The sequence below is a fragment of the Mus musculus genome, chromosome 13 (assembly GCF_000001635.26).
Source record: "Mus musculus strain C57BL/6J chromosome 13, GRCm38.p6 C57BL/6J".
Lineage (NCBI taxonomy): Eukaryota > Metazoa > Chordata > Mammalia > Rodentia > Muridae > Mus > Mus musculus.
Window position 1 is genome coordinate 60,524,432 of NC_000079.6, and position 288,358 is coordinate 60,812,789.

Here is a 288,358-nt window from a genome sequence, read left to right on the forward strand (position 1 = left end):
AAAAAGTGTTCAGATGGTGATCACATTTAGGAAATTTTCTTTACGTGAGTTTACGGTTTTAAAGCTCCATTACACTGGCTCAAGGTTATGTGGCTTTTAACGATGGACCTTCTTTAGAAAATATGACAGCATCTCACCAAATGGTGCTGAACAAACTGGACAGTTGCATGTAGAAGAGTGCAAATAGATCCACATCTACCTCACTGCCTAATACTCAACTGCGAAAGGATCAAAGACCTCAACATAAAGCCAGACACTCTGGACCTGATGAATGAGAAAGTTGGGGAAAAGCCTTGGACTCACTGGCAAAGGGAAAGACTTTCTTGAAGAGAACCCTGCTAGCACAGACAATAAGATCAACCTTAATAAATGAGGCCTTATGAAACTGAAAAACCTCTCCACAGCAAAGGACACTTTCATTCAAAGTGACAGCCTGTAGGGTAGGAAAAGATTTTTGCCAACTCCACATGTGTTAGAGGACTAATATGCAAAATATATAAGGGATTTTTTTCTAAAACTAGATATTAAGAAAAAAGAAATAACTCAAATTTAAAAATGAGGTACAGATCTAAACAGAGAATTCAAGAGAGAAAATTCAATGGCTGAAAAACACTTAAAGAAACGTTCAACATCCTTAGTCACCAGGGAAATACAAATCAAAACAACTTTGAGATTTCATCTGACACCTGCCAGTGAAGATACATGAAGCAAGTGACAGCCCACGCTGGTGAGTGTGATGGCTTTGTGTGTGCTCTGCCCAGGGAGTGGCACTATTAGAAGGTGTAGCCCTGTTGGAGTGGGTGTGGCCTTGTTGGAGAAGGTGGGTCACTGTGGACATGGGCTTTGAAACCCTCCTTCTAGCAGCCTTCAGAAGAAGATGTAGAACTCTCAGCTCCTCCTGCACCATAATTGCCTGGATGCTGTCATGTTCCTGCCTTGATGGTAATGGACTGAACCTCTGAACCTGTAAGCCAGCCCCAATGAAATGTTGTCCTTATAAGAATTACCTTGGTCGACGGGCATGGTGGCACACGCCTTTAATCCCAGCACTCAGGAGGCAGAGGCAGGCAGATTTCTGAGTTCGAAGCCAGCCTGGTCTACAGAATGAGTTCCAGGACATCCAGGGCTATACAGAGAAACCCTGTCTCGAAAAAATAAAAATAAAAATTGCCTTGGTCATGGTGTCTCTTCACAGCAGTAAAACCCTAACTGAGACAGTGAGGATGTGGAGCAAGGGGAACACTCCTCCATTGATGGTGGGAGGGCAAACTTATACAGCCACTATGGAAATCAGTGACAGTTCCTCAGAAAGATGAGAACAGATTTACCTCCAGATCCAGCTATACTCTTCTTGAACATATCTCCAAAGGACACGTCATCCTACCATAAAGACACGTCATCCTACCATAAAGACACTTGCTCAGCTAAGCTCACTGTTGCTTTGTTCATAATAGCCAGAAAATGGAAACAACGTAGATGTCCCTTAACAGAATATGGATAGAGAAAATGTGGTACATTTACACAATGGAACATTATCTAATCATTTAAAAGAATATGAAATCTGCAGATGAATTAATGGGACTAAGGAAAAAAATCACCCTTGGTAGAATAACCCAGATTTAAAAAAAAAAGACAAATATGGTATGTATTAGTTTATATGTGTATATTAGCTGTTAAGTCAATGGTAACCAAGGTACAATCCATAGAACCACAGAGGTTAGGTATAGATTAAGGGACTTGGGGTTTGGAGGGGTGGAAGCAGATGGATCTCCCTATGAACAGGACATAGAATAGATAGTTATAGATGGATGGGGTGGGAAGCTAGAATGAGAGGAACAAATGGAGAGAGGAAGAGAAGAGGGGGATGAAGCAGGGAATATGAGGAGGGACAGCTACAGGGATGTGGGGTCAGAGGAGCTACACAGGGATGTGGCTACACAGGGGGCTGGCCTGAATGGAGTAAGAGTGAGCTAAAGGAATCTCCAAACCCATCCTGAGACATCAGGAGTAGGACTCCTTCCTCCCTGCCCTGGGCCTGATGTCCTGGTGCACACAGACCTAGGTTCCTACCTTTACCCAACCAGAGTAGGTCAAGAAAAAGTCTGGTAGCCAGGTTAAACCTCCCTTCCCCCTTATAAGGTCATGTCCGGCAGCATCTGCAATCTCTCCTTATGCAAAGGAGGCATCCTCAGCACCCTGGTCCTGGCCAATGATGTACACTCGCCTCATAACCCCTACTCACCCCTCAAAGGTTTAAATAGCCTTTGTTCCCCCCATCCCCATTAAAGGAGCTGTTGGATGAAGCCTGCCTTCTAAGAGGTCTGTTCTTGTCACACTCACATCATCCCGCTGTTCCTGTCTTCCCTCCCCTCACAGGCCACCAGTCTGATCTACGGTGATCATGCTGTTCAGGGTGCAGGAATGTATTGGGAATGGCTGAGGGGTAGTACAGAAACCTAACCACACAGTAGCTTCTTAAGATATAAATGAAAGCTAACTGAAATCGCAAAATAATGTGAGTCAGAGCCCCAACTGGCCATCTCTTGTCACCAAATGAAGCTTCTAGAACCAAGAGTGGGCTACATCTGAGTTTCTGGCTAAAGGGGTCCTATGGGAACCCCCAAACAACCCAGGCTGCTGCCAAGACTATAGGTTGCTCTCCCCAAACTGACCACAAGGCCCCATGGATGAAGACAACACCCATACAACTCACTGAGAGAAATCAAGCTGGTACCTGTTGGCATCAAAGGATCAGTTTTGCAGATCCCTCCAAACTCAGGATGTCACACATAGGTGTCACTTGTTGCTATGGCTACCACATACTTTCCCAGAGCCCACTTCCCACACTCACGAGCGAACAGATTACATCACAGCCTATATAAAAGACAGACCTTTCCCCACTTTCACCTCCCTTTTATTCTTTTCCCCTTTGTCTCTCTCTCCCCTTTTTGTCCCCAGTAAAACATCTTACACTTGGAACTGCTTTGACCTTGTGTGGTATGTTCAGACACGAGCCACTATTATAACACATCAGTGCCTACATAGAGCCTTCACCCCTACATGTTAGTGTTTTGGGGGTACAGGGAGGTAATCTTCCTTCCTTCTTCTGACGTGTGCTACTGAAGGAGAAACATAAACACCGCCCAGACACAAAACCTTTGCTCTACAGCGATGTTCTGCCTGCAAGATAGGCTAGTGCAACGGTGGTACAAAGTTTGTGGGAGTGAACAACCAGTGTATGGTTCCACTGAAGGCCGACTCTACAAGATGGAACCCAGGTCTGACACTGCTTGGGTGACCAAGAACCTGAGACTAAATAGCCCAAGAACGTAGGGTAAAACCAAATACTACTGTTGTAAAACAAACAAAAGCAAACAAACAAAACAAAAACAATAAAATGACTCCTAATGACATTCTGCCATACTCATAGATTAGCGCCTTGCTCAGCCATCATCAGAGAAGCTTCCTCCTTCAGCAGATGGGAGCAAATGCAGAGATCTATGGCGAGACATTATGCTGAGAGTGAGAGACCTTGAAACACTCAGCCCTAAACCAGATGTCTCTATCAAACCCCCCTCCCCCAGGCTCAGGGAAAGCCACTGAATGGTGCACTTTGCATATTCATTATGGCTTCAAGTTTAGTAGTATTTTTTACAGAAGTTTTGAGTATGTAAATGAGTGAGTCTGTTCCTTGTGCCTGCTCCTAGGATCTTTTCCTGGTTTTTTGTTTTGTTTTGTCTTTGTCCAATTCCAATGTGTTAGGTTTTTAAATCTAATTATATTATACTATCACATTTTATTATTATTCCTTAGATGCTTGTTTGTTTCCTAATGAATGACAGAAAGGGATGGATCCAAATGAGAGGGAAAGAAGAGCGGGGAGGAAGAGAGGGAGGGGAAACCATAATCAGGATATATGTGTGAGGAAAATTATACACACACACACACACACACACACACACACACACACATTCAGTAAAAGAGGGGGGAAGATGGTACTTCTCAGAGTTAGTATACCAGCTTCCAGAGACCCACTCACTTCACAGTGACTTCCCTGGTTGTCCCTTCATGTCTGTAGACCCGGGAAGCATTTCTGGGGGAGGGTGGAGATGGGGAGGAGGTTCTAGTACCCTTTCTCCATGAGTCCAGATAGCAAGACTGAACACTTTGAGGAGTCCCAATTCAAATCCCTGTGGTCCTTCTGGAGGTCCAGAGCTACCTGATTCCCAAACGTGAGAGGAGACAGATTTTTTGGCAGGAGATGTAGTAGAGATGTAGTAGAGAGAGGCTGCATACTTGGCACACCTGAGTTTCTCAGTGAGTAGCTAGTGAGCAGCCATCAGGGCCTGAGCAGGCAATGGTCCTGCAGCTACCTTGTTCAGACATAGGCTGACAACCACCTTGCTTGGCACCGCTGTGATTTCTAGCAGGTGAAGAAAGGTCAGATCTATGTGTTTAGGTGACAGGGGAGGTCAGGGGGTGACAGAGGTGACAGAGAAGTGCTATAAAGAAAACACTAGGAACCAGGGATGGAGGGGGCAGGGCATGGATTAGACCAGAGTGTCCTCATAGCTTTTCAAGCTAATTTCCAACTCAAAGCACAGGGAACAACCAAGCAAATTGGCCATAAATGATTAACTTCTAGACTAGAGATCATCTATAAATATAGGCAACAGTGACTGGAAGAGCCTAAGGCCAGCTCCAGCAACACTGGGGACATTAACAGTCTAGCCTTCTTCACATCCTTTTCCTCAAGGACAGGAATTGCCTGGGTTGGGGCTGTAGATCTCAAAGGCTGATTGTATCCCAGCTTTGAAAATGTGGCAGATTTATCAAAAGGGTCCCGAAGCTGGGATGCCAAAAACAAAAACAACACACTTACACACACACACATGCACACACACACACACACACATGCACACACACACATGCACACACACACACATGCACACACACACACACACACACACACACACACACTGAAGCTGCCGAGTGACTCCACGTTGCTCAGCCGGTCCTCAGCCACCAGAAGGATTCAAAGCAGATCTTAATTGGAAGGGCTGATTGAGATACAGAATGCAGACGCACAGCACATTAACCCCAGGCCTCTGCTTCCAAGCAGCTTGGTATCACAAGTATATTTTCAAATTGGAGAACAGCCCCATTCCCTGGGGAGTTCTTGTTTCACCAGACAAAGCCTAGCCAGAACTTCAACAAATAAAATGCAAATGAGAATGGAGAAAATTAATTAGAAACAAAGATCAGAATTTCTTTTCATTAACTCTTAAACACACACACACACTTCAAACTAGCCTTGAAGCATGCTAATTTGCTCAAATTAAAATGCAATTCACCACGTGGTTTCTTTGCAGTGACCTTGCAACCCTAAAATTAATGAACTGGTGAGCCCAGAGACGGTGGCTTAAAGGGTACTTTCCCCTCTGAAGTGGAAGGTCAGAGTAACATTAGGAAGCATGTGACTGGTCCAGGGTTGTAAAATATTCTTCCCTTAGGATGTGGGAAGCAAGCACACACTGAACAAGGACTACCTTGCAAGGTTGCTGATCTCTTTGGGATAGGCATTAAGTATATGATTCTGGAAATATGTAAAATAATTATTATAGTTTTATTTTACACCGCATCCATACTGACACAAACTCAGGGTCCTGTGGGAGCTTCCTCCCCTCACCCCACCATCAGGGTCTCATGTTCTGAACTGAGCAGGAGGATCACAGGTTCAAGGCCAAGTTAGGGAGATTTGGCCCCAAGATAAAATAAGGACTGCTATGTAGCTCAGTGCAGAGTACTTGCCCAATAACAACAAACCGTTGCATTTATATTTATAGATATACAAGCTTTTCTTTCTATTTTTTTCTTTGGTCTTCCTGGGGATAGAGATTCCACACAAGTTCTCTACAACTATACACACCTAATCCTATGGGCAAATTGTCCTGGATAGTTTTGTGCCAACTTGACACAGGGTAAAGTCTTCTGAGAGGAGGGAACTTCAATTAAGAAAAAGCTGCCATACGATTGGGCTATAGGCAAACCTGTTGGGCATTTTCTCAATTAGTGATTGATGTGGGAGGGCCCTGCCTAGGTCGGTGGTGCCATACCTGGGCCAGTGGTCCTGGTTATATAAGAAAGCATGCTGAGCAAGCCATGATAAGCAAGCCAGTAAGCAGCACCCCTCCATGGCCTCTGCATCAGCTCCTGCCTCCAGGTTCCAGTCCTGCTTGAGTTCCTGTCCTGACTTCCTCCAATGATGGACTATAATCTGAAAGTGTACGCCTAATAAACCCTTTCCTCTACATGATTTGATCATGATGTTTCATTGGAACAAATATATTTTAAATGATTGCTTTTTTAGGAGTACTTTGCCTGTGTGTGTGTATGATCAACATGGCCTTGTGCTTGCAGAGGCAAGAAGAGGCATCACATCTACTGGAACTGGAGTTACAGATGGCTGTGAGCCACCATGGAGGTGATGGGAACGAGACTTGGGTCATATGGAAGAGCATTCAGTGCTCTTAACCATTGAGCCACTTCTGCCGTCCCTGCAAATATTTCTTTAGACAAACTCTTAGGTGCAAAATTCCCTGATCGAAAAAACTAAATTGTGATAGATAGCCTATTTTTCTAAGGATTGGCAATTGGTGCTCTGATTACCACAATTTAATCTGAGCTGGTCCACAGAGGTTAGGACAGCTACTAGAAGGCCCACAAACAGGCATTTACCACAGAGAGGAAGCTTATAACAAATCAGTGCCAACAGAGTTGGATCTTATAAATCAAAGAGTTAGCAGGCTGGGGAGATGGCTCAGTGAGTGAAGGGTTTGCTACAAAAGCATGAAAACTTGAGTTTGGATCTAGCACCCACATAGAAGCTGGGATAACATGCATGCTTGTAATGCCAGCACTGCGGGGAGCAGAGACAGGACGATCTGTGGGGACTTACTGGCCACCAGTGTAGCCAAAATGCCATCTCTGAGTTTAGCAAGAGACCCTGCCTCAAAGATAAAGTGGTGAGCAACTGAGAACTACATCTTGATGTCAAACTGTGGGAGAGCACACACACACACACACACACACACACACACACACACACACATACGCACACGGACACGCATACACACACACACACGCATGCATGAATATAATAATTTTATTGTAGATTTAAGTATAGACATTAATACTAAGAAAGATGCTGTGGGTGTAGTGGAACCTGTATCAAATCCCAGGACTAGGGAGAAAGAGGTCAGAGGAGTAGGCAGTCAAGGTCATGCTCGGCTACATAGCAAGTCTGAGTTTAGCCTGGGCTACTTGAGACCATGTCTCAGAAAAGGAGAGAAAGAGAAGAAGGAGAAAGAGAAGGAGGAGAAAGAGAAGGAGGAGAAAGGGGAGGGGAGGGGAGGGGAGGCGAGGCGAGGCTCTATGGCCTAGCCGGTAAAGGCACTTGCTGCCAAGACAAATCACCTGAGTTCAATTCCAGGCCCCACAGGGTGGAGGGAAAAAGGTTTCTCCACTTACCCTCTGATTGCCACATGCTTGTCCTGGCATGCACACAGCTGAACACATACACATCGTACATGAGCACGCATACACACATACCACATGTACACACACAATAAGTGTAAACATTTTTTAGGGAAGAAGAGTATGTGTGCACGCTTCTCAAGCGACAGCCAAGTTTGTCTTTACAATAGCTCTGTGTATGGTTTGTGAAGGCCTCTGAAGCTAGATCTCAGGGCTTGCCAAGGATGGGGGTGGGGTGGCAAATGAGATCACAGGGTATACCCACAGGTCACGAGAGAATTAAGACATACTTTTATGGTAATCAGATAATTTATCCTTGCTTGTGAGATTCCCAGAAAATTGCAGGTTTTCAGCTGAGAATGGACTAAGGTCACACTTGAAGGTCACACTTAGGACAAGCACAGTTCATGGCTATTTTCATACTCTTACTATGAGATTATCCCCACATGAAAGACACACCGTTTCTATGCAGACAATCCTCACAGCAAGCAAGGCATGTGACTCAAAATAGCAACCCAGGCCAAAGGCACAGAGGTAGGGGAAATGCTAAAGAAATAACAGTAAGAGGCTGGGGCTATGAGCTGGTCTATTTTCAGGGTCTTTAAAAAAGATTTATTCTTACTCACATATATGTGTGTGTACATGTCTGTGAATGTATGTATACCGTGTGTGGGGGTACTTGTACAGGCCAGCCGAAGGTGTCAGGTTCCCTGTAGCTAGAGTTATAGGTGGTTGTGAGGCGCCCAATAGGAACTAGGAACCAAACTCCAGTCACCTTTAAGAGCAGTCCCCACTCTTAAGCACTGAGCCGTTTCTCCAGCCCCAGCTTCAGTCTTTACAGACCAGGCTAAGGGGTTTGCCCATTGCCCTATAGGAACTAGGGAGCCCCTGTCGTTAAATAACTGCAGGCAAGGGATGTGTCAATCATAACACTCTTTGATGGTGATATCTCCTGAGAGAGAAGAGCTAGAGTGAAGGGTGATGGGAAATACCAGTGTGTGAAATATCTAAGTTGAGCATAGACAGAGCAAGGCAGGGGGAATGAATCGATGTAGTATTTACAGCACCCATTGCTCAGATGGCAGCACTGAGGCAGGAGAGGCAGACAGCACAATTCAAGGGACATGAGAAAAAAGGAACTTCACTCAGGAGTCTTGTTGAAGTCTGTCTTAGTTAGGATTTTACTGCTGTGAACAGACACCAGGACCAGCGTAACTCTCATAAGGACAGCATTTAGTTGAGGCTGGCTTACAGGTTCAGAGGTTCGGTCCATTATGATCAAGGTGGGAACATGGCAGCATCCAGGCAGGTATGGTGCAGGCGGAGCTGAGCGTTCTACATCTTCATCTGAAGGCTGCTAGCAGAAGACTGGTTTCCAAGCAGCTAGGATGAGGGTCTTAAAGCCACACAGTGACACACCTACTCCAACAGGGCTACACCTTCTAATAGTGCCCACTCCCTGAGCCGAGCATATACAAACCAAACAAAGTCTCTCTCTCCCTAAGAGTCAAGGCTTCTAAGCTTACTCTCCAAGTGCTAACATTATATACATGCATTGCTACACTCAGCTCCTGTGAGGGTTCTAGAGATCCAGACTCAGGTCCTTCCATTTGCCTAGCACGAACATCACCCACTGTAGCTTATACACACACAGAGAGATACACACATACACACACACACACACACACACAGAGAGAGAGAGAGAGAGAGAGAGAGAGAGAGAGAGAGAGATACACACATACGTGCATGCAAATAAAAATAAATCCCTTTTAAAGGTCCTAAACTCATCGCCAAATGTCTGGGGTAGTAAATGGTCAATGCTGAGCTCCTGGCTGTTTTTGCTGACTGTAACCCCCTCCTTGAAAGAAAAACCCAATGGCACATCCCAGAAGCTAACATACAGCAAATGCTGTGGACCTCACTACATCTCCACACCCTGTTGTAACAACCAGAACTAGAAGGTAGGAGTGCCACTAATTCCTAAAATACAGGAGTTGCCATTTGGGAAACAGCTTCTAGTAGCTTCTGTATTCCAAGAAAGGCGAAAGCGGGCATCAGTATCAAGTCAGAGGTTAGAGTTGGCTGAAGTTCATGTTCCAGGGAACAGGAGCAGCCAGCATTGTACATAAGGCCTGTTTCCTAAAAGGCTCCCGGCTTTGGTTTTAAAGGTTCTTGCAATTTTGCTTTCGTTGTGATTTTCCTTTATATTGTCATGGCAGGCAGCCACACTGACAGCGTACACACCGTGGAACTGGCTAACACTGCAGATTCCTCTGTAAGGGGTGGGGCAGGGGCGGGGCATTGCTGTGGCTCCATTTTAAACTGTACAGGTTAGTGTCTTTAGTATATTATGGCCATCATCAGACCTTAGAACATCTCCTCACTCTGGAAACCTGCGGTATCAGCAGTCCTTCCCCTGCCCACCCCCACCCCCCAAGCCTCTGGCAATGGTTCTTGTCTTTTATCTGTTCGGTTTCAATATTATTTATCACGGTTTGCGCGCATGATATGGGGGCAGGTGCGTGTGCCATGTCATGCACATGGTCAGAGCACAACTCTGCAAAGTCCTTTTCCTCTTCACATTGACATGGGTCACAGGAATCCATGCAGCCTAGGTCCCCAGGCCTGCAAGGCATCTCCACCTGCTGAGCCGTCTCACAGACACACTTCTTGGGTCCTGAGAGTGAGATGTGAACTGCACAGAACACATCTCTGCTGGGAGAGGCACATCTGTTTCCATAATAGCCTTTACTTATCTCATTCTCCCCACTAAATAAATATTTCTGTTCTTTAAAGTCCTTGAGGCTGCCTAAGATCCATGAGTTTGCGTCACAGGATTTATGTACCCTTACAAAAAAAAACCAGCTCTTTTGATTCTTGCTTAATTCCGTTCATCTGTCATGGGATGAGATAAAACTACTAGGGTAGAAAACTAAGGAATCTTGTTAAAAGCTAGATGGCTTTCTACTGGATTAGTGTATGGGATTTGCTTTTTGTGTGACACAATGGGTGCTCTTGTCTAATTTTAGATTCGATAAAGCATTTCCTGGGATCCACAGAGTCTTCCCCCACCACCACCACCCCCCCCCCCCCGGCTTCTCTTATTACTGAGCATACACACAGAGACCGGAGATTTTATGAAAAGGAAGAAGAAAAAAGGAGAGAAAGAATTGGTGGCTTGTGCCTTTGATCACTGATACAGCTCTGTCGAGAAAGACTCCACACAGTGCCCTGTAGCTTCCTGAACAACGCTCACCAGTTGTGCTGGGAGACAGCTTGGTTGTCAGAGTACCTGCCCTGGCACCACATAAACTAGGGTGTGTTGATGCCTGTGTGCCTGCAGTCACAGCACTAAGGAAATAGACCCAGGAGAACCAGGAGTTCACGGATATCCTCAGCTATGTAGTGAGTTCGAGGCTAACCTTGGAAATGTGTAACTCTTTAAAAAGATGAAGTTCGTCAGAAATACACACATTTAAAAGGCATATATATTTTATATTTTATACTCATTATATTCCATGAGGTCATTTGTTGCCCTCCTAGTGACTCTGTAACGCTCAGCATAGTCACTCAGAAAGGGACTTCTATACATCTACTCTGGTCTAGGTCCCTCATACTATAAAGGAGGATGCCAACTGTAACTCAAAGAGATTCTTTACTGTCACTCCGAGTGTGGTCCATGGGCCAACAGCACCTGCAGTCCCAGAGAGCTCATCAGAATCGCAGAGCCTCAGCCCTGAGCCACACCTACAGAATCCCACCTGTCTGTCACCAGAAGGTTGAGTCTGTTCTAAACTCCTGGGGGGCCTGTTAACCAAACTCCATTCTTACTGTCTAGTCTTGGCAGTCATTCAAACGATCCCTACTGGAGTGTAAATATTTGGGGAATCTAAATCTTATTTTAAAATATCTTATTTATGTTGTGTGTACAGATGTGTGCACCTAAGTGTATTTGTGCATGCATGTGTGTGCACATGCATATGGAGGCCAGAAGTCAACATCAGGTGTCTTAATACATCTCTCTACACCTTGTTTTTTGATACAGGATCAGGGGTCACTGATGCAGCTAAACTGGCTGACATCCTCCTTAATGCTGGGATTGCCTGCCCCAGCTTGTACACAGGATCCAGAGACTGAACTCAAGCCCTTATGCTTAAGCAAGTACGATACTGACTGAGCCATCCTGCCACTCACACCATCTCATTTTGAGCAATTTTGGAGACATCAGAAGAGGTTAATGCCCTAACCAGGTTGGAATCCTACCAACTACAGAAAAGTGGACATCCATCATGGAAAGTTTTACTTAAAATCAAGGCTTTTCCTTGTAAAGGCAATTCGTGATTGCCACAGGAAACCAGAAGTACCGGGAAGAAATTAAAATCACTAGAATTTCTACCTGAGTATTCAATACTTAGTACCTTGCTACATTTTTTATGTATGCACATACTGAGTGCTATGATTTTATAAAACTGGGGCATAAAATGGAGACAATCTGTGTCTTTTTTCATATATTATTATTTTCAGTACCCTAACATTTTTCAATATGGTTTTGTTTTTTACTTCATTTTCATTTCTGTTTGAATCTGGATTTCATGTGCCCAGGCTAGCCTTGAACCCCAGATCCCACCTCTACCTCCCAAATGCTGGGACTACAGGTGCATGCATACCGTACCATTCAATATAATTGCAATGGCCTTATTTTCTTGGGCAACAAAACCATGTCTTCCTCAAGAGTTCTCATTTTCCTGCCTCAGCCTCCCTTCTATGGGGTTGCAAGCCTGAAATACCACACTCAGCTAATATTTTTTTTAAACCCTTATTAAAAACCCTTGCATATGTCAACACACCAAACCCATTTGGCACCCTCACACAGAGCACCCAACTAATAGAGATATTGAGTTTTGCAACAGCTTTCTTGCAAAGCAGCCAAGGACGGTTACCAGCGTCTGTCTCTAATCAGTGTCCTCAAGGATGGCTTAGGGGTATCTGTGAGATGAAGAAGCAGGGCGTGCTCAGGAGTAATGAAGGGGAGCAGTTAGTGATCTGCACAGCTCATCAACCTTCTAGACTCTTCAGAGACTGCTACCAAGGGGGATCTCTTAACAGACACTTTGTGGGTCCGAGTGAAGGCCTCTGGCAGTGTATGACGCTTTGTGCTATCTCCTCTGAATGACTACTTAGGCAGTCGTTGCCATCATCACCCATAGCAGAGGTCCAGCTACAGCAACGCTAATGGGCCGTATGCTTAGCTGCAGGACCTGTGAAGTTGGTGACTCTAAGCAGCTCACAGCAAACACAGCTGGAGGGAATGTTCAAGCCTTCCCTCAGTTTTATGCCGAATCTTCTCATGGCTTTCGATTGTCTCTGTGGATTTTCAGAAGTACAGGTCAGGCAGCATAAAATTTTTTGGTGTGGTTTGGTTTGCGGGGATTGATGTGTTGTAATTGAGGGTTTGAGCCATATTTTAGCTCACATAGTTATTGACTGAGTAGGACTTTTGTCTCAAAATCAGTCATCTCTTTGAGGTTAACATCAATGCATAATGTGTGGGTATCCAATGGGGAAATGCATCTAGACAGCTGAGTCAGGCCACGCCCACAGCCGGAGTGCCTTGCTTTTACCTCCTCTACCAGCAATTTTCTTTTGTTTTCCTTTGGTTTCACATTAATTTTATGTATGTATTTGCCTGCATGCATGAGTACGCACCATGTTCTTACCTGGTGCCCTCGAAGGTCGGAAGATAGCATCAGATCTCTTGGAACTGGAGTTATAGTTGTCAGCCACCATGTGGGTGCTGGGAATTGAACCCGGATCCTCTGTAAGAGCAGTCAGTGCTCTTAACTACTGAGCCATCTCTTTCTAACCTCCTCATTTCTTTTTTCGTGATTGTTTATGTTTCCTTTTACTTCTGAGTTTAAATTGCTTTATTTGTTTCTTTATTATGATATTTCCTTAAAGATAAACCATTCCCCCTACTGGAGCACTGAGGCCAGTGTCCACCCATCCCCCACAGCTTTGCATCATCCGGTTTCAGCCATCAGCCCTAGAAACGAGCTTGCCCAGCATGACTTTAACGATGTTTGGCCCCAGAGTAGGAATCCCCTTTCCAACTCAAAAGCCAGGAAGCAGCATCTCTGCTTCTTTAAGATTTCCTTTTTAATTACATGTATGGGCAGGGGAGGGGAGTCACACTTAAAGCGCAGGTGCCCAGGGAGTCCAGAGGCATTGGGTGCCCTGAAGCTGGACTTGCAGGTAATTGTGAGCAGCCTGACATGGGCGCTGGGAATGAACTCAGGTCCTCTGCAAGGCAGGAGCCGTGCATGTGCTAAACCACTGAGCCCTCGCTTCTCTGTAGCCCTCCTCCCCCTCAGTACTTCAATGCAAGCTTTAGGTGCTAACAAAGGCAAGCCTTCGCGCTGCCCACAAGCTGCCCACGTGATGGAAAAGAAACTGAGCGGAAGGGAGCACAGTGTTTTTGTGTTGTCCAAAGTCTCACTGCATTTTGCTGGGCAGAATGCTGTCTTCCCTCTAAGTGTTCCTTGATATTTCTGGATAGAGCTTATTTAAAAACAACGTAAACAGCAAAGGCAGTCTGTATTTGCATCTGTTTGGAGGTTGAGAAGGCCCTGTGTCCTATATTTCCCTCTTCCACTTGACTCATTTCAAGTTGACTCACTTTTTAAGTTCCTTAGAGCACTCGCTCTTGAAAAACCCTGTAGACCATGGCGAGTGCTTGGATTTGCCCTGTGGCATCTGACAGAATCCAATTACCTCCTTAAATCACAGTGGTGTCTGCTTCTCCATCCATAAAATTCAGAGAAGCAGCTTAGAGTTTAATCCCAACACTCAGGAGGCAGAGGCAAGAGGATCTCTGTGAGATCCCTGGTCAACATAGCCAGTTCCAGGTCATCCAGAACTGTATAGTGAGACCCTGTCTCAATAAATACATACATACATACATACATACATACATACATACATACATACATACATACATAAAGTAATTATGTCGATTGTCTCATAAGACTGATATAACAGTTAAATGAAATCAGTTATTAAAAGTTCTTAACATGGTGTTGGCATAAACATTGTCAGCATACAAATCAAATGTCCTTCCTCCAAGTCCTTCAGCCCCCCCCCCCCCCCCGTAGATAGTCCCACGTGACTCCTGCTTGCTGAGAAGGTGATTACTCCAGTTGCTTTCGTGCTTATCCAGGACCCTGGATGTTTTATATGCTCTTACTTCTATTGCAAGGAAAGAAGTCCTTCCTTGCCAAGACTGCTCTGGCTTTCACATCTCCTTTCTACTCCTCTCCTTCCCCGCTTCTTGCTCTGTCCTTCCTTTCTCTTCTTCTCTCTACCCCCCCCCCCCTTTTTCTTCCTTCCCTTCTTCCTTCCTCTGTCCTTCCCTCCCTCTGGCTTGGAACTTTTCTCAGTTCTCTCTTAGAATGAGTTGTTTTTTCCCCCTGGGCTTCACCCTGTTTTCATTGTGAGCAATTCCTTCTTGCCCTGTTGCAACAAATCAACTTTTAACACCATGTTTCCATTATTTCTTGCTACATAATAAACTATTCTACTTCTTAGTGGCTGGTAACTCTAGTGGCTGCTCTGCGTGCTGGTAGCACTTGATGACAAATGGTGCTGATGCTACAAAGGTGTGGACACTAAACAAAAGTGTATCAGTTATTTTGCTGCTGTGATGAAACACTGTGACCGAAAGCAAACTACAGAAGAGCTTATTCAGCTTTGCAATACCAGAGGGAAGACAGCCCATCATGGCAGGGGAGACTTGACAACTGAGAGACCTTATCTCTACCCATCACCAGGGCAAAGAGGGAGAGATAGATAGATAGATAGATAGATAGATAGATAGATAGATAGATAGATAGATAGATAAACAGATAAAACTCTTAATGCTTACTCCAGTAACATAGCCCCCCCCCCCACCAAGGCTACGCCTCCTGAAGGTTCTGCAATATTACAAAACAGCACCATCAAAGAGTCCAGGTGTTCATGAACCTGCCTAGGGGAATATTTCTCATTCATACCGCCACAGGCAATGACCACTTGGGGACCCTGGTGGCTTAAGTTCTGTCTGCTTTTCATCAGAGAGGAAAGGCAGTCCCACGCTTTACTATCTCAGGCAAAGTTTCTAACTAGGGTTGATTCTAGGTATTCAGAAGAGAAAGTCATTAAAATGACACTGCCAGAGTTAGAAAAGCAGTTTTGCTGATGTTGAACTTCAGAGATAACACCTAAAAACAGGCCCCAGAGCACCCTGAAAAGTCAGGATTCCTACTTTGTCAGAAACCATCTAGGAAAGGCTGTGGCAAGCAAATGAGTTTCCTGGAGATGGCCACATTTTGTATGGCTGCGATGGGTGTACTCTGAAGAGGCCCAGCCCAGAGACTTCATCCCAGGATTGTTTCTCACTGTTGATATGCCTTTCCTGCCGTTATTACAGCCTAGCGATGCCTGAGGATCAGCCTATGCTATTGGGCAAATTTCCTGCAGATGAACATGAAGATGAATTTTCATGAATTAATGCTGTTAAGGTGAATTAATGACTTTATAGAATTTCTGATCTGATTCAAATAATTTTAGGAAGTCAGTTTAAGAAGATGGTTTTAGTCTCATTGCCAGAAAGATGTAATAAAGTTCAAATCAAAAATAGAATGTGAAAAAAAAATAGAATGTGGCTCCTCCTCGTAAAGGAGTAAAGGCTTCATAATAAGGATTACAATAAGCTTTCATAAGCTTTCCTAAGAAGAGAAGTAGACTTGGGACAAATTTGTGATCGTCTCTTCTAGGTCAGGTCCAAGGATGAAGCCACAGGTGTGCACTATGATAAAGCAAGGTCATGTGAAACAGTTGCTTTGAATTTATAATGATATCATAGAATGAAACACTGCTTTGAACTTACTATAGATATCCTTCTGTAACTCCCCTTTTGTGTAACATTTTATCTATGAGGCAATTTTATAAAGAACTTTTGTCTAAGAAGGTATACAAATGCTAAGTGAGAAATAAAGTGTAGCATTTGGAGATCTGCCTCCATCCATCAAATGTACATATATTTGTATCATACAAAACATATGTATATATGATATATGTCCATCAAATATATCTATATATGTCTGTCTATATGTATGTGTGTAGGTACATGTGTATGAATGTAAGTATGCATGAACACTTGAGGAAGCAGATGGTCAGGCCAAAGTGTGCGTGTGTGTGTGTGTGTGTGTGTGTGTGCGCGCGCGTGCTTCACTTTCTCCCTTTCTTTTTTTTCTTTTCTCTCTGGCTCATGAAGAGTTAATGAATTCTGAGTCTCTATCTTGGTCATCAAGGGGCCCTTGAGCCAGAGAGAAAAGAGCTCAGATAACCAAGCTGTTTTTCTTAATACCCTGCTCTTATCAGTGGGAGTTATATTGCCAGAAGCCAGTGTCTTTCAACCACAGAATAGCAAAGAGTTAAAGAAGGTAGAAACTGCCAAAAGCAAGCAGTTGTGGCTACATTCACTGAGTCTATACCCTCCTTTTCACTGCCTTCCTCAGTTTACCCTGTGGTGCTGGGCTGAACTCCAGCACTGTTTCCCTACACCATCAGCACACTCCAGTGAGTCAAACAGTATGGCCATAGTCCATATTCTTTGTCTCTGTCTCTCTGTGTTTCTCTCTTTGTCTCCCTGTCTCTGTCTCTCTATTTCTCTATCTCTGTGTACCTCTCTTTTTTTCTCTCTGCCTGTCTCTTTCTATCTCCCTGTCTCTGTGTGTCTCTCTCTTTTTCTCTTTCTGTCTCTATCTCTCTGTCTCTATGGATCTCTCTCTCTCTCTCTGTCTATCTCTGTGTCTCTGCCCCCCCCCATATATTTCAGCAGGGTATTTTTTTCCTTTTAAAAAAACATTTGTTTGTGCATGTGTATGCTGGTCAGAAGACAACTTGCATGGATCAATTCTTTCCTTCTACTATGTAGGCTTCATTAGTTGACCTCAACAGTTCCTTCCCCAAGCCAGATGAAAGCAAATGGTTGATATGGGTGTGTGGCATCACACTGGTGCAACCAACCTGCACAAAATACTGTAAATTTCCAATATTTGAGTTTTGCTTCGATGAGACAAGAAACAAGAATCTGGAAATAACCCAAACATAATAAAGGCTTTGTTAAAAAATGTAAGATAGCCAAAAAGAATGTCATTGCCTACAACTTCCACTTCTTTGCTATTGGCTGTAGCCTGCAATTTTGCTAAAGCTATTCCATGAGGTAAATGTGATTCTTCACTCTCAAGGCATTCCTGCATCTATGCAGGGGAGTTAAAGTGTTCTTTGGCCATCAGAAACAAGAGCTGGGGAAGAAATTCCTGTCTGGATGATTTGTTAAGGAGATGTCTTCAGAGAAGCCAGGTTAGTAAGCTGGGAGAAAGCACAGGAAGAGGAAGACACAAAGTGGGGCAGGACTCCAGTTCCAGGCAAGACAAATAGAGTACATCCCACCTGATTACACATGGGATCAGGGGACAGAATTGAGGTTCCAGACCTAATGCTCCCCAAGGCCAAGAGACAGATACTCTACACAGAAGCACCATAAGGAGTAAGGTGTCACAGGATACTTGAATTTCTCAACATTCCTCAGGTCTCAGTTCTCTTAACATCCTATTTCTAGTGACTCTTACCTCCCTTCCCCATGCGTTACAAACTATGGGATTATGCCCATGTTCCACAAAACCCTCATGACTACCTGAAGTCATTAAGTGAATGACTTGGAGTGCCTTTTCTTACTGAAGGAATACATGTAACCTATCAGAGATTTCATGGGTCTCCACCAGGCAAAATGACCACTCTTGCACAAACAAGACATCCCATGTTATAAAAGTCGAACATAGTCTTTAGATTCCAAAGAGACAAGAGGTTGAAGCAGGAGGACTGTGAATTCAAGCGTAGTCTGAGAGACACAGCAAGACCCTATCTAAACAAACAAACAAACAAACACGGGTTGGTGAAATGTTTCAGTACGTAAAGGTATTTGTTGTCAAGGCTGAAGGCCCAAGTTCAATCCCAGGGACTACATAGAAGAAGAGAACCAACTCCTACAAGTTGTCCTCTGACCTTTACACAAACACACACATACACACACACATTAATAATGAAAAGTGATTTTTTAAGCCAAGCCAAACATTTAGGAAAGTTAGCTCCAAGTAAACAGTATTGATGTGTTGCTGTTCAATCCCCAGTGAACACTGGGACTGTTTTCTGCACCCCACTTTCCATACCAGCAACCCCTGAATCACCTGTACACACACTCTGTTAAGAAACGAGTCTGCCTATTACCAGGTCTTCCAAATAATCCCTGTGCAGACCTCAGGGAAAGAATGATGCTTCCCTTATGGCATGACGCTAGCCTCGATGTGGCCATGCCATAAGGGAAGGCATCCAAAGCCTCAGGAATAAAGCCTGGCAGCAGCTTAGAGAGAATTGGAGGTGCTGCCTTTCCTCCTAAGGATCAGGAAGAGAAGTGGAGGCTGGTGAAGGAGCTTGTATAGGATAATGGCTGCCACTGTCTTTGTTGATAGAAGGGTATTCCTCAAGAGATTTGAGGAAAACGAGAAAGGCACGTGGTGGTCATATAAGACAGGGAACTTAATCTTCTTGGGAAGACAGGAAAGCCAGTCATCTTCTAGGGAAACTTCAGAAGGTTCCCGAGTGGCACTGACTGCCCCATTGACATCTCTGACTGTGAGTTAAAGCTAGAACTAATCAACACGGTTGTGCGCATCATCCAGCAGTAATTAATGGGCTCAGGGGAAGATACCTAGGAGCTGAAGACTTTCATTTAATCATGATTGCATGTTTGCCTACTGAGTAAATATCTGGGAAGAGGAGCCTACAAAAGTCCTGACATGTGCAAAAGGTGACCACAAGGATGAGGTATCAACTCTACTGTGAGCAGAGAGGAAAGTGAGGACATGATAAGGTACCTGGAGGTGAACGTGCATTGGGTCAAAAAATGACTTTGGTTGGAGAGGTGGCTCAGAATGAACAGTACTTGATGCTCTTGCAGAGGATCAGAGTTCGATTCCCAGAACCCACATGATATTCCACAACCACCTATAAGTCCAGCTCCATAAGATCCAATGCCCTCTTTTAGATGCTAAGACTATCTGCACACACATGGACATATATGCTCACAGACACACAAATACACAGAAATAACTAATAAGTCTTAAAGAAAAGAATGACAGTCCTAATTGAAGTTAAAAAATTGTTGGAATGGAGGGAGAGGTAGAAGGATCAGATGTGACGGCCACAAAGCATCTGGGTACAGATGCTAGCTGTGAGCACTCACAAATGGGTCTTGATAGAATGTTCATAATGTGGCCACGGTAGTGAGTGGCTTAGCAGTATAAAAGAAAACAATGAAAAAGTAATTGTTATGTGCAAGACTAAGCCTCCATGTGGTTGTAGAAATCTCAAAGAGTGGAGTTTGAGTTCTTAATGGCAGGCTTTCTATCTCAACAATTCTACGTGGTGTGACATGTTTATCCATACAACGCACATGTACATGATATGACATGTTTATCTATACAGTACACATCTACCAAGTATGGCATGTTTATCTACACTGTATACATGTACATGGTATGACATGTTTATCTACACAAAACACGTATTTATGGTGTGACATGTTTATTTACATTGTCCATGTCTTAAATACTTACCTGAGGTCACTGGGAGTGAGGAGCTGAGCTGGAATTTGAACCAAAGTTCATCTTGGTCTGAAGATTATTGAATTCTTTCAGTGTACTGCATGCATTCTGCTTTTATTAAGGTCACGCAGAAAAGGAACAAATCATGGCCCGTATTTCAGCTAGTGAGCTCTAAGCCCTGAAGGCAAATAAAGGAATTGTTGAAATGTCCAAGGAAGGGAGGAATCTGGCCTTAGAAACCCTCAGTCTCATGGATGCCATTAATTTCTGGACATGTTCAATACAAATGTGATTTAGCAGGAACACAAGGGGCTTCAGAAAGGAAAGTACATCACTGAAACTCAGAAGCTCAGAGCCAGAAGCAAGCTAAACAAGGGCTTTGTTCAACTTAATTCTTTCCTTGGAAAACACATTCAAAAGTGGTTACCTCAGGCCACAGAAGTTAAGCCAGGTCACCCAGGACAGTCAGCCCATGGTATCACACAGAACGTCGTTCACCTTTTCTGCCCCAAGAGTGCATCTTGGCTTAGATCAATAACCAAGCCAACCACTTGCTTGGGCATCTCCTCCTGTTTGGCGCTCCTGACATCCACGTTGTGATTTTGTAGATGTCCAGCTGCCTTCAGGTCCAGGAACAGCTTCCTCATAGGAACAATTAATGTCACTCACCTGCTATAAACACTGGCTCAAATCTTGGCAGAACCCATCTTCCTGATGGGACCATTTTCAAGATGTTCCTGAGAAACTGGAAGGCTGGGTGCTTGCTGCCAAGAAGGAAGTCCCTGGTGACAGGGTCCAAGCTTTTCAGTGAAGTGGGATTTGGCACTGAGGTGTGCTTTGCAGCTTCCAGGCTCTACAAGGAGCTGGCTAGAGGAGGATGCTAAAAAAAATTGGGAAATTGCTTTCTTCTTTACATGACTTACTTCAGGAATAATTGATAGAGGCTCATCACCATAACTAAACATTGTGTTAAGCATCCTTGAGGACATCAGCTTTCTGAAATGGGGCACTATTAAGGCAAGTGGCAGTGTAGGGCTTCATAAATTATGAATTACTAGTCACGGATGAATACAGATAACCTGTAATCAGGAGACAGATGGTAATTAGAGGCAACTCTTCTTTTGATTCAATTAAGCACCTGAGAAAATCAGTTTTGATTTGGATTTGTGTTTGACTGCTACAGTACCCTTTAAAGCAGGAAAAAGTGACAGCCCCATGCATAAAATATCTCTGACAGATCTGCAGAAGAGCTTTCTCTGCTATGGGTCAAAAAATCAGAAAATTAAAAGAAAATGCTCATCACATATTACTGTTGGCAATTGTCATTGATTAACTGGGAAGGGTGGGTGGGACAGAAAGCTTATATATTTAAATCTGATCTTCCCCCACCATTGGTGAAGACTCTGCTCTAACCAGTTTGACCAACTAGAAACCTAGGGTCAGGAAGCTGGTTAGCACCTGCCCAGAGAGCAGGGTCAGGTTGACACACAAATCGCCATTTTTCAAGCCACTATTCTCTGTCTATGGCTATGCTTCCCTATGTCCCAGAGGTATGCAGGCTGCAGGGATGAAATGCAGGAAGTCCTCCATGTTGGCTCCTGTGCAGATGTGTCCTTCCAACAAGACAGGTGTTTAAACAGAATCTAAGAAATGTAGTCAGCTTCCCAGGCAAAGGGTATTGGGTGGCAGCATGAATTTTAAAGGGAAATCAAACTCATTATTCCTAAAGACTGGTCAGAATATTGGGAGCCAAATCCTTTGGTGATTTCTCTAAACCCAGTACTGAGAATTTACCAGCTATATTACTGGAAGGTGACAGATGCCTCAGCCTACAATGATAAATAGAAACAATTATGTTCACATTTGGTCATGGTGGTGACCAGCTGTGGTCTCAGCACTCAGGGGCCAGGCGGGAGAATCAAGAGTCAAAGACCTGCCTAGGCTACATAATTAAACTCTGTCTCAAAAATCACTCCAATAATAACAATGTCCAATATAGAATTGGTATATTGCTTCACATTACAAGAATCATACCCTGTAGAAGGTCAGAGTGGCAAATGTTTATTGTAATTTTTTTTAAAATGTGCATTTAAATATGTAATCTGCTTACTGTTTATTGAAATGAGTGTAGTTTCCTAGCATGAAGCTTGGTTTTGAGGAATAGTTTTAGGAATATCAAGTTAGAAATATAACCAAATAAAAGTCAGTACTCACACGTGGCTGAGGTTTTATAAGAAGTGGTTTTGTTTTTGTGTTTTACACACTTCATAAAGGTGCCCGAGTTTCTCTAGAAACTACTTAAAAATTTCTGTGAGTCAACAGAACCAATATGGGTTTGGTTTAGGGTTTCAATACTTTACCCTTTGAACTAAATAATCTGAGGATTTGGATATTGTGGGATCAAAGACAGATGTCTGAAATTCTCCTCTAAACACTGAATGATGGAGCTGTCCATGTTGTAATGGTGCAGCTGGTCTGAATAGAACATCGGTAGCATGGGTCTTAGCAAATGCTATAAATTAGACTTTGGTTTTACCTATTCTAGATACTTAGTCAATACTTTCCAGAGTAAAATTGCATTAATTTTCTTTTTCAGTGTTGATGATCAGATTCAGGGTTTCGTGCACCCTGGGCAAGTGTTCCACCAAGACCACCCAGCCAGACGGCCAGCCCTCAGGTAGAAAAGTTCCCCTGCAAGAATTGCTGTGTCTCTATACAACCAGAAACAGCCATGCAAATATTTGCTTAAGATGTCAGGGACAGGACAGTGAGACCTAGGACCTATTTTTTTAAAAAAAAAAGAGTATTAAGTATTAATACTTAAACACTTTTTAGAAGTTATTTATTAATTTTTATTTTGTGTACATTGGTGCTTGCCTGCCTGCCTGTCTCTAAGAAGGAGAGAGAAGAGAGAGAGAGAGAGAGAGAGAGAGAGAGAGAGAAAGAGAGAGAAGAAATTATAACTTAAGGATATAATAGCATAGCATGCATAGCTTTAATCTCAGCCTAGGGAGGCAGAAGTGGGAGGATCCAGAGTCAAAGGCTTCCATGGATACTGAAAGAGTTCAAAGCCAGTCTGCATTACATGGAAACCTGTCTCAAGGATCTTCTACTCTCTCCCCAAGAGGAAAGAAAACACCAGAGGGCGTTAAATTGGTGAAAGGTCACTTTTCTAGGGTACCCTAGGTCCTGGGTTTAATTCCCAGCAAAACACAAACACAGCCTGGGATGGGGTCCAGGTGGGGTGAGAACTTCAGAAAGTGCATAAACAGCATACATCTGTGTGCTTGGATGTACACTCCCACATTCCCACAGGCGAAGTTTGTCCCTGCAGGGCTTCTCATCCCAAGGGACCTCTTTATCACTGGGTTGTTGTTGTTGTTGTTGTTGTTGTTGTTGTTGTTGTTGCTGACGATGATGATGTCTTGAAACAGGACCTCTCTACATAGCCCTGGCTGTCCTGGAATTCACTATGTAGACCAGGCTGGCCCCTGCCTCCCGAGTACTGGGATTATGTGCTGTCCAACATGCCCAGTTAGTGGATTACACCCAGCCCACGGGGTGGCTAGCCAGTTAGCACTGACTAAGCTGAGTCACACTCTTCATGAGCCCCACCACTGAAGTAAGTTAGCAGCTGCAGGGCTTCCAACCGCACAACTCTAGGGAACCTGCTAGGCAGTGTTGTCCATGTGACAGGTGCAGTGCGCAGGTATCAGATGATGAAAGCAGAGCGATGGTTCTTCCAGGTTGTTTATCTAACAGCAGAACCAGGATTATAATCTAACAGCTTCTCTGCCTTCAGTGGGTCTTACAACGACTAAAACCGTTGTTACCCATAATTCAGCTCCGTTACTGTACAGATTTGTATGCACGTGCTCACTCTTAAACATGGAGAATAGAACAAGCTGTGAGCTCTGCTTGACCTGCCTTGGTGCCTTGTTGGTCAAATACTAAGAGCCTCAGAGTTGTGGAAAGTCAGATGTGAGGGCTTCCTGTTTGTTCCTGGCAAGCAGGCTTGTTGAGCAGGCACAGCTCAGTCCATTGGCATCTTCCCCAGGCAGGTGTCTAGGTAGAGAGTTTCTAGACTTTAAAGAAACATGTCAAGGTAGTCAGTTGGCTGCCAAAGGTCCTCACTATTATTTTGTGGTTAGAAGTGTTCCTCAACAAGAAATTCTGGTTGTTTCTCCTTTTTCTAGGCTACAATTCTCCTCTTACCCTGGACCCAACAATGGCATATGCACCTAGAAAAAAGACTGGATTTATATTTGGAGACCAGATGGTAATTCTTACTCATTTTCTGTGACTATAGCAAAATATCTATGAGTGGGTACTTTATAAAGACAATAAGTTTATTTAGGTCACTGTTTTGGAGACTTGAAGTCCAAGTCTCACTTGTTCGACCTCTCACAATCACCTTTTGTGGTAGATGGTATCCAGGCAGAACCATACTAAGAGGCAAGACAATCCACATGGAAGACAGGAATCACAACACTGGGGCCCGGCCAAACTCGTTTTTTTATGATAAGCCATCCTCTGAGGAACAATTCCTGAAAGATAGTATTTACTCCAGGAGCTCAGCATTCATCCATTTGTAAAGCCAAACACTATAAATGCATTTCCTTCTATGGGACCTACATCTTAAAGATCTCACTACCATAGCCCACCCCTGCAGGGCAGCTCCCAGGATATCAGTGCTCAGGAGGAAACTGTATTCAAACCATCACACAGCCTACACCCTCTAGGCCTGTGCCCACCATCACGTAGGGTTTCCCCGTGAGGTGTGCTATTACCCTGATGCTCCAGAAACCCCAGTGTTTTTCCACTGAAACATATAAAGGCTTGTTCTTCTCGTTGCAGTCATGGTGACATGCCCGTATAATCAAGGTCTCTCTCCCACTCAATGGGACCAATCCATTCAGGTATTCACTGATTTGGGAGTTAATGAGCTATCTCAAGAATGGTTCTAGTATATAAGCCAGTTCAATCAGGGTGATGGCCACTCCATGTTTAGTCCATCTAAGAAGCCTTCCTAAGACACCTGATGAATGTTGATGCTATGCACAGAAACTTCTAGCCTTCAGAGCAAGCATGTGTATGTGTCTTCATAAATTATTCAATGGACTAAATCACCACCATTTAAATGAGGTTAGAGAGAGAGAGAGAGAAAGAAAGAGAGATTCCTCACACTCTTAGGGCCTATTGTAAAGGGTACATTCCCAGAAACTTCTATTCAAATCTTCCAAATATTCTTCTCCATTCTAGAGCAGAGAGACTGTTAGAGTTTTGGTTTATAACGTCCCCTAAAGACCCTGTACTATCTCCAACTTGACCCATCATACGCCTTACAGCAAAGGTTTAACTGGGAACAGACTAAATCCTCCAAGACCAAAACTGTGAGATGAAATTAAACTCCGTCTTTAAACTGATGATGATCTTAGGAAACCAATACCAAGATTCATTTCCATTCTGCCCACTATAAAGGATCTCCACCCTCACAGCCATCCGATGAAACTCTTTGATTGCTCGTTCTGGTTAGATTGACAAGCAGAGGAGAAATTTCTCTGAGAAGGGCTGGTTTGAGTTTGTAAGAATTCATTCTCAGTTGCAAGGAGTTCTCCACACACTTGCAAGTATAAGTTAGACAGAGAGGCAATAGTGTAGCCGTGGATGACACATCTGGGGTGTGAGGTGTGCAGTTGTGTAAATCCCATTTCTTAGGGCTGACTTAGGCCTAATCCTGTTACAGCTATATATGCCTGGTGTTGAAGGCCCAGCATTATGGCTAGCTGAGCTAGACAGCATTAGCTCATGGTAATGCATTTATACCAAATTTACAAGCAAGACAGGATTCCTTCCTCAGAGAAATAGTTCACTTCAAATAATAGCATGGCACTGCTCTGTAATCCCTAGAGTCCTCCTTACACCTTGCCTATAAGGGATCACATCACACTCTCTGACCTGCTGAGGACATTCTAAGAACCGGTTGATGATTCTGACCCAGAAGAGAAGAGGGAAACAGGTCCACTGGGAAGTCCTATCTCTGGAGTCTACACCAGGCTATCAGCATCTGGAGCCACCGGCTTAATTGGTCCAGATAATATACCCAGTATCCAAAGAAACTCACCATGCACCAAACCTCTTTCTTGGTGAGAAATGACACAGTATTCAGTAACAGGTGTTTTTATGGGAAAATACAATTTCCCATAACATTTGTCCATTCCTTGCTGCACTAGAAGCTATGCAAGTGTTTTGAAATATCTTTGACTCGTGTTTTATTAGGACAGCTGGCAAACCTGCTGCCTCCTGCACTCTGGGTCTATCAGCATAATATCATGGTGCAGGTAAGGATCAGGAATACACTTCCTTTTTATGTATGTATGTATGTATGCATGCGTGCATGTATTTCATGTAAGTGAATACACTGTCGCTGTCTTCAGACACACCAGAAGAGGGCATCAAATCCCATTGCAGATGGTTGTGAGCCACCATGTGGTTGCTGGGGATTTAACTCAGGACCTCTGGAAGAGCAGTCAGTGTTCTTAACTGCTGAGCCATCTCTCCAGCCCAGGCATACAGTTTCAAACTATGATTCGGCTATAGCCTTTGAAGACTCAACCCTGGCACAGTCAGGGCTGACAGCTCTCTGAAGCAGGATGGCAAGAGTGTATTGCTGATCTCCTCAACTGAAAGTAAAGATGTCCAGTGTTCTCCACTTGCCAGAATGGGTAAAAGTCAACTGGCAGTCTATACATCCCAAGACCAGACAGTACTTAGTGACAGCAAAGAGTCTACCTCAGAACAACTCCTGTGGAGATCTGTAGCCCAGAGCCACACCCGTTCTCAATTACCCACAAGCCCTATGAAGCTGTCACAGAATTCCTTGATCTTCCCAGGCTGGTAGGCAAAAATCCCTATAGGCTCAGAGGCCACAAAACTATTTAAGTTAATCAATTGCAAAGTGTCTGAACGTCACATAAAAAATACCAAACAACAAGAACCACGTTAGAATAGCTGCTTGCTGCATATTTTCCTCCATCCATAAAATTTTCAATAGATGTGGACCCTCAGTATTTGATTGCAACACAATCAGAAATTCTCCCTAAGATGGAATTTTGCAACCATCCCTATCAAGCACATGTCAGCCACCACTATCAACATCAAACCCCAAGGAAGTTATTATATATCATCTTTCTTCATATCTAATGGCTTCTCCCAGTACTGTAAGCAGATGTTAGGAGCAACTTAACAACATATACATCTAAATGTTGTACCCATCCCTGTCCACCTTGCCCTTGGACCATAGTACCCTAAGCATCAGAGAGATGACACAGGCATGGTGGAAACTATTGTCGCTCTCCTCCATCAGAGACACAGCTTCCTCTGTCAAGAACAAGGTTTTCCAAGGCTTTTATAAAGTTCACAGTGTCTTTAAAAGTTCTTTAACTCTCTCCATCTAGTCCTGCCCAGTGACTGGGACCCCTGGTGAGCACCCAGGTTTTGAGTGAGACACTAGTCCAGACTGTGAAACAAGCAGATACTCAGCCTCTGGAGTAGCTTTGCTAGTTTGGATTCTAGCTGCTTTACTGTACCTTGTACCATAAGACAATGCCCAGTCCGAGGTCCTAGGAACTGGCCCACAAGACCAGCAGAAGCACACAGCTGAGGTGCTACGCCTGGCCCACTCCACTCTGTACCTCCAATAAAATACAACTGTGTAGAGGCTGGCACCCAAGACACAGCCACAGATCCCCACGCAAAAGGCAAGCGTATGCATTTAAGGCAAGAGCTGACATTATAAAACAAACGTAGCACTACAAATGAGTTCAGATTCCAGTAGCATTGATTTATAAACGGCACAAGACATTTCTTCTTCAACTCAATGTACACAATGTTCTTAAATGTTTCCTCTCCTGATATATTTTATTTGTGGATCATTAGTCTTGACCACACTGTGGAGCCTTCCAACCACAGCCTCATGAATATGCTGAGTTTTATTGCCCATCTGGGGTTAAAACACCAAGACTGAGCCACATTTAAAAAGCCACAGGATTTTAGACCAGCCTATCCTATGTCTATACTTTTTCACAGATTCTTTTTCTTTTAAAACAATTATCTATTTTTAATTATGTGTACGTGTGCGTGTGTAAAAGTACACATGAGTGCAGGTACATGTGAGGGCCAGAGACCTCCAATCCCTTGGTGTTGAAATTACAGGCAGTTGTGAGGTGCCTCAACCTGGGTGCCAGGACATGAGCCAGTCTCATGACTATATATAATTCTAGTTCCAGAAAAATCGAATACCCCATTCTGGACTCCTTAAGCACCCAACAGGCATGTGGTATGGAGATATACATGCAGGCAGACACTCATACATATAAAAGAAAAATAAATAAGTATTTTTGAAGAAAGTTTAAATTTGTTCAAAGCCATAGTCACTAACCGGGCATGGTGGCACACACCAGTTAGGAAGTAGAGACAGGAGGGTCACGAGCTACACAAAAGGATTCTTATTTTAAAAAAATCCAGATGAACAAATAGACAGACACACAGACAAATAAAAGTCAACCCCAATGACAGATCTTCCAAAACATCCCCCTGAGTGGCACCTTGCATCCTTCCTGCAGGAGGTGATCAGATGAACAGCTCTCTGGTCCCTGGCTTGACACTGGAGCATACACAGAGTTTCATCTGTTTCCTCCACTTAGGTTCAAGGGCTGACTCTAACTATCCACATTCCTTCCTGCAGCCCTGGCCTTATAGTTTATTGTACTGGATATCTGTTAAGGATATCTGGGAATGCCCCTGTCTTTGTATCACATTTCCCATCCTGCCCCACACGGTTCTGTCAGGCTGCCAGTCAGGCTGTGTGACCTCAGTCTTCCCAAGGTCAGAATACTGCACCAGCGGGTGGGTGGCACTCTTCTGAGTGTGAGTCTTCTGAGTGTGAGTCTTCTGAGTGTGAATCTTCTGAGTGTGAGTCTTCTGAGTGTGAGTCTTCTGAGTGTGAGTCTTCTGAGTGTGAGTCTTCTGAGTGTGAGTCTTCAGCACATGGAGCCGGGGAAGCCTTCAGGAGAGCGTGTGAATATTCCTGAACCGTGCTCCTGAAGATCACGGGACTCTGAGCTTTTGACTGTAAAGGGAATTAGAAGGCGCACTGCTCCCTGTGGCACTCTTAGTATGAGGACTATTTTGAGCTGAAAACAACTATAAAATAGCAGATACAGGAATTGTTTGCCTTAAATCGGGCATAAATTTCCTTTCATGCCAACGCCCCTTTTCAGCTGTCCCTCATCAGGAGGAAGACAATCAACCTTCTCACTGGAGACAGAAAGTCCGGCACCAAGACCAGTTTACATAAATGACCTTTGCCAAAATGGCCCTTATCTTCCACTAGGCTGGGTCAGAGTTACATCCCCAGAGCTCACCACTCCTCTAAGGCCTAACTTTCTCCCTCTCTCTCCCCCTCCCCCTCCCCCTCTCCCCTTCCCTTCTCCCCCTCCCCCTCTCTCTCTTACTCCTTTCCAGGGTTCCCATTCTGTAGGGTAGCAGTACTTTTCTAGGAAATCTTCCATGTACCTAAAAAAAAAAAAACCTCTTCTTTTGTTATTTTTGTCACTGTTACCTCAGTGGGGAGAGGAGGAAGTCTCTTCTACCCAGAATGGCCTACTGTGACTAGGAGTTGAGGAGAAGTCTGATTTGGCCAATTTCGAAAGCCTACCAGATAGCTGGGACAGGCATTCCTCAACTGCTGAGCTCTGCGAGTGAAATATTTGTTTGGAAATTCCACACACTGTTTATCTAACCTGTTTTCTTTTTAAAGATAGATTTATTTATTTATTTATTTATTTATTTATTTATTTATTTATTTATTATATGTAAGCACACTGTAGCTGTCTTCAGACACTCCAGAAGAGGGCGTCAAATCTCTTGATGGATGGTTGTGAGCCACCATGTGGTTGCTGGAATTTGAACTCAGGACCTTCAGAAGAGCAGTCAGTCAGTGCTCTTAACAGCTGAGCCATCTCTCCAGCCTTGTATATCTAATCTGACTAATAGAGATTGGGATGGGAGGTACGGTCAAGGTTGTAAATCATCTACTCATTTGTGTGTGTGGGGGGGGGGGGGGGTAGGATCAAACCCTCCCCTCCAAACACACTAAATGTGTACTCCACCACTGAGCTCCAGCCCAGCCAGTCTTTGTTTTTGATATGAGAATGATGGGGACAAAATCTAAAACTCTGTATTAATTAGAAATATTTAGAATGTCTAGTTATCCCAAAACACTAGTAGGAACTTCTTCAAACTGAGCACTGTGATTCATCCTTGGACATTACAGTGGAGCCTGAGAATTCTCTTGCAACCGGGACTAGAACTCACAGACTTGGAAATTGGAACATGGAAGAGGAATGGACATGCTGTTTGATCCAGCTATGAAATTTAAGGAAGGTAAGAAGCAAGGCGATCCTCGGGACCTTAGGGATGGACACACAGCACACTTTCTGCACAGATCTGCCTGATGGTGTCTCTCCTTCCCCTTGGGATGACTCTGAGTGCCTGGCATTAGTCATGAACTCATCTCTGAAGTGGTCCTTGCATATTACCCATTTGGTCCATGCATCCACCACGCTGCTAACACCAGCAAAACAATAACAGCAAATGCTTCAAGGAGGTGCAGTGTAACCTCGCCCCCACCCCCTCCCCCCAGCCCGAAATCAGGCTGATCCGGCTTGACTGTTATCACCAGGAGATCATCGGGGGTGGAGCCTGCCACCCTATCGTTCTGCCACTCCCACTGCTGCTATCTGCCGCCTAAATGTTCCAGAGTAGTCACGTGGTCACCTGCAGCTGGACTCCGAAGATGATTTGGCAGGAATGGGCCCCTCCCCCTTCTTTATAACCCCATGTTTCCGAATATTAAAATTAAGCTTTGATCAGAATCTTGTCCTAGCTCCATCCTTTCTCCCGCCGCCTAGATTCCCTCTTTTCTTCCAGATTCCAAGATGCCTTCCAGGCTTGAACCCACATGTGAGCCGCTGGCCGGCCTCAACAGTGCAGGAAACCTCAACGCTGTACAAATAACTGTGGGTAACTAAAGTGTGCCAAGAGCAGGAGAAATAGTCTTTCCCAGGGAAGAGCACACCAACTAGTTATCCAGTACCAAACGGTCAGTACTGAAAAACTCCATAAAAGTAACATTATACAGACCAAGCAGGATGTACTTAGGAATACATATATACATATACTCACATGCACATAACAATTAATGAAAAAGTGGCCATGAATTTGAAAGACAGAAAGGAGGGAAGATTTATATTGAAGGGGTTAGAGACAGGAAAGGGAAATGATGTAATTATATTATAATCTGAAAAAAATAATAAAAGTATAATTTCAAGGAGGGCCAGGGTTGTAGCTTGGTTAATAGGGTGAGAGCCTAGCATGTGGGATGCCCTGGGTTAGAACCCCACATGCAATAATGCCAATACTCAGGAGGTGGAAACAGGAGGATGAGCCATTCAGCATCATCCTTGGCTACATCAGACAGACAGATGGACAGACAGAAGGAAGGAAGGATGGAAGGAAGGAAGGAAGGAAGGAAGGAAGGAAGGAAGGAAGGAAGGAAGGAAGGAAGGAAGGGAGGAAGGAAAGAAAGAAAGAAAGAAGGAAGAAAGGAAGGCAGGAAGAAGAAAGGAAGGAAGGAGGGAGGAAGAAGGAAGGAAGGAAGGAAGGAAGGAAGGAAGGAAGGAAGGAAGGAAGGAAGGAAAAAAGAGAGGGAGGGAGGGAAGGAAGGAAGAAAAGAGAGAGAAATAGGAAGAGGGCAGGAGGGGGAGGAATGGAAAGGGAAGGAGCCCAAATCTAACCTTCTTAATATCATTGCTATAAAGGAAAGCTATCTCATGGAGAGGCCACTATTTATTTTTTTGGACAAGGTCTCACATAGTCCAGGCTAGTCTAGAACTCACTAAATGTTGAAGGTGACCTTGAACCTCTGATTGTCCCACTTCTACCTCCCAAGTGCTAGGATTAAAGGTGTGTGCCCTGGGGCCAATGTTTAAAGTGGGATTCTGAAAGTAGTACTGGAATTTAGTAAATAATTATTGTAGGTGATTCTGTACCAAAGTCCTTCAGTTCCTGCTTCTCACAGGAGGAGAACACCTGTCTGATGTCATCTTTTAAAAATAAAAATTTTCAAACCACTGCAAAAATGGGGAGTGGGAGACATAACTGACCTTAAGCTCATTCTTGCAATTCAGTTTTCAAACCTTGAGGTAGAACTGAATCTCCTCAGAGTAGGATTGCTTATGAGAACTTTTGTCTATATACAGAATTTGGAGAACTGGTTTAACAAGAATTTTCACTTAAAAAGTCTACACTGGTAATAGCTTGCTCTGCAAAGATGATGCTGTTGGGTGAGGGAGCATTCTGGTTCCCAGGCAACAAGCAGAACCAGCCACCATGGAGAGGTTCACCCTGGGGGCTGTGAGTTCTGTATCCACCTTGCCTCTGTGACCTTGAGCCTTTCTTTGCTTCTGCTCCCATGGCTCCTTGCTCTGTTAAATGTAGCCAATGAGTGCAGCCTTGTTTTCAGAAAGCTCTTCCTAAAAGCTACCTGCCAATAAAATGCATAATTAAAGCATGAGGTGGAAAATTATTTAGCAATTAAATAATTGCCTACCCATTAATATACATGTGTGGTCTTGGCTTTTCCTGAATTAATAATGAAGAATTCTTCAATCAGAGTCTTTGAGAATATAAATTAGGGACAAATTTATGTTCTATATTAAGGTTGAAAAAATGCAAATCTCAAGGGATTCCAGGTCTGAGAGCTACGAATTTATATGAAGATTTATATAACTTTGCATATAATTGTTCTTTTGCCCATGGTTATTTCAGATTAAATTAGTCTAATTTAGGTATATCCTGAAAGCTACTTAGTGTCTCCTTAGGAAGATGGCCAGGGAGTCCCTTAGTTTCACATACCAATCCTGCATGACCAGTTAATGTCATCAGCCTCATTGGCAACAATGAAAAGCTAACTAATCAATTAAGAGAGAGGCTGAGCACCAGCAAACATCAGGAACCCCCTCCCTTGTTTCCCTTGCTACTTGCTACATCGGCATTCAGTTTTTGTCTGATTTTTGTTTTTTGAGACAAGGTCTTAGATAGCCAAGGCTGATCATGAACTCCTGGTCCCCTGCCCCAGCTTCTCACAAGGTCCAATCACAGGCATGGTCTACCACATCCAGCTAATCAACACTTATGTTGATGGAGACCTGAAGAGCTTATAAGTATTTTTTTTTTTTTAAATCTCAACTCAACCTTTTACTTGGAAATCAGAATAAGACACAGTTTTATTTATTTTTATCTACTTTTCTCTCTAAAACATTGATCTGGGATGTTTCCAAAAAATGTTTTCCCCTTCACTAGTCCTAATATCACCTCTGCTAAGAAAGCCTTGTTTTAAATAGGAAAGGAAAGAGGCAAATGCCATCTGCTGTTCATGGAGGTCCCGTTTAGTTATCTAAATATACTTCCTAGCAGTCATTGGCTGTAGCTGCCAGCGGCCACGGGTTCCTGGGTTCCTGAAAGGAAAGCTGGGGATAGATGGGAAGAACAGCGAGAGAAATAGCAAGCCAAGACAAAGTTCTCTGATCAGGGCTCAACTTTAATTCTAGGGTCTGATTTTTAAAGGGGGGAAACCCATCCCCCACTATGTCAGGACCTCGTTGGTGACTTTGTCAGGATCTCTTCAGGAAAGCAAGCTCAGCTGCTCAGAAAATAGCTTCTTGCAGGAAGCTGCAGATGTGGCAGACAAAAGACTTTACCTAGGTCGGAAGACTCCACACTAGGTGAGCTAGCAACCTTGGCAAACAAGGTCTGAGCCAGTCTGCTCAAGGCTGGGGGAGGGCACAATTGGCAACAGGTTGTCACTGTCCAGGGTGTTAGTCATACGGACTCTGGGAGGATCGAGTTGAAAAGTGAAGTCAGTATTTGTTTCATCCTCCAGATGGAACAAGTCTTCCTGTGGCAAATGGATTCCTCTTGGTTATTTTGCTATGCTTTTCCTGAAAGGAAGATGAACAAAGGTCCTTGAAGGTATTTACCAAGGAAGTCAGACAGGAAAAAGTTCTAAGACCACACCAATGAGTATGGACAAAGAGTCATCTGTAGTCCAAATATCCCAATGTTGAGGAGTCAGCCACACTGTCCCTCAGGATCCAGGCATCTGCCTTTGTTTAACCTCAAGTGTCATGGAGAGTGTCTGGAAAGATGCATGCGTGCAGCCTGCAAGGGAAAGCAGGTACTCTTGAGAGGGTCATTTGTGTCTCAGGAAGAGGGATCCAAGCTGACCCAGAAAACCTCTGTGTCAGTTTCTCTACCCCAAGTCCTAGATGCTCAGGTGCAGATCTTTTGAAAAACTGATTTCCCAAACAATAGATCCCTAGCAGCAACCTAAAATTGGCTGAATAACAACTAAACTGTCAACCTTGTTGTGCAGCAAGGATACACTTAGTTACGGTTTACCCAAAAAGATACATGGGATGCTGTTGTGTTCTATGCTTGGATGACCTCATGGTGTTTGTCTTTCTCTCTTACTCTGCTTAAGACTGTCCCAGCCTCTTCACCATCAACTAGTATGGAAATCCCACCCTAACTGTACGCGTTACTTTTCTATTGCTGTGATAAAACACCTTGACCAAAAGTAATGAATGAAGAAAGATTATCCTGGCTCACGGTTCCAAGAGTGACAGCCCATCAGGGGTCAGGGGCATGGCAACCAGCAGCAAGCACAGCAACCTGAGCAGGAAACTGAGAGACCACATCTCCAGCCTCAAGCACAAAGGAGAGAGAGAGAGAGAGAGAGAGAGAGAGAGAGAGAGAGAGAGAGAGAGAGAACAGGAAGTTCTTTAAGTTCTCAAAGCCCACGCTCAGTGACATACTTCCCCCCAGCAAGGCCTTACCTCCTAAAACTACCCAACAGCATAGCCAACTGGGAACCAAGGGTTCGCATACTAGAACCTATGGGGGTGGGGGAAGACAAGTCTCATTGTAACACCGCAGTGGGAGGTAAGCGGGTCCTAAGGCTCCAGGGGCATAGACACAACCAGGTCCCTTTGAAGGAAACACATGAGAACATGCTATCGGCCCTTTCTTTTTCCTATCGGGTGTGGAAGGAAGGAAAATCTGTGTTGGTTGTTACTTCAGTCTTCCATGTATCCCACCTGGAAAGAGTTGCCACAATTGAGGGATGGCCTTTGTCGCAGGGTTCTCAACCTTCCTAACACTGCAACCTTTGAATACAGTTCCTCATGTTGTAGTGATCTCCTCCCCCACCATAAAATTATTTGCTGTTGCTTCATAACCACAATTTTGCTACTGTTATGAATTGTAATGTAAATATTTGATATGTGGGATATCTGATACATAACCCCTGTCAAAGGGCTGTTCAATCCCCAAAGGGGCTGTGACCCATGGCTTGAGAATCACTGCCCTATTAGCTTGGTCTTGAGCATGTCTGTGGGCATTTATTTTGGTCTGGGGGTGGGGGTGGGAGCAGTGGCGGTGGGTTGTATAAAAAAGCAGGTTGAGTGAGCCAGTAAGCAGCAGCTCCTGTCTGCAGTTCCTGCCTGGAGTTCCTGCCCTGACTTCCTTGGAATACAAACTATAAGCTGTGAGGTAAAATAAGCCCTTTACACCCCAAGTTGCTTTTGGTCATTCCTCTCTCCACGGTGTGTTACCTGAAGAAGGACCCCCCTCTCTTCTCTCCAAGATGTGTCAGGTGTTTCCCAAGTGCTTCGTCTTGCATTTCCCCTGTCACCATTGTCCCCAAACACCCTTCACCTAAGTGGAAACTTTATTTTCTTATGCAGTTTGAGTGCGATATAATTGCACCCATAAAATTTTGAAAAGTGAATGAAAAAATTTGAAAAGCCACAAGAAATGTGTGCTGTAGATTGCACCCAGTTTGTCTCGCAGAAGCCAAGTGGTGATGTGAGACTTGACTGCAGCTAGGTGATTGGACATTTAGTGATTCCTAATGAGGGCCAGGAGGTGCACAGTCTGGAAGGTGCATGGGATTCTGGCTCCCTCCTGTCTGTCTCTCCTTCTTCACATGAGCGCTATGGGCAGCAGTGCTCTGCATGAGCCCCACCCCAAGCCAAGAGCAAGGTCCTAGTTACCTCTGTATTACTGTGATAAGGTATGGCCAGGTAAACATAGAAGAGAAAGAGTTGAATGTGGAGCTGATGGTTCCAGAGGATTAGAGCCTATGTCCATCGTGGCTAGGATCATGGCAGCAGGCAGGCAAGCTGGGCGCTGGAGCAGTAGTTGAGAATTTACATCTGATCTATAAACGCTGGTCAGAGAGATAAAGATCTTACTGGGAATGGCAGGGCCGTTTGAAAACTTAAAGCACATTTCTGGTAACATACCTCCTCCAACAAGGTCGCACTTTTTTAATCCTTTTCAAACATTTCTACCAATTGGGGACCAAGTATTCAAATATATAAACTTATAGAGGTCACTCTCCTTCAAACCACCACAAGGATCAATCAAGCTTTCCTGTCCCCAAAGGTCCATACTGCGAGCAAAGGAACCTTCCTCTTTTAACTGGATCTCTCACATACCTTGAAACAGAATGTCGACTAACAGAATGCATATTCCGAAGGATAACCGTAAGCTGTGTGTCTTCCTTTCTTTTTAAAAGGATTTCATAAACCCTCACTGTGTTACTTCTGTCTCAGTTAGGGTTTTACTGCCGTGAACAGACACCATGACCAAGGCAACTCTTAAAAAGCACATTTAATTGGGGCTGATTTCCAGGTTCAGAGGTCCAGTCAATTATCAAGGCAGGAGCATGGCAGCGTCCAAGCAGGTATGGTGCAGGAGGAGCTGAGAGTTCTACATCTTCATCTGAAGGCTGCTAGCAGAATACAGGCTTCCAGGCAGCTAGGAGGAGGGTATTAAAGCCCACGCCCACAGATACACACTTACTCCAACAAGGCCACACCTACTCTAACAAGGGACACACCTTCTAATAGTGCCACTCCCTGGGCTGAGCATATATATACAAACCATTCCTTACATCCAAACTGTATGTAATACCCAGGCTGTGTCCACCTTCAAATTATTTATAATCTTTGTTAAATCATCATTGTTCAGCAGATTTTTCATGATGGCTTTATTGAATTGTCTATTTGATTGCACTTTAGGATTGACCAACACCTACTGTCTCGAGGAGTCTCTGCTTCTATAGAGCTTTAACTGTGGATGGCACCCTCCTGTGGGCTGGGGTCCCTGACTGACAGAGGGGGAGGAGAAAGAGAGCTGAGCTACGGCATGCCACTCTCTGCCTGCAGAACGGATGAAACCAGCTGCAGCATGTTCCTCTCCCCACTTCAGGTGATCATCTCTGTGCCTTCTCACTGTGACCGACTGTGTGAATCAAAATTCATACTTTCACCTTCCTTTCGGTTTCTGTTGAATGTTTGATTGCAACGGAGAGAAAAGCAACTGACTTGCCTTATGCACCTATGTTTAGAACACACTTTGGTTGAAGTTAGTGGGAGAAAAAAATATATATATATACATACACACACACACACACACACACACACACACACACACATATATATATATCTTGTGGCTCTTCATTTGGCAACAGGGTTTATAGAAATAAAGGATCGTTACTAGACCAGGAAAATGAGATCTGTTCTAAATCAGAGAGAGAGCAGAAAGGGTGACAAAAAGGGATAGAGAGAGACACAGAGAGGGACAGAGAGAGGGACAGAAAGATACAGAGGGGGACAGAGGGAAAGGTTTAGAGACTAGAAAGAGAGAAGAAGGGTAGGTTCTTCAGGGTTCAATTACCATAGTAGACAGTGATAGATGAATGAGCAAGCCTATCCCTTCTCTCTCTCTCTCTCTCTCTATATATATATATATATATATATATACACATATATATGTATGTATATGTGTGTATGTATATGTATGTATATGTATGTATATATATATATCCCTATCTCTGTCTTGCTCTCTACTTTTCTCTCTCTTCATCTCATTTTAGGTCCCTTTGTCCCTCTCTCTGTCTCTCTCTCTCTATCTCTCTTACTGTTCCTCCTTGTGTCTATCTACCCCCTTTCCATACTTGGTCCTCAAGTATGCCTTCCTCTGCCCCCTGCTCTCTGTCCTCTGCCCCCTACCCTCTGTCCTCTGTCCTCTGTCCTCTGCCCCCTTCCCTCTGTCCTCTGTCCTCTGTCCTCTGCCCCCTTCCCTCTGCCTCCAGTCAGCTCCTTTCTGCATCTTTGCTGCACTGTAACACTGTCATAGGCTCTCATCATGATGCTGGTTGTATGTTGTTTAGACCTTCTATTCTCCTTAACTGTGAACCAAGAAAAAATTTTTTTCTTTTCTTTTTTCTTTTCTTTCTTTTTTTTTTTCTACTTTCTTTTTTAAAGACAGGGTTTCACTATATAGATCCTAGAACTCACTGTGTCCAGGCTGGCCTCAAACACAGAGATTCTCCTGTGTCTGCCTCTCTCTCCTGAGGGTTGGGATTAAAGGCACATGCCACATGCCCAGCCCAAGTAAAACTCTTTACCACTGAGGCTTGGGAGATGGTCCAGTGAGTAAAATGCTTGCCGGACATGTGAAGACCTGAGCTCAGATTCCTAGCACCCATGTAAGTGAGGGGTGGGAATGGCTGGCTATCTATAACCCCAGCACTTAGAAAGTGGAGACAGAGGACTCACAGAGCAAGCTGGCCAGCTCTTGTAGCCAACTGAGTTCTGACTTCCAGTGATATTCCAGCCTGCTTCAATATTTAAGATAGACAGTGAAGGAGAAAACGTCCAGCATCTACCTCTGGACTCTATACATGTATACCTCATGCACACGTATTAGCACATGCACACATGTCCAAATTCACACACATACCACATGCGTGCATACAAAGAAAATAAATAAAATGCTGTGTCTTGCTCTGCCTCGGGTATTTTTTAGAGTGACATAAAACATACTAACACATGCTAGGGCACCTTGGCCACTTACCACCCTATCTGTCACTTTGTGCTTCCATTGAGAACAAGTTTGCATACTTTCTGGAGCTTTAGCAGTCGAGGGTACTGAGATTGTCAAAACTGCACCAACAGACTCTTCTCAAGCCTTGGACCCTGTACTAGCTGGTTCTGTGTGTCAACTTGACACAAGCTAGAGTGATTACAGAGAAAGGAGCCTCCTTTTGAGGAAATGCCTCCATGAGACCCAGCTGTAAGGCATTTTCTCAGCTAGTGATCAAGGGTGGGAGGGCCCATTGTGGGTGGGGCCATCCCTGAGCTGGTAGTCCTGGGTTCTATTAGAAAGCAAGCTGAGCAAGCCAGGGGAAGCAAGCCAGTAAGGAACATCCCTCCATGGCCTCTGCATCAGCTCCTGCTTCCTGACCTGCCTGAGTTCCAGTCCTGACTTCCTTTGGTGATGAACAACAATGTGAAAGTGTAAGCTGAATAAACCCTTCCCTCCCCAAGTGCTTCTCGGTCAGGATGTTTTGTGCAGGAATAGAAACCCTGACTAAGACAGACCCCTTTATAAAATAAGGCTGCTTCCTGCTGCCACAGAGGTGAAGGGCTTTCTGCATGCTATGCTTCCTTCAGCTTCTGCTTGGGGGTCAGGGATTTGTGGGGTCTCCAGCTGGAAGCAATGGGCCTGATTCAGCCTCTTATTTTCAGTGGTATTTTGGTCTCAATCATCCCACAGATTTTGCACCTTTCTCTCCGACGCAGAGATTAGCAGCTGGTTGCGCTGCTCATTGTGTTTGCATGCTATTCTCTGCACCAATGGATCTCTATCTTATTTTAGGAGAGAGGCGTGCCTCTGTGAGTTATGTGCTCTACACTTTCATCTGTGCCTGGTCTGAGTTTACAGCTAGTGCTAGGAAGCAACTTGCACACGCAGGAAACCACTGAGCAGGTTTGACCAGCGTGGAGGAAGGCTCACATGTGTGGGGGAGCTCACATGAACCACCCTTGAGCTGGAAATTCAGACAGGAGCCCTGGAGAGGGCTAAGAGCTCCAGTCTGGAGAAACACACAAGCTATGTGTCAGGAGGGGAAGGGACTGGTTTTAGTTGGCATACTCTGTGTGGTGTGTGTGTGTGTACCTGAACATGAGTACAAGGGTCTCATCAGAGTTTAAGGTGAAAAGGAAGACCAGAGTGGAGCCCAAAGGTACTGATTCACCCAAGGCCATTCAGCTCTGCCCCTTCTAGGCACCAAACTTTAATACGACTAGAAAGGAAAAGAGGAAGAAAAGGAAAAAGAACGTCTGGGGTTAGGAAGGAACAGTTAGAGAAAGAAAAACAAAGAGAAGACATGAAGAATCTGGGGAGGAGAAGGGTGGGGTGCTTTTGTGTTCCTGGAACTGAATGAATGCCTCACAAAAGCAAGTTAAGGAAGGAAGGATTTATTTTGACTTAGGCTCAAAAAGACACAGCCCATCATGTCAGGAGAGTCACCATCATGGTGGAAAAGGTGTCTTCACAACAGGAAGGTTATCACTGAAAGGACCAGGATTGGCACAAGACACCCAAGACCAAGTTCTCAGCACAAAGGAGATGTATTTGTCCCAGAGGGACAGGGGGCATGGAATAAGAGGCAAAGATAGGAGACAGAAGACAAGGGAGAAAGGGAAGGGAGCAAGGCAGAGGGATATTTGTCCCGGAAGGGCAAAGGATTGCCTCTGGATAGAGAGAAGAACGTGGCTCATAGGCAGACAGAGGTTTATAAAGGTAAAAGGCAAAACCCCGTAGTAGGATGACGCATGTAATTTTGATTGGATAGGCTAATTAGGACATCCAAAGGGGGGCTTTTGATTTCTGGACTACAATACTGATTGTTGGACTTCGGTCATCAGCCTCAGAGGAAGGAAGTTACCAAATAAAGGACTAGACCTTGATGTCTAGCTCTAGGAATGTAATCTAAGGGCTTTTATCAAGGAAGAGGGGGGAAAGGCAAGGCCTGCCAGAGCCATGTTTGCCATGTTCAGGGCTACTAGAGCCCTTCAGTTGCCATGGGCAGGGAAGCCATCATCATGTCAGAGAAGATGTCAACATGTTAGGGAAGGAGAGAAGTCGTCATCATGATCAAGGAAGGTGTCATCATGGGTAGAGGTGTCATGGGTAGAGAAGGTGTCGTCATGGGCACAGAAGGCATCTTCATGGGCAGGGAAGACTGGCAGAAGTATCCGTTGTGAGGATGCTGCTCACTTGCATCTGCTGTCAGGAAGCAGAAAATGAACGGATGGCAAATGGGATCAGGTTACTGAACCTCAAGAGCCAATCCCAATGACTCAGTTCCTCTGGCATGACTCCAACTTCAAAATGTTCCACAACCTTCCAGAAGCGTATCACCAGCTAGGGACCGAGGCTATGGAGAACAAGTCACATTCAAATCACCACACTGAGTAGACACGTGAATATACTAGGGAAGCAATGATGAACGCAAACTCCAGAGAATATACTATTGGCACGTGTATTTTTAATGTCTTTTCACAAATAAAATACATCCTATTTATGAAGACTTTATGTTCTGGGCAATAGCATGGTGAATAGGAGCTCAAGTTTTCGTGGGATAAAAGCAGGGCATCTGTTGCAGGAAATATTTAAAAAGTGGCTTTATCCCATGCTATACCCAGCTACTCTCTGCTCCAGCAGTCTCACCACCTCTAGGCTAGCCCCATGCAGCGACGACTGGTTGCGGTTCTCTTGCTTTGGATTCCGCTCACATTCCCATCCATCCACCACCTGTGGTCACGGTCCCAAATCCCAGTAGCCCGGTAAAATCAAAACTCTAGAAGCTTACAATTAATCAGTCAGATTTACATGCCAATAAATTTTCACTTCACGAGATGCCCACACAATAATTTCAGAGCCAACTGATAATGATACAAGCATTCCACCTAGCTAAGACAAGTTATCCCAATTATTCTATCCCTATATGATATTATAGCCACCTGTGGCTATTTAAAGCCACGTGGAAATTGAATCGACCTGTTTATCCTCCATTTTTCTCCTCCTCAGTCACACCCTGCCTCTGCAACACTTAGCTCCGCCTCCCGTTTCCCTATCCAATCACAGGCTTCTTGTATTAATATTTAAATTAATTGGACCAGGAAAATCCTGCTCCAGGCATCTCCCATTGACGGGACACTGCTGACCACATGATATAACAGGTGATAATAAACCATGAAAGCGATGAACTCTGAACCCATGTCTTAGACCTTTGAGTTTGAAGCTCCTGATTCTACTGTTCCCGTCTGGAATTGATGTCACAGAGAGAAACTCATTTCAGAACTGGACGTGTTTCTCCAAAGTACGGCCTTACTGCATAGATCATCCTTTCTTATCAGCAATACCCTTCCCTATCAAGGCTCTTCTTACTGAATGGTGGTGAACGCTGGCATTTCATTAACTTTGCTTTAATTTCTAAAGTGACATTCTAGTCAATACCTGCTTTGGGAAACACTATTTGAGAGGAATTTCTAGCCCTATTCTATTGCAAGAAGCAGGGGGTTTGGATGGATGAGATGATCTTTTCTCTTCAAAGGCTGTGATTTTATCTTTCTTTGTTTGTTTGTTATTGTTGTTGTGCTTGTTTGTTTAAGACTTGAGGTGTGTCAGGTAGGAATCCCTCCCAGAGTCAGCGAGTCATAAATGTCTTAACACAGATTCACTCCTTGTTCATCGTCTGTTACAATGAAAAAACAAAACTGGTGCAAATGCCAAAGGATAGAGGGTAGGGGCAAATGTGTGTGTAAGTCATTATTGAATTCAGGAAAGGCCAGGCGTGGTGGCGCACGCCTTTAGTACCAGCACTCGGGAGGCAGAGGCAGGCAGATTTCTGAGTTCAAGGCCAGCCTGGTCTACGAAGTAAGTTCCAGGACAGCAAGGGCTATACAGAGAAACCTGTCTTTAAATAAATAAATAAATTTAAAAAATCAGGAGTTCAAGGGCATTTAATGACAGGGAATGTAGGATGTAAGATGAGATCACATACCAGGTCAAAGTTTGCTCAAAGTGTAAACTTCATTTCTTGTTCAGTGTCTCAGTGACTATTTATTGAGTTAAATAGATAGATGAAAACATTAACTTAGGAAGATTAGAGTTCAAAGCTATTAGTATATTTTAAATTAAACCATTCCCTCTCAAACAAAAGACTGCAGAGATCCTGTGGCTGTTACTGCCAAAAGGATTTCTTCCTTGTGACTTTATACATGCAAACATAATTAAAATGTGTTTGCTTCTGAGGGCAGAGATATGTTTCTCAGGTGCTCATGTAGAGTCTTAAGAAATGAGCTGAGAATAAAACAAAAGATACACGGTCTCTATTTTCCCTGATCGGTTTTCTCCCTAATTCTACCATGCTTTGCCTTGTTTCTCCAGATCGGTCCTTTGTTGCCATAGTGATGCACCCCCAATGTGAAATTTTGATTGTATCGCACTGGCTTTCCTTCAAGTTTCAATAACTTCCCATCACTACCCACTTCTCTTACAAAGTGTTTAAATATCCAATCACTGAGCTCTTTAACTGCCCCATTGCGGGTGCTGATATGGGAGATGGGGACTTAGGAAAGGATGATAGATGGAGTGTGGGATGGGTACAAGTCATAGAGAAATAGAATTTAAGACTTATGTGTTAATAGCACAGGAAGTAAGTCTCTACCTTCTCCAACAAGCAATCTATAAACTTCTACTTTATAAGTGGCATGCTGATTTTTTTTAAAAAATGAGAGTAATATGAGAATGAAGAGATAGAGTCTGTATTAGACCTTGAAGAATATCCTTAATATAGAAAGAGTCTTTACAAAGCAATAAGAAAAAAATGGTAAAATTTTAGCTATCTTTTGGATACTGTGGAAGTTTGAATATGGTTGGCCCAGGAATTGGCACTACTAGGGTGTGTGATCTTGTTGGAGTAGGTGTGGCTTTGTTAAAGGAAGTGCTTAACTGTGGGGACAGGCTTTGAGACCCTCCTCCTAGCTGCTTAGAAGACAGTCTTCTGGTTGCCTTTGGAACAAGATGTAGAATTTTCATCTCCTTCAGTGCCCTGCCTGCCTGCATGCTGCCATGCTTCCTGCCATGATGATAATGAACTGAACCTTAAAACCCATAAGCCAGACCCAAAGAAATGTTGTCCTTTATAAGAGTTGCCTTGGTCATGGTGTCTGTTCACAACAATGGAAACCCTAACTAAGACAGATACAGTTTAAGTATGTCTATCATAGGTTCATGTATTCAAATTTAGTGCCCCTGATGAGGTATCAGGCAAGTGGATAGGTCAGCTGGAAAATTAACCAAGCTCCATTGTTGTGCTGGCTAGTTTTATGTCACTAGATACAAGCTATAGTCTTCTGAGAGGAAGGAACCTTAGTTGAGAAAATATCTCCATAAGATCAGGCTGTATCTTGGTGGTGGTGGTGGTATATCAGTCAGGGGCAGAGCAGAGGGCAGGCCTTTGTTCATCCTGGCTTGATGCCTGGCTTGGCGGCTGAAGCTGTTTTATGCCTAGGACTCAAAAATCCAATCTAATCTAATCTAATCTAATCCAGGCAACACAGCTCAGGAAAATGACAGACAGAGACCTGTAGACTGCCCTGCCATCTATGGACCTGCCCTCCAGGGCAGGCACAGGAGGGCCACAGACACCCTCTTGCCACAACTACATGAAATTGAGGTCTGCAGTGGGAATCATCACAGTGTGCAAGCATGTGGTTGTCAGATGAGAGAGAGAGAGAGAGAGAGAGAGAGAGAGAGAGCACAGCTTGAGCATTATGAAGAGAGATGGAACTGAATGGAAGGTGAGAAGGAGTAGACTATTATGAGTGGTGAACCCAACCCCCCAAACCTTCCCCCTTCTGGGGCCATGGTGAGGTCTCAGCCCAAGCTGCCACTGAGGGCACTTGGGAGAATGGGGCCCACCCCTTGATTAGGCAGCACAATAGAGTTGGCTCTGGAGGCATGGGTGTGGGTGAGCCATCCCTGAGGGCATGAGAGCAGGAGGGCTCACCCTGCCTCCTGCCCATGGTGGTATTGGGTAGCCTAGCGGGAGCAGTGCTGGTGGGAGCAGAACTTGCCTTGGTGATGCAGATAAGGGAGAACCAGAGGGCTAACCAGCTCAGCTACTACACAGTCCCAGATCTAGGGCTCTAAATCTATATCATCTGTAAATGATTGAGACTTTTGAAAGGCTCAGTCCTGCCATTCCAGAGCTATGGGATCTGCATGACCCAGGGTGTACTGGCAGGTTTTGTTTGTCAACTTGACACAGCTGGAGTTATCAGAGAGAAAGGAACCTCCCTTGAGGAAATGCCTCCATGAGACCCAGCTGTAAGGCATTTTCTCAATTAGTGATCAAAGGGCCCAGCCCATTGTGGGTGGTGCCATCTTTGGGCTGGTAATCCTGAGTTCTATACGAAAGAAAGCTGAGCAAGCCATGAGGAGCAAGCCATAAGCAACACCCTTCCATGGCCTCTGCATCAGCTTCTGCCTCTAGATTCCTGCCCTGACTTCCTTCAGAAATGGGCTACAGTGTTGAAGTATAAGTCAAATAAACTCTTTCCTCCCCGACATGCACTTGATTGTGGTATTTTGTCACAGCAATAGTAACCATAAGTAGGCCAATGGTGCTTTTGAGTAAAACCTCAGGGAAGTAATTAGTTGACTAAAACTCATTTTCAGGTTTTTGTTACAGAATTATAAAACAGAGTGACTCACATTCCAATTAAAACTTGGAAAAAGATTGTTTTAGTTGGGGTTTTATTGCGGTAAAGAGACACCATGACCATGGCAACCATTATAAAGAAAAACATTTACTTGGAGCGGCTTACAGTTTCAGAGGTTTAGTCCATTATCATCATGGAGGGAGAATGGCAGTGCACAGGCAGATATGATGCTGGTGATGAGGCTGAGATGATCTACAGGCACCAGAAGGGGACTGTGTGACTGGACATAGTTTGAGCATAAGAGACCTCAAAACCCACCCCCATGGTGACACACTTACTTCAGTTAGGCCACACCCCCTAATGGTGTCTTTCTCTATGGCCAAGCAGTCAAACACGACTCTATGGGAGCCATTCCTATTCAGACTACCACAAAGATATAGATAATCAGTTTGTAAACGAAAAGAGGGGTGGGGGTGATCAATATGATATCAAGAATATCGTATTAATGTTAATAAAGGAATTTACGACAGAACTGAAGGAGAGGCTGGAGGGCCATTTTATTCGAGCTTAAAAGGAAACCCCTCAGATTAAACAAAGCTGTACTCCTCAGCAGCTGCGGAGAAGAGGGTAGAGGAGGGAAGGGAAAACCATGCTGTCTGAGTTACTGGCGTGGAGGTCTGCCACATGCTGGGGAGGGAAACTTCACAGAGATCACAGAACTCAAAGTACAGAAAAAGCACGCTTAGGTTCTGCTCAGCAGCTGAGGCAGGAATTAAAAAAAAAAAAAAAAAGGAAAAGAAAACTCTAAGGTGGGTGGATCCAGCCAAGCCTTATGGCTGCTCAGCCTTAGGGATTATACTAGGGGGAAGGAATTCTGGGAAGGAAGAGGAATAGTAGCTCATTAAAGGAATAAATATTCCGCCCATCTGTTTAGCATTGCTTGCGGTGAGTCTGCCTTCCTAGGGATGGATGTCCTACCTTCTTGAGTGTTTCTTTGGTCAGCAAGTGACTTGCCCCACCTAGAATGCTCTATCCAGGTCAGAGGTTCTCTTTCTTCAGCAGTTGCTTTTCCTTACCTGAATAACTATGCACATAGAAATACAGGGAAACAAGCGCAGCCCTGTCTGCAAGCAGAGAGAAAAATCGTTTGTGCATTAGAAATTAGAGAGGGAGATGGAGAGATGGCTTAACAGTTAAGAGCACTGACTGTTCTTCCAGCAGAGGTCCTGAGTTCAGTTCCCAGCAGCTATGATAGTGGCTCATAACCATCTGTAACAGGATCTGATTCCTTCTTCTGGTGTGAGTAAAGACAGGGCAGTCATATATATATAATAAATTAATTAATAATAATTAATAATACTAATAAATTAAGATGCTGAGGTCAACATGACTTGAGTTGAAAAAATTGACCACTTTACAATTCAGTGATAACATAAACTGTGTCCATTTCTTAAATTGTTTTGAGATTTTTTTTGTTTTTTGGGGGGTTTTTTTGAGATGGGGTTTCTCCGTGTAGCTCTGGCTGTCCTGGAACTCACTCTGTAGACCATGCTGGCCTTGAACTCAGAAATTTGCCTGCCTCTGCCTCCCAAGTGCTGGGATTAAAGATGTGTGCCACTGAGATTTTTTTTACAATATTTTTTTTCTATTGTTTGTCTGCAAGTCTCTGTGTGGGTATATGTACATGTGTGCAGGTACCCACAGAGGCCAGAGGTTATCCAATATCCTGGAGCTGGAGTTACAGGCAGTTGTAAAATGTCCATAGTTCGGGGTTCTCTGCAAGGGCAGTTTGTGTTCTTAGCCACTGAGCCATCTCTCCATTCCCTGAGACAGTTTTTGAGCCAGAATTTCCTCTTGCAGGGACTTGCCTTAGACTTTAAGACAAAATGAAAATAATTACGAGGCATATGTGAATACAAAAGTGGTTATGCAAAGATAGTCTTTTTAGTTCTCTTCTCACACAAATAAATAGAAGCAACTTCAAAGGCCTTCACCAGGGAGCAATTATATAAATGAGGGAATGTGGCTGGTCAATCCACTAAAAGTGACCATGGGGATCCACGTTTCTTTCTTTCTTTCTTTCTTTCTTTCTTTCTTTCTTTCTTTCTTTCTTTCTTTCTTTCTTTCTTTCTCTTTCTTTCTTTCTTTCTTCCTTCCTTCCTTCCTTCCTTCCTTTCTTTCTTTTTAATTAATCATTTTACTCATTTACATTTCAAATGATATCCCCTTCCTGGTTAGCCCTCCTCCCATCCTCCCTCTCTCCTCTTCCCTTTGCCTCCATACGGGTGCTCCTCCTCTCACTCACACACTCCCACCTCACCGCCCTACCATCCCTCTATGCTGAAGCATCAAGCTTCCACAGGACCAAGGGCCTCCCCTCCCACTGATGCCATCCTCTGCTACATATGTCTCTGGAGCCATGGATCTCTCCAAGTATAGCAATAGGTTGGTGGTTTAGTCCCTGGGAGCTCTGGGTGGTCAGGTTAGTTAATGGTGTTGTTCTTCCTATGGGGTTGCAATCCCCATTAGCTCCTTCAGTCCTTCCCCTAGCTCTTCCATTGGGCTCCCCAGGCTCAGTCCGATGGTTGCCTATGAGTATCTGCATCTGTATTGGTCAGGCTCTGGTAGAACCTCTCAGGGAACAGCTATACCAGGCTCCTATCAGCAAGGGCTTCTTGGTATCCACAATAGGGGAGGGGTGTCTGAAGATGGGATGAATGCCTAGGTTGGGCAGTCTCTTTACATGCATAGATTTCCTATTGACATGGAAAAGCGTGCACCTAACCTGCAGGAACCAAACCTGATGGTGTGATTTCTATGGATGTAACAGGGGAGTAAATGTGAATGGGTGCTCATATCCCACCAGGGGACCGAGGCCGTGGCTGCTACTGGGAGAGAATGCTTGTGAGTGACTGCTGTTTTATAAGTTCTATGTTTTGGACTGGAGAGATGGCTCAGAGGTTAAGAGCACTGGGCTCTTCCAATGGTTCTGAATTCAATTCCCAGCAATATGGTGGGTCATAACCATTTATAATGGGACCTGGCACTCTCTTCTGGCATGCAGGCATACATGCAGGCATAATGCTGTATGCATAATAAAGAAATAAGCCTTTAAAAAAATAAATGATTAAATTCTGTTTTACCAATATTTAGAACCAGAAAGCTGACATCAGGAAAACAATAGAGACATTCCCACTTTTTAAAACATGACAAATTTTCCTGGTGTAGGTTCTAATATGTAAATGTAACAAGTCCTTTGAATGCAGACAAAACTAAAAGGAAACAGTGTTAACTGAGCCTTAACCTGGCACCTGTCCCCTTCACACACACACACACACACACACACACCCAGCAACCCCTGGAGAATATGTTGCCAATCAGTAAATTTGTAACTTCCCTGGATTTAACCCCGTCCTCTTACAGGAAAGGGAATTGGGGCAGGGAGCTTCCTGACCAAATCGTTTTATTTCCCTACTTGATCCACAAACTGGTTTTTCCTTCCAGCAAATTAAGGTGACTATTTTGGACAACCAATGATCTTTTTGGCTTTTGTAGGGCGAGACAAACCTTGAAGAGAACACACAGTGGAACATGATTCAGACCGTGTGTGGCATTGACACTTGAAATTACAGTCCTGTGCTGGTGCTTGTCAAGGGTTTGGATCTAATTACAAGGTTTTCCCCAAACAACACCCCTCTGCAAGTCACGTGTATGTCTGAAATTTTCCTTACAATGACAGCCAGCCAGAAATGTTCCGTGTTAAAACCCAATCCACATTTGTTTACGTACTCTTGTGCAAGATTTCTAAGAATCTAGGAATCAGAAACTTCGTTGGAACTTCACGGGATTGGTCTGAATCATGTTCCACCCCAGCATGCTCCTCTTCTCAGATTTTTCTCTTCTCCATCGAGCCAAGTTTGCCCTTGCTGGTCCCAGACACCAGAGGAGGGCCCAAGCTCTTCAGGGCGCTGACCTCTGAAGAAAACATCACTCATTGGGTCACATTCAGTCACTTGTGCCAGCATCAAGGCCAGGCAATGGAGACCCAACATCTCTTCCTCTCTTTCTACCACAAAAAAAAAGGCTTGATGGAAATCTCAGGTGATTCACCTCTCACCTCCAGCCTACCAGACAGGATTAGTCAAGCCTGCAACTTGGGAAAGGCTTAAGCAAGGATCGTGGCTACGTGCAGTATCTCTTATAACAACAAAGCCGAGATTTGTGGAAAGTCAGAGTTCATAGGGCTAGCAGACGTCTGACCTTTGCTGTAGAAGGTTCTACCATTTCAGGTCAAGTTTCTAGGAGGCACGTGTTAGAGTACTTATATGGTGTGTGTGTGAATCCCTACTTCCTAGCAATGCACATGTCCATGCACACACGCACACACATACACATAAGAGAGAACATATGAACATGACTCTGAAAGCTAAAGAAGTCACAGAGAGCCAGTAGTGGGCTGAGAGTTAGATCACAGATACCAGTGGGACCACCAGGCCTTATACAGCTCAGTAGTTCCCTAAGCAGCTAAACTCCCAGAGTTGAATTCCCCAAGGCAGGTGTGGCAAAGGGTAGTTAGCTTTCTGAGTTAGCACCCTGAACCCCTGCCCAACAATCACTAAAATGCTAAAACCCCTACCCTCTATCATCCACAAATAGTGAGGAATTTCTTTGTTTTGTGTCTGCCTTTGGCCCTCCTAGCTTTCTGACTTGGAAGAATTATGTAAAACAGGCTAAGGTTGTGGCTCTGTGGTAGACAGTTGCCTATCAGGCACTAGATGCCCAGGGTTTCACGCACAGCACCAAAATAAAACAAAACCCGAAAGAGAAGGAAGCACAACATACCCAGGACTGGATATTCTCCTTCCTGTCGGGATTTGTTGGTTCTGTAAGAGCAGACCAAAGCTCTGTTTAGGTGAAATTTGAAGTTAGCAACACTTTCAGCTTTATTTATTTATTTATTTATTTATTTATTTATTTATCATCTACCTATTTATCTATTTATTCTTTCCTTTTCAAAAAAGATTTATTTATTTATTTATTTTATGTATGTGAGTACACTGTCATTCTCTTCAGATGTAGAAGAGGGCATCGGATCCCATTAGAGATGGTTGTGAGCCACCATGTCATTGCTGGGAACTCAGGACCTCTGGAAGAGCAGTAAGTGCTCTTAACCACTGAGCCATCTCTCCAGCGCCCCCACTTTCAGCTTTATTTATTTTATTATTTATTTATTTATTTATTTATTTATTTATTTATTTTTGGTTTTTCCAGACAGGGTTTCTCTGTGTAGCCCTGGCTGTCCTTGAACTCACTTTGTAGACTAGGCTGGCCTTAAACTCAGAAATCTACCTGCCTCTTCCTCCCGAGTGCTGGGACTAAAGGTGTGCGCCACCATGCCCGGCTTACTTTATTTTATTTGAATGTGAATATTTTCTGTGACTCCTTGAGTTCCACAAAAACATGAAACACTTTTCTGAGCAACTTCAGCATCAAGTCCTGAGGCCATTTTGACCGTATGCAATTAGCCCCCACGTTAGTATATTCAGAACACCATGGGTCATGAGAGATTATCTACAAAGAAACACAAAATTTATCCCCTTCCAACTGGACCACTCCATAGAAAATACAACTAGTCTAAGGGAAGATCAATGTTTACTGCCTCGCTGTTGTTTGATATTTAATTTAAATTCATCAGGTTTATTCACCTGAATACCTATTGCTATCTAAAGTATGGTTGTTTTTACCGTGATTGACAGCCCACATCCAGGAAGAAGCATCCTTGCATACAAATACTGGGTCTCTAATATGAGGCCCGCCTGACCCGAGGCCAGGAAGGAGAATGGTCTGCCAAGGTATTCATATGCCAGCCCTGAACAGCCTGCTCTAGCTGTGTCTGCTTCCTGAGTGTGGTCCCCATGAAGATGTCAGAATGTCCATCCAGGAGGCAAAGATCAACTGGAGACCACTCAATAGAAGTTCAAACACTTAGGAAAAGCTTTGCCCCAAAGCCAAAGCTGGTGAAATGAGCCAATTCAAACCAGATTAGATCATATTAAATGCAGGTTTATTGGTAGGCTGCTCTCTGGTGGGTGAGTTTGCTGACCCTAAGAATGGAGGTCAGCATGGGAAGGGAAAGAGAGAGGAGAGGGGGAAGAGAGAGAAAAAAGTGTGTGTGCAGAGAGAGAAGGAAAGAAAGTGAAAGAAAGAGGGGAGAGGGAGAGATGGAGAGAGGGATAGGGATGTGTGTGGGGGATGGGACCAAAATGTCCGGATTATATTAGAGGAGGAAGGGCAGCCTCTGGGCTGGAAAGTTCAGGGTTGGGGGCAGGGTACAGGTAGGTCTGAGGGATGTTAGGAGAACACGATGGCCAGGTCTGCTTTGATACATAAAATGTGTACCTCAGTCCCTTGTCTCAGAGTCAGATACCAAAGAGTAAAGTCCAAACAAAACAAAAAAGCAGATTTTAGCTTAATTGAGTTTTGCTTTATTATCTTGCCTTTCAAAGGGCAGGCTAGATGGCTCACTGGGTGAAGGTGCTTAGTGCCAATCCTGGAAACACAATTCTGTCCTAGGACCCACAGGGTAGAATGAGGGATAGAACCGGCTTTTATGTAATTTCAGGCCCCTCCTCCTGGGCCTCTCAGGGCTGGGATTGTAGGTGTGCGCTGCAAGGCCATTCCTGTGGTGGCGAATTTTAGCTCAGATCATTTGGCAAACAACAAACACACACTATTTGATCTACCCAAAAACAGACACTCTAAAAGGAGCTTGCTGCCATGGGCCCCCTCCTCTGGCACTCATCAATGATGGGCAACTGAGAGGGGAGCTAGAGTCAGCAGTACACAGAGTCACACTTGCCAAAGCTATCATCTCTTTAGCCTGTATTCATTAGACACTGTGATATTTCACCATAACATTTTGGGCATGTCTGCTTTTCATTTTTCAATTTAATTTTATTTTGGATTTTTCACATAGGGTCTTGCCATGTAGCTCTGACTGGCCTGGAACTCACCATAGACTTAACTTGTGTTGAACTCAGAGAGATCCACCTGCCTCTGCTTCCTGAGTGCTGTGATTAAAGGCATGCAACACCATATCTGGCCCAAAATGTACTTCAATATTCATACACATACTTTACTTCCTCTTTTTTCTGTCAACTGATAATCCTGTTTTTCTCTTCTTCTCAACTTGTCCAGATCCAGATATAGATGATGCAGATACAGATATTTACTTACTCTGTGGCTCAATGGTTCCATTAAGCTTTTATTTACAGGAACACGGGCTTCATACCAGTGGCTTCCACAAGCCCCTCCCCTTCCCAAGACACAGTGTGGTTGGGCTTTGTTTCATGAAGATCTTGTATAGGCAAGCAGCTGTGTCAAGTTCAAGAGTGCAGCAGTGTGTGGTGCACAGAGCCTCTCTTCTTTTCAGGAGCCTTTCCTCTTTCCTGGAAGCCACTGGCTGTTTTTTGAGGTGCCACATCTCTCCACGTCTCCTAAATCTTACTGAGTTTCGAACTATCTGCTTTTCTCTTCTGTGAGGTTTCCAGGAATAGAATATATTTGTATAGTTAGTCTCCTTTTGTCTGTTGTCATTACATCATAGACCCAATTATGAACCCTCCTCTCTCTTGCAGGGAATAACCAGGGACACTTACTCTCAATACCATTTCTTCCAGACTGTACCCCATACATATGCACAATGATCGTTTATCAATGTAAAACAAAATAATTCTTTTACAGTGTTGCTCAGTTGGATATCTTCCCTGTCCTGCATTTTCCTGTATATTAACCTGGGTGGATGTGGAGAGAAATTCCTCTGACAGTTTCTCCATTACCATACAGACACCCGCCATGGCTGAATCAACACTTGACTCTGGGTTGTCTCTGATATACATAAACCTGAAATCACAGCAGCCAAAGGCTTTCATGAAGAATCTACTCTAAGAATAAATCCCATCACGGGGACCAGATTATCATGACTCCATTTGGGGATGTTAATTCAGCCTGGCTCTAATTTGAACTCAATCAGGACAGGCTCCTGAGTGATTGCATTAAGCAGGGTGGATCAAGGCAAGTAAGACAGAGACAGTAAGCCAACTGGAAAGGGAAATGGCTGCCGGGGCTCTGAATGTGGAGGTGCCAGCCTGATCCCGTAAAAGCATGTCTCTGTTTCAGGACAAGGCCTTGGTTTTATGTGGAAAACTTGTGCCAACTATCCCATAACCTCCCATTGCTGGAGCTTCAAGTCCATGTACTATCTTTCTTCTTCCCTCTGGAATTAAAGTAGTGCAGACATTGCCAGTAATTTAAGGATAGGTGTCAGTCCGCATCCATCACTGTGGCAAAATGCCCCAGACAGTTAATGTTCAACAGGAAGAAAGCCTTTTTTTTTTTCCTATTGGTTTCCACACGTGGCTGAAGTTTTGGTCTGTCATCAGTTGATTGTGCTTCAGACCTTGATGGAGAAGCAAAGGAGGAACGTGCTCACCTCACCTAAGGTGGGAACAGAGAGAAGTCAGAACCTCAACTCTGCTTCAAGGTCACACCCCCAATGACCTAATTCCCCCTTCAGGTTTCAGATTCTCAAGTTTCAATAGGTTCCCAGGCTGGTGACCAAGCAGTTAATAGCCACATGAACCTTTGCAGGACATTAATTTTGAACCACAAAGAATAAAATATTGAGGTAATAAATAATCCAATTATTTTGTTTAAGTATTGTACTGGCTGGTTTTGTGTGTCAACTCAACACAAACTGGACTTATCACAGAGAAAGGAGCCTCCCTTGAGGAAATGCCTCCATGAGATACAGCTGTAAGGCATTTTCTCAATTAGTGATCCAGGTTGAAGGACCCATTGTGGGTTGTGCCATCCCTGGGCTGGTAGTCCTGGGTTCTATAAGGAAACAAGCTGAGCAAGCCAGGGGAAGCAAGCCAGTAAGCAGCATCCCTCCATGGTCTCTTCATCAGCTCCTGCTTCCTGACCTGTGTGAGTTCTTGTCCTGACTTCCTTAGGTAATGAACAGCAATATGGAAATATAAGGTGAATATACCCTTTCCTCTCCAACTTGCTTCTTGGCCATGATGTTTTGTGCAAGAATACGAACCCTAAGACACACACACACACACACACACACACACACACACACACACACACACACACGCATACAGAAAGAAGATGAGCAGATAGATGGATAGATGGGTGGACCGACGCATGAATTTGTGGATGGACAGATAGATATCATTTGGGTGCTCAAGTTGGGCTACCACAATCCTGAGAAGAAAGCTGGGACTGGAGACAAAGCTTAGTAGTAATGGGTATAACACAAATAAAGCCCCCTCTTTAGCAACAGTAATTATCTCAGGAATTTATGAGAAAGAATGGCTGTTCTAACTGCACGGAAGTTCATCAAGATTTAAAATCTTGGGCTGGAGAGATGGCTCAGTGGTTAAGAGCACTAACTGCTCTTCCTGAGTTCAATTACCAGCAGCCATATGGCGGCTCATAGCCATCTCTAATGAGATCTGATGCCCTCTTTTGGGGTGTTTGAAGAAAGTGTACTTATATAAAACAAACAAATAAAAAATAAAAAAATCTATTTTTAAAAAGATTTAAGGTCTTTGGATCTATCTGGCTTATCTCACAGTTCATTTTTTGGATATATATATGTATATATATATATATATATACATATATATATATATAGTCTTAATTATTTAAAGAGAGAGGGAGAATAAAGAAAGAGGAAGAGGAGAGGGGGTATTTATTGGGTTTGGTTGCCTACACCTTTAGTCACAAGCCTGAAAGGAGGCAGAAGCAGGCAAATCGCAACAAAAACGAAAGCCATCCTTGTCTACATAGCAAATTCTAGGTCCTTCATGGCTACATAGTGAAAGCGTCTGTCAACAATATGTATATAATAATAAAAAATATTAACAATATTTCGTTTATTCGTGACAATAAACGAATTAAACAATTAAAAATTTTAAAGGAAAATAAATAAATAAATGAAAAAGGACATTTTCATACCAATAATGCAAATTCTCCGCAAGCACGAGTTCCTGGGTCTGAGCCCCATGGTTGCAATGCACCCGAAACACTGAGCTTTGTCTGCTATTTGTGTGCTCGGTAACAGCCGTCGAAACAACTTCCAATCTACAAGACTGACCTCGCAAAATATAGCCAGTTCCCAAACTGTTATGAGAAATATTCCTGCTTTTAACATTGGCCACTGTTAGCATTTCTTCTAGGCTCTGCACAAGTATGAGTCTGACCTCTCTCTCTCTCTCTCTCTCTCTCTCTCTCTCTCTTTATCTCTCTCTCTCTCTCTCTCTCTCTCTCTCTCTCCCCCTCAACATTTGCTCCTCCCCCGGCCTTCCCCCCTTCCCCTCCCGCTCCCTCTCCTCTCCCCCACATGTTCCTGGCGGCCTCTTCCCTTCTTTCTTTCTCCTCTTTCTTTCGTCCTTCTCAGTCCCCTCTCTGCCTCTACTCCTTTCCCTACAACACCCCACTCCCGTGTCACAAATAAACTTCAAATATCTCGGTGGAGGTGAGGGAAGGGAGTGAGGAGGAAGGGAAAGGAGGGGAAGACTGGCTTGATACCTGGGGGTTTGGGAGGGGTGGAAATTGCCTCAGCATGGGCCCTCTAAGGCTCCTCCTTTCGACGCTTCTTGCTGCCGCATTACAAAACTTATTACAAACTTTGTGTAGAATTTACATGCGCTGGACAAATTTGGAAACAGATTCCACCACAAAATAGACGTAGCCCAGAGCTAACTGAGACATGCATAAAGGTCTACATGATAGTGATTGCCTTCTAGCAACTTCTGGCCTGGAGGGAAATGATCCCAGTGCCCACATCTTTCTAATTGTAAAGTAGGTACGACAAAGAAGGTGGTGGGGTTGGCAAAGCGCTTCCCAAAAGCGTGTGGACCCCAGTGTGGATTCCCAACATCCACATAAATACTGAGAGTGGCTGAGCACATGTCATCCCATCCCAGAGGGGGCAGAGACAGGAGGATCCCTGAACCTGGCTGGCCAGTTAGACCAGTCTAGGTGGACTGCAGGCTCCAGGTTCAGTGAGAGACGCTGTCCCTGGAGATGAAGATGATGGTGGTGATGGTATGGAGAGTGGTTGAGAAAGACACCAGCATCACAAACAGTAATTTTTAAATAGAAGGTAGATGTAATCAATGAGATTCCACATAAGAAAAGAAAACATTAGTTTAAAAAAAAGTATTATTTATTTTAAGTAACTGGCTTGTGAAAGGGCAGAGGCTGGAGAGTGTCCTTTACAGGGCAGGTGGTGGGCTGGAAACACCAGGAGCTGACACTGCAGCTCTGAGGACAAATCTCTTCAAAGCACACTACGGGATTCGTTCTTCCTGCCTTCACTTGGGTAGAAGCACTCATCTACATCTTCCAGGGACTCTGTAGTTGAGAGATCTGACTATAGATGTTAGCCTAGCTACACAATACCTTCATGACGGTGCTGTCAGTATTTGGCCAAATAGCACATCCAAGACAGAGACCATGGGAAGAGTGCTTGGGAGGGGTACAGAAGGCTCCACGAATATCTAAAGCAAGGAGAAATCAAGGAAAGCTAAATGGTTAACAATGATTCCTGTGACAAAAGATGAGAGACCTGATGAGTTTCTCACAAGAGCAGGAGAAAGTCACCTTCTCAGCAGTAACCAAGCCCTGTTAGCTAATTAGCTGAGCCGTTCCTTACCGTGCAAGATTTTTTTTTTTTTTTTTTTTTTTTTGCTCAACACCTCTAAAAGCAGTGAGCCAGAAACTGTTTGAGTCCTCATTTTGTAGGTGAGATGCTGGCCACAATGTTTCCAATAGCAGGGCTGGAGAAATGGCTCAGTGGTTAAGAGCACTGGCTGTTCTTGCAGAGGTCCTGGGTTCAGTTCCTGGCACCAACAGAGTGACTCACAATTCTCTATAACCCTAGTTTGATGAGACCCAGTGCCTTTTTATGACTTCTGAGGGCACTAGATAGGTATACATGTATTATACAGACACACAGGCAAGCAAATCTTTGTACCCATAAACATAAAATAAATAAATATAAATCTAAGATTAAAAAAATTTCCAATATCATGTGCTGATGGGCAGTTTGAAGGGTCTATATGCTCTACCCCATAAACACATAAGTCACACATTACCTGAAAGATAGTGTCTTAGTCATTGTTCTATTACTGTGAGGAGATAGCATGACCAAGGCAATTTTCTTTTTAATACATTTTTATTAGATATTATTTTCACTTACATTTCAAATGTTATTCCCTAAAGTCCTCTATACCCCCCCACCCTGCTCCTCAACCCACCCACTTCCGCTGCTTGGCCCTGGCATTCCCCTGCAATGGGGCATATGATCTTTGCAAGACCAAAGGCCTCTCCTCCCATTGATGGCCGACTAGGCCATCCTTTGCTACATATGCAACTAGAGACAGTTCTGTGGGGTACTGGTTAGTTCATATTGTTGTTCCTCCTATAGGGTTGCCGACCCCTTTAGCTCCTTGGTTACTTTCTCTAGCTCCTTCTTTAGGATACCTGTGTTCCATCCAATAGATGACTGTTAGCATCCACTCCTGTATTAGCCAGGCACCGGCATAGCTTCACCAGAGAGAGCTATATCAGGGTCCTGTCACCAAATCTTTCTGGCATATGCAATAGTGTCTGGGTTTGGTGGTTGTATATGGAATGGATTCTCAGGTGGGGCAGTCGCTGGATGGTCCTTTCTTCTGTCTCAGCTCCGAATTTTGTCTCTGTAACTCCTTCCATGGGTATTTTGTTCCCCATTCTAAGAAGGAACGAAGTATCCACATTTTGGTCTTCCTTCCCCCACCCGGAACAGGGCTTCTCTGTATAGCCCTGGCTGTCCTGGAACTCACTTTGTAGAACAGGCTAATCTCAAACTCAGAAATCCACTTACCTCTCCCTCCCGAGTGCTGGGATTAAAGGCGTGTGCCACCACGCCCGGCTGGTCTTCCTTCTTAAGTATCATGTGTTTTGTAAATTGTATCATGGGGATTCTAAGTTTCTGGGCTAATATCCACTTATCAGTGAGTGCATATCATGGGTGTTCATTTGTGATTGGGTTACCTCACTCAGGATGATATCCTCCAGCTGTATCCATTTGCCTAAGAATTTCATGAATTCATTGGTTTTAATTGCTGAGTAGTACTCCATTGTGTAAATGTACCACATTTTCTGTATCCATTCCTCTGTTGAGGGACATCTGGGTTCTTTCCAGCTTCTGGCTATTATAAATAAGGTTGCTATGAACATAGTGGAGCATGTGTTCTTATTACCATTTGGAGCATCTTCTGGGTATATGCCCAGGAGAGGTATTGTGGGATCCTCCAGTAGTACTATGTCCAATTTCCTGAGGAACCACCAGACAGATTTTCAGAGTGGTTGTACCAGCTTGCAATCCCACCAGCAATGGAGAAGTGTTCCTCTTTCTCCACATCCTTGCCAGCATCTGCTGTCACCTGAATTTTTGATCCTATTCATTCTGACTGGTGTGAGGTGGAATCTCAGGGTTGTTTTGATTTGCATTTCCCTGATGATTAAGGATTTTGAACATTTTTTCAGGTGCTTCTCAGCCATTTGGTATTCCTCAGTTGAGAATTCTTTGTTTAGCTCTGTACCCCATTTTTGGGGGGGAGTACCCCATTTTTTAATAGGGTTATTGGATTTTCTGGAGTCCATATTCTTGAATTCCATATATATATATATAGGATATTAGTCCCCTATCTGATTTAGGATTGGTAAATATCCTTTCCCAATCTGTTGGTGGCCTTTTTGTCTTATTGACAGTGTCTTTTGCCTTACAGAAGCTTTGCAATTTTATGAGGTCTCATTTGTCAATTCTCGATCTTACAGCACAAGCCATTGATGTTCTGTTCAGGAATTTTTTCCCCTGTGCCCATATCTTCGAGACTTTTCCTCACTTTCTCCTCTATAAGTTTCAGAGTCTCTGGTTTTATGTGGAGGTCCTTGATCCACTTAGACTTGAGCTTTGTACAAGGAGATAGGAATGGATCACTTTGCTTTCTTCTACAGGCTAACCGCCCATTGACCTGGTACCATTTGTTGAAGATGCTGTCTTCTTTCCACTGGATGGTTTTAGCTCGATCAAGGCAATTCTTAAGAAGAAAACATTTCACTGGGGGCTTGCTTACAGTTTTAGAGGGTTTATCTGTTATCACCATGGCTGAAATTGTGGCAGCAGACAGCCACCCATGGCGCAGGGGCAGTGAGAGCTTTACATCTTGATCCAAAGGAAGCAGGCAAAGAGAGATTGAGGCTGGGTGTGGACTTTTGAAGCCTTAAAGCCCACCCCCGTAGCACACCTCCTCCAATAATAACACAGCTACTCAAGTACAGCCACACACCCCCAGTCCAGTTCATCAGGTGGGGATTGCACACACAAATATATGAGCTGATAGGGATAGGAGGCAATCTGGATCAAACCACCATAGATAGGTACCATTACTAATCCCATTTTACAGATGAACAGACTGAAGCCTGAAAGACCAGAGGCCCACACTGGCCTGGAACCTGGATTATCTGATTCCAAGTTTGTATTCAGGAGAACCTTGCATACAGCATGCCCCTACCTCAGCTTCTATCATGAGAAGACGGAACAGGGCTGTAGTTCATGTTCAAATCCAACCAAGAGGAGTGGGGCTTAAACTGAAGACGTAAAAATTGTTGCTAGGACTGTGAAAGCAAATTCTCAGTCACCCATCAGGGAAATGAACAACACACTACGGAGGGGAAAACTCCTTGAGGGCTTGGGTGAATATTCACTTTGTGCCAGGGAGCAGTTTTGTGGTACTGTGCTTAGCAAGGTCCTATGTTCAATCTCCAACAGAAGGAAAGACAGGAGAGAGGCTGAGAGGGAGGTTGGGAAGGAAAGTTGATCTCCCTAAAAACCAGATGACTTTCTCATCATTGAACCGACTGCGTATGGAAACTGAATTTGGTTATTGATTGGCAAGAATGAAAACACAGCACTTCCTTCCCACACAGAAGACAACATCAGAGTTTGCGTCTCTTAAATGAAAATATTTCCTTGGCTCTCTTAGCTATATATTTTTAGCAAAAAATTAAATATACACTGTGAACCACGCCTCCAGTTCTTGATGGGGAATAGACTAATTCCGATATGACTTTAAAGGAACAATCACAGGGTTCCCTTTCCTGGGCCATTTTGAAGCACTCCTGGGCTGTTTAACCCTTTGTCTCAAAGTTACCTTTTCCTCTCCGAAAACCAAGTAATTGAGAGAAATCTGTACTATTCTGTTCTTTTGAGGGCTTACTTTGAACTCATAAATCATTCTCTATCTGTTGTTTTCCTTCCTCTAGACCTTCATGTGGTAGCCCGAGCCAACCTTTCCTCCTGTGGTGCTAACTGAAAGCAAAGGGCAATGATAGAGCTATGCTTCAACCCTAGGGTCTGGAAAGGTAGCTCCGTTGGCAGTGTGTAAGCATCAAGACCTGAGTTCATGTGCACAGAGCCCACTCAAAATGCAACAAGGTGAGCCAGGCCTTTACTTCCAGCACTCGGGAGGCAGAGGCAGATGGATCTTTGTGAGTTCCAGACCAGCATGGTCTATGGAACTGTTTCCGTGACAGCCAGGGCTACACAGAGAAACTTTGTGTTGAAAAGACAAAGACAAATCCAAACAAAACAAAGAAGGCAGACAAGGCGACTTTGCGACTATAATCCCCATAGTGGGAGGTGGAGACACTCAGATCCTGATCTTTGGGGATTGCTGGTAAGTCTGGTGTGAATCTCCAAGCTTCAGTTAGAGACCCCTGTCTCAGAAAAAATGTATGGGGCCAGCCACGTGGCTCAGCAGATAAAAATGCTTGCCATTGTCTGATGATCTGAGTTTGCTCCCTGGGTCCCACATGGTAGAAAAGGATTAAGGTCTGCAAATCAAATCATCTCTCTCTGACCTTTGATGCATTCATGCTTTCACATCTCTCCCCACAAAATTAAAAAAAAAAAAAAAGCAAACAAATGTAAGCAAAAAAACAAGAACAAGAAACCCAGGAGTTCAAGATGGCACAGCAGTTAAGACCTATGTTACCCTTACAGAGGGCCTGCGACCAGTTCCCAGTGACTCATAAGCATATAGATAGGACTTCAATTCTAGGGACTCAGTTGCGTTCTTGTGGTCTCCTGAGACACTGCACATGCCTGTGGTACACATACTTACATTCAAGTGAGCCACTCATACACATAAAATAAAAATAAATAAAATCTAAGAAACAAAAACAAACAAAAAATATATTGCTGGAGAGGTGGCTCAGCCTTAAGGCGTACCTGCTGCTCTTACAGGGGGCCTACATTTGGTTCTCTGCACCTACATGTACAGGTACCGTACAAGCCTGTGGTAGGCATGTATACATGTAGGCAAAGCATTCATGCACACACGTAAATAAATATTTTTTAAAACCCACCAAGGTGGAGAGTGATATTTTTTTAAAAACCCACCAAGGTGGAGAGTGATTGACGAAGATACCCAGTGTTGGTCTTTTGGCTTCCACAGGTGTACTTCATGCACATGTGTGCATTTGCGTACATACATACAAACACACACGAGTACATTCATACATTTTACCCTAATCATATTCATATATATCTCTATAATATCATATATATACACACACATATGCATATATACATATACATACACACACACACACACACACACAAATATATAATCACCCCCTCATAGTTTCAGGTAAACATAATATTGACAACAATTCGGTCACCAGAGCACACACATTAGGCTTGCAACAATAATACCCATCCCCTTTTCCCCAAGGAGGAAGCTACAGTTTGCATAACTACAGCAACTTGCTCCTGTTTGCACAGGATGGAGTTGAGATCTAAAATGTCCTGGCTACCTTCACAGACAGCTCGGGTCCTAAGAATCTGTGCAACTCCCTCAAAATCATGACCACATTTTGCTTCCTTGTCTTGCTCTGCTCTGAAAAGTTCAGAGTGTAAGCTTACAGAGGTAGACCGAATAAAGAAAGTTCTCCAGAGGGGAATTCTGGGAACAAGTGGGTAGAAATGAGATAACCCCTGAGTGACTCAGGGCATGTGCCAGTCAAAAGGTAAGCCATGAATCCACTCCTGACAGCAAGCTATAAAACAGACGGCTGATGCTTGGGCAGCCATTTCAAGCCCTGTGAGGACCCTGAGAAGATTTATTAGATGTCACAAGCTTTATGTAAAATTATAGGCAGAGGAGAGATACTGAGTGGCCTCTTTCCATCAAAGAGACAGGAAAGAGGTAGGGTGAAAGAGAGGCTTGCTCTGACTCATGGAGCTTAGAGAGCAGCCACAACCAGCTAAGCAGTTAGCCACACAGAGGCCTCAGAAATAGGAATGTGTGTGTGTGTGTGTGTGTGTGTGTGTGTGTGTGTGTGTGTGTGTGTGTGTGTATGCGTGTGTACATGCCCATGGTGTGCCCATGCACAAAAGCAAAAGTGTAGGGCTTTAAAATATCAATGTAACTGCTGGAGCCAAATACCACATAAGAATGTATGCTGTGGGGACTGGAGAGATAGCTCAGCAGTTAAGTGCACTGACTGCTCTAAAGGTCCTGAGTTCAAATCCCAGCAACCACATGGTGGTTCACAACCATCCGTCATGAGATCTGATGCCCTATTTTGGTGTGTCTGAAGACAGCTATAGTGTATTTACATATAATAATAAATAAATCTTTTTTTAAAAAAAAAAGAATGTATTCTGTGGTCATTCTGCATTAGTAAAAGCAGGCTTCCACAGTATTCATGAAGCCCCAGGTCTTTGGTAACTTCCACTAAAAAATGTTCACACGGGTTTGAGTTTTTTTTTTTTTTTTTGAGACAGGGTTTCTCTGTATAGCCCTGGCTGTCCTGTAGTTCACTTTGTAGACCAAGCTGGCCTCAAACTCAGAAATCCGCCTGCCTCTGCCTCCCGAGTGCTGGGATTAAAGGCGTGCGCCACCACGCCTGGCTCGGGTTTGAGTTCTTAAAGAAACTCCTGGATCCTTTAAGAAATAACAAAGTGGCCTGGGTATGTAGCTGAGTTGGTAGAGTGATGGTCATGGTTCTCATACTTAGCATTGCATAAAACTACTCATGGTGGCGCATGATTATAATCCTAGCAGAGCCAGGAAGATTAGGAGGCCAAGGTTAGCCTCCCATATACAGTGAGTTCGAGGCCAGTGTGGACCATATAAGACCTCGTCAGAAGAAAAATTTTAAAGGAAAGAAAGAGTGAAGGTAATGACTCAGTGCTGCTCGGGTAGAAGAGAGGGGCCAAGTCTGCTATCCTTTCCCCTGGCAAAGCTCCACCAGAAGTCCCTGAAACGTAGCAGGATGGTCCAGACCACTGACTCTCAGGTTAAGGAACAGAGCTAATAAGATCACTGCTGAAAGTGAGACTAGGGCAAGCCTGGAGCTTGGGGTGAAATAGGGACAAAAAATGCCCCAATTCCGACAACTCGAAGACAAAGACACAAGAGGAAGATGCCAGGGTAGGGAGAGACATGAGTCGTAAAACTTGCAGGTGATTTTGTATTTTATGAGACTGTGTGTGTGGCCCCTGCTCTACAGCCTAGGGTGTTTATCACCTGAAAAATGTTACCTACGGGGGTTAGGGCAGCAGCTCAGTGGGTAAAGAGATTGCCCTGTAGCATGAGGATTTGATTTTAAATCCCTGGGACCTATCTATAGCTGGGTACAGTAGCTCGAACCTACAGCTCTGTTGTTCCAAATGGAGATGAAGAGTCTCTAGAAATTGACAGGCCAGCTCTCCAGGTACAGAGGAGCAGACAACAGGGAGACCCTGTCAGAAGCAAAGTGGAAGGAAGGTCAGCACAATGATATGTGAAACCCCTCACTACATGTTCAAAGTACCTGCAAGAACATAGGATACATCTAACACACCCGATCTCAGGATATCCTCCCATCACCCAAGCTATGAACAGCACCTTACAGGTGGGCACAACCAGTGTAGTTGTCAAGTTGACTGAGACCCTGAGGATTTCCTTGACCAATTGGCCATTCCTCATCCAAAAGGGTGCCTCAGAGTAAACCTTTTTTATTTTTTTGTCCACCACCATTTTTAAAACACTTGTAGAAATTGGGATTGTGGTCATATGATACCAGGTAATGCTTTGACTTGGGCCAACAGCAGGGCAGGGGATGCTGAAGCAAACGAGCCACAGCCTGTGTGGCTTAGCGCGACTTTCAGCAGCCCTGCGTGGGCTCCTTTCGGGTCTTGCTTGCTGTACTGAAGCAAGTGTCTTTCTGGAGAGGGTATATGTAGAAAAAGCTAAGACAGAGAGATGGCTCAGTGGTTAAGAGCACTGACCTCTCTTCCAGAGGTCCTGACTTCAATTCCCAGCAAATACCTGGTGGCTCACAACCATATGTAATAGGATCTGATGCCCCTTCTGGTGTGTCTGAAGATAGTGACAGTGTACTTATATACATGAAATAAATTTAAAAAATCTTAAAAAAAAAAAAGAAAAAGAAAAAGCTAAGACCCCAGAAGTCATGAGTGTTAATAAAACATGACATTGCACCAGGTGAAGTTAGAAAAGAAATTTGTTGTTTATCAGGTCACTGTCTCCACATCACTGGAACAAAGCATAAATGATTCTCACAAAATTGCCTGTTGAAATCAAGTGTGGTGATGCGCTCAAAAGCTGAGGCAGGAGGACCATGTGTTGGAAGCTGGCTTAGATCACAAAATGAAACTGTCTCAAATAAACACATAGATTAAGGGACATGTTACCCCCAGTTGCTGAAGACAGTGGTTTGAGAGCCTTGTAGGAAGGCAGGCCCGTGGAACATGACATCAGCAACCTAAAGGTTTGCTCAAGTGTTTCCATTGCCAGCAGGTCACACACGATTCTTTTTTTTTTTTTTTTTTTTTTTTTTTTGGTTTTTCAAGACAAGGTTTCTCTGTGTAGCCCTGGCTGTCCTGGAACTCACTTTGTAGACTAGGCTGGCCTCGAACTCAGAAATCCGCCTGCTTCTTCCTCCTGAGTGCTGGGATTAAAGGCGTGCACCACCACTGCTCGGCTCACACAATTCTTTAAGCTACAGTCTTAACAGGACAAACCAAAGCTCCCAGTGCCAATAACAGGTCCTTTCTTTTGGTGTGTTTATTCACTAAGGAGCATCCTTGCTAGGTGACATCTTGTTTTCAGGTACTTCACTAGCAGCCTTGTTTTAAGATAAAACACAGTGGAAGTTCACAGTCAGCTATTGGATGGATCACAGGGCTCCCAATGGAGGAGCTAGAGAAAGTACCCAAGGAGCCAAAGGGGTCTGCAATCCTATAGGTGGAACAACAATATGAACTAACCAGTACTCCCCCAAGAGCTCATGTCTCTAGCTGCATATGTATCAGAAGATGGCCTAGTTGGCCATCACTGGAAAGAGAGGCCCATTGGACACGCAAACTTTATATGCCTCAGTACAGGGGAACGCCAGGGCCAAGAAGTGGGAGTGGGTGGGTAGGGGAGTGGGGGGGAGGGTATGGGGGACTTTTGGGATAGCATTGGAAATGTAAATGAAGAAAATACCTAATTTAAAAAAAGAATAAAAAAAAGATAAAACACAGTGCATTAAACAAAAAAGTGAAATGCTTTTTAAAAACGTGTTTGTGGCCTTGGTGTTGGTAATGGTTTGGTGGGTGCGTTCTAGTCCCCATACTCCTCAAGATATTCACACTGGGGGAGGACAGCTTTTCCCAAGGCAACTATTCTTCAATAGTTTTTGTGGGCCATTGTACTTGATGGTATCCTTCAACATAAATTGTGGGGAGTTATTTTAGATAAATATGTTGTAAATATTGGGGGGGGGGATATTAATTCTGCCATTTCTCTACGGACTCCCTTAGCCAGATCCAGGAAGTTTTTATTTCTAAAGGCTGCTTCACAGCCAGTTATGCAGCGTTCTACAGCGCTGAGCAGTGCCCCCTTCAAAGTTTCAAGGACACTTGCCACATCACTCTGAAGAACATCTGTGCCTTTTTAAGGCTTTGTTGAAATCTGCCCATTTTAAGCGCATGATCCAGTGGTGTTCAACACCCTTTGCATCTTCTTTGAAGTGTGATCATTCCAGGTCCCCTTCTCCCTCTGTCCCTCAGGTCCCCAGGCCTCTGTCCATCTGTGTGGTTTCTGCAGCTCCTAGGTTACACATTTGTACAGAGCAGCCAGCACCGGCTCGCTAGCTCAACTCTGGCAAAAGGCCTGCTTTTCTCTAGGCATATTTTAACAATATTTGATTGTTTCCACTCTGCATACAAAATACTGATGATTCTACCCAGCTATTCTATTTACCATTACAATGTGCTCCCACCCGACCAGAAGCCAAGCATTTGCTGTTGAGTCTGTTGCCATCAGAGATCAAAATGGTATATCCCAGTAGCAAAACATAACACATTTAATACGTTTTTCTCGTCTGCTTGGCAGCTGTTCAACCTATCGGTCATCGGGAAAGATTGATGCGGCTCATAATTTAAAGGGTCCGTGAAGTGTACACCTTTGCATTGGCTTCTTACACAGCTTGCTGTGTGGTTTCGGGAGCCAACAGATCTAATTTAGTGTCACTGAGATCCACCCTGGAAAAAGAACTGTTACATTTTCGATGGACATATATTTAATCAAAAGCAAAAGGAGTGGGGAGGGAGGAGAAGGGAGGAGGTAGAAGGAAACAACTGCAGCTTCAGTAATCCCCTGTTTCCACATCCTCCTGCAGACACCCGAATCCCTGGGTGCTCCAGGCTCTGTAGCTTGGGTGGAACCCATGCACCCAAGTTCTCTACTTCTACAGCGATTCTGCTATTTGTGCAATGAGAACGTTTCATACAAGTCGTGCTACACGACATAGGGAATGAGGGCAGGGAAGAAACCCTCTGCCTGTCCACCAAAGACACTGGATGCCCCTGGAGCTGGAGGCACAGGCAGTTATGAGCCCTGTGTGGAATCCAGCTGAGGTCCTCTGTGAGCCAATGAATGCTCTTAACTGCTCACCCATCTTTCCAGCCCCTAGCTACTTATTTTAGAATTCCTCAAGTTTGTGTTGGTTTGAGTGAGAAATGTCCCCCATAGGTTCACAAATTTGAAAAATTGGTTCTCAATTGTGGTGCTATCTGGGGAGGTTATGGATGTTTATGACCACCTTTGAGAGTTCACAACCTGGCTCCACTGCCAATTTGTTCTGCTTCTTCTTTGTACTGGCTGGTTTTGTGTGTCAACTTGACATAAGCTGGAGTTACCACAGACAAAGAAGTCTCCCTTGAGGAAATGCGTCCATGAGATCCATCTGTAAGGCATTTTCTCAATTAGTGATCAAGGTTGGGAGGGCCCATGATGGGTAGTGCCATCCCTGGGCTGGTAGTCCTGGGTTCTATAAGAAAACAAGCCACCAGGAAACACCTATTAAACCAACCTAACAGCACGCATGTCAGTTAGAATGGCCAGTATCAAACACTGATAGCACAGATGAGGGCAAGGCTGTGGAAGTCTCTTTCTTTTCTGGTGAAACACTGTATGTCTCATTTTGCCACTTCCTTACATAATTTAATATATTCTTGCTATAGGATCCAGCAACGCATTCTTTGTCATTTACCCAATGTCTTAGTTAGGGTTTTACTGTTGTGAACAGACACCATGACCAAGACAACTCTTATAAGGACTACATTTAATCGGGGCTGACTTACAGGTTCAGAGGTTCAGTTCATTATCATCAAGGTGGGAGCATAGCAGCATCCAAGCAAACTTAGTACAGGAGGAGCTGAGAGTTCTACATCTTCATCTGAAGGCTGCTAGCTCAATACTGACTTCCAGGCAGCTAGGATGAGGATCTTAAAGCCCACACCCACAGTGACACACCTACTCCAACAAGGCCACACCCACCCCAACAGGCCACACCTCCTAATAGTGCCACTACCTGGGCCAAGCGTATACAAACCATCACACCCGACTAAGTCAAAAATACAAGTCATTGCATGAATATTTTTTGGTAGTTGTATTCATAGTTACCAAACTTAGAGACAACCAGGATGCCCTACATGTGGTAGATAAATCAACTCAGAGACGGGTTCAGAGAATGAAAATGTTACTCCGCAATAGGAAATGAGCTATCCAACCTTGAAGAAACATGGAGGGATTTTAAAAGCATGCTACAAAACTAAGAAGATATATTCTTTGATTTCAACTACATGATACTGTGGGAGAGTAAAACTGTGTTATAAAATCAGTGGTTGCCAAGGCTGGGAAGGGGGGATGAGCAAGCAGATACAGAGGATCTGGGACTTCTGTGGAGCCTGCTGTGTGGAGCACAAGATATGAATCTATGCCAGTGTTTACTGTGGACAGCAAGCTGGGATCCTGAAGTAAACTGTGGACTCTTGATGATGAATCAGGGTAGGGTCAAGTGGGGAACACTGCGCATGTACCAGCCCAGCATTATATAAAGAAAACTTTGTAACAGTTTAAAAAACTGAGGGTTTTTTTTTTGTTTGTTTGTTTGTTTGTTTTGTTTTGTTTTTTCGAGACAGGGTTTCTCTGTATAGTCCTGGCTGTCCTGGAACTCATTCTGTAGACCAGGTTGACCTCGAACTCAGAAATCTGCTTGCCTCTGCCTCCTGAGTGCTGGGATTAAAGGCGTGTGCCACCACTGCTCAGCAAAACTGAGGTTTTTAACTGAGTTAAAAACTATCTCCCCTTTTTTGTTTGTTTGTTTTTCCATGCTGGGACTGTGCGTGTGCACACACACACACACACACACACACACACTATATGTGATTTATACAGGGCTGTGGATCAAAGTCTGGGCCTCAGGAATAGTAACAAAGCACTGTGGTGCTTTGAATGAGACCGTCCTCCACTGGCTTTCCTATTTGAATAACAGGTCTGCTTCCTGTGGAGCTTTAGGGGGTGTGGACTTCCTGGAGGAAGTGTCCAGCATTGATTTTAAAATCCTTTCTCCAATTCCAGTTCCTTCCTCTCTCCACTTCCTGTTTATTTGTATATCAAAGGGGTGCATTTTCAGCTTTCTGCTGCCCCATTTCCCTTCCTAGATGGATGGTCACCCCTCTCGAACTGTAGGACCAATAAGCTCTTCCCTTTATGTTACTTCTAGTTCCAGTGTTTTCCCATGGGGGCAAAAAGTAACTAATGCAAACCTTCTATAATCCAATGACATCCCAACCAGAAAACTTTCTTGATTTAGAAAACACTGGTCTGGCAGGCAGTGGTGGCACATGCCTTTAATCCCAGCACTCCGGAGGCAGAGGCAGGCGGATTTCTGAGTTTGAGGCCAGCCTGGTCTACAGAGTGAGTTCCAGGACAGCCAAGGCTATACAGAGAAACAACCCTGTCTTGAAAAACCAAAAAAAAAAAAAAAAAAAAAAGATGCTGGTCTAAGTACTAAGTAAACTTTTATGACTCAACTCTATGTTCAAAGAAAGGCTGAGAACAAATCTTCCTGCATTTTGTGTCGTAAAAGTCATCAGTGTGGGTGGGTAAGTTTTTTTATCAGTGTCTTTTACTGAAGCTTTTCCTCTTGTGCCAACTGTCTCATGTGTTCTGGAACACCCAGCATCAGAACCCCAATGGACCCAGGGTGTGGCATCCTCTATTCCTTCAGATGTAGATGGACATTCTGGGATGCTTGTTACACCACGTGGTAGTGATTCAGGGTGCCTGTCCCACTGGCTCATTTCTATTGGGACAGCTCAGTCTGTTTGAGCTTTGTTATCAGCCTCAGGCAATTATAATCGGATTTTTCAGATGACCTGAGAAAGGTCATGGTTTATTCTTTTTGGAGGACCTTTAAAATTCTAAAATTTATTTTATGTAAATGTGTGCTTTCCCAGATGCACATGTGTACACAGTGCGTGCGTGCCTGGTGGCCACGGAGGCTAGAAGACAGCATTAGATCCCCTGTAACTACGGTTACAGTTGATAGTTATCTTCTAGTTGCTGGGAATTGAAGCCAGGTCGTGTGGAAGAGCAGCCAGTGCTCTTAAACACTGAGCCATCTCTCCAGTTACCATGGTAGCTTTATTATATTTAATAATAAGCATTTGTAACTAAACTGAGGGAGGAACAATGAAAGCAATTGAGATATTTTGTTTATGTTTTGGTCAAAAGAATACATCTTGTCCAACAACCATTGCTGTAAACAGCAGACACTTGGTGCAACGCTTCCTAAGCGATATTAAGGAATCTGAAAGACTCCCTGCTATGGAGAACTTTCCTAAGAAAGGCAAATTAGGTCACACATTCTTGGACAGATATTCAGTAACTGGCCCATGCCAAGAACTTCCAAACTCTTCCAAGAAGTTGGAAGACAGCTTCCAAACTCTTAAGGCCAACACTGAATCACGGGTAGTGTCTATTTTATACAGCACAGTATTCCTTTCCTATGTTTACGTGTTTATTTAGTTATTCATGTCTTTACGTCTCACGATGTCTCTGGCCTTGAATCACCAGATAGCCAAGATGGACCCAGACTCGAAATCTTCCTGACTCCGCCTTCCATGTATAGTGATTTTAGGTGTGCATCACCAGGCTTTTCCATACTACTACTCTTCACTAGAACTTTTGATACAGTGACATCGCATTGTGTGTGAATCCATACCTGCCTGTCAACAATATAAGGCACCAGGTGACATGTAGAGTCTAGCTGCTCTTCCTAATTTGGCTTCATAGAGATTAGCCTCCATGACCTGGTTTCATGTGACGCAGGAAGAAGTTAAAGGAGTAGCTGCCTTCAGAAGAGGTCTGTGGTCCTCCCTCTCAGGAGTGGTCGGTGGTCCTCCCTCTCAGGAGCATCCAGTGCCGGCTCCTCATCCCTGAGGGATATGCTTCTGGGCATGACCTCACAAAATATCATCATGAAATTTTACTTAGAGATGAGAGAAATGAGCCGGGCATGGTGGCGCACGCTTTTAATCCCAGCACTTGGGAGGCAGAGGCAGGCGGATTTCTGAGTTTGAGGCCAGCCTGGTCTACAGAGTGAGTTCCAGAACAGCCAGGGCTACACAGAGAAACCCTGTCTCAAAAAAAAACCCAACACCCCCCCCCCCAAAAAAAAAGAGATGAGAGAAATAGCAAAAGCATTCAAACTTCAAAACAAACAGCAGCACACGCGTTAAACATGTATGCGCGTGTTTGCACGCAGTCTCCGTGAGCCGAAGCAGGAGCGTCATCACAGGTATGTGAACAGAGTTTCCAGTATGGGCACGAGGCATTAAATAGGTCCACAATGTCAACAGGTTTTACTTTCCCTACAAATCTTCCAGCTGACAAGAGTTTTTTGGGGAAAATTCATGGCGAGTTTGTCTTTTTTTTTTTTTTTTTTAAAGTGATGCTTCTATAAATCCAACTGATGCTTCGTGAATGGGACCATAAATCATGTCACCGGCTTGAGTAAGGAGGCTTTTAGCTGTTGAACCGTGCCAGGACACCCAGAGGCTTTCATTGTGATTGGGTCTCCTGCAATATTTAATACCCATCCTCAAAAAAAAAAAAAAAAAAGGAGAGAGATTTCGATGTGGACTGAAAATATTTTAACCATAATTTCTGCTGAAAGGAAAATAACTAGAAATCGATGGTGTGAGGTCGGATGGCTTTAAAGAGGACCATTAGTCACCACAGAGGAGAAAAAGTAGACTCAGTGGGGGCAAAAAAACCCAATTCTCTTCACTAAATCAATAGGGATGTAAGTTCCAGTTGTACATGTGAGTATGATCGGCACATCGGTTCTGATGAGGGTGTAAGGCTGAGTGCTCACTTCTGGATTTCACTTCAATAATAAATCAGAATCGGAAACTTGAGTGAGAGGAAGGGGGAGCAGAGAAAGACAGCAGGCAAAAGCCCATAGGGCCTTCACCCTGGCCTCACAGATACCCAGGAAGAGAAGATCAGGCAGGTGAGTGGAGACTTGAAACCAAGCTTCAAGCTGAGAATCCCTTTCTCTAGGCAGGAAAGGACCAGCGTCTGAGATTTCTGTCATTTGAAAGCCTCTCCTGATTTGTCTCTAGTAACCTTCTTCAAATTCAAATTGGAAAGCTCCAGCACTACCTGGGATCTGGTACCTTAAAGAAGCCCGAGCGAGGATCACAGTCCTAATCCTCGGAGTCATTTCTTGTCCAGACCCTGCTTGCCTGTGACTTTCTGCCCGTCCTTCTGTCACCGTCATCGACCATTCTGTTCTTCTCATTCTTCAGCTTTGAAAGGTCTCACTAAACGCCAGCTTCCTTACAGCCCTGAACTCCTCCCATCCCCCAGCCCTCTCTGCTGTAAAATAAAAATAAAAAGGAGAGCATGACTGAGTCTAGGTATGGCAGAGGAGAAAGTTTGTTAAATGAGGGAGAGCATAGTCAGAGGGAGACATTTGGGTGAGTCCAGAGTGGTCATGACTGGAGGATAAGGAAAGACTAAAACAGTCTTGCAGACCAGCTGTAAGGGTGGGGAAAGCTAGAATGGCAATGTGAGGTGTGGTGTGGTAGGGTTATATTTAGCATAGTTATATGTTTGTTCACATTGGCCTCTCCAGACTGTGAGCCATCATCGCTTCACTGAGCTACCTCTCCAATGAAACTCTCTAGCCCTCCCACCTCCCAGTTTGTAATAGCTCCCCCCACCCCCCAGCCTGTGATAGAGCCCACACTTCCCAGCCTGTGCTAGTGTGCCCCCCAACACCCACACCCTCCACACACTCACACACACCTCCCAGTCTGTGGAAACCACAGTGGGGCATTGGATACCCTGGAACTGGAGTTACAAGGTAGTCGTGAGCGGCCTGATATGGGTTCTGGGAAGTGAGTTAGGGTCCTCTGGAATAGCAGCAGCAAGCCCTCTTAACTGCCCAATGGTCTCTCCAGTTCCAAGGAAAGCACTTTTAACAATGAACCTAGGTGCTGAAGTATTCTGCGTGGTAGCTTTTTAAAAGATCCACTCTTGGTGCTGGAGAGACAGCTTAGTGGTTTGGCACTTTGGCTGCTCTTCCCAGAGGACTAAGGTTTACTTCATCTTGTCTCACAACCACCTGTACCTCCAGTTGCATGGAATCCTGTGCCTTCTGCTTGCCTAGTGTCTCCACAGGCACCGGGAATACACATGGTGCACATAATGTGTGTAGGTAAGACACTCATATGCATAAAAAAATAGACCTTTAAAAAAATGTCCGTTTTTGTTAAGACCAAAGTAATATTATGAAAAACTCACCTGAAAGTGTCTTTCTTTGATCTGACACCATCTTGCTAATTAAAAAAGAAAGAAATGTAAGCCTTAATTACAAATCTAAGAAACTTCTGGGACATCCTGCTGCACATTCTCTGTTTTCAACCGCCACATAAAGGACCACATAAGGATGCAATAAATCCATCAGATGGGACATGACTGGGTCATTTCAATGGAGCTTAGTCCTTTCCCAACTCCCTGCAAACAAGAAGTGACTCTTTAATGCGATAAATCTCTGTGATCTCTGAGGTTTTTATAGCAAGTTGGTTTACTCAGACTAATGAAGCTATGAAATATTAGCCTGAAATTTATCCTGTGGTTTAAAGTCGACCTCCACGATTGCCATAGCCCTTAATATGTATTATAATCAATCATTTGTGTGGATGTCCTTTGTGGCTTGAATCTCCTAACACATGGGTTCTTGTCTTCTATGAATGAGATGTGTCCCTTGGAGTTGTTTTGGCTTAGAACATTACACAAAATCAATGCTAAATATTCTGATGTATTACATAATGAACCACTCTTTTATACAGATTATCTCTATCTCTTTAGATTTGCTTAGGGGATGAAAATGTACTTTGTTCCCATGTGCATTATTCTCTCTCTCTCTCTCTCTCTCTCTCTCTCTCTCTCTCTCTCTCTCTCTCTCTCTGGTTTTTCTAGACAGGGTTTCTCTGTGTAACCCTGACTGTCCTGGAACTCAGTCTGTAGACCAGGCTGGCCTCGAACTCAGAAATCCACCTGCCTCTGCCTCCCAAGTGCTAGGACTAAAGGCGTGCGCCACCACTGCCTGGCTCATTATTTTCTTTATTTTGTTCATATTGTGTTGTGTGTATGTATCTGTGTGTGTGTGTGTGTCTGTGTGTTATTCAGAAGACACGTTTCTGTGATCACTTCTGTCTTTGCACTGTGGCTTCTGGGGATCAAACTCAGCTTGTCAGGCTTGTGTGGCAAGCTCCTTTACCTGCTAAGCCATCTCACTTGCTTTTGTCCCCATTTTGTGGGTGATAAAACTGAGGCTAAGAAAGTTAACCCTAAACTGGAAACAGCTAGTTTATGTAATTGTGTAAAGATTCATTTGAGAGAATAATTTCTCCAGCCTTGACTTGGTGTGTTTTCAAAGTTACGTTTCCTTTAGCTTTTTCTAATTCCTTTAGCTTCTCACATTTTTCTTATATGGTGATAGAGTGCTGTATAAAAAAAATCACCCTACGATAATGACTTCACAGGACTTGAGCTAGAAGCCGTTAACTGTCTGGTGGCAGGATGGGTGGGTGGGTGGGTGTGCCCAAGGGTTAGGGCATCTCCTTAGCTCCTCTGATCTCTGACTTTACTGTGTAGTTCTAGGAGACACTGAGAGGCCATAGAGTATGGAGCCCGGGGAGGAGCTAATATTGGGAAGAAACCACCCAGTGTGGCTACCCCAGATTGTCTTAGGAAAACCAAGGAATTAAAGACTTTTTTTTTTTTTTCCAGTTTTACAAGACAGGGTTTCTCTGTGTAGCCCTGGCTGTTCTGGAACTCTATAGACCTGGCTGGCCTCGAACTCAGAGATCTGCCTGCCTCTGCCTCCCGAGTGCTGGGATTAAAGGCGTGCACCGCCACTCCCCGCTAAGACATTGTTTTAAACTATCACAATTGCTGCTTCGAAAAGATTTGCCTGAGTCAGTGCAGATCCCAGTGAGTGAGACCTCCAAGCCGGTTCAGCTGCTAGATGGGCTCATGAATATTAGATGAAAATTTATAATTCTCAATTCCATCCTACTTCTTCGTGACACCAGAAAAATGTCTTCTGATCAGCCCTAATGCCCCTGAGTAGATCCAGCCCTTTCAGTGGCCTTGGAAAATAAGTTACGCCGTGTTTTTCTTTCTTTCTTCTTCTTCTTTTTTTTTGGCAGATGTATTTATTTGCATGCTTCCCAAGTAAATCACCCTTCTATTTATTTGGTTGTTGTTGTTTTTGGTTGCTGTTGTTATTTTTATTGTATTTGTCAATTCTCAAGATCTTCTTGTATTGACTCTCCATCTTAGCACTTAGGCCAGTGGCACATTCTAATCTCCTTCTTCTATCGTGCCCGCTGGACTCTTTCCTTGGGCCGTTAGGAATACCTTTTTGCTGTTTGTGTTTGTTTGGAGATGCGTACTCCAGCCTCACCTTCAACTTTTCCTACAGCTGAGGCTGGCCTTAAGCTCCTGATCTTCCTGTTTTCTTCACCCATGTGCTGGAATTACAGGTGTGTGCTACCACTCCTAGCTGGAGACGGAGTTAAGATTAGGATCTGATACATTCTTTTGCTTCTCTTTGTTCTTTTAGGCCCAAGCCTCCACGGTTGAAAATATCTGTTGAATGGAGAGTTTGAGCAGTGGTGTGGATATGAACTCTTGGCAGGTTCACGGATGAACCTTGGCGATTCTAGGCAGCAGGATAGAATCCCCTTTAGGAACTTTATTAAGTCAGGAGCACGGGGAGAGAGACATAATGGTTTCACGGGTGGACCCAGAGTGTCTGCGCAGACTGGCCAGTCCTCAGCAATCCAATGCAAGGTAAATGGCTACTGTTCTGACTGTAAAACAAACAAGCAAACAAAACAAAGCGAGTGTAACTATTTTAATAAAGTTTTATTTAACCCGATAGGTCCAAAGCACCATCATTTTGACATGTAGCTAATATAAAGACACACATACGGCGATTTTCGTTCTTTTTTTTTTTTTTTTTTTTTTTTTAACACAGTCTTAAACAGTGTCTGGTGTGTATTGAAAGCTTAATACAGCTCAAGCTGGACTCGCTGTGTTTCAGTTGAGCAACCACAGTACTGACAGCCTGTGATAGTTCAACCTTTTTCTCCCTGGATCTCAGACATCTCAGCTCAAAACAAGCGGCGGGAGACGCCCCCTCTGATGAGGCCCCTGCTGTCCTCTCTCGGTTTTTGTTGTCAACACAGAAGAACAGAGCGACCTCATTTATAAGCTATTTGTTTGCTATCGTTTCCATCGGGGTGTGGGCGCCTCCGGGGCAGGACTTTATTGATTTCTGCTCTATTTTTTTTTTTTTTTTTTTTTTTTTTTTTGTGGTTTTCCAGGCACGGAGCACGTCGCCTGGCCCACACGGATCCTTGGGTTCACACTCTGAGAGGACGAAAGCCTCCGGCTTCTTCGAAGCGGGCGGCAGAGGGCAGCCGGGCGCCGAGTCACAGGTGGGGCGCGCGCTCGGTGCGGGCGAGTGGGTGTGTGCGGGGTGCGCGCGGCGGGGCGGGAGCGCGGACCGGGAGGAGCCGCGAGCGCAGCGGAGGAGGAGGGCGCGGAGGAGGTGGTGGCTGCGTCCCCGCGGGGCCGAGCTGCGCCCGACGCAAGGAGCGGAGGCCGCTCGGAGCTGCCGGGGACCTGGACCCGCCGCGGGGCTCAGGGCGCACGAAGCGACAGCTGCGGGACCGGGTGAGTGGCCGCCGCAGGCAGTGGGAGGAGCGGGAGGGCGGCCGGGGCGCCGGGCGGGGGAACAGGTGGCGGGGCAGGGCGCTTTGTGTCCCTTCCCCGAGCTGTCCCCACGTTGTCCGGAGGCGGAGGCAGGAGCCCGGGAACCGCAGGCACGGGGCTGGGGCGCGGCAATGCGGGGTGTGGGGGTCCCCCAGCCTAGACTTAACAAAGGGCGCGTGGCCCCTGCCCGCGGGAGGCCTCGAGATCGGGACCCAGCCCCTGGGACCCCGATTTTTTAGAGTTTACCGTCTCATTCTTCTCCCCATGTCTTTCAGAGGTCTGCGGCTTGGTGCATGAGGGGCTCGCAGCAGCGAGGCGGCGGTGGGGATGGTTCGGGCCGCGGAGCCGGAGTGGCCTGGGCTTTGGTGAGGCGTGACAGTCTATCATGACTGTGTTCAGGCAGGAAAACGTGGACGACTACTACGACACCGGCGAGGAACTGGGCAGGTACCAGGAAGGGGTGACGGAAGCGCGCGGTGTGTGTGTGGTGGGGGGCACTGCGCGATAAACAGATGCTGCTTAAACCGGGCATGTCCCTGACTGGCCCTTCTCTGAGATGGGCGGATAGCAGAGGAACCGGTGCCTAACCAGCTAAAGCCAGGGACCATGAATAAACTGCCTGATCTGAGGGGTGGAGAGGCAACCCACAGTGCAGTTACTGTGCACAGGGTATGGTCAGAATCCCTGGATAAGAACAGACTTCATTGTGTGCACTACTAACTCCTGTCAGCCTTCACCCTTTTGAGACAATGAGGCAAACGCAAAGATTCTAACTGCAACTGGAGGGACCACCCATGTGTGTTTTAAGCGGCGTACAAGTTAATTAATGGGCACTTAAACAATTCTCTCCCCTTGTGCTAATTTTCAGTGCAACACCAGCCAGGATTGGTAGGCAGGCGTGGAACTTGCCAGATGTTGGCCTTGGATTTTGAAACTTCTTCCAACCAGGAATTTAATTCCCGGCTTGGTTAGTGGTGGCTTCGGTGTCATTTATGGCGGCTGTCTAGATTCAGAGCGTACCAACACGCTGTGGGGGGTGCGATGCTGAGCAGAGTGTGTCAGTGTCTAGGTGCACAAAGAAGATTTCACTGGGAGCCCTTGACGAGTGCTGGGTATCCATTAGCCCACCGAGTGTATTGATCTCTGCTGTGTGCGCAGAGAGCCCAGTGTTCATACCTAGATTTAAAATTTGTCTTGTGAAATTTGTGTATTGGCATTGTGACAGAAGCAGGCAAACGGGCTTATAAACAAACGTACTTGCAATTACTCACACAGAGTGTGTATTGAAGTTTGTATTTTTCCATATATACCCCATGGCCTCATACCAAGCTTCTTTTTTAATTCATGGGCAGGGAACTGAAAAGGGGTGGGGGTGGGGGTGGGGGGGAAGACCTATTACCTAATAGGATTTTGAAAGATATCTAACCAAAACTTTGTAATAATCCAGACAGCCCAGGAAAGAGAGAGGTCTAAAGAGTTACTGTACAGGATGTGTGTAAGTTCAGTGTAGCCTGGAGGCATCGGTGGAGCCTGTGCAGAGGAAGACAATACTATTATCTTAAATCTTAGTAAGTAAATAAAAGGCAGGGTTCTGAAAGATCACATTTCGTGGGTATGGAGAAGACTGAGGTTGAGTGTGCGGTTGAAATACTTGATTTAACTGGAATTCAGCCACTCTCCTTCTATGGTTTATAGCAAGATGAATATGTGTGTGTGGAGGGGGTGGGGGGTGTTTAGAAAATAAAAAAGGGTGGGGAAAAAAGGGTTTGATACCATTTCTGTGAGGTTAACACATTCTAGAAATGATCTTGCGAAAAGGGATGGGAAAAAAATTAGGTGAGCTGATTGCTTTATGAATGAAATTCATCGACTTTGTTTCCCTTAAAATCCTTCTTCCATGGATTAAGAGAAAGGGGAGGGGGTGGGGCGTCCCTGTGGTTAGCAAGTGGATTTTTGATCTTCACTTCGAGCTTGTAATGACAGGGATGGCGGTTCGCTCATTTGTCACTAATGTTTCTCTCTGATTTTGGCTCTTGTCTATGCTTCTGTGTCTAACTATTCTCCATGAAAGACTAATTGATGAGTTGTTTGTTTAATAATTCATGCGACCTAGGAATCTTGAAGAGGTGTTCTGGAGTAACTGGGAGTTGGGATTTTTAAGAAAGAAAATGCACAGCTATTGTGATAGCTGCTCTTGATTTTGCCAAAATGTGAAGCAGGTAAAGGTTGGCTTTTTCTAAGGATGTCCCACAACCTGTGGTTTTATCCTGTCTTGGACATCATCACTTCTGCCAAAGAAGCTCTGATGGGAGGGGCACGGGCAGAGAAGATGCGGCACGAGTGATGTCATATGTCTCTGGAAGACTGGGAGTGGAGGGAGGGGCTCACAGGCAGAGAAATGGAAAGAGACAGGTATGTGGCCTGAATGCGGGGTTGTCTTAGTTAGGGTTTTACTGCTGTGAACAGACACCATGACCAAGGCAACTCTTACAAATGACAACATTTAATTAGGGCTGCCTTACAGGTTCCGAGGTTCAGTCCATTATCATCAAGGCAGGAACATGGCAGCCTTCAGGCAAGCATGGTGCAGGAGGAGCTTGAGAGTTCTATATCTTTATCTGAAGACTTCTAAGGGAAGACTGACCTCCAGGCAGCTAGGGTGAGGGTCTTATAGCCCACACCCATGGTGATATACCCACTCCAACAGGGCTACACCTTCTAATAGTGCTACTCCCTGGGCCAAGCATATACAAACCATCGCACAGGGTGATGCTAAGCTCTGAGCTGTGAACTGCTAAGGAGAGCTTTAAGTGGACTAGCATTCAGAGTTTCAAACTTTAGTTTATTTATGAGCCTCTGTCTGCTGCATAACTACAGGTGCCGATAGACCCTAGAAGAGGGTATTGGATCTTTCCAAGATGGCATTGTAGGCAGTTGTGAGAAACCTGGTGTGAGTGCTGGGTATTGAACATGTGTCCTCTAGAAGAGCAACACACCCTCAACCACAGAGCCCCACCTAGGTCTCTTTAGTGATCCTTAAATATAGCTGTTCATCACATAATTGGACCCCAAAAATGCTTATCTGGAAGAGAAAGGATGAATTTTAAGGAAGTAGAACACACTATTGTTATTTAACTTGGAGAAACCGAGAGGGTGTGGCTTTTGAATGCGTGTGCCTGTATCTGTTAGTGCCCCCAGACTGTAGAACTTCTTGTTGACTGCTAAGAACTTTAATACTACCCGAGAGTTTTTGTCAGGGAGTGACAGATGAGATCAACCACCAGACAAATAGGCGACACCAAAACCCAACTTTGCATTTTGGTGGCTTTGTGGCCTTCCAGGTCATAACTGATAGTCCCAGTACTTATTTCAGAGAACCTGAAAGTCATTTAAGTGGTGGAGACAATTTAGAAGGTCCGATCCAGAACAGATTCTGATCTGTAGCCCTGACCAGGATGGGTCCATGTCTGAGACAGGCTGATGACTCCGTGGATCTATGAGGAAGTCTCATCTGTTTCCCAGTTTGAAGAGGGGGCCTGCTGTGTGCGAAGGGTCCTGGTGGAGACCTTTTTGGCAGCTGACTGTCTTTGGTTTCTCTGATTCAGATTACTGCAGCTCTGGGCTAGAGCTCTGTCCTCCAAGCAGAAGTGTGTGTGTGTGTGTGTGTGTGTGTGTGTGTGTGTGTGTGTAGGGGACATTCTCTTTAGATTTTGGAGCCCTTCACCACTAACTCAAAGAGGCTGTCTGGCATTTCTTGCCCTCTCCTGAGAAGCTGACCATGGTGCTCCTTCCATGGAATACACTGCTCCCCAAGATGAGGTCTAATGAGAGCACCTTTCAGGACTGTTACGCTTAGGGTGTTTTAATAGCCCAGTGTACCCTGGCATCTTTTCTCAGCTGGGACTTTGGGCAGCTACTTGCTGGCTTGCCCACCAATGGCCTTGGTTAAACTCTTGGCCATCACTGTGCTTGGCCTTTGAGTTTTCTGAGTACCTCCTTGTCTCCTGCTTTGCTGAGGGACTGGCCCTATCTCCTGTTTCATGGTCTGATCTTACTTGGTCTTACCGAAGCCCACTTCCTTAGTAACTCTGATAACTTTCAACAGAGTTGTGTGTGTGTGTGTGTGTGTGTGTGTGTGTGTGTGTGTGCAGGTGTGCTCACATGTGCACATGTGTAGAGTCCAGAATGCCTTTCTTTTTTAGTCTCTACCTAGTCCTTTAAAGCAGGTTCTTTCCCTGAACCTGGGGCTCACATTTTCTTAGGGAAGCTAGCAGTCAGCAAGCCTTAACTATTTCCCTTTCCCCACTTTTCTCTTCGGAGCTGGAGTGAATTGTAGGCGTGTGTGAGATGCTTGGCTTGTATGAGTGCTGGGATTTGAACTTCCAGCCGCCTGAATTACACAGCAAGTCCTCCACAGCCGTGAGGCATCTCTGCGGCCACTTCATGGTTACAGAAGCCAGATAGATGACTTGTCTACAGCTCCCAGGGTTTTATATTAGTGTCCATCACGATCCTTGCAGCTTGCTGCTTGCTTGAGAGCTCCTTCTTGGTATGCTCTGTGGTCCCGTGTCCATTCCTGTGGTTCTTTCTCTAGAGGCTGTGTGGTGTGCTGAAGACACAAGGCCAATGTATCAGAGCTACCGGGGCAGCAGAAGAGAGTGGACTTCAGGTATAGATGGTAATTGCAGCCGTTAAAGCCTTGGTGCCCTGTTTTGGACATCGACAGTTATATGGCCTTGGGTGAATTTGAGACAGTGGCCCTGGATTTATGACACATAGTCACTGCCTAATATTATTAATTCAATAACCTGTATTTCTGTATTATGGCGGCTGCCACCCTGCACAGTAATAGTCTGCTTGATCTCCCAGGTAGTGACAACCTTAAACTTTCTCATCATGTTCTCGTTTATAGTGCTGAATTAGATGGATGGTGCTTAGTGGGTGCTCAGCGAATGTGTGGCAATCGACTGAATGGGTCCTTAGGAGAAGTATAGATATGGGCCTTCAGTAATCAGGGACCGTGATGAGGACAGCCATTGAAGATGTCGAAGCTCATGGAACTGAAACCTTCACATTTGCATTCTCTACCACCCAACAGCAAGGAGCATAGCTGCCCAAACTTCCAGAAGTGAGATCAGTTTAAAGGACAACAAATGGAGTGGAGCATTAAATATTTCACATCGGCTTGGATGGCGTTTAGAAGCTTATAATTCAGATTTATGGCCTGCCCCGTTTGGCATAAAATCCATAGGCGTTTTAATTGAAAGTGAGAAATTGTGAGAAGGCAGTGGGAAGGCAGGCATGAGGCTGGTGGTATTTATTAGGGAGAGCAATTTGGTGATGGAAAGTTTGTGTTCTGGCCCTGGGCCTGAACTTAGGTTCAGGGTGGCCGGTAGCAGAGCCAGTAGCGGAGGGGGTTGGAGCTGACTTCCTGGGCCTGCGCGCATGCTCTTCCACGCTGGGCTTGTTTTTTTACCTTGCTTCTAGGAACCTGATAGGTCAGGGTCAGTTGTGTTGACATGCCCCAGGAAAACGGAGAGAACTGTGATGCGGAGAGGACGCTCACTGCATATTTTACTAGCTGAGGGGACATTCATTGTCTTTTGCTCCATGTCCCCTGCCTCCCAGGACTTGTCACTCCCTGAAGGCATGGACTGTTTCCCTCTAGGTCCTATGGGGAGAGGTGGTGGTGGTGGGGCAACAGGGTGGAAAGACAGAAAATTGACTGCAGGGTATCTCCTCAGATGGTGTGTTGGGGTTTTGGGGTGCAGGCAGACTAAATCAAGGTTATATTTATTGACTGACTCAGCAGAGAAACGTATCCTTAATTCCTAGCCAACTGTTGTGTGTACCCAACCTAAGCATGATGCTTCGGAAATGCATTTCTGATCAGGAGAGAAAAGAAAGTGTGTGCTGACAGGAGTCGGGTGGCTTCCCTTGCCATTAGGCCACCAGAGGCCTCAGAGACTGTGGCCTGGGGGAAGCCTGGTGGTCAGCATCTCTCTTCTGTTCAGCGTTTAGTCACAGCAATTTCCTCAAGACGCTGGTTAGAAGGTGACAAGATCATCTGAGGACCTGGCCCAGGCTTGACCTATTGTTTTATTAGGTTTACCCTGTGGTGATCCCTCCTCTTTCCCAGAGTTAAATCAAATTGGTATTTGAAAGCAGTATCTTGGACACCTCTACACGTTTGGCACTCCAGTTGACACAATGTAGAGTATAGTTGAATGCATGGATTATCTTGGTCTTCCTGGGACAGAATAACTTGATGACAACAGGGAAGGGTTTTTTTTTTTTTTTTTTTTTTTTTTTTTTCGGTTCATGGTTTCACCTCCCCTCCTCCATGTCAGGACTGTCACTGTACAGCAGTGGGAAAGCTCAGTAGGCTTGTTCAGGTAGCTCTGGATAGGAAGCAGAGGTCTCTGCTGCAGCTATGGGCTGGTCTGGCTATGTGCAGCCTCTGAAGCCCCACCCCTCATGACTACTTTCTTCAGTTAGGCCCCACCTCCTAAAAGTTCTTCAGTCTGTGGGGGATGTTGCAGTCAAACTGCAACAGTTTCCATTCTATAGAAGCCTGCCAACGCTGGCCATACTGCTCTGGTCCTTCTGAACGTGTGTGCTACCTCGGCTCTAAGCCTGCTCCAACCATTTTACGGTTTCCTTGTCAGTTGTTCTCTGCAGTTACCCGTGGCACCAGCACATGTGTACATACTGTTTAGTCAAGTCCCCAAGTTAATTGTTAGCATTTTGTAAACTTGATAAAACTCGTAGGTTATAGTTTAACTTCTTAGTACTGTAGTGTGGAAGACTCTGGTCTCTGTCCCCTGGGTCCTCCTACTCAGTGATCCACGGTTTTTTGTTTCATGGTCATTGTAGCTCAAACCTAGTGTGTGGTCATTTGGGATTTTATTGGGAAGGTGACATGAATGAACTTGCTTTGATTTTCCTGGGATATCTCAGCAGAGCAAAGTGTATCTATCTCCCCTTGGCTTCGATGGGGATTCCACAGCAGTGTGTTATTAGTAACAAGTTGTCATGTCCCTTTCTGGATATTCTAAGTGCATTCCTTTAAGTGGGGAGTTAGGAGAAGATGGAGGGAAGAAAGTGTGGCATTTGATTTTCTGTTCTCCTACTAATATGGTTTAAATAACAATATACTAATAACCTTCCCTGAATTTCATCTTTCTTAGGAAAAACAAAAGGTCCTGCCACTCCAGTGCTGGACAGGGGGGAGGGGGAGAGGATCTCGGGGCTTGCTGGCTTAGTTCCAACTTAGTGAGAGACACTGATGGAGCGGACAGCCAGTGTCCTCCTCTGACCTCCGCAATAGCTTAGGCAGGCTCACACCCTTGTGTGTACCTGCTGCATGCACCATCCCATTACCTCAGGCTGTTTGGGAAAGGTGTGAAGAAAACAGGTGAATTTTATGTTTAAACTTGCGTTTCTTCTGTTTATGGATATGTAAGTCTTTTAAAATCTGAAAAGAAGAAAAAACCAATAGCGACCATAAAAAGAAAAAAAAACAAACCACCAATCCTAAACACTCAGGGTCCAGTTCATTTTGGAAAAGGGTCACGCATAGTGTCTATATCTCACTTGCAAGAATGGACAGATTTCCATGGTTGAGTTATTTTTCCACTATTTATTTATCTCTTCCTTCCTTCCTTCCTTCCTTCCTTCCTTCCTTCCTTCCTTCCTTCCTTCCTTTCTTCCTTCCTTCCTTCCTTCCTTTCGGGGTAGCAGAATAAACAGCTGTTCCACCGAGCCACACCCCCAACCCACCTTTTACTTTTGGGGTATGTATGTGCACGTGTGTGTGTGTGTGTGTGTGTGTGTGTGTATGTATGCCGGAACATGAATGTGTGCATACTTGTGGAGGTCACAGATCATTCTTTAGGAGCCTCTGGCTAGCTGGCTTGGGCTTTATTCTTGTTCCTACCTCCCCAGCCCTGGTTTTGTAAGTGTCCACTACTGAACCCAAGTCCTGGTGCTTGAGTGACCAACACTTTCCTAACTGAGCCATTTCCCCAAACCCCACCTTAACTTTTTTTTTTTCTCTTTTTAAATTTAACACAGTGTCTCACCTTGTATTTTCTAGCTGGAACTCACTTTGTAGACCAGGATGAACTCAAAGTGCATGTCTCTGTCTCCCGAGTGCTAGGATTGAAGGCGTGGACCACGAACCTGGCCGCGTCTCTACCCTTTTAGTATAAAATTGTCTAGCCTGTTGCAGATGTTTATGACAAGCTCCCAAGCTCGGCCTGCAGTGCAGGATTTTCCAGTCGGGAAGAAGAATCAGTGCCTCTCTGCTGTCCCATCCAGAGGAGGGTTGGAGTTTTTCTCTGAGCTTCCCCCATCTGCTTAGCAACTCAGAGGTCTGTCTGTGGCCCAGTGGCACAAGAGGCGGGGTTTGTACCATTTAAGTAATAATGAAAGGAAAAAATAAGCAGCCAGCTCTGCTGGGGAGAAGTGGAGACTCCATCAGTGTTGATGCCAGCGTGGTCCTGATAACGTCGTCCTTTGGGAAGGTCTGCGCTGCATCTGCTCCTCTGTACAGCTCACCCCTCCCCCATGTTCAGCTAACCTCTCCCCTCTATATTGCTCTCCCTTCCCCCCATGTTCAGTTCACCCTTCCCCCTTGTTCAGCTCACCCCTCCCCCATGTTCAGCTTACCCCACCCCCATATTCAACTTACCCCACCCCCATGTTCAGCTCACCCCTCCCCCGTGTTCAGTTCACCCCTCCCCTATGTTCAGCTCACCCCTCCCCCGTGTTCAGTTCACCCCTTCCCTATGTTCAGCTCACTCCTCCCCAGTGTTCAGCTCACCCCTCCCCCATGTTCAGTTCACCCCTCCCCCATGTTCAGCTCACCCCTCCCCCATGTTCAGTTCACCCCTCCCCCATGTTCAGCTCACCCCTCCCCCATGTTCAGTTCACCCCTCCCCTATGTTCAGCTCACCCCTCCCCAGTGTTCAGCTCTCCCCTCCCCCATGTTCGGCTCACCCCTCCCCCATGCTCAGCCCATCCCTCTTCTGTGGTTTGCAGGGAATAGCGTAAGTGTATGTTTCTGGGCGAGGGATGGAGGGAGGAGAGCTGTCAGTGCAGGAGGTGTGTGCGCCCTGTAGAAGACAAACTTAACAGTTAGAGCTAAAGTCAGAGATGAACTCACCTGCGGTGCCACAGAGGCCGCCCTAGCAATCTGTGAGCCAACAGGCACAACTATGACTGAACCTCGCTGGCCTGAAACTGTAAAACTGGTGTGTGTTCAGGAATCCCGACTGTTTGATGATGGATAAGACGCTCAGTGGGTTATTTTGGATTTTCGCCTGAGGAAAGCTTCATTGGTGAGTTCATCGAATATTCCAAAGAGTCTAAAACACTTGTGACATCTGGTACATTTCCAGCCTCAGATGTCAAAGAGGGGACACTCAACTTGTAATTATCGATCCACCTATCCGACGAGTTGGAGACAGTGAGATCCCTTGGGGCTTGCTGGCAGCAGAACCAGGGAACCTCAGGCTTAGAGTGATAGGCTCTGTCTCAAAAAGTATGAAAGGAGTTGATTGGAATATTGGAATATTAGAGGTACTGGAATATACTCAATATCGGTGTCAGCCTCAGGCATCCACGTGCAGGCACACCTGTACACACAGATAGACATGTATACATATGTAGGCACACCTGTACACACAGATAGACATGTATACATATGTAGGCACACCTGTACACACAGGTATACACCAATTAGCAAGCATTTTGCATGCGCTCGCGCACACACCACACACACACACACACACACACACACACACACACACACGCACCCTTTATAAAGGTTCTTTGAGATTCATTCCACTTGAAGTGTCTCCTGGGATCCCCACAGCTGCATATGGCTGGGAAATGGACTTAAGGATTGGGCTTGAATTGGTGGCTCTTACCTGTGAGGTCCCATCATGAGTCATTGGGTTTGGTGTTGTGCAGAAGGCAATCTTTCTTGTTGTAAATCTTCCTTTTTAAAAAAATGTACATCTATTTTGAAAAAAATGAATAAATATGAACTTTTAAAAGCTGCTGAACTACAAAAATAAATAAAGTATTGCTTCTCTGAGTGTCTACAGTTAGTTGTGCACTGCTGTCAGACATGTTGGAAACTCCTAGCTCTGTGGTTCTTGTGTTTGTAGTGGTTTCCGTTCCCCTGCAGCTGTTGGAGGAGTTCTTTCCTCCTGGGTCTGCCCCTTGCTGTCCACGGGTTCAACAGTTCCCGTTGGAGTCACTATACAACTCATCTGCCTGTACAGGTTCATTACCAGAGGATGTGGTTCAAGGCTTCTAACCTGTTTTTGTTCATCTGTTTTCTGTTGCTGCAACAGAATTTGGACAGTTGAGTCCTTTAGAAATGGAAGCTTATCTGGCTCCCAGGCATAGTGCCTGTGTCTTCAGAGTCCCTTGTCATCTGTGGAGAAGGATAAAAGGGCAAGGAAAAAGGGTCAGAGAAAGCCAAGAGTGGGTAACAGCCCACCCTGGGGATAGCTAATCCACTCCTAGGCTAATGACCTTAATCCATTCATAACCTGTCCCAAGACACGCTTCACCCCACTGTTCTGTGTACTGGGAATCAATTGTCAGCGAGTTTTGGAGGGACCGCATCTCTGACTTCTCAGTGTATCGGTATCACACAGACAACACTATTTCTGCGAGACTCCATTTTCTCATTTATGAAGTGAGAATTGTCTCTATGCCTTTCCAAGGCTGCTATGTCAATACTATGTAAGGTGACTGGCACAGTAATAGGCACTCCAGTGACTGTTTAATAAGACCAAGAGCAAGAATGAAAGACAGGTTGGGTGCTGTGGTGCATATCTGTCATCTCAGCACTCTGGAGGTGGAGGCAGGCAGATCTCTGAGTTCAAAACCTGGTCTACATGTGAGCTCCATGCTAGCCAGGGAGGCCCTGTCTCAGAGAGAGAGTAGGGAGGGATTGACTACGTGTAAACTGATTTTGGGTCTGCTTGAATTTCTGGGTCGGCTGCCTTCTTCCTTCCTCATTTGCATGTTCAGGTCCTGGTCCCAGCTCCCTGTGGCTGTGGCTGTGTTTTCCCTCATTCTTGTCCACTCTGGTTTTCTCCTCTCCTTCTTTCTGCCCCCTTGGCTCAGCTTCCTGTGTGGGTCCCTTCTGGTGTCAGCCTCATTTATCTGACCCATTTGTCTATATGGCTAAGCAAGTTTGTCCCCGCTGTGTTGTCTGCTCCTATCCCCTGGGCTGGGCTCCCTTGGCCTTTGTGAGTGCTTCTGAGGTGGGCTGGTGGTTCTTTCAGTATCTCTCAAACACATGGCTGGGCATTTGAAAGCTAGCTGCTGGAGGCAGAGCTTAAGTATTATAGTCACCAGTCCACCTAGACCACGGGAGGAAAAGGGAGCCACTTCAGGGCCAGGAGTCTCTCTCCTAACAAGAGAACAGCTACAGAGGGAAGCAAAGTGAGAGGGAGGGGTAGGGGACAGGGTGGAGAGAGATGGAGGGGGAGGGGGAAGAGGAGGGGGAGGGGTTGGGGAGAGGGAGAGGGATCCTGCTGCCTTCAGCCAGACCTGCATTGTGGAGTGGTGACACTGAGACTGTGTGTCAGCATGTAAATTCATGTTTTAATATGGCTTTTTTTTTTTTTTTTTTGAGACTGAGTTCCTCTATATAATCCTGGCTGTTCTGGAATTCATTCTAGACCAGGCTGGCCTCAAATTCACAGAGATCCGCCTGCCTCTGCCTCTGCCTCTCAAATGCTGGGATTAACAAGTGTGTGCCACCACCGCCTTGGTTGAAGAAATCTCTCATGTGCATCTAGCCTCAGGCATTTTGTAATAGTAACTAAAAGTGGATTAGAGAGACCCAAGGAGCTTGCTGGTCTCTGGTGCTGAATCTGTCCTCTCAGGACTTAGCAGTCCTTTCAGCATGGCGGGTCCATAAGTCCAAGATGTCAGCTTGCATGTTAATCTTGAAAGCCAGCTGAAGTGCCTAGATACAGTACTAGGAGCTTGAGGAGGGGAAACTGGATCGATGTGTGCTGTGGATCATTAGGCCAGAGGGAGTCTGAGATGAGTGCCTGCTACATACAGAGAGCGAGACCCAGGGAGGACTGGAGGGTCCATTCATTCCTGACACGCCATGATTGGAGATGTGAAAGCGGTTACTTGGCCAACTCAGATCTGCCTCTGCCAAGAAAAGTCCATTAGGTTGGTGGCTGAAAGGCTGGATTGTTCAGATCTGCCTAATGGCCGGGCTCTGCCAGCTGCCGGGTAATGCCCGCCGATGCTGCTGAGTGGCTGTCCCCATGAGTGGTTGGAGGTAGCATATGGCTTGTTTAAGCAAACCTGGCTGCTGAAGGACAGGCAGCTTTTAAAGGATTCCTTCTTAGTTGGGAGCCTGCTGCATTCATCTCTCTAGTTTATAACAGCTGTGCTATGCTGGGTGAGAGAGATGGCCCCGTGGTTAAAGGCACTGGCTGTCCTTGGAGACAGTCTGGATTCAGTTCCCAGCACCTGCGTGGTGGCTCACAACCAGGGGACTTGACACCCTCTTCTGGCTTCTGTGGGCACCAAACACACACCTGGCACACAGGGGCACAGGCAGGCAAACACCTAGACACAAACAAAAAAAAAATAATTGTTTTTTGAGTGAGATAAAGAAAGGTGAAAACACTTTTTAGAGTCAGGTCAAGTCATTCTGATTTGAAGAATTTGATTTTTTTCCCCTCATTTTGCCCCTTCACCCGTCCAGCTTCTTGTGAGAGGTAGACACACGTACACTGGTAAGAATCAGGCGCACATACAGAGTGTGTGAGTCTCTGTCTACAGGTCCCTTGCAAGAAATTGAAGTCAGGATGTGAAGGAAAATGACCCAGGCCGGGGTTATGCAGCTCAGCTGTAAAACCTTTATCTATCATCCAGTCGCCCAGCACTGTGAGCGAAACGGAGAGGTGAGCCATCCTGGAGACTGAAGTGGCAGAAGTCGATATTGTTGGTGAGGAGTTTGTTGAGGAGTAATTGTTGGCTCTGCCTTGGCCCCAGTGAGGATGGCATTACCGGGACGCTCGCTGACTTCCTTGTTTCCTCCAAGCCCAGACCTTATTGTGGTCTGAGTAGCCCTCTGCTGGGCGGGGCTTTCCTGTGCATTGAACATGCCTCTACCTTGATGTAGGCCATTGAACCACTTCAACTCCACCTGTGGCCCAAAGAAATGCTCGCTCTAGCCAGTTGGCTATGGGAGCAGAATCATTTCTCTTTCCAAAGAATCACTCAGCCGCAGGGTCAAAACACACGAGTCTTGACTGACAAGTACAGGGGCCGAGGTCAAGGAGGTCCTGTGTCCAATCGGCAATAAGGATGTCTCTGAACTTCCGGTGGACTAGGCTAAAAGAAGGCTTTGAACTTGGAGGTCCAGGGCTGGGACAGTTTCGCCTGGTTTGTTCTGGCTGCTCCTGAGAGTGCTTGTCTCCTTTGTCACTGTTTGGCTAGGACTGGAGACCCTGCCAGCTTGATTCCTTGATACTCACCGCGCCGAGGCAGAAAAGGTGGCATTGCCTTCTTTCCTCCTGCTTATCATTGCTATGATTAAATACGTATCTCTGCAATTGCTTCTGGAAAGTCTTGGATGAGGGGTTCAAGGAGGGACACTGGTGGATTGTTGCAGGGTATCGAGTCCTTTAGAAGAGTTTTTACACGTAGGAGACAGCACGGAAGAGTCTCTGAGGTGTGGCTGGGGCTCGGAAAAGTGGAGATCTGGGCTCTGGGTGCAGAAATGGATGGATGTTCTTTCCCACACCTTTCTAAGGGTGGGGGAGGTTTTACAGCACAGCCCTCCAGCTGGGCTGCATTCCTAGCCACGAGTCAGGGAAGACGGTGGAGAGCAAGATGTGTGACCCCCCCAGAACCCCTCAGAGGAAAAGTCAGTCCCCAGGTGAGTGAACTTGGTCCCAGGAGGTTTGCTATTTAGAGCTTCCCAGACAATGTCTCTGTAGGGTGCCGTCAGTCAGGGTCTCTGCAGGCGTTCCTTCGTGAGCTGCAGCTGGCTTCCAGTTCTACCTCCTTACAGTCCAGCCTTTCCTTTATACTAAAAGAGAATCTGGAATGATTTTACCTGAAAGGGAAGTAGATAGAGAAGGAAATTCAACAGCTTGTGGATGTCACCTCAGTCACCTTCAAGATTGGAGAGGGAGGGATCGAGACGGGGAGCTGCTAGGCCAGAGGCTGGCATTTGTAGTTCCCATTAGGAGGATGAGATGGAGTCTAAGCAGCACGCTGGACAGTGACCTGGTTCAGCATGCGGATTAAAAAGGAACCTATCTATAGATTAAAGTGCATGTAATTCCAAATGGAGGATGTGGGTGTTTTGCTGTTGTTGGTTTTGTGAGTGTGCATGTGTGTATGTCAATTTGGGACTCAATCTCTTTCATCCAAGTTATACGGAATTAAGAAAATTCTTTTACAAAGACAGTGATAACACCTAGATCTTTTTTGTTTTGTTTTTGTTTTTGTTTCTTTGTTTGTTTGTTTTTTTGAGACAGGGTTTCTCTGTATATCCTTGGCTGTACTGGAACTCACTCTGTAGACCAGTCTGGCCTCGAACTCAGAAATCTGCCTGCCTCTGCCTCCTGAGTGCTGGGATTAAAGGCGTGCACCACCACGCCCGGTTAACACTTAGATCTTAAAGATAGTGGAAACATTTGAATCTTTACATTTGACTTTAAGCTTTATTTTCATCATTTTAAATTTTGTGTCTGTGCGTGCCTATGCTTGGGTAGCTGTATGCATGCAGATGCCCATCCCAGTCCCCACCCCTGTCCCTGACCCCTGGCTGTGGAATTATAGAAAACAGATGCCCAGCATGAGTTCTGGGGACCAAACCTGGGTCCTCGGTGAGTGGTGAGAGCCCTTGATCCTAAACCATCTCACTCGTTAAGTTTTTAAACAAGGCAGGGGCTCTGGGTAAATAAGCAGCTGTATAAAGAGCTTGATTAAAATAAAGCAAGATTTTAGGCATCCTTTAAACATGACAGGTATTAAGTTATAAAGCCCTTTTCTTTAGGCTGGGGGGGGGGGTCGCCTTTGAATCAGTGAGCCCGACTGCAGCCTGTGGGTGGCAGGTGGTTACCTAACTATCAATGAGGCTGAGATCATAGGCACAATGAAATATTGCATACCAGGCTAGGTGCATATAGATTTAAGTACATGTCCAGCAAAGTAAGTTTTATGAGCTCCATATAATTTACTGGGAATGTCTCAAACAGGAAGAGTTGATTCTTTGTAACTGATTTTACCCCCATCTTTCAGACATTTATTTGGCATTTAGAGAAACACAGCACAGGTTTTATTTAGTAAATGGATAAAGCAAATCCGAGTTTCTGAGCAGGTTTTGTAAACATCGCTAAGAGCACATCATCAAACAAAACAAAAAACGCTAACCGCTGTAAATATAATGTAACGTAAGTATAATTGATGTGAACATCAATTATATCGCTGTGTGAGAACTTGAAAGTCTCTCTCTCTCCCTCTCTCTCTCTAAGACCAGAAGCTTCTATGATTCAGATCTGTGTCTGAAAGCAAAATTTCTATGGATTAAAGTGCAAGTAATCCCAAAATGGAGGATGTGGGTGTTTTGTTGGTGGTGGTTGTGTGTGTGTGGTTGTGTGTGTGTGTGTGTGTCAATTTGGGCAATTTGGGCTTCTTGTCAGTCCGGCTGTGAATGGGCCTGGGATGGTCTCAATGTTTGACGGGGTGATCTGAAGGAAGGGCAGGCTCATTCATTCCTGGCCACTGCCGGGTGAGGTGAGCCACACCCTACATGATTAAGTGGGACAGACACAAACAAGAAGCTGGAGAATTAAATTAGAGCAACTGCCCAGTGCAGTGGCTGGAGGCCTGATGTGCCACTGGGTGAGAATCACAGTACTCTGGCAATTCACAAATGTCTGGGTGGGAATCAGAGCTGGGATTGCACCGGTGCAAGCCCAGCTCTGAGTGCGCTGTGGAGACATCGAATCCACACCAGGGAGGCTACTATCTCCAGAGTAATGTATTTTTTTTTAGTTATCAGGGCAGCTACCAGGAGCACCTTTTCACAAGCATCAGCCGAGTTGAATCCCGCAGATCAGCGCCTCTTGGGGCATCTTCTGTTTCAGGCTTGGCAAAGTTTTTCTGTGAAGATAAATATTTTAAGAGTTCGGGGCCACCTGGCTTCTGTTTCAACACTGGTCGGAGTTCAGAAGGTGCACAGAGAACCCGTGTCTGGACGCCTGTGACTGTTCTCTGATAAGACAGGCAGGGGCAAGTTCAGCCTGTGTACAGTAATTAGCCGGCTCGCCCTCTGTTTCACCGGCACATTAAACCAAGACTCTAAGAGGTGATGTAATTCAGTTTGCCAGAGTAACCAAGTGTCTGAGCTAAGATTCAGAGTTGAGCCCTATTGCTCACCCCAGGCCCGCTGATGCTGATCTCTCATCCTCGCTGCCATTAGCCTGGATCAGTTCCCCTAGGGACAGCTACCTCTGTCCTGCAGTGGCCGTGGTACCTTAGCTCCTCATGGCTTCAGGCTCTTAACTCTCATCAGTTGAATTCCCAAGGACAGCACAGAGCACTCCTTGGGACAGTTTAGATTCTCACGGATCTCCAGTATCTCCTCCTTGCATGGGAAGGGGCATGGATAAACTGGGCTCTTGCTGCTGGATACTATCGAAGTGTCTACACTGTCTGATCAAGCTCCAGATTCTGCCCTTGTGCTTGTGTGGAAACTGGTTGAGGTCTCTGGCCCCACTTTCTTCTCTGTCTTCACTGGGTTCCAGCCAGCCGGAGGCTGAGTGTGGCCAGCTCTTGCTGCATGCCGCCACCCTCCAGGCAAGGGCCCAGGGTGGGCTCCCTGCAAATGCAGGTGTGCCTCTGGACTCTGAGCCCCTCACCAGGGCTGGCCTGTTGCCCCTGGATCTCCTTGATCCAACTCTAAGACCTCTCCCTCCCAGTGGGGCTTATTGGTCTTATTTTATAACTGCTTTTAACCTGATCGCCAGGTGTGGGCTTCCTGTTGCTGTTCAGGCCTGCTTCCCAGTTTTCAGTCAAAGCTAGATAACTCTTTGCTTTCTTTCCACCTTTCCAGCAAGTGGGATGGGGTAACCACGGGGAGCTCCCCACACCTCAGCCTCATTATTTCCTCAGCTGCTCCACACAGGGGAGCTTTTAAAGATAACCTGCTCAATTCTGAGGGCTTCTGGAGGGGGTGGGGGTGGGGGTGGGGAGGTGGGGGGAGAGCGGGGAGGATGATGTGTGCTTCCTGCTGACTGACCCCTGGGGCCCAGCACTTGTTTCAGATCTACTGAGAAGACTCTGGGGGGCTTCTTTCTGTAGAAGTGGATTGGAGATGCTTGGGAGGTGGCAAGGGCCTGAGGTACTGGGGCCAATGTGTAAGGCTGTTAAAGGAAGGGGTGCTGCTGTGGGAAAATGACTCTGTCCCCGTGATCCAGAACCTTGGGGTGGTGAAATGTACACGGCACCCTCTGGCAGTGCAGGGAGTTGATGGCATGTCTGCTGATCTGGGGCCACCAGCTCATGCCACTTTGGAGAAGAGATACCATCATGTGTCTCTGTCCTGATCCCACTCTCCCGTCTGTTACCCCCCCCCCCCCCCCACACACACCAGCTGCACATAACAGGAAGTCCCCGTAGGGAACAGGGTGATTCCCTTTGCAGGGAAAAGAGAACAACAGGCAGATGGGTGGAGAAGGGACGATAACCAGGGAAGGGCGTCTACCAGTGATAACAGGGAAAGGATGACGACTGGCTTGCTCTGTTGTCCTTCTCTCTGTTGGGGCAGGTGCTGGGTATCTGTCCTGCCAACACCCTGAACTCCCCTGTGCTTCTGGTTTACTGAGTTTATATCTCACGGTCTTCACAAAGTCATTTCTGAGCATCAAAGCAGTGCCTTCCTAGGCCAGTGTGCACTGCCGTGTGACTCCAACTCTCCCACGCCACTCTCTTGGGCAAGTGTGTGTTTGCACACACATATGTGCGTGATACTGTTACTGGATTCACTGGGGCCAGAACATGAGATCTGGTAGCCCTTATATGACAGTTTGGGCCACCAGGCCTCTGTGAGCCAATTGAATATGCCAGTTACAGTGAGCAGAAAACGGAGATGCATTCGATGTGATGGTTTTTCGAAGAGGGACAAAGAGATCCTGTGACTCTACTGTCACCAGTCTGTCTTGTTGTGGGGAGGGCTGACCTGAGGGCTGACCTGAGTAGGTTTAAGCAGAAAACCAGAGTGGGTTGAGTTGTGGTCTCTTGGCCTATGTCATTGCCTAATGACAATCTTCTGTGTACTCTGACAGGTTGTAAATACTATTGAAGGAGAGACAATTGGTTTAACTGGCTTCAGCCTTTCACCATATGAGGGTTCCTGGGGAAAATTTCAATTCTTGGGATCCATTGTCTCAATGGTCTGATAACCCAGGAGGATACAAGTATCTCTCTCTTTAGAAAGTCTCAGTTCCTGTCAGGATGGTAACAATACTCAGAGTCAGAGGTTATTTATAGCCAGTCTCTTGCAAGGAGAAGTACTTCAGAAAGTAACAAATAAGACAGTAATTGCTATAATCAGGGAGTTTTGGACTGAAGCTATAGCTCTACAGCTGTTACAGGCCTGATGACATGGTACGAGGTGTGACCTGAGATTGGATGAATCTAAGGGTGCTGACCGGAATCACTGGAAGTTCCATGGAGTACTTGGTGCTGATCAGGCCATCCTGAACTGTAATGAAACTGTTTCTGAAAACAAATTACAAAAGCATAAAGTAGGCTTGTACCTGCTTCCCTGTTCAGACTGTCTGGGGGGGCCCTGGCTTGTGAGTGCTCAACACTCTGCTGACGAGGTTGGTTCAGGCAGTGGATGAATTCTTCCCTAGGATCCCCTAAACACATTGGCTTTTCTCAGCATATGACTCAAATAATACACTTAAATTCCCAATCCTTGGAATTTTACAACTTGGCCAATCCTGTTTTTATTGAAGAAGGGGAAGGGGGCTCCTTGTTCTGATGTTCATGTGCCACACACATCTGCGGCACACCTTTCTTCAGCACAGCTGGATACCTTCAGGTTTCAGAGAACGTGGTGGTAAGCCTGTAGCCCACAGCCGTTAGCCAGGCCCACAGTCCTGCCAAACCACACTACCTTTAATGATGTTGGAAGCAGAGGTGTCAAAAAGGAAGATCTGAGGGTTGAGTTGATTTCTTCCTGGTAAGTTTTAATTGATTCTGGGAAGGTGTGTGCAGGTTCTGAAAGCACAGGATGTAATTGCGGACTGATGGGGCTCCATGGGAGACTCCCCAAGATGTATTCAGGAAGAAGAGCTTCTTAGCAGGATACTGTGAGCGAGCTGGGAAAGTCTGGTGCTCAGGGTTTGGGAGTCTTGCCAGCAGGGCAAGGTGTGAATTAGCCTTGCAGGCTCCCAGGGAGTCGGGAAGGAAGTGTCACTTGTGAGCTGTTGGAAGATCTGGGAAGATGGACAGGGACAGCAGGGGACATAGCAGTTTTCCAGACCCCTGCCACTCTTCTCATCTCTTCCTGTGATGATGAAGCTGTGGAAGACAGGAAGACCCAGCTGCTTGAAGGCCAGGGCAGAGGGAAAGTTGGCTGGGAGAAGGCTTTTGTAGATAACTTGGGGGGGGGGGGGGAGTTGCAGGAGGGAAGAATGCTAATCCTGGTAATAATTATGCAGCTCATTAGGGGTCTCTCTCTGACCCTTGCGGCTGCTGCTGATTTTGTGCTTTTATACATGGGGAAAACAGAGTCAGAGAAGTTAGATTGGAGAGAATAGAGTTTGAAATAACAAGTCCCACATCTTAAAAAAAAAATTCCAAATTTCCTGTGATCACAATTACCCTGTTTAGCAAGTACAATTCATGTAAATATGTCAAAATCCGTCCCTCCCCCCAAATAGGCAGCTTGAAACCCTTATACTTGTAAGCATTCCTTGTAAGGAATATCCTGCCTGCGTCTGCAAGCATGCATGTATTCATGGAGATTTGTACATGTGTAGGTAGCTGCACATATAGATGCATATATGTGTATACTCAACTAATGTGTGTGACATACACTAGAGATACAAATATGTACATGTCTTAGTATTAGGGTTTTACTGCTGTGAACAGACACCATGACCAAGGCAAGTCTTATAAAGGATAGCATTTAATTGGGGCTGGCTTACAGGTTCAAGGTGGGAGCATGGCAGCTTCCAGGCAGGCATGCTGCAGGAGGAGCTGAGAATTCTACATCTTCATCTGAAGGCTGCTAGCTCAATACTGGCTTCCAGGAAGCTAGGATGAGTATCTTAAAGCCCATACCCAGTGAGAAAGCCCACTCCAACAAGGCCACACCTCTTAATAGTGTCACTCCCTGGCCCATGGCTGACCGCTGTTTAACACAGAATCTTCTAGGTCTTCCCCTAACAGTTTTTGCCGTCTCATTTGTGAACTGATCACTGTTGGATTGATTGTACCTCATACATGTTTGTTCACCATGTGTGTAACTGATGCCCATGGAGGCCAATAGAGGGCATTGGATCCCCTGGAACTCCCCTGGAGTTATAGATGGTCGTGAACTGCCATGAGAATCCTGGGAATTGAACCCTGGTCCTGTGCAAGAACAGTCAGTTGTTCTTAACCACTGAGCCATCTCTGCAGCTCCAGTGTGCCTTATATATAGTAGCACTCATGCTTTCTACTGCACAGTTCTGAGTTTTGTTTTGTTTTGTTTTTTGTTTTTGTTTTTTGTTTTTGTTTTTTTTTTTTTTTTTTTTTTTTGAGACAGGGTTTCTCTGTATAGCCCTGGCTGTCCTGGAACTCACTCTGGAGGCAGAGGCAGGCAGATTTCTGAGTTCGAGGCAAGCCTGTTCTGGTATTCTGGCCTTTCTCAGAGAGATCTAGAAATAGTAGAATCATAGCATGTAGGCTTTTTCAGTTTGGCTGGCATAATGCATTTGGACTTGTGTGTACAGTTGTCTGTAATCATAGTTCACCCCCTTTTTATTGCTATGTAATATTCTATTGTGTTCAGTTTATGCATTTATAGCTGTGGGTTGTGTGGGTGTCAATTACAGTGATCAGTTATCCATGGTCACACTCAGCAAATTTCACCATTTTAATATTTATTGTGCTATGTTATAATTACTCTATCTCCTTTTATTTAAGTCTTGTTCTAGGCATGATTTATCAAATTATCTTAGATGTGTATGTAAAAAAAAAAGACTGTAGTATGTGCAGTATTAATGCTGTGTGTTTCATGACTTGCCTGTGGCCCAAGGCCTCCACTGTGGTCTGTGTCTTGTCCTCTATGGATAAGCAGGTATTACTGAGCTGGTATTTGGATTCCCACTACTGGTGGGTAGGATGCCTTCTAGATAACTGATATTAACCAAATGTATTTGGTATCTCTTTTGAGGGCAAAGGTTTTTGCGTGTTATGTCCTCCTTATAATTTTGCAGTGTGTACCCTTCATGGTGATGTTGGTTGTTGGCATACATATTTTTGCAACCTACTTTTAGCAAGAGTTCAACCTGTCCTTCAGCCCACTACCCAGCCGAGATAGTGGAAGAGGAAAGTTACTAGGGTGAGGGGAAGTAGACCTGCTCAGCAATGGTTCTTTGGGGGTGAGCTCAGTCTAATTTGGAAGCAGTTTAGTTCCTTAGCGAACACCAAATCCGCCTCGGCAGCTGCAGATCTGAGCAGTACTCTAGGCAGGCAGACAGCACACATGAACTGGCAGCTGTAGTTCAATCCTGAAGGAATTGCAAGGTTGGCCAACCAGCCTGAGGTGGGGCCGAGGAGGTGGCAAGCTGGCTGCCTCAGGAACCTCACTAGCAGTTCTTGGGCGAGCTTCTCTCAGTAGCAGTTTTACCACAAGTTGAGCTCAAAAATGCTATGTAAGGTGAACCAATACACGCGTGCTGTTCGTAAAGAACAGGGAGGTGGAACAAACCAAACCAGTGCTCTGTGCTTGTCTCCCACTGTCTGTGGGGTCATTTTTATACTCCGTCCTCATGGGTCCTTCCTCATGTTGGCTATCTTCAAACATCCTTTCACCCGTGTCTGCTTTAGCAAGACACTGTTTGACACAATGAACTTAAAAAAGAAGCTGGAAGTTTCCACATCAGTTGGTGGTGCCACCATCAGTCACAGGACACCATTCTGGTGACGTCTCATCATCATCGTACGATCCTTAATTGGTCTCCACTGTGCTCTCCCATGAGTGACAGACCTTCTTTGGTGTTGAGCAACTTTGGAATATTCACATAATATTTCTCTAAACATGCAGAATCCAAACTAAACCGTCTCTTTATGCTTCTTTCGATTCCAAAGACAGTTAGGGTACAGCAAGACTCCTTAGTACTGCTTGATGGGAAGGCAGAGCAGGGCTGGGACCCACTGAGCATGCTCACCTTAGATAGGAGACTGCACACTGATGGTCCATGGATTATGAAAATAAATTCTATTTATGTTCTCTAAAAGCTAAGCCAGATGTATAGCTTCACCCTTGGGAGAGGGAAGTGTCTGTGGGCTTCCTTAGTGGCTTGTATCTTTCTGATGATGTGATATTGGTGTCCTAGCGATTCGTACACGCCTAGAGGTGTGTAGAAGGCTGTCACCATTTGACCAAGGCTTGCATTTTCTGAAGCATGTTTGTCTGGGGCAGATGAGGTGGGATATGGTCCCCAGCAGGTTTATGTCTTATAAGTTTAGTCCTTAGCATGGTGGTGTTTTGGTGGATAGAATCTTTAACAAATCAGGTCAGCGATGTAATAAGGTCATGGGGGAATCCATCTCATGAATACATTAACAGTCATGTGGGAGTGGGTCATAGCTCATAGCAAGGGACTAATTCCAGAGAGAGTGTGTTAACTGGGCTCTTTCCCAGACTCTCCCCTCCTGTCCCTTCCCATGACCTCTCCTTCTTTCCTGTGTTCCTGCCATGGTGCCATCCACCATGTTGAGGTGTAGCTACAAACTCATCCTCAGAAGTGAAGCAGATGAGGTCCCACCAATTTTGTGATTTCCAGTCTTTGGAATTCTTGGTTGAAGAAATCTCTCATGTGTATCTAGCCTCAGGCATTTTGTAATAGTAACGAACAGTGGATTAGAGAGACCCAAGGAACTTGCTGGTCTTGGGTGCTGATGTCATCTTAGCAGTCCTTGCAGCATGGCGGGTCCATACGTCCAAGATGGCAGCTTGGTGCTGCAGGAATGTTCCTGCTTTAGCCCAGGTGCTCTTTGGGCTGGTGGAGCAGGCCATGTTCCGCACATGTACAGTCAGCTAAACCCTAGCAAGCACAAAACATCTCTCTCCAGCTGAGGTAGACTCCTTTCCTGGAGTTTGATATCTTCTGATTCCAGGTCTTTAAGGAAGAAGGTGATCTGCAGAAAGACCCCCTTAGCCTTTAAAAGACACTGGAATGGATGCACATTTAGAACTGACTTCCATTAACAAGTGTCTCAAGGCAGCAACCTCGTATTTTTCTTGGAGACTTTCCAAGCACTGAGCTGCTTTTTTGAACTGATGCGGGTTGGATTATTGGAACTTCCCTGGGGTGATTTTTCACAGCTCTCTTTTCTTACAAGTGACATCTTAAACACTTACACGTTGAAGCACATTAAGCCCAGAGAAAATCCTAGGCTGGGAAGTGATCTTATGGCGCCGGTCTTGTCTGGAGTTGGTCCTTTACCAACCAGAATGCGGAAATAGCGCATTTTCCTTTGAACTGCAGTCTATTGACCTGAAAATGAGAAATGAAGTTGCAGAGACATTCTCATTGCACATGTGCCTCTGATCCCGCAGTATTTCAGACAGCTGTGCATAGATGGTGTGAGTTCCACACAACAAGCCCAATGCTAAACGAATAACACTGAGTAGGGTAGTTAAGGCCAGCTGACTGAACGCTTGTCTCTATTTGGCCTGAGAAAAGAGATTGTTGTCACACTGAGCACACCAATACCTTTTTCACTAGGAGCCATGTTACTGTGCTAGTCTGTTTTTTTTTCTGGAATGTTCTTCCCTCAAGAATCACATACTTAGCCGGGTGTGGTGGTGCACGCTTTTAATCCCAGCATTTGGGAGGCAGAGGCAGGTGGATTTCTGAGTTCAAGGCCAGCATGGTCTACAAGGGTACACAGAGAAACCCTGTCTCGAAAAACCAAAAAAAAAAAAAAAAGAATCACATACTTAGCAATGATCTCCTTCAAACTTTGTTTAGCCAGTCTCTTACTCAGTGAAACTAAGCTGACTACTCCATCTAAAAGTACTTCTTTTTAAATTTTATTTATTTATTTATTTATTTATTTATTTTGCAAAGATGGCAGAACTGTGAAGACGGAAGCTCCTGCCCTTCTAGGTTGTAGTTTAAAATGCCTGTGTGGATGTTGTGCATGTGCAATGGTGTTTGGGGTGTCGGTGACCCCAACTCTGGAGGAAGGGTCTGGGTGGCTCTAGGGAAGACAGTTCTGTATCCCTGACTGCAGATGACATTCTTTACCTACAAGGACTGCAGTGAGGCCACCTGGAGCAAAGGTCCCAGCATGAGTGGTCCTGGAGAGAGCCGAGGGGAGACCTATGCCTTTGTCCTGGGCAGCCCATAATTTCTGTGTGGTATGATTTTTTTCTCGTGCTCCATGTCTCTTCTTTCACTTCTGCCATTTTAAATGCCAGGAAAATGTTTGGTATGGATAAAGGTCTGGTGCCTCTCTAGCTATTCAAGCAGTGCTTTCTCACCTACGGGATCGCTATCTGGAGAACAGCCCCTGAAACCGGTGCACACTGAAGCAGAGGCTGTGTCTGTGACCGCAGCCAAAGCTTTCCTCTCAAGTGCTTGGGACTGGGCAGATAGATACAGTTTGCCTTCCTCTGTGTGTCTTGCCACTGTTGCTACTTTCACTGTGATTGACGCCACATCCGTGTAGCATTTCCCAGAGTGTGAGGAATAAAGCAAGCCTTGACCCTGCCTCTTCAGTGTGGGTAGCTGGCAGAAGAGGAAGAAGCTGGCCTTCAGTGTCTGTGCGACACTACCCATCCCTGTAGTCAGCCCTCTGTAAGGGGCTCGAGTTTCAAATCTGCAGATTGATTTTGAGTTCGCTTTAGGCAGGGTTTCTATGAAGCACGGTGACCATGTTAGTCACTCTGAGGGTCAGAAAGTGCACTTGCTTTTCTTGACCCATTTTGAAACTGGAAGACAGTTATTAATATAAGGCTGCAGACACGCCTTCTTAATATTGATGACTGATGAAAACTTCCGGCTATGGTATCTTCAGGAATTTTATAATTATTTTCTCCTGGGGGCTGGAGAGACAAAAGTGTGGAGAGCTGAGTTCAAGTCTTAGCTCCCACATAAAAACCTGAGCACGGTAGCACATTCCAATCCTAACATTAGGGAAGTGGAGACAGACGTGTCCTTGGAGCTTGCTGGCCAGCCATTCTGAACTAGTCACAAAAAATAAGATGGAGGGTGACTTCCTTCTCATCTCCACGTGTATACAGACAGACGTACCCACATACAGAAAGACATACCTTCAGACAAAAAAATAAAATAAAAGGTCAACTTTTTAAAACTCCACCTTCCTTGGGAATTGTGACATCTGGGGAGAACCTAGCGAGTCTGTCCCTGTTACTGTGCTCTGCGGAGGGTGGCCTTCTGAAGAGGATATGCAGAGGGAACCTTCCTGTGGTGAGTAGGAACAGGCCTCCTGGGTAGACTCTACTGGGTCCTTTGAAGGTCGGCCTCACTGGAACAATGGTAGCCAGACTGGTGACTTCTCCATATTCAAGCAAGATTGACTCCCTGTCAAAGGAGGTTTTTAAGTAATTTCCTTCCCCAGGGGGTGGAGCAGCTGCGAGCCAAACATTAGCTTCGGGCCTTTTAAAAATAGAGGCTGATGCATTTCAGAAGTGCTTACCCTCTGAATAGTCAAGTGGAAGCATGGGTATATCTTAAAGTGTTTATCTAACCCTCGTGGGAGATGGGGGTACAGGGAGAGAGTGAGATGAGGTGGAGGAGGAGGAGGAGGAGGAGGAGTGGGGAGGAAGATGAGGAGGGAGAGGTGGAGGATGAGCGAGGAGGGAGAAGGGGGAAAGGATGGGGGAGGGGGAAAAAGAAGGAGGAAGATGGAGAAGAGCTTTGCACAAAATGTTCCTAAGGATAAAGAAGGTCTGTTGCTTCTGTTCTATAGTGTGGTGGGCTGAGTGCGAGTCATTTCCACTGCTGTGTGGGTCGGGGCTGGTGTATTCATTGGCTACCTTCTGAATGTGTGTGTGTGTGTGTGTGTGTGTGTGTGTGTGTGTGTGTGTGTGTGTGCGCGCGCGCGCACACATGGTAGAGGGCTAGTCTGAGGATGGGCAAGCTTTTGGTAGCGGCCAGTACACACCTATGCTGGAACTCTGCTGTGCTAGCGGGATCTCCCCGTGGTTTATGATTGCATGGAGCATGCAGGAAAGCTCACAGAAAGTTGCAGATGCTGAAATGCGATAGAGACCTGACTCCCTGAATGAGAGATCAGCTCAGAGGAACCCCACAGGCATCACCCCGTTGCTGTGATACAAATCCCTGAGAGAAATACCTGAAGAGGGAGGGAGGGAGAACTGATGGGTGCATTCCTGTATCTCAGGATTTGCCAGGGTGAGGTCTCTAAGGCTCAAGAGTTCCAAGCCACTCTGAGCTACACAGCCAGCAAGACTCTGCCATTAAAAACAACAAAAAACAAAAAAAAACAAAACAAAAAAAGAAGGCAAGATTCAAATGTTTTGGTCATTTGCTTGGAGGCTTGGCTTGGCTAATGCAGAATACCATGGCAGGAAGTATAGGACAGGGATCTGCCTGTCTGTGGAGGTCAGGAGGCAAAAGGGAAAGGAAGGGCTGGAGAGATGGCTCGGCAGTTAAGAGCACTGACTGCTCTTCCGAAGGTCCTGAGGTCAAATCTCAACAACCACATGGCGGCTCGCAACCATCGGTAACGAGATGCGTCTGAAGACAGCTACAGTGTACTTACATATAGCAATAAATAAATCTTTGGGCCAGGAGCGAGTGTGGCTGGAGCGAGCGGGGCTGGAGCAAGTAGGACCAGTGAGAGCAGAGGTCCTGAGTTCAATTCTCAGGAACCACCTAATGGCTCACAATCATCTCTACAGCTACAGTGTGCTCATATACATAAAATAAATAAATCATAAAAAAAGAAAGATAGGGGTCCCAGTAGACCCCCGGAGGCCACAACCCAGTGACTTGACTTCCTTTGTCCAGGCTCTGCGGCCCTAAAGTTCTCGCTGTCTCCAGCTAGAGGCGAAGCCTTCTGCATGTGGCTCTGCAGGTCTATACTCCCAGAACCATAGCAGTCCCTTTTGAGGGTAGGAGTCTGAACAGGTGCCGTTGGGTTGACGTGGGGTTTTTTTTGCATCGTGCTAACATAGCTCAGAGTGAAGAAGTCTGACGCATGGTTTCTCCCTCCACACAGGCATTGCTGAGTGCTTGCAAAGGCCTGTGTGCTTGCTGGCCGGGGTAGGACTTGAGGACATGCTTTAAATCTTATTTTAGTAAGGACGTTGTAGTGTAATTCAGCATGGCTGGTATCCCCTGGTTTTTATGAGCAGTCAGCCAACAGCCAGGAACCCCAGGGCCAAATCTGTCTACTCTTGCTGTTTAGAAAGCCAGTATGCAGAGAATGACTTTTTACATTTCTGAAGATCTATTTTATGCAGAGGAGTCCTCTACCTACAAGTACACCTATATACCAGAGGAGGACATCAGATCATATTAGAGATGGTTGTGGGCCACCAGGTTGTGGTTGGGAACCGAACTCAGGACCTCTGGAAGAGTAGACAGTGTTCTTAACTGCTGGGTCATCTCTCTAGCCCCCACTTTTTATGTTTTTTAATTGGGAAAAGTATAAAGAATATTTTGTGATACAAAATTATATGAGAATCTATTTTGGTATTAAAAAAAAAAAGCTGTATTTGGACACAGCTGTACCATTCTCTTGGTTGGCCACTGCTTTTGTTCAACCACGGCAGAGCTTCAAGGTTGTGACAGGGCCCGTGCTGGCCTCATGGGTGAGAGTTGTGATCTAGGCTCTCCAGGAAAAGTTTGCCAATTCCCTGATTCATCTTTAGGGTACACACATACTGTTGTCCTGTGTGATTTGGTTTGAGTTTTGAGATCTAAGATCTATCAAATCGTTTCAATGTGTAGTAATGATCTTACTCTGCTCACACTTTCCTGTCCTTAAGAATCTGACAGTGTTAAACAGTGACCTGATCCTGAGGAAAGGGAAAACACCTTTTCTCTTTTTCTCCTTTTTGTTCCTGCACCCTGTTGTGCAAAAATTCAAATATAAAAATTTATATAAAAATATAAAAATTCAAATATAAAAAGAAGTTGATTCGCCTGTATACAATCTGTATATAAAGGAGTGGGGTTGTCCATAAAGGGAGAAAGTCTTTGAGAATCTGCTAGGCAGGATTGAGAGTGGTAAAGAGCCCATACTTCTCTTGTGTGCATGCGTGAGTGCGACATGCACGCGCGCATACACACACTCATACACAGACACACCCACAATTAAACATTTAAAAATAAAATAAATCTTGAAAAAAAAAAGAAAAAAAAACCAAAACTTGCACTAAAGCCATGTTCCAGGGACACAGTGGGCAGAAAAGATCCTTCCACCTCCTTCCTTCCCTTCCTCCCTTCCTCCCTTCTCTCTCTCTTCCTCCCTTCTTCTCTCTCTCTCTCCCTCCCTCCCTCCCTTCCTGCTTCTTTCCCTCCGTACTTTCTTTGATATATTATCATTTCTGATGGCTTTTAGTAGAAGCTACCTTGGTAGGCTTTGTGACACTCAGCCCCGTGTCGGGGGAGCTTGTGACATCTGGCATCTTCTAAGACTGCTCACGGAGAGCTGACCCCTACTTTGGGAAGACATGCTATTCAGGAGATTATTAAAGACCAACTCCTCCATCAGGTCCTACATTGTGAAACCCGTGATTGATGTGGGTAGAGAAACAGATGAGGGGAGACATGTTTTCTGATGTCTAGTTCAGGGGAAGCTCTGTTGTGTTCCACCTGTGGTAATGGTAGTGGCCACTGCTGGCCCCTGGATTACTGTTCCCTCAGCATGACCTGAGCAATGTCCCATGTCCAGGACTTGCGGGCAGGTTCTAGTGCCCAGTGGTTGTCTTCCAGGTGAATTGAGCAGATGTAAGTTGCACTATATCTGGAATGTGACTTTTAAAAGGGTGTAAAATTGAAACTGCTCAGAGTCTCCCACTGTAAATGACTGCCACTTGTAACTCTAATGTGGTGATAGTTAGTGCCAACAGATTTTGTTCTGTCGATGAAGCTCTCTCTGTCTCTGGTACACTGACATGCATCTCTCCTCAGACACATATGCACCTTTGTTTTGCAGGAATGGCCAAGGATATCTTAAAGGAGTACAGGTTTATAAGCTTTGCCGATTCTTCATAAAATTGTTGTGTAAAGTCTATACTTTTTTTCAATAAATAGATGACACAGTGCACCAAATGTCCCTTCTCCAGAGATATGTATAGATCTGAGTCCCTCCTATATGTTTCTTTGTATGCAGGGGAAGGGAGACTGGCCACGTAAAACAGAGCATAGGTTGGTGGTGCTGATGGTAATGATTGGTCTCACATAAAAGCACACATCCAGGTGGTTTATTTTTTTATTTAGTTACTTTTGGTATTCCTGGAGATCAAACCTAGAGCATTCTATACACTAGGCATTCCCTTTTACTGCTAAGAAGGCTCTCACTTCCAACCTTAGATGTTTACATTTTTCTTCCTTCTGCCTATAAGTGTTCCATAATTTCCACGCCAGAAGAAATCAATGGAGGGACATCCCTGCCTGTTCTTGGGGCTCCCCTCCCCACTTGCCTTCTTTCTGTTCAGTTTGAGTCTCAGGGAGCTTTCCAGGTCAGGAATCGGGACAAACATCCTGTGAGTTTAGGACAGAGGTCCCAGCCTGGTGGTTTTGCCAGGTTGGCTGTGTTTTCTGCTTTTCTCTTTCGATCTCCACAGCACAGAGGGTCTACAAATGTATCTTCACGATGAGACAGCACAGACTGCATAACTCACTCCTAAGCTCCATCTACAAGCCAAAGTGTTCTGGTGACACTGAGCAAGGAGCTGGTGGCTCAGAGGTCACTCCTGAGACAGACACTTCCCTCCAGGGAACTGCTCAAGAGTTCAAAGCTTTTATCTGTCTGGATTGATGTAAAAAACCAAGAGCCTAAATTCTGATAGTTGAATTGACTAGAACAAGAGAACAAATCCACAAGTCATACGGGAATTGGAGAATGTCTTGGAGACTATAGTTTTAATCGAATCAATAAATAATTCAGTAACAAGTAAGGTACTCCAATCAGTTCTGGCTCCTTGGTTCCAACCCACGGGACTATCTAAGCCTTAAATAAAACCAGTATTAGGCAGCGTTTCCTTTGTTTCTCACAAACTACATTTCTTACCTTTCTTTGTCTTTTGATCATCTTGAATGGGCACAACAATAATATGTAAGTCCAGGGGTAGGGAATAGCTTTTAATTATCCTGTCTTTTTATACTTTGCTTATGTATTGTATAGCCTTATCATCTGGAATTGCTGGGTTTTGTTGTTGTTGTTGTTGTGTGTGTTTGTATAACCTTGTGTGTCCTAGAACTCAATCTGAAGACCATGCCTTAAATTCAGAGAGTCTCCTGCCTCTGCTTCATGAGTGCTGTGATTAGATGTGTAACCCCACTACCTGACTAAGAATAATTGTTTTAAATTAAATTTTACTTTAGAAACTTGAAGTTAAAGAAATGTCCTCTAGCTGGGCGTGGTGGTGCACGCCTTTAATCCCAGCACTTGGGAGGCAGAGACAGGCGAATTTATGATTTCGAGGCCAGCCTGGTCTACAAAGTGAATTCCAGGACAGCCAGAGTTATACAGAAAAGCCCTGTCTCGGAAAAAAAAAAAAAAAGAAAAAAAAAAAGAAAAAAGAAAGAAAAAAGAAAGAAAGAAATGTCCTCTTATTTAAAAAAAGAATAAAGTATTCTATTTATGTGTACATGTGAGTGAATGGCATATGTATGTGCATCTAGAGGCCATCTGATCTCTTGGAGTGGAGTTACAGACAGTTGCCAGCTGACTTGAGAGTGCTTGGAGCTGAATTCAGTCCCCTTGGAAGAGCAGCAGGTGATTTTAACTTCTGAGCCATCTCTCCAGCCCAGGATATGCACTCTCACTGGACTTGAAGCCTCCAGTAGCCAAAAGATATATCAACAGTTATGAAGCAAATCTGTTTGGCATGGTGTATATGCAAAGCAGATGATGATGGTATGTGTGTGTGTGATGTGTATACTGTGTGTAATGTGCACAGTGTGTCTATGTGTTTATGCTCTGTTGTGGTTTCTGTGTATGGCATGTGTAGTGTATGATTTTATATATGTGTTGTTTGTGTAGCATGTGTCAATAAGTGGTGTGTGTGTGTGTGTGCATGAATGAGATTGATGTGGTTATGTGAACTTTGTGCATTTAGTTATGGAATATGTGACAACATATGCTGGGTTCATGTGTGTATATGAAACTGCCATGTACCTATGTGGAGCATCTTGTTTGTGTATGCTGGTACGTGTGATAGATCGGAAGATCGGATGTGCATACTCGTAGGCTTGTGTGCCTTTGGAGGAGCCAGGAGGAAGTCCAGAAATGATGCTCGTCTAAACCTGCTTTGGATGGAGGGGGCTTCTGAAGTGGCTATAAAAGCCCAGCATCTGTAAAGTTAGAGGACAGCCAGGGTGAGGACCAGATTGGTTCCAGGCTGTGGAGTTGTAGCCTGGTGATATCGGGCTATAAATATAAACATCTGAGAGCAAAGCCCCAGGCAAACTGGGGGTTGGAGAGCCCTGTTCCATCCTGCCTGTGAGAGCAGTGACTGCAGCCTCCAACCGCCACCCCATGGGAATCCCGGCTGCTTCGCTGGTTAAAATGCTTTGTAGCTGCTGATGGCTTAAAGACTTCACCATCTTCCCAGCTTTGCTTTAAGGTCAGAAGGATTCTAATTAAAGCCAAAGCTGCAATCTCCGTGTCAGCATTGAAATGAGCACCGAGGCCATCCTTTTGGGATCTTCACAGAGGAAATCCAAGATGATAATTTCTCACAGAAGTATTGTCTAATAATTGAGCCAAATAGCAGCTCTAGAGAGCGACTCAGGGTCTGCTCTTTTGAAGTGCATTATAAAATGACAGAATTTACCCCCCCCCCCCCCCCACACACACACAGCAGCCATCAGGAAGAAAACTGGCATAATCTTCGCTTCTCGTTCCGCCCAAAGAGTTGGTTATCCTTGTCCAGTTATTTCTTGCGTAGCTGAGCGCACTGGCTTGGCTTACAAGTCCACATCCTGTTGTAGGTGGGAAGGCTGTGCAGTCATTGCCCTTCTGGGCTGTTATCTTTTCTCTGAAGGTCTCTATAAAACCCCAAACCTCTGACTATGCACTCATTTGTCTTGAAATGTATTATTAGGGCAGAAGTTTAAACATAATTCTTTGAAAACATTAAACCACTAAGAACCAGTATTTATGTCAAGGCTTACTGCTCAGAAATCAGTCTGGTGATTTTCTGAGAGTCGCCACACAGAAATTCATTCTCAGCTTTTGAAATAAACTTCATGTCGAAGTGAGTATGGCTAGGAAGAACGTTGCCTTCGGACCTCAGCCCAGTTTAATTACGACACAGGGGTTTTCAGACTGTAAAAATACTTATGCCTGTCCATTGTCATAAGAAGGCAAAATTATAGCATCAAGTGGAACATCCCTTTTAAAGATACTTCTTAGCTTCATGCACTCCGCCACCATACTTCTGTACATGTGCACACATGTGGAGGCACAGCCCCCACTGTGTGTTTGTGGAGATGAGATCACACTATATATACACATTATCCAGCAATTTATTCTTGCTTAACAATAGAGCCCAGGTGGGCCTTTGGGACAAGGCTATTACTGTAGGTCTAATCCATCAAAAAACACTTGAAGTGGGGCAGGAGTGATGGCTCAGCAGTTAAGGACACCAGCTCCCATGTGGTAGCTACACTGCCTATAATTCCAGTTCCAGGGAATCTGATGCCCTTGAGCGCGGTGGACAGCAGGCATGTATATGGTGAACGGACACACAGGCAAAACATGCACATGCATGAATAAGCATAAAGAAAAAAACACCTTAAAGTTATATTCTGCTAACATATAGCTAAGTAAATCAGCTTATCATATTCTTTTTTTTTTTTTTTCTTTTTGTTTTTTTTCGAGACAGGGTTTCTCTGAATAGCCCTGGCTGTCCTGGAACTCACTTTGTAGACCAGGCTGGCCTCGAACTCAGAAATCCGCCTGCCTCTGCCTCCCGAGTGCTGGGATTAAAGGCATGCGCCACCATGCCCGGCGTGAAGAGAGGTTTTTAATTTCTTAACTGTTTTAAAGAATATGTGTTTGTATGTAGGATCTGCATGTGAGGGCAGGGGCCAGAGCTTTGGGTACCCCTTGGCACTGGAGTTGCAAGCGGTTTGGTGTGGATGCTGGCAGCAGTGTTCTGCCATGGAGGCGTGTTCACTTAGTTACATGAATTTTGTTTGCTATTTTTATTCCTTGAGGACAGTTTCTGGCTCACACTTACCCTGAAGAATTCACGTCCATTCCAAGGGTCAGCGAGCGGCTTTTTTTTTTTTTTTCAATACCAGAGGAATAATGGAGAGGGCCAGCCACAGCCTGTTGTAAATCAGAGCGACATGTGACTTTGGTGTTTAAGCAGAGAATAAATGTAGAAAAGAAGTGAGTTTGTCTTCAGATTGGCGATGGCATTAAGAGGTGTTTGGGTCTCTCCGGGGCACATTTTCACACACCACCTTTTAAATACATATCAATGTACAGTTGTGACTTGCATAGCTGTTGCTATTGCTGACTTGATAGATTTTGTTGCTGAAATCTATTGAGTGTGTGTATGTGTGCGTGTGTGTTTAGCATATGTGTTAGTGTTTTCCCAATTTGATGCAGTTACATTTTGTTGGTATCTGTTGCTTTATCTCTTCAGGTAAGACTTTGACTTAGTCCATCTTTAAAATGATGTTGTTTATTATGAGTCAGCAGGGACGTGCAAAGTAAGACCACTTTGAGATTTTTATCTCAGCCCATAAAATCAAATAAGAGCAGATGCTGGCAAGGTTCTGGGGAAAAGAACCCTTATCCACTCTTAGTGGGAATGGAGACTGTACAGCCACTATGAAGGTCAGGAGGGAGGTTTCTTAAAGAGGTTAACACAGGGGGACCGGAGAGATGGCTCAGTGGTTAAGAGCACTGGGCGTTCTTCCTGAGGTCCCCCATTCAATTCCCAAAACCCATGTGCCAGCTGTAACTGCAAGATCTGACACCACTGTCACCCAGACATACATGCAGGTAAGACATCAAAGTGCATTAAGAAAGAAAGAAAGAAAGAAAGAAAGAAAGAGAAAGAAAAGAAAGAAAGAAAGAAAGAAAGAAAAGAAAGAAAGAAAAGAAAGGAAGAAAAGAAAAGAAAAAGAAAGAAAAGGAAAGGTTAAAGGTTAAAGCAGAACTGTACAGAACAACCCAGCTATACCACTCCTAGGCATATGCCCACAGGGCTCCATGGCAATGATAATCTGCATGTCCATGTTGATTTCCGTCCTATTTGCAGTGACCAGGAAATAGAATCATCCTAGACGTCTCTCAGCTGATGAGTAGGTAATGAAAGTGTGCAGAAAAAGAAACTATGAGATTTGTAGGAAGATGGAGACAACTGGAATTACTGTGTGGGGTGACCCAGATCCAGAAAGACAAATGTTGTGTGATCTTTCTCATGGGCAGATCCTAGCTTTGAATTTAGAGTTCTGCATCTAAACCTAAGTGCATGCAGAGCCACCACCAGACCTCAAATGACATACTTGGTCGCCCTCGTCATGGCAGAGTCTGTGGACACCCGTGAAATGGTGTCATAATAACAGATAGCGATTCTTGTAACTCGGCTAGTTAGCGTGTCTTCCTATAATTAAATGCTGTAATCAGACTGTATAGTGACAAAAGGAAATGAGCTATTTCAATGCTTTCATAGTGAATCATGTAGACCTTCTATGGGAATTGTTTTTTTTTAACAGTTATGATTTAGGATATGGCATATGGTGTATGAAGCAAGTTTGAGATGCAGTGTAAAAGACATTTAAAAATACCAGTTACTTTTCATTGTATGCAAAACAGTGCTTCACTGTGGCCGAGATGGTTCAGCTAAGGCTTGGCAGAACCAATAATCCAGTAAGGAAAGGGCCTTTATCACAGGATAGAGGGATGAGGGGAAGTGGGATGCATAGTCACCAGCTAAACAGCATATTGTTTTTCTTCCTCCATACAGACAATTAACAACATTTTATGGGGACAGGTCCTGTTGCTTATAACTATTGGTCCCCTTCCCCTATTCAAGATGGAGTCTCACATACATTTTGGCCTGGAACTCTTTGTAGTTGTGGGTGACCTCCCAGCTCCACTTCTCACCACACCCAGCTTATGTGGGGCTAGGGACAGAACCCTGGGCTTCTTGCATGTGAGGCAAGGTACTTGATCTACAGAGTTACACCCCTCCCCCCGCCCCGCCCCCTCGTATCCCTGAACTCTGAATCTTAAATGTATTGACCTGGATTTTCTGAAGTCAGAGGTGCACTCTGACATAATTAGTAAGAGTAACACAAGCCACGAATGATCCTCAGGATGGTCCTACCGTGTCCCCCTGTGCGTTCTGTGACATCAGTTGTCCTTATCTGAGGAATTCTACTGTACAGTTTGTGAGCTGGGTAAGATGATACACACTCGGGAAAAAAATTGAAGGATTCCCTTTTTATATGGCCAGAATCATAATGATGTGAGCTTGGATCCTGCTCATTATAATATAGTGCTAGAGGTTTTAATGACCAAGGACTCTGAAGACATTGCGTGACCTTAATTAGTGGTTTCTGTTATTTAATGGCAAGCTTATGTTGAGATAACAAAGGCATACACTGTAAATATAGTGGATCTGGCTACGAGATGACCTCACGTATAGTCTCCAAAGAGGATCACATGTGAGTGAGTGTGTTGTAGATTAGCTTAAACAGTATGAGTAAGACCGTTTGTTACTCAAGCTTAAACATTAAAAACAAACAAACAAACAAACAAACAAACAAACCAACCAAAAAAAAAAACTGTAACTATTTTTGTGTGTCTGGGTATTTTGCCTACCTATATAAGCCTTTTCCATTATGTATGTGTCTGGGGTCTACAGAAGCCATAAGAGGGTGTTGGATCCTCTGGAACTGGAGTTAGTTGTCAAGCTGCCAAGCCGGTGCTGGGATAGAACCTGGTCCTCGTCAAGAGCATCCAGTGTTCTTAACAGCTCATCTGTTTCCCAGCCCCTCATTCCTCAAGGGTTAGGAAAACCAAGGGAGCCAGGGTGGGGACTCCATGCTACCTCTGTGAAACTTCACTCAGGACTTTTGTTTTCTCATCATTTATTGACATGAAGATAAACTAGTGAACTTCTCAGATCTTTATTTCTAACTATGGCTTTCAGGGACAGGGAAAAAGCATCATAAAGCTTATAGCTAAACAATATATGGGTTTCATGGGGCACATGCCTGCAGTCCCAGCACTGGTAAGCCAGAGGCAGGAGGATCAGAAGTTGAAGGCTATCCTTGGCTATTTAATAAGCTCAAGGCTAGCCTGAGCTACATGAAACCCCGTCTTAAAAGACACAAAATATGTAAGTAAGTAAGTAATAATATGTAGTACCTGGGAATAGTGATCATGTGACCATGTGTGTTTATGTGTATTTGCATGCACAATTGTGTACATGAATGCATAGTAATATATGGTTTATTTGTGTGCATAGTATGTTTATACATACTTTCTAGAAAACTTACCTGGCATTTTTTTTCAAGATATAATCTGAACAGTTTTGAAGATAAGTGATTTTGAAGTGCAAGTGACTACAACTTTGTTTGTTTGTTTATTTATTTATAATATAGGCTCTCACTGTGTAGCCATGAATGGCCAGCTGCTCGATATGTAGATCAAGCTGGCCTCAAATTCATAGTGATTCTCCTGTGCTGACACTAAAGGTGTACCATGCCACACTGTGCCATTTGTGTTTTTTAGTAAGGACCTGCCTCTGCTTGGGAAGAGATGGACTAAGCACATAGGACTTCAAACTAGGAGTGTGGGAAAAATAGACAGTGGTAATTTTTTCAGTGGGTGCTTAATAGCGACATAACGTTAGTCTCCCCCTCCTATGCTGCAAGATTCAAGAAAGGCGTTTTGCTAACTGGAAAGATTAAGAAATCTCTCTGGGTTCCTACGCTTTGCTCTCTGGCAGCTAAGCCATTGCATACACCTCGTCAGACTTAAGGAAGCCCTTCATCTTCAGCAGTGTGGGTGGTACCATTCCCTGGGTGACGTGGAGCGGTTGATTGGCTGCTTTGGATGTTTGCCTTCCTACCTTGAAGATGCTGTCGGCCTCCAAGTAATGTTGTCACAAATACAGAGCAGTTAGACCAGCTGAGGCCTTAACGTGCCCCATCCCTACTTTCTGTTTTTGAGACAGGCTCTCACTGTGTAGCCCAGGCTGGGCTAACTCAGCAGAAGTCTGTCTACCTCTACCTGCAGCATGCTGGAATCAGTGGCCTATGGGATCACACCCAGCCACATACGATCTGTTATCACTGATTCCAGGCTGCCAGGAGGCTGGTTGGTGTTTCTCTTTGCAGAACATGCTTTCTGGGGAGATGTGATGAAGTGCACTACGAACTTTAGAAATGGTTTTGGAGCAGACCACCAAACTGCTGTTAATAATCTCCTCCGGCAGCTACTTCAGATGAATGCATCTCCCATTGTGCACAGCTAGCGGGATGTTTGGAGGTTCCTCTCCTGCCCTTCTTTGGTGGTCCTGAGAAGTCTGAGAGACACGGTGCGATGGAGGCAAACTGCCTTAGTGTAGCTTTTTGTTTTTAATTCAGGTACAGTGAGGCCAGCATGATAGAGACCTTTCTGCCAGTGGAAAGAACGCTCACAGCTCCCAACAGGACAGGGTCCTCTGTGTCACATGGGGTGGATCAGGAGGCAGTGTGAGCCAGACAAAACATGGATAGCAGCAGTCTCTGTGGTGGTTTCTATAGAAAGGAAGAGGCCAGGATAGGAGGAGAGGCACCTCCAATGTCCTATTCTGTCTCTTCCTTCCTTTTCTCTCTGTCCGCTCCCCCTCTCATTGTTGTGTGAGCTACATTTCTTCCATTCTTTTTTTTTTTTTAATTTCTGTTTTGAAAGTGGTTTACACTCTAAGAATTCCCATTCTCCACCCACCAGACTTGACTCTTCTTCACTTCCCACATCCTCTGGAGAAAATGGGACTTGGAAATGCGCTGGTAGTGGCAAGATAGGAGAACAGCCGAATGGTCGAGATATGTTCTCAAAAGTGAAAATTAAGGCTAGGCACTGACAGTTCTGTAGTCTTAATAAGTGCAGAAACTCAAAGCTAATCTCTACCGATTCATTGAATGCTTTACTCAAATAAATGTGCGATTTAGCAGGCTCGGCTCTATGTAAAAATTCTCAGGAAATGCTGGAGCATAACTGCTACCAACAGTTTCACAGGTGTACTCTTCGGATTTTGAAGTAGGTTTAAGTTTGTCCTGATCATTTTTACATGAAACACCAACAAATACCTACAATGTATCGTTCAAGTCCGTTTTTGGTTTTTTTGGTTTTTTTTTTTTTTTTTTGGTTTTTTTTTTTTTACATCACACTTGTTCTCTTATTCTTGTGTCTCTCAGCCTACAAAATATAAGCATGGTAACACGATCAATAAAAGACATTTGGTAATTGAAAAATGGAATTGCTTTATTCTCTCTCTTCCTCCCCCCCTTCCTCCCTTTCTTTCTTTCTTTCTTTCTTTCTTTCTTTCTTTCTTTCTTTCTTTCTTTCTTTCTTTCTTTCTTTCTTCCTTCCTTCCTTCCTTCCTTCCTTCCTTCCTTCCTTCCTTCCTTCCTTTCTTTCTTTCTTTCTTTCTTTCTTTCTTTCTTTCTCTCTCTCCCTCCTTCCCTCCCTCCCTCTCTTTCTCTCTCTCTCCCTCTCCCTCTCTCTCTCTCTCTCTCTCTCTTTCTTTCTTTCTTCCTTCCTTTCTTTCTTTCTTTCTTTCTCTCTCTCCCTCCCTCCCTGCCCCCCCCTCTCTCTCTTTCTTTCTTTCTTTCTTTCTTTCTTTCTTTCTTTCTTTCTTTCTTTCTTCCTACTCATACCAAACACTGACACTATTCATTTGATTCTCCAACAGCAGCTAATCGCAGGAGCTATTCAGAAGTGGGAAATAGTTCAGCAAGTAGGGTGGGAAGTCCTGAGTTCACTTTTACCAGAACCCTGAATAGAAAGAAAGCAGGTGCTAGTGACCCACTGGGCTTGCACTTCCAGCCCGGTGGAGACAAATATTTTCTGGTGTCTACTGGCCAGGCAGCACAGCTTACTTGTCACGTTTCGGGCCAGTGACATGCACTGTATTAAGAAGTAAAAAGGGTGATCATGCAGGAAAGTCTGCCAGGGGATCCAGAGGGGGTGCCTTTGGTGGGCGTGGTCGCAGTTACTCTAGAGGTGGTGGAGACCAGGGATATGGAAGTGGAAGATATGACAGTCGTCCTGGAGGATATGGATATGGGTATGGGCGGTCTAGAGACTACAGTGGCAGCCAGGGTGGCTATGACCGCTACTCAGGAGGAAATTACAGAGACAATTATGACAACTGAGATGGGGCATGCACACAAAATATACACAAGGAATAACACTTCTGATCCAGGATCGTCCTTGCAAATTGCTGTATTTATAAAGATTTTTGGAGCTGCGCTGAAACGTCTGTTTTAGTACATCAAGTTCTATTTTTGAATTGAGCTCCCAAGGTAGTTTGTTAAAGAACTTTTAGAAAGCTCCATGTGTTCTTTAAACATTTTTTCCCTTTTAAAAACAAATTTTAAGACATTTGTTACAGTCCCAATATTTTTCCTTTTATCAGAATTTTTGTTTAGGCACTCAGGATTATTGTTTCTGGCCAAAAGAAAAAAGTGGCCAGGCTAAATCAGTTTTTAAAGTTGATGTGTATTTAGGGACATTTTAAAACCTTGTAAACAATGTTTATCATGGCCAGAAAGTGATTTCTGAATGTACCTATGAACAATCCGAGTCAAGATCATGATTGCTTAGAGATGTTTTTTATTAAAGATCACCATCCTGATTATATAGAAGAGCTTCTTTAAAATGTTTGTGAATGTCATTTTTTAATACTGGAAGAAAAGTATTCTGTTGTGTCTGATGTGTTTAGGATGTCCTTTATGGAGCTAATTAAAAGATGAAACCTGAACACACAAAAAAAAAAAAAAAAAAAAAAAAAAGAAGTAAAAAGGTAGATAGTGCCTGAGGAAAGAAAACCAAGGTTGCTTTCTGGCCTCTACCCCTAGGGTAGAGCATGCACACGCATAGATTTTTTTCAGACAGATTACCCCTCACTCTGGAGACAAGCAGGCAGTGTTCTGAGTCATTATTGCACCCTCTGAGCCAGGGTCCTCCTCATCCCTAGGGGGCGCAGTGAAGACTTTACTCCTGGTAGACATGAGGGTAAGATCTGGTGTATAGGTCTGTTCCCAGCCTGGGTCCCCCATATATGTTTTAGGCTCTGTTTGGATCTGCTTTGGAGGAGCTGCCAACAAAGTTGAGGCTCTACAGGAGGTGGTGAAGAGTATCCCTTTGCAAATTCACCCCACTGTGTGAAATTACTTCTTGCCCAGGTGGCTGGTTTGAGATATTTAAGAATGGACGTCTCTGGTGTAAGGGAAAAGGCTTTAATGCCATCATTCCTCTCTTCTCCTTCTGAGCAGATCTTTCCCATGATTCAGTTTGCCCGGTCTACTGGGAGTGTTTTTGGAAACATATGGACATATGACTTTGGTGTTTTGTTGTTGTTGTTGTTTGATATATACCCTACCACTGAGGGTAGGAGGCTAACCTGGGGGTGGATGTTGAATGAGTTCCTCTGTAGGCCTGAAGACCAGGCTGCTGAGATCCTGCATCTGCCTTGTTCCCTGTCACTCTTGTTGTACCAGGAGGCAGTGTGGAGAAGCCACAAGTCTTTGTTAAAGCTGGTACCATCGTGGGTATGATTTGACCTCCTTAAAACTCTTGACTGGCTCAGTAATTTTCTCACATGAGTAGGTTAGCTGTCTCAGGCGTCTCTCCTCTTCACACATGCCTCTCTCCTTTTCCACTTTTCTTGTATGTCTGCAGCAACACGTGGCACCATCTCGGCTTCTGGAACCGTGAAGCCAAACTGTTGCGGCCGCCAGCAGCTCGCAACATGAACGGTTTGACTGAGAAGGCCACTCGAGCTGTAAGAGAGGAATCTAGACACTACACCAAACCATCATTTTCTTCTCTCAATAAATTACCCAGTCTTGGGTATCCCGTTTCCATAGTGGAAAACTAATTAAGACACCTCATCTTGTTAATTCAGATTTTTAAGGCCCTTTTGTGGTTTGTCTGTGTGGCTAATAATGAAATCCTTGAAAATACAAAGCCTGACAGCCTGTTACCAGGGACAGCACAGAAAAGAGGTGCTGGGGAAACTGTCCTTTATTCCTTGGCCTTGGGGAGAAATGAAAGGTTGGGAACAAGACTCCCAGAACTGCAGGTGAAAGAGGAAATGCTCAGGCATCAGAAAGCAGTGAGCACCATGACCTTCTTCAGGGCAGACTGGGTCCTGATATGGTGACATGGAGATGCTGTAACCAAACCAGACTGACTGTGCAGAGCTGAGAGGAGGGCGCTCTGAAGATAACCAATTCGGTTTTCTGTCTTCTCTGGGTCGCGAGCTTGACTGATGGACACAGGAGAGTCTAGCTTACCTCAGATGCAAGGCTCAGATACCTCTGTGGCCATCACAGCTGGGATCTAGATGAGCAGCTACACTCTGCAATAATCTCTGCTGCCAGGGTGAGGAGGTCCTGTGATACCCAAGATCAAATTCAAAGACAACCAGGAGGAGACCTGCCCGGCCAGCTCAGCTTTCAGCCTGTCTGGGAGATGTGATACTGTAGAGGGTATGCCTGACCTTTAACAGTGGTCCCACATCCTCCAAGGCCAGGTCGGGAGTCTCGAACCTGTCCAGGATGGCCAGCAGGAGGGCCGTGCTGCCCTACAGGAATCTCTCCATTCCAACCTGTGTAGGTTCAGTGTAGCTCCTGGGGCTCTCTGGACCTGGGATAGCCTTTGGAACCTTGCCAAACATCCCATATCGGAAGAGGGAAGGGTTTTGCAAGAAGACAGAATGTACCAGCCACACCCATGATAGGGAAACAGCTCCAAAATAGGGTGGGTGATAATCAAAGCCTGTAGTCTCGGTCCTGTGTTATTTCCTCTCAGGCTTATGTGTTTGAGTATTTAGGTCCCCAGGAGGTACTGTTTGGTGAGGCTGTGGAACCTTGGAAAGTGCAGCTTTGTGGGAAGAAGTACGTCACACTGGGCTTTGGGGCTTATCACTCCTCCCCACTTCCTGTTCAGTGTCTGCTTCCTGTTTCCCTGGAGACATCAGGAGGTAAGGAGTCATAGCAAGTATGCTCCCGTTGCCATGCCTGCGCTGCCATGATCGAACGTGTTCCCTCAAACCTTGAGTCACATAAACCCCTCCCTCTGGAAACAGCCTTTTTCAGGTGTTGTAATCAAATGATATCCTAGTTACTTTTGGGTCATCTTGATACAAGCTAGAGTTATTTGAGAAGAGGGGACCTCAATTATGAAAACAACCCCAGCAGGTTGGCCTGTGGGCATTTTTATTGCTTAATAATTGATGTGGACAGTGCTACCACTGGGCAGGTGGGCCTGGGCTGTATAAGAGAGCAGGATAGGCAAGCCATGAGGGACAAGCCAGTGAGCAGCACCCCTCCACCGTCTCTGCACTGATGCTTCTGTCTCCATGTTCTTGCTGGTTTTGAATTTCTGTCCTGACTTCCCTCAGTGATGGGGGTGACCTGAGAGTTGTAAGTTGATAGAAACCTTCTTCTTCTTCTTCCTGTGTTGCTTTTGGTCTTGATGTTTATCACAGAATCACTAAGAGAAGCAATGAGCAGGGCAGCCAACCGTGGGCCTGTTGTGTAGTTGTTGCCATCCTCCTTCCCCAGGACTGTATCATGCACCTAAAATGAAACTCCACACAGAGCACCAGCTCAGCGCCATGGCTGCAAACCCATAACAGCTGCCATTCTACCGTCTCAGTCTGATTTTAAAGCTAATTTGGGAAAGATGAAATCTTGCTCCTGTATATTACTGATATTAGGTTGCAACAGGACAGCTAGGCAAGGGACCCACAAAATCCTACTGGACAGACTGTTTTCTTTTGTGCACGTGTGCACCGACATGTTCCTCTGTATCATTATGGATACACACAGGGCATAGAGATCAGAGGACAACCTTGTTTGTCAGTCTCTGCCTTCAGCCTTGCTTGACACAGGATTTCTTTGTTGAATACTACTGAGTACACCAGCTTAGCTGGTCCGCAAGCTTTCTATGTCAGCCTTCCCTTTTGCTGTAGGAGGACTGAGGTTATAGATGTGTGCTGCTGTGTTTTATGTGGGTTCTGGGGATTTGCACTCAAGTCCTTGAGCTAGTGTCACAAGTGCTTTACCCTTTGACTCATCTCTTTTGTGGAGCGTTTGTTGTGTTGACTTTTACATGTCACAGTGAGGAACTGAATGACTGGAAGTCTTTTTGATCGGCACAACCTCCGACTCTGACGCTTAGCTGACATTTTGTGCATTTTAGCCACTATGATTAGTAATTGTATTAAATATAGTTAATTTAATGATACTGCCACTGATTATCAGTTTATATGATCTTCCAACTAACTATGAGTCCCATGAAAAATGGAGACCCTATCTGTCCCATTTGATAGAGTCTTAGCACTTAGCACTATACATCACACACACACACACACACACACACACACACACACACACACACACACACACATACCTCTTTTTAATCTTCCATTGTTCAGAGTAGCAAGGATACAAAGAAGAGGAGAAAGAATGAGATATAGAATTCATGACCAGGAAAGGACTTGAAGAACACCCCTGTAGGTTCCTTGACATGCTCAGTGGAATGAAAAGAAGGAATCAGATTGGGAAACTTCCCTGCATATTAAGCAAACTCTGGCTTAAGAGTTAGAAAGTTTCTTTGAGTGTAGTTGAATCCTATCCCAGAGTCAGATGTGATGGAACAGGCCTGTGATCCCAGTACAAGAGGGGCTGAGAGGCATGAGAAACCTAAACCAGCCTGGGTTAGCTTTCTAGATGAGATTGTGTCTTTAAGAAAAAAGACTTTAAGCCAGGCGTGGTGGCGCACACCTTTAATCCCAGCACTTGGGAAGCAGAGGCAGGTGGATTTCTGAGTTCGAGGCCAGCCTGGTCTACAAAGTGAGTTCTAGGACAGCCAAGGCTACACAGAGAAACCCTGTCTTGAAAAACCAAAAAAAAAAAAAAAAAAAAAAGAAAAGAAAGAAAGAAAAAAGAAAAAGACTTTACCTTTAAAGTTGCTTATATTTATGTGCATATATATTTTAGGAAGCCTCTATGGTAATAGGTCTACATATGTCATTTGTAATAGGACTTTAGTATTATCTAACCCTCACCATATTTCCTCCCAACCTCTACCCACTTTAATTGTTCATGCTCCATCTCCCCTTCCTTCTATATAACTTTACATTTTATTTCCCTTTTCTTGAAAGATCTCCTCCCCTTGGCCACGCCTCTAATGGCTCCTTACCGCTTACCCCACCTCTACGATACATGCTTAAAGACTAATAACCATATATGAGAGACCATGCAATGTTCTTCTTTCTGGGTCTGGGTCATCTCATTCAGGATGATTATTTCCTGATCCATTCATATACCTGAGAATCTAAATGGAGGTACTCTAAAATGGAGAGACAATACCCAAACTAGACAACCATATACTACAAAATAAAACCTCAGTACCAAGAATAGATGATATCTAATGGGATCCATCGTTCTGAGTTGTTGGCCCATAGATCCTCCATCCATTACAGGTTATGGCCGTTGATGTTTGTCATCCTCTGTAACTTGGTGGTGCGATGCTCTGACTGAAGACACCACATGCTCGAGTCACAGAAGGTGGAGAAGTATGGCTGGTGCTCAGTGGAAGCTTCATTGCTACTGGAAGGCGGGGAGGTGCTAGAGGTGGAAAGTACCCATCAGTTTCTCCCTGCTGGAAACCCTGCAAGCTACAGGGATGCCTAGAGAGGCTAGAGAGATGGTTCAGCAGTCAAGATCACACACTGTTTTGGCAGAAGTCCCAAGCTTTGGTTTCCAACACCCAATACTCATGTTGGGTGCCTCATAACTACCTGAGCTCAAGAAGGATCTGACAACCTCTTTTGGTTTTCATGGACACACACACACACACACACACACACACACACACAAACACACGCAGACACAACACCTCACAAGACACATATACATACATATATATATACACACAGGCATACACACACATATACACACATTCACACTCCCCAGACACAGCCTCAGACACATACAAACACATAAACACACACAGAGGCACATACACACACACATTGACACACAGACACAGATATCCTCCAACACACACAAACACAAGCACATAGGTACACACATAAAATCATACACATCCAGTCATGTACACATATTCTACACACAGACACGCACACACAGAAGCATACACACACACCGAGGCATATACACACTCACATATACAACTAAAAAATAAATAAAAACTGAGTTTAAAAAAAGAAAGTCGCCGGGCGCGGTGGCGCACACCTTTTATCCCAGCACTTGGGAGGCAGAGGCAGGCGGATTTCTGAGTTCGAGGCCAGCCTGGTCTACAAAGTGAGTTCCAGGACAGCCAGGGCTACACGGAGAAACCCTGTCTCGAAAAAACAAAGAAACAAACAAACGAAAGTCACATTCCAATGCATCACATTGGCAGTGTATTTATTTTCATCTGAGTAGCCGTGTGCACGGGGAACTTCTGAATAACGGAGCCCTGGGAAGTTGCATTTGATTATGTTTTCAATAATTTCTAAGATTTTCCTGCTTTCCTTTCCCTCCTTGCCTCCCTCCCTCCTTCCTCCCCTTTTCTCTCTTTCGCTCCTCCCCACTCCTCTTCCTTCCTCTCTTTTGAGGACCTCTTAGCTCCTGAGCCTCTTGCCTCAGCTCTCTCTTGTGCTGGGGCGATAGGTATGCACCACCACACCCAGCAAAAGAACTTGTTCCTAGAGTGCTCTAAACTTGGGCTGTGCTCTTAAAGATTCGCATTACTGACTGTGGTTTACAGAAAGGCCATTGTTCTTGCCTCCTGCAATGTCCTGAAGAATTATTATTTTGGCGCGATAGCAATCATTAAAGACTAGGGACATATTAGAAGCAGCAGCTGAAATAAAATGCAATACAAAATCCATGTCATCTTCATTGCTTCTAGAATATTCAGGGGCTGGAAGGTCCAGCAAAGTGATGGAGTGTTGGACTGGCATGGATGAGCTACTGTTCCATCTCCAGGACCTCAGTAATCAGTTTCACCAAAATTTACCTTGAGCATAATGGTGACTGTGGTGAGAATATGGAGGGGATCACCCTCGGGAATCCCCAACCCTGTCCCGAGCGAAGCCCTACTACCCAAGACTGAGGGATTGTGTTCTTGGATCCATCAGCAGGGTGTGCCCTTGGCTCCATCAGCTGGGTGTGCCCTTGGATCCATCAGCAGGGTGTGCCCATGGACCCATCAGCAGGGTGTGCACATGGACCCATCAGCAGGGGTATACTGATTGCCACTGCGGTCAGGAGGCCTCCTGGGACAGTCTGGATCTTCATTTTGCCTAGACTCCCCAAAAGAGCACCGTGCGTTCAGATGACCTCTGTCTGGTTAGTTACATCTGGAGAATACACCAAGGCCAGTGCTATGTCCTGTCCAGGCTTCTGGTTAACCCCTCAGATATTAGAAAATGACAAGGTTTCTTGTCCTGACTTCACTTGTGCTCCAGGAGGTCTTTAAGGAGGAACCCTGCTGGTGGCAAGTTCCTGGCCACAGCTCTGGTCAGACTTGATGATGTAAAGGTATTGGTTCTGGGGATTCTGGGAGGTCTGGGAGCCAGGGTGCTTGTTGGGCTGCAGAGAGGCCAATCGGGTGACCCACGGAGTCCACAAAACTGATGGCAAGAGCCGTCTGCATGCACCCAAGTCACACAGGGATGATTTAGGGGTGTGTGGGTTACTCAATATCCCTTTCTCATCAAAGGGAGTTTGCACATCTGTAAAAAGCTCACCATCCCACAAGACCTAGATCCTGGTCCAGCTGTGCTGAGAGGCCACTGATGCAGCAGAACCCATTCCTAAGCAGGATGAAGAACTGAGGCTGAGCCTAATCTAAACCTCGTAAAGTAACACATCTGCCTTTCCTTGGCTTTTCTTTCTCCTTTCCCATATACAGACAAGAGAGAAAACAGAGCTAGGGCTGCCTGTTACTCTTCTGCAAATACGATTAACAGCAACAGCAAAAACCTTACCCTCATATAATTGAAAAACCACCTCTCATCTCTAAAAGCCCACAAAACAATAAGATGTGTCTTAATATTATTTACTGTTAAATCAAGAGGGCACCTCTGCAAATGCACACTATGAACAATTGCTGGCTAGCTAAAAGGTGGGCGCGTTCCAAATCAATATGATTCAACAGTGTTTGGGGAAATTATTACTTAAAGCAGTGGAGGCCGTCACCGGTTCGTGTTGCCGCCGGGTATTGTTTTGCTCTAAAAGACAAATGGGAAAATGAGACATTATGAAAGAAGCTGCAGGGATGAATGGGGACATCCTAATTACCACAGAGGAAGTGTTCTTTGTCTGAGTTCTCAGTTCCTACTCCAGGACTCCTTCATGATGCAGGGCTCTGAGATTGAAAGCGTCTGGGGTGGACGGTCTATTCTCGGGAACCCCAGTGCCTGAGCACATATGGGGTGGGGGTTGTGATCTTGTGCCTCTTCACTCTAACCCTGTGAGGTGAGCTCAGACATACCGATTTTACAGATTAGGAAACCGAGGCACATTGGTGAAGATCAGCCCCTTTTCTATCACTCCATTGTCATTCTGACTTTGAAACAAGAGTCTCAATACGTAGCTCAAGTTGGCTTCAGACTTGCTGTGTGACCCAGGCTGGCCTCAATTTCATACTTCTGTATCTGTAACAGTGTGTCTCTCTGCGAACTTCCAGCCGTTTCTTTATTTGAATGGGTGTATGCACCCAAGTATGCATGGGGGCCAGAGAGCAATGTTGGGTTCTCTTCTTCGATTGCTCTTCATTTTAAGTTTGAGACAGGGCTTCTTACTGAAACCAAAGTTTTCACATTTGTCTAGACTGGCTAGTATCCTAATTCTGTGCTAGGACTGGCACCTTATGTGTGCTCCTTATACTTGGGTGGTAGGTACTTCATTGATGAGTTACCTTCCTGGACCTGAGTTGTTCTTGAAGAGATAATGGGGGTGGCTTTTCCTTGCCTTGTTCTCAATAAGGTATTAAGAAATAATTTTCCTTATGTTTGTGGAAAGCCAGGCTTGGAGGGTCCTTTGTTCAGTTTTGTGTGAGGGGCAGGTCCTATGGAGTGACGTCCTATGGAATTGGGGTCTGGGTGGGTGGTTCGCCTGCAGCTTTTGCTTGCGCTTCAGAGGCTCCTATCTTCTCGAGCATGGAGAAGAGGAAATCTTGCTTCTCTTCCTGGCTGTCTTGCAGGGGACGGGGGCAGTGGGCAGGGGCTGATGTGGTGACTGGAACTCAGTGACTTTGTTGGTTCTGTGTTTATCAAGCCTCTGGTCTTGGAGGTGTTGCTCAGAGTGAAAGATTCTGGTAGTCTCACATCTGCCCAAGGACAGGCAAGAGTCATTTGAGAAGTCTGGGAGCTCAGAGTGTGGTTGAGCCTGAGGAGAACCTGCGTTTCTGGCTTCTCTACCTTGTTCTGGGTTCCTATATGCTCTGTCTTCCTTGCTCTTCCAAATAAGGTTGTACCATCTTCTTGGAAGTCATACAGATTAAGAAGTTGGAGCTTCAAGTTGATACTGAATCTCGGAAGCTTTTTTCTCTCCAGAAAGTCTTGGAGATTGTTTTATAACACTCACAGGCCATCTTTCTGAAAGGAGCCTCTACTGGGTCCCCAATTGGACCAGGCTGAAAACAAAAATGTAGTCATTTGCACCAGTGTTCATCAACTAAATTCTAAACGGAGGCTGTTTGTCTGACCTTTGGGCAAATCAGGATCAGAGAGAGGGAAGACAAGCAAATGTTGCAAACACATTAGTGTCTGTCATCTTTACAGTGATGCTTTTGCTTTTTAAACACATGAAGGAGGTAGCCAGGGGCCAGGGATGCATTCAATGGGCTAAGTGATTGCTTTGTAAACACCCAATGAGGACCTGACATGGGTTTCCCAGGAACCCATGTCAAAGAGCCATGGTAGCCACCCTTGTAATACAGTCCCAGGGTGCCAGAGACAGGGGGATCCCTAGGGATCACTGGCAAGCCTCCCTGTGGAACTCCAGGCCATCCAGAGACACCGCTTTAAAGAAAAGGGCTGACTGTGAATGTTGCCAGAGTAGCGGGGTTCTCTCTGGCCTCCACATCTCCATCTATATGTACAGCTCCCAAGATGCTTGCCCAGAAAAGCTATCTGCAAAACTCAATCCTGACTGATCACTTATTCTCTGTTCCCTTTGGAATGATCTTTCTGCTTTCGCACTGCTGATCCTACTTTCCTGAACCTCGCTCTTCTGCCGGCTCCTCAGAACGTTTTACGCTGCTTGATTGCAATCTGAAAGGAAGCCTATTGAGACCATTAAACTAAACTGATGTAATTTTGCCCTTTGTTAGGACAGTCTTTGGGTGGTTTCTCTCTCTCTGCAGCAGAGTCCCCATCCCCTCATTGGAAGCATTACTCATTGAGAAGGCTTTTGACAGAAGACAAGTGTCTTGGATGTTGACAGTTCTCGTTTGGTAGCCAGGCGTGTCTTTTCTTGGGTAAGTAGCTAGTGATGCTTCAAGTCTTTCCCTTGTTGACTCAACCACAGTGGATCTTACATTTTATTTTCAATTGTCAAAACCGTGAGGAAGAGCCCAGAGCTCTGACGGTCACTGCTGGCAGTTCTTTCACCTCTCCCCAGCCTTTGAGAGCTTATTCAAGATGGCAGATGGCTTCCCTTGAAGCTTGCAGAACCTCAAAGTGACTGCTGTCTTTTCTACACAATGTCCACCTATCTCGGCCTGTCAGTTGCTTTCCCTGAGGCATCACGGGAAGATGCTAGACACAGCAGATTAAATTCTTTTGGCATGAGCAGGGCGGCATTGCAAAAGTCAAGGGGGGGGGGAATCTACAAACCAATGGGTGGACCTAGAAGAGAGTGGATAATTGATAATGTGCTTCCCACGAATATGTATGTACACACAGAGAGACACATACATGTGTACAGAAAGATACCTGAGCCGTGAGAAGACCTCCCATGCAAACATTCATGTGGAAATGGATGATCCCTAGATATTAGCTGGTCCCTGGTTTTCTCCTGTGTAAATACCTCAAGGTAATTGCAGAGAAGGGTCTGTAATTGAAAGGATTTCTTTTGACAGGGCGGTGGGTTCCTTCATGAACCCCTTCATGCCTCATGGAGGGGCCTGTGAGAGCCATGTGGTGGGAGGGTCAGTTGGGGCCTTCTCTGTGTGGTGCCTTGCTGCCTGTGAATGGACTCCTGATTGGCAGGAGGAGAGGCTAAACCAGACTGTACAGACCCTGGCCGCAGCACCTCTGCCTAGTGGGGGACTCATGGATTCACACTCATTTTAGCTGTTCATTGAAAATTTTTCATACTTGGGGAACTGAAGGTGGTACAGGGTCCCCTCTTCAAGAAGGCCTGGGTTAATTACGATTTTCTGCATATAGCAATGAACAGACCCTCTTCCCTTCTCTCTACTAAATAATAGCCAGCTCTGAGAACCAGGCTGCCAGCCTGAAGTTGGTGCTGTCCAGTCTGATTCACTTGCTCTCTGAACAAGGTGGTGATTTGATGCCGTTCCCCTTATGAGGTTACAACCCAGTTAGCTGAGGTCTCAAGTGAAAAATGTACCGATTTCATCGAAGCTAGTAGATGTCTGGTCTAGCTCAGCCACATAGCACACTGGTCACGTAGGCTTTCTGCTGCCATGCGGTGTGGAGAGAGGGCTTCAAATGGCACACTGATCGTTCAGGAAGAGACAAAAATTAAATATTTGGAATTTGAAGGAAGGTCTGGTCTGGTCCTCCACTCCCACCAAGTTCTTGCCGTTTACACGAACTGGCCTTGAGCTCAGAACAAGCCTTAGCCTCGCGAGTGCTAAGATTATAGGCATGTGTTACCACATGCAGCTGAGGTAAGGATTCTTTTGAATGTAGGTCACTTTTGCACCAGCGTCGAGTTGAAAAGTCCCCAAGTTGGACCCTGGTGAGTGGAGTGTTCATCTTACCTCCTTTGTTTTTCCAGAGAAGAGAGCAAGGCACAGGGAGTCTGTCTGGTACCCAGTCGGGCCTTTTTCTATCAAGAGGCAGGATGGAGCAGTGGGAAGGAAGTGAATATACCAGATAGGATGGCTGTGATAGCATGACTGTATGCAGAGTGTTCTGAAGTTAGAGACTTAGTTCCTTGTGCCTGCTAATCCAGGTGGCTGTGCCAAATATGAAATGTGGCCAGAGCCCCTGAGAAAATGAGTTTCATTTTTATTTTTTAAGGTTCAATCCAGGAGCCCTGCTATGGCGGGTGACTCCCATAGTCTCTGACAGGTCTACACTGTGGGCTGTCTCAGTACTCTCTAGCACCCCACAGAGGTGACCTCAGTGCCTGAAGCCTTGCACTTGGTCAGAGTGACTGAAAAGGTTGAGGATTGCCGAGCCCTGTGGGACACCTGGCTGCTCTGGTGGTGTGAACATCATGGCAATCTCCACAGAAGGAGTGCCACTCCAGGGCTGCTTTGAATCTAGACCAGTAGGCAGTCAGATGTCTGCTGTTCTGGGGTTTGAGAGGCCCTGGCTTGAGGCCTGAAGTCCCATGAAGAGACTCTGTGTGACTTGGCTCAAATGCCTGCCTCAGAGTGAGGCCTGTTTTTCCTGCCTCTGAGCTTTGCTGTTTCTCTGCCCTGCTCAACTGGAGGTCTCAACTCTTCCCTTCTTTCCCCTCATATCTTCTAAAATACATGTGTGTGTGCATGAGCGTGTGTGCATGTGTGTGTATGTATGTGTGTGAGCGTGCATGTGTGTGCATCTGTGTGAGTGTGCATGTGTGTGAGCATGTGTGTGGATGTATGTGTGCATGTGTATGTGTGTATGTGTGTATGTATATACATGAGCATGTGTGTGCATGTTTGTGTGTGAGCATGTGCACATGTGTGAGTGTACGTGTGTGTGCATATGCATGTGTGTGAGCATGTGTGTGTATATGTATGTGTGAGTGTGCATGTGTGGATGTGTGTGCATGTATACATGAGCATATGTGTATGTGTGTGTGCATGTTTGTGGGTGTGTGTGCATATGCATGTGTGTGAGCATGTGTGTGTATATGTATGCATGAGTGTGCATGTGTGGATGTGTGTGTGTATACATGAGCATGTGTATATGTTTTGTGTGTGGGCGTGTGTGCATGTGTGTGTATGTGTGTGTGCATGTGGATGTGTGTGTGTGTATACATGAGCGTGTGTGTGTGTGAGTGTGTGTGCACCTGTGTGCTCATGGTAAGTAGGTATTCTTCCATTCAACATGCCCAGCTCTATTTTTGTGTTTAATTGTGGTGCCATATCACCTAGCTTTAAAGTTCACCACCTTAAACATTCTGAGTATGCATTTCAGTGGTGTGGAATATGTTCACATACGTACAACTCACGTACATACAACTTTGTCTTGGAGAAACTATTAAAGGCTAACTAATTTGGAAACTCCATCGAACAGATTTCCCTCCAACCTGTGATGGCTGCTGTTCTCCTTTGTGCTTCCTCATCTGAAATCGTAAGGTGCCTGTTTCTGTGGCCTATTTGTTTCAATAGGGTGACATTATCAGGCTCAGCCATGGGGTGAACTCCTGCCAGCAGTTTCCCGCCTCTGCTGCTCTAATCTAGTCCACCCATGGATAGCTATCTGGGTGCCCTTCCAGCTTCCTCAATTTATTAATTTCATCTCTGTCTGTCTGTCTATCTGTCTCATCTATCTGTCTATCTCCCTCCTTCCCTCCCCTTCCTCCTTCCCTCCTCCCCCTCTTTCTTTTCCTTCCTCCCTCTCTCCCTCCTTCCTCTCCCTTCCCCCCCCTCCTTCCCTCCCTCCCTCCCTCGTTGGCATTGTGGCTCTTAACCCTGGAAGCCCAGGCTCCTCTGGGTTTCAGCCGAGCCTTAGGATGTCACTAAGAATCCCAGCACCTCACCATGCCTCAGCATGAGCCAGGAAAGAGACGTGGACACACATTGGGCAAAAGGCACATTCCTGTCCCTTTGGCCACCTCAGGTCACCAGCGGGTCTGTCAGGCAGGGTTGCAGGGCACCCTCAGGGCTACCCAGAGAGTGAATTTGGTCTCATTGGTAACAACTTACAAGAACTAACTCAAGGTCCTACAAGACTTATTTTATCATCTGTCCCTCTCAGGACACTTGCCACGGAACCTCCCAGCCCCCATCTAGCCCCATCCCTTTGTGGTCTTAGCCTATCAGCAAGCCTGTAACATATAAATTCTTCCCAGACAAAATCTCATCTATGCACACTGTCACAGATGGCTCTGATAGTCCCCAAGGCCATATCCTTCTCTTTTCCCACTGTTGTGAGGGGAAGGGGCTCAGGGGATGTGGGGGCTGATGTCCACCTGGCTCCTCAGAAACTGGAGGAGCGGCAGGAGGATCCTGCTGGGATGGCACAGTGAGGTCAGAGGGGCCAGTGTAGGTTTCTGAGCCCCTCTCAGATGAGGTCATGGACTCTGGAGGCTTTTGGGGACATGCTCCTAGCTGTAGGGCCAGAGAGAATAAAGCTCACAGTGCCGTGGAGATCGGGCCCTGGAGACCTCAGATGGAAGGCAAAGAGTCAGAGGTTTCGTTCCGGGGGGAGAGTAGGTGTCTTGACACCGAGTGCCATGGGACTTGGGCCAGGCATGAGCCTGGGGTAGGAGTCCAGGGTTTCTAGAGTCCCTAGGAAGTTCCTCCTGTGGAACAGGACTGTAATAACTTGTTAACATGGATAGCCGAGGAATGACCCCAACTGAGGACTAGACCTGGCAGTGCTGTTTAACTGAGTCAGTTGGAAGGCTCATGGAAGGTGAAGAACTTGGTGTGTCATGGTGGTCTGCCTTACATACTCCAGGACCTTCTGACAGCTTGCTGTGACAAAAGGATTTTATGTGACTTCTCGCACCTAAGGCAAGCAAGGAAATAGAAGGAAAAGTGATTATGGAAGCATGGAGTGTGTATTTACTACCATTTAAAAAGACATAAAACCGGGCGCCATCTTGTTAAAAGATGCTCTCCTGCCTGCTAGCGTAGAAGCTGAAGATTAGGTGTCCGTTCACTTTAGTTACATTTTTATATAACTATATCAGTGGCAGAATCATGCCACTGGTACAAACAGCCCTTATGTCTAAAGTCCCAAGTCTAGGATTAAAGCCATTGGAAGTCCCACTGGAAATCCTATTAGTGAGCCAGGAAGACTAAGTGAAGAAAGAACTGGCTTTTGAAGTTTTTGTATGGAACCATCACCAACCTTAACACACACACACACACACACACACACACACACATGGGGGAATATGAATATACATGTATACAAAAAAGTCACATGACTACACCCAACCCTGGAGGGGCTAAATTTGCCATCTATAGAGATTTGCCTTGGAGAATTTGAGCTTGTCCCTATAGCCTGGAGGTTGGTGAGTGAGTGGGGGTTTGCCTTGTAACCTGGAGTGATTGATCTTGTCCTGTACCCTGGAGGACGTGATCGTGTCTTACACCTTGCCCTTCTGCTGCATCTCAGGCAGTGTCCAGGGGGGAAATTACAGATCCCGCTAAGCCTAGCTCATGCAGTAATGGCGCGTCAGCCATCCAAATTTGGAAGCCAGTTAGCTGCTGTTGCAAAGTAAAAGCCGTTTGCTGCCTCTTAAGAATGAAGAATGACTTAAAGAGGGTTCTTCTCAGACATGCTGACCGTCTTTGCTTTCTGATGGAACGTAAGCTGAGTGCTGACCTCCATAAACTCCTCTGCTTCCCACCTGACCAATGATGTGATCCAGAGTGAAGGTTCGAGAATGGAAGGTGAGCTGCGGCGGGCCGGAACCTCAGAGCAGAAGCTCTTCTCTATGAGTCATTAGCTTTCTATTCTCTCCTCTTAAATCATTTTAATTTTTGAGACAATGTCCCATTCTGTAGCCCAGGCTAGGCTGGAACTACTTATATAGCCCAGGTTGGCCTGGAACTACTTATGTAGGCCAAACTGGCCTGGAACTCACACATCTGCCTCTCTGCCTCCTGAGTGCTGGGATTTGAAGTGTGTACCACTCTGGTTTTTAAAAAAGATATTTATTTATTTATTTATTTATTTATTTATATTAGATATTTTCTTTATATACATTTCAAATGCTATCCTGAAAGTTCCCTATACCCTCCCTCGCCCTGATCCCCTCCCTACCCACCCACTCCTGCTTCTTGGCCCTGGCATTCCCCTGTACTGGGGCATTTAAAGTTTGTAATACCAAGGGGCCTCTCTTCCCAATGGTGGCTGACTAGGCCATCTTCTGCTACATATGAGCTAGAGATATGAGCTCTGGGGATACTAGTTAGTTCATATTGTTGTTCCACCTATAGGGTTGCAGACCACTTCAGCTCCTTGGGTGTTTTCTCTAGCTTCTCCATTGGGAACCCTGTGTTCCATCTTATAGATGACTGTGAGCATCCACTTCCTTATTTGCCAGGCACTGGCATAGCCTCATATGAGACAGCTATAACAGGGTCCTTTCAGCAAAATCTTTCTGGCATATGCAATAGTGTCTGGGTTTGGTGGCTGATTATGGGATGGATCCCCGGGTGGGGTAGTCTCTGGATAGTCCATCCTTTCGTCTTAGCTCCAAACTTTGTAACTCCTTTCACGGGTACTTTGTTCCCTATTCTAAGGAGGAATGAAGTATCCACCCATTGGTCTTCCCTCTTCTTGATTTTCTTGTGCTTTGCAAATTGTATCTTGGGTGTTCTATGTTTCTGAACTAATAGCCACTTCTCAGTGAGTGCATATCTAATGACTTCTTTTGTGATTGGGTTACCTCCGTCAGGATGATATCCTCCAGATACATCCATTTGTCCAAGAATTTTTTGTTTTGTTTTTAAATGACACAAGGCATTTTAAAATGATGACAGCAGTATCCGCAGTCTTGAGAAGGCACATCATCCCAGAAGTGAGCAGTCCTGGGGCATGTACCGACGAGTGACTTGTGGATGAGTCTAATCAACACATTCTTTGCTGGGGCATCTCATTGTGTGTAAATGTATGAATGTGTGTCCCTTAGCTCCTAGTTGCATGCAAATACTGATTATTTATTTATTTATTTATTTATTTTTTATTTATTTTTTATTTATTTATTTAGTGTATATGAGTACACTGTCACTGTCTTCAGACACACCAGAAGAGGGCATCAGATCCCATTACAGATGGTTGTGAGCCACCATGTGGGTGCTGGGGATTGAAATGAGGTCCTCTGGGAGAACAGTCAGTGCTCTTAAGCACTGAGCCATCTCCCCAGCCCCACAAATACTGATTTTTTATCACCTGCCAGGCATCTTGCTGAGCCCTGTCTATGTCTCTATGTCTGAGTGGCTTTCATTGTTGGTTCCAATGAAAGAGGAGCAACCAGCATATCTGCATATCCCAGAGCTGCGCTGAACTCTCTGGATTCCTCCATGTGAACTCGGGGCAGCTTGTGAAAACCGAAGATGGAATTTGTTAGCGCTGGAGAAGTCCCTGGAGTTTTGGTCCTCTGAAGTGCTCTCCTGAGGTACACACTTACAGCAGCATCTCCACGAAGGATGAGCAGTGTGATCAGTATCAGTATCCTAGGTCTTTTGTGGCTCTCAAAAAAAAATTACAGAAACAAACCTTGACTTCAGTGTCACAGAATACAGGACAAGGTCCCGACGTAAGTGCAACTATATAAGGTCAGGACATTGGCGACAGTAGATGTCTCTTATTTCAAAGGAAACAGACTAGGTGGATATGCACAGTGAGATATTTCAAGAATGAAATGGGGCAGTGATTGAATACTCTATCTGAATCCAGGGAGCTCAACCCAGGGCTTTGATAGAAGCTTGGCCTGCATCTCAGCTGAAGTAAGGACTTGGCTTCATTTTGTCACCACACAGAACCAAAGAGTCACAAGGCAGATACTTTGCTATTATAGATGTCAAGAGTCATGGAAAGCTGCCACTAGCCAAAGGCAGAAGGGATAATGCTTTGCCCTTTGTGTTCATAATGGTTTGCTGTCTCCTAGGCAGTGACCCCAAGGGCTCAGTCATTGTCGGAGACCACCACTGACTGGTGGCTTGCATTGTGTCATACAGGGGACTTCCATGGGTGTTGGCATGTCCTTTTAGGGGTCAGTGTGGAAAGATTATGAGTGGATTCCTGTACATTTAACTCCCTGAGTGGATGGGAAAATATCAAGCAAGCCAAGTAATGATAGTTTACAACCCACTGAGGAACGTTCCAGAGTTCATGTGGGTAGTTTACTGAAGATGGAGATGGACTGCTTATGAAATAGAGAGTTTCTTTCAAAACAAGCTATTATGACACTAGAACTGTGTATCTTGGTGAAGCAATTGTGGACAAAGTCATGAGGACAGCATGGGCTTAAGTAGTGCTTGTTGGTCTCTCTTCTCCCATGGGGTGGGTGCCAAGTCAATCTGTAGCTGATTATTGTCTTGAATATGTACTCAAATTAGCTGTGAGCAAGCCATCTGCTGGCTCCCCTAGCCTCTAATGACTGCTGCCGGGCAAGGGAAAGTCCTGCCAGAATGCAAACCATCCACCAAGCTGATAACAGAGAAGAGGGGATGGAGGAGGGGCAAGAAAGAGAGGGTGGTGGGCCTCTGTCTGTCTCCTCTCCTCTAGGTCTTTCCTACTTATTCTTGCAGCTGGAGAAAGACCAGCTGTGCATCAGGAGAACCTGTGTTCAATTGGAGATGCTGGAAGTAACGAAGGGATCTGCCTCAGTTGGAGTGCATTTTGTAGTCCCTTTAGAATCCAATCTCTCTGTCTTCACTGGCGTGCTTGATTTGAGCCCCCAGGGTCTCTATGGATAAGGTTACATCTCGGTTTCTCTGATGGACTTTGGGTGTCTGTGTTATCCCGCCTGGGCGCGCCTCAAGAGTTTGGAGCTGTGCTCTGGAATCTCGTGGGCTAGCAGTTGTTTCCCAAATGCTGCTTCGTCATGCTTAGGGTGCTTGTTCACATTCAGTTCCTGTTAGTACCCATGAATGCCCCAAGAAGTTGACACAGTTCACTGCAAACCAGCACTTTAAAAAAAAACACACAAAGCCTCTAAGGAGGGGGCAGTGTCTGTCTATCCGAGGTCTTAGGGTCAATGAGTAAGCAGATCAGAAAGTGGTGGTTACATATTCAGCTCCTTGGCCTGGGATGGATGGACTCTGCTAAGAATAGTGCTGGTTGAAGCTGAGCAGGAACGAGGCATCCTGTGCCCAGCTACAGAGTACAAAACCACCCACAGAGACAACCATGTCTCCCTTGGCCCTCTTTGCCCATGGTAACAGGGGACAGTATTGCCAGATGCCTGAGTCTTTTGGCAACGCTAGAGTTCTGAGCTTTAAAATACCGAGATTGGACTCAGTTCTCCAAAAACACAGTGGTTCAAGGCTGTGGCTCAAACAAATAGCCCTTCAAGTCTCAAGTTGTAACCAGTGGATGAAAGTGACATGTCCTGATCACTGGGGCCTAATTTCCTTTGAGGCACTTGCGTTTCGAAGATTGCTGAAGTGATTCCGTTCTGAGTTAATGCAGACCCCGGGGAGGTGGGTTATTATGTAAGGTGCCTTCTTAGGTCCACCTTGCTCCCTGCTTTAAGGCATGATGGCTCAAGACACTGGGAAGCTGGGCTGCAGTGTGAGCGCTGAATTACTTTTCCAGGTTAACAGTATTCTTCCCTCTCTATGAAGGGGTCTGAGCACCTCAGGCTGGACGCTATCCCGAAGGGGAAGGCTCCAGACACATATTGTGTCATGTAAGTCATTTTCTGAAAATCTTTCAAAGGTCATTGAGGGCCGTGTGAGCTTTCTACTTTTGTTTTATTAGTGTATCTGCGTGCATGCACATATGTGGGAGTGAGAGGACAGGGAATCCTTGGATTAAACTCATTTCATCAGACTTTTGAGGCAAGCCCTTTGACCCACCGAGCCATCTTGCTCACACACTGTTTAGTAATTCTCAAAAACCGGGCCCTGTTTTAGATTGTAGTTGTAAATCACTTTCTCCCAGGGTGTGAGGGGACTCTCCACAGCGGTGATCTTACTCCAGCCTGGCGTGCACATGGTACTGTCAAAACAAGTAGACTATGAGAGGGGCCTTTTAAGGACCGGAGAACTGGCGATAGAAGAGGGGAGGGGGACAGTCAACTTGCCTCATCTTCAGGATAGGAAACATGTTACTGGGTTTAATAAGGAGCATGGCTCTGATTAGCCACACTGTCTCAGCCAGGCTGCTTGTGGAGCTTTCTGTGAACGTTGTAAGTCACTGCTAGTGGGTCTGGCCTCAGATTTAGATAGACTGGATGAAGTCTGACTTTAAGTTTAATGGTTTCTGTGTATTCGTGTGTCGCATACGCATGTGTACATGATTTTCGGTGAACTTACTTTAAGCCATTTCTAGGGCTAGGGATTGCCAGGCTCAGCGTTTATATGGGTGCTGAGATTATGAGCTCAAGTTCTCACATCTGCGTAGCAAGCACTTTACCCACAAAGCCATCTCCTCAGCTGCTGGGTCATATACATATAACTTCATGCTCATGTGTGATTTTCCCATATGCGTGTCTGTGTACCTTGTGCATGCCTGCTTTCTGTGGAACCAGAGGGGGGTGTTGGATGCTTTTGAACTGAATCCACATGTGGGTGGGTACTCAGAACCAAACACAGGCCCTCTGGAAGAACAGCAGTACTCTAACCACTGAGCCACCTCTCCAGCCTCTTCACTTTCTTTTCAACTTTTACTTTTGAGACAGAGTCTCACGTAACCCAGACTTGCCTTGAACTCTTGATCCTTCTGCCTCTGCTGCCAAGTGCTGGGAATCACAGGAGTGAGCCACCACACCCAGCTCAGGTGCCTGATTTACGCTTCACCGTGAGTCAGACATACCTAGGCAGCTTATTAACCTGAAGATTACTGGCCCTGGGAGCTGAGTCAGAACCTACGGCCCTGGAAACAGTATTCTTAAAAGTCCCTCCTCCAGCCTGATCCAGCTGCTGATTGACTTATCTGCAGCAGCTCGGGTACCTAAATCTACCCGTACAGGTGTGTTATTCACACTTAATAAATAGAAACACTTGGGCTGGGGAGATAGCTCCCTGAATAAAGTGCTTGCAGGGCAGGTTTTCCAACCCACTCATGTAAGTGAACACAGGTATGATGGCAGGCACTTGTGAGCAGCGCTGGGGTGTGGTGACAGGCAGAGCTCTGGAGGTCTCTCTAGCCAAGCAGCCCAGCCAAATTGGCTAGCTTTAGACCAGTGAGAGATTGTTTCAAAGGAAAAGGTGGACGGAGTCTGAAGAATGACACTCCAGGTTGTCTCAGGCTGTCATACACATGTACACATGTGTGTTTGAACCCCACATTTGGGCAGGCACATACAAACATAACCAACACATGTGTGCACACATGCACATTAGCGCCCCCCCTCCCCGCTCTTATGTGTTTGTGATGTTATGTAACTGGGGTTGGTGGGTGGCTATGTAAACCATGCGAGCTTGGAGCTTTCTACAGTACTGCTTCTGTCTACTGAGTGTGGCAGTTCAGCCTTAGAAACGCATGTCTGATAAATGCTTGAGGAGGAAGAGGATTTGGAAACCACTGGTTGTCGGGCTCAAAGCCTGCCATAGCCTGTGTCAGCTGGGGCTCTGGTCTCAGGCTGTGATTTGTGGGAAGGGCTGAGAGAATTACTGTTGGGTCCTGTGTCATTCTAGACACCTCTTCAGCTTTCTCTCTAAGCCAGAAGCCCCCTCTTCCAGGCCATGGGTCTATTTCCTCGCTTCCTGCCTGGAACAAATTATGGAAATGACTCTGCACCTGAGAACTACTTTTCCCCACTGCTTGGTGCATGCATGCATATGTGTGTGTGTGTGTGTGTGTGTGCGCGCGTGCATGCGCTCTTTCTCTCTCTCTCACACACACACACACACACACACACACACACACACACATACACACACACACACCTTGCAAAAACAAATTTCAAGAATACAGTGAGTGCATTCAAAATGCAGGCGTTTCTTCTCTTTAGAGGAATCACTCTAGGTTTTACTTCCAGACTTCTGATGCACATTTTATTTCTGGTAGTGTTAATGTGTGCATTTCTGGATCTTCCTTAGCTAGGACAGCTTAGAGACCTCCCTTGGGCTTGCTTTCCTCACAGCTGTTTACCTCTTATCTCAGGCTCCATGCTGCTGCTGCTGCTGTTCTTTGCATACCTGAGTCACCTGTTAATATTTTCTTTGTTGATAAGGGAAGAGTCCTTGTCTGTTTCAGGAGAGAAGGCCCAAACACGGATGATCAAATGGCACCGGGTCTTAAGGACTTGACCTCATTTTCCCTCTGGTCCCAGTGTGAAGCACACTCCATTCTTGTTTTATTCTTTTCTGCTTGGTTCAGACTCTGTGTGTGATCCTAGCCTGTCTAATTATTAACACAGAGAGAGAGACAGCACAAATTGTTGGGTAGCCAGGGGGTAGAGAAGTCTTGTCTAGGAAACCAAGTTTATCACATCTCTAGTGGCTTTGGTGTTAGGTGGCAGTGTGTGTCATGGCTTACCTCTGGGAATGCCACCTTCCCATTGGGCCGTTGCTCTTTTTAGTTCATCTCATTTACTATGCAAATAAAGAGCTCATCACACGTGGTGTACGTATGACACATGAGCAGACCACTTTTGCTTCCCACAGACATCAGCCTCTGCGCACTTCCCAACGAGAGGAGTTAGCAATGTCAGGGCTGAGATTTAGGCTGCTGACTTCAAATGTTGACTTGCCTGTGCACATGTACGGGTCCTGAGTCCCAGAGTCAGAGGCTGGGAGAGAGCAAGGATACATACAACACTGAGCAAGGGTCTCTGAGGTTTTATTTTCCTCATCTAAAGTGTCATGTTCTCGGTTTGCTTTTGTTGCTTACATGGCGCACTGACCCCTAAACATGCTGATAAGGGAAGAATAGGTAAGAGAACACTCCCAGGGTTCCTCTTAGTTTCAGTGAAGCACACTGGAACACGAGCCTTCTGTTTGCCGTTGAAAGTTTAGCACTTGAATTTCAGGTTGGACTGTCCGGCACATGAAGGAAGACGCAACACCTCATGCCAATGCCTGTTTTCTGTAGGCCCCAGAATAGAAGGCATTGTGCCTTCGGTACACACGCATCCAAAGCCAACAGTGACTTAATTGTACCCTGAGAACAAAAGCCGCTACTTGGGTCAAGATGGGGCAACTTAAGACTTTTCTTTCTGCAAAATCAGTGGCTGGGAACACCAGCGCAAACATCTCAACTGTTGCTGGTATTTGCTTGTGAAATTCTGATCCATGGCATGGTGTATTCTAGAACTTAAAGTGTTGCGTGCGTGTGTGCATGTGGGCGTGTGTGCTGGTGTGAGAGCATTTGTCTAGCATGTGGGGAGTCTGGTCCTGAGTTCAATCCCAGTATTGCAAAAAGAAGCACAAATAAATAATTTAGATCTGGGCTGGCAAAATGGCTAAGAGCACTGGCTGCATTTCCAGAGGTCCTGAGTTCAATTCCTAGCAACCACATGGTGGCTCACAACCATCTGTAATGGGATCCAATGCCCTCTTCTGGTGTGTCTGAGAGCTACAGTGTACTCATAAATAAGATAAATAAATAAATCTTTAAAAAAATAATTTAGATCTGGTGTTGTGAGGACCAACTCTGAAGATACACAGAATCTAGTCCTTAAACTTGTCTCCACCCCACCCCCACCACACATGCAGTCAGACATTAGACAGAAGGAGGTTCAAAGTGCAATTGGGCTTTTTCCTGTTGTCCAATCTGCCTCTTTGTGGAAGCTCCGGAGACACAAATTGAGGGTTGTGTGGTGAGGCTGCTCATCTGCCCGCCAGCGCTTCAGTTTGGGTGAAGTCAATTTGAAAGCCTCACACTGTTCGCAAGTATAGCCATCAGCAGGGAGTGTGTGGTCACTCAGGCCAGAACATGGAGCCCCCCAGTGTTTCATCGGACATCTACCACCTTTATCTTTTGTCTCTCCGAGGTTGCCAGATGCCACTGCTGGACCTGGAGGTATAGATGAGATGTTTCTTCTCTGAGAGCTACCCAGCTATTTGTGAACTCCTTCAAAGAGGACCCCAATTCTCATCATTTTCATTTGGGAATTCCCATTTTTCTTGTGCCTTTCAGGATGTCAATCGTGACCAAGAAGATTTCCAGGGTTCTCATTCGTCAGGGGGAGTGGGGCAGAGTTTAGCTTCTCTCTTCCCCATTGGCTCTCCTGCCCCAGTGAATGTAGCAACTAATGATATTCGTATTATGTAAACACAACTGTCATTCATTGACCTTACACATGAGTGTGTACACATGCTGACTGTCACTTTAAGATTCACAATGTGTAGTTTTTGTTTTTAGGGTTTTTTTTTTTTTTTTTTTTTTTGGCTGTTGTGTTTTGTTGTTTGTTTGGTTTGGTTTTGGTTTATTGAGACAGGGTTTCTCTGTGGAGCTCTGGTTGTCCTGGAACTTACTTTGTAAACCAGGTTGCAAAGATCTGCCTGCCTGTGCTGGGATTAAAGGCACGTGCTACCATGGCCTGCAAAAGTTTACTCATTTATGTATATGGGTGCTATGTCTGCAGGTATCCTGCATGCCAGAAGAGGCACCAGATCCCATTATAGGTGGCTGTAAGCTAGCATGTGTTTTCTGGGAATTGAACTCAGAACCTCTGGAAGAGCAGAGCAGCTAGCGCTCTTAACTACCTCTCCAGCTCATAATAAATGGTTTTATTTTAAAGGAAGCTGCTAAGCATGCAGAGAGATAGGCTTCCCGGCAGTGGCAGAGTGGGACTCTGCATTTCTAGGATGTTAGTGTGCCTGTGAGTGAGTCTGTGAGGTTCCAGGCAATGCAGAATCCAGTTCTTCAGGTCTGGCTTAGACTGAGGTCTTGCATTTCTGGTGCTGGTGCTGCTGTCTCTAGAATGCACTGGGTAGCAGCAGGCTTCTGTGTTGGAGATAGCTAGGCCTGGTAGAAACTCTACAAGTTATCTCCCCTCTGAACTCTGGGATTTAGTTTCTGAGGACACAGGCCTTGTGTTAGTGCAAATTTAAGAGTGATAGTTTTTTTTTTTTTTTTTTGCTCTAATCTGTCTAGCTTCTAGATAATCAAGACAGAGGCTATTAGATTTATTCAACAAGCCTTAAGGCACAATAACTGAGCAGATATTAATCTATTCTAACCCTCTAAACTAATCTAGCTACTTTCCAGCCCAAATTCCCAATATACTTTTAGTATTTTAGTATTGATTTTAGGATTTTAATATTGATTTGGCTCTCTCTGCCTGCTCCATTTGTGTTCTCATGGTGACTCCTGGTCCCTCACCACCTGGAGAAACCTCTCCTTCTTCTTCCACTACCCCTGCCCTGGCGGGGACTGGAAGTCCAGCCCTGTCATCTCCTCTGCCCAGTGATTGGCTGATCAGCTTTTTATCCACCCACCAGAGCTAATTGGGGAGCAGTGTTTACACAACGCTGAGACAGGAGATTCTTAGAAGAAGCACTACAATGCCATGTCGGAATTGCAACAAGATATGAGGGCCCCGAAATCAGTATTTGAATGATACACGGATAGTCGTCACACAGGGCACAATAACATTATGCCAACAGCCTTGCTTTTAGACCACTGAGCAAAACCAGCTCTCCAAGCATCTGTGGTCTGACCAAAGCCAGGCAACTGTGCTCATCCATCTCAGCATACTTGTTGGTGGCCTAGAACTGGCACTCTGCCTCATCATGATGCAAATGGTAGTTTCAGGGAGGTGTGCTTTCCACAGAGTCATTTGCTTATACAACCTAGGAGGTGATGAGGAGATGGAAGGGTCTGGTCTGGGGTGGGTGGGCTGTGTGACTCTGAAAGGCCAGTGTGTGTTCGGAGGTGGACAGCACACCTGGAGCTGCACTGCTGGAAGGCTCAGACATCTAGCTGGAGGAGATGATTCCAATTGCACTCGCCACTTTAGGTCTGTGTCCAGAAATGTAAGAAGCGATGGAAAGTGCTAGGGTTCCTTTGTGTCCCAAGCTCTCTGGTTCTAACCCTGACTGACTTGTAGACCATGTGAATGAGGCTTTGAAGGTGTCCTTAGAGATGTTTTCATTCCCAGAAGCTTGGTGGCTTGCTTTGAGTTGCTTGTCAGGGACAGTGCAGAGTGACAGTGGATTACATAAAACCAGAGTTTATCCATCTGTCAGGTAGGAGTCCACAGTGGCAGCTGTGGGAAGTCAAGGACTCGGGCACTTCCTGTGACATTCTGCCACCTAAGCATAGGACTTTGATGTTATTGTCAGTATGGCTGTTGATTTCCTGAACCATCCCTGCGGGAGTCATACTCTGGGCTCTTTCCAGTAGAGGTTCCTGCTTAATCCTGTTGTCCAGAAAATAGTCACATGGGCACAAGGTAGGTGGCGAAATGTAGCGCTCACCCCAGCAAGCAATGAACGGTAGGTCAGTGACTGTGGGCAAAGTAAAAGAGATCAGATGCGGGGTGAACACTTACTTCTGCCTCACTAGGATCTTCAGGACATTCAAACCTTACTGGCCCTTAATGTGGAGGTAATGGTTGCATTTGGCCCAGACAGTCCCGAAGCAGCTTCCTGATAGCCGCAGGAATTGAGGCCAAGTGTCACTACCATCTCAGCATTAAGACTCAGATACATTTTTAGAGTCCCCTCTCTAAATTGCTTCATATACTGCCTAGGAAACACTTAGGGTGTCTGTGAAGGTGCATATTCATAAGTGCTCTGGCAATTAACACTCCACCCACCCCCTCTTTCTTCTCCTCCCCCCTCCCCCTTGTCTTCCTCCTCTCCCTTCCCTTCCCCTCCCTCCCTCTCTCTCATCTTCCCCCCACTCCCTCCTCTTCTCCATCTCCTCATGCCTTCTCTCTGGCCTAACAGCAAACACGATATTTTCACTTTAGAAGACAGTGTACCCTGAGAGGAATAAAAATAATTTTCTTCCAACCTGATGGTGCCAAACTCATAACAGAACAACCCGACCCGGCATTGAGAAGTTGTCTAGCATGCACAACAGTTCAGGGCATAGCAGAAGCCTAGATCCAGTGTACCAGTGGGAACAGGACAGACCCAGCCTTGCCCCCTGAGGGAGGTCTAGAATACCTTAAGTCTTGAATCCAAAGCGGCCACATCTCACAGGTCTTAGGAGTGTTTTTGGTCATTCAGCGTTTTGCTTTCTCTTGACGCAGCTGTGCTCAGTAATTGGGTGTCCCGTTTTTAGTGCAGTCTCACCATTAGCATTCTGCATGTTCCAAACTTCATTGGGTTTTGATGGGCCCATTCTTCATACACCCACCCGTTCCCCAACAAACACACAGGCAGAATCTATGAATCTACATTAAAATTTGTGTTAAAGGCGGGCTGAGAGCAAGTGTCTACCTGTACTGAATGTATTGTTACTAATAAGAATTAAAGGTCTGGAGATGGCTCAGCTAGTCAAAGTGCTTGCCGGGTAAGCCTGACTACATGAATTCCACTTGGGTATAGTGACAAGCCTGGTAACTTCTCGGGCGCCATCTCTCAATAGCTGCAATCTTGACAAGTCACCATGTTCCTCGATATCCCAGGTTTTAGTTTCTTGAGGTACAAACAGAGGTGCCTCCCATGTGCTATTGGGAGAACTGGCCTGTGCTTCAGGGTCTGTGTGGGACAGATCCAGCCTGCATGGTCTCAGTGACACACATTTCATTTGTACATGCATGTGTGTGTCTGTGGATGTCTTGGTGTGTGAGTACGTGTGTGTGTCTATGTGTACATGTGTGTGTATGTGTGTGTCTTTATGTGTGTGTGCATATGTGTGTATGTATATGTGTGTACATGTATGTGCATGTGTGTATGAGTGTGTATGTGTGTACATGTATGTGCATGCGTGTGTGTGTGTGTGTGTGCATGTGTGTGTGTCTTTATGTATGCATGCATGTGTGTGTCTGTGTGTATGTGTATGTATGTGCATATATGTGCATGTGTGTGTGTGAGTTGTCATTCCAGTTGATGTCTAGGAGTTCCGGAATGAAATGATAGAACGTAGCAGTTGGATTTGTATATCAATCTTGTGTGGAACTCGTGGCCAAAGAGGCAGCCCTGAGGAATTGTGTATGTATGACTCTGCATGTGTGTCATCCTCAGCACTTGATGGCAGCACCGACTCTCAGGACCTGTCTCAGACATGTAGATGGAGGCCCAGCCATTGGTGCTTTAACCAGATGTGCAGAGGACCTGAATGTGCAGTATTAGCATCTGAGAGCTGGCACCAACCTCAGACCTCATTGGATCTCATATTTCCTTGTGGACCCCCTGCCCCCCTTCTGACTCAGTGATTCTGGACTTCAGCTCAGGCTGAGACTTTAAGTAAGACTCTGCTCTGTGGAGCTGGGGAGGTAGGATAGCTCAGCAGGTAGAGTGCTTGCTGTGCAAACCCTGAGGACCTATTCAGGCATGTTGCTTGTGTTTATAATACCAGAGCCTTGGCATAGGAGACAGGTGAATCCTTGGGTCTGCTGGCCAGCCCATCTCACCTAATGTACAGATTCCAGTCCAATGGAAGAGCCTGCCTCAAAAAAAAAAAAAAAAAAAAAAAAACAAAACAACAACAACAACAAAAAAACAAGGAAAACGGCAGCTGGAGAAAGCCATTCAGGGTTGACCTCTGGCTGCCACATGTATGTTCCCCCTCCCCCACAAAGACTGGTTTCACTTTAAGAATTTCTGCTTTCTCTCTTCCCTTTCTCCTTCCACTTTCTCTCCTTCATTTACCCTCTGGCGCAGAGATGGGAACTGAGGGAAGAATTCTTCAGTAACAGGAACTCTGGGGAGATAACAGGATCAGCTGAGGAGTTCCCCACAGGCACGGGGACGTGGCACCTCATCACTTCATTTCCTGTAACCTACAGCATGGCAACAGTTTAAAAAAATAGGAAGCATGGCAAGAGGGAGTAGGAAAGAGGAAGTAGGCATCTGACCTCTGACCCCCACAGAGCACATTCCAGGCTGGCGTTTGCTGTATTAGCTGCCAGTCGTCTGCCTTGTGGAAAATACAAAAGTCATATCTATACAGCCGCATGTCTTTTTTTCCGATCAGAAATTATACAGCGACGGTTTTGGTTTGGAAGCTGGCGTCAGGTCACTCTGTGTGGGTCTCTTGTGATCAGATCAGCCCTTGGCCCTGATCACACCATTCTTGTGAAAAGATCTCAGTGCCCCTGCTTAGCTCCTTAAGATAGATTCCTAGAAGCTGATTCCCTGAGCCAGAAGTTACACTTTAAAGGCTCTGGAAGGAAAAGAGTTTATGTTGTTTCCACAAGTGTCTGCCAGTGTGTTCTCACGCCCAGGGTGAGAGAGGCCACAGGGTCGTGTCCTTTGCCAGACACTGTTGTCTTAAAAACCAAAGCCCAGACCCAAACTGTCACCTTGTCTAACAGTCCACAGGTCAGTTTGAGCCCACAGGCTTTGAGCCCTCATTCCCCCAGCTCCTTCTCTGAGGATGTGACTACAGAGCTCCGCAGGCAGCAGCTTAATCTTCCTGCTACTCCTTTTGAGGAGCCGCGTTCAGCTTCCAGCATCAGACAGCTGTGGTTCGGTGTTCCATTTTATTTTGAGATTTGGGACCATCTGGAATTCTCGGCTTGGGCTCCTTTCAGCTCAGATCCACCGTCTCTAGGCTTTTCCTTTTTATCTTTATGCTGCTGTGATTTGTTGTCGTTTTGTTGGTTTTGTTTTTCGTTGCTGTTGTTTTCTCAGACGGGGTCTATCTATGTAGCCTAGGCTGTCTTAGAGCTCACTGTGTAGTCTAGGCTGGCCTCCAGTGTGTGTTTTAATCTACGCTTGCTCAGTACATCAATGTAGACCCCCGTGGCATTTAGGACAGTGCCCTCAAGGGGTACTTGGGAAGTTCTCTGGGCTCTTGTAGCAAACAGCATTGCCTTCAGATTATCCTAGCTTACCAAGACATAGGTAACCTGTTAATGAGGAGGCCATGCCGCACACCTCCCTCATCCCGACTCAGACTCACGTGCATTCTCCATTGCACCCTGAAGGGAAGTCTTTAGGGTCCCAGACTGAAACATCAGGAAATCTATTTTCTTGGCTTTCTTGGCAAGTAGTATGTGACTGAAGAACTGAGTGAGTTAAAAATCACTCAAGGTAAATGTGCTTTACTCAGGTAGAGAGAGGACAGGCCACTATTACCTTTACCATCCTCAGGCTGCCTCAGCTCGTCACAGTGGGAAGGTCATACCGGTTAGTAGCTATGGGCTGGGGACCTTTGTAGAGAAACCTGGGCTAGGAGAAAGTTCACGGTAAGAACCCATCCTGTTCTGCTGAAGATGCCTTTGCGTCCTGCCTGCCCTACTGTTGGATGGATAGACAGCCTCCTGCTATCTAGAATTCATGCCAAAGCTTGAAGTATCTGTGGTTCAGTGAGGAGAGTAGAGGCCTCTGATGGTGAATTCCATGAACATGTAGTTTTCTCTTTGGATCCATGAGAGGACTCTTTCCCGGAAGCCATTTCCCACTTCCCTGTAGAGCTAAAATGAGCCAGTGCTCAGTGACATTCCTTAGTCGTACGTACATACGGCCTACGCACATCCTCCTGCATACTTGAGTTCGCCTTTGGTTGATATCTAATCTAGTGTAAATAATTCCTGTACGGTGTGGACAAGCAGCTGTTGCCTGGTCAGCACTGGTTACAGCCCCACCTGAATATCTTTTCTATGCTGGATTGTACCTCTGCACACAGATCCTCCAGATAAGTAGGTGGTCGAGCAGCTCAGGATTGGTGAGGATAGGAAGACAGATTTAGACAGTCTAGGGTCAAGACCATCCGACTTCCTGTTCAACCTGGGACATCAACAAAGATGTCTTGCAGGAATGAACACACAGGCTATGATCATCTTGAACTCTCCAAGGTATATTTTGTTTTATCCATCTACCCATTCCCTCCCTCCGTGCATCCGTTCATCCAGCCACCACCCACCAATATTCGAGTAAAAATGTGTTAAGTAGTGCCACCCAGCCTACTTAAAGTCTACAAGCAACTGCTCAGAGGGTGTGGCTTGTAAGGAACAGCAGTGACGACGTAGTCACATGTCACTGTGGCCTCACCAGAAGCCGTTGTCACAACAAGATAGGACAGAAACCGTACAAGAGAGTCTGACAACGATGAGGTACATCTACGCAAAGGTCATGGGGTGTCGGGGAGGGAGTTGAGGAGAGCTGAGCAGAGGAACTCCTTACCCCTGGCCCAGCCAGAGACCTTCCCAGTCTGATCTTCCAGACTGTTCCTTTTAGTTCCTAATTTTGAAAATAGGGAACCAGGGAGGGCAGTGGTTGGTCAGTTCATTTTGGGGATGTGGTGAACAGGATGGCGCCTCTGATGTTGTTTTCCTCTTTAACGTCTGGAATCTATGACAGAAGGCTTTATATGGAAAGGGACTTCACAGTGTGACACAGGGTGGTGGCATGGGCTGGATGCTGAGTGCAGAAGCAGTCTTGGCGTTCTGTCTTCCTAAGTGTAGTTTTGCCCCTTTGATCCTTTGCCTCACTCAGCACTAACTTGGGAAGTAGAATCCCCAGGTTAGGCACACAGAGAGTTTGTTTGTCCTGTCCTTGGTCTTCTTATCTCTGAAGGAGCTTCCTGTATAAACCACTAATGTTATGGTTTGAAGCCAGCTTTGACTACACAGTGAGTTCCAGGACAGCCAGGCTGGCCTCAAATTCACAAGACCCACCTGCCTCTGCCTCCTGAATGCAGGGATTAAAGACATCCACCACCATCACTCGCCTGGCAAGTTTAATTTGTAATGGTGCAGGCAACTGAGGAGTAGTAGCAAGAAATATATTATTCATCTAGGCACTGGCTGCCATCAAACCACTAAAAAAGTAAAGGTGAAACACAAACTAGGGTAGAAAGGGTCACCTGGGTCTCTGAGGTGTGTGACTACAAGACCAAATGACACAGGAAAATAGTGAGTACTCCAAACCAAACTGGCGGAGAGACTCTGTCTAAAATATCCACCCCTTAAAATACAGTGGCCATGGGCTGGAGAGATGGCTCAGTGGTTAAGAGCACTGACTGCTGCTCTTCCAGAGGTCCTGAGTTCAATTCCCAGCTACCACATGGTGGCTTACAACCATCTTTAGTGGGGATCTGATGCCCTCTTTTGGTGTGTCTGAAGACAGCGACAGTGTACTCACATACATGAAATGAATAAATCTTTAAAAAACAAAACAAAACAGTGTGCCACGAGGTTTTTCACTCGCCTGGCCGGCTCTTTGTGATATGCATCCCTTTGGTGTCACGAGGCTTCTCAGAAGAAGACATATCCCTTGAATCAGACAGAGGTTAAGGGCTAAGCTTCCCAATAGGTTCTCTGAGGTTTTAGGGGGAGGCAGTGCTGTGGTGTGGTTCTGGAAAGTACCATGTGAGGCTGGATGGATCTGAGCATGGGACTGGTACTTCTGTACATGTCCCCTGCTCAGCTGGGTGTCCACTTTACTGCAAATACAGATTACATGGACCTCTGTGGATCCCTAACCTCCCCTCTCAGCTATAGGCAGCAGGAAGAATTGAACTCATGACCCAGTTAGGTAACAGCCAGGGAACTTAGCCAGCTTGGGTTGCTTCTTTCTGCTAAGTTTCAGTCTCCCTATCGACTTTCAAAGTCATCTTCCCAAGCTCCTGCTGATTGCCTCGACTGTTTACTGTGGCCTGCAGAAACCTCTGGCCCTCAGAGTGGCAGTTGCTGTGCTTGGTTCCTCCTGCCTGTCAGAGAGGAGAAGCTGAGATGGCCATTGGTGGTGGCTGGCTGGGGGTTACTTGCTATCAGCTCTGAGTGCACCACAGACAAGTAAACTAGTTTTCAGGCAGATGTCAGATCAGGGCCACAATGGCTGTGAGTCTTTATTTCCTTCTCCCCCCCCCCCCCTTTAGTTAATTTTACAAAGAGCAATATCTAGAAACAGTAATGTGTTTTTATGTATGCCTTCATGGCACATTAGCAGAAAATCGGTTCCCGTGGCTGTGGGTTTGGAGGACCCTATTCCTCCTTTGAGCTTGGAAATCTTGTGTTCCTGTGTAGTTCTGACCAGTTGGAATTTGACTCCTCCTCCTCCTCCTCCTCTCTCCCCAACTCCCTGTGGGCCCTGCGAAAGATAATCTGTTCTGGGTCAAAAGCGACGTGCTCACATGACCAGCCCACATAACAGTTAGCTGTGGAACTTACCTGACTAAACTGGCTTGGAAATGTGGAGAAACTTCACTGACCTGCCACGAACAAGTTAGCCATTCATCTTGAGCCCCGGCACCTGGCAGAGATCACGTGCCCTGCTCCCGGGTCCTGTGCAGCTTTAAACATGATTTGTTCTCGTTTCCTTTTGTTTGATGTTCTCATTTTCGTTTGAGATTCTTGGGCTTGAAATAATAAGAGATTTTCAACGGAGTGGGACCTCAAATAGAGAGTTGGGCACTAAAACAAACAACCCACTAACCTTAAAAATAACAATAGAAAACTCAGAAGGGCTTTAAGGCTACAAGGTTTAAAGGGTTCAACCTTCTGTTTTTAACAAAGGTTTATGTGGTGTGTTGCTAGAATGCTGGCCTGTACCAGGAGGGGCCAGCTCCTGTCTGAAGAACAAAATGGAAGGGTTGCTGGTCCTGGCAGCTTTTGAGATTGTATCAAATGATTTAAAGCCAAGAGGGTCATAGGTGGGGCCGAGAGAGGTCACAGGTGGAATGTTAAAAGGTTAGGTATTCCAGAAAAGGTCTTTAGCAAGCATCGTCCTGTGACTGGACACGTAGTCTGTTGGATGGAGGAAATGGACAGTGTTGACAGCACTCTCAGCTCTTCAGTGAGCAAGCCCCCAGGAGGAGATCAGGAGTGCTGGCCGTATCAGGCAGACTCCTAGTTTAGTTGCTTTTGTTTTATTTCTCCATGGCTCTTCCATTTCTCCTTCCTGCTGCCTCACCTTGTCAGCTGCCCCTACCTCTAGTCAGGACTTTATGTCCAAAGTGACTCTGAGCTGCCGGATGCTCAGCACTGCGGCTGTAAACATAGTGATGGGAGCCTGCTGCCCTTCCTGCAAATGTAGTTGATCCCTGTGAACTTTAGAACATTCTCTCTCTAGGTCAGCTGTGTAGACTTGGGCTGTGTGGAAATGGTGTATGCCCTTTCCTTTCTGCATGTGGTTGGAGAGAAGAGAAGAAGCAGTGGAAAGAAGAGGAGAGACTTTTGTGAGGTTACTGTTTTCAGTGAGGAGAGGGCGGAGAAGTGTGTTATTGTATGGATTTCCCTTTTCTGCGAAGTTTTAGAGAATTGGTCGCTCATCCTAGCGAAGCTGACAGTGTTCATTGAATGACTACATAATGACAGCAGTTCAGAGGGATCATGGCAGGGGCCCTGGATGTTCCACAGAAAGCTGGACACAGTATTAGCAGTCATGCAGGCTCACTGAGTGCCAGTGTGCTGGACACAGCATTAGCGGTCTCTGTGTGTGCTCTCACTGCAGAGTTCGGTGAGCGCCATACCTCAGGTCTGTTCATTTTTATGACTCTGACAAGCAAGAGGAAAATGGCAGTTTAAGAAAAATGATGCATGGGGTTGGGAGATGGCTCAGTCAGTGAAGGACCTGAATTATATCACTAGAACCTACATCAAATACCTGGGTATGGCAATGTGTGCTTGTTAGCTCAGCAGTGGGGAGGCAGAGACAGCTAACCCTAACCCTAACCCTAACCCTAACCCTAACCCTAACCCTAACCCTAACCCTAACCTTAACCCTAACCCTAACCCTAACCCTGCGACTTGGTGACCAGCCAGCTTAGCCTACTTGGTGAGTTCTAGGCCATGGAGAGACCCATGTGTGGCAGTTTGAATAAGAATAGCTCCCATAGACTCAGATAGATATGGCCCTGTTGAAGGAAGTGTGACACTGGGGGTAGGCTTTGAGGTTTCAAAAGCCCATGCCAACCCAGTCTCTCTTCCTTGCTCTTGGCCTGTGGGTCAGGGTGTCGTTCTCCGCTATTGCTCCTGCACCCTGAGTGCTGCAGTGTTCCCAACATGCTCCCCACCCACTGTCACGATAATGAACTAAACTTCTGAAACTGCGAGCAAGCCCACAGTTACACATTTTCCTTTGTAAGAGTTGCTTCGGCCCTGCGGTGGTGGCGCACGCCTTTAATCCCAGCACTTGGGAGGCAGAGTCAGAGGCAGAGGCAGAGGCAGGTGGATTTCTGAGTTCGAGGCCAGCCTGGTCTACAGAGCAAGTTCCAGGACATCCAGGGCTACACAGAAACCCTATCTCAAAAAACCAACCAACCAAACAAAACAAAACAAACAAAAAAAGAATTGCTTCGGTCACAGCGCATCTTCACAGCAGTAGAACAAAGACCAAGAAACCATGTTTCAAAAGGAAAAAGAAAATAGTGGATGGTAACTGAAGTTATTCTGTAGCCTGCACACATACGTGCACACACAGAGGCATGCACACTTGCATACGTGTTCACCCACATAAATATGAACAAGCATATACACACAAGAAGTGTGACACGGGGAGAGAGGACACGCTTTCCTGTGCTGTAAAACCTGTGTGTAGAGATAATCCCACCTTTGATTCTCACGACTGCTCCAGGGGTCAGAATACTTGCTTCCTCTTCCTTGACCACCTCAGAAACTTGCTCACACCTGCTTCCACACTGAAGCTGGACACCTATGGATTGCCTTGTAGACTGCTGTGTGTGAACCGTTGTCCTCTCTTTTAGAGCCTTACGCTAGCGTGCAGGAACCAGTGTTGATCTCAACAGGAGTTCATGGAGAAGGTTGTATGGAGACTTGGCCCAGGCCTCCAGGCATACAAATGCTTCTTGCAGTGTGCCTGATATGAGTTGACTTCTATAGGAAAGGTGGCAGAATATATTTATAAAGGAAACCGTCTTAGTGCCATACAGGGCTTGAAAAAGTTAACTCTCTGTCCCCTCCCAGCCCCCCGACACCACATTGGTTTTCTGTTTTGTCATAGTCACTCTTCTGCTTTCATGCCATGCATATAACACATACTTTCATGCAGGCCCTCACCTCCTCCCTACCTCACACATTTAGACTTTACACGTGAGAGAGAGCATAAAATGTTTGACTTTCTGAGCCTGTCTTATTTTGCTTAGCATGATCTCTAGTTTCATTTTCCTGCCCGTGACCCAATTTTCCATTTTTTTAAAAAATATAGCTGAATACAACTCCTCTGTATGTATGCACCCCATTTCTTTCTCCGTTTACCTGTTGATGAGTGTCGAGGCTGGTACTGTGATTTGGCTGCTGTGATGATTGCAGTTGAGAATGTGGCTGCGCGAGTGTCTCTGTGGTATAATGTGGCATGATGACTTATGCATTCCTTGAGAGATGTCCCCAGGACTGACATAGAAGCTTTTTAAAAAAAATTATGCGGTGTTGCTGTGTGTGTGTTTGTGAGTCTGTTTGTGTATATGTGCATGTGTGTGCATGCATGCCTGTGTGCCATGTCAACGTGTGGAGGTCGGAGGAGAACTGGCAGGAATCATCCCGACTTCCGTCCTGTGCATACGGTGGATCAAGCTCAGGTTGCAGGTTTTGCACCAAGTGCCCTTCTCTGCTGCGGCCTCTTGCTGGAATAGTCGTTTTTTAAGGAGCCTCCATCCTGATTTTCAATGTAGCCTCCCAGGCGTACACTCCCACCAGCAATGAATCAGGGTTCCTTTTTGCCCACATCTTCATTAGCATTTGTGGCCACTTGTTTTTGGTGATAGCCGTTCTGACTGGGATGAGATGGAATCTTAATGTCGTTTTCATTTGACAGCCAGGGAAGGGTGTTGAACACATGCTCAAGTCTTTCTCGGACACTGGTATTTATACTTTCGGGAGCGGTCTGTTTAGCTCATTTGCCCATTTGTTGATTGTTTGATCTGTTTTATATTTTAGTTTTTAATTTCTGAGTTTGTTATACTCTAGATGATTGTCCCCTGTCATTTTTATAACTGGTGAAGATTCTCTCCCATCCTGTAAACTGTCTCTTCTGTTCCCTTCGTTGATTTTCATACATTTGAAGGAACGTTATCCTGGGTGCACAGCCTGGCCCTCCCAGACCCTCCCAGTTCCCATCTGGTGATTAGGGTGCTGAATTAGCTGTGGTTTACATCCCTCCTACCTCAGAAGGATCTCGTCTACTTCCCATCTATAAATACTGTGCTGTGTCCCAGTTTTATATTATAGCTATAAAATTAGCTTCAGGCTGTGTTGCTGTACACAACAGCCGCTCCTTGTTTGTAGCCACTGAGTGCTTGTACTGGGCTGTGCTGTGAGTGCTAAGTGTGCAACAGAGGGACGGGGGTGGGGGTGGAGAATGCAGGGCATGACGGTGCATGAGGTTGAGGCAGATGGGTCTCTGTGAGCTTAGCTTACCTAAGCACGACATTAATGAGACCCTGTCTAGAAAAATAAATAAATAAAAATAGAAAGAAATCTCATCGTGTCTAAATGTGTGAGTGATGGTATTTTACTGGAATAAAATGTGTTATTGAAGTTAGTCTGGCCTGTATTCTTTTGCTTTACTGAAGCGGGGACTACAGAATTTTAAACTGCACAGACCGTCTGCGCTTGTGGCTTATTGTGTATTTCTGTCAGGCAGCTCTGTCCTGAAGCCATTGCATTTATAGATGTTTGTCTTAAAACTTAAGTGTGTGTGTGTGTGTGTCCCGGTGACGAAGGCGGCATAGCTGTCCTCCATTTTCCTACAATGATATGGAGACAATATGGTTAGGCAAGTTTTCTAAGTAGATAACTGACACTACTGGGGCGTTGTATAGGTCAGTGTAGATACTGGATTAGCTTCACAGTAAGAGGGATGTTTCAGGGGTTTTGTTGTGTGAGATTTAACTGCATGTGTTTAAGGGAGTCAGAACGTGAATAAGTGCGGATTTCAATTCCATTTTATCCAGATGTCACTGACTGTTTTGAGTCAGTGAGATAGTGGCTGCACATCCTATCATCCATCCATCCATCCACCTCTCTATATATCTGTCTATGCATGAATGTATGTATGTATGTATGTAATCTATCTATTCTAGCTGTCTGTCTATCTATCTATCCATCTACTTATCTCTATATATCCATCTATCAGTGCATGCATGCATCCATCCATGTATGCATATTTATATGTGTATATATCTGTGTGCTGTCTATGTATGTATGTATCAATCCATGTATGCATGTATGTTTGTTTGTATTTATGTATCTGCTTGTCTGCTGTCTCTCTCTCTTTCTCTCTCTCTCTCTCTCTCTCTCTCTCTCTCTCTCTCTCTCTCAGACAAGGCCACTCGAGGCCCAGGATGATCTTGAACGCCACACCCTCCTACCTCCACTACTCTGAAGGGCTAAAATGACCACTGAGCTCTGTGTACACACTGCTGTGGTTGGTGTATACTAGGCAAGCACTCTGCACACTGACCTTCATCCCAGCACTGACGTCCAACATTCTAAATATGATTCCAGTGCCCCTGATACATGGCTTTCTGCTGTCTCTGTGCCTGTTTCCTTTTAATAGTCTAAGGCGGTAATGATGGTGATAAAAAATAATAAAAACTAATAATCCTACCCAATTATTGTTCTCTTTAGTGGCTGGGCCTGTCAATCAGACATCAACACTAAGTTGGGTTTGGGATTCCACGGCCCAAGACTGAACTGCCCACTCTGCCAGCACTAGAGTTTACTGAGGTGAAAGCTGAGGTTCCTGCTTCTGTGTTTCGGGTTTTTCATCCATGGTACAGCTGGAAACGTTCTCCTTTACCGGAAGTACAAAGTTTGGGAGTTCTTGTACTGCTCATAGCTCTGCAAGTCACTACATTCAGCACAGTGGCTTAAACGTGAGCTCCTAAGCAAGAAGGCTTCTCTGACACAGCCTGCAGAATTTCCTAACAAGGATGGAAAGAAAGCTAGGCCCTCCTCTGTCTCCTTGGCTTGGTTAAGTCTTGCTTCTGATGCCTGGTTTTCTAACTTGAGATATTCTCAGCAGAACAGTATTTGGATTTTTCCAGTACATAATAAATGTTGTTCCTGAATGATTACCTCACAGCAGGTGGTTACATCACCATTACCTCACAGCAGGTGGTTACATCACCATTACCTCACAGCAGGTGGTTACATCACCATTACCTCACAGCAGGTGGTTACATCACTATTACCTCACAGCAAGTGATTACATCACCATTACCTCACAGCAGGTGGTTACATCACCATTACCTCACAGCAAGTGATTATATCACCATTACCTCACAGGAGGTGGTTACATCACCATTACCTCACAGGAGGTGGTTACATCACCATTACCTCACAGCAGGTGGTTACATCACCATTACCTCACAGCAGGTGGTTACATCACCATTACCTCACAGCAGGTGGTTACATCACCATTACCTCACAGCAGGTGGTTACATCACCATTACCTCACAGCAGGTGGTTACATCACCATTACCTCACAGCAGGTGGTTACATCACCATTACCTCACAGGAGGTGGTTACATCACCATTACCTCACAGCAGGTGATTACATCACCATTACCTCACAGCAGGTGATTACATCACCATTACCTCACAGCAGATGGTTACATCACCATTACCTCACAGCAGGTGGTTACATCACTATTACCTCACAGCAAGTGATTACATCACCATTACCTCACAGCAGGTGGTTACATCACCATTACCTCACAGCAGGTGGTTACATCACCATTACCTCACAGCAAGTGATTACATCACCATTACCTCACAGCAGGTGGTTACATCACCATTACCCCACAGCAAGTGATTACATCACCATTACCTCACAGCAGGTGGTTACATCACCATTACCTCACAGGAGGTGGTTACATCACCATTACCTCACAGGAGGTGATTACATCACCATTACCTCACAGCAGGTGGTTACATCACCATTACCTCACAGCAGGTGGTTACATCACCATTACCTCACAGCAGGTGATTACATCACCATTACCTCACAGCAGGTGATTACATCACCATTACCTCACAGCAGGTGGTTACATCACCATTACCTCACAGCAGGTGGTTACATCACCATTACCTCACAGCAGGTGGTTACATCACCATTACCTCACAGCAGGTGGTTACATCACCATTACCCCACAGCAAGTGATTACATCACCATTACCTCACAGCAGGTGGTTACATCACCATTACCTCACAGCAGGTGGTTACATCACCATTACCTCACAGCAGGTGTTTGAGAAGTGGAGCCTTTTCTCTGCTCTTTGACAGCAGAGTGCAGCAATAGTAAGGAGGTGAGAACAGCCCCAGGTTGCACCCTACTGTTTTCAAGGTCTTTGTGTAGGTGATGCCAGGACCCCTCCCAACCTTTACAAGGGTCACCACCCTGTGCAGGCCTAGGACATTAGGGCCTTTGGTTTCTAGAAGTGTTATAGCTTTTGCATAGGCCTGGGAAGCTGGGACTTCTGGCGACTGCCAATAGCTGGTATTACAGCTTCCCCGTGGGCTTAGGTATTAGGAGTGCTCAGCTGTTGATAGTGACCAGTGTTACAGCTCCTGGGCACAGCGTCTTGTCCCTCAAAACTTAGTTTTTTGAGACTGTCCCAGTAGCCAGACCCTGCAGTTTCTGTCCACCAGATCTTTACAGATGTTTTTCGTTCCCAGCCTCAGCTGTCTGTGTTCTGCTCCTGCTGTAACTGCTTTAATCAGCTGTCAGTCAGGTACCAACTTCACCGCTGAGCAGCTTGGTCTGCCAGCTGCTCACCTGCTGCTCACCTGCTTCCCTGTCGCCTATACCTCTGCCGATGCCTGCCCTTTTCTCTGTTTAATCAGTTTAGCCAACACTACTCGAGTAGGGAAAAAAAAAAGGACTACTCAGGACCAGTCTTTTATTGGACTTGATGCTGCAACACCAGGGGAGGCAGCCCACTCATCACAGAATCTAGGGAAGGTGCTTGGGCCAATCAAAGCACAGCTCGCATGCAAATGAAGGCTTGTTTTTGCACCAATCACAGCCTTGCCTCTAGTTTTTGTCACAGTTCCCTCTACTGGGATATGGGGGAAGTGTTCCCTCTCAGGTCTAGGTGGAAATGGCTGCAGGTTCATCCAGGCCTGTGTTAGCAAAATGTGTGATATAAACTGAAACGGGCTAGGCTGAGCCCGTGTCTTCTGAAGATGAACAATGAGCTGGGATTGTTGTGCAGTTTTCTTAGACACTGCAGAGAGTTCAGAATGGCTTTTGCTGGCAAAAGAGCAGTCTAGCTGGCTATTATTTGATGCACGGTCATTTTGTTTGTGGTCACGAGGGCAGCAAGGGAGATTGCAACAGCTAACAGCTAGGGCCTCAGATTGACTCATTCGTTTGCAGTAAGAACTTAATGATTTATCACGAATACTTAGAATGATTTTGATAGATTTTGACTGAGGTCAGTTCCTTGCTAAGACTCCAGGGGGAGGAGAGCATCCTTCTCTGCCACAGTTTGTCACGGTGACAGGAAGCAGGCTAACAGGCATCTCGTGTATGCCAATCCCTATTAGGTTGTCCGTTGCTACAAAACCCGAGCCATTTCCATTTGGCCTGTGGTGGCTCCTGTATCTGAACACTTAGTTCTCGGTTGATGACGTTGTTCGGGGAGGTTATGAACTTTTAGGAGGTGAACTCTTGCTGGAGGAAGTACATCCCTGGGTGTGGGCTTGAGACTGCATAGCTCCATCTCTCTGCTGGTTTACCCTTCTGCTTCCTGGTTGCTCTGAAGATGTGGTCTCTCAGCTTCCTGCTCTCTGGAACTGTAAGCCAAAACAAACTCTTTGTAAGTTGCTTTTGGTCATGGTGTTTTATCATGGCAACCAAAAAGGAATTCATACAGGGCCTGATCGTGGTCCTTGGAAGCTGCGGTAGATTCTTTACAGGCCCCGCCACAGTTGGTCACCCCAAGTCTCCCAGATGTCCTATGTCCCAGCGTCACTCTAGGAAGGTCACTGGGCTTGCCCAGCCTCCCCATTTTAGAGGTTGTCACAAACTTAATACACACTCATTGCTTTTGTTTTTCTCTACTGTTTAGCTTAAGATGTTTGTGCTTGTGGACACCCAGTTCCTCAGAGTAGGAATATTGTCAAAGCATCCGGTCTCCTGGCTGCGGAATTTACAGTTACCTCAGGGCTCTCACCATTAGCCTCGTGTGTTTAGGGATCAGATCGCTGGGGTGAGGTCGTCCTCCTGGCAGGCTTCCAGAGAGTTCTGCTTGCAAGGAGCCAGTGCCCAGGCTTTCAGGGAGCTCCGGTTTCTCTTTCAGTGATCTTCTTTCACATTTATCAGAGTGGCTCTCACTTCAGTAACTCCAGCAGGGACTCTGAGTGCCAGGCTTGCCTCGTGTGGCCTGAAGTGACCTGCTCAGCTCCTCCCTGCCTCTTACTGTCCGTCCCACCTGACTCACAGACCTGTAGACATCACAGGAAAGGACCTGGCCAGGAGCTCTGGAAAGGATTTGTACTGGCCATGCAGACAGCCAGTCAGCTCCTGCAGACCTGAGCCTGTGACCCCAGTGCCCAGAGCAGGTCAACAGAGCAGAGGCTTTGCATGTGGGTGCCTGAGTCTGCAGAGTTGCATTGACTCAAACATGGCTGACACACGCTGGCCGTGCGGCTAGTGCTGGCAGCCATGCAAGGCTGGGTGTACTTGAGTGTCTTCAAGTTACCCCTGCCTAGACTCTTTCCCACCCTGCACCTGACCTTTTCAGGGCATGATGAAACTAGTAGTTCTCTGTGGCACTCTCTGTCCCAAGCCCAGCTGTAAGAAGAGCACACAGGCAAACTCTTTCTACCTAAAAGAGAGGGAACAATGAAAATTGACGCCTTTGTTAGATCTGCCCACGGTTTCCAGAATAGAGCAGCATACACAGTAGGGGTTCCCATGATTTCTGTAAGCCATCCTCCCTTGTGTGTTGTGTGTGTATCTGTCCGTCTGTCTGTCCGTCCGTCCCTATGCTTGTGTGCCAGAGGAGGATGTCACATGCCCTGTGCCTTAGTCCCCTGAGACAGGATCACTCTCTGCCCTAGTCCCCTGAGGCAGGATCTATGACTGAATCTGGAACTCACTGTTTTTCCAGTAGGCTAGCTGCCCAGAAAGCCTCTATGAACAACTCCCCCACCAACCTGTTCAAACGCTGGGGTTACAGGCACCTGCAGCCACGCTAATGCTGCCTTTTCTGTGAGTGCTGAGAATCTGAGCTCAGGCCCTCGCGCTTGCACAGTGGTCTCACCGCCAAGCCTTTCCACAGCTCTTCCAGCTGCATCTTAGTCTGCTTTCTGAGCCCAGTGCCTGCAGCTAGCTCTGAGCTGCACAGCGGATGTCCGTCCATCCGTCTGTCCGTCCGACAGAGTTTGGTTTGGCTTCCCCTTCCCTCCAGCTGATGCCTCTCCATCTTGAATCTTGGCTCTAGGAAGAAATCTGGCTGTGTTTCCCTCCTTCTATTGGAATAAGGAGCTTCAGCTGAGCTCCTGGCAGGGTTCCACTCTCTCTCTTCATGCAGCTCTCTTCATGCAGACACATGAACCGTGCTCCCTTCTCTCACTTGTCCCCTGAGAGCACCCTGCTGAGTTCAGAGCAGATTATACCTTCTGGCCTAGTTAACTTTGTCCCAGTAGCTGAAAGGAGATAGAGTCACTGTGATCAAATAATAGGAAGAGCTCAAGGGATTAACATGGTGAAGTCAGAATAGTCAAACAGCCCAGATCCTGGTGGCTGGAATGCTACCTTGAAGCAGGAAGCCCCAGTCTCTGTTCATGTGATGTGGTCATGCCCACTGAATGATGGCGGAATGACGGTGACCTGCAGATGCGATTCCCCCCCCCCCCCACCACCTTTTTGCATTTTATCTTATTTTGATTTGAGATCAACTTTTATTTTTTAAAATGTTTTTATTTATTTACATTCCAAATGTTTACCCCCTTCCGCACCCTCCTCCAAGAGTTCTTCACCCCGTCCCTCCTCCCCTTTGCCTCTGAGAGGGTGCTCCCTCACCCCCCCCCCCCCCCCCGCTACACCCCCCATCCCCCTTCCCTGGGGCGTCAAGTCTCTGCAGGATTAGCTCAGATGCACTTTCTTTCTTTACAGGACATTTTTTGTGTTTTCATAAAACTCGACTTGGTGGTCAGTGTGACTCTAATGTGGAATTTCCTGTATTTGGAGAAAATGTTTGGAGTGTTGCTGCTTATTTGGTCCACTGGAGACCCTGTCTGGATTGTGTTAAGTGACATTTTGCCTCGACCTTTTGTTCCTTCTCTTTCGGCTTTAAGGAAAAACAAACAGATGAGCAGATACGGCTCCAGGCCTGCTTTGTGGGGTGAGGTCCTAGGGTTGATGCTATGCACAGCGAGCGAAGGTCCCACCACAGCTTCCCGCTGCGTACGATCCGTACATCCATTCAGTCTTGGAGCATTTAGAAGTTCTCTTGGCTTGAACTGTCTTGGATATCCCTGAAGGTTGTAAATTGCTGAACTGTCAGGACCTTATCTGAGCCAGTATTGTTTACTTAGGCAGTGAGGACCCAGGGCACAGGAGCCTAGCTTGGAGCAAACTAGCAGTGTAAGCTGGACAGACATGGTGGTGCACACCGGTTGTAAACCTGACAGGTATGGTGGTGACCTGACACACCTGTGGTTCGAGGGCTTGAGGGGTGGGGGCAGGTGGATTGGGAGTGCTGGGTCACCCTGGGCTACATAGTGAGGCCTTATTTGGGGGTGGGGGTGGGGAATTGAATGAAACCAAACCAAATAAGAACAAGAAAACCCAGCAGTGTATCCGTCAGCTCCCCCTTTGGCTAATGTGCTGAAAGGCTACCCAGGACCCACACTTCTCTCTGCCACCAGCCACTTAAACTTCATGGTCTGCCGTTACTCTGAGGGCTCAAGATTCATGGTCCACTGTTCCTCTGAGGGCTTAAGAGTCGGTCCGGTTGGACCTTGTGTCACAAGCTTGATGACAACAGGATCACAAGTTCAAGTCCAACCTGCTTTACATAGAAAGACGCTGTACCATGCCAGAAATATAAAAGGGCTCAGGGGTAATGAGCAAGGGCCCAGCTTCAATCCACAGTGACTACCAACGAACTCCCCCTCAAAACCAAAACCAAACCAGTCTGTGCGACAGCTGGCCGGCATCCAGCACGTTTCTGTCTCTATTCACTTCATCCTAGCCTGTTCTCGGATGCCACCAGAAATATCTAGCACAACGGACTGAACACTCAGTCAGCAGAGAACAGCTGCAGACACTGTGCTATGGTGAGAGCCGGTGTCAGCTGGGACACGGCTCTCATGGACTCGTGGATTTACCTCTCGCCAGGGCAGCCCTTTGGCTGGTTGCCCGAAGGAGGCAATGACCTCCTCTCCCAGGCCAGACATAGCCCAGCACCGCTTTCTAGTGCATGGGAGCCCCAGAAGGAGCTACACTAGTCCTGGTATCTCCCATGCCCACCTTTCTGTCCAGCTCTATCCACGGAGAGGCTTGACCACAAGCACATCTTAGCCTCGGATGCATTTCTGAGTTCAGCCCTAAAGCCCGCAGTGGATGTAGTACAGACTCACTTCCAGAAAGCTTATAGTGTCACTGGGAGAAAGGACCCAGCAACTTCCAGAATGCTGGACTTAAATGCTCCAAGTCTAAAAACATAACTTGGAGGGTTTTGTTTTGAGGGATAACAACAGCCTCAAACAGAGGAAGTGCCACATGTTACCTCCTGTTGCCTGGGACAAGGGCCAGGTTCTAACCCTGCACACAGCAGCTATCAGGATGGCTTATCAGTTTCCCCTAAACTTTCTCCAGGCCTTCTTATGAACTCTAGACTTGTTCTACCAGAGGGATCTGGAAACTTCCTTATGTTTCCATGGAAGACGAGGGGCAGGCGATCAGGAGTCCAGGCCCTGTATGGGCTACATGAGAGGTCGTCTCCAGAAACCAGCAATGGAACAGCAGTTCTGAGGAAGATGCCTTGGCCGCCCACCAGCTTCTTTGATTCCACCCCGGAGGCCCAGGATGTTCTGGATGCTCTGCAGTGTGATCCTGTCCTTAGGATGCGGATGCTCTCAGGAACCTACATCTGCCCTACTCCCCTCCACCCACGGTGTTGTTTGCATGCCTCCCCACCCCAGGGCCACTCTGTTTTCCACGTTGCTCCTGACCTTGGCCTTCTTGGGGTTCCCTGGGTAACAGGATGCTGTTTATCCACTTGGGAAGCTGTGTCTCCCTGTGTCATGGCAACCTGAGCTGCTGCTTGCTCCTAAGGAAACCCATGCTTGCTCTCCAGGTCGTTTTCCTGAGTCCCAGAACAGTTCACATAGATTTTCCTGTACAATAAGAATTTTATGACTTTAACGCTTTTCATTTTGCTGATGTGTAGCCTGACTGCTTTTCACTGTAGCTTCTTAATGGGGAGGCAGAGAGTGGCTCCCAGTGTGGACTTTGTCAAGGTATTTGGAGGGAATGGGTACCACCCGGGGCCGGCGTTAATGAGTTCCCACGCAGGCCGCCCACACATTCGTTGCGGGTGTGCTGTAAAATCAAAGGTAAAAGCAGTATTCTCTCCTAGTCACCGTTCTGAATCTGTACCCCCTGTACAGGCCGACAGCATGTTCTTGGGGAGCGGTGGAGAAGTGCGACATTGTTAGACCTGGGTTGGGCACCGTCATGTCTTGTCACAGTGTGCCTTTTCTATGCTTAGTATGTCATCTCTTTTCACATTTCCTTCTCCTTTCCCACTTTACCCTTTTCCCCCCACATTCTTTCCTTCTCCCTTTCCCATTCCTCCACCCCTACCTCTCTACATCACAAGGAAGCTCTTCCTGCCCAGGCACACCCACAGCCCACGAGACACTTTTCTGGTAGTGGAACCTCTCTTACCTTTCGTTCCCGTGAGCAGAGTTGTCCGCATGTGGCTATATTTGAACATTAGAGCTGTTGGTGCTGTTCATTTTCAGTGTTGGGTGAGTGACGTAGATCCTATCATACACAGCCTCCTTGTCTCTCACAGGCAGATGTGCCTTATGTACCTGGAGCTGAACTCTGCTTCGGCAGCCGGCAGTTTCAAATGCACACCACGCATCCGTCGCTCACTATGGTTTTTGTCTTCTTCCTGATCCTAGAATGCTTGCATAGGCACAGTGAGGAATCCCCGGGTGGGACCCCCATAGGAGACATGGAATTCATTTGTTTCACATCCACCCCACACATGTGACCAGAAGATACTTTATGCAACATTGTTAATTTTCAGCATGAAACAAAGTTTTGTAGTGTGGAGTTTGCCATAGGAAGTGCTCAAAGATTTTGGATTGTGGATAGTTTGATGTTTGATTAGGGATGCCCAGCCTGTAGACTGTTTTTTCAATAGTTATACAAAGGCCGGTCACTTTTTGTTGGGGAGCTCCTTGGAGTATCTCCAAATTCTGGTTTTAATTAACTAATGCATTTTCAGAGAGAGAGAGGGGGGAGAGGGAAAGGGAAAGAGAGGGAGGGGGGAGAGAGGGAGAGGCATGACCTTAACTTTGTGTAGTTATCCACAAAGCCTTCAGAGTGCATCTTTCTCTCAGAGATTTTCCCTGGAAAGTCTGTCCCCCAGTGGGGTGTCAGCCTGGTGCGGTACATAGACATTACTGCAGCCACTGAGCTTGGGACTAGGATCGATGTGACATTCCTGCAGCTTTACCCACATGTGATAGATAAGCAATTTATAAAATGTTCCCGAGTGCTGTTTTTCTCATTGGTGGAAGGGATGACAGTCCTAGAGCGTTGTGGCTGTCCCTAAGGGGAGCTATGTCATGGTCCTTGCAGGGTTATGGGGACAATAATGATCAGGGTCGTGGCCAAATGCCATGTAGTAATAAGCTGGACAGGGAACCTTGATGGCAGTTATTTCTTATAAGCTAAGATTTTTCTCTTTTTAATAATATTTGTGGTTTAAAAAATATTGTTTTGTGTCTCTGTGTATATATGTGTATATATTTGTGTGTATACGTGTGTGTGTGTACGTATGTTTGTGTGTGCATGTACACACACAGCATGTGTATGAGTGTGTGCATATGTTTGTATGTATGGGTCAGGCATTGCCTTGAGTAGCTGTTGAACTTTATTATTTGAGGCAGGGTCTCTCCATGAACCTGGAACACACTGACTGGCTAAGCTGGATGGCCAGCAGGATCTGGGGATTTTCCTGTTTCCAGCCTTTAGTGCCAGGATTGGTGGCCACCTTGTTTAACTTTTTGTTTTAACACAGGGGCCAGGGATATGAAACCAGGTCCTCATGCCAGCACAGCGAGCGCTGGGGACCAACCTAGAGTCCTGCACTTGTTAGACAGGCGCTCTGTGGATGAGTCACATCAGCTGCCCTTCATCCCTGGTACTCTTTTAAAGTGTGGATATATCTCAGTACTACGTGTCTGTCCACCGGAGAGTTCATGTCCATTACTTGAATTAACTGAAATCGATCAATGACTGGTTATTGATTGAAATTAGTTAATCGGTTAATCAATTGAGAGGTTTTGTGTTAAATGCATTGGTTGTCCATCTCCAATTCTGTAGTACATTCCATTTTCAGGGAAATTTGTGCCTATTAATTAGTGGCAGGTGCTGGGCTGTCCCAGGAAATGAAGCTCTAGGTTCTTATGAGCCTGTTCACAGCATTTCTGCAAGTGTGCTGCATAAGCCTTTTTAAGTGCATTTCCATTTATAGGTCCTCATCTAATGCGTAGTGTCGCTTTACTGACATGGAACGCACAGTAACAGCTCCTTTCTCCGAGTGATGCTTTAACGGGTATGCCTGTTTTCTCTGTGAGGCCCATTAATCTTCTCAGCTTAATAAACAGCGCAGGAGGACATCTAAAATGGTGAAACGCCACAGAAAGCGGAAAAAAAATACAATGATGCCTCGTTCTCCAACAAACTAGACCAAAACCTGATGCAGAGTAGAGGACAGAGGGGTCAGTGTAAGAGCTCAGCTAAGAAAGAGGGAACCATATGTCACTTTGAAGTCCTCAGCTAGGATGTGCTTCCTAGCAACTCAACATTTTCTCTCTCTCTCTTTCTCTTTCTGTGTGTGTGCACGCCACACACACACACACACACACACACACACATGCTCACATCAAAGTGTTGCAAGGTGGCTGGAGAGATGGCTCAGCAACTGGGAACATTTTTTTTTTTGCTCTTGTAGGAGATCCAGATTTGGTTCCTGGCATACACATGGTGATTCAGAACTGTCTGTTCCAGGGATCTGATGCCTTCTTCTGGTCTCCATGGGTACCTCATGCATGAGGTGCACATGGCAGGCAAACACTCATGCACACAAAGTAAAATAAGTATGCCTTTTGTTAAACAGTGCCACAAGTATTGACGGGAACTTATGAGTAACAGTTAGCAGGAGACTTCACAGGACGGACTCCACACCGCTGTCTCATGAAAACTCAGGATGCCGTGTCCAGACTGTTCCCAAGCACAGAAGCCACACTTCATGCTAAGCTTTTGCTGGGCTAGCAGCAATCGCTAGTGCCCTTCCAGTTCTTGGTTTAATCTCCAAATTGGATCATGTTGTTATGCTGGGACCCTCGAATTAGAAGTATTTTCATAAGTCCCTTTTTACCTTTGATGTTGGTAGTTGGGCTGCTAGGGAAGAATTATCTTCAAAGTCCAAATTTGGGGTAGAAAGCAGGTGCCAGGAGAACCACGGTTGAGAGCTGGTTGCCAAGGAAGTAAAGGACCCTAGCAGCCATCAGCCAGTGACCCATTGGGCATTAAGCCTCTGCTACAGTTGCCTGTGATGAGCTGGGATGTGATGTCTAAATGGGAATGCCCTATAGGCTCGGGCCTTTGACCTCTTCTTTCCCTAATGGCGGAGCTGTCAGGAGGCTTAGGAGGTACAGCCCTTGCTGGAGGAAGTATGTCACCAGGCCAGGGCTCCGATGCTCGTAGATTCATTCTACTTCCAGTTTGCTCTCCCAGCTTTGTGCTCCAGCTGCCATGCCTTACCACCAAGTAGCTTTTGGTGATGGTATCTCATCACAGCAACCATAAGGTAACTAAGGTGGAAAGCTCCTTGTTTCCGGAGTCCATCTTTTAGTGAGGAAATGCTCCGGAGGAGATGACAGTGGGCCAGTGGGTATGGCCCAGAGCACCCAGCTGCCAGCACTGTGTGCAACCTGTGGCCCTCAGCTCTCAGAGCTGCAGTCTGTGGTTTTCTATCATAGCAGCAACATACCATGAGCAGGGACAGTGAGAAAGGGTGGAGCGATGATGTCAGGAAGGGTGGAGCCAGCAGCCACATTCAGCAATACAGCCTCCTGTGGGCATTTTCTTCTTTCTTTTGGTCCTTGTTAGCCCACCCTACTATCATCCCCCAAGGGGGACATTTGTGGAAAGTAGTATTTTGAGGGTAATATCACATTGTGTTGAGATGAAAGCAAGCACTATGCAGAAGTAATGTCAGCTTTTGCAGATTAGCAATAGCTGTCACTGGAGACTTGTGCTATTGTCAGGACTTCTAAACACTACATCTGTTAGAGCTTCAATTAAGCAGCTTACCCTTGCTGTAATTTGGGCATCCCAGTGGCCCATGCATGAAAGGTGTGGGAACCTCTAAGAGGTGGGACCCCATGACAGGTGTTTAGGTCATGGGGTATGTCTTAGGGTTTTATTGCTGTGAACAGACACCGTGACCAATGCAAGTTTTTTTTTTTTTTTTTTTTTTTAAGATTTATTTATTTTTTTGTATGTGAGTACACTGTAGCTGTCTTCAGACACACCAGAAGAGGGCATTAGATCCCAATACAGTTGGTTGTGAGCAATCTTGTGGTTGCTGGGAATTAAACTCAGGACCTCTGGAAGAGCAGTCAGTGCTCTTAACTGCTGAGCCACCTCTCTAGCCCCCAACCAATGCAAGTTTTATAAAGACAATGATAATTGGGACTGGCTTACAGGTTCAGAGATCTTATCATCAAGGCAGGAGGAGCATGGCAGTATCCAGGCAAGCATGGTGCAGGCAGAGCTGAGAGTTCTACATCTTCATCTGGAGGCTGCTAGATAAATACTGACTTCCAGGCAGCTAGGATGAGGGTCTTAAAGCTAACACCCACAGTGACACACCTACTCCAACAGGGCCACACCTACTCCAACAGGGCCACACCTTCCAATAGTGTCACTCCCTGGGCCGAGCATATACAAAGCACCACAGGGTGCATGCTCTTGAATGTGGTTTATGAGAGCCTGGCTTCCTTCTCACTCACTCTATGTCTGGCCCTGAGGTGATAGATTTTGGTCTGATAAGTACTCCTGCCATATTTTGAAGCTCCCACAGCAAGCTTCAAACAATGAGGCTAGTTGATAAAGGCCTGGGCCATCTGAAATTATGAGACAAACCTTTTGTCTTGATAAGATATCTCAGGTATTTTGTCATAGCAATGGAAAACAGATCCACACATCTCTCTACTTTAACAAATGCTTCAAGAGATTGATCTTGATATTATCACCACTTGGTGAGATTTGCAGTAAGCCCATGTTAACAGCTTGTAGGTGGTCTGGGTTTGGAGCGTCTACATAGCTCATTGGCTTATAACACAATGTACTCCTTTTAAAACTCTGGTTTTCAGAATGTCAGCCTTGTATGCCAGTGCTGTGCATCAACTCTGTGAGGCATTCTGCATCCAGGGTGGAAGGAAACGATAGATAGGGGAGCCTGGAGCCCTTGGTCCTCAGGAAAATCACATCCTTGAGAAGGGGGGAGAGAGAAGCAGTCAGAAAATGAAAAGTCTCACACAAGGTGTGTGCCATAATCAGGACTTGAGGAGATATGGGAAGATGAAGTCATTGCCAAGGGAGAGAAAAATAAGGAGAGGTGTTTTTAAAGGAATGGCGTTGGCATGGGTGTAGATGTTTCTCCGGAACCTTCTTAAGCCCTGTGTCCATCAAGGATAGGGCCTTTCCTAACCATCCGGCCTTAGTCTCTCACTCTGTCTGCTGCTGACATCATTGAGGACATGAGTCCTGGATGTTCTGCCCATGGTGCCTCTGGGCATGTCTTTACCCTCCCTCGCCCTTGGGCTCTAGCTGGGCTGCACTGGCTGCTGTTCTGTCCTATCATAGGCCTTAGGGTTAACCCTACCTGGACATTACCTAACCTTGGGACATTGAGAAGTGCAGCCACATCCACGAGAACGTCTAACTTCCCAATTAGAGGTGAGGCTCCTCTGCAGAAGTTTTTCATGAATCAATAGAGAGTGGGCCTTGATCCTGGATCCAAGTCGCTCTGTCCATGTGTGAGGCACGCACAGCCCAGCCTCTGGGGGTTCTGGGATAGTCATTGGTTATCTCAGCTCACCTCTCCATCCTGCATCCTTTTGAGTATGCTTAGTGGGGCCTGATGATGTAGTTGTGAAGTGAGGACCACTTGGCATCTCTTCTCTGAACTCTCAAGCTGATGTAAACCTGCTCTCTATACAGGTTGTGGGAGCTCCTCTCTGCTACCATCTACCTTGCAACAGAAACCGGTGTGGGATTCCCAGGGAAACTGTAAAGTGACTGAGATAGTCACATCCTGTCTTGGTTCTAAGCCAGCGAGTTCACAGCAGCCAATCCTGGCTCTCCAGTGTTCTGCTGCAGGAGAGGGAAATGAGGATTAACCCATCATGCAAAACAACAAAAAAAGTTGCTGCAAAAATAATCTTTGTTTTGTGTATGCAGGTGTGAGTGTGTGTATCTTTGAGTGTGTAATGTGTGTGTATATGTGTATGTATGTGTAGTATGTGTATATGTATGTGAGTGTGAATGTGTGGAATGTGTGTAGGTATACGTGTGTGTGTGTATGTGTGAAATGTGTATGTATGTATGTGTGAATGTGTTTGTGTATATGTGTATGTATGTGTGAGTGTATGTGTAGGATATATGTGTATGTGAGTGTGTATATGTGTGTGTGTGATATGTATGTATGTATGTGTGAGTGTGTTTTCTTCAGTGGCTTCTGCTGCTAAATGTGATGAATTGTCCTCTCCTAATATGAAAATATTACCTTTCATTTAGGTTTCTTCTTGTTGTTTTCATGTATGTTCTTCAGCAGGTGCGCAGAAGTGTACACAGCCTGAGGGGTGGTCAGACCCTTTGTAAATAGAGAAGAAAGGAGAGGGTGGGGATTGATCCAGATGTTTCTTCCTGTGTCTCAGTACCTCCGAGGGATTGCCATGTAATTGCATGGCCTCATTGTTATCTAACCACTCGCTGTCTTGCTAACTTCCTTTCTGATCTCCATGCGTGGGAATGAGATCTGGTTGTGTGTTCTGTGACACTGAGGATGCTTCTATCTACAGGAAAAAGACAACCCAGATCAAGCTGCCTTTAGTCGGAATGCTTAAGTACTGAAAAGTCCACTTACATAGTTTCAGGCTAGCATCAACTCAGCCACTCTGCAGTGTCCCACAGACCTGGTTTCCTTTCCTCCACTGCACGCCTGGCAGTGGTTTCCCTTAAACCACAAGCTGATCCCTACTGATCCCACATAGCTCAGCCACTTTCGAGTTTTATATATCGTTCAGTGTCTGTGAAGAGAGTCTCATAAAGACTGCCTCCCCATTGTCTGAAAGGTTTTACATGGGCCATGTGTCTGTCATTGGAGTTAAAAGAATACGGTGCACTGATTGGCTCAATCTAGATCCCATGATCCAGTTCCTGGAGTTGAAGTCAGCAACCCCGAAACCCAGAGATCCCTGGAAAGGGATTTCGACTGGGAGGAGGGTGAACAGGGTAAAGAAATTGCTCCTCCGCCCTTTGGTTCTGAGGACTGTGGATCTTGTTTTTCTGGGTGCTGTGGTATTTAGCACTGATGCAAGGAATGTCTCTGAAGGCAGACTCTTGTGTGTTCTCTACCAATATTATTCTTTCCGCCCCTCCCTCTTTTCTTGGTTCTGTGTCTAGACATGCAGAAGAAGAGTTTGTTGAAACAGGCCATGTGTGAGTGCCTGAATTGGGAGGGAAAAAAATTATAGACAGATTGGCTAGCTATCTATTTAATCAAATGTGTCAAAGGAAAGAAAGGAAGAAATAGAGAAAAAAGAAAAGGAAGGAAGGAAGGAAGGAAGGAAGGAAGGAAGGAAGGAAGGAAGAAAACCTTACTCTTTATGGCATTGCTCAGAGGGAATGGGCTCAGTAAAGCTGCACCATGCACAGTATGCCCACCTCCCTTGTTTATTGTCAAACTTTTGAACTTCCCTGATCAGTCCGTGTGTCCCCATGTTATGTCCTTGCCCTGATCCTGCTTTCAGTGAACCTTAAATGCTGTTCCATCTTTCTCTGCCAGTGGACAGTTCGCAGTTGTGAAGAAATGTCGTGAGAAAAGTACCGGTCTTCAGTATGCGGCCAAGTTCATCAAGAAAAGGAGGACCAAGTCCAGCCGGCGGGGCGTGAGCCGGGAGGACATCGAGCGGGAGGTCAGCATCCTGAAGGAGATCCGGCACCCAAATGTCATCACCCTGCATGAGGTCTATGAGAACAAGACAGATGTCATTCTGATCCTGGAGCTGTGAGTGTTCCCTGTGGTGTCTGGAAGAGACCGTGGGGAGGGCATGGGGCTGCATGGGCTATCGTTATCCCAATTGAGCCATCCTTGAGAGAAGCACTGAGCTGTGTGCCTGAGCCTGAGCTGCCTGAAAGATGCAGCTTCGAGTAACTAAGGAACACTTGATTTGCAGAGGGTCCATGAGTCTTGGGGCTCACCCACTCTGAAATTCATCTTTGTTTGCCATACTTAGGGGCTTCTCCGTAAGCTTCACGCGTATACCATACCGTTTTCCTTGTCTTTTTCCTCTCTCATTCCATCCTCCTTTCTCTTGTTTCTCCTTCCTCCTCCTTCTTAATCTTTCACACACACCCTGCTTTTAACTGTGGAGCTGTCAGCGATAATTACAGGAAGGATGGAGTTGAAGCTGAACGCTGAGACGTGATTCTGGGACTCTTTAAGCATGCTGCTGCTTTTCCATCTTGCCCATCTGGTGTCGTGGTGGGCAGCCTGATTGATAAGCATTGTTCTGAGCCAGTTCTGGTTTCTACCTCCTGCCTCTCCCTTTCCTGGATCCCTGCCTGCCTGTGCTGTGTGTGTGGGGTGGGGGGTGCGGGGGGGGGGACCCATTGCGATCAAGGCCAGCAGCCCACTCTTGCAAGAGAGAGGAAGAAGCCAGTCGAGGGTTCTCGGGGAGTCTCTGTAGGCATTTTGGATGTCCACTTGGGGAAAGCAGGATGGGTGGAGCTCATGCCCTGACAGCTGATCCGGGGTGGTCCTCAGGGACCACAAGTCCCATTCAATTCCTTGGAGTTTTCTAAGTTCCGGTGTGCCTGCCCACTGTTTGACTGCTCCCTTTCTTGTCTATAAATTAGATGGGCATACAACTCCTTTAACCTTTTGTGGTTTGGGGGGAATTCCTGTCCAGTCACATAAATAATGCCAAAGGAAGGGTTGCACAGCTATGGTAAAGTTAACAGGCATAGTCAGGTGACTCAGGACAGCCCCACAGCTCTTCCCACACTCTACAAAGCTCCAGTGTCCCTTGGGCTACTTTCTAACATACCCATCTCCACGTCCTAACCCCCAAATGTGCCAACAGAATGGAGCAATGTGTAAACTCTGAGACCTGCCTCCCTAACTCAGCGTGAGATTTGCACACATACTCTGTACTGGCTAGTTTTGTGTCAACTTGACACAGCTGGAGTTATCACAGAGAAAAGAGCTTCAGTTGAGGAAATGCCTCTATGAGATCCAACTGTAAGGCATTTTCTCAATTAGTGATCAAGGGGGAAAGGCCCCTTGTGGGTGGGACCATCTCTGGGCTGGTAGTCTTGGGTTCTATAAGAGAGCAGGCTGAGCAAGCCAGGGGAGGCAAGCCAGTAAAGAACATCCCTCCATGGCCTCTGCATCAGCTCCTGCTTCCTGCCCTGCTTGAGTTCCAGTCCTGACTTCCTTTGGTGATGAACAGCAGCATGGAAGTGTAAGCCGAATAAACCCTTTCCTCCCCAACTTGCATCTTGGTCATGATGTTTGTGCAGGAATAGAAACCCTGACTAAGACATACTCTATTCCTTTAAAAACTGCCTAGTAGCACTCTACCACCTGGATGGTAAAGTTTATTCTTCTATTGCCCAGTGGATATGTGGGCTGCCTCTAGTATATCATAGGAGTAGAGCAGTCCTCAGCACTCATAGACTCATGTGAACACATCTCCCCACCCCCTAGAGTGGGGTTGCTGGGGAATGTGGACATCCCACTGGGGACTGCCAGGCTTGTTTCCTGGAGTGTCAAGTTTCACTTTCCAGCCTCCCCAGCAGTGGGTAGCTTCAGTTTCCCTGCCAGCACCAATGTTGGCAGTGTTGATGTTTTTAATGGCACATATGTGGTTAGGTACCTGGCAGCGTGCAGCTTTGCTAATGGTGTGGCGACCTTGAGGACAGCCTGAGGAAGTTCACCTGGAGCAGCTGCAGGAAGTGGGAAGGAAGGTTATAAGGATGGTTCCCTCATCATGGGGTCAGGAGCATTTTCATAGATCCCAGTGGCCCCACATCATGTTCTTGCCATTTCACCTCAAGTATATGCGTAGCTTTGGTGGTTCTGATATGTGTTCCTGACTGAGCTGTAAGGCTGTTCAGACATTTGACGGCCCAGTTAGAGCAAAGTGACCAACCTCCCCTGGAGTAAGAGACACTTCTGGAGCTACCCTGCAGGCATCTGAGGAGATATCTCTGATGACCCCAGTGTAGACACTATTTTTCTGTTTGTGTGTTCAAAGCACAGAGGTCCGACTGTAGGCCAGGCTCTGCCCCTGTGTTCTTTGCAACCCTGAAAAGTAACTTTAAGTTGATAAACTTCTCTTTTGCCACTTGCTTCATGGTAGAACAGTCTGCTCACGGTAGAGCTACCCACTGTAGCAGCTCAGTGCAGAGTAAGCATGAAGGAGGCATAGGCTACATCCCGCAATCACCACTTCACATCCTCCACACACCATTGTTCTTGGAGTCATGCCGAGGCAGAGATCTCTTCTGCCTGGATTATTGCCCACTCACCTCACTGCACAGTGCACAACACTACAAAACTTTGGTGTGTGCTTGAATCATTCTGTAACTCACTTGCTTACCTGGCAAGCGGCGAAGCCAACTTAGAGAACTTAGTGTTGACTGTGTGACTTAACTTTCTGTGACTCTGTCAAAATGCCCGAGACGGTCAATTTGAAAGGAAAGAAGGTTTTATTTTTTGACTCACAGTTCAGAGTCGCCGTCAGTCTGTAGTTGCTTGGCTTTGTCATGTGGAGAGGCAGCATGTCACAGAGGTGAGCACTCGTTGGTGCATATCTGTTCTTTCCATGGTGGTCAGGAAGTAGATAGAGAGTTAGGGTGGGCTGGTATTCTAGTACCCTTGGGGGGGGTACCCTCTAGTGACCTCACCTCCTTCATTAATCATCCCTTCTTAAAGGCTCAGCCACCAGCCACTAGCATCACACAGACCACATGGGCTTCTGGTAGACACTTCTGATCCATGTGTAAACACTAATGCTGTCTCCAAGTGCCAGTGGTGTCAAGGTGTCAGTTGGACATACTGGCTTATATAGCATTGCACATTGGTGTGTAGCACACCAAAGGTGTTTGTCATTGGAGTTTAAGATCTGGATTGGCCAGATCTTTCAAGCTTTCTCTTCTCTTCTCTTCTCTTCTCTTCTCTTCTCTTCTCTTCTCTTCTCTTCTCTTCTCGTCTCGTCTCGTCTCGTCTCGTCTCGTCTCTTCTCTTCTCTTCTCTTCTCTTCTCTTCTCTTCTCTTCTCTTCTCTTCTCTTCTCGTCTCTTCTTTTCTTTCTTTCTTCTTTTTTTAAAGTATAATTTAGGTTTTTTGTTTTTTGGTTTTTGGTCTTTTTTGTTTTGTTTTTTTTTCGAGACAGGGTTTCTCTGTTTAGCCCTGGCTGTCCTGGAACTCACTCTGTAAACCAGGCTGGCCTCGAACTCAGAAATCCGCCTGCCTCTGCCTCCCGAGTGCTGGGATTAAAGGTGTGTGCCACCATGCCCGGCCTTGTTTTTTTATTTTTTAATGTACACAGCATAATCAGTTTATAATATTCATTAGAAGATTAAACAATATGTGAAAGCCACCTGCTGTGGCCTTACAGATGTCCCAGTTTGAGAGCATTTCATGTGAGCAGTGGCATCAATGAACCACTGCCATAGAGGAAGCCACCTTAGGTAAACAGTGGAGATTGAAAGCCCTAGAGGGTCCAGATTTCCCTGAAAGACACAGCACAGAGTTAGCACTAGGAAACAGTTTAAAACATTGGACAGTGTGTGCAAACATTAGTTCCCAAGAAATAGCATCCTTTAGAGTCTCCTGAGAAGCTTACAGAAGACAAGGGTTTTCACCCTTTTCTAGAGTTTTATTTTAGGGACTCAAAGATTAATTAATTATCTGGGTGGTGGTGGTACACACCTTTTAATGCCAGCACTTGGGAGGCAGAGGAGGTAGATCTCTGTGAGTTTGAGGCTGACCTGGCTTACATAGTTCCAGGACAACCAGGGCTACACAGAGAAATCCTGTCCCCAAATAAAAACAAAAACAAACAAAAAATTAATAAGTATTTAACAATCTTTGATACAGGGCTTCATCTCTCCTGGGCTAGATTTGAAGTGCTATGTAGAGAGAATGACTTATAACTCTCAAGGGAATCACAGGTCTGCACCACTAAGCCTGGCTTTGTGTTTTGCTAGGGATGCAACCTGGGGCTTCATGAACGCTGTATGCAAGCATTTGGCCGCTGAACTGCATCCCTCGCTATGTGTTCTGATGCAGATGCCGTGCCAGCTTTAGGCCCTGTCTTCTGAGGAGATGCTCGTGGTTGGGCTATGCCCCCCGTATCCAAATATATTGAAACTCTTAATAGTTTCTCAGAATGTGACTTTCCTGGGACAAAGGGTGGTTTCCAGTGTGGTTAGTTCATTCGTGGTCAGGCTCGAGTAGAGCAGGGCATTCATCCAGTGTGGCTGGTGACATTATAAAAAGACCCTGGGCAGACTGAGATGCAGGGAGGACGCCGGCAGATAGAACACTGAAGAGATTGGTCCCAGCCAAGGAGCGGTTGGAGCTTCTTCAAAACCAAGGGAGCAGGAGAGACAGGTGTTGATTTTGGAATCATGGCCTCTTAGACAAGTGGTAAATTATGTTAAGCCTCTCCTGTGTGTGTGTGTGTGTGTGTGTGTGTGTGTGTGTGTGTGTGTGTGTGCATGTGTATGTGTGTGTCTGAAGACACGCACTTATGTGATTCCATTCCAAGTGAAGGTCATGAAAATAATGCTTTTTAAAATTTAAATGGTTACAGTTTATTATATTTTAAAACTTTTATGTATGTATATGGTATACAGGTGTGCGTTTGTTTCTGTGTGTGGGAGCACATGTATGGCTGAAAGCATATGTGTGAGGTCAGAGTTTGGTATGGGCATCTTCCTCTATTGCTTCCCATAATCATAGTAAAAAAAAAATCACCCAATATAGGATTCTAACCACATTTACACGTATTGTACTGTGATATTAACTGCATGCACACTGCTGTGCCTGATCTTCACACAATTCCTTTTGACAGACTGAAACTCATCCCCTGTTAAACAGAGTTCTTTTTGGCTCTTTGGGATTGGCCGGGGTAGGAAGTTCTGGACGAAGTTGCTCCTGGCAGGCAGATTGTATGATTGGATACTTTCTGTAAGATCATCACCTGTTTATTCCTTAACCAAACCCGGAGGTGCAATCACCTCTGCACCGTCATGCGCTGATGTGGTGTGGACACTTGGCTGGCTCACCCAGAACTGGGAGAGTGTTTCAAGAGACAAAGTCCAGTTATGAATAAAGTGTTTTTAAAGCGATGCTTCTAGGCCAAGTGGCAAACAGGAGGAGAAGCTGAGAGGTGTAGGAACCCGTCTCTCAGGCACGCCCTTCCCACTTCTCCTCTGCGGCCTGATTCTCGATGCTGCCTCTTGCTGGCACACTTGTTTGTTTCTCCCAGCAATTGCGCTCCAGTGACTTTTTGAACCTTTGCTTTTGCTCACGAAGGCAATTTCGAGAGCTCTTCTGGCACCCCACCCCTCAGAAATCTCTTATTAGGCAAGACCAAGCAGAGAACTCAAGAGCATTTGGCGTCAGCCTTAGCCTTTCACAACAGATCAGCTCACATACAGGAGACAGCTTTCCACTCAGGGGTGCTCTTGAGAACTAAAACCCTGTGTGCACGTTTCTTAAGCTTTCTTTATTCTCGCCAGGCCACTTGACAAGTGTTCCTTATGTGATTAATCGGTGTCTTTACTCACTGTGTGGACAGCTTGGTTCATGGATGGCCATGTGTATCTGAGTTCTTGGATGTGCATTCACTGTGTGGTTGGCTTGGTTCATGGATGGCCATCTGTGTCCTAGCTCTTGGATGTGTGCTTTGAATGCTCTCTGCACTGTCTCTTGTGTTATCTAGAGCAATGTGGGCTCTGCATGAGCCGTTTACCTTGGTTATGGGGACCCTCTGATTATATGCAAGGAAGGTATGATCTCTAAGGTTTGGGGGACTTGGGGTACAAGTAGCTTTCCCCTGCATGGTCATGACCTCTTCACACTGCCTCATCACAGGGCTCTGTACTCTGCTGTCTTGGTGAGATTCTCTTGGAAGCTGCACACCTCAAGGCTGGGACTGAAGCAAGCCCTGTGGAGTTTCTGTCTCAGTCACGGGCTGCCCTTATTTGGGGGTGCTCTTGAGGCTTCACAGGACTTCACAGTGTGCTCCCCCTCTCACTGAGGCTTGAGGGCTACAGCTTGGGGATCCAGGCTCGGCTCACACTTTCTGCCTCCTATATACCCAGAATTCTTGGATGGTATTTGAGTCACAAGAAGCTAGAGACAGACAGTACACCCACAAGCTGGTGCTCCATAAGAGAGCATGAACACCTCAGACCTTGGGACCATTGCTTTATTAACCAGGGTCCACAACAGGTCAGCAGCAATTTTTCCAGAATTATCTGTAAGCCCCTTGGGCCCATCCTTATAAAACATTGTTTAGAAAGTAAATGGAAAAACTTCTAGAAACATCCATGCATTGCTCTTCCTCCTAATTTTTATTTCCAAATAACTTTTATCTCACCTCTTCTTGACTATCTTGGTTATTAAAAATATATATCTTTACATTTATTTTTATATTTTGAGAATTTCATATATGGGTACTCTATTTACATACTTTTTACTCCTACCAACTATCCCTATACCCCCTCCCTCTGAACATCATGACTTCTTCCATATATATATATATGCACAACTTCATCCATATATATATATATATATGCACACATATGTATAAATATATGTATACACACACACACAATCACACATACATAACCTGCTGAGTGCATTTAGTGTTACTTGTATGCATACATGTTAGGGTTGACCACTTGCTGTTGGATAGCCTATTAGGGAGCTTGCCCCTGGAGAAGATTCTCCCTCTCTCAGTAGTCATTTATTCCCTGTAGCTCTTCATCTAGGTATGGGGACTTGTGAGATTTTCCTAACCACTTGGGATGTCAACTGGTGATGTCACTGTCAAAGTCATGCTTAGGCGGCCATATTGTTAAGATTTCATGTGTGTCCTATGTAGAAGACACTGTCTCATGGTGGATCTCCTTCCCGGTCCTCTGGCTCTTCCAATCTCTCCAATGTTTCCTGAGCTTTAGGGGCAGGGTTTGTTTATAGCTGTGTTGGGACTGGGGGCCCCATGATTAGGTGTTCTCTGCATTTTGACCGGTTGTAGGTTTTTGTGATGATCTCCATTCGGATATCTTTTAAATGTATGGAACGTGTTTTTAAAATAGTGTGGCCATTTCTGTGATGCCAATGAGGAGAAGCAGAGCCATAACACAGCCATAATCACTGTGCGCTTGTCTTACTTGACAGCATCAGCAGCATTTCTAGGCTGTGCACGATAGCAGTTCCCAAGGACAGCCACCATAAGATGCCAAGAATGCTGATACACTGTCAGATTTGCAATACCGGAGGAGGCTTGGACTAACAGACCCTGACCCTCCCTAGGTAATAGTGTCTGAAGTAGCTTGATGGAAAAATTCAACCAGAACATATTTCAACATAAATGACTGGTATAATGTTGGCTTCTTTTAAGGTGGTTGCAGTTGGGTAGGATTGTCACACGCTGCATTTAATAAGAGAGCCAGAGGAAATAGGCAAGCTGTATATAGTCTATCCCACCTCATTCCTGTCAGCCATCATAGGCCTTGCCTGATACAAGCTCATCTAATCTGTGTGAGTTAGGTCAGCACCACGTCCAGATCATGAATGCTGAGCCCAGTCAGTCCAGATCCAGGGTGGGGAGGTTGGAAATCTCACAGTAGCTTCCCAGGGAAGCTTTATGTGTGCTTTCTTAGCCCTAAACATCCATACGCTTAACAAACTTCACTCTTCATGAGCTGGTGAGGCACCTCTGGCCACCTCCTCAGGTGATGCTTCCCGAATTCTAGTGCCTGCAAACCACATCTACCTCAGTGGATGTCAAAGAGGACTCTGAAAAGACAGCCAGGACTGTGAGGACTTTCGGTCTTTCTACCTCTTTCTCCTGCCCTTTCTTCAACTTCCCTGAAGTGTGGGAAGGTGGACGATGATGAGGTGGCGAGCTGGGGCTCTGCTGTCACACTTGCATGTGCACATGTGTGCCCCGTCAACAAATTCTTTGGAAGACAAGATGATGTCCTCCTTTTATGTGCCGTACAACTCAAGACCAAGCTTGGCCTTACAGGCTTATGTCAGGTCTAATAGAGCGTGGGCAGCATAGCGGATGAAAAGGCCCAGCTCTATTAGAAACTGACCCAGCAAGATGTCTTTCATTATGAGTTGATGATTTTTTTTTTTTTTACTTATGTAATGAGTGCCGAAAAAATATTTGCAGTGGAGTTTCTTAGAGAGTGGTGTGTTGAATCAGTCTGAGTCCTCCTATGAGGAAGCAGGTGGCACAAAGACCGTTGTGAAGCTCTTTACCGAGGGTTGTCAACTTGATGCTTCAAAGAAAACAAGTGTCAGGAAGCAGTGTGCTACAGCCACTAATGGCAAGGCATTTTTCTCACCCCTGGATGGCAAGGGGGTCAGGAGGAGGTGTTTGGGAACCTGGGAAAGGCCAGCTAACTAGGGAAGGAAGAAAGATCTGAAGAAGTGGGTTGTGAGGGAGTTCTTTTGATTTTTCTGATCCCATGAGACTGAGGTGGATTTCTGGGACCCTGTCTCCGATGAAGTCCTTCTACTGAAGAAACGTTCACTTATCTCTGAATGAGTAAGAACCCTCCTTTCAAAAGCAGTGGACCCTTCAGAAATTGCAAAGGAAGGCACGCCTTTTGGAGATTTGTCTTCTTTTCCTCTTCCCCATTTTCTTCTTCACTGAGAACATTGTTGAAATGGGGAGGTGGAGACAGGGAGACCAGAGCAGAGAAGTCTGGACTTTGCTGCTTTAGAGTCTCATTGCCAGGGTGATCACCTGCTGGACCATCAGCACATCTGTCTCCTCTACCCCTTGGATTTCTCTGTCACTTGAACAGGTGAGAGCTATCCACACGCATTGGAAGGGATGAGAGCCATCCATTTCCATCAGAAGGGATGAGAGCCATCCACACACAGAATGGTTACAATAGAGGCTATGTTGATGGAGGCAGGAAGCAACCTGTACCTGTTTGTTTTTCTTCTTTGCTAAGCCTCCTTTCATCTTCAGATGAGTTTACTATGCCCTCTGTTCCTCTGTGGTAAGTAAAAGGGCTTCTGTTTAGGCTGACTAAAATGTGGCACACAATGCTTTAATATGCATGCAGTTCAAGACACTTAACCATTGCCTCCTGGTGTATTTCTGAGCCCAAGAAGTCATCACTAAGTCTCTCAGAGGCCCACAAGCATCCTCACCATCAGCCCACCCAAATGGATCTCCTCAAACTTCACATGGTCTAATGTGAGCTTCTGGTCTCCTCACTAACCCATGGTTCCCATGGCTCTTTTTTGATTCCTATCTATTATTCTGCAACTTCCATAGTTTTGTTTTATCTCTTCATCACCTTTAGAAGTATATTGCCCATTGCATTTATGTGTGTGTGTGTGTGTGTGTGTGTGTGTGTGTGCACGTGCGCTCTCTGGGACAGTGCTAGAATTTCGTTTGTTCTGATACTCCAAACACTTAGGAGATGTGCAGGTTAGCACAGTGCCTAGTAAAAGTGGCCCAAGTCCTGGTGAATCCAAGAGGCTAGCAGGGAGAAGGCTCTCTGGTCCTTAGGAACAACAGCGGTGAGGGGCCTGTCTAGGGTGGGAATTGGGGGTGAGGAGAAGAAAGAATGTCTGCAGCATTGCTACCTGAGGCCTTTGTGACTGTACTGGCTGGTTTTGTGTGTCAACTTGACACAGGCTGGAGTTATCACAGAGAAAGGAGCTTCCGTTGGGGAAGTGTCTCCATGAGATCCAGCTGTGGGGCATTTTCTCAATTAGTGATCAAGGGGCGAGGGCCCCTGTAGGTGGGACCATCCCTGGGCTGGTAGTCTTGGGTTCTATAAGAGAGCAGGCTGAGCAAGCCAGCGGAAGCAGGCCAGTAAATAACATCCCTCCATGGCCTCTGCATCAGCTCCTGCTTTCTGACCTGCTTGAGTTCCAGTCCTGACTTACTTTGGTGAACAGCAGTGTGGAAGTATAAGCTGAATAAACCCTTTCCTCCCCAACTTGTTTCTTGGTCATGATGTTTGTGCAGGAATAAAAACCCTTACTAAGACGGTGACTTACCATGCTTAAAGTAATCTTCTCTAATGGGAACAGGCAGTTCACCAGCACGGGACCATAGGACATTGTATTCCTACTGAACATGTGCAGGTTTTGACAGGAAGGATTGTCAGTGGATGGGACTGCAGGTGTTAAAATCTTACTGTGATGCTAGATTTATGTCACTGGGATGTGGATAGCTGAACTTGCCATAGACATGTAGTATAATCCTGCCCACCATGGAGCAGATTCTAAATCAACATTCATAGAAAGAAATCAAGACGGCAGAGGATCAAACAACTGCTTGCTTAAGATGGAGTCCTTCTTTCATGCCCCTGGACTATATTGCTGAAAGGGACATGCTGATCTCGTCTCCGTCTTTGAGCGGCTCTTGTGGGGCTGGCTCTCTACTCTCAGCTCCATCTTCTAGCAGGACAAGTCTGCTTCATCCCTTTCCTTTCAATATGGGTGGTCAGCTAAAGGCTCTCTTCACTTGTATAGACTCTGCAGGGTTCCTAATTTTTTCCTGCCCTGCCCTTGATCCCCATTATTAACTCCCAGGGGCTGGGCTTCTTAGCACGAAGATGGGTAACAAGGCGGAAGTGATGGGAAGCCTCTGTACCCACAAGTGAATTTCAGTTCTAAAAACCTTTCTCTACTTGCCTTTTCTTCTTCCTCCTAAAAATAAATTCTCAAAGTGAGGGGAGGGCCTCCTGTGTGCCCCTGAGGAGTTCAGCTCTCCACATGTCTGTCTCAGGGACAGCACGACCCTTTGCATTCATTTGCTTTGTTCTTTCTGATGGGCTGGTGGCTTTTCAGCCTGGATTTCCAGGTCATTAGCAGCCATCAGCAGCCGTCATTTTAGTTCCTTCGGTGGAGGTTTCAACTGGGTGGGAAAGGAGGAGCCGAAGTCTCACAGCCCCTGGATAATCACTTCCCCTTGTGTCCAGCTAGACAAGATAAATTGGGTTTGGAGTCATCCTCCATCTACGACTGTCTTAGCTTGGTTTACGTCCCACTGGCCTTTTGTTCTAATACGGATTATAATTACCCAAGCTGAAGAGAGGTCTGGCTGCCCCAGCTTCTCCGTTTGCCCCACTTTCGATTGGCCTAATTCTTTCTGTGGGTTTCCAAAGCTTGGGCCGAAGCCATTAAAGTAAAAAGAGCCTTGGCATATGCTGCAGGGCTTTCTGGCTGTTGGGTTTTTCATTTCCCCTGGAATGAGTACTGTAGTTCAAGCAATCTACATGGCCCAAGTGCTCGGGGGATCTAGTCACCTCTTCCACAGTCCTGCCTACAACAGTGCTGATTATGAACATTCTTCGGTACTTTGACGATGGCCATTGATTTAGGTCACCGGGCTAAACGGATGAAGGTATCTGCCAGGAGATGACTGTTTCCAGAGTACCATGTTATAATGTGATATGGCCTCTTCCTCTCAGCATAGTATAACCCCACTGCCATCCTGGGTCCCTCACATGAAAGTGTAGCCTTTACCCTCTCCCCAATTCCAGCTCTGTTGATCTTGGGAGGTGCTGGAGGGTGTAAGAGGTGGGAGGTTACCCAAAAGTTAGACTGTATGATGCAACATTCACGATGTCATTGCCATGAGGAGGTGAGGACTATGTGGTGATGTGGTCTTTCCTGGTCGCCAGTGCTCCTGTAAACAAGCCCATTAGACTTATTGGTTCACTAAGTTGGACTTGCTTGGAATCTTGACTTTGCTCTGTCTCCTGTACCACAGCTGGTGAATAGATATTTGTTCACACCCCAGGGAACATTATATAGTACCAAGGGCCCATACAGACGTGAGTGCCAAGGGCCCATGAGTCTCCCTCTACATACCTGCAGTCCACATGTAGTGACATAACCTCTGTACGATGTGGTATCCTGAGGGATATGTTTCCTTGTATGCTTCTTGTCTGATACCCTGCTAGTCAAAATTGTCCTCTTTCCTAAGGCAAACTGCAGTGTGAATTTCTGCATCTAAATTTCTTAAGAGAGGAGTCTTTATTGCCCTGTACGTGTATTTTCCTCCTCTCTTCTCTCCTTCCCTCCTCCCTTCTGTGCTGGAGAAACAGAACCAGGGCCTAGAGTACTCTAATTCCTAATACTGAGTCACACTCCCAATATAATGAAAATTCTGATGATTTCCCAACTGTACCTTTCTATTAAAATATACTGCCTAAGACCATATATAGTTCTTGACTTGATGGATAGGGTGGCCCAGCCTCATGCTTTGAGTTTTAAGCGCACCCTCTACCCTGCTAGCCAAACATCCAGGGAGTCACTTGGACCCCGGGCTTCCTTTCTAGCTTACCTGACTCTGCTTTTTTCTCATCTGAATTTGCTCTCAACATCACCTGACATAGATACTTGGAACCCTTACCGACAACTCCTTCCCTAGCTCAATGCAAATGAGCCTGGGAAAGCCCAAGTCCAAAGCTCCTAATGGCAGTGACTAGAATCCTGAGGTTCCACTCACTTCACAGTAACCCCCTAAGGCCCCTCCAATCTCAGATATATCAGGCCATTGTCTAAAGAACTGTGAATTGTTCTCCTTGCAGTTTTTGCCTGTTTCCAGCTGAACTGGTGACCTCTGTCATCATCTCTGCAAGCTTTAAACAAACTCTTACTTCATCTGTTTGGGAGTATTTTCATGCCAGCTTTCGTCCATTCCTTTCTCGCCGTGAGTCCTTTCTCCTGCTCCTTTATAGAGATGGAAATGCAATCGGAGAATCAGAAAATGAGCAAGTGTTCTGAGCCGGGGGTGGGGGTGGGGGTGGGCGTGGGGGAAAAGGGCTGTGGTTTATGCCAGTCCATTGTAGGTGTGACAACCACCTACTTGAGACGCCCTGCAGGATTTGATGTGCTGGCCAGAGTGGAGCAGCATGAAGCACGCGGCAGGCCTGATGTCCTACCTCCCAGGAGCTAGGAAGGCTTCCTCCTCCAAAGGTGTCTCGGTACAACCTGTCTTTAAACTGAAAGCACTGTTCAGGCCCTACGGTCCAAGTGATCTGTGCAAGGGGTAGAGAGAAAGCAGTCTTTTTACTGAAAGAGGAAGAGAGAAATAAAATGGACTATGCTTGGTTGCTTGGCCTTGAGCTTGAGTGTATGGCCATCTTAGTTAGGCCTTGGCGAGGCTTTCTGGGAGCTGGAGGGACTTGAGGCTATGACTTGGGACATAGGACAGCTTCTACGTCCTCTTGGCAGCTCACATGGGTGGAGCCTGCTGGTGCTGATAAATCATGGTGCTTTTCCAGCATTGTGTCTTAAAGCTGAGAGAAGGTCATCATTCTGCCTTTTCATTCGCTCATGTATGCCGGGAATGAGTGGGTTTCCCCATTGCCCACATTCCTCATTCAGGATGGTAGAAGACCGGGTTCTTTTTCAAAAATCAGATTCGTTTATTTATTTCCTTATTTATGTGGGTGTGCAAGTGCATACGTGCATACACTCACTCGTGGAGAGTGACTCGTAGAGGACAACCCTCTGGAGTCACTTCTCCTTTCCCATGTCAGTTTCCGGGATTGAATGCAGGTAGTCAGTCTTGGTGGTACTGCCTTTGTCAAGGAGCCATCTCTTGGGCCCTCATAGAGACATTGTATTCCAGGATATCAAGAGCTAGTGAGCCAGGGCTTGTGTAGGATGCTTTAAGGGCCATGGCTGAAGTGACACAGAACACATCACCTTCTGCCACACTCCTGGCTAGAATGGGGCCCGTGCTCACATGTATGTACACATGAGTGCGTATGCATGAAGGTCCATAGAATCTTAAAATGTCAGAGCCGAACTTAAAATGTCAGAGCCGAACGTGAGCTGAGATGTCCTTATCTTAAGCATGTCCTCAGTGTGTGCCAAGGTCATTTTAAAGACCGCATTAAATGCCAATTCTGGGGCCTAGTCAAGCAGGTGCTAGAAAATTGTATTTAAACGTGTCCCTGATCATTAGGTTAAGAGAACTGCAGGACTGAGTTGTTCACCCCCTCATTTATAGACAGTAAAATTAGGGCCCAGTCACCCACATCTGAGACCACAGTTGACACTGGGCATTCTTGTACTAAGGACCATTCAGGCCCCTGGCGGGCCACTCCCAGACCTGTGCCCCAGGGCCTGTTCATAGCAGAGCATGTCTCCAGATTTGTTGATGTCCTCTCATCTCATCAGTGGGACCAGATGAGGACATGCACCCCATCCTCGGGGAATCCAGCAGCTGCCTTGAAAAGAGCCAAGTCTGGTAATTAGGCTGCCATTGAGAGTCCTCAGCACTGTAGGCTGCCCAGAGCGACTCCAGAGTTGAATCTAGTTACATTTAGGAAACGTGTTACCAAAAGTCAGGGACTCTCAGGTGTTTTTAATTTAGAGACCTGGATCTTGCAAAGTAATAATTGGGAGGAATTTTAAAATGAATTTTCCTACAACCTACTGACTGTGTAGCTACCCAGGAGCCCATGGTGCTTTTAAAACTGTACTGTAAAGAATCCTTTCAGGAGGCTTTGCTGGCGAGAAAGAACTTCTGTTCCCATCACTTGGTGGAGACAGAGAGTGCCTGTGAGCTTGTGCTTCATAATTTTGTGTGTGTGTGTGTGTGTGTGTGTGTGTGTGTGTGTGTGTTAGTATTGGAATTTAAAGCTCTGACTCAAAGACCTAATGAAGAAAGCTCAGCTTGCTCTAAATCTGCTCTGCAGATTGCTCCTCGCCCCTTCCATCAATCTTCCTTCTTAAACAAAATATGAAATCTGGAACAAAAAGTTAAAGTACCAAGGGCTGCACCAATTCCCTTCTTAGCCTTATTTGGAGGATCTGATACTGAGCATGTGTGTAGAAGTGTCATCTGTGTATGGAAGTGTTGTCTGAGAAGACAGCAAACAAACATCCAGTCACTCGCTACCTTCTGAAATAGGAGGGATAGACACACTGTTAACAGTGTGCATCGGATATCCAAACCTTTGCTGAAGTCATTTGGCTTTGATCAGTTTGAAAAATGACTGAAGGAAGCAGGAGGCGCATGTCCAAATCTTCCACTATTCCTGCATCGTTGTGAAGGAAGATGCTAGCAGCATAGCAGTGAAGGAAGGTGAGCATGGAAGCAGGGGTGAGCATGGATGGGTGTGTACGTATGAGTGAGGCGAAGGATGGATGTATAAGTAGGAGGACGGATGATAAGCACAGGGCATCCGGAGCACTGGTGGGTGGTCTGTTTTCCAGGGGGACAGTTGGCTTCTGAGACAAGCTGCAACATAGACCATGTTGTGTACAACAGAACATGAGATTTAAAGCCATGTCCTGGGTGAATCATAGACAGAGGTAATTAGACCAGCTGGGGCCTGCTTTCCATCAGCTGTGGTTATGGAGTACCACCTTGTATTTATTCTTGGGACCTTACTATAGGGGTCTGGTCATTCTTGGCTCTCTGTGGTCAGGAGGCTGCAGACGTTAAGTTACTTTCACGTAAAGACAGAAGAAAGCAAGTGGTGACCAGACTAAGAGACAGAGCTCAATCAAAATGGTGGATGTTCCAGTTAAGGGCACCCAAACTTAGTGGGGTGTAGGTTGGGGTCTTGGGGAGCAACGGCTGAGGGGAGGAATGTGGGATCTACATTTAAGGACTGGACTTGGGAAGGAGGAGGTAGTGGTATGCGGACAGACAAGGCAAGTCGCTCTGCAGGCTTGAGCTCAGCTTCAGCAGGTCAACAGGAATCCTCCCCCAAGCAGGGACTGCCCTGGGGAGGAGGAAGTCATCTTGGAGACCAATTCCAAGTTGTGCCGGGATGACTTGGTCATTATACCAAGGTTTGGCAAATTCCCGTCCAGCAGCTAAACTCAGATTGCCCCCTGCTTTTGTTAATAACGTTTTACTGGAACACAGCCACACATAATCATTCACACGTTACTCCTTTTTTTTCTCTTTCACATTGACATTGTGCTGGTCGAGTTAAGCAGCTGAAATAGACCATGCAGCCTAAAGCATGCAGTATTTCACATATAATTTTAAAGAAGTGTGACAGTCCCTGCTTCAAGGCCCCAAGTTTATCAGCTGCTGGATTAGGTGGCTTCCTGGAAAGAGGCATGGCCTTGATTTCAGGAGCATTCTGCACAGAGAAGAGCTTTGGGGTTGGGGCAGGCCAGTAGACTGTCCACTGAACTCCTCTGAGTAGGGTGACAGTAAGTCCCTTCAGGGACAGGAATGAGTGGCTCCCATGGGTGTCTGCTATCCTGGTCTAAAATGGCTGTTCGGGTTTTCTCACGAGTTCTGGAATGTATCCATGGACAATCTCTGATGTCTGCTTGCTCTCCCCTGGGTGAGATGATCCAACTCCGAGATCTTCCCTTGGGGCTCTCTAGTTTATTCTCTTTCTCTTTCTCTTTCTCTTTCTCTTTCTCTTTCTCTTTCTCTTTCTCTTTCTCTTTCTCTGTCTCTGTCTCTGTCTCTGTCTCTGTCTCTGTCTCTCTCCCTCTCCCTCTCATTCTCCATCCTCCTTTTTCTACATTTTAAAAAAGATTTATTTATTTATCTATTTATTCATTCATTCATTTATTTAATATACGTATGTATGTATGTATGTATGTATGTATGTATGTATGTATGTATGTATGTGAGGACTCTATCACTGTCTTCAGATGCACCAGAAGAGAGCATTAGATCCCATTACAGATGGTTGTGAGTCACCATGTGGTTGCTGGGAATTGAACTCATAACCTTTGGAAGAGCAGTCATTGCTCTTAACTGCTGAGCCATCTCTTTAACCCCTCTGTGGCTCTCTCTTAGGGCACCTCTTTGTGTTTTGTGTCTAATCACATATATTGTCCTACAGAAGGGACTCAGGTAGGATGATCCCCATTACCTATGAAGACTACCCTAGACTTGGCACATAGTCACCTCTGAGTTGTCCCTGTAGCTGAAGTAGCCATAGGGCTGCACTCGACAAGTAAAGAAGGGAAGATGGCAGGATCTATGTGTAGAGCAGCAAAGTGTAGGATCCTGTCTAGCCATCTTTAGAAGACAACAGTGGCCAGCATCATGCCAGAGCCAACCACCCACGTGATAGGGGGTTGATTTGTGTATACATTTCCAACCCCGCAGTGCTGTGTGGGTGGCTTGCAATGGCCACTCTAGAACAGCTTTTGTCCCACCCTAACTCCAGAGAGCTATTGTTAAATATTCCAGCACACTACTGTTGCTGTGGGAGGAATTTTAGTTAGAAGTCAAGCAGGAAGAAAGACGTAAGTATTTGCTAACCTACAGGGCCTAGATGTGCTCAGGAACCTCAGGACAACTCTATTAAAAAGTGTGGTTGGCCCCTTGTTGTATAGGGAAAGAATCTGAGTCTACACGAGGCTGAGCTACGCTACAGGGTCTGAATAGGGATCACCCATGTTTATTATCCTGCCTCACAGAGGCTAGAACTCTGGGTGGGCAGAGGTTTGGCTCTGAAGAGAAAGAGAAGATGAGCAGGGGGTTGCTGGGGAGAGACAACCACTGAATAGGACAGAGCCCAAAGCTCAGGGCAGCAGGCACAACCTGGGACAAGCAGGAAGAAGGAAGGGTTGAGAGAGTTGCTATAAGAACCTATCCGCCTGTGTGCTGTACCCAGCCCTGTAGGTGCAGTAAGACAAAACACCAACAGGGGCAGCCAGACCACAGCCAGTGTTTCTCGTGGGCAGGAAAAGGTGTGGTGATGTGTGGAAGCATAACCAGTGTCAGTTGAGGCAGAGAGAGGAGGGGGGAACAGCTCCATATCCATCAGGGAAAGCCCCCCTTCTGTTTGCTCCTGTGTCCCTTCCTTCTTCCTGGGAGGCTTAGCAAGCAGTCCAGCCCTGGTGTGGGCTAGCTGAGGGCAGAGAGCTTTCAGATCTGAACCTACCAGGCGTCCTGTATCCTGTGCTGCGGGGACACAGCCTTCTTCCTTTATTGTTCAGGACTCTGCCTTGTCTCAAACTTGGGCAGTATTTAACAATCATCCAACATCTTTAACCCCAAACCCTCAAGGAATTATTCTGTGACTCCCAACTGATGGGAATGTGAAGCCCAGAGAGAAGAGAGATCTTCAGGATGCAGGGCTAGCTGAGAGAAAATTCAGATTCAGGGAGTAAGAGGACTAGCTGCTCTGCTCTAGGACCAGGGTTCAGTTCTCAGCATCCACTCAGTGGCCGCTCAGTGTCTGTGACGCCGGTTGTAGGAGATTATATACTCTATTCTGGCCTCCATGGATAACAGACCTGCATGTGCTGCACATACATACATGCAGGCACAACACTTATACCCAGAATAAAATAAATAGATCTTAAGGTTTATTTCTAAGAAGGAATCTACCTTGGATACCCTGAATCTGGATGTGCTCAGTGTGGATGGCGTCTGGATGGAGAGGGGCGACCCAGAGAGCATAGAAAGGCCAGAGGAGCAGAAACACCGATCCATCCATCCCTTCACATGAGGTCCTTCGCCATTTCTTGTTTTCCCTATATTTCCCTCCTCCCTGTACTTGAACGATTCCTTCTCTTGCTTTGATGCAATACTACAAAGGCATCACACTCTCTTGGGGAACAGTGGAGGACAATGGTCCAGGGCATTGCAGAGCCACGAACGTAATTCCCAGAGCTGGTCTGGTAGGGCAGCGGGGAGAGTCGGGTACCTCACTGACGAGGTTCACACTCTGTGTTGGCTCTTGCTGTCCTCTGGAGTCCCAGGCCTTATCACCAGCCCTCCAGTGAATGAGTGAGGCTTGCTGAAGGACCCTAGGATAAACCCCTGAAGAAGCAGCTCTCGGTGTTTGGAATGCTTGTTGAAAGTGTTCAGGTTTTTACCCTGAATTCTTGGAAACCTTCATGCAGCACATTGGAAAGACCCAGAATCTGTATTAGCAAGGTGCCCCCAGTTCTGAGATCTGTGGAGCCTGAGCTCAAGCAGCCAGCTTCCAGTGAGAGAGAGAGAGAGAGAGAGAGAGAGAGAGAGAGAGCGCATTAGCATTAGCATGCTTACACTGAATGGGTTTAGACTCAGTAGCTAGGATGTTTATGGAGTTGTCTTGCTGAACAATAAAGAATATAGCAGTTATGTGTATAATCACACGTAATTGCAATGTTGTGGATGGTTGAACCTGATAAAGATTACTTTATTAAATGCTCCCTGCAATTTGCCATTGGTTAACATGTGGAGCGTTAGAAGAATTTATTCTCTTCACTGGATGGAAAAGTTTTGAGTTGTTACTGTGAGCCTGGTACCCTGCTGGAGGCGCTGAGTGTCCCAGAGTCACTGACAGCTCTGGGTTCTGACCGCTGTCCTCAGTATGCTTACTGTCTGGCAGTGGGGCAAGACTTACTAAATCCTCCACTGGCCATGTACATTGCGGTCTTGCATAAGTTCATTCATAGCAACTAAGATATTTCTTAAATTCATTAGGAAATGTGTTTTTAAAATTGCTTTTATAAGTGTGTACATATTTGCTCATAAACAAATACTAAGCCCAAGAAAATCCTTATGACACCATGTTAAAAACCAATTTAAAGTCAGTTGAAATACAGATTAGGAAGTTGGGGTATTGCTTCCTAGCACCAAGAGTTAAAAATTCTAAGTGGCTTAGTGGTAGTGTTTGCTGAGTAAGCACGAGGACACAAGTATGTGTGGCTGCTGGCTTGTGTGACACCCTATGCTGTGGAATAGAGACAGGTCCCACAGATGGCTGACCAGCCAGTCTAGCCAAAATGAGGAGCCCTGGGCTCAGAGATTGTGTCTCAAAAATAAGAGAGGCCTACACCTTTGTTGTGAACACGCATGGAATGTCAAGATCCCCGATTTCTTTTTAACCCCCCAAAGCCTCTCTTTGCTCTGTCCCCTCGTTTGTGAATGTAGCACACTGGGAAAGGGCCAGGAGTGGTTTCAGCACAGCGTCCTGAAATCTTGTCTGTAAGTTGTCTGTCACCTAGGAGATAATGGAGGAGGATTCCCCCCTGTTAACCCTGGCTCCTGACTCTCAGTGTTGCAGGAGGTGAGCTGTTTGACTTCCTGGCTGAGAAGGAATCTCTGACTGAAGAGGAGGCAACGGAATTCCTTAAGCAGATTCTCAGCGGCGTTTACTACCTGCACTCACTGCAGATCGCTCACTTTGACCTGAAGGTAATAAGCTTATGCCAGGCATGGCTTTTGTGGCTTGTTGGCCAAGAGAAACTGAGGCACCTGGCATTTTCTTCATGTGTTTTAACAATAGGAATTATTCATTCAATCACTAAGTTTATTAAAAAAGTAAATTATTGTAAATCATTAGCATAGAATGTCTTCCTATAGTTAGAATGCCCAACCTCTGTTTTGTGGCGTAGAAGCTTAAAATCAATGGTCACAGTCGGTCACAGTCGGGAATCCCTGGTAAGGAGTCAAAGGGGCTTACTCAACAGGCCCTTAAGCAATGCCTGCTCTTGGACAGTGGTCCATTTTTGGCTGGTAGCTGGACAGCTTTCATTCTTCTGTGGCTGTGGACTTTGGATGGCAAGTATCTTGAGTGTTTCTCCATTTGATACAAGCCTGGGGGCCTGATTTTTCTTTTTACTACCAGGCAGATCCAACCATGATCTTGGCTAGGTGTAGTAGGGTCTTGGTGTGGTTGGAGGCAAGACTGTATTGGGGGATTAAAAATGTGTAAACCCCATTTCCAGCAGTCATGGAGCATACTCTTTTTGGGAAAGGAAGATAACACAGGGACAACAGAAAACCACAGTGTTAGATTGACAGGAGCCGAGACACAGGTTGGTGCAGGCCATTGAGCTAGAACAGGGCTGCAGAGGACCGGACTGTCTTGTCTTTTGCCTGTAGCAGAGCCATCAGACCCATGTCTGTGTCCCCCAGTATTCACCAACTCGCACCATAAGGTGGATTTCTGCCAGTTCCCGTCTGTTTGATGTCTTGTTTCTGACCGGGGAGCTGGCAATGCCCACAAATAAGTGTCCGCTGGGCAGCTGCCAGCACCAAGGTGCAGGAGATGACAAGCGCAGCCTCGACTTGCCCGTGCTTCTTGGGAATGCAAGCTGTCAAGACGGGCTGTGCTCCTATCACCCTACCTAAGTGGAACAGACATCCCAGACCTGCCTTTTGCTCCCCTTCCTTACCAAGTGCTTTCTGGTCTCAAATTCTTGCCTCGGATCTGCCTCCTGGAGCCCCTGAGCCAAAATCCTGTTCTCCCCACTGCTTTTTCATCTACCTGCTCTCTGGCTTTTGCTTGTTTGTTTGTTGTTGTTTGGTTGCTTGGTTTTTGTTTGTTTGTTCTTGAGTGAAGAAGGACCCTTCTGTCACCTTTTACTTCTCTTTCTCTCTCTCTTGTAGCCGGAAAACATAATGCTTCTGGATAGAAATGTGCCCAAACCTCGGATCAAGATCATAGACTTTGGCTTGGCCCATAAAATTGACTTTGGAAATGAATTCAAAAACATATTTGGGACACCAGAGTTTGTGGGTAAATCTCCTCTGCCCTTGGGCTCCCTTGTGTCTCATCCACAGTCCACTGGCTGGATCTCCCTGGCTCTAAGATCACTCCCTGTCCCTGTTTCTGTTCGTCATGATAAACTGTTGGCCTCTACCTTTCCAAGCTAACGAGTGTTTGTTTTCTCTCAGCTCCGGAGATAGTCAACTATGAGCCCCTGGGTCTTGAGGCAGATATGTGGTAAGGAGCACGCCCTTGGTGTTGTTTTCTTTCTGACCTATCTGACTAATTTTCTAACATGGCTTTGTCTTTATTTCTGTGTGCAGGAGCATCGGGGTAATAACCTATATCCTGTAAGTATCAAGTCCATCATGCATGCATTCTTCGCTTCTCCCTGAGACTGACCAGATAGATCATGTTGGCTCCTTCAGCTTGTGCATGTTCCCATTAAACATTAAATCCTGCATGCTTAGAACATATCCATTTTATGCTAATTAGGTTTGGCTTTCCTCAATCAAAATGAATTGCCAGTAATTGTAGCATAATCATGGTGAGAAATCTTATGTGTCCATTGCTGAGAAAATAGAAGAGTTTCATTTTAAACTATTCTTGGTTCAAATGACTGTATATGGTGGTGTGTTTGTGTGTAAGTGCTTATTAGTGTGTGTGTGTGTGTGTGTGTGTGTGTGTGTGTGCGCACACGTGTGAGTGAGCGTGCATGCACTAGTGTGTTTGTACTTGTCCGTGAGGGTGCATAGGTATGCATGATCACTTTACACTCCAGTTTTACTTTTATGCTTTTGAGATAGGGTTTCTTTTTTATTTTTATTTTTTGAGATAAGGTTTATTTTATGTGTATGAGTCTTTTGCTTGCATGTATATATGTACATCATATATATCCTGGTGCCCTGGCGTTCAGAAGGTTGGATTCCTTGAGCTGAAGTTACAGATGGTTGTGAACGACCATGTGGTTGCTGGCAATCGAACCCTTGTTCTTTCTGGAAGAGCAGTCAGTGCTCTTAACCACTGAGCCACCTTGCCAGCTCTGAGATAGGGCTTCTTTATGGATTAGGGTTTCTTCATCAATTTGGCTACATTGGCTAGCTGCTGAGCTGCAGGTATCTACTTAATCCAGTTGCCCGCTGCCCAGTGGCCGCGGCCCCAGTTACAGTCACTCACCACTGTGCCCAGCTTTTGATTTGGGATCTAGAGGCTCGAATTCAGTTTGTCATGCTCCCGCAGAGCAGTACTTTGATAACCGAACCATCTCCCCAGCCTCAAATGAGCTCTCAACAGGTTTCCTCTGCAAGGACTTGATACTCTTGTTCATAACTGTTCAGTATTCCATGGTGTGTGATTGGATTCTGACGTGACTCATTCCACACTAAGTCCTGTGTGTTGTTACCCCCACCCCGACCCCTTATAGACACAGAAGCAGCAGTGATTCTACACGAGTAGGTTTAAATGTTCTGTCAATGAGCCACTTTGTCTTTTAACAGCCTAAGTGGGGCCTCCCCTTTTCTTGGAGACACCAAGCAAGAAACATTAGCGAATGTGTCCGCTGTCAACTACGACTTTGAGGAGGAATTCTTCCGGAACACCAGTACCCTTGCCAAAGATTTCATCAGAAGACTGCTGGTCAAGGATCCAAAGTGAGTGTCCCCTCCGCCAGTCAGGCAGAGCCTCATGTGGCCAAGACCAGAGACCAGCACCTGTTCTGTGTCTGGCTGCTTCTTGTCAGACCCTTACTGTTCCGCCTGCCTGGAAGGAAGTGCTTCAGAGAATGAACCTAGGACCTTCCTGCCGCCCGCCCACTCGGTCCTGCACAGGGAGGAGTCTGGAGCAGGAGCGTTGCTCTTAGTGTTTTGGGTTTTTTTTTTAAACATGGGCCCCACTTCTGCAGAGTATCTGCTTGTTAGGCTGACCCAGCATGAAAATAACCCGAGCACTGTTTCAATCTCATGAGATCTTTTTTCCCTTCCCCCTCTGTCCCCCCAAAGGAAGAGGATGACAATCCAGGACAGTTTGCAGCACCCCTGGATCAAGGTGAGTTGCTTATTATGTTGGATTTCTGATTATTTCTGAGTGATGGGTCGTGCTGGAGTGTTAGCTGTCTGTTGGTACCATGGGTTTAAGATAGAGTGGTATACTGGAGTATATCCTAATGATTGCAGAGGGAGAACAATGAGCTGTTAAGAGCAGGGAGAAGTCAAATCAGACATGTTTTGTGTAGCCTGTGGGATTATACTAAAAGCGGCATTTGAAAACTGAATTGTTTCCCATCCCACAGATGTTTCAAATCTCAGAATCTTTTGAGAAATCTGAAGGTCTGTAGATACCACATTCACCTTACCCACAACTGCAGGGGGATCTGCCCTTTTGCTGGAGCACTTGAGCCTGCCACATGACACTTATATGTTGCTGCCCTATTGGTATTTTGGCTAACAAAACTGAATTTGCTTCAGCCTAAAATAAAAGGAGCTGAGGTTGATGAGTGTGTTAGCTTTCTGTCATCGTGGCAGATTACAGGAAGGACTGTTGAAGAAGGAAAGGCTGATTTTTGGGTCCATTTTAGTTTTCAGTCTGTGGTCACTGTTGTTGGGGGCCTGTAACAAGGCAGTTCATTATGGTAGATGGAAGGGAGCCAGCCAAGATGGTGGGAGGATGGGGCCACGGTTCTAGTAGGTTCCTTAAGGACTCCTTTAGGAAAGTCTCTCCCCCTCCTGGCAGTTACACAAGCTGGTCACCCAGCCTAAGGCATAAGAAGCATTGGAAACATTTAAGATCCAATCCATAATAAAGACATCTAGTAGTTGAAAACAAAACTATGGGCCTCATCAGTGGGCATTACAGAAAGCTTCCATTCCACTTCCCCCTCTTGGGGTAAGGCCTGTGCCCAAGTGTATCCACTGAACAAGACACGGTGAACGTGTTTGAGTGCTGTAAGTTTGGGCCAAATGAACCATACCTCTAGAGTCCTTCCCAACTTAATTGGCTTAGTGAATCTTGCCATTCTCAAACTGTCATTGTAGAAGAGTGTGGGTACAAGCTCACCTCCTGTCCTATGTGCACTCCTCTGTATTATACAAAATACTCAGCCATCAAGAGTTAGGGAGTGGCCAGGCATGGTGGGGCACACCTTTAATCCCAGCACTCGGGAGGCAGAGGCAGGCAGATTTCTGAGTTCGAGGCCAGCCTGGTCTACAGAGTGAGTTCCAGGACAGCCAGGACTACACAGAGAAACCCTGTCTCGAAAAAACCAAAAAAAAAAAAAAAGAGAGAGAGAGTTAGGGGGCAGAATCTAGATCCCCCCCCTTTTTTTTTTCTTGAGATGGTCCCAAGTATGCCAGTCTAGCTTCAATCTTGTTTATAGCCAAGGATGACCTTGAACCTCTGATTCTTCTACCTCTTGAGTGCAGATAGGCATGCACCAACATGCTTGGCTTATGTAGTACTGGGGTTAATCCCAGAGCTTTCTGAATGCTAGGAAAACTCTCTACCTGCTGAGCTATATCGAAGCCTAGCTCCAGGATCTTGAATGTTATTTCCCACTCTTTGTGCTATTTTAGAATAGGGAGTGTGTAAGCCTTTCAGAGTGATAAGGAGTATTAAAACATTTCTGTAACTAGCTTTCATTATCTTTTCTTGAACTTTCAATTTTAGCCTAAAGACACCCAACAAGCACTTAGTCGAAAAGCCTCAGCAGTAAACATGGAGAAATTCAAGAAGTTTGCAGCTCGGAAAAAATGGAAAGTAAGACTCTGCGGACACATTGAATTTGGCTTTTTCTGTCTGGTCTTGTCAGAGCCCATGTCATCTAACACTGGGAATCAGGAAATATATTCATTTAATAATAAAAAAGTCCACTGTGTAATCCCCTGTGCTGTTGTTACTTAGTTTCAAAGACAAGCATAAACCATATTTCAGTGTTACTTAACCTATTCTTTGAAATGTCATTTTGCGTGCTCTTTTCTCAGATCACCCCCAAGGCAGATTTTTAAATCAATACAATAAAGTGAGAGTGAACACTTTTTCAACTATCACAAACCACACTCTAAATAAACCCGTTCTTCCTGGTAAGCAGCCTGGAGCTTGTATGAAAAATCTGCCTTGCTCCTTGAGGGCTTGCAGGGGGTGCTGGGCTAAGGGAGGCGCCCTGGCAGTGTGGCCTCTCCTACACTATGGCGGCTTCCCTGTTGTTTTGGTGGGATGCTGGTTTAGGTATCTTTGAAACAATCAAAATTCAGGGATCAGAAAGAAGGTGATGATGTGGTTTCCAGTGCCCAAGATTATGTCGAACTAGAGAGAGCGAGCAACTGCCTCCTCTCTTGGCTGGTCCAATGGTGTACCTCCGTTTCTTACCCAATAAGCTATGACTAGACTCTCAACAAGGCTTAGAGCTTAGGTCTCAGTCTCTCTTCCCGTTCTTTCTCTTTTCCCTCTTTCTACTTATTTCTCTTCCTCCTCTTTCTTCATTCCCCTGTTGCTTCAGCCTTTGAGGATATGAAGGGGATTGTTCTTCAGACTAAATTATCTGTCCCATCTGTGCATGTTGATAGGCACATATATTCCTTTAGCTGACTTAGGCCCAGAGAGCTCACAGCAAGGCCTTTACGTCCCATGCTGGACTCCTGAGGACCCTGTAAGGGCTTTGTTGGGGTTTAAAACACAAGGCATAGAGAGAGATGGGATGTAAGACAACCCCTTCCACAGGTCACAGTGAATGCACAAGAGTCTCCTGTGTTGCTATCTGAGCTCACGACCTTCAGAACACTTCCCTAATCAAACAGTCTGAACTTCCGTGGAGTGCCCGCCCCAAGAGGAATGTTGGCAGTGAACGCGCTCTTAATGCTTTCTTCAGAAGTTCTCTTTTCCCCCTTGACTCTTTATATGTTTATTTTATTTTTAGCAATCTGTTCGCTTGATATCACTGTGCCAAAGATTATCCAGGTCATTTTTGTCCAGAAGTAACATGAGTGTCGCCAGGAGTGATGATACTCTGGTAAGCGTTCCTGTTTGCCTTGGCTAGCTTCTCTGAGCAGCACTGTGTTTAGAGTTTACATTGTTGTGTTTGTGCATTAACCCAGAAAGTCCCACAGCACGGGGATGTTAGACTTACCCTTACTCCGAGATGGGCTAACACTGTGCCCAGTCCTGCCTTTCCTCCTTGGAGGATTTTGATTTGCTTTACTTGGCATTCTCTCAGCCACCATCCCTACTGTTTTTAACACTGCTCCTTCCCTAAGCACTTGTACACACACACACACACACACACACACACACACACACACACACACTTAAAAAGAGGGTAACCAGTGGATGATGAAAGAGCTCCCACTAATTCTCATGACTGCACATAAGAACACTGATTGCCACCATTAGGAAGCTGTAGAGTCAAAGTGATGTGAAAGGACAGACAGCCCTCACCCGCTTTCTCCACCAACACCGAGGAAAGCACAGTGCTACTGTCTCATGGTAGACCAGAAGGCCATATACACTTAGTTTATTGACATCATCCTGACTGTCCAAAGCCCTTGGGAATGGCATCACAGTTTTCCCTAAGTCCAAGCTGAAACCCAATCACTGATGAGCTCTTCAGATACAGCTAGACACCTCTCCCTTCATCGAGACTTTCCCCAGCCAGTCACAAACAGGGCTTTGTTCACTGAAGGTGAAGGAGACTCCGGGAAAAGCAGACACAGTGGTTCTGTGGGAACCACCCTGGCCTGTAACCTAATAGTCGGTATTTCCTGGGTAGAGCTAGGAACTCCTAGGGCAGGGATCACATGACAGCAGACACTGGCTCTTCTTTTCTCCTGAAGCTACTCTCTGTAATAGTGTTACAGCTCTAGTCTACAACTGTAGAGTAAAAGGAGGAAGAAGATATGTCCATGAGTATACACATACACACACACACACACACACACACACACACACACACACACACACACACACACACACACATGCACGCACGAAGGAAAGCTAAAGAAAAGGAACTTATGAAGAGATGGGAAGGAAGAATTCCCCTTTGGAAGGGTGTGAGGTTGTTAAGGGAGCCAGGGGAAAATGGCAATGTAGGTCTGACTGTGGGATGCTGTTGGATGCTGTAATGGGAAGTAACTGAAGCTCATGAATCAGCATTCTTAACAGCCCTTGGTCACAATAAAAGCTCGAGTAGGAGCCTTGGAGAGAAAGTCTCCTCTCTTCTGCTGACTAGGGGTGCTGTAGTCTGTCTGTCTTCTTTCCCTCCACCAAGATTCATTCCACTTTTCTACCACAGTGGCCCCTAGTCATTAGCCTGGACTATGAAAGAAAACCAAACTTATGCCTTGGTTCACTGATGTCCTTTGCCAGTGTTGCCAAAGTCCTCCTGGAATTTGGATTTAGAAGGAATTCAAAGAAATGCTTTTCCGTTCTGCTCTCACAGGCGTTGACATTTCAGGAGCTGTCCCTCTGTATTTTGGGGGGACTTTTCTAGTTCCTTAGTTGTAAGGTATCATGTTTTGGAAGCATCTTGTAAGAAATGATGATGAGTCAACAAAAAGAACAAACTTATTCATCATTCCAAGTTTTCTTGGAGATTAGAAATATATCCATTGTCTCTTCTTTTAGGACACACACACACACACCTACACACACACACACACACACACACACACTCACCATTCAGAGAATTTTGCCTTCCTATTTTAGACCTAGAGAAAGAAGACATTCACATGTCAAAGGAAAAAAAAAGAAGAAATAAAAAGAAAAATACACAAATCTGTAACTGGAAAATCTAGCAAATGTGCTGTGGATTTTCTCCTTCCTTATCCAGAAGGAGAGTTCATGTCACAGAGGATCCTCTCCACAGTGCATGCTGGTCACTGTATTTTGACAGATTCCTAAGATTAAACAGAGGGTCAGTAGTCGGCACCCCGTTTGCCATCTGAACCTTTAAAAAGCAGTCCTTTTGGTTCTTGGTTTCAATGCGGATGACATCAGGCCCGGTTAAGCATTAAGTGGTAACAATTGGTAGCATGAAAGGGTACAGGTTCACCTCCAAGCTCCCTTTGTGACCATGCGGATTGGGGATTAAGTGGCCTTTTTCCTTAGAATACCCGTATGTCGGGCAAGCCGGAGCTCGCTATGTTGATGAGCGTCCTGGCCAGCGTGCTAACTCTTTTCATCCTCATGTGTTTCTCAGGATGAGGAAGACTCCTTTGTGATGAAAGCCATCATCCATGCCATCAATGATGACAACGTACCCGGCCTGCAGCATCTCCTGGGCTCCTTGTCCAGCTATGACGTCAACCAGCCCAACAAGGTCTGACTCCCCTCTGCCAGGGGTACAGGCCTGTTGTTTCATAGACTGTGACCCCAACCATACCTTGCAAATAGATCTTCCATTCTGTGGGAAAGGCCTTTCTGCTTAAGGTGGTTTGAGTTGCAAATAAGGACATTTTGCATTGAGCACCTTCCTTCACACCCCAGTTGCTCCTACACCCTTGAAATTCCTGCTTTCCTTTTCCCCCTACAAATAGCAGCTCTGTCGTTGGGTATAAACTGAAAAGGAGGGACTTCTTGTCCTTCTGGCAGTTTCTTCCCTTTCTGTCCACATGCTACAGCCTTGTGCCCATGGAGATCCAGGGAAGGGTGAGGACACAGCAGGCTGAGGACATCCTCCCAAAACTGAAACACAGTATATTTTCTTTCTGTCTTCCAGCATGGGACACCTCCATTACTGATTGCCGCAGGCTGTGGCAACATCCAGATGTTACAGTTACTCATAAAACGAGGCTCAAGGATTGACGTCCAGGATAAGGTCATAATGCTATATCATTAAAAACGAATTTATTTCCTGTTTTCTCAAATGTCTTCCCAATTGTAAGGGCAGTATGTGGGAGAGTATGACGAGTTTCATGATTTCCTATGAAAAGTGAGCTGGACAAAGGGCCAGTGCCATCTGAAATGCTCCGGGAAGGGTGCACACTTAACCCCCTGTACGCTAATTCACAGGTGATTTAGGGCGCCCGTTCTGTGCAAGCTGCATCATTTTATAAAAGCGTCTTGAACACTCATGTTTGTTTGTTTTGTACCTTTATAAAGGCTTGAATTGGAATCAGTTCCTACAGATATCTAGGGTACTCTTAGGCATTCTAGACTGAGGTTAATATGAGGACTTCAAAAAAAGAAAAACAAAACATTTTGACTTTATATTGAAATACTTACACATTTACAAAAAAAGTAAAGATAATACAGAAAACCCCCTTCTGCTCCCTGGTGAGCATCCCCTGTCATGACCATGAGCTAATTATCAAAACCTTGAAGCCAAGTGGGCTTTTCTTCCTCTTGGAAGAGGCTCCCTTAGGGTCTGTCACCCTATGAGAAGGAAAACACTGTGGTTCTAAGGGGAGCTTGATCCGGGTCCATTATAGTTCTAAATGTGACTCTACCGTATTTTCCTTGCAGGGAGGATCCAATGCCATCTACTGGGCCTCTCGGCATGGCCATGTGGATACTTTGAAATTTCTCAATGAGAACAAATGCCCTTTGGATGTTAAAGACAAGGTAAGACCATGCCTCTTAGGAGGAGCAAGAGGAAATGATTAGGGGTGCAGTGGAGTGCTGGTCTGTCTGGAGCACTAGAACTAAACCCAAGGATAAGACTGAAAACCAAGTCCTCTAGACGGGAATTTAAAGTTGGAGGTTTTGTGTTGTAATTGTTGTTTGGTTTTGGTATTGTTCTTTTGGCCATGTCCTGGTGCAGCTTTTAAATCAGAATTTCTACCATAGGTGCTTGGATTCTGCCTGTTGGTGGGCTCATGGTGAAGCAAAGTATTTAGGGTTGTGTGGTAGAACAACACTGTTCACCTCATGTCAAACAGGAAGGAGAGAGACAGAGACACCCAGAAGGTGCCCATTACTGTAACCTAACTTCGCTGGCCCCCACCGCCTAAAGATTCCTCCAGGTTGGAGAGATGGCTCAGTGGTTAAGAGCACTGACTGCTCTTCTGAAGGTCCTGAGTTCAAATCCCAGCAACCACATGGTGGCTAACAACCATCCTTAATGAGATCGGATGCCCTCTTCTGGGGTGTCTGATGACAGCTATAGTGTACTTACATATAATAAATAAATAAATCTTTAAAAGAAAAAAAAGATTCTTCCATTCCTAGGCTGGGGACCAAGCTTTTCATACATGGCTTTGAGAGGTAATTGAGATCTGGATAGCAGCACATAAGCCCATCACAACAGTTTTCTTCTGCCAGTTGACAGTAAAATGTCTTTTCTGTGGTTAGCGAAGCCTGACCCTGGGATGTGTGGATACACAGGATCTGGAGTTGTATTGTTTTTACTGAGATTTGTTGAGGGAGCAAGACCTTAACATCTCTGAGAGTATAAGAAACACGTTTCTGAGCACACATAAGGCAATGAAAGGAGGAAGTTGTTAATAACTAAAACTATGCATTTGAATAATTGCAGGATGATGAACTTGGTCTATTTATTTATTTATTTATTTAATGTATATGAGTACACTGTTGCTCTCTTCAGACACACCAGAAGAGGGCATCCCATCCCATTACAGATGGTTGTGAGCCACCATGTGGTTGCTGGGATTTGAACTCAGGACCTCTGGAAGAACAGTCAGTGCTCTTAACCTCTGAGCCATCTCTCCAGCCCATAAGTACACCATTGCTCTCTTCTGACACACCAGAAGAGGGCATCAGATCCCATTACAGTGGTTGTGAACCACCATGTGGTTGCTGGGACTTGAACTCAGGACCTCTGGAAGATCAGTCAGTGCTCTTAACCGCTGAGCCATCTCTCCGGCTCCAAACCTGGTCTTAAAAGGGTATGGCAGACAGAGATGGGGAGAGAGGGAGATTGACAGAAACAGAGAGAGAAGGAGGGAGGTGGAGAGGGGAGAGAGAGAGAGAGAGAGAGAGAGAGAGAGAGAGAGAGAGAGAGAGAGAGAGAGAGAGAGAGGGAGGGAGGGAGGGAGGGAGGGAGAGGGAGAGAGAGAGAGAGAGCGCTATGGATGGATAGATGAAGTCTAACAGCTAGAAGCATCTGTAATGAGGTTGATATGGCCCTCATGGTAAAGGGAACATATTCTCACTGCATTGTTTTCCATAACAAGATGAGCCAGGTGCGAGGATTACATACCAGCTGCCTAGTTGCTGCCTGACCCCCTGTCCTGCCCTTAGTCTCTTGGGAGCAAATGGCTTGAGGGAAGGTGTGAAGGTGCCACCAAAGGAAGGCATGGGACAGTGCTCTTGATCTCAGAAGTGGTTTTGAATTCTGGTCTTTAGATCATGGGTCCATTTCTTTTGCAGTCTGGAGAGACAGCTCTTCACGTGGCAGCCCGCTATGGCCATGCAGATGTGGTTCAACTACTGTGCAGTTTTGGCTCTAATCCTGATTTCCAGGACAAGGTAGGTCATGGGAACAGACGTGCTCAGTTCCTTGTCCCCAGGCCTCCCTGTACAGCAGCCAGGTGACCCAGGTGACTCATAAGGAAGGCCTCTCCACTTAGGTTTCTTGTCATCCATTGCAGAGCGCAGGTCCTTAGACAGCAATATGCAACCAGCTTCCCTTCATTCACCCGTTTAATCCCCAGAACAGCCCTGTGAGGCGTATCGCTGTTATCAGCACCCTTGCTCTACAAATGACGGAACCCACACAGGAAAATTCCACGGCTTGCTTAAGCTGTCTGTGGTGGGACCAGGGATTGCATCTTACCCAGTCTTGGGTTTAGAATTTCCATTTATAAGTACTACTCTCTTCTGGAACCCTGAAGACAGATGTGTGTTTGATGATGCTGACAGAGGTGCCAACTTCCCAGTCCCCATGAGCCTTCAGGCCAACTCTTCCTGGACTAGTTACAGAAGGATCATCAAGATAGCTGTCTCACAGTGTGCTCTTCTGACTCATACCTGGCAGAATCAAAGCACAGAAACTGCTAGAAAAATTCTTGCTCAGAGGGCTGCTTCTGGCCAGGAAGAGTTTCAGACAGACAAAGGCAATTTTGCCAAAAGCTGTTCTCAGTCCAGAGGCCCCAGTAGTGAGGTCTGTGATATATTGAGAAAACAGAGTTCACTTAGCATTCTGGTTGAGGTCACAGACTGACCAGGGAAGGGACTGGGTCTGCCACTTAAAGGCATCGGATCCTGATGGTGGAGTTATCTCAGGTTAATTTCTTGCCACACTGGCTGCAATCTCTGCTTCCATGGCCTTGACTTTCTTGTCTGCGTTTTCTTCCCCTGCACTCGTGACCTTGGCCAGGAAGAGGAAACCCCCCTGCACTGTGCTGCCTGGCATGGCTATTACTCCGTGGCTAAAGCTCTTTGTGAAGTTGGCTGCAACGTGAATATCAAGAATCGGGAGGGAGAGACCCCATTGCTGACGGCGTCTGCCAGGGGCTATCATGACATTGTGGAGTGTCTGGCTGAACATGGAGCTGACTTGAATGCTTCTGACAAGGTGCTTTATGGGGGAAATGCTTGGCTCTTTCTGTGAAGTGATCTGTCGAGCTGGAGGGACCATGAGACTTGCCTACTTGTCTCCTTGAGATAACAAACATGAACTAAGTATTCTGTTGATCATTCTTCCATTCTTTGGTTCCAAAAGTGTTCTTTGGAGTTTTTTAGAGTCTTTTTAGCATGCAACTAAGTTTCTGATTGAACAGGCCTCTTTGGTCCGTGTTTTGACCTGTTTAGTTTTAGAGCAGGGACCATGTCGGTTTTAGACACAGGTAGAAGCAGGCATTTATTTTGCCACCTCCTCTTTTGTAAAAAGACAATAAACCACTATTATTTGTTTTATAATTGTACTTCTCGACCAGGTGTTCCCTAATTACCTAAGCAATTCCAACACAATCTGTTTGAATCTGAACTTAAACCAACACAGTGATGGTGCTATATACAGTTAGACTGGAGATGCTGTAGCTTACGTAGCAACGACCTTTTGTAGAATGGTGTCTTGGAACCCTGTGTGGTTCTCTGGAGACAATGTTTTGTTTGCCATGGATGGGTTGGGTATTTGCTCCTGGCACCTGGTAGGTAGAGCTAATGTTACTGTTAGACAGTCACAAGCCCCAGTGTCAGGCATGCGGAGTAGAGAAGCTCATACAGACACAATAGAGGTCTGGTGGAAAGCTCTGCTGGCCTGGGTCCTTAGACAGCAGTATGCAACCGGCTTCCCTTCCAACTCCCGTACAATAATAACTTAGCACTGCTATCCCCTAAGTTTTTGGGGTGCTGTTAATTCTCAGGCTGGGTTCTATGTTGTTCAGAGGTTAAGCAATCTACATCTTCTTTCTGAGCATTCAGAAGTCCTTGGGGAAATTATTTCTCCTTGCTTTCTCTGTCGTTTCTGATAGTTCTTTCTCTACTTACGAATTTAGCAAGTGTTACTGGGCAAATGTTTTGAAAGTGTTTTCAGATCTGTTTGCTGGCAATTGGCATACCATTTTATCAGTTCTGATACAGAGGAGTATAGCCTTTCTGTCTGATACATTGCCTGAGCCTAAATGATTCAACAGTGGTCAGCCCAGGCTTCAATTATACGGAACGGAATGGATAAAGCCCCCACCCTTTTCCAGTCCAGGCAATGACATTTGAAGTTCTTGGGTGGTGTAGGAGCCATTCTGTTTACAGCTAATTCTTATACAGGGGAGAGATTAGGCTGAGGCTCTAAGCCAGACATGCTCATGAGCCTGGGTTTGGTTCCAGGATGGACACATCGCTCTTCATCTTGCTGTGAGGCGTTGTCAGATGGAAGTCATCAAGACCCTCCTTGGCCATGGGTCCTTTGTGGATTTCCAGGACAGGCATGGCAACACACCCCTGCACGTGGCCTGCAAAGATGGAAGCGCACCTATCGTGGTGGCCCTCTGTGAAGCCAGCTGCAATCTGGACATCTCAAACAAGGTACATGTAGAGGGTAGGATCCCCAGGCTCCCACCCAGCCGGCCAGACACTTTTGTTGGGTTCTTGCCATGGTTTTATTATTATTCCAACATAGGGGAGGGTTACTGCCACTCGCATGCACTGGATGTCCAGAGGACAGTGACATTTTGGGCTGTGTGCCTGTTGAGTAATCTCCTACACTGACGTTAGAACACAGAGACATTGGCATGCACTTTGTGCAGATTCTGGCTTCCCACTGTGGTGCTTGGAGAATGAGTGAGTGTGTGCACATGCATGTGTTAGCAAATGCAGGGCTCAGGGTCACCTGGGGATGTACACACATACATACTTGTGTGCTTGTGTTTTCAAGAGCTCACAGTACAAATGTCAGCTTCCTTCTGAAGGACAGTGTCTTCAGTGTATACTCTTTTTTTAAAAAAAATTTTATTTATTCTCTGCATATGAGTTCACTGAAGCTGTACAGATGGTTGTGAGCCTTCATGTGGTTGTTGGGAATTGAATTAAGAACTTCTCCTGGCTCCTGTCAACCCCACACTCACTCTGATTGACTCCACTTGCTCAGTTCCTGCCACTCTGGCCCAAAGATTTATTTATTATTATAAATAAGTACACTGTAGCTGTCTTCGGACACACCAGAAGAGGGCATCAGATCTCATTTCAGGTGGTTGTGAGCCTCCATATGGTTGCTGGGATTTGAACTCAGGACCTCTGGAAGAGCAGTCAGTGCTCTTACCCGCTGAGCCATCTTACCAGCTCTAGTATATACTCTTGACCCTGTAATTTAACCAAGAATCTCTGGAGCACAGGCTGTCTTACCTGTCCCTTTTGAGCTGTCTATGGGCAAAAGTTTCTAAACATGTTTGTGTATGTATGCATGAATGCACACCAAGCAAGTTTGGTAAAACCAAGGGAATATTGTCACCTTATAATTAATAAAGAGATGAAAATAAATTGTATTTTCTCAGCCCATTAAAAAGCCCTGGTGCAGATTTCTAGACTGTCACCTGCATTTCGCTGAATCCCGTCCAGATTTTCGGTACAATAATAAGAGTTAAATATTTGTGTAGTTTCAGTGTGTAACTGCATGAAAGGCGGGCACACTCTTCTTAAGGTCACGTTCAAAAGGACACTGAGAGGGGTTCTATCTAACTGTGGGGAATATCCGTTTATAGATGGTGTATATGGTGCTGTACGGTTTTATGATGATTTGTTTGAGGTAAAATAGTTAACATATGAAAGATCTGGAGAGCTGTCTTGCTAGGCCTCCTGCATATTGGATGGTTAATTGTGGTGGACACTGAAATTGGTAGTCCTCAGACTCTGGGCCCCTATGAAGGAGAGAGACACCCTGACTCTGAGCTGTAGCTGCTTCTTGCTGTCTTGATTTATCCTTATCGAACCACGCCAAGATAATTATGTACGTGGCTTAAGAGGAGGTAGGATTCCCTCAGTGGCTTAAAAGTGGCCTCAACGAATGGGTGCTCATTAATCCACCTTCAGATCTCGCTCTGGAGGCACAGTGGGCAGCCTGCACGCAGCATTTGGGCTACACCAGCTGATTTCTTTCCATGCCCAAGGAAGGCCTTGAGTTCAATTCCCACTATCCAGAAAAGATAAGACAAAGCAAAACATGTCTTAGCGTGTGTCTAAAGGCACATTGTTAAATACGTTCATTGAGAAGTCCAGCTTTGTTGGCATGGTGGCTCACACCTGTACTGCCAACACCCGTGATGTGTAGGCAGGATTATTCATTTGAGGTAAACCTGGGCTACAGGATGAGAGCTTTTCTCTAACACAAATAAACATCCAGCAAGACAAGCCTGTTTCTAGGTTTGCAAACTACTGGTGTGGGCTGAGATGTGGTTCAGTGGGACTCTGGATGCATGTATCCAGCCCATGGACCTAGTCACAGCACCACAGAAGTGGACAAACGGGAAACTTGACTCATTTGATGGAAATCGGTCACAGTGGTCTATGGACTTGACATTTTGATTTCGTCTTATGCTGGAATAGCGCAGGAGCCTTCGGTGGCTGGTTCTGCTGTTATGTAGAGCTCAGCTAAAGTGAAAGCAAGCCTTGTGCGGTTCAGACTTGTGTGGACTGGAACCTGCTGCCTATCACCGCACAGCTTTCTTGCAGTGCTCTAGCATGGTCAATGACATCGAATTGGGGAGGGACATTGGAGGAAGCTGAATTTGCTTTATACGAGCTGCTTTTTTGTAACCTATCCAGTCCTTTAAGGTTTGACCTACTCTTGAGAGGACAGCCCTGGTGACTCACCTGCTCCCAGACTTCGCCTCTTCAGAGATTCCACCCACTCTGCACATCATGTTCTGAACCCAATTTTTATCCTGTGAAACTCTAGGTGACAAGTAATAGTCAAACCCCTTCTCTCTGTCCCTCTTACCTCCTTCCCTCCTTCCTTTTTCTATCCCTCTGCCCCCTCCCTCCCCCTTACCATTTTCCACCCTCTCCCCGTTTCTTTCTCTTTCTTCAAGTGAGAAACTAGAGACGTTTAAGTTTGTGCAGGAAAGTAAGTGCCAGCCACTACCAACCCACTAATCCGTCCAGTCTGCCTTTCCTCAGGCCCACTTGGGGAGCCGTTTGTTACATTGGCTATAGCACAGTGACATCCATGTTTCTCAGGCAGGCTGCCACTCTCTCCCCATCATGCTGTCTTTCTAGATGATTAGATTTCTCCAGAGAGAAAGATGACCATTCAAATCCTGCTCTTCTTAGTCTAAGAGGGCAAGGACTTGTCAATTTATGGAGACATTTCTTTATGCTTTGTTTGAAGACTGGGGCGGGTTCTTTTTTAACTCAGCTGAGATAGCAAGCAAACATTGAGAGAAAGAAAGGGACAACACCATGTATCACTAAGGTCGAACCTCATAGGCCACCCTTATCCCACAGATAGTTAAGTTTGTGCGTGCACTCTCGCGTGCGCGCACGTGCGCACACATACACACACACACACACACACACACACACACACAAACACACTCACACACGACACACACATGACACACACACACACACCTCTGGAATGAGCCTTGGGCATCAGCTGTGATCAATGTCTTACTGCACAGCCCAGGCATTTGAGGAGGTGAGGATTTGGCCATGGGTGTTTCTTCCTTCTTGTGTGCCTTTAGAAAACCAGGCACACAACACAAAGTAGCAAATTCACTTGTCACCATCCCTTGCTGGGGCAGGCGCGGGACAGGCAGGAAGTGCTGTGGAAACAGGGGAAAGAATCCGCCAGCTTCACAGAGGTGACAGAGCAGTTAGCACTCTGCTAGATAGAGAGGTCAGGAGAGGTGACTTCAGACAGAGCCTGCACGCGTAGCTCCTAAATTTGGTGGTGAAAATACAGCACAGGACTGCAGGTCCTGAGCACAGAGGTGATGGGAGAAGGGGGAAAATGCTGGAAGGAGACCTCAGGTCCAGATACGAAAGGCCTGGGGTGTAACACTAAGGAATTTGAGTTATGTGATAGCCAGGTGCTACACCTGGAATGGATTGTAACACTCCCTCCATTTCTGTTCCCTGCAGGCTGGCTGCAGAGTCTCTGTGAGTTGAATAGCATTCGGGCTTTCAATAGTGTGTCACAGATGTCATTACAGATAACCAATCACCACTAGGGCTGGAGAGATGGCTCAGCAGTTAAGAGCACTGACTGCTCTTCCGAAGGTCCTGAGTTCAAATTCAAGCAACTACATAGTGGCTCACAACCATCCATAATGAGATCTGACGCCCCCTTCTGGGGTGTCTGAAGACAGCTACAGTGTACTTACATATAATAAATAAAATACATCTTTACAAAACCACCACTAACTGTAAGCTAATAACATAATGCAGCATGTGATTGTGTCTCAGCCCTTCCAGTGATCTGTCTCTTACTGAAGGTTCATAGAGCCAGGAGGGAAACGCTCCAGCGTGTTAATAGAGAAAATCTCAATAAGCGATGTTGAGGATTTAATTTTCTAACACACTCCTATCCTAAACGCTTAAAACGATGATGTGTTGACCCATGCAAACAATAAATGCTCTGCAAGCAGGGATTGCCAAGCACTGACTCCGACACCCCCTGTACTGGCTCCGTGATTTCTATTCATGGCTCCTTCAGAGCCAATGAGTTTGCTATTTCACTGTTGTATTTACAGAACATCCTAGATCCCAGACTTAGCAACCTTTGAGAAATAGAAAACAACCGAGAAGAGGAGTCTCCTGTCCTCCCTTCATCCTTACATGACTACAGCCACAAGGGTGTGTGCGGTAGCTGAATCTTGCATAGCTTTCGTGACTATAGATTGGGTGCCTCCCTCCCTCTCCTGTTCCACAGGATTATTTTTAAGCCTAAACGTCAAAAAGTAATTACTTTATGTGTGTGGATATTTTGTCTGCATGGATGACTGCACCGCGAGTGTGCCTGGTGCCGACTGGAGTCGGACAGGGTGTTGGATCCTCTGAACCTGGAGTGACAGATGGATGGTTGGGAATCACTGTGGGAGTGCTGGGTTCTCTAGAAGAGCAGCTGGTTCACTTAACTATGGAGCCAACTCTCAGGACCCTATTTTCAAGACCATTGCTTCTTGGTGTGGCGGCTGCTAACTTCTAAGGGCAAACCTGCAAAGACAGGGTGCCAATGCGAGGAGACCCGACAGTCTAATGTCCTGGCTGTGAGATGCTTGGAGGAGATATTCACCACACACTGTTTAAACCTCAAGATAGCTATCACTATTCCTGGGGGTTCACTGCAGTACCCCAAGGTGTATGGCGCACAGTTTGAGAACCATATGCCTACGAACCATAATAGGCATGACCTCGAAGCTTCACGGCCTCCTAAGAGTGCCCTTGGCAGCTCCCTTCCTTCTCTCTCCCTGGTGCATGAATATGAACGGTGTGGTGCAGATACACATGGGTGTCTGGGCGCTCACACTCTTGCCTCGCTCTCTGCCAGCCCAGCGGGAAACTTGGTTATCCTGTGGCTAACCTTCTCATTCATCCTTTGAAGGTGAATTTGGAGCTAGACTTTCAACTTCAAAGTACTTGAAAAACTATCTGGCAGACCTGCCTCAGTGGGAGCTAGAACCTCTTGTTTAGTTCTGTTGGTCCCAGTCCCCTTATGTAATACCGTTTCTCCCCAACGATGGCTGTGAACTACCAGCTTTCACAGATAGCAGCCATGAGAATGCTTGTGGTATTTTTTTTCTCTTTCCAGTATGGTCGGACTCCTCTCCACCTTGCAGCCAACAACGGGATCCTAGATGTGGTCCGCTACCTCTGTTTGATGGGCGCCAATGTGGAGGCTCTAACCTCGGTGAGTACCAGGCAGGGGCAGGTGTCTGGCCTCAGAGAGCCATGGAAACTTCTTGTGCCTCAAGGGCACAGGGAGAAAGGTATTGCCTGGCAACTGCATTCTAAAGCAGACAGGCTGCTATTAAGCTCTAACCCTCTACTGCAGTTACATAAACATTTGCCCACACAGACCTAGTTTAATATCTAGTTAATGTTTCATCCTTTCTCATCTCGCCAGCCCCGCTCCGCCAGCGACCCGCTGGTTCACACTGGCCTTTTGTTTACCGTGTTACACAACAGTGCCTCTTAGCTTTCTATTCCACGTATGGATTTCTCTTTCATAAGTGCTTCCCGTTGGCCCCAGGGTACAAGAGGCCCAGTGCCCTGTGGGAGGAGCTGGATCCCCTGTGTGGTCTTGGGGGGTCATGAACAGCCTGGAGGCAAAGGGCTGGTGTCTACTGTTTAGAGTCCGCCTTTGCTGCTGGGATTGAAAATTATTTCTAAGTAAGACATAGTCCATTCCTCTGGCTTCTCATTTCAGGCTTAGCGCTGCCCTTCCCCCTTCCCCCACTCCTCAGAAGAAACCGTTTGCTTCATATTTCATAAAATAAACACCATAGATAAGAGTTTGGCCAACAAGGTGAAGTGGCAGTTCAGTTGTAGCCATGAACTATTGCTTGATATGTTGCTGGGCCTAAGGTGGGTTAATTACTTGTGTGTGTGTGTGGTCTTGACATTCGAAGATCTGAACTTTATCGACAGTCTTGAAGGAGAGCACATGGTGTTTGATGTTGCACCTTACCTAAGGCTCTGAGGTTCTTGGAGATCTTCAAAGTCTTAACCGAGCTGGCCCTTAGAGCTCCATCTAGCCTGCCATTTGTTTTGGTAAATGAAATTTCGCTGAGGCACAGCTATGCTCATCCATTTATATAGCATTGTCTTTGGCTATCCATGCTGCTGAGGCCCAGATGCCTGGCATGGTCCTCCAGAGTGTGTGTGTGTGTGTGTGTGTGTCCCTGTCTGTGTGTAGGTCTTTGCAGTACCGTTAACTCTCAAGATGTAACGGGCCTGTTCTGTGCAGTACTGGTCTCTGCAGGCACAGATATGAGCAGTGTGTGCAGGGAATGCACACATTTCTCAGGATGCTTATTTACCCCTGCCACACAGGACATTTTAGGCCTGAGGTGCCTTCATTAACCTTTACCCACAGGTTAGCTATCCTGCAGTAACACATCACATGCATTTTTATATTTATTATATATTATATATCTATTGTATAATATGTGTGTATATATATCAGATGATGCCTTGTGGGAAAATAAAAACCAGGGTGACTCTGAAGATGCTATCAGCTGTTGGATCCAGATGTGTGTGCAGTCTCTGGTCCCTTTGTGTTGCTCTGTGAGCCCATGCCCCTCCCACCCCCACCCCCCACTCTTTCCCGCAGTGGCTGTCTTCTCTGCTCCCGCCACACCCTGCTTATACTGCCTTCCCGTCTCCCACCTCTTTCAGCTTCTAGAGAGACTCATGAGTGTTTCCTGTCTGTGCTTAGCCTTGTCATTTACTCAGATAGATGCCCCACACAGAGAAACTTCTAGAAAATGAGAGAGGGGCACTGATCAAAGAGTCTTGACCATCAGTAGGCAGGGGGTGGAGCAAGAGTGATGTCAGATAAGGGTGGGGACTGGGAGGTGGGTGAAGCTGACTTCTCTGCTGCCTCAGCTGAGCAGTCAGGAAATGGGCGTGGCTCGTGCAGTCTGGCAGCTGAGTAGTCAGGAAGTGGGCGTGGCTCGTGAAAAGCATTAGGTTAGGAGGCCTGAGCTTGGTGACCACCCACTCTTGTACAGATTACAGGGATCATGCTAGAAGCAGAACTGAGAGGCTCCCATCAGTAAGCAAGCCTGGTAGGCATCTGGCCTCCTAGCAGGGGAAGCAAGCATCCTCCTCTTTCAGCAGTGATGACTTTTTGTGAGGAGTGGGATAACCGTGGACCGGGGACATCACTTAGAGACAAAGGCCAAAGCATGTCTGTCCTTCTGAATTTTCTAGCAGTCGCATTAAAGAAGCAGCAGACGAAACGGCTTTCAGCAATGCGTGTGAAATCTCATTTCAACAGGAGGAATTTGAGAATATTAATATTTCTCATATTCTCTTATCGGTACGGAGTTTTTAGTGCCTTGTACGTTCTGTACTGACAGCCGTCTTTTCAGAATCACATTTCAGACCCGTCCCTGCGGATGCTGCCCTGTGGGACAGCCAGCCAGAGCCGTAACTTTTTTCTGGCTTCTGAGATGACTGTACAGATAGCATGTGGCACCACAGCACCCCCTAGTGTCACCTTTATATTCTGAGCGCTCCTGGCTTCTCCTCTACCACCAACTCTGCAGAGACTCTAGTCACCTTTTAGGAGCTGCTTTTTTTATTCTGCACCTCTTCCTCAATGCCTTAAAGGCACCCCATGAAGCCATGAGACGGTTTGATGGGAACTCTTAGTTGGAGGTACAGTGTCTAGTAAGGAACTCAGTTCGGTCCAGAGCAAAGGAGAAGTTCTAGCTTGCCTGTTGGATCCATCTCAGGACTTTAGGATACATAATAAGAATGGGGTGGAACACACACCTGAGCCAGAGTTTCAGCCTGGAGAGAGCATTCATTCACAGCTTGGCAATTTTGTCCCCAGAAGACACGTGGACTTATCTGGAGACGTGGTTGATTTTTAAGCTGGAGGTTGAGGAATATCACCAGTGCCTTGGTAGACCACAGAGGTGTTATTCACATTGTATAAGGCTGATAATGGCTTTCCACAGCAGAGAATGACATAGTCCAGCAGGGCCAAGATTAAGATTTGCTGGTCCAGAGAGGCCCCATATGTATCTCAAGAGCAACTTGAGTGGAGGAACTGGGAGGTTGGCAGGTAGACAAGATGTCCCAACTCTTCATGGGATGACTTATTACAAATGCAGATAATGAGACCATAGACTTTTTTTCTTCTCTTAAAAAGGTGTCTTCATTTTTTTTGAAGATTGAATTTTAGGGCTGTATAATACTTTAGCTGAACAGTGGTATCTATCTCCCTTAGTGTAGAGGGGACATAGCCACAGCTCCTGTCCCCACAAGGGACTGTGATATCATGCAGTTCATGTGATCCGCTGCGAACTTGATCAGGCTTGGACCGGAACGTTCTCAGGAGATGTGCATGTTCATGGTATAGACATAAGAGTAGGTCCCTTCATATGAAACCACAGCTCCATGAAAAGTCTCTAATCAAACAGTAAATGTCACAGTGCTGTGGGCCCTTAGGTCTCTGCTTTGTGTTTTTTCAGCCACCTTAAATCAACCTGTGCTAGACTAAGCGTCCTTTGGAAGGTACAGTAGTTACCAGCCACGGTGTAGAGCGAGGACCAGGTTTGTATGTGTGAGAACTGAAAGAGTAGACTGCTGCCATAGAGACAGAAGTTCCATCGGGGATGGGATAGTCAGAGGAGAATGAGTAAGCTCTGAGTCTATGCACTCAGCATCTTTCTGTTGACACCTCAGGACACTACTGCATTTCTTGCTCTGTCATTTTTCCTTCCTGAGCCACCAAATAAAATAAGGTTTCCTTAGATGAGAAAACAGGCCAGGACTTAGAGTTTGTCCAACTTTCTTTTGACCCTGCTGTGCCTCCCATTTCTTCGCTGAACTAGCATGTTGAGGTCCCGTGCAGCTCTGTGACACTGATCATCTGTTTCCTACAGGATGGAAAGACGGCCGAGGACCTCGCCAAGGCAGAACAGCACGAGCATGTGGCAGGGCTCCTGGCAAGACTGCGGAAGGTGAGCCTTCACCGGAGGTCCTCAGATTGTTCTTATGTGAGAAGTTCTTGGTGTTTTCCTTACTAGAAGGAGACATTGGACGTAGGTTTAGGAAGATCATCTTTCCTTGTCCTGTCAGTTGGCACACACACATAAATGTCTAAGGGGTTTCTTCTACAGTTGTTGTAAAGACAAATTTTCGGGCTGGAGGGATGGGCTCAGTGGTTACGTGCAATGGTTGCTCTTGCAGAGAACCAGGGTTCAATTCCTAGCACCTACACGGTAGCTCATTTGTAAGCCCTGTATTTACAAGATACCCAGCACCCCCTGCTGGCCTCTTCGAGCACCAGGCATGCAGGCCATGCATGGACAGACACACAAACTAGTTTGATGCTCTTCCCACCGCTGTGCTGGTTTTGTTTACCCAGCCCTCTCTGTGCCACCACCCCCACAGCGGATGGGGAAGAACACTAGTGGTGTCCCTTCTCCTATTTTGTTTTGAGTTTTCAGGTATCAGTTAATCTCCTGTTTATCAAATCACAGCACTGTAGAGTTTATAAAAACAGAAAAATAAGTAAACACAGGTGAACGATTTACAACCCACATGATATATCAAGAGACTAAAAAAAAAAACCCAAACCATTTTGGCTAAGGTATCTATCTGTTTGTTAACACACAAAGATGTTCACTGAAGTTCTATTTAAAATGTAGTAGCAAAAGTTAGACAGTCGGGTTACCAATATTTATGTGTAGGGAGTTGTCATAGAAAACGGGTATTGTTTGGCTTTTAGAAATACTTACAAAGAGATAGTAAGTACATGAGTTTCTAGGCTGAAGCAGAAGGATACATTTTAACCCTTACCCTGGATCTGGGGATGTAGCTCAGTTGGTAGAGAGCGAGCTTATGGAGTATTCAGGGAGACTTGACTTACATTCGTAGCATGGAGAGGTGCTGCTTGCTGGTTTTTTCCCTGTGGCTTGCTCAGCCTGCTTTCTTATAAAACCCCAGACTACCTGCTCAGGGGCAGCATAGAGGGCTGGACTCTCCCAAATGGATGGAGAAAATGCCTCACATGTCAGTTTAATGGAGGCAATTCCTCAATCGAGGGTCCCTCTTCTGAGGTGACTATAATTTATATAAAGTTAACAAGAACTAATAAGCCTAGGTAGCCTGGATGCCCCATAAAACTCTTGCTGGATGAACTGGCCCATTGCTCATCAGCTCTGTGCCTTAGCATCTGCATCCGACCCATGGGACGAGGTGCCAGCTCAGAGAATGGTAATGAGCCCCGAAAGACGTCTTGAGAACAGCACCTGTACACACTGAGCACCGAGTGGCTTCCTTTGTGCTTGGCACAGCACCCTGAAGAGCATTTTTAGAATGGACCATTGCAAATGCGGTGGGGGCCCTGAACTTCTGTGACTGGCACTGACATTTTACATCCCCAGGGTTCACAGGGGAGGATGTTCCTACCAGAACACCAATCCTCAAAGAGATTGAGAGGAGTTAGTGCAAATCCCATATCACGAGATCTCTACATCCTTGGTCTTTCTGTGGGCACGGGGACTTTGTGGTGTTTATTTCCAGCCAGCCAGCCTGGGGACATCTCAGTGAGCCTGCGCTGAGCCACCCTGCCTAGTCACAGATCACAGTGTGCTGAGCTGGGGCTTCTGTTCCATCAGGCAGGATTTTATAAATGTCTTGTTCAACAGGACACACTTACCTTCATTGTCGTCCACGTGACTCTAGGCCTCAGCCTTCTGGTGGGAGGCAGAGCTCTGCTGATCCATTCTTTCCTTCAGATCTCTCAGATTTAAAAAAACTAAGTCCTGAACTGCGATAACTCATCAGCGCTGGAAGCACCCGATAGATAGAAGATTTGCTTTCGGAAGTCAAAGCAACGGCACTGGGGAGTGAGGACAGAAGCCACCAGTGTCTGCAGAGAGAGAAAGGCCAGGCATATGTTTACGGTTATCAATTCAGTCTCCAGGAGGACAGACTGTTCAAAAAGAGCACAGTTCAGGGAAGAGGGGAGGCTGCAGTGTCCGCTGTGGCCATGCTCCTCAGTAGTCTTCACCAGGGTGCTCCTGCCATTCATTGCAGGTGGGCGGTACATCCTGTCTTTGCAGAATACTTCTGTCCCTGGCCTCCAGGCCCGTGCTGTAGTGCCTTTGTTTCTCTTCTTTCCTTGTGTGGAAACCAAAGGAAACACACTGTGCAGTGTTCTCTGCCTGTGTTAGAGCCACTCACGAGAGTAGTGGCTCATGACGCCTCCCTCATTTGGGTACTGTACATTCCATGTGGTCTCTGCCTAGGGAGTTTTCAGAGGTTTTCACCTCCTGGGAATGTAGTTTTGAACTTTTGCCGTGAAGGAAATAGGGACTGGCCTACGGAAATAGAACCAAAGCCATTTTATCACTGGCTCCAGTGGAAGCCAGTGTGAGAGTCAGAGTCTGTGTTCATCCCTGTGCAGTGAGGGGCTGACACAGGACCAGGGAGGGCTTTGGAGCCTGGCATTAAGGGGACCTTAGGAGCTTCTCTTCTGGAAGGGTTTAGACTCCTAGGGACCCAGGCCAAGGCCAGGACTATGAAAACCAGGCAGGACTGAGCTGTATGGAGCCTGCACTGGCCCAGTTCAATATGGAGGACTTGAGACATTTGGTATTATCTCTGAGAGCTAGCCACAGGTGTTTCCTTCCAGCTCGGTGACATCACTCTGGGTTCTTGCAGTTGGATGTGGCGGGAATGCTTACAGCATATGATCCCATAGACCCCTCATGTGAGTCTCCTCTGTCTCTGGAACTTGGTGTTTGGTGGGCTCTGGAAGCCCCGCATCTACCCTCTGGCTGCTCCTCTCCAGAGGAACTAACAGGAGGAAGCTGTGCCTTCTCTTCTATCTCGTGCAGACAGATAGATTACCTACCAGGAAAGAGCCCCTTCAGTCCTCCACTGCACGGACCTGGACTGTGGTGCCTAGCCAGGTCCAGTCTCTTCACCTCAATGCAAGGAAATGCAAGGTCATAGGGAGTGGGCTGCATGCGGTATCCGTGGTCTTGAAGTTTATTTTCTTTGCCTCTGTTCCTGCGAGTTCCATGATTATCAGGGCTTTGGGGACTTGGTTTACTTCATTGGTCTCATCAGTAGGATTTTTTTCCTTAAACCGATAATAAAAGTAGCCCCGTCCTTTCTCTTAAACCCAAGCATAAGACACTGAGGAGGTGCTCAGGAATGTTTTGGAAAATGGACAGTGTTGGGTGTTGCCCATAATTAAAATTCACAGGGAGTGAAGGACATTTGCATAATTAGTATTCTCACTCCGTGCATTTGGGCCTAACAGCTTCCGCCATGTGCCATGTGCTGGAAGTCGCTGCTGCCTCTTCTCAGGGCCCTTATCTGGCTTCTCCAGATTGCCAGTTGCTTCCTTTCCAGCCTGTGGGTTTAGTCATCTTTCCTTTGGGGAACGTGAAAGCTAATTTGCCAAGGGAAACGTGCTGAAGAAAGAAAGCTGTAAACCCAGAGGCCCGCCAGGTTCGGACTGTGGGTGTCAGGATCTAGAGGAGAGACGGGGAGACCTGCTAGTGGAAGCGCTTATAGCCAGTGTGGTGCTGGGCTTGGCTGGGACCGTGCAGGCTAGTTGCTCTCTGAGTCTTGGGTAGGATAACTTCTTGAGCAAGCACTTAAGTAAGTGATGGGAGCTGATTGGTGGTGAGTGTAACCTGTGTTACAGACCCACCTTCACAACCACCCGGAAGGTCCACGTTCATAAACCTGCGCACTCCTAGTGTTGGGAGGTGTGCTGTCTTACATATCCAGCCTACTGCAAGCACTCAACCAAACCTTTAATCCATTGGGCCTTGTGTGCAGCCCAGTCACATTCACAGACCCAAGGGACACACACTGGAGCTCATTGTAGGGCTTGAGAAAACTTGCAGTAGCACAGTGGCCCCAACTTGATGCTCCTCCTGGGTGCTGGGTGGACAAGCTCCTACCAGCTCCTTCCAGCCCCATCACGGAGGGCTTGGCCAGGGTGGATTTGTGGCCAGGTCTAATCTCAGAGCTCCTGCTCCGGCCTCACTTTGGTGGACTGTGTATTAGTGTGCTTCCTTCCAAACCAATTAACACACATAGCACCCGCCTGCTATAGCTAGTGTGGTGCCATTCCTTAGGGGAGGAAAACAGGGTTGGTGAAAACTGCTTTTCAGGGAGTCCCGCTCTGTGCTCCTCAGCTGTCCCTACCATGCCACCTGGTGGCCAAAACTGAGAATGCGTTGACCACCGGTGGAGGGCTATCAGCAACTTCTGTCAAGGGAAGGTTGTATCAAACTCTTCTAAATTTAGATTCGAAGAGGACGACGAGGTTAGATTCCCACAGGCATGCGGACAACTGAGGCTGCTTTCCCTTTTCCTGCTTTTCAAGACTCTAGTGTATTCTGCCCACCTCAATGACAAAATGGCTCTCCTGGCTTATGGGCTAAAGCAGTGGTTCTCAACCCGTGGGTTTCGACCTCTTTGGTGTTTCAAATGACCCTTTCACAGGGGTCCCCTAAGGCCATTGGAAAACACTGATACTCTCAGCATGATTTATAACAACATAAAAATTAGTTATAAAGTAGCAACAAAAATAATTTTTAGTGTGGGGGTGCACCACAATATGAGGAACTATAGCAAAAGATCATAGCATTAGGAAGGTTAAGAACCCAGCCAGGGTTGCCATCTCTTGGCGGACAGAAAATGAAATATGAAAGGGACCTGGGCACAGGTAGGAGGCAGGAGACATAGGGTTCTGATGTCCCTGGGTCCCCACTTGAGAAGTGAGAACACGTGTTTGCTTGTGTGGTAGCCCAGAGTCTAGGGCCTCATAAAAGCCAAGGTGTAAATTTAGCAAAATGCTGCTTTCTTTGATAAGACAGGATGCCTTGACAATTGTTAGTCGAGGAGTAGCTTGTTGGCATGAGATTCAGAGATGACCACAGCCTCCTCCAACTAAGACTCATCAGCCAAGAACAGCAGTTCTAAGCAAAAGTTTTAGACCAACGGTAGCTCTTGGGATGCAGGTGACCATGCTCCATTGCTCCCAGAAGTGGATGCATTTGTCTCTGAAATGAAACCACAATGAGGTACAAAATCGGCATGCCACAACGCCATGGAGATGTAAGGAGGAGGGGCCTTTTTTCTCATTTTGCACACTTTCCTAGTGATGGTTTATAAATCTTAATAAAGTCAAGAAGCCCCCACGGCTACACTGTGTTTAAGACAGGGACCCAGTAGGGCCATGTCTTCCCAGTGAGACGGGCTACGGATGGCTGTGTGATCCTGTTTGAGCCTCCAGCACACAGCCTGAGATTCCGCTTCTGTCTGCATGTCTTTCTTTATCTATTTCGCCCCTCTGTTTATCTTCCTTTCGCACTCCAGGATGGGTAGAGGATGCAGTAGTCGATTCCGCTCTGATCCATGTTCTTGGGTCTCAGTTTCCTTATCTAAAAGGGGAGGATCAGGCAGCTCTTGTAGCCATCGAGAGTCAGCCACCGCATGCCTTCTGTATGGCATCCTGCTGATCTGAAGTGAGTTCCTTACCCAAGAACAGCATGCAACCACTTCTCAGTAGAATCACCGATGCAAAGGTGACAGACGTGGAAGGGGAACGTGTCTCGGTGAACATGCTGGGACATGAAGCGCAGTGCTGGTGATCTAGGGAGAGCCTGCCACGGCCTTGGAGTGACTGTGAATGCTTACCAATTGGATGGTTGGCATGACAACTCAAACAGCATGGTTTCAGGGCTACCAGGGACCCAAGAGTCTCAATGAATAAAGGCAAAATGAAATTTTAAATAGGTCCAGGAAGATGGCTTGAGAAATAAAGCTGTTTGCCATCAAGTTCGAGGACCCATACAGGGGAAGGACAAAACTGTCCCTTACAAGCTGTCACTTGACGTCTTTCTGCATATGTGCCATAGCGCATGTGCGCACACAAACACACACACACACACACACACACATGTTGTAAATACATACAAGTACTAAAATATTTAAATATTTTGTGAGCCAGCCACCAATTTATAAGATATTTGTAATCTTGGAAAACTCTACAGTCTACTCCTGAACCTCAGGTCATGTGCAAAAATGTAGCTAAGTCTTAAGACGAGATGACTCTAAACAAGATCTATTTCCTGTGTAAATCCTAACCAAGTGCCCAGTAGTCCCAGGGAACCCAGGATATTCTTCACTGTAGGAGGTATACATACACACATTCATTCCAATGCTCAAACATCCGCATTTTGTGGGATCTAAAATACATCTGTCTCTCCATAGTGTCCACCAGGGGGCAGTGTCACCAGTGCTGAGAAAGAGCTGGTTCTAACCTTTTAGGGTTAGATGCCCCTGTAAACCACATTGTAATTAACAGGAGAAACAATGGTGGCTCAGTGGGGGAGAGGTCAGCAGGGAGCTCTCATCTCAAGACTCAGAACCAAGCCAGGTGTGGGTCTCAGTGAGATACCCTGTCATGGATCTCCTCTGAGAGGTACCAGTTCTGTCCCTTAATCATAATCTTTGTGCCAGGGCTGAGACACCAACTCTGCCTTCCACTGGGTTCCTGATCTTGGCTAGAGCTCAAGCTGTTGGGGTCACGATGGGGATCCACACCTGGATCAAGCCTGCTGGGAAGGAAGCTTGCAGGAGGAGGTGAAAGGCAAGATGAATTTAGTGGAGTGTCTGGATGTTCGGGAACATCAGAGGGAAACTCCTGCAGCCCAATGTGCAATATCAATGTGCAATAACTTCAGACAGATCCTCATTAGAGAAAGAACATGTGATGATAAAAGCGAGGCAGGTGGGGAGAACGGGATGAGAGAGACCTTGTGGTGTGAAGGATGCCTGAGCACACAGACTTGAGGTGATGGTTTGTATATGCTTGGGCCAGGGAATGGCTCTATTAGTGAAACCCTAAGACACTTAAAGTGAACTCTCTGAACATGCTGCACCTCTTGATAAAGATATCTCATCCAGGGCACATATGCTATGTCCAAGTCAGTGTGTCCACATGGCTGTATCTCTTCCAGATTATGGATCTGTTGGCCTAAATTTCTAAGTTCTCAGCACTGAGCTCCCTACTTGGAGGCTGCTGTATTTATGGATAGATGAATGTCTGAGTCAATCTGAGGACTGGCTTGTTCTGGGGAGATTTATGCTTCTCCCTACAGGTTCAAGAAAGAATAGAGCAAGACCACCACTTTGCTGTCCTTCAGCCCTCCCACAGCACCCATTGACTTGTGATGTCTTCTCTCCAGTCTCATAAAAGAGTAGGCTCTGCCCTCTTGTGGTGTAGCCATAAAGAAACTAGATCTTTCAAACATACCAGGATAGGCCCTACTCTGTTGTGACAGAAACCAGAATTTTCATACAAATAGAGACAGGCCCTGCATGTACCATGACAGTGACCCTCAAGGCGCCAACTGACAGCCCAGAGAGGGTCAGGCTTTACCCTTTTTCAGCGTGACTATATCACCAGTGCCCCAGCCTCTCCACACAGAGGAACAGGTCCCTAGTTGGCCTGACAGGCTCATCTTATTTCATTGTCCGGTTTCATGTTAATGCTTCACAGGTTTTCCCACCCAATCTGTTAGGATCCTGATGCCATGGAAACGGGCAGCTCCAGAGACAGAGGGCAGAGGTTGTCAGATGGCAAGGGTAGTGACTGCTAATGGGGGTGGGGGGTGGTGACAAAGGTCTCTGAACTGAGGGAGCAGGGATGGATAACAACATGGAAAAGACTAGAGTTGCTGAATCCCACACTTCCAAACAGTGACTGCAATGCCATGTGTCTTCCTGAGTTTAAAGACAGTTTTGTTGGAAACCATAAAGTAATGTATGCCCAGCTAAAGTAGTAAGTACAGACCCAGGACCAGAAAACCTGAGGCTCATGGGGTGTAGCCTGCTCAGAGCTTCATTTTTCCCATGACTGAGAACACGGCCTCTCATTCTTCCGTCAGGACACACACCGAGGACTCTTCATCCAGCAACTCCGACCCACCCAGAATCTCCAGCCCAGAATCAAGCTCAAACTGTTTGGCCATTCGGGATCAGGGAAATCCACCCTGGTGGAATCTCTCAAGTGTGGGCTGTTAAGGAGTTTCTTCAGAAGGCGCCGGCCCAGACTATCCTCTACCAACTCCACCCGCTTCCCACCGTCACCCCTGGCTGCTAAGCCAACAGGTAGGTGCTCCAGGTGGTGGCCATAAGTCTTGAAGTTGTTGAGTTCTGCATTCTCTAGGGGGAGAGATGCTCGGAGCAAAGGCTGAGGCCTCAGCCAAGATGTAGCATATATTTCCTCACTGGAGGAACCCACCGGCCTCCTGATGTGAGACACACTTGGCTAACAGACTGCTGGGGACTTGGGAACTCACAAACACTTATCACTGGCTGTCACATGTCTCACTCTGTTTTATAGCTCCCTTGGGGGGCTCTGGATGTTACTTTGTGTCTGTACAGGATTAGAAGGAAACCTCCAGCCTCTTGAGAGGAACTGTTGACTGCCAGCCTAGGAAATTGCTAATTACCCTCACACCAAAAGTTCTCCCTCCAACTCTGCCTCCTGTTACCACTAGAGGGCAGTAGTCAACAACTTTTTTCCCCCTGTGATTTCATAAGCTATTACTCTTATCTTGCTACCAACAAACCTGTCCTGGCCTTTTATATATGCCATGAACACTTACCACTGAGGCGTAGGAAGGAAAGGCCTCCTGCCAAATACTGCCTTCCCTCCTCTGCTAGCTTGAGCCCATAGCTGGCTAATCATGTTCACTCTCCCAGATGGTTGTCCTGGACACGGTTGATGGGCATGAGATGTGCCTAGGGATCCCTAAGGCTCTTGCAAAGCTGGGAGTCTGTAGATACATTGTAATGCTCTTGGGAGGCTTGGAGTCTGTGGAAAGATACATTGATGCGTGCATGTATCTAATTCCCCCTACCCCTGCAGTCCTGCCTTTCTTTGGGCCCCTTTCACCCCATCTTCCCCTCCCTTCTCTTACTGCCTGCTTTGGCATTCCTACACCATGTGTGAGTGTTAACCCTTTGGCCTGCAGTCTCAGTGAGCATTAACAACCTGTACCCCGGCTGTGAGAACGTGAGCGTAAGGAGCCGCAGCATGATGTTCGAGCCGGGCCTCACCAAAGGGATGCTGGAAGTGTTCGTGGCTCCGTCTCACCACCTCCACTGCTCGACTGATGACCAGTCCACCAAAGCCATCGACATCCAGAATGCTTATTTGAACGGTACGCCCTCCTTGCCCCAAGGAAAGGAACTTGGTTTTCCTTTCGAAGTGCTCCGAGTCACTACCCAAAGGGAGCTTTTACCCAGTGCTATCTTCAGACTAGTCATGGGCTAACGCAGGCTGGCTCACATGCCTGGAAAATAAAACTACACAGTAGGGAGCTGTCAGCACCTAGCAGCAAAGCACCTAGCACTCAGTGGGTGCTTAATAAATGACCGGTTGGTTGGGTAGTACCTTTTGAAATGTAGAGCCGAGTGTCTGTTTAGTGGGTTTCTAGGGCTGCACACAGCCCCTCACAGTTTGATAAGACAAGTTTGAAAAGGTGATGTTTAAGCACATGGCCATCATACCGAATGCTGTGACATCACGGGGAATTCTCTGCGTGTCTTCTTGTTGCGTGTTTGCTTTATGAGACAAGGGCTAAGAAGGAACCAGAGAGTAGGGAAGTGGCCAACTTCTTTATAATAATCAAATCTCAAGAGCACTAAAGTAACAGGCCCGTGTTAGCTTCTCCCTGAGGGCCTTGCGCCCCATCTCCTCCCACCATGCCCCACCTCTCCATCCTGTCACTGGAGCCTGCAGCTCACAGATCCTCAGGCGAGGCAAACCATGCCTCAGCAGGAACACAGTTTGATGGGGATGCTGAGAGGGCATGAGGAGGGATGTTCCAGAGCCTGCTGTCATGAGAGGCTCTCAGAAGACAGCAGGATCACATTGTGTTCCTTCAGCACTGTGACATGACATCATCATCTACAGGTGTGTCCTATCTATACTGGAATATGGCTTAGGTGCCACCAGTTAGACATACCGGTGAAGCCCTGTGCTTATCCAGTACCAGTGAAAAACATCTCACACCTGAAGCTGTGATTATTTAATACTGGGAATCACCTCGGAGCTCTGTAAGAGAATAGGCTGCAGGGTCCTCCACGACTTCCCCAGAGATAACAATGCTGCTTGGTTAGAGGACCCAGTTAGAGAGCTCCTGGTTCCACAGGATTAAAGTCCGTGTCCACTTCCATCATTTCAAGCCATGTGTCCTTCCCGCTTCCCAGGACAGAACTGGACAGGCAGCGTGAAAAAAGGATGGGCTCGTATTTGGGCCTCACCCACAAAATCATCACCGTCAAGCAGGCTTCCAGGGCTGAAAGTTCTATTTCTGTTTCCAGAACTTTCCACACTAGGCTGAGCTGCCAATTAGAGGATGTGTGCATTTAAAACCATGTGACTCTGGGTGTCCAGCTCATTTTCCTATGGAATCTGATAGGACTGATCTCTTCTTCCCCTGACTGGATCTCTACCTGTTTATATAGTAAGAGGAAAGTGGAAGAAAAAAAGTCAAAGTTCACATCTGCATTGGGCCCCATACACCCATAACACACAGATACATCTACAGGGGATTCAGAGTCGGTATGCTGCAGATATAGCCAAAGCTACCCTAATGAAAGCCCTTAGGAGGGAGTCATTTAGACATGGGAGGGAGAGAGACGAGGATGCATGCATGTTAGAGGTTGGGGAGCACTGGATATGGGGAGTACCAAATGTGGGGAGCATCGGATATGGGGAGCGTCAGATATGGGGAGCACTGGATATGAGGAGCACCAGATATGGGGAGCATTATATTAAGTCACTGGGTACTTACATAGACACATGTTGCAGATGTCACTGGCCCTGTGCTGAGTCCCTAGAGTGCTAAGAGCAACTGATGTTACATGGGTGTTTCCCGATTGCAGCCTTTGTTTTCTTCCTGCAGGAGTTGGTGATTTCAGTGTGTGGGAGTTCTCTGGAAACCCTGTGTACTTCTGTTGCTATGACTACTTTGCTGCCAACGACCCCACGTCCATCCACATCATCGTTTTCAGTCTCGAAGAACCCTATGAGATCCAGCTGAACCAAGTGATTTTCTGGCTCAGTTTCCTGAAGTCTCTGGTCCCAGTTGAAGAACCCATAGGTGAGCGAGGCCCGTCCTTCCTTTCCCCTGAGCTGCTTCTATTGGGGTGCACATGCTGGCTACACTAAGACCCTACAGAATGGGGCTCCCAGCTGTGGCTTCGACCCAGTCCTGAGCCATCCTTGATAGCCACTTCTCTCCTCTGATGCACGTCATCGCTAAGGGCATCCCACACTGCGCAGTGCACTCTTCCATCCATGGCTCCTGCTCCCTTCTGGAAAGTACTTGGTCAGCAGAAGGGCTATCCTTCAGTCCGCAGCTCCATGCAGTCTTGGTGAAAAGGAGCAGGTGGCCTGGCTTCAACACACTGGCCAGAGGAGCGGGTGACAGAATGGACTTTGTGTCCGTCGAGATTTATTGCAAGTGTATTCGTTGTCCCTGGTGCAGGGTGACATTCAGTAGCCAGCTTCTGTCTCCAGAGAGCTCATGCTTATAATATCAGCTGGCTGACCTTCCAGAGGATGCCATTTTTTTTTTTTTTTTTTTGCCTTTTATTTCTCCCTTGTCACATCTATTTTAAAACACTTCTGTGAGGAATGACCCTGCCTGTGTGAGTCGGAGACAGCTTCTCTCTGGGTTGTGTCAGATGTATGGCTACACTCAGAAAGGTTCCTTTCTCTCTGCCCCAGCTCCCCGCTACACCTTGGTTGTATTTTCCCCACCTGCATGTCAAAGCCTATTTAAAGACACCCCCAAGAGCTGCTTTCTGTGCTTGCAGTCTGCTGAGGTCTCTAGTGGAGGATCAGGACCAGGGGCCACACTCTATAATGTGTCACTCCCTTGAGTCTGTGCGCAGGAGGCACATCACCTGTACAGGTGGTCTAAGCGTGAGGCCAACAGCCAGATAGGAGACGAGACTCTCACAGGGTACACTGTCTCCCTCAGCATTTGGAGGCAAGCTGAAGAACCCTCTCCGAGTTGTCCTGGTGGCAACACATGCTGACATCATGAACATCCCTCGGCCTGCTGGAGGCGAGTTTGGATATGACAAGGATACATCCTTGCTGAAAGAGATCAGAAACAGGTGAGGGCTGGCTGCTGGTGGGAACAGGTGAGGGCGGCCTGCTGGTGGCAGCAGGTAAGGGCAGCCTCCTGGTGGGAACAGGTGAGGGCTGGGTGCTGGTGGGAACAGGTGAGGGTGGCCTGCTGGTGGGAATAGGTGAGGGCAGCCTGCTGGTGGGAGCAGGTGACAGTGGCATGCTGCTGGAAACAGGTGAGGGTAGCCTGCTGGTGGGAGCAGGTGAGGGCGGCCTCCTGGTGGGAACAGGTAAGGATAGCATCCTGGTGCATGGGTTGAGCATCTGGACTTGGGGATGAGTCAGATGAGATGATGGGGCCAAGGATATGTGGCCATGCTGGGTGGACTGGCATGTGGTGGTTCAAGGAATCTTCATCACTGATTGATCCTTTGTTGAGTTTTTCATTTCCATCAGAACAATGAGTATGCTCAAAACAAGCCTCTCTAGATGCAGAGGGACCGTGGTCAAAGGCCACAGCCCACTCTCCTCTTCTCACCCAGCACCCCACACAGACTTCTGCTGTCATCCATATTCCTTTCCCAACATGTAAGTTGTAGACACCTGCTGAGTTCGGAAATTACTTCTGTTAACATCCAGCTCCTTAATGGGTCAGGATGGGATGGACAGGAAGAATAGAAAAGATCAGAGTGCTTTTCCTAGCAGTGTGATCGTACAAGTCCTTTGTTTCTCTTATAAAGGAGTATAAAAGTACAACTTTTTAAACTTAGAATCAGTTAGTAATGTTTGGTGCTGTAACGATATGCCTGAAGTTGGGTAGGTAATAACAAAAAGATGTATTTAGCTTAGGAGGAGAGAAGTCTAAACCCCAGTCCTTGTGACATCACCTGGATGACTTAACTTCCTGCTGTGTGGCATCATGGCAGGGAGCTTGTAAGGACAGGAATTCAGAGAGGTTCAGGGATTAGGCTCTCTTGAGACTTCACGGGTCCCACGGAAGCTACTTCGTTAACACCACACTGGGGCCAGAGCCTCTCTAACAGGCATCCCTGGAGGACAGACCACATCCAAACTGGAGCAGGCTTCAAGGCTCTATCAACAAGTTTGACTTGGGGGCTGGAGCGATGGTTCATCAGTTAAGGGCACTTGCTGTTCTTCAAGAAGACCTGAAATTTGGTTCCCAGCACCCACACATGCCTGTAACTCCAGTTCTAGGGGATCTAATGCCCCCTTGTGGCCTCTGTGGGCTCCCAAACGCAGGTGGTATGTATATACACAGAGATACATACACACGAATAAAAGTTAAAAACAAGTCTTTGAAACACGAAGTTGCACTTGCAGCTTCCTGTAACATGCTAGCATTTAGGTGTTGAATTATCAATGAGAGATACAGTCTGTTCTCTGCCGCCATGCAAAGAGGTCTTAGGTGACTATTTTAAATCAGAGGTGTAACTTTCTTATTCCGCTTGTGATCTTAGCCCTATACACCAGCAGCATTTCCTCCCCCGCTTTGGAAAGCAAATACATAATCTTCTGCATTAGGAGGCTCTGGCATCTTTCTACGTTCTCTTCCTCTACCTGTGCTGAAGCCCCAGACTCCCGATTGTGTGATTGAGGGAGTAGACTGACTTACCAGCGGGTCCAGCAGGATTCACCCAACAGCAGGGACAGAGAGACTCTTCAAGGTCCCCATGACCTTTCCTCCTTTCCTCCCATCAGCCACTAGAGCCAGTAGGAACATGGCCCCTACATGGGAAGACTAAAGTTGGCTGAGAGCTGATGTCACTCCTGCTCTTGCCATAGGTTCGGGAATGACCTTCATGTCTCAAACAAGCTGTTTGTCCTGGATGCAGGAGCGTCTGGGTCTAAGGACATTAAGGTTCTTCGGAATCACCTGCAAGAAATACGGAGCCAGATTGTCTCGGTGAGTACACACGGAGGGGTCGGGACCCCACCGCGGGGATGCCAGCTCTGGCCAGCTTGCTGGCCCCACTCTAGTGTCCCCAGTTTGGTTTGGTTTTCAGGAGGACAGGTAGACAGTAGAAGCCAGGAAGAGGCGGTTAGAGAGAGAGAGAGAGAGAAACAAAAGGTAGGAGATGAAGGTTGTTATGGACAATAGTGGACCACCTCAGAGTGCATCAAGTTCTTATCATGTTTCTGGCTTCTTTAAATATAATGTTTCTTTTTCTAAACCACAACAGCAATTCTGATCTGCTTTATTTTAGTGTGTGTAACAAAGTCAGAAAAGAAAAGTAGTCACTTAACAAAATGTACTGAAGGATGTGTGTTGATAGGTGATAGCACACTGGATGAGACTGTGTTCTCACTGACACGTTGGAAGACACTAATTTCATTGCAGCGAGTGCTACACTTTCCCCAGTTGCACAAGTGCAATATGATTCCACCCAGAATCCACATGGGATGGAGGGCATTGGGATTTTCATCTTGAAATTGAAACAGAAGGCGAAAACATGTTTCAGTGGTTTTATAATCCAAACAGTTAAGGAGGTTAGAGAGTGTCCCCAGAAATCAGAAAATCCATAGAGATGCACTAGCTTACCAAGAAGCTGAGCCAAAGAGATGGTTCACTTAGTCATGTGCTCAGTGCACAGACAGAAGGCCTGAGTGTGGATCCTCAGCTCCCATGTAAAAGCTAAGTCCATAGGTCTGTACTTGTAGTCTCACTGCTGGGGAGTGTGTGTGTGTGTGTGTGTGTGTGTGTGTGTGTGTGTGTGTGTATGTGTGTGCCTTTTCAGAATACTTGATCACATGGTATTCCAAACATCTTTTTTCCCAGAAGTTCACAATTTCAAACATAACCATATCATAAATTGAGTAAGAAGTTACAACAGAGTTTTTTCCATGTGTTTCCACTAAGACTAGTTATCAAAGTAAACATTGATTATCTGCCACTAGCCCCACAGGTCATGAAGAGATTAAAACCATAATTCTTATGTCAAAGTGAGCATGGTTTTGTCAAGAGGCAAATCATCTGCCTAGTGTCTCATTAAAATGGGAGTTTTAAAGAGATAAATCTAGCCACTATTTTTATCTTCTGTCCTTGTACCTACAATAAATTGTTCATTCTCAGTTTAGGACCTTTGGTTATCAGATCACGGTTTCACAGCTGGCCCAGAAGGAATGTTTTCCCTGATCATAAATCTGTTTCACTCCTTCTTTATTCTATCTTTGTGCAATTAGTCCGTGACATGTGAAGGTTTCCAGAGCTCCAATTGCAGCCTTCTACATTGCTACAAAAGAGTACATCTTTGTTGATGTGCAGAAAATCTGCCCAGTAGGGTAGACTTATGCCCAGGAATTGTTATATTAATGTAAATGCCAGGAAAGGCATATCAGCAATAAGAATCAAGCCTGAGATGAGACTTCTGAAAGCCTTGCAGTTCAGAATTACCCATGGCAGCCATGCAAAACAATGTGTCATCTCCAGAACCTCACTTTTGTGCGCTTTTAGCCTTTTCTGACACAGGGGAATTTTGGAGAATGTGTTTTTAAAATAGCTCAGGACTGAGGAATCCTTCTAAAAGTTTTCAGAGGAATTATAACTATTTGAAAAGTGGTATTTTTTTTTCCTCATCAGAAGAAAGTCATGCAGCATAAAGTGATACCTGGGTGAGGGCAGATGCCAGTGCATGTGGGGGATGGAGGATTCCCTAGACCAAGGCTGCTAGAGGGATAAAGAGCACTGTGACTGGAAAGGCTGAACAGCCTCAGGAGGTTCCCTTTGTCCTGAGTGAAGGGTGCAGCTCTCTCTCCTGAGGTGGGGCCACCTTGTACTCTGTGCTGGGAAACACCCAGGCCTCTGTCATGAGCCCTTGCTCTAGGTTTGCTTTCAGGATCCCCAGAAGACCCAGACCTGGCAAACACACCACCCCTGTGTCTCACAGACCCTTGCTTTCCTCTTGGCACAGCATGATTTCTCAGTTGTGATAGGGAGTGGTCTGGCAGACTTGGTCCCACAGGGTCAGCAAGATGTGACATGGGGACAAATACTCAGCGAAGAAGCCAGGGTCTCCTTCCAGATCTGGATCAAAATGCCTGTCCCTCAGGCAACTGGGAGCCTTTGAATTTCCCAGGCTTGACCGTGGCCTTGCCAGCTTCTTTGCAGACCCACTCCCCTCCAGGTGATGCCCTAAATGAATGGCCTCCATCCTTGACAGTTTTGCCTTTAAAAAATTTTTTTATTCATTTTTAAAAATTGTATGCATGTGAATGTTTTGCCTGCATATATGTATGTGTCTACAAAGATCAGAAGCGAATGCCAGATCTCTGGAGTTGGAGTTATGGAAGGTTATGAGCCACCATGTTGATGCTGGAGTGGAGAATGGAGCCCAGTCCCCTGAAAGAATAATAAGTGCTCTAAACCCCTGAGCCATCTCTTTGGCCCCCTCTCCCCAGCTTTGCTTTTTATAAAGTAAGGAGTTGAGTTAAGGTGACATAAGAAGAATTTTGTGTAATTAATGATGTGATGCCTAGACGGTTCCCAATTAGGATCGTGTGGAATTATAGGACTGTGAAGTATATGCTGGCCTGCTTTATCACCTTGATAGGTAAAACACCAATTTTAAGCCAATTGCTAACTATTGGTCTAATGATACTGCATCAGCGGATCCTGTGAATCCACTCTGACGTTGATAAAATTCTCATTTTTCTGCCTCACTCTGCATAACCTTACTGTTTCTGACTAAGATGATTACCTAACTCGTGAGGAGGGAGGAAGGGAGTAGAGATAGAAGCTGGAGGCAGGGGAGGTATGAGTGAAGCATTAGGCACCGGTGAACGTTAGCTGAGTTCCTAGTTCCTAAAATATAGCTGCAAGGACTGTTCATCTCTTGCACATAAGATCACTACCACCCCCTCCCTGCCTAAAGACAACACTAGTCATTAACCCAGTACTGAGCCAGTAAATCGCCAATCTCTTCCCCTCTTCCTCCGGGTATGTGCTGCGTGGATGAATACCGTCGCTCACGGTTCTTAGAGCTTCACAGTTGTGCAGTGGCTAACCTGTCCCACCTGTGTGTCTAGGGGTGTTCGCCCATGACTCACCTGTGCGAGAAGATCATCTCCACGCTGCCCTCCTGGCGGAAGCTCAACGGGCCAAACCAGCTGATGTCGCTGCAGCAGTTTGTGTATGACGTGCAGGACCAGCTGAACCCCCTGGCCTCTGAGGATGACCTCAGGCGCATTGCACAACAGCTACACAGCACGGGCGAGGTGAGGCCTGGGGGTGGGTGAGCCCTGCCTGCCAAAGGGTCCTGCTACGTATAATATCTCATCATAGGAGGCTCTCTTCATCCTGCCAAGTCATACGGAATTTCTGCTCTCTTCCTCTCCTCCTTAGTGTTAGCTCAGAGTCTGGGCTGGGTGTTTCAGGGTTTGGGGTCTTTTATTCAAGAACTTGAAAGGAAGGCTTTTTGGTTGTTACAAGGAGGAGAAACTTGGTTCCAGTGTGTGTGTGTGTGTGTGTGTGTGTGTGTGTGTGTGTGTGTGTAAGAGAGAGAGAGAGAAAGAGAGAGAGAGAGAGAGAGAGAGAGAGAGAGAGAGAGAGAGAAAGAAAGTGTGTGTGTAGCTTGATGGAGGTTGGGGTCCTAGGATGTTAGGATGTTAACAGGCAGCTACATGCATTGTTTGGAGTGTTGTGTGTGTGCACAGGTCATTCAGATAAGGGTCTCAGGCTACCAGTTGCATTATTAGAACTGAGATGTGTGCAAACCTCGCATCAGGTGGAACAACTATTGCCCATGTATGTCTGCCTTAGGTCTGCTGTGCTGGTTTATCTGTGTGTTTGTTTGTTTTGCTGATGTCTTCTAGATCCTGTCAGTGAGTTAGTTAGTTAGTTAGTTAGTTATTCTTGTCTTGAGTTACTACCTCTCTGTTGTCCCCTCAGACACCCTCTACCTCCCTGTTCTTCCTGGCAGCCTTAGGCTGGCTGCTCTGAGGTAACTGAGCAGCTCTGGCTCCAGAAATGGTCCTGGGTTGACAAATACTGAGACAGTTCCACAAGCAGTCTTCATGGCGATGGTCTCTGTGGATAATAAGACACTCCGATGTGGACTGTGGACAGTAAGACACTCCCATGTGCATGGTGCCCCTAAGTCAGGACCATGCATTTAATGACCCCCCTCAGCAAGCAACACCCACCAAAAATGACAGAAATTGGAGTCTTTGCTCTTGGTTGTGGAAGACTTATTCCAGCATGGAAGCTCTGTTTTAATGCATTGTATGCCTGTCCCCAGAAGTGGCATAGCCATTCCCTCCTTCCTCCTATGAAGTCAAGTGGCTGCATGGACTAGGCTGGGCCAAGAGCAGCAGCTGTGATTATTAACAATTAAAAGCAGTTCTGAGAATCCTGAAAACCAGAAGCTGGGTTTGTTGGTTTCGGGTGCCAGCTCAAAGCCTATTGTTTATCTTGTTTAATTTTATTTTGTTGTTTATTTTTTGGAACTAATACTCAAGCTAGAGCTAGTGGCCCAGAAGGACCTCAGGCAGTGATGTCAGCCTTTAAACTCCAAGTCTACTGCCAGCTGATTGGCTGACTGACTAGCAGTACTATAAAGCAGCTGAATTCAAGGAAGGAGACCGGTGGAGCCAAAGCCAGAAACAAAAAGGTGTCTTCCCCATAAAAATAAGCTTTCTCCTTTGACAGGATTCTCTTACCTACTAGGTCTTGACCAGACATTTTTCTAAGCTATGACATATAACCTTCTTAATAGTCATATCACATTCCCTCTCTCCTTGAGCAGGAGACTTTAAGAAATAAAGATTGGAAGAAAGAGGGAAGAGCAAAGGAAGCGTCAGCGATGTGGACCAGTTCTGCACAGCTGGAGCCTGGTTAAGAACTGCAGCTCCTTAGCTTCCTCCTCCACGGGTCAAGCTTTGTTCTTATCGACCATAAAGAAATAGCAATAGTTAGCTTGAAGTGGCAAAGGGGGATCCACTGAGTCAATGCCTTGGAGAAAGTGGACCATCTCCTGGGGAAGTTACCTCTGAGGCTTAAAAATGAAGGCAGTAGAGTGCCATGGCCAGCAGGTGGCACCAGAGCCCCCTGCCGGGAAAGTCCGCTCAAGAGAACTTTAATTCATGGAATATCCTGAAAGGGCCCAGAAGGAAAAAGCGATTTCTATCTCAGTTTTGTTTTCTTCTCACATTTCCTCCTCCAACTTTTGTTCTGTTAAATAAATAGATACACTGGTCGCTGTCTGGTGTTCCCTCTTTCAGGTGAAGGGTTCAACTGCCCCTGTTCATCACAGGGGCAAACTTAAAAAACAAAAAACCTTACATCATATTTTTAAAAAGTAAGTGACTTAAACTTTACATTTTATTGGTATGGTAGTTACAATATCCTGAACATTTTGGGGGTGGGGATTCCATTGCCATGAATTACGTGTGTCATGGGACTAGCCCTCAGAAAGACGAGGTCCAGTTGAGACCACATAGTGACACCTTGTCTCAGACAAACTACAGACACTACTATGAATCCTCGTGTCCTCAAATCTCAGCTGACATTGACTGATTATTTGCATTTTGATTCCTTCGTGTCCTTTCTCTCATCCTTTTCGTTGATTTTGTGCCATTACCCATAAACCATTCTCTCCATAGACAAGATTGTTCTCACACAGAACTCAATAAAACACATGTCCACAACTCAGAAACAGCCTGACTCAGGACAGTGGGGAAGCTTACTGTCTTCTCATGGGAGTTTCTGTTTACCCTGAAAATCTCTCTTGATAGCTGCTTTTATTCATTTGTGTGTGAGTGTGTATGTGTGTGTGTGTGTGTTTCTTCTAGATTCCACCTCAGACTCCATCAGAAGCCAACCTTTTCATTCTCTCATCTTTCCTCCTTTCCAAGTCTCCCTTCATTTTTTTTGCTTATTGCTTTGGTTGGTTGCTCTTGTTTCTATCTTTAACATATTTTCAATTTTTACCTTTATGGGAATTTGCTTCTGAGAAACTCTCCTCTGACATTCCTGAACCAGTGTCGATCAGGGGTCTGGTTTGTTTGTTTTGTTTTGTTTTTGTTTTTCCGTTAATTAATAATTTATTACTTTATATCCCAATCGCAGCCCCTTTCTCCTTGCCCCACCCTCACAAGCCCCGCCTCCCATTCTCCTTTCCCTTTCTCCAAGAAGGGGGAGCTGGGCCCCCTCCTCCCAGAACCAATCCACACTGTCACATCCTCTCCGACTGAGGCCATGGATCCGTCCCTCACTGAGTCTTCTTGGGATTCCCCCGCTGAGCTCTGGGTTATGAGTGCCTTTGGCCTGGGTTTCCTTTCTGTCTGATGACTCTGAGTTGTCCCCCTCTGGCAGATAAACATCATGCAGAGTGAGACAGTGCAGGACGTGTTACTGCTGGATCCTCGATGGCTCTGCACCAACGTCCTGGGGAAGCTGCTGTCTGTGGAGACGCCCCGAGCCCTGCACCATTACCGGGGCCGCTACACCATGGAAGACATCCAGCGTCTGGTCCCAGACAGTGACGTGGAGGAGCTGCTGCAGATACTGGATGCCATGGACATCTGCGCCCGAGACCTGAGTAGTGGGACTATGGTGGATATCCCTGCTCTGATCAAAACAGACAGCCTGCAGCGCTCCTGGGCGGATGAGGAGGATGAGGTGATGGTGTACGGTGGGGTGCGCATTGTCCCTGTAGAGCACCTCACCCCCTTCCCCTGTGGCATCTTTCACAAAGTTCAGGTCAACCTGTGCCGATGGATCCACCAGCAAAGCGCGGAGGGTGATGCGGACATCCGTCTGTGGGTGAGCGGCTGCAGGATCGCCAACCGCGGGGCTGAGTTGCTGGTGCTGCTGGTCAATCACGGTCAGGGCATCGAGGTACAGGTGCGTGGCCTGGAGACGGAGAAGATTAAGTGCTGCCTGCTGCTGGACTCGGTGTGCAGCACCATCGAGACCGTCATGGCCACCACCTTGCCAGGGTTGTTGACGGTGAAGCACTACCTGAGCCCCCAGCAGCTAAGGGAGCACCACGAACCGGTCATGGTCTATCAGCCCCGGGACTTCTTCCGTGCGCAGACCCTGAAAGAGAGTTCCCTTACCAACACCATGGGTGGGTACAAGGAGAGCTTCAGCAGCATCACGTGCTTTGGGTGTCATGACGTCTACTCACAGGCCAGTCTTGGCATGGATATCCATGCGTCAGACCTGAGTCTCCTGACCCGGAGGAAACTGAGTCGCCTGCTTGACCCACCCGACCCCATGGGGAAGGACTGGTGCCTTCTGGCCATGAACTTGGGCCTCCCAGACATGGTGGCCAAACACAACGTCAACAACAGGGCTTCTAGGGATTTCCTCCCTAGCCCAGTGCATGCCTTGCTACAGGAATGGACCTCCTACCCTGAGAGCACGGTGGGCATCCTTATATCCAAACTTCGGGAGCTGGGGCGCCGGGATGCTGCGGACTTTTTACTGAAGGCCTCCTCTGTGTTCAAGATCAACCTTGATGGCAATGGCCAGGAGGCCTATGCCTCAAGCTGTAACAGTGGCACGTCCTACAATTCCATTAGCTCAGTGGTGTCCCGGTGAGGGCAGCCTTGGCTTGGGTAGGGTCTTTATGGACTGAGATGCAAGGGCGGAGGGGAGGGGAGGGGGCAGTGCACCCTTCTCAGGGCAGATTCCCACACATTCTTTATGCTCCTGAAGACACCCTCCACCCCGTCCTCTGCTTCCCAATCTCCATCTCCCTCCCTGTCACACATCCCCCAGTCAAGAGCAGACCGTATCCTTCACTTTGGTCATTTGGGATGCTAGAGCCCTTCCTGTCAGTGTTTTGGACTCCATCTCTTGTCCTCTAATACCTTGCTTATTACTGATAATTTTATTGAGATTCCAAACTTTTCGATGAAAACAATTTAACTCCTTTATTGATTATCCTTATCAAAAAAGAAAAAAAAAAAAGAAAAAGAAAGGAAGAAATAAGGAAAGAAAGAAAGACACACATTTATCCATAATGTGTATTTCTTATCCTTTTCTCTGCTGTACCAGCCCCTCAGCTTATCTCTTTTATATTTGTAGGAGAGACTCCCATGCTTGGACCCCACTGTATGATTTATAAACAGACAATATGTGAGTGCCTTTTGCAGAAGAGGGTGTGTTGAATCATCTGAGTCAGACCGGAGCTGCCACCAAGGAAACGCTACCTCTCTGTCCCTTGCTGTGTGCTGATCATCGCCAGAGGTGCTTCACTCTGACTTGTTGGTTTTGGATTTTTTTCTTTCTTTCTTTCTTTTTCTAGGGAGGGGGCTCTGTGTTTCATTTGGCAAGGAAAGAGGAGAAAGGAGTCCTCCCCAGAGTGTTCATGGCCAGTGTTGCTGTAAGAAGACAATTTTGGTTGCTTTTGTCAAAAGATCCGTGTGAACACGCACATGAGACCTACAGACGGTCACGCTCCCTCACTCCCTCCCTTCTCAGGTAGAAGGTTGACATAGTGTAGGGCTACAGAGACCTGTGTTAAGAATTCCGAAGACCCCCCCCCCCCCATGTGTAACCCATGCCAGTCCGTTATTGTTGGTGCATAGCAGGTTGGTTCTACGCTGAGATCCTGGTTTGGTCACTTCCCATACTTGAAGTCAGAGAGAAAGGAAATAGAGGGAACGAGTTTTTCTTGGGGGTGACCAAGATTGTGATTGAATTCTAAATCAGTGTGAGGGAAAGTGTTTTAATTCTTCTGTCCTGAGAAGCATGTCATGTTACCATATCATCTGTACATATATATATGCACTATGTATATACATATATATTGATACTGGTATTTTTACTTAATCTATAAGATGTCGTAAAATAATTAAGTTTGGGTTTTTTTTTCTCTCTTCTTTGGTTTTATAAATAAACGGTTGCTTATTGCACTTGATTGTCTAGTCCTTGATTTGAAAGAAGTTGTACTCTTTGTCGAATGCAGGACCAGATATAATCTAATCTTCAGGATGTGGCAAGCACTGCCTGGGTACTTATTTATTTATAAAACTAGTTTTGGCAGAGGGAATACCAAGGGCTTGGGTGATTTTCATCTTTGTTCTTTTTACTTTGAACTCCTGTCTCAGATGGCCCCATGGTCCTTCCCATCCTGGATTCATAGACTTTGTAGACCTTCCCGAGGAATGGTACCCTCCAATCTCTCATTCCCCAGGTTTGTGGTAAATAGCTACCAGAAGGCCTGAGGGACAGGGAGTCCACCAAAGGCTAGGTCTGTACTTGCCTGGTAAGGAAACTGAGGTCAGCCTTTGTCACTGGCACCAGAGGTCAAGAATTGAAGAGTGACCCAAGCCTACAAAGCTGCGAGACCCATGGTTGATCGGCTCCCAAGCATGGTCCTCAGCCAGGAAGGGGCTCCGTGTCCTCAGTGAATCCTCTGGCCAGAGAGTGAACCAGAAAGATGTCCTGAAAAGGGGGCCATGATCATCTATCTTTGTGTTGTAGTTGGTGCCGGAGGCCTGCTCTGGCTGGAGGACGAGCTGAGGTGAAACAGTCAGAAGAAGGCTAGAGACTGACGATCCCTGGCCTTACAATTTTACTACTTGTAGTTTAATAAGCGCTGGTTTCTTTTCTCTCAAAGACCTCAGGGGTCAGATGAGAGACTGGGAACTCATTAACTCTTTGTGAACCAGATAGAAAGGAAAGAATTAAGATCTTCTACACAAGCAACACACACACACACACACATTTTGGTCAGGCTCGCCCATCTGTTTCATCAACTCCACAAGTGTTCATGCCTACTTACTTACACACACCTATACTTACATATGCATATGTATATTTGGTGGGTGGAGCAAAAGCCCCCACAAGCAAGTTCAATTGAACAAGCGCCAGTGCAGGGGGAAAAAAAAAGTCACTGATTCTGGATGATAAAAGAAGCTCCAACCTTCATTGCTCAGTGAAAGGAAAAGCTTCCACCTTTTTATTGCTGGAAGTTAATTAAAAAAAACAAAAAACAAAAAAAAACAAAAAAGAAAAAACAAAAACCTTAAGTAAGAAGAATCCCTGTCACTATTGGCGAAAGAAAGAAAAAAGCCCGTTCCTCTTTACTGAAGAAATAGAAAAGCCTCCCCCTTATTGTCATTCTTAGTTCTTACACTTTCTCAGGAGAAGTGATCACATGGTTTTCCAAGCATCTTTACATTTCAAAACTTTCATAGCAAGCTTAAGACCCTAATCCAAATTATAAATAAGGAGTCACAGCAGAAATGTTTACATGTTTCCAGTAAGACTAGTATCTAACTAAACATTCATTATCTTCTAGATCTACAAGTTCATTATAAGGTTTTGTTGTTGTTGTTGTTGTTGTTTTTTAAGCCTCAACCCTTAGTTCTTATTCATCCCCAAGATCTAAACAACTTTAAAAGTCCCACAGTCTATACATATTAAAAGTTCAATCCTTTTAAAATATCCAGTATCTTTTAAAATCCAAAGACTTTTTACAATTACAAGTCTCTTAACTGTGGGATCCACTAAAACATTTTCTTCCTTCAAGAGGGAAAAAATATCAGGGCACAGTCACAATCAAAAGCAAACTCCAACTGTCCAATGTCTGGGATCCAACTCACGATCTTCTGGGCTCCTCTAAAGGCTTGGGTCACTTCTCAAGCCATGCCCTTTGTAGCACACACCTCGTCTTCTAGGCTCCAGCTGCCTGTACTCCACTCCTGCTGCTGCTCTCAGTAATCATCTCCAAAACGCTGCTGTCTTCCACTGTAACCAGGCTTCACCAATAGCCTCTCATAGGCTCTCTTCATGGTGCCAAGCCTCAACTCCTTTGCATGACCCCTTCAGTCCTGGGCCATCAATTGCAACTGAGGTCGCATCTTCACCAATGGCCTTCCATGTCCTCTCACAGTGCCAAGCCTCAGCTGCTCTGCGTGACCCCTTTATGCCTTCAAAACCAGTACCACCTGGGTAACTCTTACACATTACCAACTCCAGCCACAGCACAAGGTACAACCTTGGCTATCTATGGAACACAGCCTCTGTGCTTTCAGAAAACAATTCCCAGAAGATGTCACCTCAATGATGCTGGTCTCGTCTTAATCACCACTAATTTCTTAGCTCCAGCTAACCAGCATCAATGGTCCCAGTAATGCAAAGGTTTTGCTTTAGTAGTTCTGGTATCTTGTTAATCACAGCTGATTCTTCAGCCCCAGCTAACCAAAACCACAGAATCTTCACAATCAAACTAGCAATGGCCCTGAAAAAAGTCTTTAATCTTCCCTCTGAAATTTCACAAGCCAGGCCTCCATCTTCTGCACTGTTCTCAACATTATCTTCCAAGCTCCTTCACAACATTTGACAGAGCTCTTAACACCGAATGGATCTTCTGACCCAAAGTTCCAAAGTCCTTCCACAGTCCTCCCCCAAAACATGGTCAGGCTGTCACAGGAATACCCCACTATGCTGGTACCAATTTGTCTTGTCAGGTTTCTATTCCTGCACAAACATCATGACCAAGAAGCACTTGGGGAGGAAAGGGTTTATTCAGCTTACACTTCCATACTGCTGTTCATCACCAAGGAAGTCAGGACTGGAACTCAAACAGGTCAGGAAGCAGGAGCTGATGCAGAGGGATGTTCTTTACTGGCTTGCTTCCCCTGGCTTGCTCTTATAGAACCCAAGACTACCAGCCCAGAGATGGTCCCACCCACAAGGGGACCTCCCCTCTTGTTCACTAATTGAGAAAATGCCCCTCAGCTGGATCTCATGGAGGCACTTTCCCAACTGAAGCTCCTTTCTCTGTGATAACCCCAGCCTGTGTCAAGTTGACACATAAACCCAGCCAGTACAACCACAAATATTGAAGAACATTGTCAAATTTCCAGAAGACATAAAAGGCATATCATCTGTCACTCAGGATGCAAGCACAGGGACATGGAAACAGCATACCTCTCTCTCCCACAACAGTTAGAAGACATACAGTAGTCCCTGCTATCCTCACCATAAACACACTTGGTGAATATGATACGAGTTAATTGGGTTTCCAGTGTGATTTTAAAAATGTTTCGAAGCCGACTGAAATGTGACTGAAATGTGCAGAAAATGTGATTTTTACTGCACGTTTCAAAGCTGACCTCCACTAGGACTGCACATTTTGGCAAATCTATTCATCAGACTCAGTTATGAAGGCTGAAACCGTTCTGGGTATAAACTGAGGTCAAGCATACTAATACACTTCGAATGAGCCGGGGTCTTCAAACCTTGCCGGACTCCAGCCAGAGCGGGGGCCCGCAGTACAGTCTGCAGCCCGCGGCCCCACAGCAACACAGCTCGCAGGCCATGCTTCTCCATTATAAGTTTAAAGCAATGATTTTTTATGTTACAAGTTGGTACATTTTTGTCAAGAGGCAAATCATCTGCCTTGTGTCTCGTTAGTTTTGAAGTTTTGTCTAGATAAATCCAGTCAATAGTTTGTTTTCTGTCCTTGCACTCACAATAAATTGCTCATTCCCAGTTTATGACCTCTAATTATGAGATAATGGTTTCACAGCTGGCCTAAAAGGAATGTTTTCACTGATCATAAATTTGTTCCAAGCCTGTTTTCTTATCCTAGTGCAATTAGCCTATGACACATGAAGGTTTACAGAGCTCTAATTGTGGCTTTCATACTATAAAAGTGTCAAAATTACTTGTATAAACTTAGGAATTCTATAGAATCATTATTGGGAATTATGAAATCATCAGTTTGTTTATATAGCATTACTACAAGAGAGTATCTTCATAGATATGCAGAAAATCTGTTCAATAGGATGGGCTAATGATGAGAAATCATTAGAACATGTAATAATGACAGGAAAGGCATATCGACAACAGGAATCAATCCGAAGATGAGGCCCTGCAATTCAGAGTTTACCCATTGCAGCTGTGCGAAATGATGGGCCATCCCCAGAAAAGTCACCTGAGCGCCTTTCGATTTTCCTAGATGGCTCCTGACAAGTTGGCATCTGACATGTTTCCTAAAATGCCCAGGAAGGTTTGGAGTCCTATCATGGTACTATTGGAAGATGCTGGAACCATTAAGATGTGCCTAACCACGTGTGTAGGTACATGCCTGTAATCAAATCACTTAGGAGTTACCGCCAGAAGGGTCAGAAATTCAGTTATTCTTGGATACACAGTGAACTCAAGGCCAGCTTGGACTACATGAGGTCCTACCTCGAAACAGTGAGAGGAGATGCTAAGGAGATAGTTTGGTAAGAGAGCTTGTTTTACAAGCATGGATACCTGAGTGCAAATAAATCCCTAGCACCCATGCCTAAAGCTAACCCCAGCACCGGGGGGGGGGGGGGGGGGGGGGTTAGAGACTGGTGCTCTCTACATGGTCTGCATTATGGTCTGCTGAATCAGCAAGTCCAAAAGCAGTGGGACTCAAACTTCTAGACCTCTAAAGAAATCTTTACTCCATATAAGTTGAGTATCTTAGATATTTGACATGGTAATAGAAAACTTACTGATATACCTTCATAGGCAGGAAGGGACCCCTGGGAAATCCCACAATACCTCTAGTAGAAGACCTAGCTATTTCCTCCCAGAGTTGTTTGTCCCAGTGATTGCTTGCTGGTGACCATGTGGCACCCGGTTCTCAGTCAGAAGGGTATAAGGCCATGCATGGGTGTGGTGAGGAGGGCAGGAAAGAAGCCATTAAATGCTTACAAAAGGCCTGGGGCCCCAGCCTGCCCAAAGTGCAGTCACTCTCAAGTGTAGGCGACTCTGCTGGGCACTTATAGCTCTGATGCAGTCCACAGGCTTCTTCTCAGAAGGAGTACAGAGTGGGAACCCAAGCTATCTTTGGAAGACGCCATCTCTTCCCATTCAAACCACAGAATTTACAAGTAAAGTCAGCTTAGAGATGGACTTTTTCTAACACACTCAGTTGGGCAAAGGGGTACACTTCATTCAGCCATAATTTTGGCTTAGATCATGTTCATGTTATTTAACCACAAATGGCCCTTTATTTTTTTTAATTTTTTTTTTTTTACTTTTATTGAAAATACACTTATTTCCAGCTGTGCGGTAGTGGCACATGCCTTTAATCCCAGCACTTGGGAAGCAGCGGTGTAGGTAGAATTACTGGGGCAACTCTATGTAAATGTAGGGGGCCGCAGCACAGCCACAAAGGCATCTCTTGCAGGAGGACCTAACTGAGGACTGCCTGAGAGACCAATGCCAGCCAATTGGGAACTGCTGTTTAGAATATATACTTTTTGGGGACCAAATGGGGCACGGGAGGTGGTGGTGGGGGGGAATGAAAGGATCTTACAGTAGTGTTCAGATGAGCCTGCTGCAGCATTCCTCACCTGCTCTAAGACACTCAACTATCTTATCTAAGATATAATATCTAAGATACTCAACTTATATGGAGTAAAGATTTATTTAGAGGTCTAGAAGTTTGAGTCCCACTGCTTTTGGACTTGCTGATTCAGCAGGGTCTGTGTCATGAATCCATACCACCTCACCTCCACCCCCAAGAGCAGGTAGGGTCACATGGAGAGTAAGTAGTCCAAGACCCAGGCAGAACAGAGGTAGGTAGAGAGCTCTGTGAGGTGAAGCCAGCCTGGTCTACAGAGCAAGTTCCAGGACAGCCAGGCTCTGTTACACAGAGAAACCCTGTCTTGAAAAAAAATTCTTTTCTCATACAGCATATCCTGATGATAGGTTTTTTTTTTTTTTATCCCACTCTCTATCCTTCCCAGTTCCTCCCTCTCCTCCAATTCCACTCTTTCTGTCTTTCACTAGAAAAGATCAGACTTCTAAGGGACAGCAACCACCCCTGCCCCCAAATTAGGATAATGCAAGAGCCAGCATATCAGAGTTGGACAGAGCAACCCAACAGAAAGAAAAGAGTCCCAAGAGGAGGCACAAGAATGAGAGACCCACTAGTTTGCACTCTCTTGAGTCTCATAAAAGTATACACACACACACACACACACACACACACACAGACACACACACACACACACATATGCATAAAGAGGACCTGGTGCAGACCTGTAGACCTGTGCAGGCCCTGTGTTTGCTGCTTCGGTCTCTGTGACATCATATGACCTTTGCTCAGTTGACTTAGAGGGTTTTGTTCTCCTGGTGTTCTCCACCTGCCTCTGGCTCTTATATTCTTTCTGCCTCCTTTTCCATGGCGTTCCCTGAGCTCTGAGAAGAAGGATTTGATGGAGACATCCCATTTAGAGCTGGGTTCCAAGGACTCTTTGGGTAATGTCTGGCTCTGGGCCCCTGTATCAGTTCCCATATGCTGCAGGAATAAACCTCTCTGGTGATGACTGTGTAATCTCTGGTCCATGAATACAACAGAATATCATTAGGCATCATTTTATTGATACTTTATTTTAGACAAGTAGTGTTTAGTTTACCATAGGTCTTTGGGCTATCTAGTGTCTGGTTCTTGATTACCCAAGCATTGTTGGGTATGGGTTTCATCTCATGGAGTGGGGCTTAAGTCATATCAGACATTTGTTGGCTACTCCTAGAAGTTCTAGGGTACTATTGCCCTAGCATATTCTGCAAGCAGGACAGATTGTAGGCCAGAGGTTTTGTGGCTGGCTGGTGTTTATTTTTCTCTTTTGGTAGCCTGCAGAGTACCTTCCCACATCAAAAACACTAGAACTTAGTGGCAAGGGCTCCATGTAGATACCAGCTCAGCTTCTCCATTTTCAGTGACTTGTATGAGGATTATCCTCTGCCATGATGCTGTTCCTGTCAGTGTGAAGAGCAAGCCATCGTCTTAGCCACAGCCTGTGTTTTGCAGATTTCCATAAGACCCCCTTGGCCAGCAACTCAATGGTATGCAACCCAGTTCACATACAGAAAGCTCCTTTGGTGACAAGAGCTGGCCTGTTGGGACCCTGTCTCCCTCATTATTAGCAAACCTTATTAAGATCACCTACATATATTATAAGAAGTTTCTTCCATTGTGCTAGGATTTCACATGATCCCTCAAATGCCCTTCAATTTCAGCTGTCTCTCCCTGCATTCTCTCCTTCTATCATATCTCCCCCTTCCCCACCTGGTCTTCCTATTCCTGTCCTCACCTGTCCCCAGTGCATTTATGAAATCTATTCTATTTTATGTTGCTTTTCTAAATGTTCCCCCTGCACATATGTTAATGTGTGTCATGAGTAGAAACATGTACATGCATGTTAAAGTGTCCATGTGTGTGTTTGTACACATGTGCAAAAACATGCCTGTAAGTCACATGCATATGTATGGTATCAACCTATGTGTGCCCAGATACATGTGTGTAGGAATAAGGATTATGTATATGTGTATATGTACACACAGTTGTGTTTATATACATACGTGTGCTTTGTGCACTTCTATGTAGAAAAGGATGCTCTGATCCTGAAGGTATGTTCCGGTCAGGACCCCAGAATGGAGCTGATTCAGCTGTATACGCATCTTCCCACTGTGAGCCAAGAGAATACCAGGGAACTTTTTCCCTGCCCTGGTTCAAAGGCATCAGAATCCAAGGCTCTGGTCCTAGCATGAGCTTTGGGGACTTCAGTGGAGCCCTCGAATTTTGTCATAGCCCGTGTCACCCACTGACAGTCCCTGTATCCCATGAAGGAGCATCCCTGGGGCACACTGGCTGCTGCTCTACATTACATGGTTCTATAGTCAGTATGCGCCCAGTAGAAGATGAGCATTGACCGTGGTGGGGAGGATGTCCCTTGCCACTGCAGCTGCTGCTGCTATGTGCCTGCCACTGCACCACAGGCAGAAACCAAGGCCAGTTCCCACCTTGCCTGGGGTAGTGGGAGGGCTCTTTGGATGCTAGGGCATCTCACGCAATGAAAAACTGCTGCTGTTTTCCCATCGGCCGTTTCTGACATACTTTGATGTGGTTCAGTGATACGGAGGGTGTGCTTTTTTTCCTTGCTGTTTTTAAACCTTCCATTACTGCATAGCTAGTGTTCAATGGCATTAGAATTTTTTCAGGAACATCAGTTCTGATGGCTGCAGAGTACTGTAATGTGTCAAATCGTCACTTACCTGTCACCTGCTGTGGAGCAAGAGGACATTTCCCACGGTTACAAATTCAGCTGCCACAAAATCTTAAAGTACATTATTTATCTTCTGTATTATTAGTAGCAATTATTATTAATATTTTTGATAAAATCCAGGTCCTCACAAATACTAACAAATACTTGCCTTACTTACATCCTCAGCCCTTTAACAGATTTTGAACTGCCCATAACACACACACACACACACACACACACACACACACACACACACACATATATACGAAATTTTATATATAATTTCTGGCATTTAACATTTAAGGTATTAGGAGAGAAAAGTGTATCATACTCCATTTCCAAGCAAAACCTCTCCAAAATGATGAACACAAAGGGAAAGAGGAGAGGTACCCGAGGTACCTGGTATATGTTCTCTAGGCCTTTGAGGAAACACGGAGTTGTTCCTTTGGCCACATACATGTGAATCTACAAGAAGGACGATACTGTAGACATCAAGGGAATGAGCGCTGTTCAAAAAGGAATGCCCCATAAGTGTTACCACGACAAAACCGGAAGAGTCTACAACGTCACCCAGCCCGCTGTGGGCATCATTGTAAACAAGCAGGTTAAGGGCAAGATGCTGCCCGAGAGGATCAATGTGTGGATTGAGCACATCAAGCACTCAAAGAGCAGAGACAGGTTCCTGAAGCGGGTGAAGGAGAACGATCAGAAGAAAAGGGAAGCCAAGGAGAAGGGCCCCTGGGTTCAGCTGAAGCGGCTGCCTGCGCCACGCAGAGAAGCACGCTGTGTGAGGAATAATGGAAACAAGCCGGAGCTGCTGGAGCCCATTCTATAGGAATTCATGGCCTAATGTACAGAAAAGAAATAAAGGACCAGGACTGCAGGGGTTAAAAAAAAGGTATTCTCATTTACTTTTGCGTATCAAAGTTTAAACTGGGACGCCTCAGAACTTTTGCATCATTCCTGCAAGAACTTCCACACAGGGCGTACTTACCTCCCTTACAGACTTGCAAGTAGCCCCATAGTCCATCAATAGCAGATGGGCCCCACCATTGTCACAGCTTTCTTAAGAGCATCCTCATGCCCTGGTGTGAGTATCTACCCCAGTTCGGGGGAGGGCTAAAAAAGAGAGGAGAAGGGGGAAAAGAGTGCAGGACCCTCTCAGCCTTAACCCCGCCCCCTCCCAGCCCAACTAAAGCCGCTGCACCCGGAGCAAGAAGAGGGAGTGACCCCGCCGCCAGAGATCCGCGTGTCCCACCCAAGCAGACCCTCTTTATAAAACCAGAGCAGGGATAATAATGACACATACTTCTATTTGTATTGGCAACAGCTCTTAGTGACCAGACCTCCAACTCTCTTACCCTCTGAACAGCTCTGTGCATCAATTCTGCCTTGCAGCCCCTGTGTTGGTGTAGAGAACACTCCACTAGGCTCTGCTTGCTCAGTGACAACAGCTTTCCTGTTTCCCGAATTTCCGTCCTTCTAGGGGCACAGAAGCACTAAAAGCCCAAAATCATTACATGAACTCTGAAGAGGGAGTGGAAAGGCCATCGTCCACAGAGCCAACGGGAACAACGATCCTTCAACAGCAGGTCATGTGTCTGAGTTCTTTAAAGGGAAGGGGCAAGCTATGTGTCCCTCCACGAAGTGGGGATGACAGCGCCATCTTGGCTTCCCTATGGACAGGAAGAGTATGAGAGTCATGCCTGATCCATTACTGGAGTCTTGCGGCTTTTTCTCTCCAGTCTGCCGATCTGGGAACTTCTTCCTGTAGAGATTCCCGGAATACTCCCTGCCTGTACTTCTGGTTTTGAAATCTGTTCTTCAACAGTCATGATTCTTCAGTGTTCTTCAAGGAAGAACAAATAAATCATTAAGGGAGCGTGTGCATGTGTGTGTGTGTGTGTGTGTGTGTGTGTGTGCACGCCCCCGTGTGTGTGTTAAGAAAGCTGAGAGTTGGCTCAGTTGTTAAAAGCACTGACTGCTCTTCCAAAGGTCTTGAGTTCAAATCCCAGCAACCACATGGTGGCTCACACCCATCCGTAATGAGATCTGATGCTCCCTTCTGGGGTGTCTGAAGACAGCTACAGTGTACTTACATAAAATAAATAAATCTTTTTAAAAAAGAAAAAAGCTGAGGAGAAAGGCAGTATTGAGGTGTCCATGTCTCACTACCATGTCTCTAGAGGTGTTCACCTCCACGGTGAAGCTATGCTTCTCTTTGGAGTGTTCTCCATCATTTAATTGAATCATTTTCCACACGGCTCTCCTCTGTTCTTCACTCTAGAAGCATAGAACCAGCAGGGTGTATTTCCCCTGAAAAACCCAATCTAAGCTCACCAAGTGGTCCTGAAGCCATGAATGAAGGGGACTCGTGGCTGGGGATGGCTGTACATTTCTGGAAGCCATTCTGGAGGTGACAGGCAATAGGGATTTTTGTGTACACTATGCTCGATTAGGCTATGTCTTGGGGAAATCTGTCTCTTAAAACCTACACTGTGGTTATGGTCTCCCCACAGCAAGAATATTCTCACTGGGGTACTGCTGGACAGTTTCCATGTGACCAGCTGGACTGTATGTTCTTCCGTGTCTCATCTTCTCCTTGTGCCACTAAGCATCAAAACTGGAATCAAACACTGGAGCAGCTGAGGCTACCTCCAAGCCAATGACAACCAAGCTGAGAACAGGACTCATGTCTTAAGGATCTGTAGAGGAAAGAGCAATGAGGGTCTGATTAGATCAACACTACTAATCATTCTCTCGTATCTAGCCAAGAAATCAAGGCTACTAAGGCATAGCAGCAACAGCCCATGAAGCCTCAACCCTACACAAGAACTACAAGCAACTAAAGAATGTGGAACATTGAAGAAATAGTTGTTCCCAAGGAAGAGCACACCAATTGGTTATCTAACACCAAACGATAAGTCCTGAAAAGATACATACATGTATACAGACTAAGCAGGGTGTATATATTTATACACATACACACACACACACACACTATATATATATATATATATATATATATATATATATATATATATATATATACACACATATATATATACATATATATATATCATACATACATATACACACACATACGTATGTAACGAGAATGAAAAAACAAACAAACATGAATTTGAAAGGGTCCAAGAAAGGGTCTATATAGGAAGGCTTGGAGGGAGGAAAGGGAAACTTCAAATGATGTAAATATATTACAATCTCAAAGAATAAAAGATGTAATTAAAAAGCCTTTGGTCTCAGAAGAAAACAACCACCACAGCAGCAACAACAAACGCACAAACCCAGAATTTGCCCCAGACCCCTCCCACCTCTTACATACCCAGGTCTGTTTTCTTTGGCTTCCTCTATTAAGAAAAAGGAACAAGAAACAGAAACAAAACAAGAACCCTCTCCCCAAAAAACCCCAAAAACAGGCAGGCAAAAGACTAATAAGACAAAAAAATTGTCAAAACAAAGCAAAACAAAATTAAAAAGTCAATAAAAAATAGCAATGAGTTCATTCTGTGACTCCTGGGTTTGGAGCTAGTGCTAGAATGTGGTTGATATACACAATGACACACCACTGGAGAGAACCTATGTTCCCTCTGCCAGGCGGTATCCACTGCACCTAGCCTTTTGGTTAGGGCTGGAACCCCTGTTCACTTCACACTGTCCTGCAAATGCTTTTTCAGAGTAGAGGAAGTTTCCCGATAGAGGGGGTGCAAGAAGAGGGGAGCATCGAAGCCTCACATGCAGGAGTCCAACTTCCTGTCTGACCCTGACAGAATTACACATGTCCGGACCCCGGCGTGGTTGGGAGGCCTCCCTGGATCCCCCCATTCATTCTCTCCCATTGGTTCCACTGGCAGGGTTGGGGCACACAGTTTTGTTCCTAGAGGTCTGATAGACTCTGTCCCTGGAAGGAGCCCCTTCTCAAATCCCTCTTCTCATCCTTCCTCACTGGGGTTTGGGAAGCTTACCTGAGGCGACATCACTGCACAGGTGGAATCTTGCAATCTTGACTCTGATACCTGGCCTCTGGCTTTCACATCACAGATTTACAGCCTGTCCAGCCCGACCCTCCCCATTCCTGCATTGCAATTTGCTATCACAGCTGATGGGTGTGGCCTCTGAATTCCCTGTGGTGTTTCTTGGTCCCAATCTGTCCCAGTACGCTGTTATGTGGGGTGGGATGGAAGACTTTGGCCCTCACCCTCTAGTTGCTCTCTTGTCCAGATGATGTCCTCTGCCGGGTGAAGACCCGGTAAGAAGGGCTCTCTTCAGATGCCGGCATCTTGATATTAGTTACCCAACCCCCACTGCTTTAGGACAGCAGTACACAACAGACTAAGACATGCCTAGGTGCTGCATGGGAGTGGAGCCAGTCTGCATTTGCTCTTGTACATCTGGATATTTCCTTCATATAATATCATCGCAATGACGCTGAGATGTCACACCATAAACGTTTTTATTTTTTAGGCTGAATAACAATATTCATTTTTTTGTAGACACCATATTTTATCTATTCCTTGATAAAAACATTATTAAAAGTACTGCCATCAACACTGACATTCAATTAATGGTAGTTGCGCTTTCAATTCTTTTACATATTCACTCAAAAGTGAGGGTCCTGGGTAAATCATTCATCATTCTCTCTCTCTCTCTCTCTCTCTCTCTCTCTCTCTCTCTCTCTCTCTCCCTCCCCTCCCCCCCGGCTTTTTGAGATGTGCTTTCCTCTTTGTACTGGCTAGTTTTGTGTGTCAACTGGACATAAGCTGGAGTTATCATAGAGAAAGGAGCCTCCCTTGAGGAAATGCCTCCATGAGATCCAGCTGTGGGGCATTTTCTCAATTAGTGATCAAGGTTGAAGGGCCCAGTGTGGGTGATGCCATCCCTGGGCTGGTGGTCCTGGGTTCTATAAGAAAGCAAGCTGAGCAAGCCAGGGGAAGCAATTCAGTAAGCAGCATTTCTCCACACCTTCTGCATCAGCTCCTGCCTCCAATTTCCTGCCTTGTGTGAGTTCCAGTCCTGACTTAAACAGCAGGTGGAAGTGTAGGCTGAATAAACCCTTTCCTCCCCAACTTGCTTCTTGGCCATGATGTTTTGTGCAGGAATAGAAACTCTGACTAAGACAGTCTGTGTAACAGGCCTGGCTGCTCTGGAACATGCTTTGTAGACCAGGCTGGCCTGCAACTCAGAGATCCATCTGCCACTGCCTCTTGAGAGCTGGGATTAAGGGCGTGTGCCATCACACCCAGGTACTTTTTTTCTGTTCTTAAAGGTGGATGCTGCCCCACCCACCCTGTATATCTGTAATCACCTCAGGCACATTTTTTCCCAGCTCTTTTCCTTACTTCTTATCATATTGTGATTCTAATTTGTCCATCTCTAGTGATCAATGATTCTGAGTGTCTTCTCTGCAGACAAGAGCTTGACATTTAGTATGAAGAACTCTCTCTGGCTTTGAGGCTTTGCCATTTAACTGGGCTGTTTTGTTTGGTCATTATGGAGTCCTTTGCACCTTCTAGATTTTAGCTGTTCGTTAGACTTGTGACTGATAACTGTATTTTTCCCTCTGATCATTTGTTTTCCTCTTATACCAAATGCAATAAGGTTTCTACTTTTCATTACTGCCGTGTTTGAAAATCACCATCATAACCCATCTCATGAAATATTTCTATGTTTTCTTCTATCTGTTTTATAGTTCAATTAAAAAATGCAGTGTGTGTGTGTGTGTGTGTGTTTGGGAGGAGCACACATGCACCTTTGTAGGTCAGAGGACCATTTGCAGAAGTCTGTTTTCTCATTCCACCATGCAGATTCTGAGAACTGAACTCAGGCAACCAGACAGGTGACAAGTGCCTTTATCCACTGAGCCCACTGCAGTTCTATGGCTCATGTGTAGGTGTTGGTTCCACTAAAGTAATGTCACTATATGTTATAGGCTAGTGGTAAACACCATTTGTTCCACGTGGATAACTGGATTTCCTGGCACCGTTGTTGGAAATAATGTACTTTCCCTACTAAATTACTTCATCAAGCACTGGAAGAATCTTGAAAATAATTCATACCAACACTGTTTTAAAACCATGGAAGATAAAGAAACTCTTCCTCCCACACTTTGCGTCCAGAGCTAAGGGGCTTGTGAACTCACAGTACACTGTATATATGATCGGATTTTTATCTGTGAGGGATTAAAAGTCTAATAATGCATAGGTCAAAAGAAGGCAGAATCTTGTCTGCTCTAAATGGCCAAAGGAAGATACTCCCCTGAGGTGTAGGGCAACATGGTATCCTAGATGCTGGTGGCACCAGGTAGGTGTCCAGGCAGCCTGTCTTCAAAGATTCCACTTGAGAAGACTCTGGCCAAGCTCCTGAGTCTTCTGCTGGTTCTGTCTATGCTCTTCCCTGTAACACCAGGTTTAGCAAAATCTGTTGATGTCAGCTAAGCAAAACCTGTATTCTGAACACTGTTTGTTGCTTCATATCTGATCAGGTTCTTGCTCATTCCTCACCATGCCCTGGGTGACATCTGCTCACTCTGCTATGTTTGCAGCAAGAATCTTGGTAGAGCGGTTTGTCCAGAATCCTCTTTTCCTCTGAGGTTTCACTGTGTGCTCCCCTGCCTCTGAGCCATGTTCATGCTGTATTCTGATTTAAGCCTATCTTCCTCTTCAGGTCCAAGGTCTCATTGCAATGATGCTCATTATGGTTAAAGGACATTGCTAACTCTCTTCCTTAGTAGTCCTTAAATCTGTTCTTTCTTGTTTTATCATGACAGCAGGTGAGCTGGAATACGAGCAAAGATAACAGCTTTGGGGATCCTTGGACTTTGACCTTCTGATGACCTCTGGGCTAACATTTGTTCCACTTCTATAACCCTCAGTCTTGAGATGATGATAATGTCAATGATGGTGATGATGGTTTTTGCAAAGCAAAATGATACAGACAGATTGGGGATTGATGTAAGGGAAGGGTGAAAGTCATGCCCTCCAGCTCGGCTGAGTTCTGCTCACTGAGAGGTTCACTTTAGTTACTTCATCCCTTCAGAAAGCTACCCCATGCTGCACTTACCTGATTCTGTACCTTCCACAGATGTGACCACCCTCACATATACCACGGGCACCAAGGAGGACAACCATCTTTCAGAGACTGTGTCTGATGTAGGGTCCCAATAAGTTGCATCCCAAGAACTACATACAAAAGCAGCTTCCAGGGAAAAGAATGCATTTTTGAGCTTTCCAGGTAGGATTTTTGTCTTTGTTTTGAAACCAGTTTTCCTTGTGTAGCCCTGGCTTCATGAAACTCAGAACTATGTAGATTTGGCGTTGAATTCACAGAGATCTGCCTCTTTGCCTCTTCTGTTCTGGGACTGGTGGGGTGCCCCATTGTGCCCCGCTTCGTAGGGCAGTTTTGATGGAGATTGGGGTCTGAGGCTCTAATGGGCTCGTGGAGTAGCCTGTGCAAATGTTCACACTGGTGCCTGGAGCTACTGTCCACTGAGCTCCTCGCATCGTCACTGCCCTCACTATCAAGGCATTTCCCATAATGTTTTAGTTTTCACGAGTACTACCAGGTCCTCAGAGAAATGTTCCATCTCTGGAAATAATACCCTGTTTTCATGCAATACCATGTCAGGTATGTGTGAGCCCGAATCTTAGTGACATAAAGATCTTACGTGTATTCAACTCTTATATATGGACACAGATGCCTTTTTAGCCTTGTGCACTCCTTTCTTTGCTGGTATGGCATTGCCCCACAGATGTTCAGCACACAGAGTGAAGATTTTGGTGAGTTTTTGTATCCTCACTGTGCCCTTGTCATCTCTCTATTTCTGAGACATTTTCATCTCCCCCCAAAGAACCTCTGCATTTGTGAGTCATGGTTAGCTGTAGTTCTTAACTCCATGGGCATCGTCCATATTTGGTGTGTATGAATGTGTCTATTTTGTATGTTTCATAGAAAAACAACTTAGAACACATGATCATTTTTGTTGCCTTTTAGAGCTTAGCAGAATGCTTCTGAGACTAACCCAATTGTAACATTTACCAGAATCTATTTTTAAAATTCATTTTTCACCCATTCTCCAGTGGTGGACAGTGGCCTGCTTCTCTGAAGTCAAGTGAAGGTTGAGGGGAGTTGTTAAATTGTATTTAAATTTGTTAAATCAACAATACAAGGTTGATTTAATTTTAATCACCCCTCATAATAACTGTATGAAGGAGGAGTTAGTGACCAATGTGTAGTTGCAAAACAATGGGCAAATTAGTTGTACACCAGTGTGCAAGTAATTTGGATACTGTGTGTTTCCCATCTGCCATAGAGAAATGCAAATAATGTCTTGCTTATCCCCTTCATGGAATACACCAGGAGTTAAGTAAGGCATAGCTGGACTCAGATTGGTTGTTACTGAGATGACGTGGTGCGGACATAGGTGAGATGCTCTGGGTTGATGCAGAGCAGGGAGAATGAAGACACTGGTCTGGAGGTCTAGTCTTGGGGCAAGGGACTCCATCTTACTTTCCAAACAGTAAGTAGCCCCCAAAATAAGAATGCAGGCTCTGCCTGTGAACTGAGCTGGCCTTGTTCTGGTATTACAGAAGGCTCTTTTACAAGACGCTTTCTTAGACACATATGCTTCTCCAGCAGCCCTAAGCAGGCTCTGTTGATTATTAGTTCCTGTTTTGCTTCTATCACTAGAAGGAATTTTTAAAACAATATATTAAAAAACAAGGGGCAATGAAATGAGCAAGAAAATGGTATTGGTTCCGATTTCCACCTAAAATCCCTCTTACAAAGGGCTATTCACACAACAACTGCAGAACAGTGTTTTATAATCTCACATGGTTTTTCCTCAGAATTATCTTTCTTCATTTCTTTTATTTTCCTCTCCCTCCTCCCACACACCTTTATCTCTCTCTCTCTCTTTCTTCCTTCCTTTCTTTCTTTCTTTCTTTCTTTCTTTCTTTCTTTCTTTCTTTCTTTCTTAGAAACAAAACTTGGTTGATTATAGAGTTTTTTAATACAAGGTGCAGCAGGCTGGACAGTAATTGAAGTATTGCCTCCCTCCTTAGAATTCCTTTGGGAAACTTTTAACCTATGTATTTATTTTAATATGCCAGCAAATGAAATAAGCTATTGCTAAATAAAAGTCAAAATAAATATTAGTTCCATCTAACACAGATGAGCTGGACCCTAAGGGACTTAATGGAGAGACTATATATAATCCTTCATGGACATAATACATTTTACTTGAATAAATTATTGTAAAAACCATACATACAGTGTGGGCATGCTGGTTAGTTTTCTGTCAATTTGACACAAGCACAAGTCATCCGTGAAGAGGGAAGCTTGACTATGCAAATGCCTCCAACAGACTGGACTGTAGGCAGGTCTATGGGATACTTTCTTGATTAATGATTGATGTGGGAGGGCCCAACCCACTCTAGGTGATGCCACCCCTTGTCAGGTTGTCCTGAGTAGCATAGGACAAGGCTGAGAAAGCCATATTTTTAAAGTTTGAAAATTAATGTTGAATATTTACCAGGAAACATTAAATACAGTCGTATATTTGGAGACACGGAAGGCTCAGCCTTCAGCACTGAGTCTAAGAGTCAGATCCTAGAACAGCATGTATCATATAATAGTCTTAAAGGCTCGATCTATGAAGTTAGTAAACACTTGCCTGTTTATTCATAAAGAAAACCCAGAAGACTGTGCAGCAAACTGTTAACAGTGACATCGGTAATGGGAGGAAGTGGGGTCTGGGTTGAAAATGTTGGCTTTCAGTGTCACTTGATTTTGTTGTTATTCTGTATTATTTGAAGTGTTTTTAGTGAAAATTGCTACAATAACAAAACAAATGGTAAACAAAGTCATCTACTTCAACCTCTCACTGGTCAGGAGAGGGGTAAAAACCCCTTCCTTCATTTCAGTCACCAGCCCCTCCTCCACTGTCAGCTTCTTCCAAACCCTCCAAGAATTCATTGTGGCATCTCCGTATATGCAAACAACTGGAAAGGGCTCATGTGTGGAGAGGACTTTTTAATGTTCTGTTTAATGTTCTGCATTATAAATCTTGGATATTTCATTCCCTGAAATTGTAACGCCCTCTTCCTTCAGGCCCAACACTTCTCCTGAAATTCAAGGAAATATATATAGTAATTTTTTTGAATAATAAAATGTGTACACAAAATGGCCGAGTGAGGTGAAGAGATGGCTTTGTTCTGATATGGTTGAGAAGGGGGTGAAGGGCCAGCCCCCAATCAGTGGCACAGTGCACAGTGCACAGTGCCATCTCACTACCCAGAATGGCGAGCAGTTTAAACTTTGAAAATTTGTGTGGATTAAATTTCAAGAATTCTCATTTTTCATCATTCTTTCTACCATGGCTGATGGTGAGGCCATAAAGTCTGGAAAGAACTCTGAGGAAGGCCGGAATATCAACCTTAAGATAGAAGGAGCTTCCCACCTCTCCCCTAGAACACCACCCCACTACTTCTTCACACTCAATTGCACCTTGACTAAGAGAAACCACCACCACAGCAGAAGGAAGCACCGCCAGTCTTTTAAACGCAGGTTTTATAGAAATTCTGTACATCTTGTAAAAAAAAAAAAACAATTAAAATTCAGAACTCACTGATACAAAGCTGCTCACGGCAGCAGATTGGCAGTCACATTTAGCTGGAGTAAAATGTTCCAGAATGCACACCAAAAAATGGACCTTCAGTGACTCAGCTACCATTCCCCACAGAGCAGAGGCTGGCTGGTCTGTGAAGGGGGACGCCCTCCTCTGTACATGCAGCTCATTCCTTCCTTGCTGTCCGGGCAGCTCACACGGTGGGGTAGATGGCATAGGTAGCAATCCCACAGTTGTTGTCCCTGTCTTTGGCCATCTTTATGTAGCCATCCATGCCCCAGTCTTCACCCCAGCTGGAAGAAGAGCCATGTTTGCCATTTAGGAGAAAGAACACAGTGCAGCAGACACATTCCATTAACTCTCTTTGAAACACAGAGACAGAGGCTGCACTTAACAGACAGGATGAGGCAAGGCAGAGCCTCAGCTGCTGGATACCCCATTGCCTCACACATGATTGCGAGTCAAAGAAGAGATCCACCCACGTTTGGATCACAACTAGAAATGCAGTGGTTCAAATTCCTTCTTAACACTCACCCAAAACTGTCAGATTCTTATCGCTACCCTAAAACTTCTGTATTCAAAAATATATGGGGTAAATTGCTAAAACTTGTACACAAATACCACCTGAACACTGTACTTTCCCTTTACTGTTTCAAACATGAGTGATCTTGGTTATTTATACCTGTTCTTGACCAGCCAGTACTTCCTGCCATCTGATTCTTCACCATAGCCAACTACCAGGACAGCATGATCCAGATTAGTGCTGCTACAGTCTGGCTCATAGTACGTACCTGGAAGGTAAAATCAAAGCCGAATGAGAGGCTCCCATGACCCTACAGCGTCTGCTGTCACCATCAATAATAGAAACATTTCTAATTTCTGGGTAAGGACACACCACAGACAGGACTGAACTGGTGTTAGCGAGGCTTGGGATATCAGCTCTTATGGAACACAATGGAAGTAAAGGTTAGCATAAGTCCTCAGGAAAACACTTGCTTGGATGGATGTAAGAAACCCCAACATGCTGGAATCAAGAGGCTCCCCTAAAACTGAATTGGAAATTGGAATATCTATTATAAAAATTAAAAATATTAAAAATACGGCATCTGAACAAAACTCAATAAAATTAAAACACATAAAACCCGATTTTGTAGTTAAAAAACGCAATGGATACATGTTCATGGTGTGTGTTTAATTAATGTTAAATGAAAATAACACATGTGAATCTTGCTCCCATTGAATGTCATAATCTACAAGTCAAAATTTTTACATACCAAAAAGTTACCAAATTCACAGGCCTCGGTGGAAGCACAACTGTTAGCTGTTATGTATGATTAGTGGAAGAAACCATACTTACCACCTCTGTAGAACCTGAAGGAGTGGTGATGAGTGTCAATTCCAACTGAGACGGGCCCCACACTGGCCACGGCATTCATCAGGGCATCTTCGCTCAATGGGACTTTCACAAAGCCTGTGATGTTAACTGCAGAGTACTTAGGATCGTACCTGCAGGGTCCATCCTTTGAAAGACAAAGATTTGAAAAAGTCATGGTTACTGCCATCCACCTCCTGGGGAACACTCAGGACGACACTCAGCTGAGCTGCCATCACACAGGTGACAGCATTTGCTGCGGAGGAGCTCCACGTGTATGTGTCTATAAAATGTCACCAGATGTGACAATCTGATTGATTTGAGTGGCTGCTAGGAACTATCTTGAGTGACAAATCATAAATGTTCCTATTAATAATAACTTTCCACAGTGGAGAATTCTGTACTGTTTGTGGAATGGTTTGCAATAGCTCCATGTGAGCAGAAGCATGGGCAGCTACGTGGAAACTACAGAAATCAGATCAGCATGGAAAGGCTCTGTCCCTTTAGTGGCAACACTTGGGACTTATTAGGATGGATTCTACTATATATAAAAGCAAGTTCTGAGGACTTTGCAATTTGTTCTGCTTTCTAAACCTGGTCAGGAAAAACACCTTAGGGTTTGTACTTACCCAGGCTTCATATGCGTAGGACTCCCTTGTGTCCAGGCCTCTGTTTTCCTTCACATACTGGAAGGCTAGTTCCATCAAGCCACCATTACAACCTACGTTGCCATAGGACCAGGAGCAGTCCATTAGGTTCTGTTCACTCAGAGGGACCAGTTTGCCTGTTTTTCTGAATATTTGTCCTTCCAAGGAACCAACTGCACTAAAAGCCCAACAAGATCCACAATGACCCTAAGAAGAAAGAAAAGGTTGTCACCCACACACAAAAAAAATAATACAGGTGTTTGATAGCAGTGCACATGACCCAATAATTCCACAAGCAATGAAGTATATGGAGCTCCACCATCAGCAAGCCAAAGTTGGTGTTTCCTTCCTGGCCTCCTGGTGGACAGTGATACCTGGAATGTGTTATATGTCCTACCTGGTCTTTCACAGGAGTCACATAGCCATGATCTCTCCAATCAACAGACTTGGGGACATCACCCAGCAAGGGCTCCTGGAAGATGGTCATCTCCTTGTGCCCCATGCTTTGAAAGCCAGTCATCAATTCTCTGAATTCTGTATTGGTCTTCAAGAAAAGGTAAACAAATCATTGCAAATGGAGAGATGACTTACAATGAACTGGAGAGGAAGGACCATGTTCTGCAATCCACACCACACTCACCAAATCACCAAAGGCGTTCATCTCCAAGTTGAAGCCATGCTTCCCCTTCAGATAGTCCTCGTTGTGCAGGCCGATCATCTTCATGTTATTCTCCCACACTGCTCTCTTCTGTGCTTCTTCATTCTGGAAGAGATACAGTGTGTGGTCTTTCTACTTCAAACCCAGCATTAGTTCCCTCAGTGGGCCTGCTGCTACAGCCAACAAGAACCAAGGGTATCTGTCCACCTCTGGAAGCCATAACCCAGGCCCTGTGGCACCAAGGTGGTTTGCCACCAGTGTTCATAAAGCCTGCCATGTGGTCATGCCTGGGAGGAAGTGCTTCCACAATATGAAGTCTAATCTTGCCACAGCAAGGACCACTGTCTCTGTGTTGCCCCTGGACTTGTCCCTGGTACCAACCATGTTGTATGTTTTCCTGTGTTTTGTCTTCCATTCCTCCCATACAGCATCCAAACTGGGATCGTGTGCTGGAGCAGCTGAGACCACCCCTAAGCACAGGGTGGCCAGGAGGAAAACTGGAGTCATACTTCCAAACCCTAGAGATTGTGAAGAAATGAGATTCTAGTCATGGAAATTCTTCAATAAACTCTTATTTTGACATAAGTTGTTAAGTTCACCATCTTTCAGTGTTTGTTGACATGGCTAAGAATGACATTGGCTTGTAGCACACCTTCAAAAAAAAATGTCAGAAGTCAAACAGAATGAAGAGCAGCTGTGGAGGGCTCCAGAATTTAGATGATGTGTGAACTGTGCACTTAGCTCAGCACAGGGTTTGGATCCACCCGTGGTTCAGAAATTTCAAGCAACAACTAACTTCTTAAGTATTCAGAGTTTATCCGGGTTTATTCCATTGATATTCATGTTTCATATGTACGCAATGTGATCCCCCAGTACAAAGAGATCTGCAAGACTTGGCGGGGTGATCACAAGACATCTTTTTCTTGGATTGTGTACACTAAGAGACAGAATATGCCTCTGCTCTCTCTCTCTCTCTCTCTCTCTCTCTCTCTCTCTCTCTCTCTCTCTTTCCTGAAATCTTTCTGGAATGTTGCCTCTAGAACCTTGGAAGAATTTCAGTTGGGAATCTGCTCCACAACTGGGATGTGCCTTCAGAATCCTACTTTCCTGTTTCAATGGGGAGTGTCCTATGGCTGAGTACAGGATGGCATAGCTACCAATTTAAGCGAGAAATGAGGAGAACAATTCCAGACTTAGGCTTTAAAAAGTTTTGCGTGGGACAATCCAGAAAGAGCCATGCCAATTGTGCCACATGCTACTCCTTGGGCACATGGGGGATGAGACAAAGGGACTGTCCCTGACCACTTCTACATGAGAATGATCATCTGTTTTGGCAGCTTATATAAAGGGACAAACTGGTACTTCCTGTGCCCACGGGACCAGAGGTAGACCACTAGCTTCTGCTCACTCAGAGGAACCAGTTTTCCTGATTTTGCATTATTGATACTTTTCACACACTTGGACTTCTGAACAGTCGGGTGACCTCCTGGCATCCTTACCAAGCCATCTCTGCATCCCCATACTAGTTCTGCTAAGACAAAGTTGGTACTCTCATTCTTGAGGGAGCTGAATGGTGCTACAAAGAATCTCTCTAGGGTGCTCCTCCAGTGTTAGTATCAAGCATGTCTTGATAGAGCTATGGGGGCTCACCTGGGATGTACATAGCTGGGCAGGTGGGCTTCAGAGTCTCAGGTCTTCAGAGGTTGCTGAGGTCCCAGGCTGTGACACAGCTGCATGTGGATCCAGACTTTATATCCCAAGCTGTGGCTCCAGGACAGTGTCCTTGCCCAATTGCTCCTCCCTGGAATTGGTTTAGGTGGGCAATTGGACTGCACCTCCAGGCTGTGGGACTGCAGGCACATACTGACTCTAATTCTCATTCTGACCTGGGGCATTGGGTGTAGGTTGCCTTGGTGGATTGTGGGGAAGGGAGCAGTGGGTCCCTGTTTAGGAAAGTAGATTGTGTGAGTCTCATGACATTAGCTGAGAAAGTATTCTCACAGAGGGCTTGGCACTGGCTTAGGACAGAAAATTCTAGCTAACTATGTTTGCTTTTCCCATAGAAGTAGAGATTTTTGTTAAAATCCTTGCCACTCCTTCCCCATGAGCAATTATATCCTAGCCCAGTGTTTCCTCTTTAAGGCACATCTAAGCTGGATCTCCTGGAAGTTACAGACTCTGGGCCCTTTTCCCCAATGCCAGCAAGAAGAAAACTGGGCTTCTTAGAATCTTTAGAGGCAGACTATCCCCAAACAGGGAGGAGATGATCACAGTCACCCCAATGTTGGACTGGGATTGGGGTGTCCTGAGACTGCAGAGCACTTGTAAGTCACCTCATCCTGACTGCTCACTTCGTTCTCTTCAGCTTCAGCAAACATTGTGAGGAATTTACACAAACCTAGGTGGAGAACAGGGAAAGTTTTTGGAATCTGGTTTGGTTAGCACCTCTGAGCTTACAGAATTTTTTTGTTTGTTTGTTTTATTTTCATTGTTGCCTTAGGGTTGACTTTAGGGGTGTTACTTCCACAGTGACCAAGGTAGAAGTGAATAGGGTTTGGACACATTTTAGGTGAAGGAAACGTGCAAATCTATAATGTGCAGGTAGCTCTGGTCATTATGCAGTTAAGGGAAATAAACCACAACTGTCCTCAATACTTATTACTGACATTGTAGAAAACTGTCTTTTAGTGAAGTACTGCCATTGCCTTTCCTGAACAACCTTTGCTAATCATATTTCAAGTTCTTTGATTGAAACATGGAGTCCTATGCCATTTTTATTATTATACTTGTGTCTACTTAAGATTCCATTGATCATCTACTTAAAACAAAATCAGCCTTATAGCTTTTTTTATTGTGATGAAATAGGCCTAACGTGGAAATGGACCTTTCAGCAGAACGTCTATGGAATTAGCGACATACACATGGTCTTGCAACTGTCAGCACCATAGTTGTCCAGATTCTAGTATTTGTATTTCTAAACTGAGTTCTCATTAAGTATCTATCCTCTTTCCCAAGTCCTGAACCTACCACTCAGTTTTCTGTGTTTGATTTTGAGGCCTTCTACAGGCAGAAAGCTTGTATCTGCCTCTACACCTCAACCACGTTGAAAGTAGATTGCTATTCCAACTGTATAAAGATATGTGATCATTACAACATGATCACTCTGCACAGCACACGTCAGTCTCCATACTTTCTGGAGTTGAGCTATTCCTCCATATGGAGATCTCAGGCTTAGCCCTTGCTAGGCCTTTGGCTCCCTTTATACCTTCCTCTAGCTAGCAACAGAGGCTCCACCAAATGACACATGTATTTTCAACCTTTGCTTTTAATCCTTTTGGGTACACATTCAGGAGGCCAGATGATGGGCATATAATTCTCTACTTTAGTTCCCTCAGAGTTTCCACAGAGCAGGCACCAGTGAATTTTACCACCAACCACACCCAAGGGTGCAGATTTCAGACTCTTTCCTGACACATGGTATTTCCTGTTTTCCCTTTTGAAGACCCTCTTCCCCAACTGTGTGTAGCAGGTCTGAGCTGTGTTTCTCAAGAATCAGTGCTATGAGGAATTTTCTACTGTCTCAATTCTCATTGCTCTCTTATTCATAAGAAAGTCTCCAATAGTTGTTTTGTTTTGTTTTTTTTGAGACAGGGTTTCTCTGTATAGCCCTGGCTGTCCTGGAACTCACTCTGTAGACCAGGCTGGCCTTGAACTCAGAAATCCACCTGCCTCTGCCTCCCAAGTTCTGGGATTAAAGGTGTGTGCCACCACAGCCTGGCTCCAGTAGTTCTTTATTAGTTTATTTTGTTATTTGGTGAGTTTTAAGAGTTTGAAAATTTCCTCTCTCTCTCTCTCTCTCTCTCTCTCTCTCTCTCTCTCTCTCTCTCTCTCTTTCTCTCTCTCTCTCTCATACACACACTGTATCACCTGAGTAAATTTGTGGCAATAGGCTGTTTCCTACAAGCATGTGTGTTCTGAGATCCTGACCTCAGCACACAAGTGGACACAGACATTTGTACCCACTGAGCCTCCTGACAACATGGGATTTTTACTTTCTTTGTTAGTTCTTTTCTTTTTTTAAATTTGGAGTTTTAAATAATTTCCAGATAAATAACATTCAAATGTCTTAGACACTTGGGTGGATGGGTTTTCTCCCAGTGTTGATAGTATTATTTAATATACTTTTAAACTTTAGTCAAATTGTATTTTTTTTTCTAATCAACTTTATGTTACATTCAAAAATCAGTAAAAATTTCTCTTCAACAATATGCTCTCCCTGTTGTGGGTTAGGTGGATAAACAATCCCACTTGATTGTGGGAAACAATGATCCATTTCCCGCAGAGGTGTTACCCTAGCCTCCCACCCAGCATTTCTTCCCTGAGCTGCCTCTGCAGGGCTGCTCTAAGCTGGCCTGTCAGGGAGCAGGACTGCAGACCTTCATCCCAGAGAGTTTGCCCACACCTGGGAAGAGGGAATGCTACACAGAGAGGAGAGAAGATCCTGCGCAGACACACCCTGCTGTGCTTTTCTTCTGGGACCAGAAACTCTTGGGAAACCACATTCCGGCAGGACTGTGAATTCTTCATCAAACCTAATCTCATAACCTGCTTTCCAGGACACTAGTATGTTAGTGACTGAAGTTCCACATAGCATTTAAATTTGCCTAAACAAACAGATATCTAATACCTTTCACACACACACACACACACACACACACACACACACACACACACACACACACATTAAAAAAAACAATTTATTCACTTTATATCCTAATCACAGCCCCCTCTCTCCCAGTTGCCCCTTTCCCTTCTCCTCAGAGAAAGGGAACCCTCTCACCCCAACTTGGATACCACCGTACCCTGTGACATCTAGTCCCAGGAGGGCTAGGCACATCTTCTACTGAAGCCCAACCAAGGAATCTAAGTATGGGGAAGGAGATCCAAAGGCAGGGAACAGAGACTGAGACAGTCCCTGCTCTACTTGTTAGGGCACCTACATGAAGACCAGGCTGCACATTTGCTACACATGTGTATGGGGTCTAGGTCCAGCTCCTTCATGCTCCCTGGTGAGTGGCCTAGGCTGTGGGTCTTCTTGTAGTGTCCTTAACCCCTGTGATTTGCTCACTTATATCCCCCACTCTTCCACAAGACTCCCTGGGCTCCACCTGATGTTTGGCTGTGGGTCTGTGCATCTGCCTCCACCCACTGCTGGATGAAGCCTCTCAAGAGGCTGTTATGCTAGGTTCCTGTTGGCAAGCATAGCAGAGTATCACTAATAGTGTCAGGGTTTTTCTCTCTCACATGGGATAGGTTTCAAGTTGGGGCAGTCATTGGTTGGCTGTTCCCTCAGTCTCTGCTCCATCTTTACCCCTGAACATCTTGTATGCAAGACAAATTTTGGGTTGAAAGTTTTGTGGGAGGAATGATATCCCTCTCCCTCCTCTGGAAATCCTACCTCACTAAGGGGAGTGGCCACTTCAGTCTCTTTATTGCCTTCTGGTAGGAATCTAAGCTAGATCACTCGTCTTTCACATATTAATCTCTATTTCTTTTTATGTTTGTTTTAATTTTGATATTACAATTTAATTACATTTTCTCTTTCCCTCCTACAAACCCTCACATATACCCCTCCCTATTCTTCAGCTTTGTGGTCTCTTTTTACATAAATTGTGTTTACATGCATATATGTATTTACATATACATATATATGTATTTACATATATATTCCAGAAAACACCAACCAATCCAAATGCTGACATGTGGATGCCAGTCCACATGGATACATTTACAAAATACCCCCACACCAAGACTAAGGGAACATTTGGGGGAAAAAAGCATAAACATTGTAAGAGCTAGAGGATCAAGGTCATTGCTGTGAGCTTGTTTCTCCTCATAGCACCAGGAGCTAACTCATAAAATCTTACCAAAATAACTATATAAACCTGGATTAGTGTCACCCATGGTTTCTATAACAGGGTGAAAACGATGGCAACTGCCTCTACCATGCCCAAGGTGCTCTAAATTTTAAATTATATGAGGAAACCAAGTTTTGAGGACATATATACAAAAAAAAAAAAAAAAAAGCAACAAATCTGAAGGTATCAATAGTCTCATCAATCACTGAAACACCTGTGCATATAACATCTGTGAAATGATGCTGGCCCAAATCACATCAGACCCTTGAATCTCAGGCTGTCCCACTGAGCACTTCTTTGTCACATGCCTATTATTCTTAGGTTTGGTCTTTTCATTGTGTCCCAAATTTCCTGGATGTTTTGGGTTAGAAAATTTTTACCCTTCATATTTTCTTTGACTGATGGATGGTTCAATATCTTCTATGGTATCTTCTATGACTGAGATTCTCTCTTCCATTCTCTTATTCTGTTTGTGATGCTTGCATCTGTAGCTCCTGATCTCTTCCCTGTGTTTTCCATCACCAGGGTTGCCTCCCTTTGTGGTTTTGTTACTGTTCCTATTTTTTTTTTTTAAGGACTTGGACTGTTTTCTTCAATTCCTTCACCTGTTTGATTGCAGTTTTCTCTATTTTTTTTTAAAAGGAGATTTATTTGTTTCCCCTTTAAGGGCTTCTACCTGTTGATCCGTGTTTTCCTGTATTTCTTTATGAGTGTTATTTATATTCTCCTTAAAGGCCTCTATCATCTTCATGAGATAGGATTTTAGGTCAAAATCTTGCTCTTTGGGTATGTTAGAATGTTGAAGGCTTGGTGTGGTAGGAGAACTGGGTTTTGGTGATGTTGAACCATATTGGCTCTTGTTGCTTTTGTTCTTGCACTTGTCTTTTGCCATCTGGTTACCTCTGGTATTAACTGGTCTGGGTATGTGGGACTGTAGCAGGCCTCCTTGGAGGCAGGTAGAACTGCATGACCTGGGTTAGAGCTGGTATCCTGGGAGGCAGACAGTGCTGTCTCTGGTTAGGGCAGAAGTCCTGTGTCTATGGTTAGAGCAGTTCTCCTGTGTCCCTGGTTAGGGCAGACCTCCTGGGAGACAGGCTGACCGTGGGGTTCAGGGGGCAGGCACACCATTGTGCCATGGGTACAGGTGGAGGTGCAGACCAGAAGGGAGATGAGGCTCAGGCAGAATAGGATAGATCCCACGTCTGCTGGGCTCTGTCAGGGGTCTCAGCTAGCATGGTTATTAGGGTGAGTGTTTCACCTGTGTCCCTGGTTAGGGCAGACCTCCTGGGAGACAGGCAGGCTGTGGAGTCTGGGTCAGGCACGGTGATCTGATTTGTTCCTTCTTTATTCCCATTTTCTACTTCTGTTATTTAGGCTTTTTCACATTTTGGCTCAGTATTTAAGGAGCTGTACCAGTGCACACTGAGTTTTGGGACCCTACAGATAGGTGGGAATCCTTGTCATCCATATATAGGGGAATGAAATTAGAGCCATATTAATCCTAGTGAATAAAACTCATTTCCAAATATACAAACAGGTTGATGTGAAACCTCCAAAGCTAAAATCCTAGATGGAAATAAAAATCCAAAACCACCTTCCCAAGATAACCCCTGTTTTGTGTTTGTTCTAGAATTCCTTTGTGGAACTATCACACTTTCCATCATTTTAATGCATGAAATCTTTTCTGCTCTTTGGGAATTCCCTAACTATCTCAAGCATAATCAATTTCTAATCAACAACCTTATAAGAAGTGTACTGACTGGTTTTGTGAGTCAATTTGACACAAGCTGGTGTTATCACAGAGAACACCATCCATGAGATCCAGCAGCTGTAAGGCATTTCTCAGTTAGTGATCAAGAGTGGAAGGGTTGGAAATCCAGGACACAATGAGAAGACAAAACCTAAGGATAATAGGTATAGAAGAGAGCAAAGATTACCAACTTAAATAGCCAGTAAATATCTTCAACAAAATTATAGAAGAAAACTGCCCTAACATAAAGAAAGAGATGTCCATGAATATACAAGAAGCCTACAGAATTCCAAATAGACTGGACTAGAAGAGAAATTCCTCCTGTCACATAATAATCAAAACACCAAATGCACAAAACAAAGAAAGAATATTAAAAGCAGTAACGGAAAAAAGTCAAGTAACATATTAAGGCAGACCTATCAGAATTACACCAGACTTCTCATCAGATTCTATGAAAGCCAGAAGATCCTGGGGGAGATGTCATACAGCCACTAAGAGAACACAAATGCCAGCCCAGGCTACCATACCGAGCAAAACTCTCAATTACCATAGACGGAGAAACCAAGATATTCCATGACAAAACAAATTTATCCAATATCTTTCCTCAAATCCAGCCCAACAAAGGATAATAGATAGAAAACTCCAGCACAAGGATGGAAACTACACCCTAGAAAAAGCAAGAAAGTAATCTTTTTCAACAAAACCAAAAGAGGATAGCCACACAAACATAATACCACCTCTAACAACAAAAATACCAGGAAGTAATAATTACTTTTCTTTAATATCTCTTAATATCAATGGACTCAATTCCCCAATAAAAAAGACATAGACTGACAGACTGGCTACACAAACAGGACCCAGCATTTTGCTGCATACAAGAAATGCACCTCAGTGATAAGGACAGACACTGCCTCAGAGTGAAAGGCTAAAAAAAATTTCCAAATGGTTCCAAGAAACAAGCTGGAGTAGCCATTCTAATATTGAATAAAATCTACATTCAACAAAAAGTTATCAAAAAAGACAAGGAAGGACACTTCAATACTTGTCAAAGGATAAAAATCTACCAGAATGAACTCTCAATTCTGAACACTTATGCTCCAAATGCAAGGCCACCTACATTCATAAAAGAAACTTTACTAAGGCTCAAAGCACACATTGCACCTCACACAGTAATAGTGGAAGACTTTAACACTACACTTTCAGCAATGGACAGATCATGGAAACAGAAACTAAAGAGAGACACATTGTAACTAACAGAAGTTACAATGGATTGAACAGATATTTAAAGAACATTTCATCCTAAAACAAAAGAATATACCTTCTTCTCAGAACCTTATGGTACCTTCTCCAAAATTGGCCATGTAATTCGTCACAAAACAGGCCTCAACAGATAACAAGAAGATTGAAATAATCCCATGCATCCTATCAGATCACCACAGACTAAGGCTCGTCTTCAATACCAACAAAAACAATGGAAAGCCCACATACACATGGAAGCTGAACAACACTCTACTTAATGATAATTTGGTCAAGGAAGAAAGAAAGAAAGGAAGAAAGAAAGAAAGAAAGAAAGGAAGGAAGGAAGGAAGGAAGGAAGAAAGAAAGAAAGAAAGACTTTTTAGAATTTAATGAAAACAAAGGCACATTATACCGAAACTTATGGGACATAATGCTAAGAGGAAAACTCTAGAGCTCTAAGTGCCTCTGAAAAGAAAATGGAGCGAGCATACACTAGCAGCTTGACAGCACACCTGAAAGCTCTAGAACTAAAAGAAGCACATACACCCAAGAGGAGTAGACTGAAGGAAGTAATCAAACTCAGGGCTGAAATAAATTTTCTTAGTTGGAGTTTCTAGTCCTGCACAAAACATCATGGCCAAGAAACATGGGGAAGAAAGGGTTTATTCAGCTTACATTTTCCACATTGCTGTTCATCACCAAAGGAAGTCAGGACTGGAACTCAAGCAGGTCAGGAAGCAGGAGCTGATACAGAGGCCATGGAGGGATGTTACTTACTGGCTTGCTTCCCATGGCTTGCTCAGCTTGCTTTCTCATAGAACCCAAGATTACCAGCCCAGAAATGGTACCACCAGCAATGGGACCTCCCCCTTTAATCACCAACTTAGAAAATGCTCCACAGCTGGATCTCATGGAGGCATTTCCCCAAATGAAGCTCATTTTTCTATGATAACTCCAGCCTGTGTCAAGTTGACACATAAAAACAGCCAGTACATCAATCAAGTAGAAACATAAAGAACTATACAAAGAATTAACAAAACTAGGAGCGGGTTCTTTGAGAAAATCAACAAGATAGATAAACCCTTAGCAAGATTAACAAGAGGGCACAAAGACAGTATCCAAATTAATAAAATCAGAAATAAAATGGGAGATGTAACAATGGAAACCAAAGAAATTTTAAAAAATCAAAAAAATCCTACTATAAAAGCCTATACTCAACAAAATTGGAAAATCTGGATGAAATGCACAATTTTCTAGACAGACACCAGGTGCCAAAGTTAAATAAGGATCAGATAAACCATCTAAACAGTTCCATAGCCCCTAAAGAAATAGCAGCAGCCATTAAAAGTCCCCCCCCCCAAAAAAACAACAACAACAAAAAAACCAGGACCAGATGGTTCTAGTGCAGAATTATACCAGATCCTCAAAGAAGACCCAATACTGATACTCTTCAAACTATTCCACAAAACAGAAACAGAAGAAAAACTACCCAATTCATTCTATGAAGCCTCACTTATACCTAAGCCACACAAAGACCCAACAAAGAAAGAGAACTTCAGACCAATTTCCCTTATGAATATCGATGCAAAAATACTCAATAAAGTTCTCACAAACTGAATCAAAGAACACATCAAAATGAACATCCATCATGATCAAATGGGCTTCATCCCAGGGATTCAGGGATGGTTCAGTATATGGAAATCCATCAACGTAATCCACCATATAAACAAACTCAAAGAAAAATCGCACATGATCATCTCATTAGATGCTGAGAAAGCATTTGACAAAATTCAACACACTTTCATGGTAAAAGTCTTAGACAGATCAGGAATTCAAGGCCCATACCTGAACATAATAAAAGCATAATACAGCAAACCAGTAGCCAACATCAAACTAAATGGAGAGAAACTTGAAGCAATCCCACTAAAATCGGGGACTAGACAAGGCTGCCCACTCTCTCCCTACCTATTCAATATAGTACTTGAAGTCCTAACTAGAGCAATTAGAGAACAAAAGGAAGTCAAAAGGATACAAATTAGTAAGGAGGAAGTCAAAATATCACTATTTGCAGATGATATGATAGTATACTTAAGTGACCCCAAAAATCCCACCAGAGAACTCCTAAATCTGATAAACAATGTCTGCAAAGTGGCTGGATATAAAATCAAATCAAACAAATCAGTAACCTTCCTCTACTCAAGGAATAAATGGGCTGAGAAAGAAATTAAGGAAACAACACCCTTCACAATAGTCACAAACAATATAAAATATCTTGGTTTCTCTAACCAAATAAGTGAAAGAGCTGTATGACAAGAACTTCAAGTTTCTGAAGAAAGAAATCGAAGACCTTAGAAGATGGAAAGATCTCCCATGCTTATCAACTGACAGGATTAATATAGTAAAAATGACCATCTTGCTGAAGGCAATCTACAGATTCAATACAATCCCCTTGTTCTTGTGAAGGCTGGATGCCCCGGTGTAGGGGAATGGGTGGGCTGGGTGGGGGAACACACTCATAAAAGCAGGGGGAGGGAGCATAGTATAGTGGGTTTCCATAGTGGGGGGAAGCCAGGAGATAATGTAAATAACAAAAATATTATATATATATATATATATATGTATATATATATATATATGTATATATATATATATATATATATATATATATATATATATATATATCAGAACGTTAAAAAAAAAAAGAGTAGGAGGGTCCAGCCCATTGTGAGTGGCGCCATCCCTAGGCTGATAGTCTTCAATTCTCTAAGAAAGCAAGCTGAGCAATCAGGGGAAGCAAGTCAGTGAGCAGCATCCCTCCATGGCCTCTGCATCAGCTCCTGCCTCCAAGTTCCTACCCTGTGTGAGCTCCTGTCCTGATTTCCTTTGGTAATGAACAGCAATGTGGAAGTGTAAGCTGAATAAACCCTTTCTTCCCCTACTTGCTTCTTGGTCATGATGTTTTGTGCAGGAATAGAAACCCCGACTAAGACAAGAAGTTTCTGAAAAATTTCATTCCGTGCTCAAATAAGCCCTTTACATATGGCATGAGATGACAGGTAAGGGGGTCACTAGGAAGACATTCTGTTAGGGCCTTCATTTCTCCCACTGGAAATCTTCATCAGGGGTGACAAGGAATGTCCTGCCCCATGTGTGACAATGTCAGCTCAGATCCCCATTGCTCACTGCAGACTATAAAAAGGCATTTTATCATGAGTTCTTTTCCTTTCTTATGTCGTGGGAAGCACCCAGTGCAGTGTCATCCCATCACTGGCATCCTGCAAACTCTATTTGTAAGTGTTTGAAATAATTATGTTGAAGTTTGGTCCCAGCCACAGAGCAGCCATTTATTTGAAGAGGCTTAAGTATAAATCTCACATCATACTACCTTATTACAGTGCATAACATGCACACTAGGGGCTAGAAATCCTTTCTGTAAAGAGCCAGATGTTTGGTCCTACTCAGCTCTGCCCTGTATGGACCTTACCTAAGAACAGGTAAGAATTAAGTTTGTAGGAAGAAGCAAAGGATGAGATTTAGGTCATCCAAGTCAGCTAGAACAGGATATATTTGATGCCAGAGAGATGGCATTCAAGTTCTAGGCACATGATGATCAGGGCACATGCTACCGTCACTCATTGACCTGAGTTCAAGAGAGAACAGATGTGTAATTCAAAGCAATTTGGTTTTGTTTCTGTAACCAATTACAGGCAAGGGGGAAGAAGAGTTTTTAAGGGCTGATGGGTGAGTAAACTGTATTCCTTAGAAAACCTTGTTTTGAATCTGCATCGTCTCTTCTTTTTGCAAGCACCAAATGCCTGGGGATGGGATAAGTTTCTGCAGTTTTGAGACAGCTGGCTCACTGAATCTCACACATGTCAGTTATGCATGCCAGGAGATTATCATTGGTAAATGTTAAGAAAAGTGAAATTGCACCCGTGTCCCTACTTTTGAGTTGTGAGGCCCCGAAGGGTTATGAAAGTGTCACTCCAGCGTGCCAGCATCCTGTGATTGTTGACTCAGCTAGAGAGATGGCTTCTACAAGGTGACAGCAGGGTACAGGACTGATGCTTCAAAGCTGAGGATTAAAGCCCAGGCTCCATTCGATGCAACAACCTAAAGTACCTTCTTGATACATAAGGGCAAATAATTTAAGCTTAGTAAACATATGTGGATTAAAAATTTAAGTTCTGGGACTAGAGAGATGGCTTAGGGGTTAAAAGCACTGGCTGTTCTTTCAGAGGACCTGGGTTCAGTCCCCAGCACACACATGGGGGCTCAGAACTGTTTGTAAACCTAGTTCCAGAGGCCCAGGACCTCCACACAGACATACACAGTGGTGAAACACCAATGTATTAAAAAAAATAAAATAAGCCACGCATGGTAGTAAATGCCTTTTATCCCAGCAATGGGGTGGCAGAGGCAGGTGGATCTCTGAGTTCAAGAGAAGCCTGGTCTACTGGGCAAGTTATAGTCAAGGATGCAGTGAGAAACCATTATTCAAACAACAACATGTTTTGAAATTGTGGTTAAGGATGTGTACCTCAAAAATCTGATGAAGGTTGTACTGACTTATGACAAAAAGAATCTTCCACCCTCCCCTAAAACACCACCTTCACCTTCTTCACTGGATCTTCACACTCAATGGCACCTTTGAGTAAGAGAAGCCACCATACCCAAAACAGAAGGAAGCAACATCAGTCTTTTCAATGTAGGTTTTATAGAAATTGTATCCATCTTCTAAAAAATTAAAATTCAAACGCCATGGATGTAAAACTGCTCACAGCCATAGAGTGCCACTTGAATTTAACTGGAATAAAATGTCCCAGAGTTCACACCATAGCACGGAACTCCAGTGACTCAGCCGCCATTGTCCACAGAGCTGAGGCTGGGCCACGAAGGGGAAAGATTTCCTTGGTCCATGCCATCCTCTGTCTACTCCTTGTTGTCCAGCAGCTCACACGACAGGGTAGGAAGCATCTGAAGCAATCCCACAGTTGTTGTTCCGGTCTTTGGCCATCTTTATGTAGCCATTCATGCCCCAGTCTCGACCCCAGCTAGAAGAAGATGCTTGTCATTTAATGGAAAGAACACAGTGCGGCACCTTCATTACACTACCTCTCCTTTGAAACAGACAGACGTTGAAATACACAAGGACAGTGAAAAGCCATCCACGTTTGGCTCAATACTAGAAATGCAGTGGTTCAAATTTGATCTCAACCCTCCCTAAAATGTGTCACATTCTTATCATGGTCACCACACCCTTAAACGTCTGTATTCAAAATATGTGGGGTAAATGCTAACATCTGCACCCAAATTCATTTCCCTTTAGTGTTTCCTCAGGGGTGTTTTTGGCTATTTATACCTGTTCTTGACCAGCCAGTACTTCCTGCCATCTGATTCTTCACCATAGCCAACCACCAGGACGGCGTGATCCAGAACAGTGCTGCTACAGTCTGGCTCATAGTACATGCCTGGAAGGTAAAATCAAAGACGAATGAGAGGTTCCTGTGACCCCACAGTGTCTGCTGTCACCATCAATAATAAAAACATTTCTAATTTCAGGGCCCAGTCAGGATTGAATTGGTGTTAGTGAAGCTTGGGATATCAGCTCTTATGTAACATAATGGAAGTAAAGGTTAGCATAAGTCCTCAGGAAAACACTTGCTTGGGAGGGTGTAAGAAATCCCAACCTGAATATAAGGAAACCACATGAAACATGAAATACAGGTGTCAAGAAGCACCTCTGAGACTGAACTACAGAAATGGAATATTTGTTCAAAGTCCTAAAGAGCCAGAAACTTCAGAAAATTCAATAAAATTAGGTCACATAAAACCCCATCTTGCTTATTTAAAAAAACAATGGTGGACACAGGTTCATTAGATTGTCCTTAATGTCAAATAGAAGTGCCACATATAAATATTGCTCCTGTTGACTTTAACACCTATACCTCAAAATATTTACATTAAATGTTGACACACAGATGAGCTGTGGTGGAGGCATAACTCTTCCTTATGATTACTGTGAAGAAAGCACTTACCCTCCTTGTAGAACTGGAACGACTTGTGTTTAGTGTCAATTCCAACTGAGATGGGCCCCACAGTGGCCACAGCCTTCATCAGGGCATCTTCACTGGATTGGACGTTCACAAAGCCCGTGACTGTAGCAGCAGAGTTTTTAGGATTGTACCTGCATGTTCCATTCTTTGAAAGACAAAAGAGGGGGGAAAAAAAGGTTATCGCCATCCACCACCCGGGAAACACGAGTCACTCAGAACTACACTCAGCTGAGCTTCCATCACACAGGTGACTCAGCATTTGCTGCGGAGGATCTCCAAGTGTATGTGTCTATAAAATGTCACCAGACCTGACAAGCTGGTACACTTCAGTGGCTAATAGAAATTAGCTTATGTGCCTTCGATAGCACCCTATAGGTATTCCTATAGATAAGAAATTTCACGGTGGAGAAATCTGTTATTTGTAGAATGGTTTGCCTGCATTCCATGTACACAGACACAGGAACAGCTACACAGAAACCGTGGAATGGGACGAGCCTGCAAAGGATGACATTAATGGCAGCACGTAGGATAATGGGATGGATTACGTCTTGGTAAGATGAGTTCTTAGGACAGTTCACTGTCTGCACAGTTGTTTGTAAAACCTAAGCTCGTGCAAAAGCATAGGGTTATACTTACCAGTGCTTCATATGGGTAGGACACACTGGTGTCCAAGCCTCCATTATCCTTTACGTACTGGAAGGCAAGATCTGGCAAGCCACCATCGCAGCCTTGGTTGCCTTGTGACCAGGAGCAGTCCACTAGGTTCTGTACACTCAGAGGGACCAGTTTACCTGTTTTCCGGAACATCTGTCCCTCTAGTGAACCAACTGCACTAAAAGCCCAACAAGAGCCACAAGAACCCTAGGAAAGAAAGAGAAAGCTGTCACCCACAAAATGAATACAGATGTTTTCTCAGCAAATCTCACGACACAACAATTTCACAAGGAGTGAGCTCTATGGAGCTCCACAGTCAGTAAGTCTGTGGCATTTCCTTCCTGGCTTCCTGGTGGACAGTGATACCTGGAATGTGCCATGCATCCTACCTGGTCTTTCACAGGAGTTACATAGCCATGATCTCTCCAATCCACAGACTTGGGGACATCACCCAGCAAGGGCTCCTGGAAGACCTTCATCATCATCTTGGTCTTTTGGCCTTGAAAGCCAGTCATCAATTCCCTGAATTCTGTATTGGTCTTCAAGAAAAGGTAAACAAATCATTGCAAATGGAGAGATGACTTACAATGAACTGGAGAGGAAGGACCATGTTCTGCAATCCACACCACACTCACCAAATCACCAAAGGCGTTCATCTCCAAGCTGAAGCCGTGCTTCCCCTTCAGATAGTCCTCATTGTGCAGGTCGATCATCTTCTTGTTGTTCTCCCACACTGCTCTCTTCTGTCCTTCATCATTCTGGAAGAGATACAGTGTGTGGTCTTTCTACTTCAAGCCCAGCATTAGTTCCCTCGGTGGGCCTGCTGCTACAGCCAACAAGAACCAAGGGTATCTGTCCACCTCTGGAAGCCATAACCCAGGCTCTGTGGCATCAAGGTGGTTTGCCACCAGTGTTCATAAAGCCTGCCATGTGGTCATGCCTGGGAGGAAGTGCTTCTACATTATAAACTCTAATCTCACCACAACAAGGACCACTGTCTCTGTGTCGCCCCTGGACATGTCCCTGGTACCAACCATGTTGTATGTTTTCTTGTGTTTTGTCTTCCATTCCTCCCATACAGCATCCAAACTGGGATTGTGTGCTGGAGCAGCTGAGACCACCCCTAAGCACAGGGTGGCCAGGAGGAAAACTGGAGTCATACTTCCAAACCTAGAAGTGGAGAAGAAATGAGGTTCCTGTGACATTCCTCCCTCAGAAATTCAGGCTACTGCAGTGGAATAAAATTACCTGCATCATTCTATCAATGATATACCTAAATTTGTTGAAAAGCCTAAGAATGCATTTGTTACAACCACATATATAGGAATTTCTTTAGTGAAAAAAAAAAAACAGATAAAGAATAAAGAACAACTGCCCATGGGCCCAGGATTTGGAGTGTGTGTGCAGTGTGCACTTAGCTCACCACAGGGTCTATATACACTTTCTTTGCTTCAGAAGATTAAAGGAGCAATTAACTTAAGACATAGGTGCTCAGGTTTTGTGCCATTGTTATTGAGGTGACCTAAGTTAAATGTGACTTATGCACAGTGTGATCCATAGTACATACAAAGAGTTCTGAGGAAGCATAGGAATTAAGGCAGATTCAAAAAAGAGGGACTGGGGATAGTAAAATTATGAGTGTGCCTGATCTCAGACTATAAAGTCAGGCTGTAGCCCATGGTATTCAATATGTATTCACTGTACGTATAAGGGGAATGAGGAAAAAAATTACTTCAACTCTTGTTTATTTTCTGTAATTATGTATACAATTATGATTATGTGAACAGAAAAAAAAGAGTTCTGCAAGATTTCAGGGTCACCAGCTATCTTTTTCTTGATCAGTATACACCAGTAAAGTGGCTATGCCTTGGTTCTTACACTTCTGAAATCTTTCTGGGATTTTTCTCTCTAGAAAATCTTAGAAGTACAACAGTTAGGAATCTGTCTGCCTCCTCACAGTGATGGGCTTCCAGAATCACACCTGACTGTTTCAATAAGGACAGGTCATAAAGCTAAGTTACTGGATGGCCGATCTACCTGTAATATAAGGGATCGAAGGACAGACTAGTCCAGAATTTCAAGCTTAAGTCATATAAGCCTTTGATGCAACACTAAGATAGGACATGTTACAGGAGGCATGCAATATGCTAGATCTTTTGCACCTGCTGGCTTGGACCTATGTATTATACTTGACAGCAAAGTGCATAACAGTGACTCCAGTTGTTAGAGTAGTAATGCCCGTGGCACCTACAGTTTAGGGGGCAAGCTGGTACTTCTTGCACCCAGGCCTTGACAGCCACCTTACTTGTACTCTACTCAACTTTGTCCTCCTGAAGGTTCTGGTGACCTCCTGGGCTCTCCATTCATTATACTCTGCATTGCCACCACAGGTGTGCTAAGGTTGAGTTGATATTCTCATTCCCTAGGGAGCTGCAAGATGCTTCAAGGAGTCTCTTGAGGGTGCTCCTGCCGTGCCAGCTCCAAGTCTCCCTTGATAAAGCTAAGGGACTCACCTGGGCTGTCCACAGCTGGGCAGGTGGGCTTCAGAGTCTCAGGTCTTCAGGGCTTGCTGAGGTCCCAGGCTGTGACACAGCTGCACGTGGATCCAGACTTTATATCCCAAACTGTGGCTCCAGGATAGTGTGCCTGCTCAGTTGTTCCTCCCTGCATTTGACTGGGTGAGCAATTGGACTGCACCTGCAGGCTGTGGTACTGCAGGCACATACTGACACTGATTCTCATTCTGACCTGGGGCATTGGGTGTAAGCTTTCTTGGTGGACTGTGGGGAAGGGAGCAGTGGGTCCCTGTTTAGGAAAGTATGAGTCTTGTGACATTAGCTGAGAAAGTGCTCTCACAGAGGGCTTGGCACTGGCTCAGGATAGAAAATTCTAGCTAACTATGTGTGGATTTCCATCCCAACCCTGCTTCCCCATAGAGTAGAGATTTTTGTTAAAATCCCTGCCACTCCTTCCCCATGAGCAATTATATCCTAGCCCAGTGTTTCCTCTTTAAGTCAGTCTAAGCTGGGTGTCCTAGAAGTCATAGACTCTGGGTCCATTCTCCCCAATATCAGCAAGAAAAAATGGGTTTCTTATAATCTTTAGAGGCAGGCTATCCCCAAACAGGGAGAAGATGGTCATAGTCACCCCAAAGTTGGACTAGGATTGGAGTGTCCTGAGACTGCAGCGCACTTGCAACTCACCTACCTCATTCTGACTGCTCACTATGCATCTTCCTTCTCTCCTATCTTCAGCTACAGCAAACATTGTGAGGAATTTGCACAAACCCAGGTGAAGACCAGGAAGAGTCACCAGGATTTTGGAATCTGGTTTGGTTGGCATCTCTGAGCTTACAGAATGTTTTCTCACTTGCTGCCTTAGGGTTGACTTTAGGGGTCTTACTTTCACAGTAACTGATGCTGGGTATGAGATAGGGTTTGCAAACATTTTAAATGAAGAAAACATGTAAATCTACAGTGTGTACATAGTAGCTCTTAATATTGAAGAAACTAAGGAAAAATAACCCAAAATTTATTAAACCTTCATTTTTTTAACATATGGTATACTGTAGAGACATCTTTTAGGGAAATATTAGAGTCATATTTCTTGAACAACCTTTGTTAGGCATGTTCTGAGTTATTTTATTAAAACAGTCATTGCATTTTTATTTATCATTTAAATTCTTAGATTCAATCAATACCATATATATATATATATAAAAAATCAGACATGTGACTTTTTCATTGTGGTACAGTATGCCTAAGTGGAATTCCTAACAATTTTAGACCTGCTTATCAATGTCCATAGTGCCATACTCACTGTCTTATAAGTGTCCTTCGACCCTTCCCTCAATTCTCCCACCAGACTCCATGAACTCTACTCCCATGTTTGGCTGTGGGTCTCATCATCTCTTTCAGTAGCTGCTGGGTCAGGCCTCTTAGAAGACAGCTATGCTAGGCTCCTTCCTGCAAGCATAGCAGAGTATCATTAATAGTGTCATGGATTGATGCTTGCCTATGGGATTGGTCTCAAGTTGGGCTGGTTACTGGCTGGCCATTCTTCCAGTCTCTGCTCTATCTTTGTCCCTGCATTTTTTTTTAAAGACGGTACTTATTTTGGGTTGAAAGTTTTATGGGTATGTTAGTGTCCTTATCCCTCCACTGGGAGTTCTGTCTGGTTACAGGAAATGGCCACTTCAGATTCCATATCCCTACTGCTAGGAGTCTCAGCTATAGTCACCTCCATAGACTCCTCAGAGACTCCCCCGAGTCCTGGTCTCTTGTACTTCCTAGAGATGTTGTCCCCTCACCAGCTGCAGATCTCCATTCATTCTCCTGGCCCTCCAGCACTCTCTCCTGTGTTTCCCCCACACCCGATCCTAAGCCTCCTTTCCCCTCCCCATGCCCTCCCACTCTGTTCCTTCCCACAATCTGCCTTCTATGACTATTTTATTCTCTCTTCTAAGCATCTTTGCTTGGGTCTTCCTTTTTGTTTAGCTTCTTTGAGTTCATGGAGTGTCAAGGTCTCTATCATCTTTCTAAAATGAGATTTAAGGTCATAGTATTGTTCTTCAGGTGTATTAGGCTATCCGGGTTTTCTGTAGTAGGATAACTCAGGTCTAATGGTACCATATTACCCTGACTTTTGTTGATTGTGTTCTTGCACTGGCCTTGAGCCATCTGGTTGTCTCTGGTGTTGGCTGGCCTGGTAGTTCCTTATGGTAGCAGGCCTCTAGGACTACAGGTAGAGCTGGTAGTCCCTAATGACAGGAGACCTCAGGGTGTCCTGGGTGGCACAGACCTCCAGGGACGTATCAGGGGTGTGGCCCTAAAAGTGAAGTACAGATCTGGGATTGAAGGTAGAGGTGTGGACCTGAAGGTAGAGTTAGAGGGTAAGGAAGGGGCAGGCCTCATGGCTGCTGGGTGTGACAGGGGCCTTACAGTCAGGGGATTCGGGTGCGGATGTCTCACCTGGTTGTCCTGGGTGGCAGTGGGCCTCCATGGAGTCAGGCTTTGCTGTGGGCTTGGGAGTAAAGTGCAGACCCATAACTCACTTAATAAATAGTTATACTTTAATCAAATTCTGTTTTCTTCCTATCAACTTTTTGTTACATTAACAAATCAATAACAAAAAAATCCTCTTCAACAATATGGTCCCTCTGTTTTGGCTTAGGTGGATAAACAGCCCCACTTGATTTTGAAGGATCCATTTCCTGCAAAGCAATGCATCCTAGGGGTATTCCTCTAATCTCCCCCCACCCAGCATTTCTTCCCTAAGCTGTCTCTGCAGGGATGCTCTAAGATGGTCTATGAGGGAGCTAGGCAGCAGATCCTCATCCCAGAAGGGTTTGTCTATATACAGAGAGGAGAGAAGGTCCTGAGCAGACACACCTGCTATGCTTCCCCACTGGAACCAGAAGCTATTGGGGAATCACATTCCAGCAGTATGTAGCTTCCTCACCAAACCTAAGCTCACACCTGCTTTCGGGGACACCCTTGCTTGTTTGTGTCTGAAGTTCCACATGGCATTTAAATTTGCCTAAGCAAACAGTTTATTTTGTTCCTAGCACATATCAATCTTTCTTTCTTTTTAAAAAATTTTTGATATTACAATTTAATTACATTTTCCCCTTTCCTGTTCTCTGTCAAATCCTCACATATATTTCTCCCTGTTCTTCAACTTCATGGCTTCTTTATTTATAAATTGTTTTTATATGTATATATGTATTTGCATATATGTTTATACTCCAGGAAACCCCAACCAACGAATTTGTCTACAAACCACTCCTACACCTAAGGTCCAGGAAACACTTGTGAAAGGTGGCCAAAAACTTGGTAGAGCCAAAGTATCAAAGTCACTGCTTTGAGCTTGAGCTTGCTATAAGTTTCTCCTCATGACACCAGAAGCTAACTCATAAAATTTACCCTCCCCAAGTAACTGAATAAACTTGGGTCACTGTCAACCACGACCCCTAGAACAGGGGAAAACACTATGATGAATTCTCCATAATACCCAAAGTGCTCCAAATTGAACATTCTACCAAAAGAAATCAAGATTTGATGATGTGCAAAAGAAAATTTACATCAGTCACCGAAACACCTATACGTACAACATCTGTGAAATGATGCTGGCCCAGATCACATCTCCATACTACATTCACAACAAGCCCTCCTATGCTTCCCCCAATTGTTCTGCTGGGCACTTCCTCTCAAATTCATGACCTCTTCTTTCTCTTTTAATTTTATTGTACTATAAAACTCCCCCCGCCCCCAACACACATCCTGCTGAGCTGCTGAGTCCTTTTTTATTTTTATAGTATTGAACCATGTATGAAGGTACCCTCATCAAATGAGACAATGATTTTTGGGAGCCTTGGTTATTCATCTCGATGGACCTCGGGTTCACATTCCATATCCCCTGGTGCCCTCATACCTCCAGAGTTCAATATGCAAACCAGGCGATCAGGGCTGGGAGGAAGGACACAAGTGAAGACTCAAAAGCTTGGTTGTGTTTCTGATCTTTGCTGGTCTGATTTGCATGGAAATTACTTTCTTTTATTAAGAAGGTGTACAACACCATCTTCATTTCCATTTTCACCACAGTAACCACTCACACCTGTGAACGGGTTCCCTCAAGGCTGATTGTCTACAGTAAAAAGGCTTTTTGATGTGATGTTCCCAGTTACCAGCATGTACAGTCTTGGGTACTTGCTAGAACACCACCTCCTTGAACCCTTCCCCTGGTCTACAGCATCAGATACAGCAGGAAGCTCAGCAGTCTCACTGCTCCTGGGCCCTTCATGTGATTCTGACCCACGGTCCATGAAGCACTGTCTCAGCGGTTCTGAAAGAATGACAGGCGGAGCAGGCGTGAAGAGCTCAGAGCTGTGCTTGGAGCCTCAGTGTGGCTCATTATGACACTTTGTGCATCAGCTCCACCACAGCAGCATTCTCCTCTAGCAAAGTTTCCATTGCCAAGAGTATCTCAGTTCTTGGGGCCATTCTTTCCCTGGAACACCCTGCTCAGGTATGTGTGCACCTGGCTGTCTCCATAGGAAGATCTTTACTCACCTCAGGATGGGCCCTGATGGGATGAGTTTTAATCTTGCCTTTGTATGAATTCTATATATACTTCATTATATCTCTATATTTCTATCTATCTATCTATCTATCTATCTATCTATCTATCTATCTATCTATCATCTATGTATCTCCCTTTCTCTCTACAGATATCATTCATTACTTGTGTGAGCAAACTGCACATAGCCAATTTGTCCTCCCAGAGTGTTCTGTGGGTAAATGATCTTCACTATGCTATGCAGCCATCACTGGCCTCTAGATCCAGTACACTTACAGCATGTCAACAATTGTCCCAGGATTGTTAGACATAGTTAGTCTGAATTCCCTTCCTCTACATTTCCATAAATTACCTATTTCTCTATGTGGCTATCTGCCCTATACACGTCCTAAAAATTCATAAATTATGTAGTCTTCTGTGTCTGATGTTTTCAAGGAGAGGCTTTTATAATCCATCTATTCTGTATCCAGTGTCAGTACTATATTGTCATGGCTGAAAATATGCCTGTATATGAGTACACATATTGTTTGTCCATTCTATATGGGAAGGGTGTTTCTTTCTTTCCCAAGTTTTGGATATTACAAATAATGCACATATGTGCACGGGATTTTTGCATTACTATATGCTGCCTTTTCTCTTGGGATTGAGTATTGGGGGAACAAGTATGTTTATCTTTTCTGAGGACCCACCTAAGATGTCCATGGATCACTATTTCACTTTACGTCTTCAGACATTGATGGAAAGTAGAAAATTGTGGATGTTTTTGGCCTTTCTGTCTTTCTCTCCCAGGATTTTGTGAAGGGTTTGCCAGCTACCGAAGGATTCCACATTCTTACTGATAAGGTCCCAAGCAACATTCTGGGAGACATGTAGATCTTCACTCAGGCCGGGAGGCCCAGTTCTGTACGATGTTTTTATTTGTCTTTTGCTTTGTTTGAAAGCAGAAATCTTCCCCTTTTCCTATAAATATTCTGACCGTGGTGGAAAACAGACTTCAGAAATAACATCTTGCTGTTGTTTCTGAACTTACATACTCAAATGACAGCATATTCCAGAATTCCTTTCTAAAATTCTATGATAGCAATGTCTACATTGAATAGAAAGTGTGTACCATAAATGAGGAGCCATGGGCAGGAATAGTCTCAGGGTACCCATGTGCTGACTCATCTCCTGCGGTGGGTTTGGGGCATCAACAGCTCCACTCTCAGCTATAGAAGACGTAAAGGCTGAACAGCTGAGACGTAAAGGCTGACTAGGCCTCAGTTTTATCAGCTAAGAATTATAGATACATTGTACAGCTCTGTAATATTGGGTGGAAAACATCACCTTTTAATATATAATCATCCATAGTCACAATTTACTCTTCCAAGTTGATTTATCTTTCAGAATTGGCACTGGACTCAAAGGAAGTCCACATCAATACCTGGTGGCTCTGAGAAAATTTGCCTGAGTCATGTTTATTTCCTGCACTTCCTCTGAGTCTGATCTCTGCAATGTCCTTGAAGACACAATGGGCTGAACTGGAAACTCTTGATAATAGCCTTGCTGTCTTCCACCCACTCCTTGTTTCCCTGGAAGCTGTCCACTCCAAGAAGTCCCCCAGAATCTCTAGAAAAATCTGAGGTTTTCCAAGAAGGATTAGAGATCATAAAACCTACCAGCTTAAGGAATAGGCCTGAATCCACAGTGAATTAAATGATGGGTTCTCAACCTTACATCCAGGTCTTTTGGGAAATGTCTGATACAGAGTCTTGTCCTGATTATACAGTAAGTCTATAGTTTACATATGTTTCTTATAAAGCAGTAAAATGAACAGTTGTTGGGAAGGCCAGTATCTTAGGAAAAGGGAAACCAGTTGAATGCTTGAGGAAATAATGGCCCCTGTTCATATTTCCTGGAACCTTTCTGGAAGGGTCTCTTTCCTGGCATTCTCTTGATGAAGACAACATAATCCAGATCCTCTTCATTCCTTGTACCTGGTTCACCCGCAGTCACACTGAATGGTGGGTTGAAAAACAACACCCCATCTTAACAATGTATTGGATTTGTAAGTTCTTCCCCCCACCCATCAATGTTGCTATTGCTCTCCTTTCAGAGTCCTTGAACAGCGACGTTTCCACGTAGTCATTCCATGCTCCTTGAAGAGAGATGCTCTGTAAGAGAAGTCTAGTCTGTCCTTATTTTATTAAGGAAAAGAGACAGCATCCTGAGAGTTTCATGTGAAACCTACGAAGCAAAAGTGCTAGAACAGAACTCAGATGAAACCCACTCACACTGTGGCAGGCATCAGTGCTTTGTATGTTTTCATGGAGAAAAACATCCATTTATATGAGAACACATTTTGTTTATTCCTTCTTTTATGGAGGGAGTGATATTTGCTTCCTCTATAGTTTTTGGTTGTTATGAATAGTGATTCAAGAATACCTGTGGACAGCATTCTGCATTGACATGTATTTTTTTTCCTCTTGGCTATAAGCACTGCGGGGAGAGAGGTATATTTATAGTTTTGAAGCCACACCCAAGCTGTCTCCAGATTGCATTTTACAGTTGCAGGCAATAGGAAAAAGGAAAGGACTTTCTGAACAGGACTTTGTCCTCACAAGTATTAAGGCCAACAATTGATAAGTGATATCTCACAACCATGAGATCTCATGGCCCATTTTTTTTTCCCAAAGGGCTGGATATGCACACAAAGTTCTGAAAAGAAGAAATAAAAATCGCTAAGAAATATTTTTTAAAAGTATCCTAAATACATAGCAATTAGGGAAATGCAAATTAAAATTACTTTATAATTTCATTTAACTCCAGTCAATTGGCTGAAGTGAAAAAAACAAAAACAAAAACAAAAACAAATGAGAACTAGTTTGGTGTGGGAAAAAGGAGCCAGTGTTCACTGTTCCTGAGGGAGGGGAGAGATTTGTTAGGAAAGGCTAAGGCTGGCAGGCGGCCTTCCTGGAAGTGGCTCACCATTTTTGCATAGTCTACGATGGGTGAGCTCTATGGCAAGGTTCCAAAGAAACTTCATCTCAGAATATCACTTCCTGTCATTATTAAATTAATATAATAACCCCTAGGCATTAGCCCACCCTACTGACCATATTTCCTGCAGATCAACATCAAGATGAACTTTCATGAATTAATGTTGTTTAGATGAATTTGATTCTATAGAATTCCTGATTTGATTAAAATAATTTTTGGAAGAAAGTTTTAAGAGATGTTCTTAGCTGCTTTGCTAGAAAGATGTAACAAAGTTAAAAATCAAGAATAGAATGTGAGCGGGCCTCATAATATTAAGTAGAGGCTGCATAATAAGAAATACAATGAGCATTCATAATTACACTAACAAGAGAAATAGACTAAGGACAAATTTGTGTTCAAGTAAAAACACTTAGGTACAAGGATATAGCCACAGGTGTGCACTACAATAAAGCAAGGCCATGTGAAAATTGTTGCTTGGAACTTATAATGAGCATATTATAATGAAACACTGCTTTGAACTTAATGTCAACATCTTGTGTAACTCCAATTTTGTGTAACATTTTATCTATGAGGTAATTTTCTAAAAACTTTCTGTCTAAGAAGGTATAAAAGGGTCAGGGAAAAGAAATAAAGTTGTTGGTTGAATGGTTTGGCTAGGGGAGCTTTGCCCCATCCACCCACCCATCCATCCATCCATCCATCCATCCATCCATCCATCCATCCATCCATCCAAATGTGAATGTCTATTTGTATATACGTACATGAGTAGATATGTGTGTGTGTGTGTGTGTGTGTGTGTGTGTGTGTGTGTATGCATGCAGAATACTTGTGGCATGTATGAGACAGGTAGTTGGGCCCAACAAAAATGCCAATGTGTTAATGTGTAAATGAGAATGTGAATGGCAATCTAAATGTGTGTATAAATGTATATGTGTCTGTGCATATTTGTTGTATAAAGCATCTTAATTGTTTTCCTTTCCTTCCTCTCTGGTTCACAAAGAGTTAATCAGCCAGGTCAGTGAAGTGCTTCTGGATGCTTGCTCAGAGAAGGGACTGATAGCAATAATATTTTTTTACTTAATTCCCCTGCTGCTAGGCAACTGGTATTAATCTCCCAAGCCAGTGTTTTTTAATCGTAGAATAAGCAAGAAAGTGTTTGGGAGTTTTAGTAAGCATTCAGGATAGTGAGAGAGCTAGAAGACAGAGACCATCAGTCTTTAAAACTACCTCCATCTCCAACGTTGTGTCCTGCTTCAAACCATTTCAGCCGAGCTGGCTGTTGGGAAAGATTAGTGCAGTCAACCTGAAAATCAGTGAGGAAACTTCTCAAAAGCCAGAAAGACTTCCCGAGTGACCCAGCTAGACCATGCCTCAGCACATGCCTGAAAGGTTCAACATCCTACTCCACAAATGCTTTCTAAGACGTATTTATTGCCTTTCTCTACACAATAGATAGGAAATAGACATAATCTTATTATCCGATGAAGGGATAATGACGATGTTGTACATATAGACAGTGGAATTATAATCGGTTGTGAGGAAAAAAAAACTGCATGAGCTCACCTAGATCCTGAAAACCACATGCTGTACACTCTCCTGCTTGTACATCTTGGAACCCTCAGATGTGAACTTATAACCCGGAGTAACTGGGAGAAACTGGCAAAATAAAAAGATACCGTGGTGGAGGAAGTGGGTGCTCTAGAAAGGGGGGAGAGTGGGGCACAGGTGCTTTGACAGGGTAATAATAAAAATGGACACAGGCAATTTAATTAAGAGGATATGGTGAGATTACAGTTCTCATGTATGAAATCTTCAACAATGAATCCCGGCACCATACAGCTTCCTAGAGTTTGGTGGCACCCGAGGGTTGTTTATGTGATGGCATTGTGCCTGCATATTGAGAGGATGCCAGGTAGGAGGCATCTTGGGAAGGCAAGCTTGGTGTGGATACATGGTCTCTGGAGAGCCCTTCTTGCTTTTGAAATCCTGGAGGGCGGCACACAGCGCATGTGCACTGGGGTCCCTGATGGGCCTTGTAGAAGCTTGCATGTGTTCCTCAGTCATGTGCTGTGCTTTGAGCAGCAATCACCAGAACCTTGTTATGCAGGTCTGCCTTCTCCTCTGCCTCTGTCCTTTGAGAAATATGAGGATGAGGAGGCTCTGAAGTACAGGATGCAGTATGGAAGCAGGATGGCAACTGTGGAGGGAAAACGGCCTTGATTAGACTTTTAATTTCCAATCGAAACATCTAGGCGCATTAACTAAAACCCATCACAAAATCACCTCCCGAAGATAACTCCTGCAGTATGTGTGTTCTGGAATTCACTTGTTGGAACTATCACGGTCCCTGTTTTTAACGCACGAGATCTTTTCTGCTCTGTGGGAATCCCGTACCTCTTCTAAGCATGACCAATTTCTGCTCAACAATCTTATAAGAAGTTTCTGAAAATTTTGGTTTTGTGTCCAAATAAGGCCTCT

At 45.5% G+C, this 288,358-nt stretch overlaps 3 protein-coding genes and 1 long non-coding RNA gene across 11 annotated transcripts; 2 read left to right on the forward strand and 2 right to left on the reverse strand.

Annotated features, from left to right (window-relative positions):
- The first annotated feature begins 77,291 nt into the window (after nucleotides 1–77,291).
- Dapk1 (death associated protein kinase 1) lies at nucleotides 77,292–238,760 on the forward strand. Of its 8 annotated transcripts, none has more exons than XM_030247400.1 (27): nucleotides 77,292–77,441; nucleotides 77,994–78,165; nucleotides 171,800–172,021; nucleotides 192,247–192,385; nucleotides 193,583–193,712; nucleotides 193,871–193,919; nucleotides 194,006–194,032; nucleotides 195,179–195,331; nucleotides 195,680–195,725; nucleotides 197,343–197,432; nucleotides 198,589–198,681; nucleotides 200,866–200,985; nucleotides 201,385–201,483; nucleotides 202,131–202,229; nucleotides 203,997–204,095; nucleotides 204,946–205,143; nucleotides 206,394–206,591; nucleotides 211,813–211,911; nucleotides 215,624–215,701; nucleotides 223,670–223,892; nucleotides 224,762–224,950; nucleotides 226,700–226,897; nucleotides 227,783–227,921; nucleotides 229,678–229,798; nucleotides 232,918–233,106; nucleotides 236,204–237,432; nucleotides 237,926–238,760. In XM_030247400.1, the coding sequence occupies exons 2-27, from the start codon at nucleotides 78,104–78,106 to the stop codon at nucleotides 237,963–237,965; spliced, it is 4,329 nt and encodes a 1,442-aa protein (XP_030103260.1). In that variant the 5' UTR covers nucleotides 77,292–77,441; nucleotides 77,994–78,103; the 3' UTR covers nucleotides 237,966–238,760. The 8 variants fall into 8 exon arrangements, with proteins under 8 accessions (XP_030103260.1, NP_001272846.1, NP_083929.2 ...); NM_001285917.1 differs by lacking the exon at nucleotides 77,292–77,441 and adding an exon at nucleotides 77,516–77,679; XM_006517370.4 differs by lacking the exon at nucleotides 77,292–77,441 and adding an exon at nucleotides 77,756–77,828.
- Gm35540 lies at nucleotides 161,535–163,845 on the forward strand. Its single transcript, XR_382548.1, has 2 exons — nucleotides 161,535–162,107; nucleotides 163,297–163,845. It is a non-coding gene; the product is annotated as a predicted gene, 35540 (long non-coding RNA).
- Nucleotides 238,761–257,455: 18,695 nt separating the features above from the next.
- Nucleotides 257,456–261,933, reverse strand: BC051665 (cDNA sequence BC051665). The gene is made up of 8 exons (NM_199148.2): nucleotides 261,858–261,933; nucleotides 260,589–260,725; nucleotides 260,190–260,312; nucleotides 259,947–260,093; nucleotides 259,532–259,756; nucleotides 258,888–259,050; nucleotides 258,213–258,321; nucleotides 257,456–257,823 (listed from the first exon to the last, which is right to left on the reverse strand). Exons 2-8 carry the CDS (start codon nucleotides 260,712–260,714, stop codon nucleotides 257,724–257,726), a joined length of 993 nt encoding a protein of 330 aa, NP_954599.2. The 5' UTR covers nucleotides 260,715–260,725; nucleotides 261,858–261,933; the 3' UTR covers nucleotides 257,456–257,723.
- An 11,885-nt stretch (nucleotides 261,934–273,818) lies between these two features.
- On the reverse strand, nucleotides 273,819–278,413 carry Ctsll3 (cathepsin L-like 3). Its single transcript, NM_027344.3, has 8 exons — nucleotides 278,338–278,413; nucleotides 276,859–276,994; nucleotides 276,460–276,582; nucleotides 276,214–276,363; nucleotides 275,807–276,031; nucleotides 275,153–275,315; nucleotides 274,477–274,585; nucleotides 273,819–274,168 (listed from the first exon to the last, which is right to left on the reverse strand). The coding sequence occupies exons 2-8, from the start codon at nucleotides 276,982–276,984 to the stop codon at nucleotides 274,069–274,071; spliced, it is 996 nt and encodes a 331-aa protein (NP_081620.2). The 5' UTR covers nucleotides 276,985–276,994; nucleotides 278,338–278,413; the 3' UTR covers nucleotides 273,819–274,068.
- Between the last annotated feature and the right edge of the window lie 9,945 nt (nucleotides 278,414–288,358).

Excerpts from the sequence above, each read along its gene's own strand:
- BC051665 (NM_199148.2), bottom strand. The coding sequence starts at position 260,714 with ATGACTCCAGTTTTCCTCCTGGCCACCCTGTGCTTAGGGGTGGTCTCA. Across the intron at positions 260,094-260,189 it reads TGAACGCCTTTGGTGATTTG|ACCAATACAGAATTCAGAGA; the intron begins GTGAGTGTGGTG and ends CTTTTCTTGAAG. Across the intron at positions 257,824-258,212 it reads TACTGGCTGGTCAAGAACAG|CTGGGGTGAAGACTGGGGCA; the intron begins GTATAAATAACC and ends CTCTTCTTCCAG.
- Dapk1 (XM_030247400.1), top strand. The coding sequence starts at position 78,104 with ATGACTGTGTTCAGGCAGGAAAACGTGGACGACTACTACGACACCGGC. Across the intron at positions 205,144-206,393 it reads ACTTGAATGCTTCTGACAAG|GATGGACACATCGCTCTTCA; the intron begins GTGCTTTATGGG and ends GTTTGGTTCCAG. Across the intron at positions 224,951-226,699 it reads CCAGAATGCTTATTTGAACG|GAGTTGGTGATTTCAGTGTG; the intron begins GTACGCCCTCCT and ends TTCTTCCTGCAG.
- Ctsll3 (NM_027344.3), bottom strand. The coding sequence starts at position 276,984 with ATGACTCCAGTTTTCCTCCTGGCCACCCTGTGCTTAGGGGTGGTCTCA. Across the intron at positions 276,583-276,858 it reads ACAAGAAAACATACAACATG|AATGATGAAGGACAGAAGAG; the intron begins GTTGGTACCAGG and ends TATCTCTTCCAG. Across the intron at positions 274,586-275,152 it reads GTTCCAGTTCTACAAGGAGG|GCATGTACTATGAGCCAGAC; the intron begins GTAAGTGCTTTC and ends TTTACCTTCCAG.